This window comes from Ursus arctos, unplaced genomic scaffold (assembly GCF_023065955.2).
Source record: "Ursus arctos isolate Adak ecotype North America unplaced genomic scaffold, UrsArc2.0 scaffold_6, whole genome shotgun sequence".
Classification (NCBI taxonomy): domain Eukaryota; kingdom Metazoa; phylum Chordata; class Mammalia; order Carnivora; family Ursidae; genus Ursus; species Ursus arctos.
Genome location: NW_026623078.1, coordinates 39,191,351 through 39,448,174, shown reverse-complemented (window position 1 = coordinate 39,448,174; position 256,824 = coordinate 39,191,351). Strand labels below are relative to the sequence as shown.

The 256,824-nt window shown below is 37.6% G+C and overlaps 3 protein-coding genes, 1 long non-coding RNA gene and 2 pseudogenes across 9 annotated transcripts; 3 read left to right on the top strand and 3 right to left on the bottom strand.

Annotated features, from left to right (window-relative positions):
- Positions 1-14,843: 14,843 nt before the first annotated feature.
- Positions 14,844-24,814, top strand: RBIS (ribosomal biogenesis factor). The gene is made up of 4 exons (XM_026495816.4): positions 14,844-14,977; positions 17,127-17,243; positions 19,469-19,585; positions 19,883-24,814. The coding sequence occupies exons 2-4, from the start codon at positions 17,130-17,132 to the stop codon at positions 19,952-19,954; spliced, it is 303 nt and encodes a 100-aa protein (XP_026351601.1). The 5' UTR covers positions 14,844-14,977; positions 17,127-17,129; the 3' UTR covers positions 19,955-24,814.
- On the bottom strand, positions 20,672-45,468 carry E2F5 (E2F transcription factor 5). 2 transcript variants are annotated; one of them, XM_026495815.4, is made up of 8 exons: positions 44,944-45,468; positions 28,973-29,082; positions 27,866-28,027; positions 26,540-26,583; positions 25,000-25,064; positions 23,981-24,248; positions 21,953-21,997; positions 20,672-20,781 (listed from the first exon to the last, which is right to left on the bottom strand). In XM_026495815.4, the coding sequence occupies exons 1-8, from the start codon at positions 45,175-45,177 to the stop codon at positions 20,672-20,674; spliced, it is 1,038 nt and encodes a 345-aa protein (XP_026351600.1). In that variant the 5' UTR covers positions 45,178-45,468. The 2 variants fall into 2 exon arrangements, with proteins under 2 accessions (XP_026351600.1, XP_026351599.1); XM_026495814.4 differs by having other exon boundaries at positions 21,953-22,000; positions 44,944-45,467.
- Positions 45,469-51,121: 5,653 nt separating this feature from the next.
- LOC113253110 (small nucleolar RNA SNORA70) lies at positions 51,122-51,230 on the bottom strand (annotated as a pseudogene).
- Positions 51,231-62,851: 11,621 nt separating this feature from the next.
- Positions 62,852-98,286, bottom strand: LRRCC1 (leucine rich repeat and coiled-coil centrosomal protein 1). 4 transcript variants are annotated; one of them, XM_026495818.4, is made up of 20 exons: positions 98,022-98,286; positions 95,527-95,732; positions 95,167-95,232; positions 91,020-91,187; positions 88,654-88,829; positions 88,357-88,563; positions 81,342-81,538; positions 80,926-81,073; positions 79,630-79,778; positions 75,798-76,002; positions 74,971-75,110; positions 73,136-73,337; positions 72,564-72,749; positions 71,620-71,794; positions 70,574-70,737; positions 66,968-67,176; positions 66,740-66,877; positions 65,135-65,270; positions 64,458-64,518; positions 63,456-63,560 (listed from the first exon to the last, which is right to left on the bottom strand). In XM_026495818.4, exons 1-19 carry the CDS (start codon positions 98,108-98,110, stop codon positions 64,489-64,491), a joined length of 2,991 nt encoding a protein of 996 aa, XP_026351603.1. In that variant the 5' UTR covers positions 98,111-98,286; the 3' UTR covers positions 63,456-63,560; positions 64,458-64,488. The 4 variants fall into 4 exon arrangements, with proteins under 4 accessions (XP_026351602.1, XP_048068472.1, XP_026351604.1 ...); XM_026495817.4 differs by lacking the exon at positions 64,458-64,518 and having other exon boundaries at positions 62,852-63,560; XM_048212515.2 differs by lacking the exon at positions 64,458-64,518 and having other exon boundaries at positions 62,852-63,560; positions 97,888-98,114.
- A 5-nt stretch (positions 98,287-98,291) lies between these two features.
- Positions 98,292-256,388, top strand: LOC113252995 (uncharacterized). Of its 2 annotated transcripts, XR_008957755.1 has the most exons (9): positions 98,292-98,681; positions 102,681-102,829; positions 207,834-207,985; positions 223,760-223,796; positions 227,862-227,980; positions 229,144-229,255; positions 229,612-229,769; positions 231,464-231,607; positions 255,630-256,388. It is a non-coding gene; the product is annotated as an uncharacterized LOC113252995 (long non-coding RNA). The 2 variants fall into 2 exon arrangements; XR_006409160.3 differs by lacking the exons at positions 207,834-207,985; positions 223,760-223,796; positions 227,862-227,980 and having other exon boundaries at positions 98,315-98,681.
- LOC113252992 (high mobility group protein B1-like) lies at positions 210,269-211,037 on the top strand (annotated as a pseudogene).
- Positions 256,389-256,824: the final 436 nt, after the last annotated feature.

Here is a 256,824-nt window from a genome sequence, read left to right as displayed (position 1 = left end):
GAACACAATAGAAAAAAATTTTTATACAGCAATATGTACAATAAACTTTATGCTCCTCTTACACCTAAGAGAAAGCACAAGCTTTCTCTTCCATATTCTCTGGCACAATTGGATTCATTTATGCTGGCATAACAGTGGCCAAACTTCTAATAAAAGTTTTATCTATATTCACTGTCACTACAAAAGACAAAATAACATATATGTATATACTTATACGCAAACATATATTAAAGTACTATTACCTAAAATATACAAAAAGTTCTTGAAACTCAACAATAAGAAAATAACCTGATGAAAAAAATGTTCCAAAGACCTTAAAAGACATCTTACCAAAGAAGATACACAGATTGCAAATAAGCACATGAAAGATGTTCCACATCATATGTCATCAGGAAAATAGAAATTAAGACAATGGGAAGATCCCACTACATACCTATGAGAATTTCGAAAATCCAGAACACTGACAACACCAAATGTCGGCAAGGCTGTGGAACAACAGGAATTTCATTCATTCTTCATGGGAATGCAAAATGGTGCAGCCACTTTAGAAGACAGTTTGGCAATTTCTTACAAAACTAAACACACTTCTACCACATGATCCAGCTATCACAGTACTCAGTATTCACCCAAATGAAAAGTTATGTCCACGGGATGCCTGGGTGGCTCAGTCCTTAAGCATCTGCCTTCGGCTCAGGGAGTGATCCCCGAGTTCTGGGATCGAGCCCCGAGTCAGGCTCCTCCACGGGAAGCCTGCTTCTTCCTCTCCCACTCCCCGTGCTTGTGTTCCCTCTCTCGCTGGCTGTCTCTCTTTCTGTCAAATAAACAAATAAAATCTTAAAAAAAAAAAAGAAAAGAAAAGTTATGTCCACATATAAATCTGCACATGGATGTTTATAGCAGCTTTATTTATAATTGCTGAATCTTGAGAGCAATCAAGATGTCCTTCGGTAGGTGAATGGATAATTAAACTATGGTACATTCAGACAACTGAATATTATGTAGTACTAATAAGAAATGAGCTATCAAGCCATGAAAAGACAAAGAAGCAGCTTAAATGTCACGTTGGTAAGTGAAAGAAGCCAATCTGAAAACACTACATGCTGTATGATCCCAGCTACATGACATACTGAAAATGGCAAAACTATGGAGACAGTACAAAGATCAGTGGTTGCCAAGAAGAGGGGGAAGAAGGTGCTGAGTAGACAGAACACAGAGGATTTTTAGGGCAATAAAAATACTCTGTATGAGGGGTGTCCGGGTGGCTCAGTGGATTAAGCATCTGATTCTTGATTTCAGCTCAGGTCATGATCTCAGGGTTGTGAGATGGAGCCCTGCGTCAGGCTCTGTGCTGGATGTGGAGTCTGCTTAAGATTCTCTTTTTCTCTCTATCTCTCTCCTTCTGCTCCTCTCCACACCCCTTCCTTCTCTAAAATAAACCAAAAACCCCAAAAAACTCTGTATGATATTACAACGATGAACACATGTTGCCATACATTTGTCCAAGTGCACAGAACATAAAACACCAAGAGTGAACCCTAAAGTAAACTATGAACTTTGGGGGATAAGGATGTGCCAATTTAGGTTCATCATTTATCATAAATATAGCCTCTGGTGGAACAAGCTAATAATGGAGAAGGCTAAGCATGTTGGGGACAGGGGACAGAGAGTATATGGGAACTCTCTGTACCTTCCTCTCAATTTTGTTGTGAAACCAAAATTACTCTAATAAATACTCCTTTTTTTATTTAGCAAAATAAACTCACAAAATACTAACGGAGTCATGTAAAACACACACACACACACACACACACACACACAGACACACACACGAGGCAGCATGTAGGAGGCCACTGCCAAATTTGGGACAATTTGGCCATTAGAAAGATTAATAATAGTAATAGATTGTAACTTCCACTCCCCAAAATATCCATGAGTCCATAGTGATACTAAAAGAAGGAGAAAGAGAGAAAATACTTCTTGATGAGAGATCGTAAGCTACTAAATACAGATAAAGTGATAGAATTATGAAACAATCATTCTTGCAAGGCCAGTGTAATATCTGGTTCAGGCAAGTCTCAGTAATGTGCTAAAACTTCTAGGTGAAATGCTATTGGGGGTTGGGGTATTCACTCAGCCTGGGATTAAGAGACAAAATACATGTCACAACCAAACGTAATGTGTGACCCTCAATTAGATCCTAGGTTGAAAAAAAAGATGCAATCCCTGCTTTGGGGACAGTTAAAGAAATGTAAACACGGACCACGTGTAGGTGGTATTATTGAATTGAATTACTGATGTTAATTTTCGTAGGTGTGGTGATGGTAGTGGCAATACTTTAGGAGACGAATGCCAAAGCAATAGGGCCAAAGTCCCTTCATGTCTGCAACTCTCAGATGCCTCAGTGAATAACTGGTGAATCCAGCTGAAGGATGTTTGGGTTTTCAAACTACCACCCTCACAATTTTTTTGTAGGTTTTAATTTTTTCTAAAGAAAAATCTGGGGTGACAAAAACCCTCTACTTCCTCCAATTAATGAACCATTAGCTTGCTAAATAACCTTTTGTAACTAGGTGTGGGTTTTCCCCGTAACAAAGAGCCTGTGTCTCCAGGTTCATAACCATGAAGTGTAAACAAGTAGAGGAAGATTAACACTGACCAGAGAACCCAGGATTCCTGACCGAACACATGGTCATAATCTCCACTTCACTCTTGATTCAATTAGATCCAGCTTCCTTTGCAACAAAGCATGCTTAAGTCTGCTCTCCTCTTCAGTGATCACAGTATGTTATGAGCAGTGCTTGTAAGTTATAACTCAAGCCATAAAAATATTTCATTAAGGATGGTAATATATTAAGAAAATACCAAAGTATGAATTAATACTGTTCTATTAGGGCATATATATACGGACTCTTCCTCTGAGATGCACATTTTTTCAAGGATTCTTTTTAGAAACTCTAAATGTGAACCCAAGTGGCTATTATCATCCGACTTTTCCTGAGCAATAAACTGAGATGAACAAGGTTCCTCAGTTACCTAGAGAGGCAGGCCACACAGCTGGGGACATAGCCCCAATCTGCAGAGTCCTAAGTCCAAGGTGCTCCAATCTGTGCCCATTTCCTTCATTCAAGTCCTGTGATTTGCACAGCTGGGACTTATTAACCACAGGAATGTCTTATCATTTGATATGGAGAGTGTTGGTTTTATGGAGCTGATACTATATGGGGGTTTCGATTTCTTTAATTTCCCATTCCTAAGGTTATCTTAAGGTTATCTTGAGGTTAGGATTGCATAATACAATCTCCTAAAGGGGCTGCAGGACTCGCCCAAGGGACCCAGGTTTCATGCTAAGATGGAATACTGACCAAAATTGAAAAGGTAGCTTCGATGAATCACCTCTCAAGTCACTTTCCAGATTACAACTTTGAGAAACTGGAGCCAAACATTTTGTCCTGTGTTGTCAGACAAGAACATACATTGCCAAAATCCTACCTTCTACGTTTTTGTTTTTTTGTTTAATCTCATACAGTCTTCTAACAGGAATTTATCACACCCTATTTTATAGTGTTTCATATCTTATTTGAGCAAATTATAAAAATAGATAAAGCGGGAAAGAGAAAAGAGGAGAGCTAAGATTATTTAAAAGGAAAGAAATCTGTACAGACATCAGATCAATATTGAAAAGCATAGATAATTCAGGGTAAAATAATTTAACTGTCAAAGAATTTAATTAATCGTTATCAGCTTGGAATTTAGCTAATTTGGAAAGAAGTCAATTTCACTCTATCGCTGTCAACTCTTTGAAATAAAATGACAGATAGAATGAGGGGTGCTTAACAGGCATTCTTTCATCAGCACTTATAAGGTTTAACCTAACCTCTTCTGTCCTCTAGGGAAGAACAGTCTGTTCTCTCAAGAGCAATACCAAAATCCCTATCTCACCATCAAGCGAGGTTTGATAGACCCCCCACTCCAAGAAGTTCTCTGCCTGGATATCACCATTTTACCACCAAAGATTTGATGCACTAGTCCTACCTAGCAAAACCTTCCACTCCCACCAAACACATACCATTATATCCTTTATAACCTATTCTTCCTCTTGATCATTGTAACTAGATGTGGGTTTTCTCCTTACAAACCTTCTTCCTCTTGATCTTTGCCATCAGTATACTAATATGTTCTAGAATTTCCTCTTTTTAGAGGGAAAATCCCTCCCTGAACATACATACAGCTCCTTTTTGCTGCCCACCCATCCTGTCTGGTGTTCCTTGGGTTCTTCTATACCCAACTGTATTAGTAAGGTTTTTTCAGAAAAATAGAACCACACACTGCGTCTGTGTGTGTGTGTGTGTGTGTGTGTGCATGTAAAAGAGATTTTGTATAAGGAAGCAGCTCACACAGTTATGGAAACTGACAAGTCCTGAGATTCACAGGATGAGTTGGCAAGCTGGAAACTCAGGAGAGCCAGTGGTGTAGCGCTAGTCTGAAGGCTGGCAGGCTCAAGAAACAGGAAGAGCCAAAGTTTCAGTTCAAGTCTGAGGGCAGGAAAAAGCTGAAGTCTCTGTTAAAAAGCAGTCAGGCAGGAGGAATTCTACTTTACTCAGGAGGGGGTTAGCCTTTTCATTCTATTCAGACCTTCAACTGATTGAGTAAGGCCCACCCACATTAAGGGGCACAATCTGCTTTACTCAGTCTACTGGTTTAAATGCTAATTTCATTCAAAAAACACCCTCACAGAAATACCCAGGAAAATGGTTGGCCAAATATCTGAGCATCCTGTGGCCCAGTCAAATTGAGACATAACATTAACCATCATACCAACCTTTAAATTTTAGGGGTTTGGAACTTTCTACTAGGATCCCTTCCCACTATATACTCTCATTCTAAGTACTTTCACAGTCTATGGACATAATCTACCTAGTTTAAAAATCTATTCCAGCAAGAGAAATATAACATGAGTCACAAATGCAGGCCATTTTTATAACTTTAAATTTTCAGCCAGTTACATTAAGAATAAGTTTTTTAAAAAGTGAAATTTGTTTTAATGATTTATCTTATTTAACCCCATATATCAAAAATATTACTGTTTTAACATCAATCAATATAAAAACTATTAATGAATGTACCAGTTATTGATGCATTCTCTCTCAGCTCTAAATTCACCACACGTTACCTGCTCTGTGATAATGGAGCTTTGAGACGGTCTTCTTTGCAGCAAGCACAATGCTAACCTTTTTTCAGTAGAGGGACATTACAGGAGAGGGACTGGTTTCCTGGTTCTGATGTGCTGCATTTTGGTTTTCTTCTTGCTCCCGCTGGGCTTCCGGCAGAGACAGGTGTGGGTGGACACGCAGGGATCCAGTGGCCCAGCCTCATCCCAACAGTGTGCAGTCCCTCAGCAAGTTCACAGCCCCAGCCCCAACCCAGTAGCCCTCTCCTCAGAACTCCCAATGCAAACACCACACATCCCCTCTCCTGCCACCCTGCTGGCAAGCAGCTGCCTCGACTCCTCTGCACACCTGCCCACCAGCCTCAGGCAGCCTGCACCATGGGTGGTGTTTCCCATGGTGCTTCTGACACAGACACTGCCCTCTAGGCTGTGTATCACCTTGCGGAGACATAGTTCCCAATGCTGAGTCCCCTTGTACCCCTGCATGCCAGACTTGGCCCACTGTACCCCAGAGGGGTGTCTCCTGCTTACCTGGTAACTCCGGACCAGCTCTGGCCTGTGCCACCCATGAACTTCTCTGCCATCCATCCAGTGGGCTGCTACTACACCTCCCCAGTGATCTGAATCCCAACCTTGGAGGGGAGGCCAACTTCCGAGTTTGTCCTTCCTTGGAAACTCCCCCTTAGCCGAAGGATATTCTTTTTTTTTTTTTTTTAAGATTTTATTTATTTATTTGACAGAGAGAGAGACAGCCAGCAAGAGAGGGAACACAAGCAGGGGGAGTGGGAGAGGAAGAAGCAGGCTTCCTGCTGAGAGGGGAGCCTGATGCGGGAATCGATCCCAGGTCCCTGGGATCAGGCCCTGAGCCGAAGGCAGATGCTTAATAACTGAGCCACCGAGGCGCCCCTAGCCTAAGGATATTCTTTATAATTTCCTTACATCTTATTCCTTGGTATAGTTAATAATTCTTTATGTTGACTTTCCTTGTTAAAATTATTGTATGATTTTTTTATCTCCTGGTTGGACTTTAACTGACACAATTATACATTTTACATTTTTTTGTCTTACTAGGTCTTCTACATCTGATGTGTATCTTACTCTTATAGAATATCTCAGTTCAGGCTAGCCCATTACAAGTGATTGATAGCCACATGTGGCGAATGGCTGCTATATTGGGCAGCATGACTCTAGAGCCACTGAATTGTATCTAACTGCTGCAACTTAAGGTGTCTGAAATGGAATTATTTCCTCCCCATCCCAGTTTCCATCCCACAGTTTTCTCTATCTTATTAAATCACACCACCATCCACCCAATTGTAAAAGTCAGAATTTAATAATCATACCAATTCCTGCTTTTCTCTTTCTTCCTTCCCCTCCAAATTTTGTGTATTTAACCCCTAAACAACCAGTTGATATGAAAAAAAAGAAAACTAAACTATAAACATGAAACAAAATTCAAAAGATGAGTAATTTTTAAGAGGTCTTCATGCTATTTCTTCTTAATCAAAATCTCAGCTTCTTAAAAAGTATCAAGACTCCATCCCAATAAGGGTGTGTTGAATTTGGCATGCTCATACGCTGTTGGTAGAATTGTAAAATATACGGTCTTTCTGAAAACAGTTTGGTCATTTAAATCAAGCATTTTAGGTGTTTATAACCTTAGCTTTTATTCCTAGGCATGCTCCCCAAGAAAATATTAGGAGATCCTCTCAAAAGTTTATGTAAAAAGATGTTCATCACAATATATTTATAATAGAAAAAAATCTAGAGACAACAGAATGTCAATGATAAGAAGAGAGTTGAAGTAACTTATTGTATATCAAAAAGATGTAATTTTAGAAAGACATAAATATATTTTTAATATACTTATTAATAAGTATATATGTTTATGTTTATAGATTATAAATTTTACCTGGAAATACATTCCAATTTTTAATAAATAACATAACATAATTGCTTAGGAAAAAAGCTGCAAAGAAATATATTTTTGAAAATCTGAGTGGTGGAACTTATTCTTTGTTCAAAATATTTATTAGATTACCTTTAGAACCTAGGCAGTTTTGGGTTGCCTGGGTGGTGCAGTTGGTTAAGCATCTGACTCTTGGTTTTGGTTAAGGTCATGATCTCAGGGTCATGAGATCAAGCCTCGCATCAGGCTCTGAACTCGGCGTGGAGTCTGCTTAAGATTCTCTCTGCCTTTGCTCCTCCCCACCTAAAATAAATAAATTAATTAATTAATCTTTTTCAAAAAAGAAAAAAAACGCTAGGCAGTTTTAGGCCCAAGGAATATAGTCACTGCATTAGTTAGTCAGCTTCCAAGATAGTCTTCAACGATCCTCACCTCCTGGCATTAATTCTTTGTGTAGTTTCCTTCCTTACTGAATAGGAGAGGCATATATGAATAATAAAACAGAGTGGAAGTGATCGCGTATGGATTCTGAGTCCAGGTCATAAAAGACATTGCAGTTTCTCCTTTGCTCTCTTGGATCACTCAGCCTAGAGGTAGTCAGCTTTCAAATTGTGAGAATACTCAAACAGCCCTAGGGAGAGGCCCTCCTGGAGAGGATTTCAGGCATCCTGGCACTAGTCAGCACCAACCTATAGCCACATGTGTGAGTTGCCTTGCAAGTAGATCCCTCAGCCCCAGTCAAGCCTTCAGATGACTGCCACTCCAGCCAACACCCAGCTGAACCTCAGGAAAGACCCTGAACCAGAACCATCAAGCCAAACCCCTCCCAAATTCCTTACCCACTAAAATTATGAGATAATAAATGAGGATTGTTGCTGAGAGTGCCGAAATTTTGGGGTGATTGTTATACATTAGAAAACGAATATATGGGTGCCTGGGTGGCTTAGTCGGTTAAGCGCCTGCCTTCGGCTCAGGTCATGATCCCAGAGTTCTGGGATCGAGCCCTGCATCAGGCTCCCTGCTCAGCGGGAAGCATGCTTCTCCCTCTCACACTCCCCTTGCTTGTGTTCCCTCTCTTGCTGTCTCTCTCTGTCAAATAAATAAATAAAATCTTTTAAAAAAAGAAAAGAAAACGAATATAGCAGCAAACAAACAAAACCAGATAGAAGGCTCTGCCTGTCTGGAGCTTACATTCTAGCAGGAGGAGACAGATAAAACACAAAATGAATAAATATATGGTATACTATGGGACAATATGGGATAGCTGAGGAGGAATGTAGGAAGACTTGGAACTTCATAGAAGTGGTCACGAAAGCCCTCACTGAGAAGAAGACATCGAGAGAAGTTCTGAAGGACATGAGAAAGGAGCCTTGCAGATATTTAGGACGAGAGGGCTCTAGGCAGAAGGGTTGAGAAGGAGAAACACAACTCGCATGGATTACAGAACGGGAAGAAAGCAGTGGGGGCAAAGGGAAGTCACATATGGCTTCAAAGGCTATAGTAAGCACTTTGGCTTTTATTCTGAATGATGCAGGGAACTTTGGGAATTTGGAGCTGAGGAATGACATGATTTGATTAACATTTTAGCAGGATTCCTCTGGCCACTGGGTTTGCATAGAGAGCAAAGCAGGGGAACCAGTTAGAAGGCTATTACAATAACCCAAATGAGAGGAAGGTCATGGAAAGTAAAATCAGAATGTAATCATTGCTGGTTATTTGTTTTCTTCTCTATACTTCTCTGAATTTTCCATTTTTACAATGACTCTTCATGACTTTTCTAATCCAAAGGAAAATCAAGTCTTTCAGGAGCCAAATGTTTGTGAGAACTTTTAGTCCTCAGTACTTTTTGTTTATGAAAATACAGATGCCCCTGTAATTCTTAGGATTTCAGCACAACAGGGTTGCTATAAAACAACATAAAGAGGAAAGTCAAAAACTGTCGATGTTGGTCTGCACGGACCCTGAACATAATTTTAACTGAAAAACAAAACTATTTTTGAGCTTTAGACAGCTTGAGTATTTGCATTATCAGCTAACCTTGATAATTACAAAGTACAGCATCCTTTCACTTTTTGTATTAAATACTGTTGAAATTTGGAGTGTCAAATTGTAATTAAACAGCACACTGCCTTCTTGGCCTTTGCCAATTTTCTGAGTTTTAAACGTGCACCTGCTAAATATTCCACAATTCCTGTAATTTTTAACCATGACTTGGATTTTACCCAAGCATCATAAAAAATGTGAAAGGACTTCATGTACCTTTTGAATATTTTTATTGCCTTTGGACTACGTATTTGAACATTCTTAACCTTCAAATATTTCATATACAAGTTCTCCTTTGTGACTATAGTTAGTTTAGTTTCAGGGTTTCTAGGCACTTGGCCAGGAAATTACTCTGGATAAAAATCTGTTCAATTAAATTAAAACACATTTTTTGGGCACCTAGCATTCCTGAGGAACTGCGCTACAAGAAGATAAAAAGAAGTGTTCTTCTAGGTATCTTTAGTCATGGTAAAGGTGATAGGGCTTTAAAGTTATTTCTAGTATATTGGCTACAGTACCTTGCTTGCTTTTTTATACTTCAGGGAATTTTATTTCATTTAGCAAATGTGTATGCCATACCTCCCATGCATTGGAAATACAGAATCCTACATGGGGACACAAAGGTGTTTGAGAAATAGACCGGTCCTTGAAGAGTACATGGACTAGCCAAGAGATAAACATGCATACAAGTAATATGATGTTTGAATTATAGAAAATATATAGTGAAACACTAAAGCCTGTGACCTACCTCCGGAAGCTTTATAATAACCTGCAGAAATGAGTCATTTTTCCTTCCCCCAAAAAGGTTAATGATCTCTTTTCATTTCTTGGTTCTAACCCTCCAGATATTTCAAGGAATTTGACCTCGTTAGAAAGGTGGAGGGTCCTGTCTGTCCTGCTCCACTTTCTTATATAGACTGTGTTACAGATATGTTTGTTCTTAGTCTAAAATTAAAAGCTTCTGTCACCGAGGGGTTAGTGGGGAAAAGAATCCCTTCTTCCATAATCAATCATGAAAATTTTCATGATCTAACTGACCCCTCACAAGAAATGCAGATTCATTGGAAGGTAGCTTTACTATTTACTTGGCCCACAAAGAAACTATACAGCAAGGCAAAATGCAGCTCATTTTTATCGACTGTTCTTCATGAGCTGATACTCAGGGGAGCCACAGCAGGTGCACTGCCATCCCCGGCTTACGGTTACTTATTCCCCGAACCCCTGCCTCCTTGCCTGCCACCATTCCTTCTTCTAATCTACTTTCATGCTGCCAACTCAATTACTTCCTATAACAAGCCATATGGTGTGTCTGTGTGTGTGTATGCGTGTGTGTGTATGTGTGTGTGTGTAGGTGTGGAGGGAAGGGGAGTCCTTCATTGCCTGTAGAATAAAAATCCAAACTTTGCTATCCACTTGTCTTCTTTTTCTCTCTCCTTTCCCTCTTCTTTTCCTTTCTCTCTTCCCCTTTCTTTCTTTCCCTATCTTTCTTTCTTTCTCTCTTTCTCTCTTTCTTTCTCTCCCTCCTTCCTTCCTTTCTTCCCTCCTTCCATCATAATTAAGTCTAAAAGACATCAGGTCTTAATAAGGGAGGGGAGATGGCAGCATCTTAGGGAAAGTCAGAGCCTGAGCAGGGTAAAGAAACCATCTCTGTAGGTGGCAGCAGCCAGAGTGGATGATTCAGTGGATGGTGTGAGCCCAGTGGGGATGAGGGGGGCACCTGCATGAAATCGGGGTGGGAGAGGTGGCAACAGTGAAGGAATATTGGTTACTAACAGGAAGATAAATCAAATTAGTGATTAGTACATATATTTAGAATAATATATATAAAGGGCACCTGGGTGGCTCAGTCGGTTAAGCGTCTGCCTTCAGCTCGGGATCGAAGCCCGCATAGGGCTCCCTGTTCCGTAGGGAGTCTGCTTCTCCCTCTGCCCCTCACCCCGCCCATGTGCTCTCTCTCTCTCTCCCTGACACGTGCACACTCTATCTCTCTCAAATAAATAAATATATAAATTTTTAAAAAACAAAAAGAATAATACATAGAGAATAATATATGTAGGGAACCAGGTTTCTCACTGATGGAGAAATAAATTACAAATATGAAAAGGTAGAAAACTAAAATAAATCCTATGGTATTCAGTTCAAATTGGAGATACTGGCATAAACTCATGGTTTTACATATAGAAATAACTACAGTTGGTGAGGTGTATGAACGTGTATAGATAGGTAGATAGACAGGCAAATAGTATAAACATCCATGCATACATTGCCTAGATCTGCCCACTGAAGCCTAGAAGCATCAATATTCCAGAGCTTGGCTTCTAAATATTATTCTGCACTGAAAGGAACCAGGGCTCCATGGAGAAATGACTAATTCTGGGACTTGGGATGCATAGGTCCAAAATGAACCTGGAGTGTTTCGCTGTGCCAAAAAGCGAGAAGGTGGTCAAAGAATAATGGGGACAAGTCAAAAGGATATATGTGAAGGAGCACTCACTGGCCAAATCTCAGACAATGTGAACATCAAAATAAATTATGATAATAAAAGGCTGTAATCCATTGAATAAAATAGCAACTCGTGAGCCTGTACTAATATAAATAAATAAATGAATAAATAAATGGACAGAGAATAAAGTTTTTACTTACAATGGAATGTCAAGTGATGACTATAGAAGGAAGACAGAGATATAAAAATTACAATTTGGGAATCAACATAGTAATAATTTATCGAAGAAACATCAAGTACCAAAACTAGTATAAAAGTTTGTTGAGGGATGGGATACTGGCATAGTTTCAATTGCTCCTCACAAAATAGTCATTGATTAAAAGGGGGAAAGGAGTAAGTCTACAGTGGAGAAACTTGGCAAAAAAAAATCTTAAGCAACAAAGTTAACATCCCCATAATGGGACAAATCTAAATCGCAAACCACCTGATGGGATGCAATGAGATCACAGCGCATCATTTCTGTGGTATTTCTGTCCACCTCCTTTCCCAAAAGTATACCCTGAATCAAATTATGAGGAAACAGAAAAACTCCCAATTATGAAACATTCTACAAAATAGGCTGTTATTTTTTAAAGTGTCAAACTATTGTGATTGAATGAAACAGCAGTGGGGAGAATACAGTTGAATCAATGAAACAAGTTTATCATAAAGTATCATCTATACAAGGCTAGGTTTGTTCCAATAAAGGGCTATGAGATTTGTTATGAATGGTTTGTAATTATTTATGTGTGCTCTCATTTTCCTCTTCTCCCTAACTCTCCGTGTTTACTTGTTGAATTGCTTTCATGACAGTCCTTTGAGGACCAGATCTGTATACAGAACTCTGCAATGCTGAGTTTTAACAGGAAAACTAAGGTTTCTGAAAAAATGTTTTCTCCACTTATGATTTAATTCATCTTTAAGGTTGTTAGAAAAACTGGAAATATATTTGCATGTATTTTTAAAGATTAGAAAACTTGAAGTTATTTTTTTCTTTATATATGATTCATTTGGTTTATAAGTAAATGGCATTTAGAAAATTAACACTATCTTTTCTTTTGTCCTAGTAATATCTTATGTTCTCATGCTTTGTATTTTATTAACTCTGCAATATACTCCTGTAAAGTAGTTTGGACAGAAGTAAAGACTCTTTCAGATACAAATGATTTAAAATAAAATAACCCAAGAAAGTTTAAGCCAATAAAACAATGTTTTTGCTTAGGTAACTGACAAGTCTAGGGATAGATCTTTCTTCCATCTATGGCTGAATCCAAAAACTCAAATGACATCATCAGAGTCCTGTGTTCTATTCCTCAGGTCTGTTTTCTTTTATATGTTGCCCTCATTCTCTCCCACTGCAGACAGGTCTCCTGCAAGTTGCTGGAGAAGATGGCTAATTGTAGCCTTAATTTCGCATCATCCCAATTCAAAGACACTAAATGTGGGAGATAGCATTCTTCACCAGCTCTAGTTGAAAAATCTTTAGAGGAGGATTGTAATTATCAGCTCAACAAGGACCATTTAATGGGAGAAGAATGGTTCCCCGGAAAGGATGCTGAGCAGATAATGGAAGTTCTCTGGTGTGGGCATATCCTCTGAATGGTCATCTACATGTGGGAAAGGGAAGCACAGAGAAATGAAGTAACTTTTTCATTCATTCCACTTTTTCAATTCAAGGAACCAGAATTATACCTATCTTATTTGCGTCAATATCTGTGGTTAACTCAGGCCTGGTAAAAGGATCTGATGATTTTCTGTAGCTTTGGTTTTGTTTTGGTTTTGCCCCCACACATTATGGACATTTTATACTAGCGTTTTAAGTTGTTTTTTAAAAAGTCACTCGTAGAATACAAAATTTGAATAAACACATATTGACAGGTAATTATTCCTTTTTCCTCAATCTATCCCTCAATCTATTCAATATAAACACAATAACATGATTTACTGTAAAAGTGGCTCATCTTCCTATAAGCAGGCCAGTGGCTGATTTGGAGGAAAGAAAATTCGACCCAGGGCCAACCCACACAGGTCCTAGTTTGGTTTTGTCCATTACTACTTTTGTGGACGCCAGCCAATGGCTTAAAATATGAGCCTAGGGGCGCCTGGGTGGCTCAGTCGTCAAGCGTCTGCCTTTGGCTCAGGGCATGATCCCGGTCGCTGGGATGGAGCCCCACATCAGGCTCCTCCGCTATGAGCCTGCTTCTTCCTCTCCCACTCCCCCTGCTTGTGTTCCCTCTCTCACTGGCTCTCTGTCAAATAAATAAATAAAATCTTAAAAAAAAAAAAATGAGCCTCAGTAGTAGCGTCCTTGCATAAGGGGAGTGGTATTAAGGCCTTATTTTGAAACTTAGAGTGTGGGCTAAATTCTTGTAAGTAATAAACTGATACATGTTAGTACTTCAACATTCGTTTAAAATCTGGCTTTTCCTATGAACTCATCAAAATAAGTTGGGAAACACGTGAAAAATGTTACTTTAATGGAGAGGTCCTCTTGGCAGAATTGAGTCAATTTTCTAGAGAACTTAACTCAAACTGTCTTAATTGAGAAATACACACTCACACAACCAGAAGGCAAAAAAATGTTAATCTTCTAAGTTTTTCTACGTTCCCTGATACTTGTTTTCTTTTTATATTTTCTTGTGCCTCTGCTGTGCTGTTAGCAATTCTCTTTTTGAAGCAAGGAAAAGAGAAAGCATTCCATCTTCTCGTTCATTACAAAAGTTCCTTCGGAGATTATAGCTCCAAACTCTCCCTGCCACGAGGTTCTCAGCACCGCCAGCCAAGCCTCGGACGCCATCCAGCGGTGCGCAGCGCCACCTCCTGGGAGCGTGGGGAGCGTGGGCAGAGCCAGCCACGAGTCTGCGGCTGAGGGCCGACTTGTGACAGACTTCACGGCTCAGAACCTCAGAAACGCCTCAGTGCTTTCTGTACACATACCTACCCGCCCGGGAAGTCCCGACTTCGCAGTATCTCCAAAGCCGTTCGCTGGCCGGAGCCGAGTACTTGTCCTCAATCCCGCCTAAGGTAAGGGATACTCTTGGGGCGGGATTTCCCATGGTGGGCGGAACTTCGCCTTACGGGCGGGGCTTCGCTATGTTTAGAAGAAACATTAGATAGCTCTGTGGGCGGGGCTACATTACGAGGGTGGGAACCCGCTCAACAGCGGAATTACGTTCGGTGGGAGGGGCTTCGCCTGGTCTGGTCGGCGCTCTGTGGGTGGGACTCCGCTAGGTGGGTGGGGCTACGCCCGGTGGGCGTAACTAAGGCCTGTAGGAGAAGTTTTGACTGGCTCCTTTCTTCCCCGGAACTTCCTGAAGATCCTGTGCGTGTAGATGGCGTCACTTGGAGCGTGAGTTGCTGCACGAGGGTATTAAAGGTAATGAGGAGAGGTTAATAAATTTTCTGGCAGACTGGCGTGAAGTTTTCGGGGTTTAGAACAGGACTGGTGAGTCTCGTGCTGGTGAGGCCTGGAGGCTGAGCTCGGTCGCCCGCTGCCTCAGGCAACCGTGGTGGGCAGCGGTCCGGCTGGCCCAGGCCTGAAACCCGGGTGTCTTTTGGGCCTTCAGCCCTTGTCAGGGTACCAGTTTTTCGTTGTGTCTCTTGTCATCCCAATTTTCACGTTGCTGTCAGAGAATTTCAGTACTTTTCCACCCTCCAGGGTATTCCCTTCTCCACGAACCTTTCTCAGGTCCACAACTCTGGTGGACTTCTCCCTCTTGTGTCCATTTGTATGCTGCCTCTAGCAAGACAAACCATGTGACTGTGTTTGTATCACATACATGTATGTATATCACTTTTTGTAGGTCTATCATTTTTATACCACACCTAGCACATCGTAAGTTATTAATGAGTACTAGATAAGTGATTAGATTTTGGTTACTATTGGAAGGATTTTAGATTATTTAATTGGGGGGATATGATGTGTATTTTCTACTTCCTCTGTAGTAATCATGAATTTCCTACTGTGTTCATGTTTAAGGAGGAGTACCATTGGTGTTTACAGGCATTGCCTAAGTAGTTTACTGAAGCTAGACATTGAAGGAGGATATAAATTTCAGTCAAGAGATACACGTTGAGCAAAGGAAAGAAAGGAGGAATATGCAAAGTGTTTTCAGAGAGCAGTTGGTAGACTAGGATGTGTGTGTTCAGAGAGGTAGCAGGAGATATGTTTGACATATTTATCCTAGATTTTGGGTTCTGACAATATACCAGGACAAAGCACACTGCCCCTAATGCATTGGAAGAGTCATTCAAAGTTTTTAATATTGGGGAGGTTCATCACATAGCACTAGGCATAGACTTGAATGCAGATGACTTGAGCCAGGGGTTGGCAATCTTTCTGCAAAGGGCCGGATAATAAATACTATTTGTTAAATAAATATTAGGCTTTGTGGGCCCCAATTGTAGCAGGAAGGTAGCCATAGACAATACATAATCAATGGACATAGCTGTGTTCTACTAAAACTTTATTTAGATACAGGTGCTTGACCTAATATCGTCCTTTGGTATAGTTTGCCAATCTGTGGTCTAACCAAATGCACCTAGGGACTATAGCAGTAATCCAGTCCTGAACTAGTCAGTACTACATTATGCTTATGTATACATGAGAAGCCATATTACATAATGTTAGCTCTGGGTCTAGGCTCCCAGGTTTTGAATCCTGTCATTTCTTGATTACTAACAGTGTGACATTGGGCAAATTAGGGCAAATTAACCTCTTTGCATGAGTTTTATCTGTAAAATGGGGATAATAGTACCTCCCACAAAGCGTTATGCAGAGTAAATTAAAGCACATAAAATGTTCACAAAGTGCTTATACACATACTATAAGCTCAGTAAATCTTAACTATTAATATTTTTTAAATTTTCCTCATGTGCATTGTTAAAGCAGATTTGAGACATGTTTCTAAGGTAGGATTTATAGACTTAGTGCGTGTTTAGCTATAGAGCAAAGAAAATATGTAAAGTTTCAAGACAAGAGCCATTCACATAGAGATGATATTGTAGTTGCAAAAGTAATTTAAGGTAGGAAGTCAGGATTAAGGACCGATTTTGAAGAAGTGTACATAGGAGAAAAGTGAGGCAAGTAAAAATGAATGAAAAAGGAGGAAGGAGACAGGAGTCCATCCTAACGTATTATAGAAACCAGAATGGTATAGTAGTATGTAAACTAGCAGGATGAATGGTGATGGTTAACATTGGCAGATGCTGCAGAGAGCTGAGAAAGCAATTGTGTTGATAGTATTAATAAATTCAACTAGCAGAAATTAACATGGTACTTCCTATGGGCCAAGTGGGCCAAGTATTAGATATAAAAGAATTAAATACATACTCTGCACTCAAATAGCAGAAAACCTAGCAGTGATGAAAGACATGGAAGTAATTTACTACATGCAGCAACTTTAAAAATAATCAGGAATAAAATGGAATTTCTCAGACCAAATTGGTATCTTTAAAAACTAAAATTGATTTATAGTTCATAAATGTGGGCAGCTTAATTGAGCTCCTTTTCTTTTTTTCCCTAGACAATGGCCAAGAACAAACTAAGAGGGCAGAAGTCCAGGAATGTATTTCATATAGCCAGCCAAAAAAGCTTTAAGTCTAAAAACAAAGCAAAACCAGTTACCACTAATCTTAAGAAGGTGAGTATTAGTTAAGCATTCTGACTATTGTTGACAAACAAAGCATAGTTGTAAAGCCACTGGAAAACTGAATGTTATTATTTAAAATAGGTTCTTAGCCTTTCTCACAAAGGCAAGATGATTTTAAACATTTATTTTTTTTAATGAAAAAAATTTACCTATCTTGATGTAGATGTATGAAAAGAAAAAGGCACTTTAATTGCAAATGCGTGAGGTTCTAAAGAACAGTTTTGTTTGTTTGTTTTTAAAGATTTTATCCAAAGAACAGTTTTAAAAGCTTAATCAGAGCATAGAAATTATCAGAAACCGTGGTATGATAGAACTGTCAGAAACAGTTCTTATCTCTGAACTCCAGTATATTCAAGAACCTCCTAACAGAAGCAGACATAAAATGCTGGTCAGCACCCAATCTTTTTCTCCTCAGTAATTGTTATCTCCTTGAAGATATCTACAACTCAAACAAAAACCTATAAAATAAGATTCTTTCTTAAAATGCAAAATTCGAAAAGAAAGGAGTTTCTCTTTTTTGTGTTTTTTTTTCCCAAAAAAATTGAGAAATGGGAAATTTCTTAAGATTAAGTTGGTTCTTTAAGAAAATTCTTCAAGGAAATGTTTTCACATTTAAGTAGTAGGTGGAGTCAGCTCTCCAGGACTTAGTAATTGTAATAATAGTCATAGAAATATAGCATTTTATCTTTCAGTTTTCATGAACTATCTCAGTCAAGCTTTTTGATCAAGGATTTTTATGACTTAGTAAATGCTACAAAGAAAATAAAGCTCGGTGATATGATATGGGTAGGGAGTGACAATTTTACATAGGAGTGTCTTCAAAGTTGACATTGAAGCCAAGATCCAGATGATAAGGGGCAAGTAATCTAAAGTTCCGTTAAATGTTGGGAGCAGCGTATTCTAGGCAGAGACTAGCAAATGCAACGCCCCACGCTAGGGAAAAACAGGTATATTTAACTGAAAGGAGATCATTTTGTTCAAATAGGAGTACTAGAAGCTTTATGTACGCTAATGGGAAGATCTAAGAGAGGGAAATCTGGATAGGCGGGCTGGTTGGAGAAATTATCAAACAGTTTTCTCAGAAAGTGGCCTAACTTACTAGGTGGAGGTTTTAAGATTGCCAGGCACTATGGAAATGGTAAATTAAAGTTTGTGGTCATGAACTTAAAGTGAAGCCAGCCAGTCTGTCATGATTTCCTCCAGATTCAGTTTTAGGCTCAGAAAAAGCTGTCAGTTGAGTTTAACTAGGTTGCCAAGCAGGTTTGATTGAGGGAGAGAAGAGAAGGAAAGTTAAGAGAGTGTAAAGAAGTGATTGATTAAATAATGGCCATGGAATCTGTGCTGGCTAAAGGATAAAGGATATGAAAATGTGAAAAACAGTGACATTGGTGGGAGACGATTTGGGTAAGACTGAAGAATTGTTAATGTTAGCACACTAAGTGAGCTAGAGGAACAGGAGGTGGTGCAGTTACAGGTGATGGTGCAGCCAGAGGTGGTCCATGCAAGTGGATGGCTGACGTAGGTGAGGAGAAAGAACCTTGAAGTGAGGACCTGAGGAGATTAGGAAACCATAGGATTAGATGTTTGTTGAAGCCCATTAACCAGGCATGAGAGAGGTCAGTGAGCCCAGGTTTGAGATTCTTCATGAGGGAGCAAGTAAATGTGTTGGCAGGTGATGGTAATGAGGAAAGAGGTGTCAGAATGTTCTGATGATGCATTAGGTTCAAAGGAGCTGAGTTTTTAAGGAGAAATGGTTTGAGAGCAGCAACAAGAATATCACCCCACTTCCTAGATTTAAGAGAGGAGTGCTGCAAGGGAAACTGTGTCAGGAAATTGGACGGGACTCCAATAAAGTAAGAAGGTCAGGGAAGGATTCAGAGATGGACTGTCAGAAGGAGAGTAAGCCATTTGATCCAGGTTCCTCGTTTTACAACGAGAGATGATAGTGCCATAGCCTAGGACTGTGCTCCTGTATTTTAGTGTGCCTGTACCAACTCTGCATATGAGGTATGTCCACATAATTCTTGTTTTTAAAAAACCAGAACCTTTTATCTAAAATTTCCCAGTAAGACCATAAGACCTTTTGTGTGAATTTACCCCACAAATGGGTAGGGTTGATGAATTTTTAGGTTTAACAAGGTTAAATTAAAGTTGGATATATTGTATCATTAATGGTTACAAGATTATAGATTAATGCCTTTTTTCTTTTTTAAAAGATAAACATTGTGAATGATGAAAAAGTTAACAGAGTGAATAAAGCTTTTGTAGATATACAAAAGGAACTTGCACATTTCTCAAAAGGCCTTTCCCTTGAACCTCTGCAGAAACAGCTGGTGAGTAGAAATCAGTTCCTTTTGTTATGGCTAATAAGTTAAACTCCAACTTTTTAAAGCCAGTAAGTTGAATGTACTATTTAGTATTTGGATCTCTACTGTACTTGGCCTTGTAGTATCTACAGCATGTTGAGTCATATTCAGACTCTAAAACATTGAGTCCAAATATGAGATTTTATTGTTTTACTTCCAAAGGTAGGACTAGAAGAAATTAAGTTAGATAATAGATTATACACAAGTCATTTTTGTTCACTGTTGTTATCTACATTTTAAAATATAGTATTTTTCTCCCTTCAGATTCCTCAGCAGTGTCATGAAAACGAACCAGTTAATGTTGATGAAGCAACAAGATTAATGGCTCAGTTGTAATACACGGGAGATACATCAAATACCCCAAAAAGACCAATAAATTAAATGTTTTATACAGTTTTATTTTTAAAAATCTTGTTAATGTACAGGCATTGGCACATTTTTAAAACAAACTACATAAACAGATCTTTCCTATAATCTAGGAAAGTGGAATGTCAGAAGTCAACAAAATGTGATAAACTTAAAGTGCTAAAACAGAAGGCACTTCACAAAATCTGTTCACTGAAACAGTTAATATATCCTACTTACATCCTTCACTTTATAAGTGGCAGTGAATGTGTGTTTGGATTGGAGGACACACAGAAATACGGAGTTTCGTGGCAGTAAAAAAATACAAGTGATGAGCCGTTGGCCAACTTTTTTTGTTTTCGATGGCCTTAAGTCTACTTTAACTTTCCTCTCATAAGAGGAAAAAAACAGAAGGATTCAGAATTGGAAGAAAAGCTGAAATCCCAGAATGTAATTACTTGAGGGTGGAGGGGATTTGTGGGTATTAAATCACCTTTTCCCCTGAAAAAAGCTTTTGTTTTTGTGGCTGAAAAGAGCCCTTTGTTTTTATGGTTGAAGTTTTGTGAAGTAAAAAAGAAAGTATTAGAGAACACTTCAGAATCAGTGAACTAAAAAGATGTTACATTCATTATTTTAAATACTTAGGTTATTAAGAAGTCTAAAATGTTACAGTTAGAGGTAGATAACAGTCCCAAGTTTCCATGGAATCTAATAATTTAGTATCTGGACATCAAACAGATCACAAACTCCTTCATTATCATCTAAATTAAAGTTGTAGTCATCTGCTGGGGTAGGAGAGAGCCGTAAGAGAGGAAACACTGCAAGCAAAACAAATTCAGTGTTAAACACGGTTTTTACATACAGTTCATGATGTTCAACAAAATGCTCTCAAATACATCTATCCAAATTAAATTGCATATAAGAATATTTTACAGTAGGAAAAGTAGTTAATGACTTGTATCTAGTGTATATTTTGAAAGATTCTCATTTAAAGATTATGCATTGGTATGTATAGGTATAGCATAAGAAAAACAGGCTAAAATTTTTATAGAACTTGTCATGCTAAAATATGTGCTTCAAAAACATTGGTCAGGACGCCTAAGTGGCTCAGCTGGTTAAGCATCTGCCTTTGGCTCAGGTTATGATCCTAGGGTCCAGGGATCGATCCCTGCATCAGGCTCCCTGTTCATGGGTAGTCTGCTTCTCCTCTCCCTTTGCCCATCCCCCACTCATGCTCATTCTCTCTCTCTCTCCTTTCTCTCTCTCAAATAAATAAAATCTTTTTTAAAAAAATTGATCAAAGCATGTCCTCTGATCTGCTAAATAAGTTACTACTTTGAAGACAGAAGTAGGAACTCTACTTAATTTGCTGATGTGCTGTTTCTACAGAAATGTTTAATCGCAAATGGTTATTGTACCATTTGCTTATTTAACAGTTGCACCTGCCTAGGTTTGGATATATTTGTTAGGAACCAGGACTGAATCCAAGAACTTAGAGAAAGGTGAAGCCAAGAGAGTTATTATTAAAGTAATTAAAATATTTTTTGTATTTTTAAGATTTTTAAAAATTATTTCAGATTAGATGACAACTTGGCTAATGTTAGTAATAGTTCAGGTACTTCACATTGGTAGCTTGAAATTGGCCTCAGTGGGGATATTTACAAAACTGGGTTTTGAGATTACCTATATTATTTTACTCTTGGCCAAATTCTTCAGATGTGAAAAGGGCTAGTGTGCTAACTGTAGAAATTAACTCAGTGACATAGTAATAAGTATCCTCTTATGGGCTCTTTTTTCTCAAAATGCGGGAAAATAAAAATTCTGAAGGATGCCTCTGACTTACTATGAAATGGGAGATTTTTCGTGAATCATCATAGTATTTAAGCAGTTAAAAAATATAGTTCTACATTTCTTTTAAATCTTACGCCACTTACAAATTCTAGAAAAGCATTATTGATATATAAAGTAGTAAAATTTTAAACTACTTACCATCAGAAGACATTAACTCATCAATGATATCTCCACTAATAGATCCTGCTGGAAACAGAAATGTGATAAAGTTTTGTTACATTTCTATTTATATATTTTAATAGTAAAAAGCAGTTATATTTAAGTGCAGCATATATTTACGGTATATGTTAAATAGTTAATTTAAACAGCAGCTTGATTAACAACACAGTGTTAAGTAATAGACCTTTATGGAAAGATGCCATTTTCATGAGCACCAGCTCTGTGCTTGGCATTACTTTTAAACTTCCAAACTCAAGACGTAAATCAAAAGACTCATCATCGTTGTCCCAAAACTGACTCCTCAATTTTACAAAGTCAGTGGTACCATAATTCTCCCAGTCACCCAACCTTAAAACTTCAACAACTTTTCATTCCTCCTGTTAAATTTATCTCCAGATCTCACGTATCAAAGTTATTTTGCCTAAACAATATTTCTCAAATCTTTATTTCTCTTTCCAATCCTATTATCACCCATTTTAGCTTTAATGTTCTCTGCTGGTTGCATAACTACAGACATCAGATCTCTCAGTCTCCATTGCCTCTAATCTTTTTGCTTCCCTAAAGCATCTGCCCTAATCGTGTTACTCCTGTGCTCACCAGTGTACGGTTCTAAGTATACTGCTTCCCTGCTCACAAATCCTCATTGGCTTATGGGCTAAAGTCCCAGCTCAATCTGATATTCAAGGTTCTCTCTAATCTGACCCCAAATTATTCTTACTACTATTGCTAAATACAAAACCATATACAGAAATTTTTTAATGTTTTGTGGAGGCTGATGCACTAATTGTGTCTAAGTTCAACCACATAAACTTGCCTGTCTTCATATATTCCCCATTAGATTATAATTAGGTCATAAGCTTTTTAAGGAGTACACTTTCCACTGTGCACCCCCATTCTATATCTGAAAGTATAGAAATAGTTACAGAGGAAGTAAAGGAGGACAAGAAGCTGAAAAATATTCTGTGTCCAGTTAGCTCTTTACAGCCTCATTCTGAACTATTGTGAACTCCCAGAGTAGTAAGACTCATTCCACATTCCAATGAGACGCATGCCAAAGGTAAAAATAAACATGGGGTTGTATACAATGTAGTTTTTAATGATATGCAGTATTACATCCAGACTGGCGTGACTAAGTCTAAGTCATTCATTCAGCAACCACTGAGAGAATATCTGCCGTGGGCCTTTTATTTGGAATCAGTAAGGAGTTGCTAAATACCTAGCGATGTAACTACGGGAAAAAATTGAGTGTCAAGGAAATTTATATAATTTAGATGTGGACCCTATTCCTAATGCCCAGTTTTTAGAGTTTTAGTTATTTTCATTTCAGATTAAACAACTTAGGAAGGTAAGATTTCCAAAATTGGAGTTGAGACCTTTTTTCAACTCTATAAAACTAAGCTTTCCAAATAAAAAGTATAACAATAAGGAATATGAAAAAAGGAGGCAAATGTCACTATATTGTATACCAGTTTGATTTTTCTTAAAGGTAATCAGAACACATTCAATCATTTATCCTAGAGTGACTAAGAAAAGAACCTTATAAAGTAAACCTCTGATAAAACAAAACCCTGATATATGTAAATAGTAAAAATGGGGAAAAATGAACAAATTTCGATTAATTCCAAACATGGAAAACTGCATACTTAGGCCCATTAACTATTTTTTCCTTGGTCACTGTTTATAATTCTACACAGTCTTAACCACATTATACTGTATTCAATTGTATGTGTCTGAATGTACAATCAGATTGTAAGTCTACGTTACCTAAGAAACAAATCTGTAGTAATATAATTAAGGGCAGGATCTGTTTTTAAATTTTCCTCATAATACCTACCCCAGTGCTGGGCACGCCGGAGACATTAAATACTTCTAAAGCTTACCATTTTGCCTCCTGTGTTTGGTAGCAGAATAGCCATAGCTGACAAATTCAAAAGAGTTCACCAACTTGTTTAATATGGTATTTGTATTCTCCCTTCTGACTTTTTAAAACAAAGGCTCTAGACCCACCTGATGATAAGTCTGTGGCTGGTGTCTGTTGAAGATTTTGGCTTCTTTCAGAGACATGTTGCTCAGACAGATTCTGAGTCGCTATGTTGGATTTCTGTGGAGTCGCTGGCGTGGGGGGCTGAGAGGAGGGTTGTGTGAGGTCATCAGGTGGGGGGACAGGAAAAACCACAGGCTTAGACGAATTGGACTCTTTATTTATAAGCAGCACGTGGATAGGTCCTGAATGACTCTTTAGATTGATCTGGTATTTCTTTTGTCCATTCTGACCCTTTAAAGTTATTGGGTATAAACAAATGAATAAATATTAACATTTCTAACTACCTTGGAACATTAAAAATTAAGATAAGCAAAGCTATTAGGGACTTATTATTATACAGCATAGAATTATATATAGCAGAGTCAATAAATGTCTTTGACTCAACTAGAAAATGTTTTGAAAAAGATCCAATTTAAACCAATCTATTATTGTTGATATTTCAGCTGAACTTTTTGCTCAGGATTGTTATATCAGTTATAGAGAAAGTAATTTTAACTGATTTTTTCAAGATTATTGACTAAATATCATTACTCGTTCCTTGATATTTTCTAACTCAAAATCAAATTTAGGGGCGCCTGGGTGGCTCAGTCGTTAAGCGTCTGCCTTCGGCTCAGGGCGTGATCCCGGTGTTCTGGGATCAAGCCCTGCATCAGGCTCCTCCACTATGAGCCTGCTTCTTCCTCTCCCACTCCCCCTGCTTGTGTTCCCTCTCTCACTGGCTGTCTCTCTCTGTCAAATAAATAAATACAATCTTTAAAAAAAATCAAATTTAATAAAACTTGTAATCAAATGTTAAATGATTCGGTCACTTCTATAATTTTACTAAAGTCACCCAAATTCAGATACCCATACTTTCAGGTAGAGAACTTGAAAGCAGTAATTTGGAAGTGTTTACACACAATTAGCTCTTGTTCAGCTAAAGAGAAAACATTTGTCCCTCTTAACACACTAGATCCATTTTAAGAAAAGTTATCCTACATACCATTTCTGGAATAGGTACCTCCAGCTGTGTACCAGAAGGTGCTTGAATGGCCAAAAGTGTATCACCTGGTGAAAAAAATATTTTTAAATTTTAGAAAATACTACTGATCTTGGAATACAGTGGCGAGAGTATGGGCTCTGGAGTCAGAATGCTTGGGTTTGAATCCCAGGGTAGGTGACCTTGGGCTTTGGTTCCTAATTCTGCAAAATAGGGGATATATAACTTACTGCGTAGGCTTGTTTTGAGGATTAGATGAGGCAATACATGTAACAGTAGATCTTAGAAGAGGGTATATACTCAGTGTTAGCTCTATTATTCTCATTAACAAATTCAGCTCAAGTTAATTTTGCTTTCATTCAGTCTTATATAAAGTCTGAAATTCTTGAAACCTTTAGCTTCAAATAACATTGTTTTCTTGAGATTTTTAAATTACCTAAGTGACTAGGGATACTAAAGATTAGGTATGACACCGTGAGATCTTGAGCTTAAGCGAACTTAATTTTAAGGCTAAATTCTACAGCTGACTCTGTTTGAGTTGAAGATTAAAAATACTTTCCCCAAACTTTCTTAGAAAGCTCAGGACAGGAGTGCCTGGGTGGCTCAGTCAGTGAAGCATCTGCCTTCGGCTCAAGTCATGATCCCAGAGTGCTGGGATCGATCCCCCGCATGGGGCTACCTGCTCTGTGGGGAGCCTGCTTCTCCCTCTCCCTCTGCCCCTCCCCCTGCTCATGCTCTGGTGCTCTCTCTCTCTCTCTCTCGCTCTCTCAAATGAATAAGTAAAATCTTACAAAGAAGAAAAGAAAGCTTAAGACATATGGTGGCAGAGTAAAGCAGTAAGTCCACACATATTGTCAACATAGTCTCGGAAAATAGGATTTCACTTGGCAAGGTGCTTGGCCGATCTTTTTTCATGTGCATGATACACAAGACTGTCCGTTTAACAAGCCATGCATAACTAAATATAAATATGTATGCAAAATTTCATTTTACTTGTGTAACGATTATGGGAATACAGCCCCCCTCCTGCTATAGTTACTAATACACTGTATTACGCTTTCAAGGCGAAAGCATGGAGGCAGGGGATGGAATAGGATTAGGAATAGTTGTCCTGGTTGTAAAATGGATTCACCTAACTCTGCCCTCATGCTTTCTTTGAGTTCATTTCTGACCAGCACACTTGCTGCATACAGTTTCATAAACAGTGCCAGTGAGAACCATGTTTTGTTCAGATTTGGTCACTGACACTACAATTCTGTGACTTTGAGACTGTTGTTTAATCTCTCTCCGACTTAGCTACCCCTCCCACATACAGTTTACACCTACCAATGCAGTCAATGAAGTGAAAACTGAAAAGCAGTTATTGCCATGAGAACGGAAACAAAAGCAGCCTATAACTACAGAGCACCGTAGAGTGACACAAAATGTCCACAGTCCCTGAAAATAATGACTTGGGGTGAGTGCCTGGGGAATGTTGAATCACTCTACGCTAAATAGGTCATCAGAGGAAGAATGTTAGAACAAACTGGCTAACAGTACTTACCATTAAAGCAATTACAGATGTCTTCATGAGTTACATAGGAAAATGTACTGTCATAAGAATTAAGGAACAACATGTATACCAAGGTCTAGGCATTTAAATTAAGATAAATCTGCAGGCCAAAACAAGATGCCCAAGTGCATGAAGGTACTGCCACACATGGTAAGATTAAAAAAAAAAAAAAGTCTTTACGCCGGAAAGGCAAAGACAAAGGCCCATAAGAGGAGTGCCCATCCTTTGCTCTGAGAAGAAGACACTTTTGATTTTTCTGTGACATCTGAGGACCTTTGAGAGAGAGATGAAGAACAGTGCATATTGCTCACGGAGACAGGGCTTCTAGATGGGAAGATATCAGTGGGAAAATGATGCTAGGAGTGGAGAGTGACCAGATAGGCCTGCAAATTGAGAACATTCCTGGGTCATGGTATAGGGAACTGGGAATGGCCAGAATCTTGGAAAGCAGTGCAGCAAAGTCCAAGGTCAACTAGTTCAATGGTTTTTGTATCTTGGGGCTCCATAAGGCACAGCTTGAAAACCCCATTGTTATCACACTGTTAAGGAGCTTTGATCCGTAGAAAGAAAAAAGCACATGAGATCATGGACTTATTTAACAAATTACAAAACAACATAAAAAATTAATTCTATACATTGGTCAAAAATTCATGAGAGGTGGTAGAAAGATAAATGCCATTAAAAGGTTCCATAAGAATACAGGCAAGTTTGCAAATCGAGAGAATCAGTGGTATTTACGAGAACAGTGATTTTTAAGAAACACATGAAGTATATCACTAATTTTTTTCTCCCACATAATATGATAAATACATCAGCCTTGGTCCCCAACCTCAAGTAGGTACTATCTTTGAGTTAATATTAGGCAGAAAGTATCCTGGATTGACTGCAGGCCCATGATATTTTATTTTCAAGCCAAAATTAATTTTTCAAAACTTGGAGAGTTACTGAATTTTTACCACTTCAGAACGACCATAATTATTTAAATATACCTATGCATTTAACAATGACTTTAATATTCAGCGACCCCCTAAGCACACTTTAGGCTAGCATATCACGTCCTATCAATGGTAGACTGAAAGTAGATGAATTTTTTTTCTCAATGCAACACAGGATAATGTTAATAGATGTATTAGTAGCTTAAGAGGTAAAAACTTTTCAAATATTAGTATAAATTATTAGAATGATATTGTAAAATTAAAATATTATATTCACTTATAAAACTTTTTAAAACACTAGAATAAAGTAACTGATCTTCAGACTGGAAAATGTATAAATACAAATTCTATGGCTATATGCGTAACTTATTTAAAAGGATATCTATTATTAATGGAGTCGTCCATCACATTTTTGATGCTTTGCTGTAGCCACAACTTCTGCTGATCGAGTTCTCTTTCCTTCAGTTCTAGATCTTCAATTTCAGCTTTAAGATATCTTAATCTATCTATGACTTCTTTAGTATTACAGCCAGCACCTACGCCTCTTAAAAACATATGAGAATTAATATTTCCCGTATCAAGCCCAGGTTAACATCGCTTAATTTTTATAGTAATAAAAACTCACTTAGTAATTTATTCTAGACAAAAATCTTTATAATCTTCTAAAAATCAAGCATTAAAATCCTTAGAAAATGTAAACATATCCCTGAATATATTTGCTTAGAAAATTTACTGGCAAGAACAATCAAATTATAAAAATTCTCAATGCTTTTGCCATCCAGAAAATGAAAATTTTTATCAAGTCCAAAAAGAGTTCTCAGTATGTTCTAGAATGGTGTTTGTCATCTGAAAGGCCAGGCTAGTGACTGGGGCCAAAAAGATGTCAAAGCTGAACAGTCACACCTGGAAGTGTCATGACATAGACTAAGATGCTGGTAAAATAAATTACAAGCTTTTAAAACTTTGGTGAGATTCTGGCTTCAAAACAAAACAAAACAAAACAAAATATTAAGGCCAAAGATGGGGACAAATTTGCAGAACAGAAAGCATTTTTTACATTCAAACATAAAACCATACACCAGTTAACAAATGACAATATGCACTGCAATCAACTACCATATGTAAGGTACATATTCTGTATACAGGACACAGTTCCTATTCTTCAGGAGTTTACGTTAGTTGGGCGGTTAAAGGGATTAATAATACAACGCAGTATGCAGCGTGTGCCGAACAAGTGACTTGAGGGAGAAAGGGAGATGTGAATTTTCCGAGTGTAAATCAAGCAGTGGACAGAGTAAGGGAGCATGCCAACACAGGAGTGACATATACAGAGGCCCAGAGCGGTGTCCAGGGAAAGACAAGGGGCCTGGTGAGACTAAAGGGCCAAGAGAGAGGATTTAGGAGAGCTAAACAGTAGAAAAGTCAGATTTTACAGAGCATTAGGAAGAAAAATAAAGGTTTTAGAGTAGGGCACTGGTTTGTAACTTACTTCCATTGTATGCTATTTTTTGACTTTTTTTCAATCAGGTCAATTCCCTCCAAGACATTGGTGATATCGTAAATTCTTCTTTTTTGTCTCACAGCCAAAGTATCTGCAGCCTGTTTTTAAAAAGGGGAGAGGGGGAGGCAAAGGACAATGAAATAAAGGACAATTCATATTTTAAAGCCAAAAAGGGTTGATTATTAAGTTCACAGCATGACAGCCCAATCCCAAATTTGAGCTGGTCAGTTGCTTGGGAACAATAGGTGGGTATGTTCAAAGCAGCTCTCAAACATTGCAAATACCAAAGAAATTATTCCATTTAAAAGCCAGCAGATGTTAGAGTGGGGAAAAAATACATGAAGGGTCATGACACAAAGCCCACAGAAATAAAAGAACACAATAAGAATACTTCATGTCACCTTATGGACTAATCCCAAGGAGGAGTACTAATTGTCTACCCATGTCACTTCCTATTTTATTTCTCTGTTCATAAACAGTTTTGTCTAAAAACAGCCTTAATTGTTTTTTGAAACTTTGAAAAATTATATCTCAGCAACCCGTTAATAATTAAGTCTAGAGACTTGGGGGAAATTCTAGATTATACATACACTTGTACTACCGAAATATACTATCTACATTTTTTAAACTCACAATGAAAATGGAGGAGTGAATCATGCCATCCCAACATAAAGTATAAATTCAACAAGAAATTAAAATCTACAGCACAAAGTTGGGGTACCAGCAAATATAATACAAAAGCTTGGTAGTTTGACTCAACAAAAGTAAGGTCAACAAAAATATTTCATGCTACCATGTTATGAATAAATGCAGGAATGCTACACTGTTTCTCTAATTGGTTCCCACTCACATTTATGAGCTATATTCCCCAATGGGATAGACAGAACCCTAAAAAAGAGGTTATCCTACAGTTCTTTTTCAGGGTGCATTAGACAATAACCTATCTTGAATGTGGAGTCACATTGAGACTAAGAGTGATAAGAGTCATGGTAGCAATGAAAAAACACATTTATGTCCTTACTGACAAAATTCAGCACATTATCCAAATTAATGAACAGAATTTAGTTTCATATAATTGCTTACCAGCTCTCTCAAGGCATCACTACTTTCTTGATTCTTTAAAAACACAGGCCACACACACACACACACACACACACACACACACACACACACAATCCAGGGCAGCATATTATTTGCAATCTGGACCTTCTCTCTACAGGAGCAAGTGTGACCAAGTTCACAGGCATTTAATGTCGATTTTATCAATCCATTTACTGTGCTACCAAAATACCAGGTTACCACAGTTCAATTAATCATTCAGGTCTTCAGGAAGGGGATTCATGCCTCAATCAGTGGACCAGGAGAATAAGTAAGATGTGGCAGAAAGAATGAAGAAGCAGAAACTGAGGCTCTGAGTCCCCAGCTCTGACTAGTTTGGTTCCATCTCTTCTAGAGAACCAGAAAATTAAAAGTAGGACTAGGCAGGACTAGGCATGGTTTCATTGATCTCCTCTTCCCTTGTACTTAGCAATTTCCTTCCTGTTTTATCGACCTTCATAAAGTTGCTTGAGTTTGAGGCAGTTTTTCTCCTCCTGCAAAGTTAACTGTAAAAATCTGAAGTTGAGGATTCATCTCTCCCTTCCCTCCGAAGAGGCCTTCTTGAGAAGTAACCCAGAGCACTTCAAGCCCGTTCTAATTATCCGTATCCATGTACTCACAAAAGCCTTCACAACCATAGCAAGAGCTCGCCGATAGGGTATTAGGACATGTTTGTATGAACCAGACTGCAAGAGCTATCCAAGGTCATCAGGCAAAGAGCCATCAGAGCTCACTTTTAGATCAAAATGTTTTAAAGTTTATAATCTATTCATAATTTATTACTGTTTAACATTACAAATTTCAGTCCTTTATTTCCAAAACTAAACATTATTTCTTAAATGCTTTCCTATTTAAGTATATAAACACATAAATGACCAGCACGTACAGAACGTTATCACTTAAAAAGGCTCTCCAGGAGGTTTTTCTTTCAGCGGCCCCATCATTCTTTGGACATTAGGTTCTGGAGTTCCAGCACACAGAGATCCAATCCCAGCACCGCCACTTCCTATCTTCAGCTGGTCTCAGACTCATGAAGCCTCATTTCCTTTTTTGTAAAATGGAGTAATAATATATCTGCATTGTGGGGATTAAACCAGATAATCTTAGCACAATGTCTGCTGCATAATGAATACTTCAATGCTGGAAAGTAATAGCTTCATCAACAAATACAGGTTGAAGGAGTGGATCATGGATGAGATTTAGAGTTTGTGTGTATACGGACCTATCCCATTTTATACAGTGTTTCGAAAAGCTGTGTGAATTCTTAAAGTTTTATGAAGTAATTCAAGACATCATACTCAATAGAATTATACAGTGAATCACCACCAGCAGCAGCCTCATTCATTCGTTTAGCATCTATGACGTGCCAGGCTTGTTCTGTGTCATACGGGTAGAGTAGTAACAGAACAAAGTCCCTGCCCTCAAAGAGGGGGAAGGAGTTAATAATATGCAAATCATTATGTTAGGAGGAATGCGTGTAGGGGCTATACTTCATAGAATTTTAACGCTCCCTGAATAAGGTGGCATTTGAATTGAATGGAGAAGTGACCCTGGAGAACATCTGACAGGAAGCAGCAAGTGCACAGGCTCTGAGGTGGGAATATGCTTACTTTCTTCCAGGAAAGACAGGGAGCCAGTGTGACCAGAACAGTGAGTGAGAGGGAGAACAATGAGAGAAAGGGGGGAGGGGAGGAGAGGAGGGAGACAGGAGGAGTGGGGGAGGGAGCGAGAGGTAGAGATAAAGAGGATAACACTGGATAGCAAGGGGCCAGGTCACTGGGGTCTGGCAGGCCATTGTGAAGACTTCAGTTCTTACTCCCAGCAAAATGGAAAGCCACTGGAAGGCTTCAAGCACATGGTGATTTGATGCCATGTTTTAAAAGGTTCTCTCTGGCTGTTCTGGGTAGGAAGAAAGAGGCTAGTGAGAAAGAAAATGGCAACAATCCATTTGAGAGATGGCAGTGGCTTGGATGAAGGAGTAGATGTGGACGTTGTGAGAAATGGTGAGATTTGGGATACATTCTGAAGGTGTAGTAAGCAGTAGATCCAGAGAGCAGAGTCAAGGTAACTGCGCAAGTTTTTGACATGAGCAACTGGAGATGAGGAAGACTGCAGAAGAACAGGTTCGAGGCACTAGATATCAGGAACTTGGCTTTGGATAATCTGACCTCCAAGGGGAGAAGCTCAGAAGACCACCGGACATGAGAGTGTGCGGGTTAGCAGGGAAGTCCAAGCTAGAGATACAATTTCAGTAGTCACAAGTAAATAGACATTTTAGGTCACAGGATGGAATGCATTGGATTCACCTAAGGAGATAAGAATAGAAAGAGAAAATGTCTAAGGGTTGACCCCAGGGTACTCCACTGGTAAAGATCTGGGACATGAGCAACTTGACACTGAAGTAAGAGAAATAGAAAGTGGAGTCTTGGAAGCCAAGGGAAGAGTGTAAGAAAGAGTGAACCGGTCAAGTACCACTGTCAGGGTAAGTCAGATGAGCAGTGAGACCTGATCATGGATTTGACTTTGGCAAGTCACTGGTGACCTTGGTCCAAACTGTCTTGGTGGAGTAATGGAGTCAAAGCCTTAAGCCTTAATGGAGAGATTCCAACAAAGTGTGGAAGGAAAGCTACAGCAGACAATTCTTTTGAAGAATTCTGATGCAAAGATGAACAGAAGAAGAATGGGCCAGTAGCTGTAGGGGATTGTGGGGTCCCTCCAGGATGTTTTTCCCCCCTTCCTTTCTCTTTTCTTTTAAAGACGGGAGCTAATTCAACATGTAAGTTATGCTGATAAGAACCATCTAGTAACGGGGGAAGAAGGATAATTAACCATGCGGGAGAAGGGACTGCTGTAGGTAGGCAAGGGAGAATGTGAATCAGAGGGGCTAAGGATTAGCCTTAGATAATAAGAACAGGGCATATTAATAACTGCATTCCAGCCTAGTGCCCGGTGCAAATGTAGGTACGAAAACAGACAAGGTAGGGGGAGAGTTTAGACATTTCCTTCTCGTTGCTTTCTATTCTCTTGTAAGTGGAGGTTGGTGGCGGGGGCGGAGTGGGGGGTGAAGAGGGGAGGGGATGGTTAATGGTTTAGAAGAAAGATGAAATATTCATCTAGGAGAGTTAGAGAGTACTGTAGAAGCAATGCTGGACCCAATCTCAGTCCTCTTGAAGTTAGTCGCTATGAATTTAAACTGAGACCCATGAGCATCGGTGTGCACTTTTCTCCAGCCCTGGAGAACAGCCTGGGTACTGACAAGGGGCAGGCAGAGAGCAAAATGGATACTTCCTCAACCCATGTTGCCACATGGCTATTGAATAAACGCACATGTGCATGCAACAAATTTGCTTCAGAGGTTACATTTGCTATTATAGATTTGACCTATAAAACACAAAGGAAACATCTATTTGTACCAAACCAACTCAGTCTGGGGGGGGGGGGGGAATAAACAACCCTCTGAAAGAAATACATCTCCCCTCCGAATATTAAATCCTTTTCTAAAAATATGTCACCAGTTGCAAACAGAGCGGTATCTATATGTGGAACAAAATTAAAGCTTATGATGCTTTTTAGAGGTGGGTAAGATAAATCAGGAGAACTGAGAGATCGCATGCAAGTGCTAAAAAGGGCTTTAAGAATTTCCTGGCCCCACCCCTTCACTTTAACAAATGAGTCCACTAAGACCCAATGTCAGCTCCGGGGGAGGGAGAGAGATTATGTGGTAGGTTTATTTGAGTTAAGATTAGCTGCAGCTCACTTGTTCAACAATGTTCTGATGGAGCATGATGTTGCATTCAAACGCGCTAACATACAAACAATAACTGTGGGAAACATCCCGTCTTTCAGGTTCTCCATCTGCAAAGCAGGTACTTTTTCTTCCAGGACCATAAGCGTCAACACATGTGTACTCAAATGTTTCCGCTACTGTGCTTCGGAAGCTAACACTACAGTAAGCGGGGCCAGGATCCAAAAGTAAAAAATGTGCCATGGAAACACTATCTAAAGTCAATTAGCTATATACCCATGTGCACAGATGATAGGATGCTGACAATAAGGTGCAAAGAACCCAAGTGACGCTCCCAGAGTGCCCATAAAATATTTTTAAAATTTTTTAAAAACTGAGGGAACTCACTTTCTCCTGTGCCATATGGTATTTTCCATCGCTCTATCTTATGATAAGGTTTGGATTATTAGCTAATTTCAAATACTGTTAAAGATAATTAACTTATAGAATGTCTGATTTCAAATCACAGTTAAGGACCATTTATAAGCCAGTAATGGGAAAACTGTGTAATAGGATCTTCCAAAGAATATTACCTAATATAATGCTCACACCATTTTGTAAAGTAGGTACCATTCTCCTCATTTAATAAGATACAGACTCATAAAGCTAATGGATAATCAAATGGAATTTGACATTAATTATATATTCATGAAATAAGTTTGTGGCAAAACATTTTCAAATGGGCCCTGTAACTTCAAGATTTTAAATAAGTCAAAATTCCCAAGCTAAAAAAATTGCACTGAATAAGCAATTTAAGCACCACTGGTACTTGTAACAAAAGAATTGTATAATATCTAAGGCTGTGGGTAACACCTTGTGTTAGAGAATGAGGTATAAAAATGGAAACAGTCCCGTACGGTAAAGTGTTATAAGAGGTTGAAAAAAAGAGAGATTACTTAAGGTGGAGGCAAAAAGGAAAGTTCCTGGAAGAGGCTGCTATGTGCTTTCAATGGGTCTACAGGGGACGTTAAATCAATAAGGAAATTAAATACCAAAAATAAAGCAATAACTTTACGGATACAAAGGCCTCCCTCAAAAAGCAGCACGAAGCACACAGTATTTTGATTCCTACTCAGTTTCCTGCCCCAAAGAAATTCCTCCTACGAAAACCTCCAGGGCCTTTGCTACCCCAAACTGTCATTCCTAAATATGATATTCATATATATGTAGCAATATTTTTGAAATGCGTAAACTTTAAAGTTGTTCTCATTTTTATGTTTAATCTGTGTTTATTGCAGTATAGTTGACATACAATAACCTATTAGTTTCAAGTGTACAACTTAGTGATTCAACACTGATACATGTTGTGATCACCATGTTAAACCTAGCTACCACCTGGCACCACACAAAGTTGTTACATATTATTAACTATATTCCCGTTATACTTCGTATTCCTCTGTCATTTATTTTATAACTTGAAGCTTGAACCTTTTAATAATCCCTTCATATGCTTATATAAAGAAACTTGTTGTACTGTTTTACTCAAGTCACCAAAGATTACTCAGAAGAAAAAAGAAGATATATATATTTTTTAAAGATTTTATTTATTTATTCAACAGAGACAGAGACAGCCAGTGAGAGAGGGAACACAAGCAGGGGGAGTGGGAGAGGAAGAAGCAGGCTCATAGCGGAGGAGCCTGACGTGGGGCTCGATCCCATAACGCCGGGATCACGCCCTGAGCCGAAGACAGACGCTTAACCGCTGTGCCACCCAGGCGCCCCAAAAGAAGATATTTGATAAAGTACCTATTTAAGTCGGAAAAGCCTGCTGAACCTGAAATCTATAAATTGCAAACTCTAGATTACTTTGTCTAAGTCTTCAACTGCTTTGGGAATTCTCTTCTCATAAGTACTAGCTTTTTAAAACAAGAGCAAAATTAAGGGGCATCTGCCATCCTATCACTTGGATTTGCCTCGGCACATTTTGCATCACCCTGCTGCTGGCTGGCTCATTAGTGAGAGGCACGGGCTCTGGGGTAGGCCTGCTTACTAACTTTATGACCCTGGGCAAGTTACTTAGCCTCTCTGTGCCTCCATTTCCCGATCTGTATGACTGTTTTTTTTTTTTTTTTTAAGATTTTATTTATTTATTTGACAGAGAGAGACAGCCAGTGAGAGAGGGAACACAGGCAGGGGGAGTGGGAGAGGAAGAAGCAGGCTCATAGCGGAGGAGCCTGACGTGGGGCTCGATCCCATAACGCCGGGATCACGCCCTGAGCCGAAGACAGACGCTTAACCGCTGTGCCACCCAGGCGCCCCAAAAGAAGATATTTGATAAAGTACCTATTTAAGTCGGAAAAGCCTGCTGAACCTGAAATCTATAAATTGCAAACTCTAGATTACTTTGTCTAAGTCTTCAACTGCTTTGGGAATTCTCTTCTCATAAGTACTAGCTTTTTAAAACAAGAGCAAAATTAAGGGGCATCTGCCATCCTATCACTTGGATTTGCCTCGGCACATTTTGCATCACCCTGCTGCTGGCTGGCTCATTAGTGAGAGGCACGGGCTCTGGGGTAGGCCTGCTTACTAACTTTATGACCCTGGGCAAGTTACTTAGCCTCTCTGTGCCTCCATTTCCCGATCTGTATGACTGTTTTTTTTTTTTTTTTAAGATTTTATTTATTTATTTGACAGAGAGAGACAGCCAGTGAGAGAGGGAACACAGCAGGGGAGTGGGAGTGGGAGAGGAAGAAGCAGGCTCCCAGCAGAGGAGCCTGACGTGGGGCCTGATCCCAGGACTCCCGGATCACGCCCTGAGCTGAAGGCAGACGCTTAATGACTGCGCCACCCAGGCGCCCCTGTATGACTGTTAAGATGCTGTTATGTGATGATTAAATGAGTATATCTGAAAACACTTAGAAGAGTGCCTGGCACATGGTAATCATTACAGTTGTGTTAGCTATTATCACTATTATTGATTCAATTTCTCCCCTAAAGTACTAAGAAAATTTTGTTCTTGGAAGGTGTATCATGGAACAAAATAGAACACCCCTACCTATCTCACTAACTTACTCACTTTAACACTTTAGAAGGTAGTCAAGCTCAATGAAGTAGGAAAAAAGGCTTCTGAAGAGCAAAAATAGATATAAAAATGTATATTTCACTACTCAAAACATTCATCCAATTTGGATCCTACTCACTCCTTCTTTTATATGATTCCTAACAGTTGGGCTATTTAAGTTCAATGTCCACGGGAGAAATGGAAGTACCATCTGGGATAGTGGGGAGGCACCTCGGAGCAATCAAGGGACAAGAGAGAAACTATAGAATGGACAAAAACTCACAAAGCAGACAAAGCTGAGGCCACTGGACAAGACAGCAATTCAACACGGAAAAGCCTTGAGGCAGGGCGCCTGCGTGGCTCAGTGCGTTACACGCCTGCCTTTGGTTCCCGTCTTAATCCCGGGGTCCTGGGATGGAGCCCCATGTAGGGCTCCCCGCTCAGGCCTGGACCTCATCAGAGGAGGGAGGGCCAGAGGAGGAAGTCTTGTAGGTGTTTGGATGTTGTTCTAAGTAGAGGAGCAACAAGACCCTGAATTCTACAATTCTTACGTGTATCAATGTCATCAGACTTGCTGAGTCCCTTAGGGCCCAGCTCAGCTCCCACCTGTTCCCTGCTTTGATGGCTCTCACATCACCAATCCCCAGGGCACACACAGTAGGTGCTTCGATACCCAGTAGGTGCTTCCGTTCCCTGACTTTTCTCTACAACTGGAAGCTGCAATCTGCTAAAGGAAGGGGCTGAGGCACACATTGGTTAACGCCTATTTGTTGAATGAGATGGGAAAAAGACCTAGAAACAACTATATACCTATCTATAAGAAAGGTTAATTCTGACTACTGTGATGGATGTAACTTGTGAGGCCATCACACATTATGTTTATAATTTGGAAAGATAAAAGTTTGACCTCGGCTATAAAAAAAATGTAACAAATTGAAGAAAGATCGAAAACCGAAGACAGTAGTTCTCTTTGGGTGATGGCATACTGGGTAGCTTTTATTTTAACCTATTTCTGAGCTTTCTACTATTTGTCTGTTACCTCAATAATTATACTGTAAGTTTAAAACAGTGATTAAGAAAAAAAATCCTCCCTTCCACAAACATATTAAGGTTAATATATAAAGAGAGAATAATTGGGAAAATTCAGTTTTAACTGGCAAAACCTGAAAAAACAATATATTTATAAAAAAATATTTCCTATATTAAAGAAACAGCATAGTACAATTCACACACCAACATAATGTGATCCATATCAATAGGCAACCCTATTCAAGCATTTCATTCCTTTAGCAGCTAACAAGTGCTTGACTTTAATAATTCATCCTTGGATTGTGATATTATTCTCAAAAACACCACTTTATGCCATTTAGTACTCTTGATATTAAAGTAGACTTTATCTGAAAATTATTACTTTCATTCCTAATTTCTTTTCTCTTTCTTTTTGCCTGGTAAGACCATAAACTTTCTGAGACCTCTGTTGGTAGGTTTCTTATAAACAATAGACGCCTGAATTCTTTTTCACCTAAACAACTTTATTCAAGGGGCACCTAGATGGCTCAGTCAGTTAAGTGTCCGACTCTGATTTCTGCTCAGGTTATGGTCTCAGGGTCTTGAGATCAAGCCCTGTGTCGGGGTCCGTGCTGGGCATGCAGCCTGCTTGGGATTCTCTCTCTCCCTCTCCCTCTGCCCCTCCTCTTCAGCCACTGTCACTCTCTCTCTCTCTCAAAAGAAAAATAGTAATAATTTTTTAAAAACCCAACTTTAATAAAAAGAGAAAGGAATTGAATACATTCACATGTAATATAGAAACAGGTTTCAATTATCACTCATTTGATGTATTTTGTGTGTTACGCTTTCCCAATGTTATCTTTTGTTCTTTTTCATAGACTTAAGCTGTGTTATTTTCCCCCCTTAAAATGAGATAGCATTTCAAAGTGTGTTTCTGGTCTGTTAATAGTTCCCTTTAAACTTTCAATAACATTCATATATGCTTAGCATGGTGGTTCAGGGCATCAACTCCGGTATCAGACCACCTGGACTTACATGTCACTCACTGTGGCTATTTTTTTACAGTAAGCTCTGCACCCAGTGTGGGGCTGAAACTCACAACCCTGAGATCAAGAGTCACATGCTCCACTGACGGAGCCAGCCAGGTGCCCCAAAAGCTTTTTTTAAAAAAGTAAGCTCTATGCCCAGTGTGGGGCTTGAACTACTATGGATAGTGACTGTCACTTAACCTCTGTACACCTCACTTTCCTACCAGCAAAAGGGAGATAATCTCTCCTTTATACTTTTAAGGATTGAGTGAGTTCATATGAGGAAAGCATCTGGCATAGTGCCAGTCATTTAGTACTAGTATTAATAATAACTTTTATTAGTGTCGTAGAGCTAGTCCCCTGAGAATTTTTTTCCCATCTAGCCAAGCATCTTGTATTGATGTTTAACAATTACAGATGTGTCCAGATCAGCTTTCTATGCATATTTAATAATTGTATTTTTTAGAGCAGACTTAGATTCACAGCAAAACCGAGCAGGAAGTACCGAGTTCCCATATGCCCCTGCTGCCACACGTGCATAGCCGCCCCCACTATCAGTATCCCTCACGGGAGTGGGGCGCTGGTTAAAACTGAAGAACCTACACTGACATGTCATTATCACTCCAAGTCCACAGTTAACATTGGGTGCATTCTTGGCGTTGTATATTCTATGGGTGTTGACAAATGTGTCATGACATGTGTCCACCATTACAGTGTCATACACAACAGTTTCACTAAAAATTCTCGGTGCTCTGCCCTCTCACTCTGGCAACCACAGATCTTTTACTGTCTCCATAGTTGTGCCTTTTCCAGGATGCTATATACTCAGGATTAATACAGTAAGTAGTCTTCTCATATCAGCTTCTCTCACTTAGTAATACACATTTAAAGTTCTTCCATGTCTTTTCTTGGCTTGATAGCTTTTTTTTTAAAGCATGGAATAGTATTCCATTGTCATAATGTGCTAGCTTATTTATCCATTCACCTACCAAAGGACGTCTTGGTTGCTTCCAAGTTTTGGCAATTACAAATAAAGCTGCTATACACATTCATGTGCGGGTAGATACAAGTTTCCAACTCAGCTGGGTAAAGACCAGGTAGTGTGACTGCTGAATCATATGGTAAGAATATGTTCAGTTTTCTAAAAACTGCCAGTCTTCCAAGGCAGCTGTACCATTCTGCATTCCCACCAGTAATGAAGGAGAGTCCCTGTTGTTCCACATTCTCGCCAGCCTTCAGTATTGCTTGTGTTTTGTGTTATCTTGCCATTCTAACAGGTATGTCATAGTATCTCGCGTTGTTTTATGTTTCTTTAATTTTGGTAAAATACACATGACATAAAATTTACCATCTTAACCATTTTTAAGTGTACAATTCAGTAGTTTTAAGTACATTCACACTGACATGCACAATTCTTCTCATCTGGCAAATTCTATATCCATAGTATTAGTTTGCTGGGACTGCCATAACAAAAGACCACAGACTGGGTGGCTTAAACAACAGAAATTTATTTTCTTACAGTTTTGGAGGCTAGAAGTCCAAAGTCAAGGTGTTGGCAAGTTTGGTTTCTTGAGAAGCCTCTCCCCTTGGCTGGCAGATGGTCACCCTTTCGTTGTGTCCTCACGTGGGCTTTTCTCTGGGGGGATGAATCCTGGTGTGTCCAAATTTCCCTTCTTCTAAGGACACCAGTCTGACTGGATTAGTGCCTATCCCAATGACTTAATTTTAACTTCATCATCTCTTTAAAGGCCCTATCTCCAAATATAGTCACATTGTCAGGTACAGAGGATTAGGGCTTCAACATATGGATTTTGAGAGGACTCAGTTCAGCCCACAACGTGTTGAACCATTAAACAATAACTTCCCATTCTTCCCTTCCCCCTAGCCCCTGGCAATCACTCTTCTATTTTGTCTCTATGAACGTGACTACTCTAGTTACTTCATGTAAGTGGAATCATACAGTATTTATCTTTTTGTAACTAGCATAATGTCTTCAAGGTTCATCTATGTTGTAGCATGTGTGAGAATTTCCTTCCTTTTTAAGGCTGAATAATCTTCCATTATACGTACATATCACATTTTGTTTATTTATTCATCTGTTGACAGACACTTGTATCGCTTCTATCTTTTGGCTTTTATGAATAATGCTATGAATATGGGGTATAGGATTATCTGTTTAAGACCCTGTTTCTAAATCTTTGGGGTATGGGGTGCCTGGGTGGCTCAGCCGTTAAGTGTCTGCCTTCAGCTCAGGTCATGATCCCAGAGTCCTGGGATCGAGCCCCGCATCAGGCTCCCTGCTTGGCGGGAAGCCTGCTTCTCTCTCTCACACTTCCCTTGCTTGTGTTCCCTCTCTCACTGACTCTCTCTGTCAAATAAATAAAATCTTAAAAAAAAAAAAATCTTTGGGGTATACACTCAAAAGTGAAACTGTCCTGAGAATTTTTAAGCATGCCCTAAAGTTCTGGCTGTCCTACTCATATATCTTTCCCTAGGCTAATCTTATCTTTATCCTGTGACACCAAATCTTTGCTTTGTGTCACATACTAAGGCCTTAGATTAAATTATTTATTTCTTCCAGGGCATGTATTAATTAGCTAACCATAAATGGGTATGAGTCAGGGCATGTATTAATTAGCTAATCATAAATGGGTATGAGTCAGGGACCCATGAGATAAGGAACATCATAAATATTTTATCATTTTAACCTAGGTATCATGCAGGCAATTTGTAACAGAAACAATTATAATACAATCTTAATCATGCTTTAAAATCCAAAGTGGCACCAAAATGACAATATATAGAAACTCAGTTAGCAATTATATTTAATAGGAATTTCCAAAACAACATATAGATAGTTGTGACTATCTTAACAGTTCTTTAAATTCTTCCGAAAAAGTAGAACCCTAGTTTAATTTGTGAAATAATGTGGAATTTGCCATCAATATCCTCATTTTTAAAAGAGGAGCTCAGGTCACCTGGGTGGCTCAGTAGGTTAGGCTTCTCACTCTTGATTTCAGCTCAGGTCATGATTTCAGGATCGTGAGATCAAGCCCCAAGTCCGGTCCATGTTTAGCATGGAGTCTGCTTGGGATTCTCTCTCTCCCTCTCCCACTGCTCCTTCCCGTGTTGCGTGGGTGCATGTGCTCATGCTCTCTCTCTCAAATAAATAAATAAATAAATAAATAAATAAATAAAACCTTAAAAAAAATTAAAGCAGGAGCTCGATACCTCCCTCTTTTGCCATGGGTAAAAGGATAAAAATAATCATGTGTTTTTCTTTAGAAGAAATATTCCATGTTCCTACACAGATGAAAAACTTAAATGAGAGAAGGTTTTGGTTTTTTCAAGGAATACTAAAAGGCAGTATAGCATAAGCAACAGAAAAATGGTCTACTTTCAGATCTTACTCTGTCACTTTCTACTGTGTGACACTGGGCAAGTTACTTAATGTATCAATTTTCTCATCCATGAAATAGGGATGTTAGGCCCAAATTTCCAAGTTGTTAAGAGGATAAAATTAGTTAATATATGTAAAAAGCCTGGAACAAACTCTCAATAAACGCTAGTTATTAGCAGCATAATTTGGCAAACCAGATAGCTTGAGAGGCATGAGGGATAATGTGTCATCTCAATGGAATAAACAGATGTAAATAAGCCACACCCACTTTAGTAAATAAGGCCATATAGTGTGGGTGTGGGAGATATGATATAAGTTTCACAAACCACTTTCAAGGTGTTTCTAATCCCTCCTGACTGTTAAGGTACACTCAAACAGCTTTATTAGAATTTATGTATTAAGCTACATCCTCAGGTATATTATGAAGCAAGATATAGCATATGTTCTTGTTTTTCAGTAGTAGATGTCATGGTTCACAATAAGAAACATCGTTGGAAAGATTTCACTGTAAGATTTTTATATAAATAAGATTTCACACATATATGTAAGTAAATGAAAAATATATGTAAATAAATATGTGTATTTTTCATGGACATGTGAAAAAGAATGATACTCAAAGTGCTCTTTAGGAGTAAAAAATCATTAACATAAAGAGACATAATGTTACTGCAGAAACCTTTGAAACTTTTAGGAAAGTTCCAGGATGAATCAAACAATGCTGCTCCCATAAATTAAACTCCACTTCCTACTCACTTTCTCTGTGACTTCTGGAGAACACGTGACTTTCAATGAAACAGGAGGAAGCCAAAGAATTTAAAGGCACGTAAGGCGAAGGTCCATCATATTCCCAGGTGAGTTGAGAAAGAAGCCCTCAAAGTTAAGCCCAGAGTTCAGCTGTATCTAGAAAACCCCAAACTTCCCTGATGCCCTTTACTGAAACCACAGGTTATTTACACAGTAAATTCAGGATACAACCCAATGTCTAGATTTTGCATAGCAATTTGCAAGCCATATTTTGTAACATCTCTGGCTTTCTCTGATGACTTCATGACTTCCTTTGAAATTCTTTAAACCGAATCCATTTTAGTTCTTGACAATCTAAATACTATATATATATATATATATATATATATATATATATATATATATGCTAAAAAGCACTTTCGGGGAGAAGAAAGGGAGGAAGCGAGGGAGGAAAAAGCTGTAGAAAGAACAAGGAATTTCCAGAGTTAGGGGGGAAATTCCAGGAATAAAAAAGAAGATAGTAGAAACTACTTGCCAACAAGCAAAATGCACACGTCATCCGAATTCAGATAATTTAATTCAACAATCACTTAATGATCACCTACTGTGCTCGGGGTAAGGAAAGGGCATTCAAAAATAAACATCACCCCCTAGCTACACTCAGGGGAGGGCCTCTAGCAGAAATCTTCAAGTCCCTGGGAGTCTTCCTCTCTACCTCCAGGGAGTATTACAGAATGTCTCCTGCCCAGATGCTCTTTCCCTTGCTCTACGCACAACCTTAATGATCCTAGTCACACTTTCAAAGCCAAGTAAGGTGGTCCCACTGGCACTCCCCTGGGTGCTGGGACCAATCAACAGTGTAAAATCAGATTTTGGATACTGGGAAAATGCCTAGGAGGGGTGTGCAGCCATTAATGACTCGTTATTAATTTTTATTTGTTTTTAAAGCTTTGGTTCTTACTTAAACTTGGTGCACTGGTTGAATTTTAATTCAATTAATCACATTCTCCTGTTCCTCAGCACTGTGGAATCCTTCCAAATCCTGCCTGAAACGGTTAAGTCATTTTGTTTAACCGAACAGCTTTTGATGCATGTTGTTGTTTGAAAAACTGTAGTAAAAGACGAAGCACACGTTCTCATGAAACAGTTTACTGAGCGCTTTCACCTCCTTGTGTCAAAGTTTCTAAAACATCCTTTCTGTGTGTTGGCAAATTTCACTTTTAGAAATCGGTATCAGATACCAAATTAAATAAAAAATCAAATACCCCCTCCCAATCATCAGGATGATGAAAAGAAGTGGGCAGTGAAGCGGGTTTTTGTTTTTGTTTTTGTTTTTTTTACTATTATTACTGGTATTATTTCAACGGGGACTGAGTGTGGAAAGTTCACTTTTCCCCCCTTTCATTCGGAAGAGGTGGCAAAATCGGGTTTTTTGTTTCGAACAACGGGAACACCGTCTCAACTAGAATAGACTACTAAAACCATCAATTCCCAACAGCAAAATCGATCCCCAGGTGTCTGCAGGCAAAGTACCCGGGTACCCCCTGCACCTCTGCCACAGGTGGACGCGGAGCAGCAAGGACCCTCGGTCGCCCTCGGGTTCCTGCGCCAGAAGCCACGCGGGCTCGCTCCAGGTCCTAGGCTCTTTGTCGAGAGCCCAGCGCGGCGCCGGGCCCTATTGGTTGTGCGGCCGATCGGGGCCATCCTGGTCCCTCGTCCCTCCCCCATCCCGGAGTCCTGGGCCTGGGCACCGGCCACATGGCCCTAGCTCTGGGGTCGCCCGGTCCCCGCGGGGCGCGTCCACACCACGCCGCCCGACCCACGCTTCAAGGGGGTGGGCTTCTTCGGAGGCCGCGGGCAACGAAGTCCGCCCCCATCCCCGCCTCCCGCTCTCACCGCTTTGAGATCCAGGACGCCGTCCTTGGCCTCCTGCAGCAGCGACACGAACTTGGTGGTGAGCAGCCCCAGGCTCTTCTCGTGCCTGCTGCTACCGCCTCCGCCGCCCCCGAGTTGAGGCGGCGGTGGCTGCTGCGGAGGCTGCGCCTGGGAAGGCTGCGGCTGCGGCCGCTGGCCCTGGCCCTGCCCCTGCGGCGCCTGCTGGCCCGAGCTCGCGGGCTCCGCCGCCGCCATCGCGTCCCCACGCCGCGGTGGTGCGGCCCCCGCGCGCAGCCGCTTGTCCGCCCCCGCCCGCGGCCACCTGCCGGGCCGGCTGTGCAGCGGCCGCTCCAGCCGCCGCCGGCCGAGAGCAGGACCAAGGGTCGCGGGCTCCTGCAACAACAGGTGCGCGCGCGGGGCCCACGGGACTCCGGGCGGCTGGGCGCGCCGGCCTCCGCCCCCTCCCCGAGCCCTGGAAGCGTGAATGAAGCCCACGACCGAGGGGAGGGGGAGTGGAAGCGAAGAGAAGGGGCAGCGAGGGGTGGGGACCCGAGTTTAAATGGCAGGAAGTGACGCCGCGGCCCGCCGTTGCCTGGAAACGCATTTTTCTGTGGGAAGGAGGAGCGAGCAGGGAGGAGGCGAAGCGTTGGTGTGTGTTTCACACTCGCATCCCTGCTGTTCGTGAGTTACCGCGAAGAATGAGGACCTGCGGGAGCGACAGCGGGAGAAAGCAAGGACATCTCTGGGGCAGAAAATCACTGTGCCCAGTGGCCATCAGTTTCTGAGCTCCGTTTGTAGAGCGGCAGGAGATCAGCTTTGGGTCGCTTATCGTCATTGGGTTATTATCTGCTGAGCGCTCTTCTCAAGCTTTAGAATCCATTGCAAACATTTCAGTGACTCCGACCAAGTGCCCGGTCTTATTCCATAGATCGTCTTTTTAGGTTTGGAATGCAGGAGAAGCAAAATCCTGGGTTGAGGGTTTTGTCCTCATCAGCAATCATTCCCAAGGCCTTAACTTCGTAGGTAGAGAAACTGAAGTGTAGTGGGAGAGGTGGTGAATTGCTGGACTCACAGCTAGACCCCAGATCTCCTGCATTTAGAGGTGTTCTTAATGCCTTATTGAAATAAAATTATACTGTATTACCTGGAATATTAGACACTCATAGGTTTTTGTGCTTCAGTGACACCCCAAGCCATTTTGAATAAATGAGATGGCACACAGATCTGAGTGAAAAAAAGTCTTTTGTCTCGATTACAAACTTCTGAGAATCAGGTCTAAATTTTAAATGAGTTGTTTTCACAACAGTAGGAATATAGTAAATGCTCAATAAATACTAGGTGAATGGAAATTCCATATGACAAAATTAAGAAAGCTTCATGCAAGATTTTACTTAAAGTAACAACAAGCTAGCAAAAATGGGTAACTAAAATGAAATGAAATATTCAGACAGCATTCACAAGTAAAACTAGGCAAACCATTTATAATAAATAAATTTGTTTCCTATTCATAGGAACAAAACTTTATTAATAACCAAAAATAGTCTTCATTTTTTTTTTTTTAAGATTTTATTTATTTTGACAGAGAGAGACAGCCGGTGAGAGAGGGAACACAAAAAGGGGGAGTGGGAGAGGAAGAGGCAGGCTCCTAGAAGAGAAACCTGATGTGGGGCTCGATCCCAGAACGCCAGATCACGCCCTGAGTCAAAGCCAGACATTTCACCCAGTCGCCCCAATAGTCTTCATTTTAATCAAAGAACTCTATAAGTAAAACTTGAAATTAAAAATCTGAAGTAAAACATGAAAAATTCAGCTTAAGAAAGTCAAACAATTTATCTGAAAATGGTTTTTCCTGTGTGATTTGTCATTAGCAAAATCAGTGAGAAGTTTTGCAAATTAGTTTTGATTAATAAAATTTTATTAATAAAATTAATAAACACAATAGTGTTTATTAAGGAGGTGTTAGTTTTAATTTGAAGAGGGAACATTCTACTAGACATGCTGAGATAGGTATTGATTATTATTTTTAAAAAGCTCACATTTATGTTGTGCCTTAGTCGGCTAAGGCTGTCATAACAAAAATACCATAGTCATTCTCACAGTTCTAGAGGCCAGGAAGTCCAAGATCAGGGTGCCAGCATGGTCAGGTTCTAGTGAGATCTCTCTTCCTGGCTTATAAACTTTCTCCTTGTGTCCTCCCTCACAGGGCAGAGACAGAAAGATCAAGGAAGCTCCCCAGGGTCTCTTATAAGGACACTAATCCTATCATGAGGTCCCTACTCTCATGACATCCTCTAAACCTAATACCTTCCAAAGGCTCCCTCCTCAAATACCATCACTCTGGGGATTAGGGCTTTAACATATGAATTTGGGGGAGACACAATTCATTTCATAGCATGTAGTATTACTTTATAAAAGCTATTTTGGTAATTTTGAAGATAGTTTTTAAAAATTTCTGTTTTTAAAGGTTTTCTTGAAAGCAATTATTATACTGTTAATGATGCTAATAGGTCACTTGAAATTTATTTTGCAGTGTTTTTGTATCTTTCACAATAGATTTTTCATTTGTTTAAATTACTTGGGGTTCATTTCACAAATTAGCCGTCATTTCAATTAGTCTTCAAACTCTTACATCTGTTGGAGAAGCTAAAGATCACTTATACCACCGGTTCCCAAACTTTACTGAGAAAAATAATCTATGGTATTTGTTAAAAATGCAGGTTCTTGGATCCAAACCTCAGAGATGAATTCAGCATTTGACATGAGAATTTGACTTGGAGATCTGCAATTTTGTTTCAGGTAATTCTCATGCCTATGGTTATTCTTTGAGAAATACTGAATAACAGCATGAAAAATAATTAAATTATCTTTTTCCCTAAAAACAGCTAAAGATCAGGGGCTGATAATACAAAAGCCTTCTTAAAATTGTTGAATCTTGGGGCACATGGTGGCTCAGTTGGTTAAGCCTCCCGCTCAGGTCATGATCTCAGGGTCCTGGAATCAAGCCCCACAAGGAGCCCCACATCCGGCTCCCTGCTGAGCAGGGAGCCTCTTTCTCCCTCTTCCACTGTCTGCAGCTCCCCCTGCTTGTGCTCTCTTTGTCAAATAAGTAAATAAAATCTTTAAAAAATATATATTATTAAATCTTTTTGGAAATTTCTGCTAATGAAATTGTTTAAGAAACAAAGTTAAAAAATAAAAATATAAATAATCATTAAGAGGGGTGCCTGGCTGGCTCAGTCGGTAGAGCATACAACTTTTGATGTTGGGTTGTGAGTTCAAGCCCCACATTGGGTGTAGAGATTATTTAAAAATAAAAAAATCTTACAAAGAAATTTTTAAAAAATTGGTTGGATTTTCTTAAATATTTAACTACCATGTTATGACACAACTGTACATATTTTTTTTAAAGTTTTTTGTTATTTTTTTAAGGTTTTATTTTTAAGTCTCAAACTCACAACCCCCAGATCAAGAGTCATGTGCTCTACCAACTAAGCCAGCCAGGTGCCCCAACCAAATTTTATTTTGGTCGCTGATGATTTCATACTGATTTTTAAATGCATGAACATATTTAGTGGTCATGATTGGTTGGAATTTCCAACTTTCAGGTCTCCTTTGAACTAACAAACTTCCATCACAAGGCTACCTCCATTAGCTTTATTACTCCCTTGCATAATCTGTTCTGAATTAGTAAGAAAACAATTTGTCTTTTTGTTTTTCCTTTCCAGAACTTGCAACACACAAACATCTGTCTTCTGCACTTTCTAGGTAAAATAAACAAACAAGCAAAACAATACTACCAAAAAACAACAAAATTAGGTAAGAAATATGTTTCAAGGATTATTAATCCTCTCATTATGATAAACAACATTATTCTTTGCCCACCAAAATCCTGCATGGTACAACAATACAATAAATAAAGAGGTTTTTTTCACAAGTTTGTGCCTCATAAGCAGAAACAGGAAATGCAAATTACACTTAAACATATATAGAAATATAATTCACATACATTAGAATTTAAATTTTATATGGTGACTTGTATTCTACTGTACTGCACTATCAAGGCAGTTTACAGAAAGAGTGCATGTATTAAAAATATGGGATGACATTAAAAGAAGCAGAGAAATAGTTGCCTCTTCCTTGAACTGTGGTATTAAGTATTCTAATGCTTGGGGCGCCTGGGTGGCACAGTCAGCTGAGCACCTGACTCTTGGTTTCAGCTCAGGTTGTGATGTCTCTGGATCATGAGATTGGGTCCCATGTTGGGCTCCCTGGGGAGTCAGGAGTCTGCTTGGGATTCTCCCTCAGCCCCTCTACCACCCCCACCCCCACCCCTCAAATAAATATATAATTCTTAAAAAAAACAAAACCCTCTAATTCTCATCAAGTTAATGCTTATGATCTGATATGTGGGGTCTGAATTTCAACCATACATGTTCAAATATAAGAACAAGAGATCTAAATTTGTTACAGCAAAATATAATTCAACTAGTATACACTGCAATCTTCTATTTCCTTATGCATGAACAGTCCCCTGCCTGCTCTTATAGATAAAAAGGGGAAGGCAAATAGGGTCAAACATTTACTGAAACTGAATGTGATTTAGACCTTCCTGAAAAATCAAGTTGCTTAGCATGGAAACATGATTGATAATACCATTTCTTTGAAATTTTAGTAAGATAGAAATGCTTATCATTAAAGTACCAAAGCTTAAGATGACAGCTTGTCTAAATAATGAGCCATCACATAAAGAGTTCCTGTTCATAATACATTGCCCCAATTAAGACACAAATTTAGGCATAGTACCCTCCCGTACAAACCCTTTGGCAACTAAAACCCTGTGTCAAACGAGTGTTGAAAATTTTTGGATTTATCACCAAGAGGGAGTGATTCCAAGTCAAAAGTGTTGTCAAAAGATAATTTTTCACCACTAATGATCCCCACATCATTCAATTTCTTGTGTAGTACCAGGAAACCTATTCCCTAGAATGAAAAATAAATCACTCTAATTAAACAAATAAATAAATCCTTCGAGATAATGACAAGAGGTATCCAATAATTATCTAACCTTAAAATATGTACTATACTATCTTGTTCCACTGTTATTAAACTGTTCTATTTATAAAACACATATTTATATAATTATGTGTATGCTATTATAAAAATACTTTATCCAGCAAAAATTAAATTCAGACTCATCAGTGGATATCTTCCAACTAAGTCATGTTAGCCATAAACATTACCAAATCAGATAATATGTGCTTTTAGAATCTTTGAGAAAAAATGCTTTGTAAAATGGAAAAAATGGAAAAGCCAAAATATTACCTTTGGGATCTTTCATCGGTCCGTAGGCCAACAATTTGTCTTTTCTAACATGTGGTACACATACTACTGGTATTGCACAGAATGATTTTAGCTGATTACATGGTCGAGCACTTTTTAATTGTAATACTTGCAGCACTTTTTAATTGTAATACTAATTTAATGTGAATTGGGAAAATTTTAAAACAAACATAACTAGAACATCAAACTAGTGATTTAACTTATGTTATTTAAATTGTGGCTAAAAGAGGTATTTAATTTTTAAAGGTAAGTCAGTTTTAGGAAAACTAATAAGAAACTAATAATTTGGGTAGTGTGAAAATATGGCAGAAATCATGAAGATGAAACTCATGATGTTACACCAGTTTTTAAGTGTACCAATTTATTTAGTGATCATAACCAGTTGAAGTTTAAGTAAACACTTATCTTTTAGCTGAGAGGAGGAAAAACATTTAACTCCTCTAGTTTTTTTTTTTTTTTTGGACAGGAACTAGTATTTATTGATGGGCATGAATAAGGAGGGGGCAGTGCCCAGGTTCTCATGACTGCAGAGCCCACTTTTGTCCAAGGGGTCACGATTAGGGATATATTTGACTCCACATCCATCTGGGATGAGCCGCTTTTTCTTTAGCCACCATATCTTCAATTTCATCCACATTAAACTTAGTCAAGCCTTAGGAATGTGACTCTTCTGACAGCCAGGGAGCTTGAACTTGGCCCTGCATAGAGCCTCAAGTACATGCTCCTTGTTCCAGCTTGATATAGAGGGACATGATGATTTGGCTAATATGGACCCTGTGCTTTCCAAAGCACCGCTCATACGTGTCTGCAGCCTAGATTGGAGATAGCATGCAGTCAGACATCAAATCCCACTAGAAAGGGCTGTCTCCAAGGTCCCTTAGGGGAACCCATACAATCAACAGGCTGCATACACTACTTAGGAGACATTGCACACTGGGTACTCTTCTAGTCTTTAGCCAGTTATGCATCATAAAGAATTTGCTCTTAAAGTTCAGAATCTTTATGTGGGTTATATCACTAAAAAGAGCAAGTACACAGATTTCATAAGTCCAATAGTGTTTACAAAATAGTAGGTGATGTATGCCAACACTGTAAACACTGAGAGCAGAAAGGGCATTCCAGGGTTGTAAAAGTGCAAACCAATGTTGTTTTCACTACTGTTCAGAAGAAAATATCTGCCAATCAGGAAGCCCCTCCGCCTCAAAGTTTTGAAAATAATGGAAAGAAGTGGCACAGACAGATCCTCAGTCTCCCACCATGAGCCATATACTAAGAAAACAGAATCTAAAAGCAAGACAGTTAGTTGGTTAGGGGTCTTTTTTTTTTTTTTTTAAGATGTTATTTATTTACTTGAGAGAGAGAGAACATGAACAGCGGAGAGGGGCAGAGGAAGAGGGAGAAGCAGGCTCCCCACTGAGCAGGGAGCTCGATTCGGGGCCTGATCCCAGGACCTTGGGGCTATGACTTGAGCCGAAGGCAAATGCTAAACCCACTGAGCCACCCAGGCACCCCTGGTGTCTGATTCTTGATCTCAGCTCAGATCTTGATCTCAGGGTGGTGAGACTGAGTTCCACTGGGCATGGAGTCTACTTAAAAAATAATAAAAAAATAAAAAAAATAAAAGCAAGACAGTTACATTACCAACAAATACAGCAGTATGGAGATAAAAGTGAAAAAATGGCCAACAACAACAACAACAACAAAATAATCCATTTAAAGCTGTGGCAACTACAAGGGCAGCCTATGGCAAGGTGGCACTGGGGAACAGGAGGATTCATACACTCATGAAATGTCAAACAGTTGTCTACTATGGAAAACATTGCCTGTCAGTAATCAAAATCCTGGAAATATTTAAAAGATTCTTATGGTATTTAGGCCCTAAATTTTCAAGGTTGTAAAAACAACAATCTCTTTGGGTTTAAATAAAAGGATATTCTAAGAGTTTGATAGAATAATAAAAAAAAGCCAACTTTATTTATAAAGCACTGCTTAATTAGATCTATGTGTGTGTAAGAAGACTATAATTCGTACACTTCTTGAAAGATAATGCAAAATTCAATCTAATTACAGATGTTATAACAATTAAATAACTGATGTAACTATTTCTAAATATAGCCTTTCCAAAGCCTAGTAGGAGTCATGCTGGAAAACTGTACAGCAGCCTCTTGGAAAAGAATGTGCAGAAAAGAATATTTTGATTTAATGAGTCTCAGAGAAGACCCCATGGATTGATCTTCCTAAAATTCACTTCCAGTAAAACCAAAGAAAACACACCCACTATAAAAAGGAGATATAAATATCTATCTACATATATATGATTCTTACCATTTCCTGAAAGCCTGAGCATATCTATCAACAAGACCCTGAGGTAAAGATAAGGATCAGGGAGATTTGTTTCAATTCTAGGTTTTGTTTCCTAAGTTCTAGTAAATAGGTGTTTGTTTTGCTTTGCAGGTGGCTGTGTACCTGATTCAACACGTCTTTCAGGGAGTGATAGTGGAGAGATTGGGCAGAGGCTTCTAGACAGGACAAAGCATGAGCTATCTTATGGGAAGCAGGCAGGTCAGACTGTGGCTTCTACCCCAGGATGTGGCAATAAATGTTGGAAACACCAGCATGCCAGAGCCCTAACGAAAGAATACTGAAATAACTAAGCTATGTATTCTAGAGCAGGCACTTAGACAAAAACAGTGGTTACATCCACTTATTATCTAAATGAGTCAATTATACCAATATGTTCAGTTGCTTGTGTCTCCTTGGTTATTGTGATTTAAGCCATAAATTAGTCATGAGCAGCAGTCTCATATTGCCAAAGGAAGTAAAAAAATAGAGATAATTGAGGCCCACCATTAGTGGTGGGCTCACTAGCCCATAAATCACAAATCAGACGGGATATCAAGACTTCGTGAAAATCTTCCAAATGAATTAAGTAGTCGCAGTTTTGGCAGGGTTACGCTCCTACTCCATAAAATATGGACTCATCTATTAATTGTTGCAGATTCATATACTGGAACTTGCAATGATATCAACCTAAGGGCATTACTACTTCACTGCATTGATATTTAAATATTAGTAGGGTTTAATGAAGAAGGGTAGCAGCTGCTGTTTATTTTCTAATAACTCGACAGAAAAGAGGATAAACTGCTATCCCCCCAAACACTCAGGGTTTGGCCATTTGAGTGAACATTTTGGGATTTCAATGGATGAGAGCAGGTAGATCTTTTCCAATTATCCCCCCAGAACGCTAAACTGGAACTTCTATACCTAACATCCCAACAGTGCAGGAGCTCAGTATTGAAGACAGCGTATCTTGGCTTTAGGAATTTAGTGGCTGGTATGTACTAACAGAAACTAGACTAGTGAGTTTAAGTCTAGGTACTTTTAAATCAAGATTTTGGATCCAGGGGTGGGGGGAATTGAATGAAGGTGGTCAAAAAGTATAAACTTACAGTTATATTTAAGTTCTGGGGCTATAGTATACATGATGACTATAGTTAACAATTGTGTATTGTATATTTGAAAGTTGCTCAGAGTAGATATTAAAAGTTCTCATCACAAAAAAATGTACTGTGTAGTGGATACTATTAAACGTATTGTAATCATTTCACAATATATACATACATCATATCATTACATTGTATACCTTAAACTTATACAATGTTACATGTCAATTACATCTTACTACAACTGGGGAAAAAGATTTTTGGATCCAGATACAGGTTACAGTGTAAGCAGCCTTTCTTGTGCCCCACAACTCAGAAAGCTGAATGATTTTTTTTTTTAAATGATTTTTTATTATATTATGTTAGTCACCATACAGTACATCCCCGGTTTCCGATGTAAGGCTAGATGATTCATTAGTTGTGTATAACACCCAGTGCACCATGCAATACGTGCCCTCCTTACTACCCATCACCGGTCTATCCCATTCCCCCACCCCCCTCCCCTCTGAAGTCCTCAGTTTGTTTCTCATAGTCCATAGTCTCTCATGTTTCATTCCCCCTTCTGATTACCCCCCCTTTCTTTATCCCTTTCTTCCCCTACCGATCATCCTAGTTCTTATGTTCCATAGATGAGAGAAATCATATGATAGTTGTCTTTCTCTGCTTGACTTATTTCACTAAGCATTATCTCCTCCAGTGCCGTCCATGTTGTAGCAAATGTTGAGAACTCGTTCTTTCTGATAGCTGAGTAATATTCCATTGTATATATGGACCACAACTTCTTAATCCAGTCATCTGTTGAAGGGCATCTCGGCTCCTTCCACAATTTAGCTATTGTGGACATTGCTGCTATGAACATTGGGGTGCATATGGCCCTTCTCTTCACTACGTCTGTATCTTTGGGGTAAATACCCAGTAGTGCAATGGCTGGATCATAGGGTAGCTCAATTTTTAACTTTTTAAGGGACCTCCACACTGTTTTCCAGAGTGGCTGTACCAACTTGCATTCCCACCAACAATGTAGGAGGGATCCCCTTTCTCCACATCCTCTCCAACAATTGTTGTTTCTTGCCTTGTCTATTTTTGCCATTCTAACTGGCGTAAGGTGGTATCTCAGTGTGGTTTTGATTTGAATTTCCTTGATGGCTAATGATTTTGAACATTTTTTCATGTGTCTGTTAGCCATTTGTATGTCTTCATTGGAAAAGTGTCTGTTCATATCTTCTGCCCATTTTTTGATTTGTTTATTTGTTTCTCGTGTATTGAGTTTGAGAAGTTCTTTGTAGATCTTGGATACCAGTCCTTTATCTGTAGTGTCATTTGCAAATATATTCTCCCATTCCGTGGGCTGCCTCTTAGTTTTTCTGACTGTTTCCTTGGATGTGCAGAAACTTTTAATCTTGATGAAGTCCCATAAATTCATTTTATCTTTTGTTTCTCTTGCCTTTGGGGATGTGTCATGAAAAAGGTTGCTTTGGCCGATGTCGTAGAGGTTGTTGCCTATGTTCTCCTCTAGAATTTTGATGGATTCCTGTCTCACATGGAGGTCTTTCATCCATTTGGAGTTTATTTTTGTGTATGGTGTGAGATAGTGGTCAAGTTTCATTCTCTTGCATGTAGCTGTCCAATTTTCCCAGCACCATTTATTGAAGAGACTGTCTTTTTCCCACCGGATGTTTTTTCCTGCTTTATCAAATATTAGTTGCCCAAAGAGCCGAGGGTCCATTTCTGGGCTCTCTATTCTGTTCCATTGGTCTATGTGTCTGTTTTTGTGCCAGTACCATGCTGTCTTTGTGATCACAGCTTTGTAGTACAGCTTGAAATCCGGCATTGTGATGCCCCCAGCTTTGTTTTTCCTTTTCAACAGTTCCTTGGAGATTTGGGGCCTTTTCTGTTTCCATACAAATTTAAGGACTGTTTGTTCCAGTTCTTTGAAAAATGTCCTTGGTATTTTGATCGGGATAGCATTGAAAGTGTAGATTGCTCTGGGTAGCATGGACATTTTAACTATGTTAATTCTTCCGATCCATGAGCATGGAATATCTTTCCATCTTTTTATGTCTTCCTCAATGTCTTTTAAGAGTGATTTATAGTTTCTAGAATATAGGTCCTTTACGTCTCTGGTTAAGTTAATTCCAAGGTAACGTATGGTTTTTGGTGCTATTGTAAATGGGATGGATTCCCTAATTTCTCTTTCTTCGGTCTCGTTATTCGTGTATAGAAATGCAACTGATTTCTGAGCATTTATTTTGTATCCTGCCACGTTACTGAATTGCTCTATAACTTCTAATAGTTTGGGAGTGGCTTCTTTTGGGTTTTCCATCTAGAGTATCATGTCATCTGCAAAGAGAGACATTTTGACTTCTTCTTTGCCAATTTGAATACCTTTGATCCCTTTTTGTCGTCTGATTGCTGTTGCAAGGACTTCTAGTACTATGTTGAATAATAGTGGCGAGAGTGGGCATCCTTGTCGAGTTCCTGATCTTAAGGGAAAGGCTTCCAGCTTTTCCCCATTGAGAATAATATTTGCAGTAGGCTTTTCATAGATGGCTTTTATGAGATTGAGAAATGTACCTTCTATTCCTACACTCTGAAGGGTTTTAATCAGGAAAGGATGCTGTATTTTGTCAAATGCTTTTTCGGCATCGATTGAGAGGATCATATGGTTCCTGAGTCTTTTCTTGTTGATATGATGTATCACGCTGATTGATTTGCGAATATTGAACCACGCTTGCATCCCAGGTATGAATCCCACTTGATCGTGATGGATAATCCTTTTACTGTACTGTTGGATTCTATTAGCAAGTATCTTGTTGAGGATTTTGGCGTCATTATTCATTAGGGAAATCGGTCTGTAATTCTCCTTTTTGATGGGGTCTTTGCCTGGTTTGGGGATCAAGGTAATATTGGCCTCATAGAATGAGTTTGGTAGCTTTCCTTCTGTTTCTATTTTTTGAAATAGCTTTAGGAGAATAGGTATTATTTCTTCTTTGAATGTTTGGTAGAATTCCCCAGGAAAACCGTCCGGGCCTGGAGTTTTGTTATTTGGAAGGTTGTTTATCACTGACTCAATTTCTTCATAATTAATTGGCCTGTTTAAGGAATCAATTTCTTCCGGTTTCAATCTTGGTAGTTTATAGGTTTCCAGGAAGGATTCTATCTCTTCCAGATTGCTTAGTTTATTGGCATATAGCTGTTGATAAAAATTTCTAATAATCCTTCCAATTTCAATGGTGCTCGTCGTGACCTCTCCTTTTTCATTCATAATTTTAATAATCTGGGTCCTTTCTCTTTTCTTTTGGATAAGTCTTGCCAGTGGTCTGTCAATTTTATTGATTCTCTCAAAGAACCAGCTTCTAGTCCTGTTGATCTGCTCTACTGTACTTCTGGTTTCTGCTTGATTGATTTCAGCTCTAATTTTGGTCAACTGCTTCCTCGTGCGTGGATTAGGCCTGTCCCTCTGTTGCTGTTCCAGCTTCTTGAGGTGAGAATATAAAAACTGCATTTTAGATTTTTCTATTCTTTTGAGTGAGGCTTGGATGGCTATGTATTTCCCCCTTAGGACTGCCTTTGCAGTATCCCATAGGTTTTGGACTGTTGTATTTTCATTCTCATTGGTCTCCATAAATTGTTTAATTTGATTTTTGATTTCCTGGTTTATCGAGTCATTCCTGAGCAGGATGGTTCTTAGTCTCCAAGTGTTTGAGTTTCTTCCAAATTTTTCCTTGTGGTTGAGTTCCAATTTCAGAGCATTGTGGTCTGAGAATATGCAGGGGATAATTTCAATCTTTTGGTATTGGTTGAGACCTGTTTTGTGTCCCAGAACATGGTCTATTCTTGAGAATGTTCCATGGGCATTAGAATAGAATGAGTATTCTTTGGTTCTGGGGTGTAGTGTTCTATATATATCTATGAGGTCCAACTCATCGAGTATGGCATTCAAAGCCTTTGATTCTTTGCTTAGTTTTTGCCAGGGTGTTCTGTCTATTTCTGATAGTGGAGTGTTGAGGTCCCCTACTATTAATGTATTTTTATTTATATGTCTCTTTATTCTGGTTAAGAGTTGGCTTGTGTATCTTGCTGCTCCCCTGTTGGGGGCATATATATTTATAATTGTCATATCCACTTGTTGAATACTTCCCTTAAGAATAATATAGTGCCCTTCTGCATCTCTAACTATAGTCTGTAGTTTAAAATCCAATTTATCTGATATGAGAATTGCTACCCCAGCTTTCTTTTGAGGTCCATTTGCGTGAAAGATGGTACTCCATCCCCTTACTCTCAGTCTGAATGCATCTTTGGGTTTGAAATGAGTCTCTTGTAGACAGCAAATGGATGGGTCATTTCTTTTTATCCAATCTGCAACCTTGTGGCGTTTTATGCGATGGTTTAAACCATTTACATTAAGACTGATTACTGAGAGATATGATTTTAATGTTGCCATGTTGCCAGTAAAGTCTTTGTTTGTATTGGCTGTGACTTTCTGTTCTGTATCACTCTTGGGGCCTTTTTACTTTTATAGAACCCCCCGTAATATCTCCTGTAGGGCTGGTTTCGTGGTTACAAAATTGGTTAGTGACTGGCGATTCTGAAATGTCTTTATTTCTCCATCAATTCTGAATGACAGCCTTGCTGGATAAAGGATCCTTGGCTGCATGTTTTTCTCTGAAAGAGCTTTAAATCTGCTCCCCCAACCCTTTCTCTCATTCCAGGTCTGTGTAGACAGGTCTGACGTAATTCTGATGCTTTTGCCTTGGTACGTGAGAAATTTCTTTGCCCTGGCCGCTTTCAATACTGTATCCTTGCATCTAATATTTGTGAATTGCACTATGACGTGACGTGGCGTAGGTTTGTCGTGGTTGAGCTTGGGAGGGGTCCTCTCTGCCTCTTGGACACGAATGTTTGTTTCCCTTGCTAGATTAGGGAAGTTTTCAGCTACAATTTGTTCAAATATCTCTTCTAGACCTCTGTTTTTCTCCACCCCCTCGGGGATGCCGATGATTCTAACATTGGATCGTTTCATTGAGTCAGTAATCTCCCGTAACCTACATTCGTGGGCGTGGATTTTTTTAAGACCATCTTCTATTTTCATTTTTTCCTCTATTAACCCATCCTCCAATTCACTAACCCGTTCCTCTGCTTCTGCGACCCTGGCCGTCAGAGCCTCTAGTTTTGCCTGCATTTGGCTCATAGAATTTTTAATTTCTGTCAGATTCGCTCTCATTTCTGTCTTTAGGGATTCTATATTCTCAGTAACCTTTTCGTTAATAGTTTTTTCAATTCTACTCATCATTTTGACCATCGTTACTCTGAATTCCATTTCTGATAATTTGGTTACATCCATACCCATTATTTCTGTGGCAGAGGCCACAGAATCAATGTCTTTTCTTTGCTGGGGGGGGCTTCTCCTTCTTGTCATTCTGATGAAGAGAGGTTGCGGGGTTTCCAGAGCCCAAATTATTGACTGGGTCCCAGGCCGTGCCCCTTGTTTTATAGGGATCTTAGGGATGTGGGCTTCTTCTTTAAAGATTTTATTTATTTATTTATGTGGCAGCCAGCCAGCGAGAGAGGGAACAAAAGCAGGGGGGTGGGAGAGGAAGAAGCAGGCTCCCAGCGGAGGAGCCCGATGAGGGACTCCTTTCCGGAACGCCGGGATCACGCCCTAAGCCGAAGGCAGGCGCTCAATGACTGCGCCACCCAGGCGCCTCGGGCTGTGGGCTTCTTGATTTTTCAGCCTGCCTTCTGGGGGAGGGGCCTGCCGCGCCGATACTCAGGCAACCCTGTTTGGGTAGAGTCTCCGTGTCCCCTGCGAGGGGGGATGGGGATGGGCACTCCCTGAGCCGGTATTTCCAGGCTTTTGTTCTCTGGCGGCTTTCCCTGGCGGTTTGCTGTGCCTCTTCTGAGAGTCAGAGCAGCAGCGGCCAAATTTCAGCCTCTGTCACAGAACAGAGGGATTGCGGCCCGTTCTCTACTAATGTTCTGGCCACTTTAACTCTGTTTCTGTTGGTGCTGCTCAACCCTGCAGCATCCGGGATGTGCGCCCCACACCCGGCGTCCCAGCCCTCACTTCCAGGGCCGGCGCGTCTCTGTCCTTTGTGTTTCTAATGCCGCCAGCCGCCCCGCGCGCTCCCGGATCTCCCGGTCTCAGTCTGGATCCAGTGAGTGCACCGGGATTCCGGTGTTCCGCGAGATGCCTGGTGGCGCGCGCACCCGGCTCACGGTCTCAGTCTGCTGTTTTGCGGGTGCCGTCCGCGAGCCCCGCCCGCTCTCCCGTGCAAGTGGCTACCGCTTCCCGGCGCCCGAACACGGCGGCTCCCTCCCCCTTCCGTTTATCTTCCGATATCTGTGCACAGTTTCATGGCTCCCCGCTTCATACCTCAATACTCAGCGCTGGAGATGTTCATTTGTAGAGATCCAGATGCGTCTTCCTGCGTCTCAGGCTGGTTCCGTGGTTGTTTAGGCTGGTCTGGTACCGATCCAGCTCGACTCGGAGGACCGGCTGAAAACGGTGTCTCCTACTCCTCCGCCATCTTAACTCCTAAGCTGAATGATTTTTTAAACCTCTCCAGTCTTTGAATCTTACTTATGCAGTGCCCCTTCCCCCTGCCCCAGACACAGCATGGGTCAATAGAGAGCCCATTCCTCTATCGCACCTTTTCTCTGTCATTTATTTGACTCATAGGTTATTTAGAAGTTGCGGTTTAATTTGCAAATATTTGGGGACTTCTCACATTTCTTCCAATTTCAGTTATTTTTTACTATGTGGGTGTGGCTCTCTATGAATTGGTCCTACTTGAGGTTAGCTTCTTGGGAGTGTAAATTCATGATTTTCATCAAATTTGGCAAGCTTATACTATTTCTAATATAAAGGTTATATAGTTATATTCTACATAACTTTATTTAGAATTCATATATATCACTCCTTTCTCTCCTCTCCATTTGTACTTCACTGTATGTTGGTACACGAAATACGATCCACATTTCTGAGGTTCTGTTAATTTTTCTTCAGCGTTTTTTCTCTCTTCTTCGGATTGCATAATCTCCAAGTTCACAGATTGTTCTGCTGGTTCAAATGCCCTGTAGAACCCCTAAAGTAAAATTTCATTAAAAAATATTTCTCTTTATTCTCTATTTGGTAAGCACTATTAACATAGCTTCCTTTACTTTTAAAGCATGCTTCCCTTCAGTCTTTTGAATATACAGTGGTTGAAGTCTTTTTTTAATCTAATATCGGGCCCTCTTATAAGTATTTTTCCCTGCCTGCTTTTTCACCTCTGTATGGGTCCCCCTTTTCTATTTCTTTGCATGTCTACTTTTTTAGGTGGAAACGGGGCATTTTAAGGAATCTATTGTAGGCTTTTGCTGTGCTTATAGAGACTTAATAAATTTTCTTGAAGAAATGTTTCATTTGCTGTATGCTATTAGGACAATTTTCAGACTTTAAATGGGTGCTTTAAAATACTTTTTACAGGGCTCCTGAGCTGGTTAAGTGTCTGCTTTCAGGGGTGCCTGGGTGGCTCAGTCGTTAAGTGTCTGCCTTTGGCTCAGGGCGTGATCCCAGAGTCCTGGGATGGAGACCCACATCAGGCTCCTCCGCTGGGAGCCTGCTTCTTCCTCTCCCACTCCCCCTGCCTATATTCCCTCTCTCACTGGCTGGCTCGCTCTCTGTCAAATAAATAAATAAATAAATAAATAAATAAAATCTTAAAAAAAAAAAAAACTGCCTTCAGCTCAGATCATGATCCTTGGGTCTTAGTATAGAGCTTCATGTTGGCCCCCCCCACCAGCAGGGAGTCTGTTTCTCCCTCTCCCCTCCCCCTGTTCTCTCAAATAAATAAAACCTTAATAAATAAATAAATAAAATACTTTTTACCAGTTGTGGTTGTTTTGCTAGAAAACACGTTGAGTTGCTTGTGCTGCCATTCTAGAAGTGGAACTCACTCTGTTGATTTTTCAAGTATAACTGGGTTATTTTCTTAGTGGCTGTTGTAGGAATTACAATATGCATTTTAATTTATCAGTCATCTTTAGATTACTATTAATCTAGCAAAATAAACAATATAGCTCTTCCTTCCCCCAACTTCATGCTGTTTTTGTTACACAAATTTCACCTACATATGCTGTAAATTCAATATAGTGTTGCAATTATTGCTGTATAGAATGTCTTCTAATCAACAGAAGAAAAACATACTTATAGTCTTAGGAGAACTTACCTACGTGTTTAGTGTTCCCAGTATTCTTCATTTCTTCCAGTGGATTTGAGCTACTCTCTGGAATCATTTTCTTTCAGCCTTTAGAACTTCTATATTTAAGGTAGGTTGGCTGGCAATAAATTTTGTCAGTTGTCTGGGCATGCCATTATTTTGCATTTATCTTGACAGTTTTGCTGGATATATTTTTTTTGGGTGTATAATTCTTGGTTGATAATCCATTTTCCCCCATACCTCAAGTATGTTTCTCACTGCCTTCTGGCCTTTACTGTTTCTGATGAGAAGTCAACAAGTTAATTACATTATTCCTTTACGTGAATCGTATTTTCTTGCCGCTTTCAAGAATTTCCCACGAGTTTGACTATAAAGTACCTAGGTATGGTTCTCTTTGTGTTTATCCTGGGTTTTACTGAAGTTCTTAGATCTGTGGGTTAATCTTTTCATCACATTTAGGAAATTTTAGGCCACTTTTTTCCAATTATTTTTTATGCCCTGCTTTCCCACCCCCACTGTGCATGTTGGTATGCTTGACGTTGTCCCATAGATTTCAATAAGAAGCTTGCCTCTCACGAAATGGAGCCCTCTCTTTTAGAACCATTTACTTTTTCTGATTGCATTTAATTTTTAAAACTTAGTTTAGGACCCACGATAAAAAGAAAGAAAGAAAAAGAAAGGAAAGAAAGAAAGAAAGAAAGAAAGAAAGAAAGAAAGAAAGGGAGAAAGAAAGGCCCCAAACAACTTAGTTCAGTGGCTATTAGTTAAAAATGTGGTATTATATTCTTTCTTTTAGAAATAGTAATAGTACTTAGGTTTTTGTTCTGCATACATATCAACATAAGAGATGACAAAAATGAAAGTAAGAATTCTTTCAAATACAGTGATTAGAAGGGATAATGAAGGTGGAACAGTAGTGTTCCTCTTGAGGAACAGACAATGTTTATAAAACCTTATATGTAATCTTTAATGAAGAAGTCATATGCATTATAAAAAGGGGTCATTACGAGTGATGTGGAGATGGCTACATATGCTTTAAGAATGCCATATCTAATATCAAACAGACTTCAAATACTTTTCAGCTACACTTATGAGCATTTAAAAAAATGGAGCTACATCAACTAAAGATGACCAATAAATATAATTAGTTCTGCATCAACACAATAAGGTAACAACAATGATTTAAACACTTTACCTCATATAGTCTACACACTAATGTTAATTTCCATTTACATATTTGAAGGCAAATGTGTAATTACCAAACAATGTATAGCACAGAAACAAGAAAGTGTTGTAAATCTAGTTATTCTGATAGGTTTTTCTAATACACATAATTATCAACAATTTATTATAAAAACCTACACATACAGGTAAAAAATACTTGATCAAAAGTCTTTTAAAATATAATCAAAATGAAATGTGTAGAAAGAGACGTTTCAAAGTCGTAGCAGTTACTACTATTACAATATTTAATCATTTTTACAATAGGTCTGCTGTTCCATTTCAATTAAATTCATTCTCAGAACCATCACATTTCTTGCTGAATTGCAGTAAGAGCAAAAGCAAGTTGCCTAATCTTTTCTTCCATTGCTTTTTTGTTCTTGCATGTTTCTTGAAGAAGTTCACGCATTTCTTCTTCAACTCGATGAACCTGAATCAACATGTAAATTTTACATTTAAATTTTTTAAAGAAAATATATTTAAAAAATGCATTCTGAAAGAAAAAGTCAAACTTTACTCTCATGAATTTTCTAACTTGCGTTATTCATCTAACTTGTGTTATTCATTTAAAGCTAAGAGGTGTGTATAATGTAACTTGTCCAAATACTAATATTATATACAAAGTACTTACATTTATATTGTCTAGATCTCACAGGTTCTTGTGATGAGCACATGGTAATTTATCTTAGCTGTATGTTAGAGCTTAGAAAATTTGTTCAAGGTTGTGCAGTTTCTCAGTAGCACATATGAACAGAAACTCAGTCTTCTGACTTAATCTTTCCACTGTCCTGTGCTACGTATGAATGAGGAGTCATGAGTTCAACTAAAACATCAGTTCCTTAAAAACTGAAATAACCTCCTTTCCCAAAGAAATGCTTTCATCTGGTCTACTGCATTTCTAAAATTGCTGTTGGTTTTAAATTACCTTCTTTTTGAGAGATAATTTTATCATTTCTTCCTAATCTATATTCTCCTAGGATTCTCTGTATTGTATACTATTAATTTCTGCTTCAACTCTCCTATGACACAACATTCCTGTTAGTGCTATCAATATGACCATTCCTTTCTGTTTACTTCCCTCTTCCAAATCTCTACTACAGAGTTCCTAAATCTTTTTCCCTTAGAATATTTCTCCTAATTTAAATTATCATCTTTATGTATAATTTGCAATGTTTTTTCACGATTATCACATTTAAGCCCTGGTGCCATTTCTGTAACTCTCTAACATCCCTTTGATGTTACACCACTTTGGCACCAGAGGTCCAAAATCAAACTCAGTATTTTCCTTTCAGCTAAGGGCCTAATCTTATGCTTTATTTGGTATTACCTGATGCACCCTTGTTAACACTTGGTAGATTTTAAAGAAAACTTCTGAAACATCTGTTGACCTGAAATAAAATAAAGAACTACATTTTGAACAAGTTATACTTCCTTATTTATTGTCATTATTTCCAAAGACCTTGTTTCTTGCTTCTTTTTCTTTCACATAGACTCCTGAGGGTAATGTCACCTAATCACACAACTGTCATTATAATTATACAGAGTTACACTTCCTGTTTATGAACTCTTTCCCAGTTAGCTGATTTTTCAATCTCTGTCTCACAGATATCTCAGTTTCTTACTGCTGCTTCAAAATCAAGGGAAAACGGAAATTTACAACTGTCCACTCACCTAGTGGATCTCAACAGAGGGGACATACCAAACCAAACAGGGGTTACCTGTTGCATTTTAAAAACACCTGGGTCTAACTAGAGACTTAGGAAATGAAAGTCTCTGAGGGGGAAGCTCATGCTGTGTATTATTAAAAAGCTCTACAGGTGACTCTGATGTCTACCTCTGATTTAACACCACCCTAAGTTCCTCTGTCAATGATATTAAATGATATCTTGCTATTAAACGATATCATTCAAGACCATCAATGATAGTCTTAAACCCTAATTAATAAAATACTCTCTGGAAACTTTTTCCAAAATAGTGATGGATTGTACTTTTTATTTATAGTACCTTTAAATTTGCAGAATCAATGTATTTCTGCTTTTCACTTGCCAGTTGTATTATTTCAGCGTGATGAGCTTCAACAATTGCATCAACTTGTTTTTTAAAGGCATCATCCATACTATGAAGCTTTTCCACCGCATCCCTTAAAAATAAAAACCATATTATCGTTGTGCATAAAAATTAGGATTGTTTTTCTTCTTAGATGGAAACTCTTTTATTCATATTTTAATGGAAGTATAACTCCGTTAAGTAGCAAGGGCTATCTTGGGTGACTAAAGATATAAGCGGTTTGTCATCCAGTGGAATCTGTTAGTCACAACAGGGTAGGGTAACATCAATGAAAATGTGTTACACTTTCACCCTCTAAAAGTTAGAGTACTCTGGTTCTCATTTATTTTGAGTCTAAGGCTATGATTTATAAGCTCATTCACAGATGACTATTATCAATCTTTTTATTTCCCATGTGTTTGCAGTATGGTAATTTGAGAGGTATACACTATAGGAAGGTTTAAGTTTATGAATATGTATTGTATGTCTGAATTCTCTATGTTAATGCTTAACAGATAACACTCTATGTTAATAAACACATTAAATTGTATTCATGAAATTTTAGTGCTAAAAGTTAGAGACAAAAAACCAATTCCTTTCTATTAAATATGAATAAATTTATTAAAGAAGTTAAGTCCATAATGAACACATTTTCTCCTTTTGGTATAGCCCATAATAATAATGGATTGAACATCAGGTCCATGAATCAAGTCTTTTTTATTCCCAGTTGCAACACTTAGTAGCCATATGACTTAAGGGCAAGTCACAAACTCTGCATTTAAATTTTTCAACTAACTATAAAACAGGATAATCCTACCTGTTCTGCCAACCTCACAGAATTACTGCTGGGTTCAAATTAAGATACAAGAAAAAAATTTATATATTATAAAAGGCTATATAAATAAAATGTTTTTATTAAAATTCTATTAAGTCAAAAATCATATATACTAATCCTAGTCATAAACGCATTAATGTATAAAATCAGGTCTTTACTGTTTTGCAATTAAAACAATAATAAACAATGTAAGATATTTTGAAAACTATCAGGCTTTATGATTTATATTAAAGTTTAGGAAATGCTATTTATAGGAAATGATTATTTCTTTTAGGATATAAAAGACTTCAAATTGTGACAGACAGGAGAGAAAATTACAATAGGTTCCAAGCCAAGGACCCTGTATTAGTGCTGGTTGAAAGCAAAGTGGAACAGGGTCTGTTAGCAGACAAACAAGTAACTGTATTATTAATTAGAACTTTCTATAGAGTATCATATTTTTCCACAACAATTACTATGTGTCAGGCATTAAGTACTAAATAACTCATACAAGCCATATATATACATAAATATACATACACACAAAATTTAAACCTCACATCAAAAGTTTGAGGTAGGAACTATTATCTACATTTTATAGACAGAATGGAAGGAAAGTACTTGGCAAATAACTAAGTCCAACATGTGTTTAGCCCTTTTCTCTGTCCTTCTTTTTACATTATCTCCCCCATCCCAATTCAGTGTTTATGTTTAAAGATCTTCCACATACTTTAGGACTTAGTGCTTACTTTTGTAGTTCAATACTTTTGTCTCTTTCTGCTTTCAGTTTCCTTTCCTTGTTTTCAAATTTTTCTTTCACTTCTTTTACTTGCATTTCAAGATGACTTAGAAGCTCTCCTTTATCATGCCATTTCTGATTAAGCGTACTAATACAAAAAGAAACAATTTAAAAAATAAAACTGATTATATGAAATTATTTAGCTACATTTTATTTCTCAATAGGAAATACTATACACCTGTAAGCTTTTCTAATTTCTTCAAGTTCTAATTCCTTTACTTTCAACTGTTGTTTTAGTTTTTCTTTTCTTTCATTGTGTCTTTCCAGTTTTTCAATTATGTCATCCAGTTGTGAAGATTTTTCATCAAGTTGTTCTTGAGTACATTTTTGTATTTCAGTGATCTTTTCTTGCAATATTTTGATTTGTTCTTCTCTTTCTTGTACACACTTCAAGAAAAAAAAATCACTTTACTTTTATTAACCTTAAATGTCTCATTTCCTAATTAATTAGATATGGTTTAAAATTATTCTCAAAACTACACATTAAAAAAATAGAGGGGCACCTGGTGGCTCAATTGGTTAAGCATCTGCCTTCAGCTCAGGTCATGATCTCGGGAGTCAGGAATCCTGAGATCAAGCCCTGTGTTGGGTTCCCTGCTCAGTGGGGAGCCTGCTTCTCCCTCTCCCTCTGCCCCCCTGCTTGTGCTCTTTCTCTAATAAGTAAATAAAATCTTAAAAATAAATAAATAAATAAACTGAATGTTTACTGAGTGTTTTCAAAGAGATTTATAGGACATACGCTTAAGGCAAATACTTAACCGACTAAGCCACCCAGGTACCCCTACGGGACATTTTAAAATCACAATCCATAAGAAACATCACTACTACTTTAAGTGCTTTATTAAGAAAAATAAAATTTTTATTCCCTTAACATTTTTTATTTCAGTAAGTTAGGCAATTATCAGTCATAGAGGGAGAGAGAAAGAAAAGAAAGCAGCACAATCAAATTTTCAATTACCACAATTTTGCATTTGAAAAGATGATCTCATGAAAAAGAAACAGAAAGAAAACTTTAAGTGGATGACTGATAGAGCAAACACTGATATTCACAGTATATGTCATGGCATAAATTAAACTATTTCTACTGTGCTAAACAGAAGTGCTTTCTCCATCAGGATGAGCAAATACTTGACTTGAAAATAAAGTATGATTTTACCACTATTAAAATGTCACATAAAACAGGTTTTATATCTCCGAAGACACTTTTTATTCTATTTTCTATACCATGAGCCAGACTTTATCCTGTATTTACATACTACAAATCAGAGGATAATGAAAGATCAAAACCACCCCAGGCACTGTTAAAAGTTTGCAGGTACTATGCCTCATATAGGTTATTTATTCCAGTGAACATTTGTTTGCTTTATGTGGGCATGCCTGGATGTCTGGAGTAGCCCTGCTATATACCACCTACTGATATCAGTCCCTGCGAGTAAGAAAAAGATGAACTTGGTAGTTCTGATTTTGACTGTTTCCTCTGCCCCACCTTGCCCTTTTTTCCTTCTGGGAAGAAGATGGAGGCAAACGAATACTGGAAAAGGCTAACTTAAGTACCTATTCGTAAGTATTATAAGGAGGAGGTTCAGTTCTTCAGTGTGATATATATTAAAAATTCTAAGCGAAGATGTCAAGTAGTCTTGTAGTCCTGACCAACATCTGCATTAAAGTCAAGAATTGGGGGTGCCTGGGTGACTCAGTCGTTAAGCGTCTGCCTTTGGCTCAGGGCGTGATCCCAGCAGAGTCCTGGGATTGAGCCCCCGCATCGGGCTCCCTGATCGGCGGGAAGCCTGCTTCTCCCTCTCCCACTCCCCCTGCTTGTGTTCCCTCTCTCGCTGGCTGTCTCTCTGTCAAAAATAAATAAAATATTAAAAAATAAATAAAGTCATGAATTGTTTATTTTCTCCCCACAACTCTCTGAAGCACTTAAGAGTGAGCAGTCTTGCCACATATTATGGGAATCCACAAAAGCTATAAAAGAGTCTTATGAAATAATCCTATTAATAAAAAAGAATAACAAACATTGCATCATCAGAGAGTACTGTGAGCCATATATACTGAAAAGTACCAAAATAATATATGGGGAGGAAACAGAATTTAAAAAAATTTCTGCTTCTGATTTCCATAGTCAGAAACTAACTATAGAATCTATTTAACTGAAATTATCAAACTCCAAACTGAAAATCTCAAACATCATTATCATGTTCATTTGCCTTTTGCAGACTTGCTCCTTCAACATAAACTTTCAATCTGAACCCCTAGTTTCCCATGATTTTGGGCTAGAGACAAACCTGAGAAACAACATTATCAATAACAAACTTAAAAGACCTGGAGGATTTCTATTTTATGAATATCTAATTTAACGAGTAAGGGTCATTATCCATTTTAGGTATTAGCGATGAGGAATTTGCTGCTGAAAGAAATTATGCCAAACTACCTCTCTATGCTATATGATTAATTGAAAAGCAGCATTAATACTAATATCTTTGAGGCTAATGGAATGTTCTTTATAATAAATGTAGTAAATTGTGGGGGAAAAAATGATGGGCTGAACTTTTTTTAAAAACCAAAAACCTAAAACTAAAACTCTTCTGTGTTTCAGATCAACTGTTATCATTCATTACTAGTCATTTCCTTCCTGCTCTAAGACTGACAAGGCAGCAATCTTCTATGGAAGTATCTTTGTCAAAAACAATGTATTATACCCACAGTATCACCTGCTCTGCCTTGTGAAATTTAAAAGCAAATTACAAGTCTTTGTGTTTCATATTTAGCTTAACTCAAAGGAAAATATGCTTGGCTAGATTTTTAAAACAAGAAAAAAGACTTATTGCTAAACAAAAATTTCAATGATTTTTCCCTGCTGCTTGGCATGTATGATATATATATTTGAAATTTTGGATATACTAAAATCAAATTTCAATTGAGGGAATACCAATGTAACTGTTTAGGGTGGTATAGTTCAGGCATTCATAGCTTAAACCTAGCTATGGATATAGCAACATGGTGATAAATGTGGATTTTCTGTACTTGATAAAGTTCTCAAGGAAGTTTTTAAAAAATGACTGAGAAAAAGAAAAATAAATCTTAGGCAGTTGTAGTTACTCTGAAGAATGAGTTCTTTAATGGGTGATAACCTCATCTAGAAGCTTCTGAACTTTTTCCTCCATTTTTATAACAGATGATCTCGTGAAGAAAATTTTGGAGATCAAATTTGATTCAGTGCTCAAGATAACTTTAAAAAAATTTCTCTGTAAATTTTTCATGTAACATACTTTGAAGCAAACAATTCTGTTAGTATCTCTATTAAGATAGGCCATATTGAAGAAGAGGGTAAAAAAATGGTTTCCCCTGGGAACAAGTATGAATCTTTTACAAACAGTCTATATTTTTAAATATAGCATAGTTGGTCTTGTCATAATTTTGAGATGTGATTTAGCAATATCAGAACATCTTAAACAATGCTCTAAAAGGATATTTTAAACATATAGAACATGAATTTTCTTAAGATTCCTAATACTTTATTGACACTATTTCCAGTTATTTCACAGGCAATAATATCATCCCATAAAATTATGAGGTAAAAGTAATTTAAAATTAATAAATAAAAGCCATACGGTCCTTTTAAAAGGCAAAAGGCATATATCATACAAGGAAACACATGACAATCTGTCCCAAATTCCACAACAGTTTGAATTCATTGAGATAGATATTTATTTGATAATTTGATCCAGTAATTTACAAATCTGCCACATGCTCTTTTCCCAAAATAAAGTATCAAACTTACAGCTTTTAATTTTCCAATGGTTTCAGTTTGGTCTTCTATGATTTTGCACTTAATTCTTAATGCATCATTATCACATTCATTTGTCTTTCTCAGAGACTCATTCTCTCTATATAAACTTTCAATTTGAGCCTCTAATTTCCCACGATCTAAGGCTAGAGATGATCCTGAGAAATAAACATCATCAGTTACAAACTTTAAAAGACCTTGGAAGATTTGTATTTTATGAACATCTAACTTAACAATGTGTAATACAGTAAATAAAAAGAAAAACTGAATAAAAAAACCAAAATATATAAAGCGTAATAGAAAGGAAAGGGGAAGAGAACCAAAAGGTCTTTTCCAAAACCTAAAACTACAAATCAAGAACAAGTAACTCAGACATGTAGTATTTAATTAGTCAAGTTATGGCATTCAAACAAAAAAATCATATTCAAGATTATTATATGGAATGGACAAATGGCAATTCTCCATTAAAACCAACATCTAGCTATTCATAATTTGTAAAGTACCTACAAATGCCAGAAAACAGGGTCTATCTTTTGCTTTATAGTGACTGGAAAAGAAAGGAGACTAAGAGTAAATTTACCTAAGCCTAAAGTGGTTTTCATTCATATACTACCTCACATTTCTCCATCAGTAACAAGGTAAGTGTTACTAACGATTTCAGAAAAAAACTGAATACTGTCTACTATACAAATAATTTAAAAGCATTGTATAAGAAGGAATTACTTCAATGATTTAGTCAGTTGTAGCACTGTAAAGGTATACCTGTTCAGAAATGTAACTAAATTATATTGGGAAGAAAACCAACAACAACAACAAAATCAGAGCTGTAACTTCCTAACTAGTGTAATAAATTCATAACTTAGGAGCCATTTCATTTGGCTGTTTGTCTGGCAAATGCCTGCTTATCCTTCCATATAAAATGTCACTTTCTTTTTTGGTATGTCTTAGGCAGAGTTAATAAGTCCCTCCTTTTCTCAATACCCAGATTTGTTGATTTAGAAGAATGGACTATTTCTGCTTTGAAAATTTGAAAATTTTACCATGTTGTGCCAGCTCATGTCCCCATACTTTTCTTTCTGTCCTTAGACCATAAATTAGTGATTCCTTGGCAGCTAGCTCAGAAATAAGCTGGACTTTTTCATGCTTGAGAAGTTCTATTTGAATACTCTTCTGCTTGTCATCTTCAATCAAGATTTCAAGGGTGCTGATTTGATTCTGTACATCCCCAGAAACATTGGGGGGGGGGGAAGCAAAGTAATTATCACATTTAAGGCTTCTTTATTTTTTACTTTTTGCACTTTAGGAGAAAAAATGTTATTTAAGCAAATACAAGGTAAATGCTCCTAAATTTTACATCAAAAAAAGTTTTAATTTTATTAAAGACAGATATAGGTCATAAAAAGTCAAATTTTAAGAGACTATCCCTTTAAAAACTGAATTTTATTCTAGTATCAGTATCTTAAAAGAGTAACTATACATGGAATACTCAAAATTTCTCACCAACCATTTATATTAATAATCTAAAGGACACTTTCAGGAATTAAGTTCTCTTGGGCAAAATACCACTAATGTTTGAAACTGAGACAACAGCACTAAAAAATTTAAAAATTATTACAGCTAGGTATATCTAAAAACAACGATCACCACCACAAAATTATCAGCAATTTGCCTGGTGTTTCCCAAACTCAGGTTACCATCTGAGTATCACCACCACAATTTTTGCTGTATCACTGTATAACTGGCACCTATTTACTTAGTACATTTCTTAAATTCACTTATTTTACTTAAATACTATTTTAGTATAAGCAATACAATCTATGAAATCATGGTTTAATCGCCTAGTTATATTACTTTTCTCATTCATCTCAAACATATAATTAGAATTATTTAAAAGTCCGTAATTGCGCTACTTCTTAAAATCGTCACGATATACTTGAAACTACGACATAAAAAACTAAAAAGGAAATATGTTATAATGTTTTACCTGTAAATTTGCTGCTGTTTCCTGTTTCAATTTTGAAACTTCTGCAAGTTTTGTTTTTTGCTCCTTCACCATACAGGTCAGATCTTTAATTAAAGAGGAAGATTCATTTTCTTTTCGTTGAGCCCAAACAAGAGCATGCTTGCTCTTTGCTAACTCAGTTGCAACATTTTCAAAACCATCTTTAACCTATATTTCAAAATTGCATTATAAATAGCAGTTCTCCAAATATTTAGAAACTATTTGTCTCTGTGGCTGTGTTCTACTAAAACTATTTACAAAAATAGCCTAGGGGCTTTAGTTTGCCAATCCCTAGTAATAGAAGAATTCAGGCTGCCCAATTCCTATTCTAGTGCTCTTTACTTGACCATTTATAACCTCATTTAGTTTTTGCAACAGCAGTGAAGAGTAGCTATTATTCATGTGAAGAAACTAAGGCGCTAAAAATTTAAGTAATTTGCTTAAAATCATATAGCCAATGGGTAAATAGAGCTAGAATTCTAAAATATAGTCCTCTCATCCAACCATATCTTGCTGATTCTGTTCTCAATACAAAGCTAGATGCCAATTCTTACATCTTTAAATCTTCTGGCTTCAACAGTTAGAGCAATACGGAATTCATTTTCTAAATCCATATACTGTTGGTTTAATGTATCAATTTTTTCTTGGTATTCTTTTATATCTTGCTCATGCTTTCTTTCTTCTTTAGCTACTTCTTTAGCTAAGGCTTCCTGGAACTCAGCATCACTGAAAAACTCCCTTGTTTCAAGTTCTTTCCTGGAATGCAAAACAAATAAAAATCACAGGATGCTATTCACCTGGAAAGAAAAACTTTCAAAGTCTTTAAATAGTTGTTAAAATAGTCTATATTCTCTATTGTTAATTTAAAATCAGCTCCTCACTTTGGAGCAAAGAAACTGGCACAGGATGGTAGAGGAAGAATGTGAGTTTTATTTGAGTGTATATTCAGTGGTGATGGAGATAAAAGGAGTATGCCATATCTAAACTGACATAGTCCAGAGTCACTGTATGGCTTCTAACATTCTTTAGGTGCATTTGTAGAAGTCAAGTTCTACTTCACTATATCCTCTACTTTGGCTGAATCTTTGACATACAACTAATATAGTCTGACTATTACTGGTAGTTGGTTAATAGAAAAAAAAATCAGTTAAAGTGTGAAATTATTCACCAATCTTTTGATATAATGGCAAGTTTTTTTTTTTTTTTATTTAAATGTGAGTTCATTCTTTAGAGTTCTCCACTATTTTTCCTGAGTAAGTCAAACCCATAATACAAAATCCATTATTTCTAGTTTTGGTTTCTTTAAACTAGAACAAGTTAAAAGATATTTGTAAAGGAAATTAAGTGCAAATTTTAGATTTTTACAATTATCTCCCCCCAACCTTCTATAGTTGTTCTGCCCCTGCATATGATGACAATTTTTCCCAGCACATCAAAATTTAATTTATACATTAAAAATCTCATCTATGTAAGGGCAATCACAAAACTGGTTTTGGAACAAACACAATTAACCCATGGCAAATACACAATTCATCTGGTAGGGCAATAAGTAGATAACTAGCTGCAAGTGTTCAAATTATTGTGGATTCCATAGAACAGGACTGGCAAACTACAACTGATGGACCAAATCTGGCCTAAGACTCTTTTTTTGAGAAATAAACTTCTATTGGAACACAGCCATGCCCATTCATTTACATATTCCCTATGGCTACTTTTTTTTTTACTACAAAAATATAGTTTGGTATGGCCGGAAAAACCTGAAATATTTTCTATCTGGCCCTTCACAGAAAAAGTTCATTGACTCCTGTACTTCAGAGGAATAAAGACTATTAATTTAACAGGTAGTTACTTGGAGGTCAATTAAAACAGTTTTCTCTGTATTACAATGACCAACTTTTGGTTGGGTTTGGAAAAATATAAAATAAGCTTCATTGTTATAAGTTCTTACTGCAATAAAGACACCTCTTTGTTTTTAAACTACTAGTTCTTAATGTAAGAGTGATTTTAATGCATACATAAACATGTTATTTTTCATGAACTGTTAGATTTCACCACTGATCAATCAGTCCAATTTTAGGTAAAGGAGTAGGGTAGGGAGGAACCAAGAAACTTTTCTTTTTCTATTTTTAAATGTCATTATTTGGGGTGCCTGGGTGGCTCAGTGAAGCATCTGCCTTAGGCTCAAGTCATGATCCCAGGTCCTGGGACTGAGCCCCGCATCTAGCTCCCTGCTTGGTAAGGAGTCTGCTTCTCCCTCTGACCCTCCCCCTACTTATGTGCATGTGAGCATGTGTGTGTGTGCTCTCTCTCTCTCTCACAAATAAATAAATAAAAATAGGATCTTAAAAAAAAAAAAAGCCATTACTTTCCTGATATATTTTTCATTTACCTGTGTTCTTGTTCTTTCAATGCAAGAAGTTCATGAAGTTGCTGTACTTGTTCCTTTTCTTGATGAAGAGAAGTTCTAAGTAAGTTTATTTCTGTATCGGCAGCGGCAGCTTTGAGCTCCACCTCTTGGATAAGTCGCATCTGAGTAAATATACACAATTACAGTATTTAGGTAATACTCTCCCTGCTTCTATTTTAATGTCAGGTCTCCAAAGAAAAGTGCCTTCTCAATAACAGGAACTGGTGACTAAGTTGATTTTCAAAATTTATTAAATTAATGATGCTACGGTCACATAAAGTTTAGCTTTAGAAGCATCAAACACACTAGCATTATCTATAGCTTAATTACACCACAGACCTCAATAATTTCCACTCAGAACGTATGAAACTGAACCACCCAGGCTCCCCAAAGACTTTTAAAACCCGGCTCTCAGAACACAAGCCTAACGACCTACAATATTTTCTACCAACTACTCTTAACAACTGCTTTGTGTGGGCTAGTCAGAAATAATTCTACGGTGGGGGGTGTGTGGCACGGTGTGTGTGTCTGCCCGTCTTGGCTGGCTCACTTGGTAGAGCATGTGACTCTTGATTCTGGGGTTGTAAGTTTGAGGCCCATGTTGGGTGTAGAGACTACTTAAAAATAAAATCTTCAAAACGAAAAAAAGAAAGAAAAGAAAAGAAAGAATTCCACAGGAATTGTTACATTTAATTTTTGCATATACCCTAATATCTTTTAAGTTTTCTCTGTAACATTATAATGTTTCAAGATAAAACTATGAATTTGTGCCAATTCATAAGACTGACAGATTAAAAAGAGAGAAGTACCTGTGCTGCTTGCTGCTGCCCTTTCTGCCTCTCCATTTTTTCTAATGCTTTTTCCAGGGTTCTTAAGTGTCTTATGTGATCCTCTTGTTGATCTCTTGCTTTAATTAATTCAATAGTTAGTTTTTTAATTTCATTTTGAAGTTTGTGAACCATAACTTCGAGTTGTACTTTGGAATTTCTCTCTTTAAAAATAATTTCCCTTAGCCTAAAGCAGAAATCAAATGTGGTTTTAAGTATATATTATGCATACAAAAGGATAAAAATTGTAGTTAACATTAAAGGTTACAGTAAAGAGGAAGATTTGAAGTATGTTTCAAACACTCATTAGGTAAAGATGATTGAAAAACAGTATAATATGCTTCTCTCCCATCCCTGACACTAACAGTGCCAAAAGGGAAAACATTCTATATAAATTAATGGCACTTTATCTTACATGAACTTTACTATTCAACAGCAAAACTTTACTGAACACCTAATTTGTTTCAGACACTGTGCTATGTATGGGCTTAAAAGCAAACAAGATGGACTAAGATAAAGCCTGTGCCTTCAAGGAGTTCAACATCTAGGAGAGGGAACAGACATCAATACAGTTATAAAGCTGTAAGAGAGAAATGATATATAAATAGATGACTGGAGGTCAACTTTGACTTCCCTATTATCTTCCCCAGACACAAAATATTGATCCTAGCCTTCTATCAGATAAAACCTTTGATTACAATCGAAACTCTTAACTACTTAAATTAAAAGGGAAAATTTATTGACCTACATAACCAATTCAGAGGATGGGGTGCACTATTCTGAGGGACCATGGAAACCATGAAGACCGTAAGGTTTCTCTACTTGTGATTCTCTACAGGCTGGTTTCCACTTCTCCTACTGTAGGGTTCCTTGTAAAGTATGAAGGAGAGAAGGAAAAAGCTACAAACATCCCTGGACGCACATTCTAACAGCTCCGAGGACCAAATAGAAAAGATTATATTCCTCTAGTTCAATTTAGAAGAGTTCTAGGAAAGGCTCTGATTAGTCCAATTTAGTTCATATGTCCACAGTATGCACCAATCACTGTAGCCATGGACTAAAGCATTAGGTTTACCCAGCCTGGGTCAGGTATTCATCTCTTGACCCATATTATAGGCAGGGAGGCAAATGATAATAGAATACAAGTCTAGCATTTGGAAATGGGACAACAAATAGCAAAGACAGCCTCATGAAGAAATTACTAAGCTAGGTAGCCACTCCTATGTGTATCTACTGTAATTTCCAAGCCAGAACTGAAAAAAGTCCATATATCCATCAGCTTCTATACTAGTCATTTCTCCAATCCTTATCCTTACTATCTCTCCTCTTGCCTTTGAGAGTAGTCTCTGAACTGGTCTTCCTTTGTTTACTCTCTCAACTTCAGTTTGGTATACTATATGAAAGAATATTGGACTTTATTCTGTGGACTACATGGTGGACGGGGACAGAGTGGCTACAGATCACTAGAATTAGAGCAATCATCTAAGCAAGAGATAAGGGCCTAAACTAAGGTGACTGTCTGGGGATATAGAAAAGATAGCTGAACCTCTTTTAACAAGTAGAAAGAAAAAGATAGCAATACCAACTGGTTGTGGAATATGAGAACAAGAAACAGAGCAAAAAAAAAAAGATTCCTGAATTGCTAGCTTTGGTGGCTGACTGGATGGAAAACCATTTGTTAGGACAGAAAATGTAAAATAAGGAGCAAGATAAGTATAGTTATGCATATGCTGACTTAAGACACTTAGAAGCAATGTACACAAGGCATTTCTACTAGGTAATTACATGGTAAGATTTGTTCATCAAGTGGATGCCTGTGTGGCTCAGTCGGTTAAGCGTTGCCTTCAGCTTGGGTCATGATCCTAGGGTCCTGGGATTAAGTCCCGCATCAGGCTCCTTGCTGAGCAGGGAGCCTGCTTCTCCCTCTGCCTGGCGCTTCCCCTGCTTGTGCTCGCTCTCTGACAAATAAATGAAAAAAATCTTAAAAAAAAAAAAAAGATTTGTTCATCAAGGAGATTTGGATGACAGATAAAGATTTGGGAGTTTACAGATTAGGTATTAAAAGCATGACAGAGAAGATTCAGTTTTTGAAATAATATATATTCCCAGCATGGCACCTAGATGATAGACTATTAGGGATGAAGAATGCAGAATCCCTACCGAGTCATGTAAGGGAATATGAAAACATGTGAGGATCTAATGCCAAACAAACATTTGAGGTATAAATAAGTAGAATTAGGAAAGACCGATGCTGGATTTTCAAGAAAATAATGAATATGTAACATAGTAAACATGGACAACAATGGAGAGGTTAAGGAAGGATAAAGATGAAGTGTGCCCAAAGCATTTCGATTTAAATGGAATGTGGCTAGAAGCCCCAGACACTGGTTCCTCAAATATACCACTAAATGATACTTACAATACAGAATAATGCAAAAATTCATACACATACAACTAAAAATAAGAGAAAATATGTCAAAGTCTGGGAGAAATTTCAATTATAAGGTAAATAAAATTCCTAGAACACTCAGGGTTAGCCTCATAAAACCACATCTTTCTGGGGGGAAAAAAGGAAGATGCATTCTCCCTCTTCCGTGATTCAGGGTCACAGGGGCTCTATAAGTTTATTATCACACTCTATTAGCTACTTAATGACAATGAAAGTGCTGTTTTTCTGAGGTAGTCAGAGATTGTTAATTTATCCATCTTGTTCCTTTAGCCCTGTCTAGCATTTTCTTGTATCATAGACAGCAATTCCCAAAACATAAAAGGCAGGAAGTTGCTGGGTGGTGGTAAAAGGATCAGTAATAGTATAATGCATCGTAGCTTGCACAATTGAGAGGTTCTCATAGAACACATGATGGGTATTATAATTTTCCTTATAATCCGTAGGTATAAAGTATGAGAAAATCAGGGAGTGGGGGATAGAAAATACCACATGAGTACCACAATATTTTACTAGTAAAATGCCTAAAAGAACCTGAGAATTGGGTTGGGAGCTGTGTACATCAACTTACTAATGTATTAAGATTGTAGAAAGGAATTTATCCACTGTATAAACAGACAGGAAATGGAATTGAGAGCAACTTCCCAAACCCTATTTGTTGGCAAATACTAAATCTAGAAACACAGTGTTCATTCAAGAATAAGAGAGAAAAATCAACAAGAACTCTATGGAAAAGTCTTGTAACTCTTTGAGGAAAATAGTTTAGAAATAATTACCTACAGGAAACAGAAGATAAAAGTTACTGTAATTGCAGAAAACTGGTATTCTCACAGAATGGAATAAGACAAAATTTTATTAGAGAATACATACAGAAAAGAACAGATAAAATAGGCAACGGAATGGATAAGATGGAAAAGCAGAAATACCAGAATTAAGAAACTTGGGTTATCTGGTAACCAAAGCCCACGGTAGAAAACAATATGCAACAGAGACCAAATATGACTCACGAAGCTGAAAGAAGTTTGCCAATACCTATTCTTCAGAGAAACGAACACTTCACGGAAAAAAAAAAAAAAAAAAAAAAGCCAATCCCTGTCCTAGCCTTTTGCTCTTCTTCACTTATTACACTTATTTATCGCTCTAACATTTCCCAGCTTGAAGGCACAAGTAAGTGTAGCCTGAATCCTTCATTTACATAACAATTTTATAAGGCATTAAATCTTTAAATAAAAGTAGTTCAAAACAAACTAAAACCACATACATTGTTTCTGATCTTACAACACCTAGTGTAAACTAAGGTATTCCAGTTCCAAGTTTACTATTCTTTGCACTAGCCGAGATCTTTCGGTTTACAGTCTTTTCCCTTACCTATCTGTGGTGAGTAGAGCCAGGCTATGAATATCTTTTTTTTCATTTGCATGTTTGTGTAGTTCAGCAATATAATCCATAAGTTTCTTTTCAGCTTGTTCAGCTTTCCATCTCTTCTCTCTTTCTTGGTCTAGTTGTTCAAGAAGTGTCTAGAAGAAAATAATAGTGTTATATGAACCTGTAAAAGTGACCTAACCTCTCATTGCCTCGATCTTCTCATTCATAATACAGGAATAACAGTTATCTAATTCAAAGGGCTGTGGTAAGAATTAAACAAATTAATGGAAGTAAAGTATATAAAACAGTGCAGAACAGTGCATGGTATGTAACAGCCACTCAATAAATGTTAGCTATTATTATTGTCCTAATGATAATTATTATTTTTCAAACATTAAAACCACTATACTTGAGAACGGGGTAGGAAACCAATGGCATGAAAGATTTGAAACTGTTAAAAAAGCAATTATACTACTGGAAGAACAGTGCACATTAGAATCAGAAGTGTAACTAGCGCCTCATAAGTAAAACATGCTAGTTAATATTAGAAAAATATAAATCAATGTGTACTAAAAATTCTTAATAGGAGAGTTACTAAGGCAAATACTGAAGAATATTTAAATTCCCGAAGGCCTCTCTGGTTTTGTTTTTGTTTTGTTTTGAAGTAAGCTCTCCGCCAAACATGGGGCTTGAAGCCCTTCTTGAAGGCCTCTTAATCTGGGATCCGTGCATCCAAAACTTGGTCTTAGCAGAATCCATGAAAATCTTGATATTAAACATATTTTTTGAGTGTGTATAAAAGTTTCTGAGAAGACCCATAAATTTCCTTAGCTATTTAAAAGGGTCTGAGAACCAAAAGTTTTAAACCACTGCTTTAAGAAATAAGAACATGAAAATTTTGAGGGTTTTTTTCTCCAAAACATATAACAAGTGAACCTTACCTTAGATAAATGTGTAATTTCCATTCCTTTAAAACTTACAAAAATATACAAAATCTGGAAGTCAGGAAGGGAAAAAGAACCCAATCCATCACCCCAGTAAAATTACATTCAATATTTTTTGCTCATAAAAACATGCATTATTTTACTGGGACTAATTTCATATTTAAAACTAAGATTATTCACATTCATTTTTTAAAAAAAAATGTCTCTCTTTTTTTAAGTAGGATCCACTCCCAGTGTAGAGCCCAATGTGGGGCTTGAACTCACCACCCTGAAATCAGGATCTGAGCTGAGCTCATCAGTCAGACACTTAACTGACTGAGCCACCCAGATGCCCCCTTAATCTCTCATATCATACCCGGTAAGTGGTGTCTTCTGAGCTACTGTTGTCTACTTTAATGATTTCAGTCTTCTGTTCTTCGGATTCTTCTAACATATTACAGTTTGCTAAAGATGATCTTACGTATAAATCTTTAAAGAAAGGTGGTTTCATTTTACGATTACAGCTGCAAAGAATAAAACATAGGTAATAACCCAAAGAAATTTATTTATACTAGTTTTCACAACTTAGGTAATGACAGTCTATCAGTGAAAGGGATCCTTTTGTATAAATTTATATAAATATACTGAATAAATTTGAGCCAACAAGGCTAAAAAGTCAAATCTTTAACATTAGAAAAGAAATAACACTCTGAGAAAGCTTAAAGGAACAAGCCAACAGTATTAACTTCTGTCCGTGTACCTTATTTGAATTTCTAAAACTAAAACAATTACCTCATAAAAGGGTTGTTGTTTTTATGGTGGTGCTTAATAGTCTGAATAGTTTTGGAATAATATGGGATTTTTGATCTTCGAGGAATTCTTCTATTACATTCTTTTCTATTGCCATAGTCACTTTCAGAAGTCATATCTGTATCTCTTTTTGGTCTGATATCTTTCTCAGGAACATTATCTATTAAAGAATCAGAAGTCTGGAATAAAAAAACCAACAAAGTTTGTTAAAAGTTCAGTTCAGTATAAAAGATTTAAATGTGAAATTTCCTAAAACATTATGACTTTTTATAAGATTAAAGGTTCATAAACTAGGTATGTTTAGAATTAAAAACAGGGAATTCAGCTTCTGGTATGGACGAGTTAAGTTCCTATAAGGTTGACTCTCAAGATAGCAATGACGAGCTCTAGGAAAAATATAAACAAACAACCATGAAAAAAAACTATCTGGAGGCCTTGGACAGTGAACAAAAGCAGGCTTATTCTAGAGAGGAGCTGACACTTGGAAAAAATGACCAGAACAGGGTGTTTCTGTTTTTACGGTTTTTCACTAAAGAGCTTACCACAATCAGCAGTACATAGGGAGTTCTAAAACTCAGGTAGAAAAACCATGGACTTTTGGGCCTGAAGAATCACTGGACAGTATAAACTGTAAGAAGCCCAGTACAGGATAAAAAAAATGAACTGCCGCCTAAGAGACAAACTTATAGTTTAAGTGAAAGCAAGTTAAGTGCTTGCTATGACAAAAGCATCAACATTCTTTGGAAGGCTATAATAGCATCTAAGTCTTCGCAACTTAACATTCACAACGTCCAGGATAAAATCCATAATTACTCACTACAGGAAGAACTAACAAAGTATGACCTATTCTCAATGGAAAACACAACCAATGGAGACCTAACTTAAGAGGACCCCAATGTTCAAATAAGCAGAAAAGAACAATGGAATATTACTCAGCTATAAAAAAAGAATTATATTGCCATATGTGACAACATGGATGGACCTAGGGTATTTTGCTAAGTGAAGTAAAACAGAGAAAGACAAACACCATATGATTTCATGTATAAGTGGAATCTAAAAAAGCAAAACAAATGAACAAACATACAAAAAACCATAAACAGACCCAAAAAACAGAGAACAAACTGGTGGCTGCCAGAGGGAAGGGGATGAAGGGGCGGGCGAAATGAGTGAAAGAGATTGGAAGGTAGAGGTTTCCAGTTATGGAATGAATAAGTGAGAATACGGAATATAGTCAATGGTACTGTAATAGCATTGAATGGTGACAGATGGTGAGCATAATATACAGAGTTGTCAAACCTGAAACTATGTAACATTGTTTATCAATATACTTCAATTAAAAATAAGAACTTTAAAACAGTGATTATAACCATATTCAATGATATAAAAGAAAATGTCATGAATGAAAAGAAAAATTCAGCAGAGAAAAAGAAAATATAAAAGATGGAAATTTTACAAATGAAAAATACAACACCTAAGTAGAAAATGGCTGGTCTTAAGAAGAGAATGAGATGATGAAAGAATAAGTGTACTTGAAGATCAGTTTATTAAAATTATTTATTAAATTAATTATTAAAATTATTTAAAATGAATGCAGAGAAAAAAAAGTTGATAAGATGTACAGAGTCTCAGGGAACCGAGGAAGAGTATCAAAAGGTCTAAGTGCAATCTGAGAAAAGGGAATATGGGACAGAAAAATATTTAAAGTGATGTCAAAAATTTCCTAAATTGGGTAAAGACCAATTAACAGATTTAAAACACTCAGAGTAGCCTTAAGTAGGATAAATATGAAGAAAAGTATCCTTAAGCACAATGTTGTCAAACTGCTGAAAACCAAAAGTAAATGTAAATTCTTGAAAGCAGTCAAAGAAAAATGACACATTATATACAGGAAATCAAGGATTCTAATTAATGCTGACTTTGCATTCAAACTTTGGAGGCCAGGAGACTGTACTAAAGAAAAAAAAAAAGCTGTCAATATAGAATTCTATATTCAGCAAAAAATGTCCTTCAAAAAGGTAAAATGAAGAGAATCTGTTATTCTCAGATGTCCTCTACAAGATTCGCTACAGGAAGTTCAGGCTGAAAGTCCTGGCTGAAGGAAAATAATACTACAAGGAAATTAAATCTTCAGAAAGAGAGTATCACATATGATTTATTTTTATTTTTTTAAAAGATTTTACTTATTTATTTGACAGAGAGAGAGCACAAGCAGGGGAAGCAGCAGGCAGAGGGAGAGGCAGAGGCAGGCTCCTACTCTTCAGGGAGCCCAATGCAGGGCACGATCCCAAGGTCCTGGGATCATGACCTGAGCTGAAGGCAGATGCTTAACCGACTGAACCAACCAAGCGCCCAGCATGTATGATTTATACACAGGTAAATATAAATAATTTTTAAATTTTTTTTTAGTCTTAATTCCTTTAAAGCAAAAATTAAAACATTGTCTCTGGAGTTTATAATGCATCCAAATGAAATACGTATGGCAGCTATAACAAAGTATAATAGATGCAAGAATTCTACATTTTATATGAAGTAATATAGTAAAGAAAAGTCTATTTTTAGAGCTTTCACACAAGAAATAAAGTATGACTAAAGAACCAAATACAAATTAAAATTGGATTATAAAAAATACACAACAGAAGATAGAAAAAGCAGAAAAATGAATAAAAAAGTGAACAAAAAGCAAATAATGAAATGGTATACCTAAATCCAACTTCATTAACGATTACAGTAAATTTCAATGGACTATGGACTCTTCAAAAGGAGTGACAGCCAGGCTGAATTAAAAAACAAAACCCACCTATATATAAGACCTACTTCAATATAAAAATGCAGCAAGTTTAAAGTAAATGGATGCCACAATGAGCTACCACTTCATACTCAGTAGGATGGCTATATTCAAAACCACATATAATAAGTTGGTGAGGATGTGGAGAAACTGGAATCCTCATACAATGACGGTAGGAATGTAAAATGGTCTGGTCATTCCTCAAAAGGTTAAACACACAGTTACTATTTGACCTAGCAATTCCACTACTAGATATATAGCAAAGAGAAATGAAAACCTAAGTTCACACAAAAGCATATATATGAATGTTCACAGCAGCGTTACTCATAATAGTCAAAAAGTGGAAATTACCCAAATTAACCAATCAAATGAAGAATGGATAAAATGTGGTATATCCATACACTAGATTATCTTATATTTAAAAAAATGAAGTACTGATACATGCTACAGAACGGAAAAAACCTGAAAACATTATGCTAAATGAAAGAATATAATCACAAAGGGCCACATATCGATGATTCCATTTACATTTACATGAAAATTCCAAAATAGGCAAATCCAAATAAAAATAAAATCCACTAGTGCCTGCCTAAGGCTGGAGGAAAATGGTAGTGACTGCTACTTACGAACCACTGAATCGTATGGTAAGTGAATTATAGTTCAATAAAGCTGTTATTAAAAAATAACCTGACTGATGGAAAAAGATTTATCACATAAATTATAAGCATAAGAAGGCTGAAATGGTTATATTAATATCAGATGAAACAGACTTCAAGACAAAGAATACTTCCAAAGACAAAGAGGAACACTTCATTAGGAAGACAGAACAGCCACAAACATGTGTGTGCTTAATAACAGAGTTTCAAAATATAATAAGAAATGTTAAGAGAATTAAAGAGAGAAACAGACCAATCCCCACTCTCAGATGGAGATTTGAATTTTAACATCTTTCATACAAGTGATAGAATTAGACAAGTACATTTAAAAAAAACAATTATCAGCAACTGACAGAACTAGATAAAAAAATCAGTAATGACATGAGTTATCTGAAAATACCATCAGCCATCCTGACTTAACAAGTATACAATAAACATTCTGTCCGAGTGCACGAAGAACATTCACCAAGATAGACCACAAGCTGGGCTATAAAATAAGTCTCAGTAAATTTAAAAAGACTAAAATAATCTAGACTGTTCTCTGACAAAATGAAAGTAAATTAGAAGTTAGTAACAGAACATATCTAGAAACCAAAATACTTGAAAATTAAACGAGACAGTTCTAAATAATCTTTGGATGAAGGAAGAAATCACAAGATAAATTAGAAAATATTTCTAGGTAAACAATGATGAAAACAAATGTATAAAAATTTGTGAAATGTAGCTAAAGCAGTGCTTAAAAATATTTACTGGTTTAGATGGTAAATTAATTTAAATTAGAAGACAGGTCTAAAATCAATAATCTAAGCACTTACATTAAGAAGCTAAAAAATGAAGGTAAGTAGAAAAAATAATAAAATGTAGAAAACAATAATAGAGAAAAGAGAAAGCAGATAAAACTAACAAAACTGATCTTTGTAAAGAGAAACAAAACCTTTGGCTAAATTTTTAAAAAAAGATTTTATTTATTTGAGAGAGAGAGAGCACAAGAAAGAGAGCAAGCAAGCACAAGCAGGAGGGGGAGTGAAGAGGGAAGGGGAGAGGGAGAGGGAGAGGGAGAAGCAAGCTTCTCCCGGATGACACAGAACTCGGTCCCAGGACCCTGGGATCATGACCTGAGCCAAAGGTAGACACTTTCTTTCTTTCTTTTTTTTTTTTTTTTAAAAGATTTTATTTACTTATTTGACAGAGAGAGAGATAGAGCCAGTGAAAGAGGGAACACAACCAGGGGGAGTGGGAGAGGAGGAAGCAGGCTTCCAGTGGAGCAGGGAGCCCGATATGGGGCTCGATCCCAGGACCCCAGGACCACGCCCTGAGCTGAAGGCAGACGCTTAACGACTAAACCACCCAGGCGCCCCCAAAGGTAGACACTTTATCAACCAAGCCACACAGGTACCCCACCCTTGGCTAAACTGACCAAGACAATATATATAAAATAAAAGAGAGAGAGAGTGAGGACACAAATCATCATAAAGGAAAGGCTATCATTACAGATCCTATAGATGTTAAAAAGACAGTAAGAGAATATTAGTATCAATTTTATGTTGACAAATTACATGAAACGGACAAATTAAAAAGCACAACTTATCTAAAGCAACACATGATGAGACAGAAAAATGAGTTGCCTTATAATTATTAAAGAGAGTGAATTCATCATCACAAACCTTCCAGGACCAGATAATTTTACTGGTGAACCTTATCAAACATTTAAGAAAGAATAATTCCAATCTTACAAAAATTTTTTAGAAAATAGAGGAGGGGGCAGGTTTCAACTCATTTAGGTAGGCAACATTAACCTAACATCAAAGATGCTACTATAAAATAAAAACAAATATCCCTCATGAGCAAATTGTAAAAACCCTTATAAAATATTAGCGAACTAAATCCAAGCATATATAAGAGATCATTTATCATGATTAAATGAGGTTTTATCCCCAAAATGCAATGTTTGTTTAACATTTGGAAACTAATCAATGTAATTCATTGATAAAAGTGTATACATCAACTGCAATGAAAACTTCATGTGTACTCCTCACACAAGTTAGCATTCACCTAATTTTTTTTTTTAAGATTTTATTTATTTATTCAGAGCAATGAATCATGTTTTCTCCCCCAGATAGCTAGACTCCTATCTTTGGTTACAAAGTAGGAAGAATTATTACCATAACTGAGTAGGAAGCATGCCGGTGGAAAGAATACCAGATTGGGTATCAGAGATTTGGGTCTGAAGCTCAACTCATACTATTAAAGGACACTTAGATAAACTCCTGAGTTTCTTTTCTATAAAATAAGAATGATACACTAATTCCACTAATTCCTAGCTACTTAACTGGGGTGTTGTGAGAATGAAATGAGGATGGCATAAAAGAAGCTGCAAAAAGTTCACTTCAAATTTAAGTTACTAAAATTAAATCTAAGTTCTGACATTGGTAGAAGAATCAGCCATTAGAAAAGACCGATGATGAAATCTGAGGAAATGGAGAAGTCTAAGAGCTCAGTGACACGTTATCAATGATGTCAAAGAATGTATAGGCTGGCATTCTTATCCCAGTTCTATTCCCACCTACCTCTGTGGCCCAAGTGAAGTGTCTAAGGTTTTCTGGCACACAGAACCCTTACAGCCTTATTCATTAACTGCCCTAATGTAGACTTTTTGTTTATCTAGCACTGTTATCTTAGTATTGTAACTGTAACAGTTCAGAATTATTAAAAACCCTTTGAACCATAATTCCACTATTAGCATTTTCTACTCCTCATTAAGAAAAAATTTAGAATATTAAAATTTAATTACAAATATCTAGGTCAAACTGACATTTGATAATAGCTCCTTTGGCCTGTACCACAGTATCTCTACCCTATACCCAGGTAGGGGCTAAATAATAATCCATTGCATTCTGAGAAGTGTGGTGCTTTAGAAAACAACTGTTATTGTAGATCACAGTCAAGAATGCTACAGCAAAGGTTGGAGACCCAGACAGCAATAAAATCTAGGCATTGTAGTCCATCCACATAATTCAAAGATTCTAAAGGCCAGTGTACCAGTAGCTGGGGTAAAAAAGAATATCTCAGGAAAGTACAGATTAATTTGGTGAGGGTCTGCTGTAAACAGAAACTGAAGCAGGAACTATGTAAATTAATCTGTCATTCAGCTGTAAGTTCTAGAAGTGGTTTTGATCATTAAACAATTGAAGATAATAGAGGCCCAAAGTAACTCACGTATCCCCTATGTTTATAAACGCTGAGTCAGAAGAGTTCTGAGTTTAAGGTCAAAAGGTCAAAGGTAGGTGGGCAGAAATAATGTGACATACAGAAGAAAGGAACTACATAATAACACTGAAGGACAATAAGGAAAATGAGTGAAAAAAGTATGTTATCTTTTTCTGCTACTACTATTACAAAACAGAACCCTATTTCTATAAAGAAAAAATATATATACACAATAGAATGTTAACTATAAATTGTTTTGCTTAGCTTATATGCTATTTTTATTTTACATTTTCTTAACTACTTTTTTTCCCCAACAAACACTGCTTAGAAATACAGGAAAAATAGTTACTTCAGTGAGAAGCTGTAAAATTTGATCATCTAATTTCTGAAGTTTCATGTCGTTATGAAAATTGTTTTCATGATTAACTTTCTCCAGCTCAGAAGATGGACATATAGATATAAAGGATGTCAAACCAGTATCTGTTGGTGATGCAAACTGATCCAAGGGAGCTATCTCATCGATGGGTGGTGTTACCACTGGCATACTATCAATTATCTACAATACAGAAACAAACCAAAATCTTTTAAATTTATATTAATTAAAATTTGAAGATATCTTTTATATTAGAAAAAAACAATAGCATACCTCATCTTCACTTATATTTAGGGGAGAATCAGAAGAAACTAAATTATTCAAAAGACCTTCTAAGCACTGGAGGCGTGATGAATTTATTTCTGATAAATTTACTGGCTCACCAAATATGTTCTTGCAGTCTAGTATTCTAAGCTGTGGCAACGTCTGTAGCATAATTGCTCTGTACCCTTGGAAACAAATCATTCAAAATGAAAAGTCAGGCATTAAAAAGTTAATTATTTCTCAAATACACTAAATTTATCACCTACCAGATACATCACCTGAATGATAAAATTAGTCCTGGAACGCAACTAATAAACTTGTAATAAAAGCTACTTAGTCCTTCTCTAGTATGTAATCGTTAAATTTAAAACAAACAAAAACACTGCCCACCACCCCTCCCACATAATCCTCCTGGTGAAGATCAGAAAGTTAAAAATCATTACTGCTACATTTATCTTTCACAAAATTGCTTTAAAGTTACAAATGCAAGATACCAGTAAGTTTATTCCAAACAGAAAGCCAAACATGTCTTTTATTTGTAATATGATTAGTCTAAATATAAATCAGGATAATGTGGGTAACAACCAGAAATTCAGAATTTTGTTAATGAGGCCTTAAGTATCAGTAAAATTAAACGTCCCCATCTTTCTCCCTTAAATTAGATATGACTAAGATTAAGGTAAGCAATCTATCAACTATTCAAGAGTATGTTTATTTTCCCTAAGTACAATTAAATATGAGAAATTTGACAAATTAACATTAATTTGGTGTTTAGGCTAAAAGAAACTTTGCTTAACTGTAATGTTTTATAGTTTAACTTTGCTTAACTATAATGTTAAAACCAAGTATTTCTACCAAAGGCCAATGAAGTGGTTGGAAGAACTCCAAAAGAAAGAAAGAATCTAGCAAATCAATATTAGAAATTTTGAGGGGAAAAAAGTAATTTTAGTATTAAGTATTCCTTCAATTCTAGGGGGAGGGCAACCGTGTTGAAATACCTCATCAAATAAAGTGAAAAACAAAGGCTCAAACTGTAGGAACCAGAGATTCTTAAGACAAATTGTTAGGGAAAAAGTCCAAACTGGGTGAGTAGAGAAAAGAAAAATAATGTTGTTTTAGAAATAAGGCTCCTCTCCCCTGCCCCACCAAACAGGGTTTCCCCAGAAAACTGAAGTCTGTCCTGATTCTTAGGTAGACTCTGTATTATATGGCCTTAGGAAAACAGTTCATCTCACATCTATTATATTCTTCTGTGAAATAAAATTATCAAAACAGGTTTCCATTCTGGGAAAAGCCTTTATACAGCTGCATATTAATGACAGAATGGAGCCAACTCTGTAGCCAATTTCTATTCCAACTGATCTTTAGAATATATATTCATATTCTACATTTCTATCTTATTGCTTGTTTAAGCCATTTGAAATAAGTGATAATAATAAGAAATAGTAGTCTGGTCTGCTTTGTATTTGCCAACTTCAGTCATTCTAAATTAGATCAAATGGCATTTTAGCAGCATCTTCTATATATCATATTGTTTTCTTCCTTACAAAAATCATTTATTAATTTAACACACTCACAAATAAAATTTAAAAGGTACATAGGAGGGGCGCCTGGGTGGCACAGCGGTTAAGCGTCTGCCTTCAGCTCAGGGCGTGATCCCGGCGTTATGGGATCGAGCCCCACATCAGGCTCCTCTGCTAAGAGCCTGCTTCTTCCTCTCCCGCTCCCCCTGCTTGTGTTCCCTCTCTCGCTGGCTGTCTCTATCTCTGTCAAATAAATAAATAAAATCTTTTTTTAAAAAAAAAAAAGGTACATAGGAAAAAATTTTCCTAATATTTCCTGATTCCCAGCTACCTTTTCCACCCTTTCTGCATTTCCTGATCCCTAGCTACTTAATACTGGAGTTAGCCATTGTTATCAGTTTTTGGTATAGCTTTCTAGGTATTTTATATATATAATCAGAAAACACACACACGTTACCCTTTGCACACAAATGATAATCCATTATATGCAATGTTTTCAGACTTGCTTGCTTTTTTCCTATTAATAGTGTATCTTGGAGATAACTGCATATTAGTAGCTAAGGATTTTATATTCTTTTTTTATGGCTGCATAGTATTATACTATTTAAGAATAGATCATAAGTTTGAGGCATACACTTATCAAATATAAAACTGTCTAAATAGAATTATCTGTTCATCCTGTGTTCTCTTAACCTCAATTTGTCTTAATAAAATTGTCTATTTGCAATTATGTTTTTCCAAATATATAATAAAAACTTGCAAAGCTTAAGACAAAAGGGTCATAAACACCAGTTACAGGAAACAAAGGAGCTTTGAATATTAACTGTTACAAAGAGTATTAATTGCTCATACCTGGTACATGACAGACAGGGTTATCATCTCCATTTTTTTCCAAAATAAGATTAGTCAAGAAGTTCAATCCTACCACACACTGAAGTAGGTGATGGATACTATCTATACAATTACTATGTAGGTCAATAAATCTAAGTTTATGTTTAATTCCATGAAGGGGAATCAAACCTGCAGTAAGGAAAAAAAAAAAACTTTTGATGCCACTGAAGTCATTTTTCCAACAGCTAATTAAAAATAATTTTTATATAGATTAGATTTTAAGGCAAAGAAGCAGCATTAGTAAGAAGTTTCTGTAAACAGCTACATCTAATAAACAGGGTATGAGTAAAGACATTTGTTGTTTTGAAGAAACACAGGTTTAGCATTTCTTTTGAGGCCCTAGCCCAGAGGTTGCTGGTCTCTGGTTCTCTTCAAACAGAACATATGGACCTCCCAAGGTCAATGCATGTACTTCTATGAGAAGAAGCATAAGGCAATGGCTTCGGGCTCTCAATCAACACATTATTTTTGATTAGCAGACATAAGCAAACCTGGCAATGCCCTTCAATTTCATTGGTTTGAGCATAAAATACAAATAGCACCAATTTGATTTAGTTCCCTGGTAGTAATTCTTACATGAGTTTATCTAGAGCATGGTAATGCTAACAGCTAGGTTTGCAGCAGAGGTTACTGGTGCCTGGTACCACGTCTCCTTGACCAGCCTCTGACTTCAGCTGCAGCTGTGGTGGATGGGGCCGTGCACGCTGACAGTTTGCCCCACTGGAACACTTCATGTTTCTCTTTTCTTCCCTCAGAACTCTCTTCTAAAGTGGAGCTTCTGAGAGAAGGCACAGCCTGGAAATGTCAGGGGGTAACACCTCCAGGGGCTATTCTCAACAAAAGGGGAATTGTCAGGGAATCACCTCCTCCCTTTTGGAAGGACTATTCTGAGATGCACTCGACATTGTTCCTCTTCAGGTTTATTTTACAGTTTGCTTAGTTTAGTACTCTCTATACACAAATTCAACCTAACCCCCCCCCCCCCCGCAATTTCTTCAACCTGACTGGAATACTCTTCTCTCTTCCATCTTTATTGAGCTACCTTCTACCTCTCTAAGGTTCATTCTTTTCTTTTGTTCATATTCCTCATCACTAACTTCTACTCATCCCTCATGTCCTCAGAAAAGTCTTCTCTGACAACTGTCTACAAGATCAAATTTCCTATCATGAGTTCTTATAAGCACTCTGCAATTCTTCTTAATTTAATACTCTATTTCTAGGTCCTTGTTCCACGTTACTGGTTCTTTCCCTTAGGTTTTATGTTCCTTTCACTTTTCAATTCTAAGGCTCATTCCTGGTCTCCCCTCTCTATTCATATGCTATGCAGAACCTCCTAGTTTCATGGTTACAAACATCATTGATGTGCCAAATCTACAATTCCAACCATGAAACACACCCCTCAAACTGTGCCTTACACAGGTTTAACAGGGTTTTCAAATTTAAGACAGAATCCTTACTTCTCACCCCCTCATTTCTAAATCTGTTTCTCCCCCAATCTTTCCCATATCAGGAACCAGTCCCACCATCCACCTGTTGCTACAAAAAAACCTCAGTTAATTATCTTCGATTCCTTTTTTCTTCATTTCCTTCTCTCAATCCATCAGCAAGTCCTATGAACTCTACCTGCAAAATATACTCATTTGCTCCTCTACACTATTTCCACCGTAGTCCAAGTCTCCACCATCTCTCACCTAGACCACTGAAATAGCTTCCTAACTGGTCACCTGACTTCCACGCCTATCCTCCTAAAATTCATTCTTCACTCACTCAGCAACCAAAGTGATCCTTTAAAAATACATATATGTCACTTGTTTAAAGCCCTCCTATAGCTTCCTATTGCACCTAGAATAATATGAAAACTTTTTTTACCCTGAGTATGAAGCTGTGATCTGGCCTTTGCCTACCTTCTCATCTCTTTCCTTAGCACACTAACCCCTCATTTGCTATGCTCTAGCCATTTTACCTTTCTTTCTGTTCCTTAACATGACAAGGCTGAAGGTGCCTTAGTGTCTTTGCATGCACTTACCATATACACTGCCTTTATTTATTGAACACACAAAATATTATCATTCTAAGAATTATCTATTAAAATCTACAGGGTTGCCTATTATATTTTCTTCATATTTATTACAATCCGATGTGAAGTCACAAAAACGCACCCTTTTAGGTGTACAGTTCAATGTACATAAAGAAGCATATACAATTGTATAACCACTGCTATAACTGAGATACAGAACATTCCATCATTCAATCAATGTGTCCCATCTTCAACCCCTGGCAACTAAGGATCTGATTTCTGCCACTATAACTTGCCTTGGTCAGAATGTCATATAAATGAAATCATAGAGTGCATCCTTCTGTGTCTCACTCCCTGCACTTGGCCTAATTCTTTTTAGATTTATCCACATTGCTGCATATATCAATTGTTCATTCCTTTTATTGCCAAGCAGTATTCCATCATGTGGGTGAATCACAATTAGTTTGTTTACTAGGTGATAGACATATGGATGGTTTCCAGTTTTGGGAGATTATAAAGAATCATATAAACATGATTATATAAAAAGCTATATAATCATATAAACTTTCATGTACAGGTTTTTGAACAGACATGTTTTCATTTCTCTTAGGTAAATACCTAGGAGAGGGACTGCATGATTATATGGTAAATATATGTTTAACACTGTAAGAAACCTTCAAATTGTTTTCCAAAGTAGTTGTTCCACTTGCCATTCTCCTCACAATTTGTGCCAGTTCTAGTTGCTCTATAACCTTACCAGTATTTTGTATTACACAAATTTTAAAACTACTCTAGTAGGTATGAAGTAGATCTCATTACAGTTTTAATTTGTATTTCCTTAATCACTAAAGATGCTAAATATTTTTTTTCATGTGCTAATTTTGCATTTAGATTTCTTCCTGGGAAGGGGTCTGCTCAAATCTTTTGATTATTTTTGAGGGCTTGACATGATCTTATTTTTTTTTTCTTCCCCACTACATGTAAGCCCTATGACAAGAACCTTATCTGTTTATTTTTTATCACTACAGAACAGTATTTGATACAGTGATCTTCAATAAATATTTGTTGAGTAAATGAATGAGTAATCTTATCCAAGATTCACATTTTTCAGATAAGGAAACTGCATCCAAACATTCATAATCTTCGCTCAACAACACACAGCAGTGAAAGAGCTAGGGTTAATACTCAATTCCAATACTTTCACATCTTTGGAGGAAAAAGTTTTAAAAAATTAAAATATCTTTGCTATTGCAGCTTAACAGTAGGGAGTAGATTGCTTTAATTTTTTGTGTATGAAACACCTGGCATAGGCTAGTATTTTTCTAGCATGGGTGAAAAATAAACACATGAATAAGACTGTTTGAAATATTGACAGGATTATGACAATAATTAGAAGAATTCTGCCTGTTCTAACAGATAATTCTAAAAATAATCATGAAACTTCGTTCATTTTATTAGTGTATCACTTTAATCAACTAAAAAATGGTAAAAATGTTTAACCTTCGTAGACCTGCTAAAAGTAAAAAACAAAATTATCTGATCTTCAATTTACAATATAGCCTTGGGAATGCAGTATGGCTCAATATGCTATATGATCCAATATGGTAGCACTAGTCACATGAGGCTTTGTAAATTTAAACTAAAATTCAATTACAAATTCAGTTCCTCACTGAGCAAGCCACATTTCAAGTGCTCAAAGGACACATCTGGCTATTCGTTGCCATGTCGGACAGCATAAAGATTTAATATTTTCATCACTGTAAAAAGTTCTATTGGAACTATTCTTTATATAATAGCATATCAATCAATTATTTAAGATTAAAACATTATTTTCCTGAAGTAAGTCCCTCCTATCCAAGTTTTTTCTATTACTGATCACCTAGTTTGTATTCCTATTTTTTATTCAGCCGTAGCTTTGGCACCAAAAAAAAAAAAAAAAAAAAAAAAAAGAATTATGACTGAAGCACACTCTCTAGATGATATTTTTGGTCAAAAACAGGATTATTCAGTTTTCAGCATGTTGAGCTTAGCCTAACTCATCACATGTGGCAAACATTCAGCATTATAGAAAACATAAGATTATCTACTTACCACTAAGATCATTTATGTGGTTATAAGATAAATTCAGTCTAGTCAGATTAGTTAATGCTTCAAGTCCTAAAATCAAATAAGACAAAATAAAGCCTTTACAGAATTCAAACAACTATTTAGAACTATATAGTATTACAATACTATTTCAGACAGTTTTGAAGCAAATCTGTAATCTAATAAGTGGTATTTTGCAAAATACTTAAAGAATTGTTAACTTTTCTAGAAGAAAACTTTTCTGAAGTAAAATTTAAGGTCAGCATTCAAAAGTTTATGATAATATTTATTCCACTCTTTTAGGAAGAAAAGTGGACTTAAATCATCTTCCTTATGCAAAGTATCACATGAAAATCACTTACAAACCTTCTATTCTTGTAATCAAATTGCAGGACAAATTTAAAGTGCATAGTTTCGTCAGTGTGTTTAGCCCTTCAATTTGATTTATTTGATTAGATGACAGATCTAAGTGTTGTAAATTCCAAACATGATCAATGGCTTCGATTTTTGAGATGTTATTGCAGTGAAGATTGATGGCATGAAGGGATGAATCTAAAGATAACTCTGATATGCTACAAGAGAAAATATATATTATCAAAAGCAAGTAAGAAATGGATTTAAAAATTATGACCAAATATAATTAAAATCAACCAAACAGCATGTAGATGGTAACCATGTGCTCTACTCATTCCATAATGAAATCCTTCCTACCCGTGGTAGCCTTTTAACATCTTATAAGGTACAGTGCTTCTTAACACTAATCGGTATTTTGGACCATATAGATAAACAAAAAACCCACTCAAGAGAGGCCAGTGACCCTGGGTCATTTCTCCCTTCTATAAGCAACCAAGTTACCAGCATATAATGAAAGCTGTGACAATAAAGGCCCTGGAATCATAATACCCCAGTTCAAATCTGCATTCTAATACTTTTTTTTTTTGCTAAATTACTTGAATAAATGAGTTAACCTCTCTAAGCCTCGGTTCCCTCATTTCATTTAATTCTCACAACAATTCTAAGCAATTGGCATAAGGATACTGAAGTCTGCAGAAAATAAATAACTTGTCCAAGTTCTTGTAGTTACTACTAGAGGCATTATAAATCCATATCTGGCACTGGAAAGTAGTTTATAAACTTACTTTCTTTACTGTCGGCAACAGCTATTGAACCCAGAATGTAGTTGATTTCAAAAGAAACCACTAATTACTATTTCTAGTGAAAAAAATCCATCCTCCCTTTTATGCATTTGGAATGCACCTCCCCTAAATAGAACTCGTCTCTTCTTTCTCTCAAGTACTGCCATTTATAACCAGAACCTCTCCTAAAGATGGTAGTTCCAGGAATAAAAACTACAGTGCATGCAGTTCAGAGGTGCCGGATGGAGGGACAGTGGGGAATAGGGACACACAATGTCATGGGCATCTGTTCAATGTTCTGTAGCAGCTACCACAGAGGAAACTTAACTCTGGCAGCAGAGAAGTGAGTCATGGAGTAAAAGGAGAATAAGGGATTCTGGTGTGCTTTCAAATTAGCATCAATAATCTCAAATTCAAAATTAAAAATCAAAACACTTTAAATATGCCATAAAGTCATTCAGCTCCTCCCTTAGACTTCAGAATGAAGCACACAGCAACGTGGCAGAAAAAGACAAAGCATTTGTAAATTTGAAACTACCAATCTCTAAATGTTTTTGAAATATTTTCCAATTACCTAGCTACTGTCATTTACTGAACTCTTTGTGCTATTAACACATGCTTTTAATGACAGTCATTTATTTTCTGACACATCTCAGTTTCTGGAAATTAGTACTGTGCAGATAATGTGGTACAGCAGAAAAAGCAGAAAGTGAAATTAGCCAGAAATAGGTTTGAATTTGAACTTTATTGCTCACCGGCTGGAAGAAGATGGGAACACTATTTGGATCCTCTGAAGTCTCAGATTTGTCACTTGTAAAATTACTACCTTGCAGAATTATTGTGAGGGATTGTGATAACATGTATAATATGTACACATACACAGCATTCAGTAAATGACATCTATTATTAAGTATAAATGTAAATATGCCTTTAAAAACCATCTCCCTGGGGTCCTCTGGCAAATTTGAGATCACGATCAAGAACAAGATGGTTTAATTATCAGCAGCAAGGTTTCGCATAGAGCAGGGCATGCCACAAAGGAACAGCAAGTGCAAACGCACAGAAAGGCCTACTATGGAACTGCCTGTAGATCAGTACGGTTAATCAGAGAGGGTAAATGGAGAAATGGTCAAAGATTAATTCTGAAGAGGTGGGCAGGGAACAGTCAGTAAAGCAGAATCAAGAACCTAGTACGTCATGCATAAATTTTGGCTACATGAAAGAGGGAAATGGTTAGCTAAATATGATGTTTAGCACTCCCAAGAAGCATATGGATATATATATCATAGTGCTCTGCGAAGGAGAAATTAGAAGGGAGGCAAAGAGAACTGAGGAAAACCTAAAGAAGAGCAGTAAACCTTCGCTCTACGGTTGCCAGACATACCATAGCGCCACTTTTTGTCAAGGTAAGAGAAAGAGCAGAGGAGACCAGATAGAACCCGAGAAGACCAACAATTACAGAGCAAGCGAAGAATAATCAGTAAAGAAAGAACCACTGAAGACGAAGGATGGCCAAAGATTGGCAGAGAATGCAGGGCAGTTTCCAGGCTCTCAGAAGTCCAAGGAGGAAAGGAATGAGGACTCGATGGACCTGGCACTTCAGCAGAGCAGTTCCGGCGCAGTACGGCGGGAGGAAGCCAGAGAGCGTTTGTGCGCGGTCTGGGTAAAGCTCGGCTCCCGCCAGGGGAATGCGCGGGCCGCTCCTGGCTGCGGAGCGCCCTTTACCTCCGCAGGCCTTTGTCCATGAAGCACAAATCCCCGCAGCTGCTGTCGCCGTCTTCATTTTCGACCTCCGCCTCCACCGGCGCCTCCATGGCACCGGCGACGGGGACCGTGGTCTTAACCGGCGCCCAGAGCTGGGTGGGAGAGCCCGGAACACGCCTTCTGGGTGAGCGGAAGTCCAGTCCGGGGGGGGGGGGGGTTCGCCCCCCCCCCCAACCGACAGCCGGGCACTTTCCCGCCTTGACAAGTGCCGTAAAGCGGGAAGACTGATTTTCTTCCCCAAGGGCTTCCCTCCCTTTTACGGTAGCTACGGCGCTATTCTTGGGACTTGCCGTAAAGGGAAACATCATCCCGTGTGTGTGGTTTTTGGGTAAAGAATCGGTCTTTCGTGTGACGCTCTCCTGTATGATTTTTGCGTTGTAGGCGACTGACTTCTGAAGGGGATTTAACAGCAGTTAGTCTTTACAAAACTGTAGTCATACATACCTGTAAGTTATTCCCCCACCGGCCATTGCACCTACCCTTGATTTAGTAAACATTTATGAGATGCCTTATATATGCCTTATACTTGCCTGTGACATGAGGAATAAGTTGAAGTCCATTCTCGTTCTCTGGAAGCATTCACAGTTCAATGGAGGAAACAAAGAATTGCCGTGCAACAGGGTGAGTGCTAGAAATAGCCCAGGAGCATTTAAGCCAACTGTATAGTGATGTGGGTAGTGGGAAAGTTTTCTAAAAGGTATTAGTGACTGAGCAGAGCCTTGGTATGTCAAGGGGAATTCTGCAAGTGAGTGGCATTCCAGGTAGGAAAACAATACCGGCAGAAGGTGGAAGAGACCTGGTTAGATTGTTCTCTAACTCATGGGAGTATTTAAAAATGCAGGGGAGCCTCACTGGCTCAGGGGGTAGAGGATGACTCTTGATCTTAGGGTAGTGAGTTCGAGCCCCACCTTGGGCATGGAGCGTACTTTAAAAAAAATTAAAAATGGAAAAAAAAGGTATGTCAACTCTGAACCTGTCACTATCTTGAACTAAAATCTTTGGTGGTCTCTGTTAGCAGTCAAATAAAGGCCTGACTTTCTATCCTAATATTGAAGATATTTCCAGACTTTAAATGTCATTAGTCTCCTATTGTTTACCTATACCTATCACGTTCTAAAATTTGTAGCCACAATTCACTGTTTCCTGTAACATGTTCTTTGCCATTTGTCTGCGCTTCTTCCAATAAGAAGTAGAGATAGAATCACCTTAGTGGCTTCTTGATTCTGGGCTTGCTTGTGACTTTTTTCTTTGGCCAATAGAATTCATTTAATGCTAGTGCTGCCGGGCCTCAAGACACCTTGCATGCTTCTGCTCCCTCTCTTGGAAAACTGGCTGACCTGCTGTTTGAACAAGCCCCCCTAGCCAACTGGAGGAGGAGCAACTACATGGAGCAAAAGCAAGTCACTCTAGTAGAGGATGCACAGATACATACCCCAGCCCGGAAGTGCTTAGCCAAACCCACCCCAAGTTGCAAAATAACAGAAATGTGAGCTAAATAAAGTGTTTTGTGTTAACACATGTAGGATTAGATGATTGATAATAGTTACTGATCTATGGGTGAATATCCATTAAAATAGAGATTTTCAATGGGGATAAGTATTATAGTCTTACCTAAAACAAATAACTGATATAGGAAACAAATTATGTTGCAATGTTATTAAATGTATTGGCTCTTTCTTCCAAAGTCATGGGCATTATAATTGATTAATTAAAATGTTGATTATTGTTAGTGGAGTTCAAAAATTGAATTACCTTAGCACTTAAGAATTGATTATTTATTTATTTTTTAAATATTATATTTATTCGAGAGAGAACGAGAGAGAGAGCACAGCAGGGGGGGAGGGATAAACAGGGAGCCCAATGTGGGGCTTGATCCCACGGGACCTGAGCTGAAGGCAGACACTTAACTGACTGAGCCACCCAGGTGCACCAAGAATTGACTTTTTTAAATGATAGTTCGATACACTAATATTACTATTGTTTGCCTGTTTTTTTTTTTTAGCACAAATACTTAGAAACTGTGGTTTTGCTTCAAAATTCTTTATTTGCAAAACAAAATTTGTTAAATAAGTTTCTATAGGAGACTTCAGTTCTCAAACTCAAAGAAGCTATCTTTAATATTCTAAATAATACGTAAACAACACTTTTCAATTACTACACTCTGTTGTTCTATATTTTTAAACAGAACTTCCATTTGACTTGGACTTGCTTTTCATGCTATCTATAAAGTATTTGTGGGGTGCAAAATGGGTAATATATTTGAAATCGGCCTTACTAGTTTGAGATCAGGGATTAGATAGGCAGTCAGAGGGGTCAGCAAGATAGCATTGTGGGGGAGGCAGAGAGAATAGTATCTATTCTGGAAATGATAAGTTGCTTAGATAGACTGATGTGTGGTGAGGGTGTGTGTGCACATGAGAAAGCAAAAAGCGAGGCTAGAAAGTTAGGCTTGATTCAGATCTTGGAGAACCTGCAATGGCCAGTTTGGAAGTTGGTATTTGTTGAAGGAAGGTTGTGATGGGGTGGCAGTGTGGTGGTTGCAAACAGTTATGAGTGAGGTTGGTAAAGGATGCAAGAACACAAGACAGTATTTAAACAGGGAAGTGACAGGATTAGATTTGTGTTTTATGACATTATCTCTAAGAGACTGAGTGAAGGCTGGATTGGAGAGAGATTAGAGGTGACTGTATAAATTAAGGAGGTTGTTGCATTAAACCACATGAGGAAACTGGAGGACTCTACAAAGTCCCTAGGGGTCTGAATGATGAGAGGAGAATACTTGAGAAGAAGTTAATAAGTTAGATTTTACAAGCTTTGTTTACTGATTTTGGTGTAGGGTATAAGGTAACCATAGTTGTTTCTCCTTTTTTTTCATCTTGATAGTTTTTGAGTATCCTTTAGTGCTTTACTGCATTCCTGTAGGATCAAAATGTAATGGTGGTATTACATTCTGTAATTTGACTTTTTTTTTAAAAAGACTTATTTTATTTATTTTAGAGAGAGAGAGAGCAAGAGAGCAGGTAGGAGGGGCAGAGGAAGAGGGAAAGAGAATCCTAAGCCAACTCTGCACTCAGCCCCACATGGGGCTCTATCTCCTGATTCCAAGATCACAACCTGAGCAGAAACCCAGTGGGACTCCTAACCGAATGCACCACCCAGGCACCCCTACATTCTGTAGTTTGTATTTGTTTTTTTCTATTAGAATCTACATAGCACTTTTATGCTAATTTCTCAGACAAGATACACAAGGCTGTCATTTGGCTTTTTAATCATCTAAAATATAAATAAGCTTTAAAAGACGTAAAACCCAAAGCTTTTAAAATTTTACAGTACCTTTATACATACAGATCTCAGTGCAGAACATCAGGTCAGTAGTGTGGGCCCATAAAATCAATCCTGTTTGTGACCTCTGGCCTTGAAAAATTGCCTTACTCATGAATTCTAGTCACTTAGTTGTGTATACCACCCCCTCCAAACACATGCTGTGCTTGTACATCTTTCTGTGCCAACCAATATATACAACCTTTTTGTAATTTGTGTTTTGTTGGTGTATTGCTTTATCCAGAATATTTGGAGAGTAAGTTCTCAGAAAATTGAACTTTCTGGATATCTGGACTTCTTTCAGATGGAAGTAGTCCTTAAAATTTTAAATTTGGTGGAATATTTTCTAATATATTCCTTATGCTATCCTGCATTCTTAAATTATATCAAGTATAATTTAATATATTCTTAAAATCTTATTGTCATAAAAATTTACTGTATCATATAAAAACGTAATTTTTGGTATTAGAAAATTATTTTTCTTATGAAAATATTTGCTAACTATGGAAAATGTTGAAAAGTATAAAAAAATAAAATTGCTCATTATCTTAGAGAAAGACACTACTATTAATCTTTTCCAATATCTCTATTTAGTCATGTCCATGCATGTACATATATGTGAATATGAGTAGTAATAAAATTCATTGTAGTAAAATTAAACATTCACTGGATTACAAAGAAATTACAACTAATTTCTAAAATATATGGGACCAAATGGGTTCAGAGCAAATCTCTCCAAAATGTGCCACTTTGGCATGCAGACTGTTTTGAGCTGAAGGCATTCAAGACCCTATCAAGGCTCAAGATAACATTTTGCCCCTCCCTTAACTACCTAGAAGAATCTCAATTGGAGGAGTCTTTCCCTGAGTAAGAGTTGTAGAGAGAGAAATTTTATCTGAATGACCCATCTGTGTGGCAGGGCGAACATCTAATTACCATCGTCTGCTTTTCTTATTGCCCTGAGCATTAACCACCTCCACCCCTCTGCCATTCCTTAGTTCAGGAAGACATATAGGCCTCATTTTTTTTCTTTTATTCATTTGAAAGAGAGACAGAGACAGAGCGCAAGCAGGGGGAGAGGAAGAGGGAGAGGGAGAAGCAGACTCCCCGATGAGCTGGAAGCCCGACATGGGGCTCCATCCCAGGACCTGGAGACCATGACCCTAGCTGAAGGCAGATGCTTACCCATCTGAGCCACCCAGGCGCCCCATATGTGCCTCATTTTATTGGGTTCCCATATATACAAAATTAAATTTGATTTTCTTCTGTTAATCTGTCTCATGTTAATTTAATTCTTAGACCAGCTGGAAAAACCTTTGAAGGATAGAGGAAAATTTTTCTTCACCAGCACTTTTGGTGAGCCAGGGAGACCTCACTGGCTGGGCACTGCTCATTCTGAAGCTGTTGGAGTTGAAAGATCCTGGGACTTCTGGTAGAGCTGGCAGAAGGTAAGAATTCTTACCACATCAGACTCCTGGTCTCTACCTGCAGAGTCCGGTAGAAGCAGAGTGGTGAGAGTCCTTTTTTTTCCTTTTCTAAATGTACATTAGCAGGAGAAAATATTTGTGGAACTAGCTCTTTGGCTTCAGTGACTGGTTATTCGGTGTGAGTTACTTTTTGGTTTTTATTAATCCTTATCCTCTCAGAGATGGTCTGTCCGCTTGTCATTTGATATCCTGAGAGCTTGGCTTTTTGACAAGTGAGAATACTCTTTTTGGTCTCTGGCAACTGGAGGATGCATGCACTGCTGTGCGTCTGGGGGACAGCCCTATAGGCTATGGATCCAGTAGTTTTCGTCCAACTATGTCAGCTCCCAGGGGAATCTGTCATAAGAGACCCTAGTCCACAAGGGCTTTTGTCATCTCAACCTTTGTTACTGTGTTAGTGCTGTGAAAAATCCCATTCCAGTAGTGCCTGCCCAGCTTCACAGATTAGCAAGTCTATGACTGGAGGCATCTCATGTTTCCCTGGGAGACTACAGACACCTTTCCCCTTGCACTGAAGGCCTTTGCTGTCTTAGACTCATTTTGAGAGTGAACTTTTTGAATCATGGGGGCTACATCATCTATACCTACTCCAGGAATGTTTCTTGAGTCTGTGGTAAAAATTTATTCTAAATCCGGAAAGCTATCTCCAGCTTCTGGCCTTCCTATGTAATGTCCTTTGTGGATAAATCCTAGACCCCCACCAAAAGAATTCATGTCTCCTGGACAGCAGCTGATCTTTTCAGAAGTTTCTATGAAATTAGAGGAGAATTAGAAAGATCATTGGTTATTCTTTCTCATAGAGGAAAGAGATGACCAGAATTTCTCATAGGCCCTCCTACAAATGATCAGCTAAAGACTGATTTTCAGTGGCTGGTAGAAGAGGAAAATAAAATTTCACAGTGCCCCTTCCTTTCCAAATCCAAACCCGATGGCTATTGATCCTTTCTCTCCCAGAGATAACTATTGCGTTTCTGCTTGTCTCATTTTGTCTATCTACCTGGGGCATGCAGGTTGTTGATTCTTTTGGCTATTTTTGACTGTATCTTGGGAAGGTAGTATTCTTTGCACCCTCTTTAGGGACTCCTCTTAAACCAAAGGAGGGATTACTCAGTACTGCCAGAAAAATTTGCTATTTGTTCTGGCTGAAAACTGACAAGATATTTAAAAGAATTTTTAAAAATAACTCCATAGTCAAAAGTTGGCCAGATTGGAAGCTGATATTTAGAGCTGATAGGAATTTTTTTAGGCTTTTTTTCCTAAGCTAAAAGAAAACTATATACCCAGAAGGAAAGAAGCAATTGAGGATAATAAAGTTGGATAGATATATCAATTTATGATTTAAGGTACAACCCAATATTTTGAGGAATTGAGAGCAACTGTCCTTATCTTATAAATCTTTGCAAAACTAGAAATATGGACCCAGAAAAAATTCAAGGTCAATCTGTCTTTTTTTTTTTTTTAACCAATCCCAAGACAGATGAATGGATAAAGATGTGGTATAAATATAATGGAATATATATATATATATATATATATATATATATATAATGGAATATTACTCAGCCATCAAAAAGAATGAACTCTTGCCATTTGCATCGACGTGGAAGGAAGTGGGTTTATAATGATAAGAGAAGTAAGTCAGTTAGAGAAAGACAAATACCATATGATTTCACTGATGTGGAATTTAAGAAACAAAACTAATGAGCATAGGGGAAAGTTATATATATATATGTATATATATATACATATATATGTTTGTATATATATGTTATATGTTGTAGATGTTTGGTATTTTTCTACGGACGGTATATTGCCAGAATTTGTAGAAGAGCTCTGTATAGTTGGTTTGAAGGCAAGCACTTGTAAGAATTGCCTACTCTAAAACCCTCAAATATAAAAACTAACCCAAATGTTTTTTAGTTCACATGAGCTAGGATCAATCTTTAATGAATAAGAGCTAAATGAAGTGTGTTGGTTTAATTAAAATAGACATGCTTTTAGAGTTGTCAATATTAAATATAATACTTTTATTGTACCTGGGTTTACTACCCAATTAAGTTTGTATTATATTAAAAAATTGTTATGTTTATTATGTAAATATTATGTTAAAATATTTTAAACAGCAACAACAACAACTACAAAAAACAGTTTGGGAGAATGGATGGCTTTGTCTGATGTCTCATGTGAGTAATCTGAACATAATTGTTAAGAGCAATTTAATTGGATAAATGCAATTAAGATAAAAAGGTTTTTTTTTTTCTAAGATTTTATTTATTTATGACAGAGAGAGTGAGAGAGCACAAGCAGGGGGATCAGCAGAGGAAGAGGGAGAAGCAGGTTTCCTGCTAAGCAGAGAACCCAATGTGGGGCTTGATCCAGGGACCCTGGGATCAGGACCTGAGCCAAAGGAAGATGCCCAACCAACTGAGCCACCCCAGGCAACCTAGGATAAAAAGTTTTTAAATGAACTTTTAAAATAGTTTTACCAAACCTTTTTGGTAACTTAAAACTTTAAAGTTGCTGAGTTAAGTGATCAGTTAAGTTCAATTCATTGAATATCTAGATCATTTCCAAATAAGATGAAATAGTAAAACTTTAATTACTGAATATTGGTTTATTTACTTTTGAATTCCTTATTACAGAGAAACTAAGGATAAATTTGGGTCTGTTGGTAAACATATTTTGTGCTTTATCGAAAGTTTGTACTATGGAGAAGCACATGGTTCTAGAAATTATGAAAAGTATTCAAAAATTTGCCAATTTAAAGAAATCTGGTATAACAGTTCACAGTTGCTTACTTCTTAGTTTTCATTAGAAATTAAGGTTTCTAAGAGTTAAGGATTCTAATAAATGTAGTTAAGACTACTATAAATAATAAGGGAAGCTTCTCTGTATGCAACGAGAATTAAGATGTGTGTTTTTGGTAAGAAAATGTATAAAGAGTAGAAATGCTTTTTTTTTTTTTGGGTTAAAGAAAAAGAAAATAATTTTGTCCTAAAGTGAGGTTGACTATTTAAAAAGAGAAAGCATAGGACAAAATTTGAATGTAAAAAAGAAAGTTGTAGAAGGTTTCTGGAAAGGGGGTTTTGGAAAGGAATTTTATGCATGGTCAGTGAGGTGAGAAACAAAGGCAGAAGAAAAATTATTAAATTTCCTTACTACCTACAGCCTTATTGAAAGTCCTTGAAACAGGCAGAGTGACCTTCCTCTAGGAACTCAGCCGCCAGGATGTTAATACTTTGCTAAGGCAAAAGGCAATTTTATCCCAACCCCAGGATCCTGTAAGTTTACTTTAACACATAAAAAATTCCTTTGGAAACTTCCTTTATCTCTACCCCCAAGATACATGTTAGCAATCCTCCTCTAAGCATATGACCCACTGATACACATCTGAAGGGTCTCATGACTTAGGTTTTATTAGACAGTGATAAACGACCTCTTCCCTACTATAGCTAGCCCCCTCAAGGTCATGGAAACCTTGCTTCCAAAATTCCTTAGAGACTTATGCCGACTTACGCTATCCCTAACCGCCTCCCAACTTGAAAGTATAAAATGGGCCACTCCTCATGACCCTGGTGCAGCTCTTTGTGCCCACAGGTCCTGTCCCCGTGATTTAATAAAACCACCTTTTTGTACCAAAGACGTCTCAAGAATTCTTTCTTGCCATCTTCTCTGGACCTCACCTACATTATCAGTCAGGACTGGCTAAGATAAAAATGAATTTAATTAAGTAAATGAGCTTTAGTATCAGAAGTACACTGCTGCAAGTTTAGGATTTGGTTTTTCTCTCTGTTAAAATGACAAAGTTTTCTCAGATTATTGATCTACTCCTAATAAGAAATTGTAAACAAAGGTTTTTCTTTATCTTTAGTGTAATCTGCCTCAAAAAAACAAAGATTCTATGTTTTGTCTTTATCATGTCTTTGGTTACTTAGGAAAACTGAATCTTCTCATGTTAAAAGTACTAAGTTTTGCTAACAACTATGTAACCTTCTGTATTTGCCTTTAAAATCTTTTATTGCCACTTTGGTTAAATAGATAATTAAGTATTAAGTTTTGTAATGATCTCTGATCTTATTTAGTCAAGAACTTGAAAACCTTTTTCTAAGGGTGCCTGAGTGGCTCAGTTGGTTAAGTGTCTGCCTTCAGCTCAGGTGTCCTGGGATCGAGTCCGGGGAATTGAGTCCCATATTGGGCTCCTTGCTCAACAGGGAGCCTGCTTTTCCCTCTGACTCTGCCTGCCACTCCCCCTGCCTGTGTTCTCTCTCTCTCTCTGTCAAATAAATAAATAAAAATCTAAAACAGACAAGAAAACCCTTTTTTAAAAAACTATTTTTGACAAACTTCCAAAAATCAAGTTCTAACTAACGTCTTTTTCATTTAAAACTAACTATTGAGATATGAGATATTCCAGAGGGTCCCTGAAACACCTCAAAAGATTGTTCTCTCGCCTCATAAAGAGATATTTTAAACTAGCTAAGCTTATTTGGTATATTAAGTTACATGGGAAGCATTGTCAAATAAATAATGATAAACTCTTGCAGGTTATATTATGTGGGTGAATAGTACTACTATAACCATTCTAGAACATATATGAAATTCTTAAAATTTTGTTATCTCCTGATGTTTTCACTTGTACTTCTAATTATTGAAGTGTTGTATATCACAGAAATAACTGCGTTTCCCTGTCAAGTCCATTATAATGAATTCTCATCAGTTCTCTAATGATGAACATTTTTTAAAAAGTCTTTTATCATTTACAGTTATTGTTTTACTCTAATGCTTCTACAAAATGTTCCTTGCAAAAGTGCTTCATCCTCAAGGAGATTCATGGAAAGGACTTTTTGACAAATACAGGTTTCTGTTAAACTTAAGGTCATATAACTGAACTCGGTAAGAATTTCCAGAACTGGTGGGAAAACTGGATTTGAACAGAAGAATTAAATAACAAGGGACTGAATGAACTGAAGAAGAGGATTATAATTTTTAGGACTTTTTATTTGAAACATTGCTGGTTCTCTAATGTTTGGTTTTTTAGATTTAAAGAGACTTTTTCTCTTGAGCTATCAATGACTTACAGCAATTTGGTAACATATACCTTTGTAAACAAATAAGAAACATTTATCTTTTTCTCCTTACTTGATCCCTCCAGAATTTGAACACTGTCAGTGAATTTTCTTATTTTCATGGCAATATACGTGTTTGCACAAATTCAATAAGAATGTGTTTTTTTCTGTAATAGGATATAATTGGAAAAATCGGTTATATTGCCAAGACTTCCCTAGATCGTCATTTTTTTAAAAAAGATTTTATTTATTTATTTGACAGAGAGAGAGAGCAAGAGCGTACAAGCAGGGGAGCAACAGAGGGAGAGGAGAAGCAGGTTCTCTACTGAGCAGGGAGCCTGATGCAGGGCTTGATCCCAGGACCCTGGGATCATGACCTAAGCTGAAGGCTGATGTTTAACCAATTGACCCACCCACATGCCCCTACATTGCCATTTTTGACAGGGATTCATAGACTCAAATATGGACGAGACAGCTTTAAGGAACTAAAGTTGACTTTACAGAGCCAATGAAGCCCCTTGGAAAAATCAGCTTGGTACCTTGCTTCCTGGGTTCCCAGCAGCCTCACCAGGTGAGAAAGGAAGGTCATTTCCTGGCAGATGCAGGAACCTCAGGATATTTTGGGGACCTTGAGAGGAAGGAATTTACCCGAATATCTAGATATTGCTGGCAAGTCTGATGGCAAGTATTTGGTTTGGCTTCTTAGCCTCAGAGGGTGTTAAAAGTTCAATCTGACAATTCCTTATAAAAAAATTCTAGCAAAGTAGATTTAAAAAGAGCCTATATGGTCATTCACTCTTCTTGCTGCACTTATGTAAATAATCAGGCCAAGGTTTTTTGAAACCAGACTTACTTTGCAAACAAATTAGTCCTAATTTGTCTATCTTTGGTGGAAATGAGGGTGATTTTAGAGAGAAAAATCAGGTTTCAGTAATATACCTTTGTGGATATTAGAGTGAAGTTCTCTTGTCTTTGAGGGTTTGTGTTTGCCTATGAACTGTACTGGATCTTCAATTCTGGTTTCTGCAAATATCTGGCTAAGACTCTCCAAACTAAAATTTGCAATTTTCTTCCTTCCTTTTGACTTGGAATCATTGAGAACTAAAGCTGCCCTTTTCCCTGATGTCCTGCAAACTGAAGCTAGATGACATGATATTAATGTCAGAGAAATCATCCCAATGGCCCAACAGCGATCTTTGTGCCTGTTGCTGTATGGGCCACTCAGAAAGATCACCAGAGATTCAAACTTCAAACCAGGAAGATCTTTCAGATTGCCACTGTCTGCCATTACTCTGTCTGAAGATGCTTCAAGTCCGACATCTAGAAATCTTCTCACTGGCAGCACTCAGAATTCAGACACTGGGTTCAAAATTTGCTCCAACCATTAACCTTTGTTTTTCTTTTGTTTCCATAGAGATGCCTCTTATTAATTACCTGATTGCTTGCCCAATATAGGTCTAATGTTGGGAGCCCAGTGGCAAGACTGCCTCCTGAAATGAGATATAACTGTTTAACTCAACTGATCTATTCTCAAGACTGAGGCTGGTTCATTGAGATATGGACTAATCTGTCAGTTTAGCCTCTGGATTGTGAAACTTCTTTAAAATTTCAAAGGTGGGTCTGAAGGGATTTAGAACAAGTCTCCCCAAAATGCACCACTTTGGCATGTGTACTGTTTTGAGCTAAAGGCAATTGAGACCCTGCCAGCTCAAGGGAAACTGTTGCCTCTTCCTTGACTATCTGGAAGCCACGCAGCTCAACACCAAAAGAGATCACCTTGGCCTCTTTCAGAGGAAAGAGTAGAGCATGCCACAAAGGGCTTGGCCTATCTGGGAGCTGTCGGAGGGGCTGGTTCCCGTCTCACCTCACATGGCTCACCAATGGAACGGCCATAGTTCATGAGGGCAGCTAAGAACAAAGAAAAACGGGAAGGATGGCTAGCTGCATGCCCGGCACAGCTCTGCTAAATAGGGAGAAGTTGCAGAACCTGAGGCTGCTCCACAGGAAGAACAGTGGAGCATCCTTCCATGGCCTGGCCCCTAGTAAGGCAGTCAGACACCAGGTTATGGGCTCCTGAAGAAAAAGACATAAAGACTAGAAAAGCAATAGAAAAACAAAAACAAAAAAACAACAAAACAAAGAGTTGGTTTTTTGAAAAGATAAACAAAATTGATTAACTGTTATCTAGATTAGCAGAAAAAAAGAGAAAATTCATTAAGCTAGAAAAAGATCAAAACATACCCTAAATTCGTTGATTAAAGAAGAAATTGTGGGCACCTGGGTGGCTCAGTTTGTTGGGCAACTGCCTTTGGGTGAAGTCATGATCCTGGAGTCCGACGATTGAGTCCCGAGTTGGGTTCCCTGCTCAGGGGGGAGTCTGCTTCTCCCTCTGACCCTCCCCCCCTCTCATGTTCTCTCTCTTATTCTCTCTCTCAAATAAATAAATAAAATTTAAAAAAGGAAACTGTAATTATCATAAAAGAAGCAAAAGGTAGGTTCAATATTCTGTCATAATTAAACAAAATCTTAGCAAGTTGAGAATAGATGATGATGCTTTAATTAAATAAAGGGCGTTTTCCAACCCCCTACAGCAAACACTATATCCTTAATACAAAACATTGGAAGTATTCTCCTTAGAGTCATGAGCAAGGTAAGGATTCCTGTTCTTTTGAAATGAACTTGAACCAATGCTGTAAGAAAGAAGAATAATTTTTCTTTAATTTTAAGAATTTAAGAAGAAGAGATAAACTGCTTTTATTTGGAGATGATATGATTTTCTTCCTATATTCTCTTGCATTTTCTAAATTGACATAGCAACAAAAATTATAAATGATTATGGAGTAAATGTAACAGGAAATATGCAGAATTTTATGGAGAAGACTAAAGTTTATAGAAGGACCCCTTCCCCCAAAAAAGTTTAATCTAGAGAAAGCTATAATCATTATTGTAAAGATGTCAGTTCTCCCCAAATATACTTCCAAATAAAATTCCATCACAGCAAGAATCCCAACTTAATCTTTTATAGAACTTAACAAAATCATTCTAAAATTATATGATTTCAAAAGTTAATTTTGAAGATGAAAAGAGATTTTGTATTTGAAATGACAATGCATTTTAATTTAATGATTTTAATGGTGATGTCTTCAAGTTCTTGATGGTTACCATCAATGAGAAACTTCGCTTACACAAATAAACAATAAATTTACAAAATTATTTTTTTCATAGTCCTCTGTTGTATACCTCTACCAGCTAATATTCTAGCCTCTCTACTGCCCCAGTTGTGGTCCACAGACATCTAGAACCTTGCATAGAAAAGGTGTGATACATACACACAGCCAGATAGTAATGAGGTTTGAGCAGCCATTCTTTTTTTTTAATGATTTTTATTATATATTTTTATTATATTATGTTAGTCACCATACAGTACATCCCTGGTTTCCGATGTAAAGCCACTATTATTCAATATAGTACTACAAGTCCTTGCGTCAGCAATCAGACAACAAAAAGGGATCAAAGGTATCCAAATCGGCAGAGAAGAAGTCAAAATGTCTCTCTTCACAGATGACATGATACTCTATATGGAAAACTCAAAAGAATCCACTCCCAAACTATTAGAAGTGATAGAGCAATTCAGTAATGTGGCGGGATACAAAATCAATGCTCAGAAATCAGTTGCATTTCTATACACGAATAACGAGACTGAAGAATGAGAAATTAGGGAATCCATCCCATTTACAATAGCACCAAAAACCATACGTTACCTTGGAATTAACTTAACCAGAGACGTAAAGGACGTATATTCTAGAAACTATAAATCACTCTTGAAAGACATTGAGGAAGACATAAAAAGATGGAAAAATATTCCATGCTCATGGATCGGAAGAATTAACATAGTTAAAATGTCCATGCTACCCAGAGCAATCTACACTTTCAATGCTATCCCGATCAAAATACCAATGACATTTTTCAAAGAACTGGAACAAATAGTCCTTAAATTTGTATGGAAACAGAAAAGGCCCCGAATCTCCAAGGAACTGTTGAAAAGGAAAAACAAAGCTGGGGGCATCACAATGCTGGATTTTGAGCTGTACTACAAAGCTGTGATCACAAAGACAGCATGGTACTGGCACAAAAACAGACACATAGACCAATGGAACAGAATAGAGAACCCAGAAATGGACCCTCAGCTCTTTGGGCAACTAATATTTGATAAAGCAGGAAAAAACATCCAGTGGAAAAGACAGTCTCTTCAATAAATGGTGCTGGGAAAATTGGACAGCTACATGCAAAAGAATGAAACTTGACCACTCTCTCACACCATACACAAAAATAAACTCCAAATGGATGAAAGACCTCGATGTGAGACAGGAATCCATCAAAATCCTAGAGGAGAACATAGGCAGCAACCTCTACAACATCGGCCAAAGCAATCTTTCATGACACATCTCCAAAGGCAAGAGAAACAAAAGATAAAATGAACTTATGGGACTTCATCAAGATAAAAAGCTTCTGCACAGCCAAGGAAACTGTCAAAAAATCTGAGAGGCAGCCCACGGAATGGGAGAATATATTTGCAAATGACACTACAGATAAAGGACTGGTATCCAAGATCTACAAAGAACTTCTCAAACTCAATACACGAGAAACAAATAAACAAATCAAAAAATGGGCAGAAGATATGAACAGACACTTTTCCAATGAAGACATACAAATGGCTAACAGACACATGAAAAAATGTTCAAAATCATTAGCCATCAGGGAAATTCAAATCAAAACCACACTGAGATACCACCTTATGCCAGTTAGAATGGCAAAAATAGACAAGGCAAGAAACAACAATTGTTGGAGAGGATGTGGAGAAAGGGGATCCCTCCTACATTGTTGGTGGGAATGCAAGTTGGTACAGCCACTCTGGAAAACAGTGTGGAGGTCCCTTAAAGAGTTAAAAATTGAGCTACCCTATGACCCAGCCATTGCACTACTGGGTGTTTACCCCAAAGATACAGACGTAGTGAAGAGAAGGGCCATATGCACCCCAATGTTCATAGCAGCAATGTCCACAATAGCTAAATCATGGAAGGAGCCGAGATGCCCTTCAACAGATGACTGGATTAAGAAGTTGTGGTCCATATATACAATGGAATATTACTCAGCTATCAGAAAGAATGAATTCTCAACATTTGCTGCAACATGGACGGCACTGGAGGAGATAATGCTGAGTGAAATTAGTCAAGCAGAGAAAGACAACTATCATATGATTTCTCTCATCTATGGAACATAAGAACTAGGATGATCGGTAGGGGAAGAAAGGGATAAAGAAAGGGCGGTAATCAGAAGGGGAAATGAAACATGAGAGACTATGGACTATGAAAAACAAACTGAGGGCCTCAGAGGGGAGGGAGGTGGGGGAATGGGATAGACCGGTGATGGGTAGTAAGGAGGGCACGTATTGCATGGTGCACTGGGTGTCATATGCAACTAATGAGTCATCGAGCTTTACATCGGAAACCAGGGATGTACTGTATGGTGACTAACATAATATAATAAAAAATCATTAAAAAAAATAAATAAAATGGTGGTTAGTAATGCCTATTTTTCAAAGTTGTTTTGGCAATTAATGACAATATGTATAAAGTATCTGGAGGTACTAGATTTAAAAGTTAAATATTTTCTAGTATTGCTTTTGTTATTATGTTTTATGTCACTCTCCTCTTGATTTATATTTTCTATTCTTTTCTATTCAATTTAATTTATTGTTTTCTGCCTTTTTTCTATTCCTATTCTTGATGCTTTCCATATATTTGCTGCTACATTTTACCCTTTAGGAGATCCTCAAAATTAAAGATTGCTTAGAACTTTTAAATGTTTATTTTTTAATAAATGGATAACCCAGATATGAATCAATGCAACATATTTTTCTTAAGGTATGCAAAGATACATACTGTGTATTAAAGACCCACTTTCTTCAGGAGAATGGAACAGTGTCTTCCCTCTGGTTCTATGTAGCTATACCTGAGGATGTGATTTCCTTTGGAGTCAGGACTGATAGATAGGAAATATTAACCAATAAGTTATTCAGTAAAGTAAATTAGCCACAAGTGTAAGAGCAGTAATCTTACTTGTGGGGTATTTTCACTGTTTTAGCTCTCTTTTTTTTTAAAAAAAAGGCCATTTATAAAAAATAACTTCATATATAACCTTGGAAAGTGGCTTCACTGTAACATATAATAAAAAAGAAAGTGACCTTGCAAACATCATGAGCTTATTTGAACTTTTTTTTTTTTTTAATGCTTATCATGTCCTGGGTGAACTAATTATTCAAGAAGCAATGGAATTATATTTTGTTCTGGTGTCTCAGTGCTATATCCCTGATGCTAATATAAGCCTCTTGGATGAGAATACAATAGCTTAGAAATACTGAATGCTGATCCATCTGAGAGGAGCTGGAGCTGGAGCTAAACTCTGACCTTTGGCTAATATGTTAGAATTGTAACTAATTGAAAGGAGAGTGTTGTCATGAAAATGGTGGAACAGGAGTTTTCTACCATCTTCCCCTCAAAGAACACTGATGTTGCAGTCATCCACAGATAACAGAACCTTTGTGGAAGTCCAGGAATCCAGTAGTGAAGTTCTAGCACACTGTTGGAACAAAAAATGTTGAGATTGGACACATTTAAGAAGGTAAGATGGATAGCTTGACTTTATCCACATCATCCCTTTCCAGTACAGTACAGCTCAGGCCTTCTTGACCTGTGATGTCTCCCACAAGAGAAAGTGAAAATATGAGTGAATGTCTAGCTTCAAGGTACTCCAAAGAGGCCCACTTGTCTCTTGCCACATCCAGGTACTGAGTTATGGGCAGGATCATGGGGAGAGGTGAAAGGCTGGGAGAACAGCAGCCACGGTCCAGAATGGATCATATTAAAGGAATTTGGATCCTGCTAAGCACATCACACTCTCTGTCAGGAGGCCTGCCATGAGCTGCTGGGAATCCCCCAGCTCACTAACAGAGTACTCTTAGTGCTCTGTGCACCTCATCTATACATGATCCCACTTCTTGGCTGGCTTCCTGGCTATGTTCCTGCAGGTGGAGAGAGTGAGCTTTTTCACACAGCTAGTGAGCATGTGCAGAAAGCTGGCTCAAATATGTGGGCCTGGAAGAAACCACAAACTTGAGCACTCAGCATCATGCTAGGGAAAGCAAAGGGGAAACTGTTAGTACACAGCCTTGCTTTTCAGGGTCAAGAAAATGCATACAACCTTAAGAATTCTGTCACAAGAGGGAGTAAGAAGTGTGGAGCAGGTGTACCCATAGAAAGGGCTGAGAAAACCTTAGAATCTATAGTAGGGCTGATGAGGTATTTCTCTCCCAAGGCCAGTCAATAAAGACTGGAGGAAGGGACTCTTTAAATGCAAAGGCAGTAATACAAAACTTCAAAGAACATGAAAAATGAAGGAGTACAATAATGTTCTAGTAATCCAAAGATTAGAGATCTGTGATTTGCCTGACATAGAATTCAAAATAGCGCTTTTTAAAAAAGATTTTATTTATTTATTTGAGAGAGAGTGAGAGAGAGAATGAGCAGGGAGAGTGGCAGAGGGAGAGAGAAAAGCAGATTCAGCAGGGAACCTGATGCGGGGCTTAATCTTAGGATGCTGGGATCATGACCGGAGGCAAAGGTAGATACTTACCTGACTGAGCCACCCAGCTGCCCCCAAAATAGCAGTTTTAAGGAAGCTTAATGAGCTATAATAAGTCCAATGAAATCAGAAAAACAATAAATGAATAAAATGAAAGTTTTAACATATAGATAGAAATCATTAAAAGAACCAAACAAATTCTGGAGCTGAAGAATACAATGAATGAAATTAAAAAAATGCAATAGAGAGTATTAGCAACAGAATAGATCAATCAGAAGAGAGAGTTTAAAATAATAGGTCCTTTGAAATTACCTCCTTGGAGAACAAAGAGAAAAGGATGAAAAAGGCAAAGAAAACCTATGTGAACTATAGGATACCATTAGAGAAGTAATCTATGAATTAGAGTCTAGGACAAAAGATGAAGGGGGCAGAAAAGCTTATATAAAGAAGTAATGGCTGAGAACTTCTTAAATCTGGGAAGATATTTCAGCATCCAAGTCCACATCCAAAGTCCGTCTAAGTATGTACTCCACAATTTCAATCCAAAATGATCTTCTCCAAGAAACATTATAATAAAACTGTCTAAAATTAAAGACAAAGAGATAATTTTAAAGGCAATAAAAGAAAAAAATTCACACAAGGCAATCACCATCAGGCTCTTCAGTAGATTTCTCAGTGGAAAACTTGTAGTCCAGGAGGGAAATAAAGAACTAGGAAAACAATAGAAGAAATCAATGAAATTAAGAGTTGGATTTTTAAAAACAAATGAAATTAAAACCCTTCATTTTGATTGAGAGAGAGAAGACATGTAAAATCAGAAATGAAAGCGGAGACATTATAACTGATAGAAAAAGAAATACAAAGAACTGTAAGAGACTAGTATGACAGTTATACACCATGAAACTGGATAACCTAGAAGAAATGGTAAGTTCATAGAAATATGCCACTTACCAAGACTGAATCATGAGGAAATAGAAAATCTGAAAGGACCTATAACTAGCATGGAAACTGAATCAGTAACCAAAACCTCCCAACAAAGAAAAGCCCAGGACTAGATGGCTTCACTAATGCCTTCTACCAAACATTTAAAGAATTAATGCCAATTCTAAAACTGTTCAGAAAAGTCAAAGGGAAGGGAACGCTTGCAGACTTATTTTGTGAGACCATTAACCTGATACCAAAACCAGACAAAAAAATCACAACCAAAGAAAACTATAGGCCAATATCCCTGATGAACGTAGATGCAAATATTGTTAACAAAATACTACTAAGCTGAATTCAATAGCACCTTAAAAGGATCATCCACTTCAATCAAGTAGGATTTATCCCTGGAATGCAAAGATGGTTCAACACACACAAATCAATGTAATACACCAGATAAATGGAATGAAAGCTAAAACTTGCATGATCATTTCAATAGATGCAAAAAAAAAAAAAAAAAACCCAATTGATAAAATTCAACACTATGCTAAAAACTAGGAATCAAGGGCAATTACCTTAACATTAAGGCTATATCTGACAAGCTCACAGTTAACATTGTACTCAACAATTAAAAAAACAAAGCTTTTCCACTAAGATCCGGAAAAAGACGGGATATTCAATACCACCACTTTTATTCAACATATTACTGAAAGTTCTAGCCAGAGCACTTAGCTAAAAAAAAAAAAAAAGGAAAAGAAAAGAAAAAAAAAAGCATCCAGATTGGAAAGGAAGAAGTAAAATTGTTTCTCTTTGCACATGGCATGATCTTATACTTAGGAAACTCTAAAGGCTCCACCAAAAAAACTGGTAGAACTAATAATTGAATTCTTAAGTCAACCCCAAAGGGTTACCATCCTTTTCCTTCTTTTCCTCAAAACACTACTTACAGAGGCATTTGTATATGTTATATCTTTTGTTGGTGGGTGCTACCCGATAAATGTGTTCAGAGGTTTTTAATAAAATATTTATGATATACTTGTGTTGTTGCCATTAAATATTAAATCTGGATGTTGGGGGGGGGAAATGGGTCCTCTCAGACCCATTTGCAAAGTGAGGTTTTATCTAAATGCTGATCTTTTGAAGTCTTGAGAATTGCATAAAGGACATTCAGTAGAATGTGCTCAACAAAATGGCATTTTTAAATTGACTTTGTAACAGTGATTTGTACACATTTCTTACACTTCTATGAGGCTAATAAGATGCTTGTTTGAAAAATTCATTTTTATTTCTCTGCACTGCCTGGTAGAGTGCCTGAAAGACAGCAGATAGTTACTGCATATTTGATGAGTAAATGGATGACTCAAATCCAAGATATTATCATTCACTTTTTTCAACAGGAGGTCTGGCCAAAGAAAGAGCCATTTTAAGGAGAAGAAAGTCAGGATTATGTAGACTAGTGTTTCTTAAATATGGTCAGTGCACCTCTCTGCATAAGAACCCCAAGATAATTGATAAACTTATAGATTCTTAGGGCCCAACTGACACCTACTGAATTAGAATCCCCAAGGATGAGTCTGGGAATTCAGATTTTAAAAAACATACTCAAGTGGTTATTATGGCCACTGGCATGAAATATGGGACTGTCGTTTTACTTTCCACACAATCCCTACAGCCAGAAAGTATCTTAAATGGGCTATTTTGATTATGATATGATTAAAGAATAAGACAGACTCTTTGAAACCTGTTAGGATTTACATCATAGCAAGGTGTGGCTTACATTATACCAAGACAAAATAAATGAAAATAAGAAAGAGAAAGAGGGAAATAAACATAGATAAAGAATGAATTTGGTTCATAAAACGCATGCCATAAAGCCTCATATAGATTCTGAGAGCAGGCCATCATAACATATAAGCAAAATCAGTTATTTAGGAGAGGCCCACGTATTCCTGATGCTAAGATCAGAAGAAATTTCCTTAGTAGGTCCTTGCAGAATAAAATATTCACCAGTCTTCTTTTAGTAAATATAACAGAAATATGGACTCTGGAATCCGAATATCTGGTTTAAATTCCAGCCCTGCTCCTTTTAGCTAGGATAATTACTTAATATCTGAGTTTTGGAATTCTCTTGAGTTAAACAGGGTGACTAAGTGAACCTCTGCAGGCTCTTTGGCCTGGATCTACTCATGCTTCCTTCTAATTCACTCTCTACACTATTGTCAGAATGGTCTTTCCAAATTAGTCTGATTTTATTTCTTATGCGTATGATTGCTTAGGTAGTCAGTACTTACACAAGTGCTCCCACATGAAGGGGCAGAAAGGGGCTGATACCTAGCTTGTGCTATGCTCACTAGGCTCTATGCCTGGACATGGAGCTATGTCTGCCTAGAGGTGGGGGTGCTTTTTTATATTTTGCATAAATACTCCAGGAGCCTACAGTGGCCCTACTGACATTACCTAAAAGATAGTGATTTTATCTTAAGTTCAGGTTCACAATTTTATAATCACCCAAAATGAGGCTTAGATTAACATCTTATAGAAAATGAGGACTCTATCAAGGACATAATCAAGAATGGAATGCTACGGGGCGCCTGGGTGGCACAGCGGTTAAGCGTCTGCCTTCGGCTCAGGGCGTGATCCCAGTGTTATGGGATCGAGCCCCACATCAGGCTTCTCTGCTATGAGTCTGCTTCTTCCTCTCCCACTCCCCCTGCTTGTGTTACCTCTCTCGCTGGCTGTCTCTATCTCTGTCAAATAAATAAATAAAAATCTTAAAAAAAAAAAAAGAATGGAATGCCACATCACCTATGTTGGGCTGTGCACTGAAGGGATGACTTTGGTGTGGGCCAATATCTGCCCCCCCGAAAAAAAACGTTATTATGTAGTTCCTGGAAGATAACAAAAATGATAACATCTATCTCCCTTGTAGAGAATCAATTTTGACCTTTTACTCCTTAAAAATCAAGCTAAAAGTAGCTCATACAGCCAATTATATATTAGTAAACTGGGACATGCAGATCAGATGTTTCATAAATTCAACTCACAATTGGTTAGAAGCATCCCCTATGGATTAAAAAAAATATATTCCTAGAAAGAGAGTAGGGAGTTAATATTAACATTTCTATCTTGATATACCTTACAAGGTCTAGGTAGATTGGGGTCGTGGTACCTTAGTTTAAGTAAACCTATCATAAGTAGCCCTCTTAAAACCCAGGTTGCTAATCCTGAATATTTTATTAAATTGATTAAATCTGAGGATATGATAAGAAAAGAAGCTAAAATGATTATCTGGGTGATAGCAATGGTTGGACTAAAGTAGTTATTAAGTATAGAGAAGATCAAAGGCAGTTGTCCTTGGCTTGCTGTGTAGAACAGTCTTGAGGCTGAAAGTATGTACAACACATGTTGCTAACTATTGAAGTTGAAATCCCAAAAGAAATGACCCATTGCATGGAAGGGATTTCTTTGTCCATCCAGGTGACAGCAACAGCATCTAAAAAATTTTTTCCAAAAAGTCAGTTACTTTTGTTTGATTGCAAATATGGCAATAATTCTTTACTTCTTGTATCTGTACTCTTTGTGATATGACTTTGCCCCTCCTTCCAAGAGGGAGAGTTTCCTTATCAATTCTTGAGTATAGTCTGGCCTTGTGGTCTATTTTGGCCAGTAAAATGCATTAAAAGTAGTGGTTTGCCAGCTCTGAGCCTATACTTTGAGAGGTATCACAGATTTCTGCTTGGGACATTGCTTAGCTACCATATGAACAAACTCAACGCAGTCTGTCAGAGACAAGCCACAGTAACTCTGGAGCCATGACAATGTACCTTACAGACTTCCAAATACAGGGAGCGTAATTGATCTAGGGCCCCAGCTACTGTACAATGAAATCCATTGTGGCATTTCTACCAAAGCCATGCTCTTACAAGTTGTTTCCAGCTCATGACTGTGGGGTAGAGATATGAAGAAGTACTCATGTATTTGATGGCCAGCTTTGGCTAAAGGGCTCCCCGGCAGATGTGCCAAGCCTTCTCTTTACTGCATATCAGTCTGTGGTGTTTTTACCTATCCTTCCCTTTTTTTCTCCTTCACTTTGGGTCAAACTTGTATTGTGGTCTCATGGCTCTCCTAGCCTTACCTGTCTTCCCTCTTGGTTTCTCTAATGCAAGCATTTCTTTTAATAAAATCCTTGCACATTTAATTATGTCTTGGCATTTGCTTCTCTCTCCCTCTTTAAACTTTGTTGACCTTTCTTTCTTAAGATTTTATTTATTTATTTGAGAGGGAAAGAGAGTGGAAGACGGTGTGCACATGCGTGAAGGCAGGAGCAGGGGGAGGGGCAGAGGGAGAGGGAGAAGCAGACTCCCTGCTGAGAGTGGAGCCTGATCCCAGGACCCTGGGATCATGACCTGATCGGAAGGCAGATGCTTAACCAACTGAGCGACCCAGGCACCCCTTTAATATTTTATTTCTTATTTTTTAAAAAATTTTATTTATTTTTAAAATTTTTTCTTTCATTTATTTGAGAGAGAGTGAGCGAGAGAGAGCATGAGAGGGCAGAGGGAGAAAGAGAGGGAGAGGCAGGCTCCCCACTGAGCAGGGAGCCTGACGCAGGGCTCGATCCCAGGACCCTAGGATTATGACCTGAGCGGAAGGCAGACACTTAACCAACTGAGCCACCCAGGTGCCCCTAAGATTTTATTTTTAAGTAATCTCTACACCCAATATGGGGCTTGAACTCACAAGCCCAACAACAAGAGTTGCATGGGCTACTGACTGAGCCAGCCAGGTGCCCCTGGCATTTGCTTCTCAAGGGACTCAATACACGAGAAACAATCAAATCGAAAAATGGGCAGAAGATATGAACAGACACTTTTCCAATGAAGATATATGAATGGCTAATAGACACATGAAAAAATGTCTCCTCCTCTGATTACCCCCTTTCATTTTTCCCTTCCTTCTCCTAATGTCCTCTGTGCTATTCCTTATGTTCCACATATAAGTGAAACCATATGATAATTGTCTTTCTCTGCTTGACTTATTTCGCTTAGCATTATCTCCTCCAGTGCCGTCCATGTTGCAGCAAATGTTGAGAAATCGTTCTTTTTGATAGCTGAGTAATATTCCATTGTATATATGGACCACATCTTCTTAATCCAGTCATCTGTCGTAGGGCATCTCCCTCACCAAGTCTTCTTGATTCTATTTCCAAATCGTACCTATTTCTGATCATATGTTTGATTCTATGACAAGTATCTTGATCTGAGCCACTATCATTTTTCTTTTAGGTAATGGCAAAAAACTCTTATGTTCCTGCTTTAAGCCCCTGTCTTTTCCTAATCCATTCTCCAGGAAAAGATAGAATATTCTAAGAGTGAATCTTTTAATGTCTTGTGTTGTTGTTGTTAAATTTAGGCTTAGATGCATCATGTTTATTTTTGCATTTAAATTCTAAACATTCATTTGTAAATTCTAAAAATTCACTTGTAAATTTAAGCATTTTTTTACTATCTGATGTTGGTGTATAATTAATAAGTAATCTTAAGCTCAGCTTTATTGCTTAACAATTATTTGCTTAATGATACTAATATGTTGATAATGATTTAGTTCATAGATAATGGCAGTTTTGCTGTCTTTTTTTCTTTTCCTTTCTATTGTTTTTAAATCCTTTATTCCTGGACCTCCCTTATAGAGATCAGTGTAAAAGAATGGTTATACCAGTGTTGTCACTGTAAAAATTTTAAAGCCATGTAAATGTCCATCAATAGGAGAATGAAAATATAAATTTTGCTACATTTACATGATGCAGGGTATCAAAGTGGTCAATATGAATGAACTAGAGATTAATGTTAACATGTGTATATTTAAAAAAAATTGAACAAAAAAGACAACTTGCACAATATATAATATATAGCATGTAACTATATCATGTTAAAATATTAAAAATGAATGTCATATATTATATATAAATATGGTATTCAACAGAAGGTTTACCTGTGGGGTTATGTGGGGAAATGGGAAGGGAGAGATGCACAGTGTTCTTCAACAATATTTATAGTGTTTAATTTCTTAAGTTGAGTGTTTAAGGTATTTATTATATTATCCTTTATATTTTAAAAATGTTTAACTATTACTTTTATCATCAGTTATATCCCCTGCTTACAACTCTCCAGTGGTTTCCTTTTGCCCTTAGAATAATATCAACATAACGCTGTCTATGAGTATCTACAAGATCAGTTTCCTGACTATTTCTCTAGTCTCCTCTCATTCCCCTCTCCTCTTGTTCAGATCATTCAACCACTTTATTCTTCACATCCTCCACCAGTTCCTAGCTTTCTTGCCTTAAGCAGGTTGCTTCTTTATATCTGTTTGCTCATTTGTAAAATGTGGATAATAAAAGTACCTATCTCATTGGGTTGTTGTGAGGATTAAATGTATTAGAATATAAAAAGTTCATGGAACAGTACATGGCATGTAGGATATACTTAGTATATATTAACTGTTAACATTGTTATTATATCACTGATGACATAATTTGATCATGAAGGATCTTTCAGAGGAAGTGATATTTAAACTGAGAATTTAAGTGGCAGAGATTGAGAGGGAGGAGAATTCTGGGTAGAAGGAAGAGCATATGCAAACCCTCTTAGGTGAAAAACAACTTGGTGTTGTACTCATGTACTGAAAGACAGGTGTTACGACTGGACTGTAGTGAGTGAAGTGGCAAGTGACAGAGGAATGATCAAGTAGGGTCTTTTAGTTTATAGCTTACAAAGTTGTATAATAATGTTGTATTTGTACTGTAAGCTCAGATAGGTCCTGATTGGGGTAGCCAACCTCAGAGGTATCCATAACGATCCTTGCCTCCTGCTATTCACTACTGTTGTGTAGTTTCCTCTCATATTGTACTAGTACTAGTGTTGTTCTGTGTGACAAAAGAATACGGAAAAAGAGATGGTATGTCAATTATAAGATTATGTTATAAAAGGCAGTGAAGCTTCTGTTCCCACTCCCGTCCTGTCCCTTCCTCTCCCCTTCTTTCTCTCTTTTTCCCTTTCTCTGTGTGTGTGGGGGGCATTGGCCATGTCATGAGGACATTTTATGGGGAGACCCACCTGGTGAGGAACTGAAGTCTCTTGTCAGAGGCATGCGAGTGAGCCATCTTGGAAGAGGATCTTCTGGCTTCAGTCAAGCCTTCAGATGGTTGTAGACCTGGCCCACATGATTGAAATCTTGATATACTCTGATTCAGACCCACCTAGCTAAAGCTCTCTCAAATTCCTGACAGAAAATATGAGATAATAAATATTTGTTGTTTCAAATCACTAAGTTTTGAGGGTGGTTTGTTACTCAATAATAAATAAATAATACACCCAGAATTGCTACAGTAGGAACCTCAATAAAGCCAGTACAAAGGGGGTGGGATCTGGTGAGTGTGATGTAGTAGTGGGAGTTGGAAGGCATAAATTAGAGGTACCTTATGAGGTACCCAGGAAGTATCTCTGCACTTAATTAATAGCAGGATTTATTTTAGATCTTCCTAGCTTGTGAATTGAAGATTGTGAATACATTCCTATTCTTGTTTCTACTGCATCAGGAACTGGGCAGGCCAGAATACTGTTGTTCTTAGCAGTAACTGACTCCTTGTCAAGCTTCTTCCCACTTAAGATGACTAAGCTTGGAACCTGCCCAGGGGAGTGATTGGCCATGTTCAGGTGAATTAGTTTAATCCAGCTCTGGTATTTGTGTCCACTTGAAGTTATGGAATCAATATAGTATTAATCTCCAGAAGTCAAATGTTTGCATTTTTCTTATTCTGTGGACTCTCCAAAAAGATATAAAGGCATATATTAATATTTCACACCTGTCTATGCTAAGAGTTTCAAGGAATTATTTCATTTAATCTTTACTCCAATTGACCTTGGTATTATTCTTATTTTAGAGATAGTAACTAGGCTCAGAGAACTTCTGTAACTTGTCAGATGTCTACATACCATGTCAAAGCCAAGATTTAAACCTAGGTATTTTGATTCTAAATTTCATACCCTAAACCATTGCTCTATGCTGCATCCCTAGAGTGGTCAAAAACCCTTTCCCAGTAAGTGGCGAGATGGAACGTTAATATACGTCATTTGACCTGCTTTTCTTTCAGACTTTAAAATTATTTGTCTACATATGAACTTTTGCAAAATGATTTCCCTTCTGTTCAAAACATTAGATCAGTTTCTTTTCTCCCTATGTGTTAGAAATATGGGTCAAATTATCATAGAGACCTCAGCTGAAGCCAAATGAATAATTTTTTAGTGATCTCTTCTGTATAGAGAAAAAATTTTCTTTTGACCTTTATTCAGTACCTCAGAACAATCAGCCTGCTAACTATTCATGTTTATAATGTTTCTACTAAGTTTTCTATAGATTTCTTAGATGCCTGGTTTCATCTTGATAGTCTCTGGTCTATAGCATATATATAGCATAATAATTACACAGCATAATTTTAGGTGATTGAATGCTAAAAACAGCAGTAGTATCTATTTTTTTTTTTGTTCAGTTGTGCCTTGATTGTTGGTTGGTAGTAGAGATAAAGGGACTGAGTTTAAATTTCTGCTGAGCAAATTGTATATTTGCTTTAATGAGGATGAATTTAAAGGAAATCCTAGAATCTTCATTACCAAACTCAGAGGCTTTGGGCTAGTTAAGACAGTATCTGTTTGCAATTTTCCCTCTATAAAGAAATCTTCAGAACACTGGGGCCTTCTTTTCTGGAGTAGAACCTTTGTACCATCCAAGCTTAAGCACATCTATTCATAGAGTGTAGGAGTCTGGGGAGCCTCATGTACCCCATAGCACTGTATCTATAAGCTTCTTTGACACTGTATTGTATCTGTATCTTGTGTTATTATTGGCTTTGACCTGTGAACCTTGAAGTGTGTAAATATGGGTCAATTTTCCTGGCGGAGTGGTCTTTTGGAAGCAGCACCATGGTCAACTGAGATATCCAGGTTTTGGGGAACATTCCCTATAGAGGCAGTGGCAGGGCGCTTGACCAAGTAGAGTTGGCCAATGACATGGTAGTTTGGAATTGATGTCTGTGGATCACTGAAGCTCTGGAGCAGTGAAATCTGGAGTCTTCTATGCAAGGGAAACCTGGGAATTATGAGGCTGCTTATAGTATGTGGTGTATCCAGAGCAGTCCTTTGCTGCTAGGTACCTGCACTAGAAAATGGTTTGCTTTCTAAGCCTGTATATATTCTGCTCCTAGGGTGAAGGGAAAAAAAAAAGTCTCAAAAAGGTTCAGGTCTACACCGGAGGTGGAAATAGAGAGGTGGGGTACAAAGAAGAGGGATGGCCAGGGTGCCTGGGTAGTATAGTCGGTTGAGTATTTGACTCTTGGTTTCGGCTCAGGTCATGATCTCAGGTGGTGAGATTAAGCCCTGTGTCAGGCTCCATGCTTAGTGCAGAGTCTGCTTGAGATTCTCTCTCCCTCTCCCTCTGCCCCTCCTGCTTGTATTCTCTCACTCTCATAGACAGATAAAAATAAATAAATAAATAAATAAATAATATTTTTTTAAAAAGGAAGAGGGATGGCCAGACGACTGGATTCCCTAATGATGTTCCTTCAGACAAACCAATTTGACTCTGGCTTTTTGAAAATGGGAACCAAGGAAGTTGCGAGGAAAGGACTGACCAATGAAAGCAGGTCATACCAAAGGCATCTGCTAGCTAGGGTAATAATTTGGAGAAAGAGGTCAAATGGAATACTGGGACTAAGCCCTTGGGGAGGATTTGTCTTCAGGGATCAGAGTCATTTGTTCTTGCCTTTCTGTTCACTTGAATTCTTAGCTCCTAAAGTCCTTGCCACTGTTTTTCAATATGGATCCTAGTCCAGATGTCAGTACACCCCATACCTTGATTTGAGTTCTTTCAACCTGGGGTTGGGTCTTATCCACTAATTCCCCAGGGGGATCATAAAACGTATGTCCTAGGACGTGTGTATTGAAAAGGTGGAGAATCCCATGTAATATTAATCTTACCAACAAGGGACGCTTAGTGACTATTATCCCTGAATTCTAGAAAGACCAGAGTTAATTAATTCCTTTTTTGTGCTTTGATACTGTAGATGTTACCTATGAGTGAGAGATTCAGGTTGTGATTATTACTTTGGCATTGTTTTGATGCCTCTCCTTTGGTTGGGGACTTTCACTTGCTCTGACTGATGATGATTGTGTAGATACTACTCCGTGGAAAGGATGGGCTGGCTCCTCGTGGGTGGGATGATAGATTTCGATTAAGGAAGGAAATATCACAAACCTGGAAAGTGCCTCTTTAAAGGTACTTTATAATGAAATTTAAAGGTTAAATGCCTCTTTTGAACTTATCCTACATTAGCTCTAAAAATCTCCTTTCCTTTTTTAGTAAGCTATGAGACCTGGGGCCAAGGGTAAAGCATGGAGCAGTAAACTAGTTTGTATTTGCTCATGCCTGCTGGACCAACACTGTAACTGCCAAGTTCTGAGTCTTTCTACACAGCTGGGTAATCCCCACCCTTTCCCAGCCTCTCTATAAACATCAGAATTTTAACTTAAAGGCTTGGATTCTAGAGCATTTGAATCAGCTTTCAAACAGAATGTAGGCTACCTGCCCTTCGGATACCTGCTATTTATGAGTTTCTTTGTCAGACACATTTTGCCAAAAACCTCATTGAGACAACCGTTGAAAGGAAGAAATGAGCTCTTGTTTGTTACTTATTCACTAGGTAATCACAAGACTCTCCATGTATTATTCCCATAGTAAGCCAGCCCAAGTGTGTACGCTATGAGATAAGCTAAGGTAATATCATTAAGAGAGCACTCAAGTAATCATTGGTCCTGAACATTGGTCAATCTCTTCCACTGAGATCTAGTGCAAACATTATAAATTCCACATATGGTCTTTTTTGACTCAAATTTCTCTGGTTGTGTTTGTCATGATATAAAAAGATCCTGAGGATCCTTAGCCTTTTCTAACAAGGACCAGTCTTGTACTTTCTCTCCTGAGATTTCATGTTGAAAATGGTCCAAGAAACTTACAGAACGATAAATAAAAAATCCATACTCTTGATCAAATATTCTTAAAATGATCTCACAGGGCTAGAAAGAATTTTACATATAGATATGAGAAAAAAAGTGTTGAAAGTAGAAAATGCCCTAAAAAAATAAGGAAGCTCCCTTCTGTGCCTGTATTTTCTGGGAAAGTTTATAAAAAATGATGAATGAGTGTTGGATTTTGTCAAATATTTTTTATGAATCTCTTAACATTATGATGTTATTTTTGTCCTTTAGTATGTTAGTATAGTAAAACCTTAGTTGATTTTTGGATGATAAACCAACCTTGATGATAAACCTCACTTTGTCATTGTATGTTATTTTTTTATATGTTGCTGGATTCAATTTACTAATGTTTTAAAGAATTGTTTCATTGTAGTTCATACAACAGTATATGTTATATGGAATATTTGTATATGATTTTCTTTCTTTGTGAAAAGAATTATTTTGATTTTGGCATCAGAGTAATACTGATTCCATAAAATAAATTGGGAAGCATTCCCTCCTCTGCTATTTTCTGAAATAGTTTGTGTAGGAGTGGTATTATTTCCTTCTTGAATGCTTGATATAATTCATCAGTGAAGCCACTGGGTCCTGGGGTTTAATTTATGGGAAAATTTTAAATTACTGATTTAATTTGTTTCCTTACTATGGATATATTTAGGTATTCTATTTCTTTTGGAGGCAGTTTTGTTAATTTGAGATCTAAAAAAATGTATCTTACTTAATGGCACAAAGCCATTCTTTCTTTCTCCATGGCCTTTCTCCCCCTTTTCCTCAACTGCAGGTATCTTGAGGAGAAAGACAATTAGGGATGTGCCTGAGGTCTCCCTGGCTATACCCACCTGAATATGCTGGGAAACTTTGTGGAGGCTTTTAGATACAGGTTCCCAAGTCATCAACAAACTCAGTCCTATGGGCTACATGCACCTAAGACAATTTGGGTAGAATTCAGTGTGGAAGGAAAGCCCTCTATCTACAGACGTTCCTTTGTCAGTAAAACTCTTTGGTCAATTCAGTGTACTATATTTTTGTGGCTTCCTCTGTTGAATGTATTAGTGGTGTTGATATTTTACATGCTTGTAATATGAATGATCAAAAAGACCAGAGGCGATTCTCCTGTTCAGGTAGAGATGCACATAGAGAGTACTAGTGGGACATACAAGTTCCTCCCAGATCCAGCTCCTTCTCCCTCATTGTGTGGTTCATTTAGCCTAAAACCATATAGAATCTCAGTAGAAGGGGGCGCCTGGGTAGCGCAGTCGTTAAAGCGTCTGCCTTCGGCTCAGGGCGTGATCCCGGCGTACTGGGATCGAGTCCCACATCAGGCTCCTCCGCTGTGAGCCTGCTTCTTCCTCTCCCACTCCCCCTGCTGTGTTCCCTCTCTCTCTGGCTGTCTCTCTGTCACAGAAATAAATAAAATCTTTAAAAAAAAAAAAAAAAAAAAAAAAAAAAAAGGATCTCAGTAGAAGAAATGTCACAGACTTTATTGAGGACTTAAAGGTAGCAGGAGAAATAAAGGCAGCAGGGGTAATAAAAATGCACATCTCAATACAACTGTTGCTATATGGCCAGTGACAAAAGCTAGTGGGAGCTGCAGATTTATAGTAGATGTATTGACAAATGCATTCAGTTGTTCCTATAGCCTTGGTTGTTCCCAGCCTGAGACTGTAATGGAAACCATTGTATAGATTGATGCTAGTTGGTATACTATCTTGGACATTGCTAGCACTTCTTTTCTATCCCACTAGCACCTGAAGACCAAGACTAATTCACATTCATGTGGCAAGGCCTTCAACATACTTTCATAGTATTCCCCTAGGGATCCCTAAACTCTCCTGCTATTTGCTACCATTTGGTGGTCAGGATTTTTCATGAGTGCCTCTGCCCTCTGATATCCAAAATTCATACTATATAGTTCATGCTTGTTGGTTGGTAAATCAGAAGCCTCAGTCTCAACAGACCAGAGGTGGTGTTATTACACCTCCACCAATGGGCTGACAAACCCCAACAAAATTCAGAGTACTGCCTACCAAGTAAAGTTTCTTGGGAATATGTAGGCAGATTCACAACACTCAATCCCTCTGGTAGTTAAGAAAAAAAATGTCTCTGATCCCCTACTACTAAAAGGAGGCTCAGCACCTTATAGATTCCTTATGTACTGTAGATAGTATATGTCTCACTTGGGCACTCTGCTTGGTCTTCTCTATCAGCTAAGTCACAGATCAGTATTACTTGAGTGGGGAACAAAAATCAACAGGCTGTATTGAAGCTGTCCAGCAAGCTGTGGCATACTCTTTACCATTGAGAATCACACTTTGAGAATCACACACACATAAATACTCCTCTGACCTAGAAGTCACCATGATTAATGTTTTTTTTTTCTATTGCATCCATCCTCTGACAAAGAGGCAGCTTATAGCTAGAGGTGGCCCTTGAGGTTTTGACTTGTTTCCTCTCTAACGCAACTACCAGGTGATACCCCTATTGAAAAACAATTATTAGCTTGCTACTAGGATGTTGTCAAACTGAACAACTGGCCCATGGAGGCCTTGTGACTCTTCAGTCTGATTGATATCCTCATTTTGGGGTGAGTCAGCTCAGACTCAACTGTTAACAAGGTGTAAAGAGCCCAACAAGTTTCTCTTATCAAATAGAGATGGCATATTCAAGAATGTAACTAGCCTGGCCCAGTGGCATTTTGGCTTTGCATGAAAAAGCATCAGCTACACTCCAGTTTGCTGACTGAAGCAGAGCTGCTGGTTCAATTGGGCTTTCTATTTACAAGGGTTCCCATAAATGTCTGGGCATGGTCCACTGATGGTTTGGCTAAGCTGAAACCCTCCATTAGGCTGCTACAGCTGTTTAACCTCAGCACCAGCTGTGGAACTGCAAACTCAGTGGACTTGAGTAAGTAGTCAGCAGATGGTTCATTCAGCAGCCATGATTTGTTTCCATACTTTATAGCCCCTAAAAGGGGTATCTTTACCCGCCAGTCCGAAGTTTTCTAAGTGACAGACCAAACATACAGGATATTTGCAATAGCCTCAGTCATTAGAAATATAACGAGGGAGTGGTGATGTCACCAAGATGGCAACATAGGTTGTTTCTGACTTTGTGTCCCCTCATAATAATAACAGCTAGCATCTATTTGAGAACAAGACACCACTGAGAGAATCCTAGAACATGGGGGTAAGGCTGAAGTGTCCTCCTCCACCATGGAGATGAAGACAGACTGCCTTGGAAGGATAAGAGATGCGGCTACATGTTGACTGCATTGCCCCTTCCCGAGGCCAGTGCATCACCACGAAGAGAGGTCTCCTCTAGTTCCTCTAGTGGGGAAAGAGAACCCAGGGTGGACAGTCAGGAACCCTTCAGTATTGTGGGTCACTTTGTGGGAGCTTTTACTCTGATGGTGCACCACAGAGATTTCAGGGGAATCTATGGGGTTCAACCATTGGCAGTCTGGCTGTGATGAAGATGTGAAGGAGGGGCTTGCAACATCCAGCACGCGGATTTTGTCAGACTGAGTTCATAACTGCAGTGCCCAAGTAGTAGTCCCAACAAGTGGTTTTGCAAAACCAAGTCTGTAGCATATTCTCATCAGGGAACTCTTTGGGGTGCAAACCTGCCCATGCCATGACAAGTTGTGAGTCACAGCCCCATCTGCTGTGGAGAGTGCCTTCCAGCACCATCTAACCAGATAGGCTGGTGACCCAGTGGTGCTCAAGCTAAGAGGCAGGTGGGCAGAACTGATCACCCCCAGAAGAAGGCTGGTACTGGTCATGGAGGTTTCCCCTGCTAGGCACAGGAAGGAGAATGAATTCAAAGCCCAGGCTGAGGGTGGAGAGACCCTGTTTGGGAAATTTAGAGTAGCCTGGAATGCCCCTTTTTCTTCCCACCCAAACAAGGGCCTGAGACATAGGCCCATCCACTATGGAATGTTCCTTCTGGCTTCATCTAACCATAAGGGCAAACAACAACTCCCGGAAGCTGTGCAGCCCAGGGGTACTTGAGCTAAGATGAAGGTGGATCTGATAGTTCACAGAGCAAAGCCAGTGGCCCTGTCTGGCTAGGAAACTTGAGGTGTGGGATGGCTTAAGACAACAAAAGCTTCACCAGCATTAGAGTTACTTCTTTTTTTTAATTAAAAATTTTTATTTAAAGATTTTATCTATTTGAGAGAGAAAAAGAGAGAGAGTACAAGCGGGGTGGGGGAAGAGGCAGAGGGAGCGGGAGAAGCAGACTCCCCATGAGCAGGGAGCCTGACTTGGGGCTCAATCTCAGGACCCTGAGATCACGACCTGAGCCAAAGGCAGACGCTTAACCAACTGAGCCACCCAGGCACTCCTAGAATCACTTCTGTGCTGAGCCTGGCCAGGGAAACTAATGTGTAGCCCTGCTCATTGCTGAATACAACCTTTAGCCTATCTGACCAGGAAAGCTAACCAGAATGCATGGGCAGCTGCATAGCCCATTCAACAGCCCAATGTACAGTAGCTCTCGAACAGAGAGCACAGCCTGTGGCTTCCCTCATCTGCAAGCAAAACCAGTGGTCTCACCTGACCAGGGAATTCATTGCATACAACTGATTCAGGCCCCCAAATAATAAGTTGTACAGGTCCCATCCTGATGCCCTACTAGGGCAGGGAAGCTAATTCATAGTCCCTTCTGTTACTGAATATAGATGGGACCCAGTCCTGACTATCTAGTAAGGCCGAGCAGAGAATCCAGGCCCCACAGAGCCTGTTCTTCAGCCTCAGTTGGGTAGGGAACCAAGAAAGCTGTCTTACCCAACTGTTCTCAGTCAGAGGCACAACCCCTATCCCTGTCTTCAGAGCCCAAATGGTCGGCTCACCCCCAAATTGACCTTAACAGCAGGCCCCACCTCCCCAAGGTCATTACCAGCAGACACACCCAGAAACCCAAACTGAGCTGACTGGTGAAAAGCTGTTTCTGTCTAAGTAAACCTGTAAAGTCTCTGGAAGAGGAGCCTGCTTACTCAAATGCATAGATACCAACATGAGGAATCACAGATCACAAAAAAGGCAGGTAAATATGGCACCACCAAAAGAATATAATAAAGTTCTAGTAATTGACCCCAAATAAATAGAGATCTATGAACTGACAAGAATTCAGAATAATCCTCTTAAAGTTTAGTGAACTATAAGAAAACGTAGACAAGTAAGCAAAATTAGGAAAACAATGCATGAACAAAAAGAGTTTGACAGGGAAATAGAAATGATAAAACAGGAATCCTAGTTGAGAAATACAATAACTGAACTGTGGAATTCAATAGAGAGTTTCAAAAGTAGACTTGATCATGCAGAAGAAAGAATCAGCAACTTGGACTATAGGACTTTGGAAACTACCTAGTCAGAGGATTAAAGAAAAAAAGAATTAAAAAAATGAAGAAAACCTATGGGAATTATAGGGCACAGAAAAATATAACCATTGTTAGAAAGTGATAAACCATTCTCAGCTGCTTCCTGGGTAATAATCAGGAAGAATGGGATAGAGAGTTATATAGACCTATTTTGTAAATTCGGGAGGCTTTTTTTTTTTTTTTATTTTAATAATGATTTTTTATTATATTATGTTAGTCACCATACAGTACATCCCCGGTTTTCGATGTAAGGCTCGATGATTCATTAGTTGTGTATAACACCCAGTGCACCATGCAATATGTGCCCTCCTTACTACCCATCACCGGTCTATCCCATTCCCCCACCCCCCTCCCCTCTGTAGCCCTCAGTTTGTTTCTCATAGTCCATAGTCTCTCATGTTTCATTCCCCCTTCTGATTACCCCCCCTTTCTTTATCCCTTTCTTCCCCTACTGATCATTCTAGTTCTTATGTTCCATAGATGAGAGAAATCATATGATAGTTGTCTTTCTCTGCTTGACTTATTTCACTAAGCATTATCTCCTCCAGTGCCGTCCATGTTGTAGCAAATGTTGAGAACTCATTCTTTCTGATTGCTGAGTAATATTCCATTGTATATATGGACCACAACTTCTTAATCCAGTCATCTGTTGCAGGGCATCTCGGCTTCGGGAGGCTTTTCTGAGCATTGCTGGTTATTATGCTTCTTCCTTTCCTTACACAGCAACCTCAAGCTCACCTGGTTGGTATAACCTCTGAGTAGCAGCCTGGCCAAAAGAAAGCCTAGGGAGTTCAAAGTTAATTCTGGTTCATTTACCTGGATTCTCTTGTTGGATTGACATGGTACTAGATTATAAAGATAATGACCACTTGGTTGAGTACACTTTGCTGAGTCTTCTTATAGTGGCCACTTGTAGGTTTCCAGGAGAGAATATTTTAGATTCTGGAAAATATGGATGGTGGGACAATAATGACCTTTTGTCTTTCAGAGCCATTCCTGGGACCTTTCTCTTAAAGGAAAATAACCTGGTGCTTCTCTTTGAAACTGTTCTAAGCCAAATGACTGACAATGATTTGATTGCTATGTCCCTTAACATTTCCAAGAGGTCTATCTAAAACAGGAGGTGATGGCATCAACTTCAGCATGTCCTATACAAAACAACTTTTAACATTTCCAGATATCTTCTCTACCTCCATTTCCATAACAGTTACTCAGCGATTCTGTTGGGATTTTTTTCATCTGGTTAGGTCCAGGACCTCGTGGGAGGAGGGGGAGCAAGGCTGAGGTCAATACTGCCTCCTCTTGTTGTTTGGGATCTTGTAAATAGCAGCCTTAATTAAATGCTTTGCGAGACAAATTGAATGTATTTGGCCCTAGCCTCTGTTAGTTAGCTTTATCAGAATAGTTGATGGATTTGTATGCTCCTGGGACAGTTCACTAGAAGCCAAATGTAGGAATGAAGGGTGGGTATTATTGGGAGGCAATTGTCCATGGGTTTCTTGCATTCATGGACATCTAGTGGGCAGAGACAATGACTGCCTTTGTCTTTGACTATATTTTCAAGGATGTTTGTGTAGTGAACTACCATGGACATAGAGATAGTATTTCTATCTAGAAGAAAAGGCAGGTTTGTTTACTATATAATAAAGACAGTGACTTACTTTAGGGTAAAGGTATAGGAGACTTATTACCTATTATGAAAGATTTGGATTCCCTGAGCTTGGGGCTCCTCTACTGTCATGTGGAAGTATTACCTGGCCTTCTTTACTTTGTCTTGTGGGAACTGAGGTTTGGGGAACCAGCATAAAAATAGTATTTTTGCTATTGCTGTTGCTATGAATAATAAATTGTTTTTGTCTCCAGTGCTGGCATTCATGAAACTGTGCTAGGCTAACGTGTGACCTTGCAATTAGGATTAAGTTGCAGACTCGTCACAGTTCTTGAAATTCTTGTGATTTCTTCTTTGACCCATGAGTTATTTAGAAGTGAGTTGTTTGATTTCTTAGTTTTTTGTTTTTGTTTTTTAATTTTTTTAGAGGGGTGAGGGGTAGAGTGAGAAGGAGAGAGAGAATCTCAAGCAGGCTTCCCACTGAGCATGGAGACCTGCTCGGGGCTTGATCCCACAACCCTGAGATCACTACCTGAGCTGAAACCAAGAGGTGGACACTCATCCAATGGAGCCACCCAGGTGCCCCAGAGAGAGAATCTTAAGCAGGCTCCACGCCCAGCACAGAGCTGGAGGTGGGGCTCAATCTCACAACCCCGAGATCATGACCTGAGCCAAAATCAAGAGTTGGTCACTCAACCAACTGAGTCACCTAGGCACCCCTGGTTGTTTAATTTCTAATACATGAGATTTCCCAAATTACATTGTTTGTTGATTTCTATTTTGATTCCATCATGGTTGAAGAAAATATTTTGTATGATATAAATCTTTTCAAAAAATTTTTAAAAGATTTTATTTATTTGAGAGAAAGAGAGTGAGTGAGAGAGAGCAGGATTGAGGGGAGGGGCAGAAGGAGAGGGAGAAGCAGACTACCCGCTGAGCAGAGAGCCTGACTGGGGATTCGATCCCAGGACCCTGGGATCATGGACTGAGCCACCCAGGTGTCCCTCATTCCAAAATTTAAATGAGGAATTTATATAGAACTTTAGGAGAGCCTATGTTTTGAGTCCCTTATGCTTAGTCTGGTCTGTTGGTCTACCTTCCTTTCTACAGCATGGAATGGTAGAAATAGGACAAATTTTAGAGTTACACAGAACTTGCCCTTCTCCTTTCTCTAAATGATCTTGTTTTGACAATAAAAGTTGCATGCGGAAGCATCTATGGCTAGAGATGAAAGTGCAGCAAGAATTGTGGTTCCTTTTTAAATTTTCTCTGTCTTGCTGATACTAAGGCCAGATATGGTGATGAGAAAAACAGGGAGTAGAGAAGTCAGGACAGGGGTATGTGTAGGGTTAGAAGGAGAACCAGGAAAGATAATATCTAGTTAACTTGGATCCATATGGTATATGTTCTGGTCTCAGGGATTGGAAACTTTTGGGGAGAAGTGGAAGCACTGAGCTTGGGCTGAAGGTTCCTGTGTGCCCTCATCCTGTCGGGGAATAGACCTGTACAGAAAAATTTATGTAAAATAGCATTGCTAGCAGGAAGGAGAGGAAATACGATCTTTGAGTCACTTTAACAGCTCAATGGAAAAGTAAGAGGCCGTGGATTATAAATTAATACCCAGACCAAGGAACTCAGGAAGATAATTAAAATATTGCACTAAGACTTCTGCTTTCTGGTGTGGCATGTGAAGAATTTAGAAGTCTCACTTTGTCCTAACAACAGCTTTTACAGCTCAACAAGCTTAAAAATTAACAACTGTTCTTAGCTCTGTTAGAGAACTGAGATCACAGGGAAAACTATTGTCCCTACAATGGGAGAGGCGTATGGGCGTATACAGAGAATCACAACTTACCCAAGTAGAAATTCATGAGGAGCACCTTATCTAGGTACGTTTATTTCAGTAACTCTGTTTCCCTAACTTGCTCGGTTTATATATATAGCAAATATCATCCCCTGACACATTACATATTTACTTACTTGTTTTCTATCTCTTTCTATGATTCTATTAGAATATAAGCTCTTGTGAAGGCAGGGCCATTTCTGATTGTTTGTTAATGTGTCTAAAACTTCTAGAAGAGGCATGTAGAAGGCAACATTTTTGGACAAGTAAAGGAATGAAGAAAAGGAACTATATTTTAGGGAAATATATTTCTTTCTTTTTTTTTTAAAGATTTTATTTATTTATGTGACAGAGAGACAGCCAGCGAGAGAGGGAACACAGCAGGGGAGTGGGAGAGGAAGAAGCAGACTCCCAGCGGAGGAGCCCGATGTGGGACTCGATCCCAGAACGCCGGGATCACGCCCTGAGCCAAAGGCAGACGCTTAACGACTGCGCTACCCAGGTGCCCCGGGAAATAGATTTCTGTATTGTATGACTCTGGACCTCCAGGTGTGCATAGTCAAGGAATTCTTAGCCAAAGCCTTCCACACTCTTAGAGGCATTAGAAAGCTTGTCACAGAGAACATTCACAAGTCTGCTCCAAACCCCTCTTCTGTAACTGAGCACAATTCTAGTTAAGAAAATAAAGTCGGTGACATCCATCTCCATACAGATTGAAACTGTGTCTTGAAATCCCAATCAAAATCCCTGAAGAATGCAAAATCACCAAACAAAATCCTATCTTAGAAGGTTTACTTTAGAATACCAGGAATGGAAAGGCTGGGTAATAAAATTAGCTGGCAACAAAATTCTTTAGGCACCACATGCTGAGAAGACAGTAGGGGTAATCAAAAGAGAGAATCTTGGGATCTACTGGTAATGAGGTACTGTGCTCCCCTGCTAGGAAAGCCATCCTCCAAGTGACTAAGAGCAGACAGCATGTTTTTGTGTCTTCTTCAATGTCTTTCAAGAGTGGTTTGTAGTTTCTAGAATATAGAACCTTTATGTCTCTGGTTAAGTTAATTCTGAGATAACATATGATTTTTGGTGTTGTGGTAAATGGAATGGATTCCCTAATTTCTCTTTCTTCAGTCTCATTGTTTGTGTATAGAAATGCAACTGATTTCTGAGCATTGATTTTGTATCCCGCCACATTACTGAATTGCTCTATAACTTCTAGTAGTTTGGGGTGGAGTCTTTTGGGTTTTCCATATAGAGTATCACGTCATCTGCAAAGAGAGACAGTTTGACTTCTTCTTTGCCGATTTGGATACCTTTGATCCCTTTTTGTTGTCTGATTGCTGTTGCAAGGACGTCTAGTACTATGTTGAATAATAATGGTGAGAGTGGGCATCCTTGTCGTGTTCCTAATCTTAAGGGAAAGGCTTCCAGCTTTTCCCCATTGAGAATGATATTTGCTGTAGGCTTTTCATAGTTGGTTTTTATGAAATTGAGGAATGTACCCTCTATCCCTACACTCTGAAGGGTTTTAATCAGGAAAGGATGCTGTATTTTGTCAAATGCTTTTTCTGCATGAATTGAGAGGATCATATGGTTCTTGACTCTTTTCTTGTTGATATGATCTATCACACTGATCGATTTGCGAATGTTGAACCACCCTTGCATCCCAGGGATGAATCCCACTTGGTCATGATGGATAATCCTTTTAATATACTGTTGGATCCTATTAGCTAGGATCTTGTTGAGAATTTTGGCATCCATATTCATCAGGGATATCGGTCTGTAATTCTCCTTCTTGATGGGGTCTTTGCCTGGTTTGGGGATCAAGGTAATACTGGCCTCAGAATGAGTTTGGTAGTTTTCCTTCTGTTTCTATTTTTTGAAACAGCTTCAGGAGAATAGGTATTATTTCTTCTTTGAATGTTAGGTAGAATTCCCCGGGGAATCCGTCAGGCCCTGGACTCTTGTTTTTGGGGAGGTTTTTGATCACTGCTTCAATCTTTTCATAATTAATCAGCCTGTTTAAAAAATCAATTTCTTCCTATTTCAGTCTTATAGGTTTCCAGGAAGGCATCCATTTCTTCCAGGTTGTTTAATTATTGGCACAAAGCTGTTGATAAAAGTTTCTAAAGATTCTTCCTATTTCATTGGTGTTGGTAGTGATCTCTCCCCTTTAGTCATAATTTTATTAATTTGGGTCCTTTCTCTATTCTTTTGAATAAGTCTGGTCAGTGGCTTGTCGATCTTATTTATTCTTTCAAAGAACCAGGTTCTAGTTCTGTTGATCTGCTCTACTGTGCTCCTGGTTTCTAATTCATTGATCTCTGCTCTAATCTTGATCACCTGCCTTCTCATGCTTGGGTTAGGCCTGTTCTTCTGTTCCATCTCCAGCTTCTTGAGGTGAGAATATAAAATTTGCATCTTAGATTTTTCTATTCTTTTGAGTGAGGCTTTGATGGCTATGTATTTTCCCCTTAGGACCACCTTTGCAGTGTCCCATAGGTTTTGGACCGTTGTGTTTTCATTCTCGTTGGTCTCCATAAAGTGTTTAAATTGATTTTTAATTTCCTGGTGTACCCAATCATTCTTGAGCAGGATGGTTCTTAGTTTTCAAGTGTTTGAATTTCTTCCAAATTTTTCCTTGTAATTGAGTTCCAATTTCAAAGCATTGTGGTCTGAGAATATGCAGGGAATAATTTCAGTCTTTTGGCATCAGTTGAGACCTATTTTGTGACCCAGTATATGGTCTATTCTGGAGAAAGTTCCATGTGCATTAGAAAAGAATGAGTATTCTGTTGTTCTGGGGTGTAGTGTTCTGTATGTATCTATGAGGTCCATCTGGTCTAGTATGTCATTCAAAGCTCTTGTTTCTTTGTTGATTTTCTGCTTAGGTGATCTGTCTATTGCTGATAGTGGCTACTGATTATTTACCCCAAAGATACAGACATAGAGAAGAGAAGGGCCATATGCACCCCAATGTTCATAGCAGCATTGTCCACAATAGCTAAATTGTGGAAGGAGCTGAGATGCCCTTCAACAGATGACTGGATTAAGAAGATGTGGTCCATATATACAATGGAATATTACTCAGCCATCAAAAAGAACGATTTCACATTTGCAGCAACATGGACAGGACTGGAGGAGATAATGCTAAGTGAAATAAGTCAAGCAGAGAAAGACAATTATCATATGCTTTCACTCATTTATGGAACATAAGAAATAGGAAGATCAGTAAGAGAAGGGAAGAATGAAGGGGGGGTAAACAGAAGGGGGAATGAACCATGAGAAACTATGGACTCTGGGAAACAAACTGAGGGCTTCAGAGGGAGTGGGGTGGGGGATTGGGATAGGCCGGTGGGATGGGTATTAAGGAGGGCACATATTGCATGGTGCACTGGGTGTTATACTCAAGTAATGAATCATGGAACATTACATCAAAAACTAAGGATGTACTGTATGGTGACTAACATAACATAATAAAAAATTATTATTAAAAAAAAAAAAAAGAGCAGACAGCATGCATGCCACTAAGCACCAGCCCTAACTGTTGGGGTGATTTTCTTACGGACTGAGAAGTAGTTCAGTACCTCTTTGGGAAACAAAAAGATCCTAGCATCTATTATGTTACTGAATGAAAGTCCTCCTTCCTGAAAAAAATTCTATTGCTTTTGAGACCTTAGTGCTTTGCGTTTTGTAACTTAAAACATTTTTTTAAAAATTTCATTAGTTACAATTTTTTTCTTATTTAGTTCTGAAAAGATCTCACATCAACTATCTGAAGGGAAATCTGGAAGCTTGTTTTATAATTATTTTGCATTAGAAAGTTGTATTTTTGTTAATTATCATGCCTTATAAATAATTAAGCATGTACAAGACATAGGATCTCTACTCTTGGCCTGTATTGTTACTAATTATTGATAGGACCTTTGGTGATTACCTTGTCCATTTGAACACTTTGTTTCCTTTTTTTTTTTTAAGATTTTATTTATTTATTTGACACACACAGAGAGAAAGAGAGCACACAAGCAGGTGGAGCATCAGGCAGAGGGAGAAGCAGACTCGCCACTGGGCAGAGAGCCCAACATGGAGCTAGATCACAGGACCCTGAGATCATGACCTGAGCTGAAGACAGACACTTAACTGACTGAGCCACCCAGGTTCCCCAAAATCTTTGTTTCTTAATCTGTAAAATGTGGGAATTAGGTAGCTCTAAGCCCCTCTGAGTTTTAATAATTGCACATTTTATGAAACACATACTTTTACTCAGTTTTTTTGGTTTTTCAGAAATACTGTGGTAAATATATATTTAAAAAGCAAGTCATGTTAAATGGAGAACACAAGAAATACAACTCAGTTAAGGGATAGTACTGGCATTTAATGTTTAACATTAAGTAAATATTGGATTTATACATTACTAATATTATGCTTGGCGGACTTCACCTTTATCTTGGAAGAACTTTTTTTTTTTTTAAAGATTTTACTTATTTACTTGAGAGAGAGGGAGTATTAGCTGGGGAGAGGGGCAAAGGAGAGGTCCTTTGCCTTATTGAGCAGGGAGCCTGATGTGGGGCTCAATCCCAGGATGCCAGACCCTGACCTGAGCTGAAGGCAGACACTTAACTGACTATGCCACCCAGGCGCCCCTAGAGATTAATTACAAGAATCTAGGCCTATACCAGAGATTTAAAAATTCTTTACAATAAAATAAAAAAATAATGAAGTTAAAAAATCATTTTGCCACCATATGGAAATTGATTCAGACAAGAATGATAAATGGCTGCTAAAATTTGGGTGAAAGTTTTATAACAGTATGTGAACAGTTCCAAAATTTCTCCCTAGAAATTATTTACTAATTTCAAGGAAAAATAGTGACCACATTGGAGAAGGATCCCATTTTAGCCAAGGTTTCAAAGCTAACCTGACTAGTACTGAAACAACTGATAGCTATTGGTTATCCTGCCAAAAAGGCGTGACCTGAATCTAACCACAAAGAAATTTCTAAGAAACCCAAACTAAGGGACATTCTATAAAAGTGACCATACTTTTCAAAAATGTCAATGTCATAAAAAAAAGTTTGAGGTGATTTTTAGATTTAAGGACATTAAAGACACATGACAAATAAATGCAATATGTCATCTTGGATTGGATCCTGGATTGGGAAAAAATGGCATAAGAACATTATTGGGACAAGAACATTATTGGTATAATTTGAATGCGGGCTGCATATTAGATTACAGCATTGTACCAGTGTTAAATTCTCTAATTTTGTTAAGTGAATTGTACCTGTTTATAGAATGTCCTTTTTCTTTGGAATTGTATTTAAAGACTTCAGAGGTAAAGAGACAAGTTATCTATGGTAAACTCTTAAATGATTATTTGAGGGGAATGATGAAACAAAAGTGATACAATGTTAACAGTTGGTGAATCTGGTTGAAAACTATATGGGAATTATTTTCTACTATGCTGCAACATTTTTATAAGTGTGAACTTCTTAAAAATAAAAATAGCACACACACCACACCTTCCAAATAGATAAGTCTTTGTTGCTTATCAAAAACCTGATGAAAACGGTTCCTATGCTTGTCTTATTTTGTCCACAAGAGTCTAGTTCTAAAAAAGATCTCTCCAAACCTGTCATCTGCTGGGAAATGTGTATTTCTCAGATTATAATGGTAGGCAGTCCAACATTTCGGTTGAGGAGACACAAGGTATGAGATGTGCAAGCAATATGTTCAACTCTTTGTTGCCTAGAATATGACCTCTTTTCAGAGGTAAAATCAGCCTTGATGGCACAACTTACCACACTCACCAAAGCTTGATAGCCGATGATAATCATAGTTAATATATACACTGATAGCAAGTATGCCTTTGGAGCAGTCCATAGTTTGGGAACGCTGTAAAAATGAGAGACCTTCTTCTGTAGGAATCTCAATTTAAAATGATCAACCCATTTAACTTTTAAGCGCTTTAATGCTTTCTACAAAAGTGACAATAAATGTAGATCCATACAAAAAGGCAGAACATTGAGGTAAAAGAACTGCTGATGACTGATTAACCTTGACAGGCAGCCCTCAGTAAAGTAGTGGTCCATATAGGACCCCAAGAAGCTGATTATTTAGACAGAGTCAAAGAGGCTACTATAAAATGCCAGCAATTGGCTCCCAATTTTAAAGGAGTTATTCAGAAAAAGTCTGGCGGGAAATTGCACAAGGATGTTGTATATCTCTGTCGGTCTTTCAGAACAAGTGCTTTGTGGTGCCAGACATCACAAAAATATTCCCACAGAGAGAACACAGTGGCTGGTATACTCAAGCAACCATTGATGGGAAACGATTACAGAAGTGGTGAGGGGCTTTTTGTGCATGTCTTAAAATATTAAGTGATCTTGTTGTCAATATCATGTAATCAGAGTTCCAGATAAACCAAATGAGGCTATCAACACTGCTATATTTTAGATAGAACTTAAAGATGTTTTGTTTCATACAGCTCAGTGTGGGAATGCACAACAGGAAAAAAAGAAAAGAAAGAAAAATATATAAGATACATATTTTATTAAACTAATTAAATTTTTTTATGTACACACTTATAATTTAAAAGTTAAAACATAATTAAAAAAAAATCTATCCTCAGTCATACTTCCATCCACTCCTGATTCCTTCTCCCAGAGGAAACGACTTTCTTTTCTTTTCAGACTTTGTCTCCATATTTTAAATGATGTAATTTTATTGTTCTTTTAAAACATTTTTCGTTCAGATATCAAAATATTTAGCTAAAGAAATTAGCTTTTTTATATGCACCCACTCCCCCCCCATTTTTCTCTTTTCCCATCTTCTGAGTGTATTTCTGTCACAGTTGATTAAATCAATATTTAGTTTCTACATTATTATTACCTTTTAAATATGATTCTTGGCTGGGCAATTTATTGTGCTCATATTTTTTCTTGTCTTTTTAAAATTTTTCTTGTACCTATGACATTCATTCCCAAATATTCTGCCAGAGCTTCAATATCCTCTCCATATATTTAAACAGCATTTTTTTGTTTCTTTGTTTATTTTTCTTTTCTTTTTTTTTTCTTTTTGATATTTCTTAGAGACTCCATCCTTCTGCTCCAATTTACACTGGTTACTTTCTTTCTTTCTTTTTTTTTTTTTTTTAAAGATTTTATTTATTTATTTGACAGAGAGAGAGACAGCCAGCCAGAGAGGAAACACAGGTAGGGGGAGTGGGAGAGGAAGAAGCAGGCTCCCAGCAGAGCAGCCTGATGTGGGGCTTGATCCCAGGGCTCTGGGATCACGCCCTGAGCCGGAGGCAGACGCTTAACAGCTGAGCCACCCAGGCACCCCTACACTGGTTACTTTCTATCCTACTTCACAACTGGAGTCCTGAGATTTCCCTTCTTGACCATCCTGGGAATCCCCGTTACATTTTTCCTTTGTTGGATATTCTGTGTCCTGGATATGTTGTTATTTTTTTTTTTTTCTTGGTTTATCCTCTGCTGGAGCATATATCCTACAGGAGATTCTTGAGAAGGTTTATAACTTTACTAGTGCCTTCAATTTTTGAGGTGTTCTGAGGTTCATTTTCTTACTGGTTCCCCTTCCTTAACTTTTAGCTTTCTCTAATGGGAATGTCAGTTACTATCCAATCTTCTCCTTTCTAACCTCTAAAACTTTGTTACATCTCTTATCTGCTGTAATTTCTTATCCTATTTTGTTTATCCTTCTATGTCTATGCATATTTTATTCTTTTCCTGTCATTTTAGTGGGGCTTTAGGAGGGAATAGGTAACAGCATATTTGTTCAATATACCACATGAAACAGAGATCTCTCATCAAAGTTTTAGTTACCAAAATTCTAGAATGCCTAATACAATGTCTATAAGGTGAAGGGCAGAGGAAGCTCAGGAAAAAAAAAGTTATTTGAATGGCTAGTTGATGTATTAAATTGCTACTGCCAGATGGAGATTATGCATTTCTCACTGTTAAGTATATTATGGGCTTTTTTTTTTTTTTTTTTTTTTGGCCTTTTCATTTTAAGCTTCACTAAACGAAATGGACACTAGGTGGCTCTATAAAAGCACATATATTCAGAACATTCCATTTGGTTCAAGAATTTGAAGGCATCATAAAATCTTTGATAACAAATGAAAATTAATTTTTTTTTAGTTATAAGAAAATGAATTTAAAACCACTATCAGCTATTAAGGAGTGAATTCAGAAATCTGTAAATTTTCTAAATGCCATTTGTTATCAATTAATACTTGTCAAATACCTGCCAAATGCCAGGTACTATGAGAAGTAATGGGGCTTTATGGATAAGTAAGATAGATAGGGCCTTGTCCATAGGGAATTTACTGGCAACAAAAATTCAGAAATGAAATAAATAATTGCAAATGATAAATTAAACAATTTCAAATATGCAAAGTTTTGTGCAAAAGTATATTTGGAGTATATATCAGGTTACCTAACTTAGGCTGGGTCAAGAAAGGCTTTGCTGAGAATGTGAGGCTCAAGCTGAAGTCTGAAGGATGAATAGACTGTTAAAGCAGTCCGCTGACAAGATGTGTTTTCTAGGTGGAGGAATGGCATAATTAAGGCCCCAACGACAGGGGAGAGAACACAGAACATGGCCAAGCTGCCACTTTAGGAGCAGAAGTGGGCAGGGGGAGAGTGGGATAAGATGAAGCTGGTGAGATACACAGAGGAAAAATCATAAGGTCCTGGATTTCATATTGAGTCTAGGAGAGGCAAGAAGCCATGAAGTGTTTTAAGCACACTAATCATATGATTGAATTTACATTTTTAACAGATAATTCTTGTTACCCTGTGCAACATAATATGGATTCAATTTTGTAAAGTTTCCAACTTTTTTCAAGTTGTTCAAATCACTGGATTGATAATAGTCACCAAGAATAACTGAAATCAGTGTATAGGAGCAGTGGCTTTGAGGATCTAACCTAGAAGAATAGAAGTCCCCAAAATGAAACAATCAAAGGAAACTTTAAAAGAGAAATATGTATGAATGTATGAATATATATTGTATGCATGAGTATTATGAATGTATGAATATATAATGTATGTATATATATGTATATATGCAGAGAGAGAACCTTGGATAAATGGTCACAGTCAACATGACCGATATTATAATGATTTTATTTTTTTGCTGTTACTTTATCTTCCATTCATACTTGGTTTGGATTATATCATGAAGTGTGAAGGGACAGATACTAAGTTACAGTGGCATAACTTTGCCTACTTTGGGTCATTTCTTTTATATTATGAGTAACCTAATATTGTCCTCTGCTGTGTGTTTGTATTAGTGTAGCCTTTATCCTTTGAGCCTTTGTGTGGTCTACTTGAGCAACCCAAGCATTAGGAACACATTATAGAATTTTCATAGAATTTTTAGAGTTGGAAATGATATTAGTGATCATATTTTTGTGCATGTCACACTGTTTTGTGGAATCTTAAGTAGTTCCTTTAGGTGTCTCAGGATCGCCTGGGAAGTAGATGAAGGTTCAAGCTGACAATGCTCTGCTCACCCTTCCCCTTTAACTAGAGATGCTCTGCTTATCTGTTGAACTTTTGTGCAGTATTTTCTTTGAAGAGAGCTTCATGCTATTGCAAAGTGGGGAAAGCTCTGATCTTGTCCAAATACTTATCTTCATGGGTGGACACTGGGGACAAGGGTTTTAAATGGATTTTTCCAGGTACTAATGAAAGAAATAAGATTTCCCCTTAGATATCTAGTGCAAGAAAATCACTAATTTTATTCCCCACACAAATATGCTGGTGTGTAAATGAATTCATGTGGATTGTTTTAAAGAAAAAGCTCAGCTATTTTAATAACAGAGGTCCCAGAGAAGACTGGAATTAAGAGTTATACAGTGGGCTCATGAAAGAAAGGAAAAAACATTGTACCAGTGTGTGCTAAAGGAGTTTTCTTTTTTAAATTTTACTGCTTTGTTTAGGTCTTTCATTAGGTATAATAGCATTTACCATAGTCCGTTACAGGTAAATGTATGTCCAGTAATTTTTTTTTCTGGTTATTTTTAGAAGTATTTAGAAAGAAGCTGCACAGAATTAGTAGAGAAGAAGTAGCAAAATATTTCTCAGTTAAGAATTGGCAAAAGAATTAATTAGTGCACTGTATCATTTTAAGTCACAATGTGAATATAAGGACATTGCTGCCATTTTCAGGACAGTAAGACATAAAGATTCAAATGCTGGAATAAGAGGACAAATACTCTTTGTTTTTTCTAGGAGAAAATGGATTTCTTTTTGATAGTTTTAAGAGTTTGGTTAAGAGCACCATGAAATATCAGTGGAGACATCCTGTGAGTGGGAGTGATAATCACAGTATTTAACCACGATGGGATGTGGGGTTAAAACAATCCGAAAGGTTGCTGGCAATTGGGCTTCATTTAGTATTTATATGAGCAAGGTTTGGGGGATCTCCTGCCATGTCAGATATCCTTCGGTTATAGGGTACAGGATTGGCTAGGAGTAAGGGATGAGGAACTTAGGGTAGTAACCATTTACTAGTAGAATAAAAATATTTCAATGGACTGGTGTGTTCTGGCTGAGATTTAGCCCTTGTTATGGGAATAGTTTCTTTGAAAACTGCTGTGCTGGAAATTTATCTGGATCTACCATATTTGTTTCTTAAACCTCTCCACTTAGCCATTTGTGAATTCATGGATTTGCCCTTCAGATTCAGATGTCACCCTGACTCATGAGCTCATCTTTGCCTCTCCCCACATCTACTGATCTTTGAGGATTTGGTGGATCAACTGTCTCTGCTATTCCTGGTGACTAACCTCAGTTTATTGATTGTTGATTTTTTTTTAGATTTTATTTATTTATTTGAGAGAGAGAATGAGAGGGGGGGGAGAGAGCACGAGAAGGGGGAAGGTCAGAGGGAGAAGCAGACTCCCCACTGAGCAGGGAGCCCCATGCAGGACTCGATCCTAGGAGTCCAGGATCATGACCTGAGCTGAAGGTAGACTCTTAACCAACTGAGCCACTCAGGTGCCCCTGATTTTGCTATAATTTTGACAGTTCAAAGGATGCTATTACATTATTCAATGTAAGATGAAGAAAATATAGAGAGGACATAGGGACCTTTGAAAGTTGAAAGATGCAATTAGTGCAAGTAATTCAGATGCAATTAATATTTATGCTTCGGTAAAATACTTAAGTGATTTGGGAGACAGTAAGTAGTCATAAATTTAGGCATTTCTAAGAAAAAGATTCGCTAAACCTCCTGAGTTAAATAAAACTTTAATTAATGATTATTTAATTAATTTAAGGGTACTCGAAACTATATTTAGTTATGGGATTATTTTCAGCCTTGCTTTGATGAAACACTTCCTGACTTAACCTGATCATAAAAATCATATATGGTGCTTATTAAAAAATATTTATTTCCAGGCCCCTTTCCATACCTGCTCAATGAAATTTTCCAGGGGAGGACCTGGAAATGTGAATGTTAAAAAGTACCCCCAATTAAATCTTATGAATAAATAATTTGGGAGATACCAAATCTACTTTGCAGATCATATCGTTTTAAGTCAATGTTGAAGAACAATCAGAATATTTAGTAGGATATTATTATTATTATTATGAAGAGGATGCTGTATTTTGTCAAATGCTTTTTCTGCATGAATTGAGAGGATCATATGGTTCTTGACTCTTTTCTTGTTGATATAATCTATCACATGGATCGATTTGAGAATGTTGAACCACCCTTGCATCCCAGGGATGAATCCCACTTGGTCATGATGGATAATCCTTTTAATGTACTGTTGGATCCTATTAGCTAGGATCTTGTTGAGAATTTTGGCATCCATATTCATCAGGGATATTGGTCTGTAATTCTCCTTCTTGATGGGGACTTTGCCTGGTTTGGGGATCAAGGTAATACTGGCCTCATAGAATGAGTTTGGTAGTTTTCCTTCTGTTTCTATTTTTTGAAACAGCTTCAGGAGAATAGGTGTTATTTCTTCTTCGAATGTTAGGTAGAATTCCCTGGGGAATCCGTCAGGCCCTGGACTCTTGTTTTTGGGGAGGTTTTTGATCACTGCTTCAATCTCTTCATAATTGATCAGTCTGTTTAGATAATCAGTTTCTTCCTGTTTCAGTCTTGGTAGTTTATAGGTTTCCAGGAAGGCATCCATTCCTTCCAGGTTGTTTAATTTTTTGGCATATAGTTGTTGATAGTAGTTTCTAATGATTCTTCCTATTTCCATGGTGTTGGTCATGATCTCTCTCCTTTTGTTCATAACTTTATTAATGTGAGTCCTTTCTCTATTCTTTAGAATAAGTTTGGCCAGTGGCTTATTGATCTTATTTATTCTTTCAAAGAACCAGCTTCTGGTTTTGTTGATCTGCTCTACTGTGCTCCTGGTTTCTAATTCATTGATCTCTGCTCTAATTTTGGTTAACTGCCTTCTCGTGTGTGGGTTATGCCTGTTCTTCTGTTCCAGCTCCAGCTTCTTGAGGTGAGAATATAAAATCTGCATTTTAAATTTTTCTATTCTTTTGAGTGAGGCTTGGATGACTATGTATTTTCCCCTTAGGACTGCCTTTGTAGTTTCCCATAGGTTTTGGACCGTTGTGTTTTCATTCTCGTTGGTCTCCATAAATTGTTTAAATTGATTTTTAATTTCCTGGTTTATCGAATCATTCTTGAGCAGGATGGTTCTTAGTTTTCAAGTGTTTGAGTTTCTTCCAAATTTTTCCTTGTGACTGAGTTCCAATTTCAAAGCATTGTGGTCTGAGAATATGCAGGGAATAATCTCAGTCTTTTGGTATCAGTTGCGGCCTGTTTTGTGACCCAGTATATGGTCTATTCTGGAGAAAGTTCCATGTGCATTTGAAAAGAATGAATATTCTGTTGTTCTGGGGTGTAGTGTTCTGTATGTATCTATGAGGTCCATCTGGTCTAGTATGTCATTCAAAGCTCTTGTTTCTTTGTTGATTTTCTGCTTAGGTGATCTGTCTATTGCTGATAGTGGAGTGTTGAGGTCCCCTACTATTTACGTATTTTTATCTTTATGTCTCTTTAATCTGGTTAAGAGTTGGCTTGTGTATCTTGCTGCTCCCCTGTTGGGGGTGTAGATATTTATAATCGTCATATCCACTTGTTGGCTACATCCTTTAAGAATAATATAGTGTCCTTCTGTATCTCTAACTACAGTCTTTAGTTTAAAATCTAATCTGTCTGATATGAGAATTGGTCCTCCAGATTTCTTTTGAGGTCCCTTGGCATGAAAAAATGGTTTTCCATCCCTTCACTTTCAGTCTGAATGTATCTTTAGTTTCAAGATGAGTCTCTTGTAGACAGCAAATGGTTGGGTCATGTCTTTTTATCCAATCTGCAACCCTGTGCCATTTATGGGAGCATTTAGGCCATTCACATTGAGATTGATTATTGAGAGATATGATTTTAATGATGTCATGTTGCCTGTAAAGTCTTCGTTTCTATAGATTGTAACTTTCTGTTCTGTATCACTCTTGGGGCCTTTTTACTTTTATAGAACCCCCCTTAATATCTCCTGTAGGGCTGGTTTCGTGGTTATGAATTTGGTCAGTGTTTGGGCGATCTTGGAGGTCCTTATCTCTCCATCAATTCTGAATGACAGCCTTGCTGGATAAAGGATCCTTGGGTGCATGTTTTTCTCAGATAGAGCTTTAAAAATATGCTGCCAACCCTTCCTCTCATTCCAGGTCTGTGTAGACAGGTCTGACGTTATTCTGATATTTTTGCCTCTGTACGTGAGAAATTTCTTTGCCCTGTCTGCTTTCAACACTGTATCCTTGGATCTAATATTTGCGAATTGCGCTATGACGTGACGTGGCGTAGGTTTGTCATGGTTGAACTTGGGAGGGATCCTCTCTGCCTCTTGGACACGAATGCTTGTTTCCTTTGCTAGATTAGGGAAGTTTTCAGCTACAGTTTGTTCAAATATCTCTTTTAGACCTCTGTCTTTCTCCACCCCCTCAGGGATGCCAATGATTCTGACATTGGAACGTTTCATTGAGTCAGTAATCTCCCGTATTCTACATTCTTGAGATTGGGTTTTTTTGAGCCAAGTTTCTGTTTTAACTTTCTCTTCTACCATCCCATCCTCCGTTTCACTAATTCGTTCTTCTGCCTCATTTACCCTGGCTGTCAGAGCATAGTTTAGACTGCATTTGATTCATAGCATTTTTAATTTCTGCCAGATTCGCACTCATTTCTGACCTTAGAGATTCTATATTCTCGTTAATATTTTAACATTTTTTTCAAGTCTACACATCATCTTGACCATTGTTACTCTGAACTCCATTTCTGATAATTTGGTTATATCCATATCCATCAGTTCTGTGGCAGAGGCCACAGACTCATTATCTTTTCTTTGCTGGGGGGGATTTCTCCTTCTCGTCATTCTGATGAGGAGAGGTTGCGGGGTTGACCAGAGCCCAAATCATTGACCAGGACCCAGGCATTGGGCACTTGTTTTATAGGGACCTTAGGGATGTGGGCTTCTTGATTTTTAAGCCTGCCTTCTGGGGGAGGGGCCTGCCGTGCTGATACTCAGGCAACCCTGTTTGGGTAGAGTCTCCCTGTCCCCTGCGAGGGGGGATGGGGATGGGCACACTGTGAGCTGGTATTTCCAGGCTTTTGTTCTCTGGCGGCTTTCCTTGGTGGTTTTCTGTGGCTCTTCTGAGAGTCAGAGCAGCAGTGGCCGAATCATAGCCTCTGTCTCAGAACAGAGAGATCACAGTCCGCTCTCCTCTGAGCTCACTTGGCCTCTTTAACTCTGTTTCTGTTGGTGCTGCTAAACCCTGCAGTGTCCCGGATTATGTGCCCCACAGCCGCTCTCCCAGCCCTCACTACCAGGGCCAGCACGTCTCTGTCCTTTGTGTTTCTAACATCACCAGCTGCCCCCGGTTCCCGCGCACACTACCGAGCTCAGCTCTCTGCTTCAGTGTGGTTCTCGCGCACTCTGGAGTGCCGGTTTTCAGTCTGGTCACGTGCGCTCCCAAACTCCCAGTATCAGTCTGGTTCCAATGAGCGCTCTGGAGCTCCGGTTTTCAGTCAGGTGTTTTGCGCGCTCCCGAGATCTCAGTTTCAGTCTAGTTCGAGTGTGTGCTCCGGAGCTCCGGTTGTCAGTTTGGATGTGCGTGTGCTCCTGAGCTCCCGGTTTTAGTTCGGTTCTAGTGAGCGCTCTGGTCGCAGGCGCATTCCCAGGCTCACGGTCTCAGTCTTCTTTCTTGCGGGTGCCGGTCCGTGATTCCAGCCTGCTTCCCAGTGAAGGTGGCTACTGTTTCCCGGCGCCTGAGTGCGGCGGCTCCCTCCCCCTTCTGTTTATCTTCCAATATCTGTGTGTGGATTCACGGCTCCCTGCTTCCTCAGTCAATACTCAGTACTGGAGATGTTCATTTGTAGAGATCCAGATGTATCTTCGTGCGTCTCAGGCTGATTCCCTAGGTTTTTAGGATGGTCTGGTACATATCCAGCTCGACTCAGGGGACCAGCTGAGAAAGGGGACCCCTATTCCTCCACCATCTTTTCCCCCTCCCTCCAATTTTTTGTGTTTTAAGCAAATCTATTATTTCAGCATTTCTGTCCCTATCTATATCTATCTATCTATCTATCTATCTATCTATCTATCTATCTATCTATCATCTGTCATTTGTATCTGCCATCTCCTTTCCCTGCTCTTTGGAATATACTTCAAAAGGGTTGTAACATCTTACTGTTTTTCTCAAGAATTAATGAGACTAATAATATCTTTCAGACATCTTCATTTAATATTTATATGACATTCATAATTATACTCTAAAAATTTTCAGTAGATAGTATGCTATCTACATCTTATTTATACCCCCCTGAAAAGGACAAGAACCACACCATTATTTTCTCTAATATTGCTTTTCCACAGGGATCATGTATTCAGAGTGTGCATAGTGCCTGGTTGAAATTAATCAACCACCCTATAGCTTGCTTTTTAAAAAGCACATCTAGCGACAGATGAATGGATAAAGAAGATGTGGTGTATATACACAATGGAATATTATGCAGACATCAAAAGGATGAAATCTTACCATTTATATCGACGTGGCTGGAACTGGAGGGTATTATGCTGAGTGAAATAAGTCAATCAGAGAAAGACAATTATCGTATGGTTTCACTCATATGTGGAATATAAGAAATAGTGTGGAGGATCATAGGGAAAGGGAGGGAAAACTGGGAAGAATTCAGAGAGGGAGACAAACCATGAGAGACTCTTAACTATAGGGAACAAACTGAGAGTTGCTGGAGGGGAGGTGGGTGGAGGAATGGGGTCACTGTGATGAGCCTTAAGGAGGGGACATGATGTGATGAGCACTGGGTGTTATATGCAATCGATGAATAACAGAACCCTACATCTGAAACTAATGATGTACTAAATGTTAGTTAATTGAATTTAAATAAGAAAAGAAGGAGAAAAAGCACATCTAGTGTTAAGAGTTTTAAGGACAAAAACAGTTTCTGTTCATCTAACAAATATTGATTAGGCATCTACTATGAGGCAAGCATTGCCTTAGGATGTGGGATCCAAAATTAGAAAGACACAATTCCTGCCATTGACTCACTCAATGGCAATTCTAGTCTAGTCTAGTGATTTTCTTCAATATATCAGACAACATGACACATGGAAGTTTTCAGAGGAAGAGCAGTATCACCATTAAGATACTGCGTGGAAATCTAAACTGGGGTTCCTGACATTTGTCTCTGTTTCCTGACCTGGGAGAGAAAAGCTCTAACACATGCTCTTGTCTGGATTGTCCAAGAATAGCTGACGCAACCCTAATTCCATGTTGTGTAGTCTCTCCAATAGGTACATTTTGCGCATTCCTTATGAGTTTAGTTTGCTTTAGCTTGCTTATGAGGGAGATATAGGACATTTTTCCTGTTTCAGTGACTCAGAGTAGAGGCAGATACATAAACTTAAGATATTAATAACTGAGGAGGGTACAGCTACATAGTTACCATAGAAATGCCATTACATGGGCAAAGGGAGTTAGGAAATTGTAGCAGAAAAGGTAACATTTAAATACGGTCATATATTTTTCTCTGGAGTAGAATATTATTTAGTCTTTTAATAATAAAAGTAGTGCATGAATGCATTCTAGATTTAAAAATGCCAAACATTGAAGCAAGGTCTTTAAGGATGAATGAGAGAGGTAGATGAACCCATGAGTAGGAGGCAAGTCTAGAGGGAAGAGGACACACCAGAGAGTAGAAATGTGCAAAGTGGAGGTGTAGGAGACCATGGCATATTTACGAAATATGAGTAAGTAGTTTAGTGTCAGTGGGACATAGAATATTGTGGGGAGTGACTGGAGATGAGATTATAAAGAAGGTTGAGTCAAGGTTGTAAAGAATTTTGTATATTATGTTTAGATGTTTGGTTCTTCCCCTTTTAGGCAGAGGAATAACTTGATTGGATCTGTATTAGGAAGTTCACTTTGGGAATGGACTGAAATAGGGAGGGTCTGAAGGCAAGGAGTCTCAAGGAGTTTTATATGCATAGTCTATTTTAAATCTTGTGAAAATGCAGATATTGTTATTTCCGTTAAATGAATGAGGAAATTGAGATCTAAAGGAATCATGTCATTTTTTTCCCCAAGGTTATGAGCAAGTAAGTGGTAGAACAGGGATTTGACCTCATGCCTCTTAGCCTAGCTGCTTTGGTCTCATCTTTGCTGCCATTCCTTTGGAGAAGTTATTAGTCCTTAGGTAAGAAATGTGGATGGAAGGAATTGAAGGCAGGACAATGAACATAAAACAACAAGGGCTCAGTTAAGTACAACAGTGTGTGTTACCGACTAATTGTGGGATAGTGTTCAGAGAGTTTTGGGCCTGGATATAAGAAGAGCTACATTCTTATTCTATCTGTGATCTTAACTAGGTGGGTGATGGTGGGAAGTCAGTGAAGCATTTTGGGATTCTAACTCTCTCTCTAGAGTGAGGAGTTTGGTCAAGCCAACTTCTAGGGTCTCTTCCAACCTTAAAAGTCTATGTTTCTTCATAAATATCACTGTGGGCTGGTATGTTTGGAGAGAGTGTCACAGAGGATGTGAAGTTATTAACTATCATTTCCATTTCAATTTAAGATGTGATGAAAGTCTTTTCTATTTCTTTGGCATTCTAGGCGTTCTTTTGACATAGGACATTCCACATTACATTGTAATTGCTTACAGGGGTGCTATTAAAAATATTTAATGGCCACTTTAGCATATATATATATATATATATATATATAATAGGAGGAACCCAGTTATAAACAGGTGTAAGGGTCATTTGGTGCACACTAGCCAAGTATCAGTTCCGATTGCTTGCATGTCTTACTCTGCTCTGGACTATGAGTGAGTCAATGGCAGGAACTGTGTCTTTCTAATTTTGGATCCTACATCCTAAGGCAGTGCTTGCCTCATAGTAGATGCCTAATCGATATTTGTTAGATGAACAATTTCCACTGTCTCCTTGGTGTTTGACAGGCTCATGTGCTGAATGCATGTAGCTGTGTTGCATGAGCTTGTAATGAGAGGAAAAGCACGCTTGAAGAAAAGCTGACAACCCTGAGGGCAAGCAGTAGCAGAAGTACCTAAGATACTGGACACTCATTAACTTCCAATGATCTTTTATTCTTTCTTTCTAGAGGCAATTATATCATAAAACTGGGACTACTTTAATTTAATTTTATTTTTTATCAAAAAAAGTATTTCAAGGGCAAAAACCTCATTACTTCTTCATACTCACTTTATAAGCTATGGCATTTTCTAGTTACAGTGAGAAAAAAAAGTCAATGTAAGTTTAAGTCTTATCAGCATCTCAGGGCTCTTCTTTCTTAATCTCTTTCTGACAGAAAGAGATTTCTGCCCTTTCCCTTATTATCTAATCATGTTATACTTCGATTGTGAGTCTTCCACAAGCCCAGGATGGCTGGCTCATCATTTTAAATTTATCTTGGAAGCAGCTGTAAGAATTAAGTGCACACACGTGCACACACACACACACACACACACTCAACCTTGGTCAAGACATGTTGATTAAAACTCCTCTTATTTGTATCATGAATTGTACAATCTCCAGTTCTCTTTGCCGCTAAAATATCCAAACTGTAGCATCGGTGCCTGGATCAGACTGGTAAAATAGCTATATTGAAGACATGGAGCTCCAAACAAATGTTTAGAAAATGTGTTTCTTCAAAGCTGTAATGATCCAGGTGATTTCTTTCTTCTTGTTTTTAATTCTGTGGAATGAGGTTACTTTGTTCATTTCTCTTCTGTATTACAATATTTAGATTTCCTCTAATGTAAACACTGGTTAATTTTTAATAGGATTTGAGTATCCTCCAGTTGTACATTTTAGGATCTTTTATAGATTTTTCTCCAAATAGGTTCGGTTCTTCCATGTTTTGAATTAATGGCATGTTTGTGAGCTGAAACATGATGATGGATGTGTGACATGTGAAACAGAAGACTACAGGGACGTAATTAAGAGTATGGGCTTTGGAATCCTTAGCCTGAATTTAAATCTTGGCTTTGCCCTAACCCTCTCCTCCAAATGATTGTACATCCTTGAGCAAATTACTTTATCTGAGACTTGGTATTCTGATACTTAAAGTGAGGTGGTAATGATACCTAGGTTTTGGAGTTCTTATGAAACACTTAGGATTTGGAACATAGTAACCTAAAAATAAATGTTAGCTTGAAAAGCAAAAACATAATGGAACTACAAAGCTCCTATATATACATATAATATATAAATAGTACTACCCAGTGAGAAATCATGGTTAGATATTTCAAAATTCATTTCTTATGAGTTTTATTCTTTGACATTTATTGATTGATTCATTTCCATACTTTATTATTATGCACAGCATACTGTGAATACTTGAATACAAATGTAACTCCAGTGGTTACATTTGATTATTGCCTGCCTCTATCCAGGTCAGTGGTGGAATTACTCTTCTTTTACTATTTAAATAGTAATGTCTTGGGCACCTGGGTGGCTCAGTTGGTTGTGTCTGCCTTCAGCTGGGGTAGTGATCCTGGGGTCCTGGGATAGAACCCCGGGTTGACCTGTTAGGCTCCCTGCTCACCAGGGAGTCTGCTTCTCCTTCTCCCTCTGCACCCCAACCCTCCGCCCATGCTCTCCCTCTCAAATAAATAAATAAAGTCTTAAAAAAAAAAGTAATGTCTTGAATCTTTCCAACTGTGATGAGATACCCGATATCTTTCCCATGAAAATTTTTCTATGGTCCTCTCTTTCTTCTATTTCTTGAGTTGTTGGCTACTTATATCTTGTCCCCTATTCCTGATCTTTTCTCTTAAGTCAACCCCAAAGGGTTACCATCCTTTTCCTTCTTTTCCTCAAAACACTACTTCCAGAGGCATTTGTATGTGTTAGACCTTTTGTTTACTGAAGGATTTCCTATATCTTGGAATAGTGTGTTGGATGATCCAAAATTGAATATTTCGTATTTTTCTTCCCCCACTTCAGGAAACTGGCTTTGTTCCTGAATCTCTCATCCTTTTGCCTTGGGCTAGTCCAGGCTCTCCAAAAGGCTCACTATCCATTAATCTCCTTCTCACACAGACCCCAGAGCTCAATGTTTCTCCAACTCTATTATGTAGAACAATTCAGTTCTATGTCTGTCTTAGTCCATTTTGGCCATTGTCCTGAGGGCTTTATTTTTCTATCAAACCTTTTCTCCTTAAGAGGAAGTCTGCTGCTAACTTTAAAATAATATTCCCTTACCACCCTTAACTCAAAGATAAACAAACTACAATTTTTGCTAATTCTCCACAGTTTATTCTAAACAGAGTGATACTTTAAAATTGTGAGTCACTTCACTTCAGCCCTTTGGGGAAAATTCTGCCTGGCTTTCAAACTCACTCTGAGTAAGTCAAGGTCTTTGCATTGTTATTGGGCTGCAAGACCTGCCTGGTCATCTCTCTGGCTTCACATTGTTTTACTCTACTCCTCTCTCATTCTTCTCCAACAGTATTGGCTTCTTAGCTGTTCCTTGACCCCAAAATCTACCAGACACATTTATCAAGCATATTTCTACTTCAGGCCTTTGTACTTGCTATTCCTTCCACCTGGAAAGCTGTGCACTGGGAAACTCTCCAGAGAGAGAGATGACAATATGTATAAAGACATAAAAGATTATGGTGCTTTTAGGAGCCATAAGCCTTTTCAACAACCTCTTCGACCTCAGCTGCAGCAACTTCTTGCTAGACACATCTCCAAAGGCAAGGGAAACAAAAGCAAAAATGAACTATTGGGACCTCATAAAGATAAAAACTTCTGCACAGCAAAGGAAACAATCAACAAAACTAAAAGGCAACCTATGGAATGGGAGAAGATATTTGCAAATAACATATCAGATAAAGGGCTAGTATCCAAAATCTATAAAGAACTTATGAAACTCAACACCCAAAAAACAAATAATCCAGTCAAGAAATGTGCAGAAGACATGAACAGACATTTCTCCAAAGAAGACATAGAAATGGCCAACAGACACATGAAAAAATGCTCCACATCGCTTGGCATCAGGGAAATACAAATCAAAACCACAATGAGATACCACCACACACCAGTCAGAATGGCTAAAATTAACAAGACAAGAAACAACAAATGTTGGCAAGGATGCAGAGAGAGGGGAACGTTTTTACACTGTTGGCAGGAATGCAAGCTGGTGTAGCCACTCTGGTATGGAGATTCCTTAAGAAGTTAAAAATAGAGGTACCCTATGACCCAGCAATTGCACTACTAGGTATTTACCCCCAAAATACAAATGCAGTGATCCAAAGGGGCACTTGTACCCCAATGTTCATAGCAGCAATGTCCACAACAGCCAAACTGTGGAAAGAGCTGAGATGTCCATTGACAGATGAATAGATAGAGAAGATGTGGTATACACACACACACACACACACACACACAAATATTACTCAGCTATCAAAAAGGATGCATACTTACCATTTACATCGATGTGGGTGGAACTGGAGGGCATTATGCTGAGTGAAATAAGTCAATCTGAGAAAGACAATTATCATATGGTTTCACTCATATGTGGAATACAAGAAACAGGGCAGAGAACTGTAGGGGAAGGGAGGGAAACAGAGGAAGAAGTCATCAGAGAGGGAGAAAAACCATGAAAGACTCTTCACTATGGGAAAGAAACTGAGGGTTGCTGGAAGGGAGATGGGGTAATTGGGTGATGGGCATTAAGAAGGGCACATGATTTGATGAGCACTGTTATATGAAAACTGATAAATTACTGAACACTTAATCTAAAGCTAATGATGTACTATAAATTGGCTTATTGAATTTAAATAAAAACAAAAAAAGGAACCATAAGACTTTTAATACGGCCAAACTTTAAGTTCTGTATTTGTATGCAGAGCAGCATTGCTCCAAGTATTGGCTGCAAACCTGGTGTGCTGGTGCAGATTTGTGGATAAACTAATGAAGTTTCAGCATCCCTCAGTTGCATGAACTCCTTCCGAGGACTTGGAGGAGGCCTTATCAATGTATTTAGAAGGTTATATGGTTTGGTTAAATTTGTATAGGTAAAGTGTTTGAACTGCAGTTGGTTAGAACAGTGGTTTCTTTTCGTTCTGAGTCACCTTTATCACACTTCTCATGTTGAGTGATGTGGGAATGGTTGCAGGCAATTTTGGGATCAGGTATCAGGGAAGATGAACTGGAGAGTCTTTTATTTGACTTTAGTCATATTATGTGATTCACAGTCACTTCTCTTTATAGTTAAGTCTTTGCTAGCTATTTCTTTTATTTTTTTAAAAGATTTTATTTATTTATTCGACAGAGATAGAGACAGCCAGCGAGAGAGGGAACACAAGCAGGGGGAGTGGGAGAGGAAGAAGCAGGCTCACAGCAGAAGAGCCTGATGTGGGGCTCGATCCCATAACGCCGGGATCACGCCCTGAGCTGAAGGCAGACGCTTAACCGCTGTGCCACCCAGGTGCCCCTTTGCTAGCTATTTCTGAATGATGTCCAGGTATGCTACAATCCGTTGCACCAACTCACTGAGCATCAAGACATGAAGATTTAGGACTAGGAGGTCATACTGTGATGTGAATGTGTCCTTTGGTGCCCAACAGCAGCAGGAAGGTAGTGAAGAGGATCACACGAGAAATTATCAGAGCCAGAAATTAATCTTCCAGCTTATATACAAAAGAAACTGTCATTTTCCCAAATTTGAAAACAATCTTACCAACCTACGTGCATTTCCTACTAGCTGAAACAAACTCCCTAAACTGCACTGTCCTTTTTTTGCTTTCTCAATTCATGGTCCTGTGCTGCCAATGCTGGCAGGCCAGAGTGGGTCCCAACAGGGTCCCTGGTTGCATGCAGGATAGAAATCAAACACAAGGCAGCAAAAGATGGAAGCAGAGTTTATTGAAGATTCAGAGAGGGGTCAGGTCCAGACAGAGTGTTTGGGAGACTCAGGAAGGAAAGGAGGGAGCCTTGTCTTTGTTTGGGGTCTGGGTTTTTTTTACTGAAGATTATGGTCTGGTGTATGTGTACTTTTAGGCATCCAGGAACCTACTAGGTGGGCCCAGGTGTTATTCCTTGGAGCCAGGAGATCTGGGCATAGAGATGTCTAGCTCCGGCGTTCTGGACTATGGTGAATATGATCCAGTCATTCTCACCTGGTCCTTCCTAAGATGTTATCCATTCTAAAGAAATCATGAACTCCTTGTCCCTTACAAGGAGGAATACACTATTTGCATTTTGAGGTATGTGTAAAGTGGGGGTGCAGGTCCTAGCAAGAATAGAAGCAGGAAAAGGAAGAAAAAGCCTGTTTTATGGAATCCTTCAGTTTCCCTATCTCACTGCTGGACATGAAGCTGTGCAGATGACACCATACTGAGTGACATTACAAATTTCTGCCATCAAATAAGATACAAAATAGCCCATCACTCTTCCTCAGCTGTCTACTCATCCATCTTTAATGAACTATCAAGTTTCCTTATAAAATTATTCTGAAATTTCTCCTTAATCTCGTTGAGATATTAACCATACCCACATGAAATCATCAGTTGATCTATGATTATGGTTACCAGCCATTCCTGTTTTCCCTGGACCAAGGGATTTTCTGAGAAATGGGAATTTCAGGGCTAAAATAGGGAAAGTCCTGGCTAAACTGAGATGAGGTGGTTGCCTATGTATTCCTGTCTTATTTATCAAGAATAACAACCCAATGACAGCTTATGGGACTTTATCTTCTCCCTGCCATAAAATTATCCTTTGTTTTTCCCATCTGCTGATAATTTATTCCCACATGAGGAAAAATTATTTTTCCTTCTTTACAAATATGACCCCTATAGCCATGTCCTGATTTATTGGCCTTTGTCTGTGGAATCTTGCCTTTTTCAATTGACATCTCCTTTTTGTTAATGTTTCCCTTTCACCAAGTTTCTGCCCTCCATCTGTAATGACTTTCTTTGGCCTTTTTCTTCTCTATCTCCTTCCTTCCTACAACAGATAATCCTTAAGAGTAGGCTAGGATCTGTGTCTGACTTCCTTCATTCTTCTCTTGCTTTTGTCCTCAGCATTTCTTGAAAAAATTCTCTTAAGATTCTCTTAACAATCCTCTTAACAACTGCCAAGTGGTTCAACAAAGAGTCTTTGTGATTTATCTTTTCACTCCTTTGAATTTTCTGATGCATTTTCCCTTGTTGATTTCCTCGAAATGCTTTTCTGTCTTGGCTTCTTTACACTGCCCCACCCTAAAACTCCCCTTAGTTCTGATTCTTTCCTTTTGTTGCCTCTCTGATTTCTTTTTTTCCTTCCATCCCCTAAAAGTTGGTGTTCATCAGTGTGTTGTGTTTAATCTTCTCTATATATATTCTACTCACTGGCATTTTACCTATTTTTGTACGTTTAATGATTATTTCAAAGATGGCTCCAAACCCTGCATCCTTATGTCCAGACCCTCCCTTGAGACTGAAATGTTTATTCCTAGCTCTACCTTGCATATCTTTTGCCAGAAATCCTTCTGAGCTCAAACCTGAGCATGTCTGAATAGAAGATTAGGATATATTTTTTCTCTACACAAAAAAGCCCTTGCTAATAAGTCCTCTGTTTCTTTTAATAGTATGTCTGGGTTGTTTTGTTTTGTTTTGTTTTTTGTTTTTGTTTTTAAGAGAGGGATGCGGGGAGGATCAGAGGGAGAGGAAGAGAGAGAATCTTAAGGAGGTTTCACGCCTAGGGGGGAGCCCAATGCAAGTCTCCATTTTACAATCCTGAGATCCTGACCTGTGCTGAAATCAAGAGCCAGACACTTAACCTATTGAGCCATCCAGGGCACCCCTGTATGTCTGTTTTTATAGTCATTTGTGCTCAAAAACTTCAGATTACATTTCTCCATCCTAAAGAGTTCCTTTCTCCTAGTACAAATTTAATCAATTGTCAAACCATGTGGAGTCTGACTCAGAAATGGCTCTTGCATTTTTTTTTAATCCAGTCCTCCTGCCACTATCACCTTAGGTTAGGTCCTCATGACATCATATTTATCTCATCCCCTTGCCTGTATTCTCATTTCTCATGTTTCATGCCTAATTCATTCTGCACTCTGCTTCCTTAGACTGACTTTCAGGCTTCTCTAAAACATGACCTACAACTACTTTTTTAAACCCTTACTCCTAGTCATCCCCTGAACACATCTGTGCTCCTTTAAGTGGTCTTCTAGTTATTACTTATGTATCTGATAAATCACTGTATTGCCTTGTGCCCTTGCTTATTTCAATCTATAGTGACACCACCCATTGTAGGCTTTTAAATTTATGTTTAAAATTCAATATTAAAATTCATGATGGTTCCTCTAATATCTTCTAAATCCTTCATAATTTTTGGTTTTTTGATCATTTACCTCTATTACTTTTTTTTGTTATCTTCTTTTGGTATGAATCATAATATGATGTCCTCATGAAGTTAAAATTCTGAGATAGCAGAGGCTGTGTCAGACATTTTCATATGCTCTTTATAGTGACCTGTGCCCAGTTGATTCTCAATCAATGTTGCTTGAAATGTAATGATTTATTTTAACTTTATATGTTTCAGACCTAAAACATTATTTCAGAAGATCATGAAATTGTACTTGTTTCTACTTGTTGATTAGAAAGGTGAAAACATAGCTGAAGCAAATAGTCACCAGGTGGCAGTGCTACAGAGCTATTCCCAACCAGCTGCATTCTCTGATGTAATCTGGATAGAAATAATTTACTAGGACATTTTCTGCCCCAATCTATACAAAGTCACAGAATCATAGCTATTGGCTTTGGAAGGGTCATGATGACCCTTCTGTCCTACATTCTAGTTGTAAAGATACATATATGTATTTTAGAGCTAGAAATGATTTTCAAGGTTATTTAGGTTTTTTTACAGGTAAGGAAAATGAAGTCATGACCAAGGAGGTGTATTAGTTGGAACAATTTTGATTGTGTCATAAATTCAACAGAAATTGGTTTTTAAAATTAAAAAGAAAGGAGGGTGGTTTTTTAGCCCAAGTATCCAAAGAGTCCAGGGATAAGGCTAGCTTCAGGCAAGGCTGGATTCAGGGTTACATCCTCTAACTTTTTATTTTGCTCTCGGCTATGGTGGCTGTATTTCAGGTTTTGCATTTCCCAACCACTCTTGTCTTATGCTATTTATTGGTAAGTGTATCTGCAAAGAACATAATTTCCTTTTCTAACAGTTTCAGTAACAACCCTGGAATTGAGTCTCATTAGGCAGACCTGGGTTATGTTCCAGCTGGAGCAAAGGGAGAAGTTGGCCCCATTCATCTGTCTGAGGAATGAGGTTGATTTGGGGCAAGGTCAACATGTATAGTTTGTCATGAATAATTTTTCATTTCAGGATGGTGCCCAGCTGAGGCAGTGACTATGGACTGAAATCTAGCCTGGGCTGCACTTGCCAAGGCATGATATACTGGGCTCATCTGCTTAGATGGGATACTTTTTCTAATTTGCCTCAGAACACTGTATTCAGAAGAATGAATGAAATCTGAGTAGACCTAAACAAAAATGTACACTTCTGGTGGCAGTTTTAAAAAATCATGGGGGTGTTGGGTGACTCGGTTGAATCTTTAAAAAAATTATGGTTAAATTTGATTTTCTTTTTCTTCTGTTGCTTTCTTTCTTTCTTTCTTTCTTTCTTTTTTTTTTTTTAAGATTTATTTAATTATTTGAGGGAGAAAGCACGGAGGGTAGTGGCAGAGGAGATAGGGAGAGAGAATCCCAAGCAGACTTCCCGCTGAGCACAGAGCCTGACACAAGGCCTGATCCTATGACCCAGAGACCCTGGAAGACCACAACCTGAGCCAAAACCAAGAGTAAGATGCTCAACCAACTGACCCACCCAGGCTCACCTACTTCTGTCTCTTTCTAAATGGGAGGCAATATTGTATTATACAAAATGTGTGGCAATTTAGAGTCAGAATGCCAAGTTGGAATCTTGGCTCTGCTACATGTTAGATGCGTGAATTTGGGAAGAGTTTTAATATTTCTCAGCTTCAGTTTACTTATATATAATAATCATATTTCAGGAAGGTTGGAGGATTAAATGAAGCATAAAAGCCCATCATAGAGCCTAGGACATAGTAGCAGCTCAATTAATATTAATTAATTGTGGCAGTTTTTAAACATAAGCCCCAAATTCTTTGAACTCTTCTCAGAGAGGGATGGGGTCTATGTCCCCTTCTCTTGAGTTGGGGAATGCTTGTGATTGCATCAACCAGTAGCATATGGAAAAGTGACACCATGTGAGCTCTAAGCCCAGGTCATAAAATGTCACACAGCTTCCTCCTGGAATGCAGCTTGAAATGCTTCTCAGAAGTTCCCTCTTTAGATTCTCCCTCTTTGAATGAAGCCATCATGTTGTGAGAAGCTCAAGCCACACAGGGAGACTGATTTCCCTGCACCCTTTCAGTGGGAGGAATGCCAAAGAATTTTAAAATGCCTTATGTTGTGGTAAGTAGTATGATGAGTATGATTTTCCTACAAATACTTATTTCCTTGATTATTATAAGGATGTCTATAACTGTAATGGTTAAATTTATGTGTCAATTTGGCTAGACTCTGGTGCCCAGTTGTTTAGTTAAACACCAGTCTAGATGTTGCTGTGAAGGTGTAGTTTTCAGAAAGATCAAAGATTGAGTAGACTCCTGATCTGAATTTGATCTCAGGATAACATCAACTTTTACCTGAATTTCCTGCTGGTCTGATTTATGGATTTCAGGCTTGCTAGCCCCCACAAATGCATGATCCAACTCTTTAAAATAAATCTCTCTTCCCCACCCTCCCCATATATATCATTCTATCATTCTTTTTTTCTGGAGAACCTTGACTAATATAATAACTAAATATAGGAATAACAAGACACAGACATCTTTTTAACATAGAATAATTTCATTTCCATCATTAGATGATTTAGGTACTTGATACCTGAACTCACATTTTAGAATTTAGAGAGTCCTTATGCAGTTCTTAAATTATGCCATATGTGTTAAACTTTGCAGCCCTAATAAGAATTTTAGCCTCATGTTTCATAATGCTAATCTTATATCTCCTACAATTCCCATTGAATAGAGCTCAGCTCAGTTAAACTCTGGGGATTATTCTTTAGCAGTGTGTGAACAAGTTTGTGGTGAGGAGCGTAAAACTATCATCGTGAGGACTGTGCCCCTCCTTAAGCATATTCCTAACTGATTTGTGTGTGTGTGTGTGTTTCACTGTCTCATTGACTCATTATGTAAATGTCATTATTGAGCAATTAGTATTTGCAGGTAGGTGTGGGATAATAGTTTCTCCTATTGACATAGAGATTTGTGATCTGATGATTGGAGATGGTAGGTGACTCATTTACAAGTGTTCTCTTGAGGGAGTATATCAAAGATACAGCTTCATGATTTAATGAATTGACTCAAATTATCCATCCTTTTCCCACCTCTTACCGACCTTTCTGAATTCTGTGTCTAGCTGTCTCTATTTCTCTCAACTGAACCTTGCTGATGGAATCAACATAATCTTTTTGCAAATTTCTATGTAATCCTTTTAAACATTTCTTCATTTTGTTAAATTATACTGAACTTTTAAGAGGAGAAGCATGTGGTATAATACAAAAATTAACCAAGAATCAAAAGACTTAAATTGTGGTGCCAGGTGTCGGCTCTTTAAATTGAGAGGAGTCCCTAGACACACATCCTCACAGCTTCAGTTTTTATCCAAAATGACAAGTTCACAGAGTTGGATTCTATTACTTGGTAACTACTAAATTTTTACTTGGAACTGTTCCTGAAGAAATCTTTTTGCCAAGCTCCTACAGAGAGCCATTGCTAAGATATTGCTAAAGGGAAACAGCTGAGATGTGTCTAATTTATAATTTATTAATTATAACCAGCTGCAGGGAAAGGAAAGCAGCAATAGCCATTGGGATGGGATGAAAGAATGAATTTTTAGACAGTAAAAGATGATAATATATATCCTCTAAGCTGAGGGGTAACTGAGCAGTTGATCCTGAGCTAGGAGAGAGAATGCATAAACTGTTGTTAGCAAAGAAGATGAAAGATCTCTTTTAGGACTTTTAGGCAACGAAACAATCAGTTGGAGCCTCGGTAATACTGCAAGAAATTCTCCCATCTGATGAAAAAAGCTAAAAGATTTGGTGGCATTAAGTTTATCAACAAAGGAAGGCAGTTCTAGAAACAGTGCGGATCCAGGTAAATCTGCCTAGGATTTTTAGAATAAAAGGTTTCAGGACTGCTTCAGATAAAGATGGAACAACTTCTCTTCCTCCTATCTCCCTTATAATGAACCCTTGCCAATTTTTTTTCTAGTGTCATTTCTGAACCAGTGGACCTGAGCCCTTTCTGAGTATTTGGCCCATTGCCTACTCAAGACTTACCTTTTGGTTTCAGCTCTTGTTGGCCGTATTGCCTGCCCAGTGGGCATCTGCATGATTCTAACCAATCTGGAGTCCTGCATGGGCAGTCCACTTTCCTGATAGGGACAGTCCATGCTAGTAAAAATTCAGTTATGTCCAGCTGTATCTGGACATAACTTAGCCTGGACATTCCCTTAGCCTGGTAACTGGGAATACACTTGTAGCAGTCCACAATAAAATATTCCAAAGCTTGCTCTAAACAGCAAATTCTCATTGAGAATATGAGATTTCTTTGTAGATGTCATGATGAATAGAGCCTATGAAGTGCTGGGCTCTTATTATGTATTGGTGTATTCTCACAGCAACTTTGCGAGTATTTATTGCTGTACCCAGTTGACAAAAAGAAACTAAAGTTCAGAGAGCTTAGGATGTCAGAGTTACAGATAATGAAAGGTGTCAGTATTCAAACCTAGCATGGCCATCTCTTTCCTCTGCTTTGCTAAGCTTGTATGCCTCTGAATGTGCCGTTTAGTTTTCTTTGTCATTTTACAATAACTAAATTAAACATTGTACTACTTGGTCTCTAAGGTTGTCATTTCTTTACTGAAATGTATTTACTATGGGCTAGAACTTGTAAGCCTAAAGATCTGATAGAATAAAAAAGGTAGAACTAAAAGATTAAGTACTTGGCCAAAAGAATGACTTTTTAATAAAAATCACTTCATGCCTCTGAGACATTTATTTATAAGATATTTTGCAAAGTTTTTAAGTTTCAATGTGTTTAATGAACAAACTGCACCTCTCTTCCCCCATTCCACATCATCAACTGTGAAGGGAGCTCATTTATTTTATTCTCTAGTTTTCTGGAAGAATCACTTAATTTCAGATTCTGACAAACAGCACGAAACAGTTCAAGTAACTGTCTCTAAAATGATAATTTTTATATTCATGGTACCTTTTGAGTATTACTGACATACTCTCATGTGATGACTTGGATTGACAACATGGAAAAAACTATTTTCCCTCCTGATTTGCTCTTTGTGGTAGACTAGGTTGCAAATGGATATGTTTACTTGAGTGTTGAAAGGTACTATTGAAATGATGTGAGAAAAATCCCATTTTAAGAACTCTGTTACCAGATTACTTTAAATTTCTCCCAATGTGTTAATAAAATTCAGAGCTGGAACTAGGCATTTTTTGTGCTAGAGGCAATTTATCTCTAAAGGTTTCTTTTCCCTCTGCTTTGCTTTATGGACTGTCAGATCATGGAGTCTTCCTTGGAATCCTCAGTAAAGCTCTTTTGAAATAGGGATTGTTTTTGCTTATCCTTGAATAAGCCAGTAAAAGGCCATCTATCTTGCTTGAAGGACCTTAATTTTGATAATCTTGTTACCTAATAATTGCCACAGGCAGGTACTTTGCTAAGCATTTATCATTTATTATCACAATCCTATCAGGCAGTTGTTATTGGTATCCTCATTTTATAGAAAAGGAATCTAAGCATTAGAGAGGTTGAGGACTTGCCTGATTTCATGCAGCCTAGAGAGTGGTGGAGCTGGAATTTGACCCAGGCCTTTCCATGTCCAAGATCCAGGCTCTTCACTTCTGTGCTGTGCTGTCACCCATGGCCATGGAGTTCCCTGTATTTCTTCACAGATCTATTGAACTGTCTTCCTGAGACTAGCAATAATTTTTAATTTTTAAAATACTTCCTACATTTTTATTTGAAAGTAATAATGCTATTTTCTTAGTTTCTCTTTCTGTTTGGACAAACTGAAAGAGTTTTTAGTATTCGGAATTGACTTTAGGGTTTTACGAATGTTTTCCTGAAGCTTTTACACACTGTATTTTTGGCCTGAGTACTCTGTCTTCCATGAATATTTCTTATATGTTGGTCCATGAATCAATGAACAGGAAAATATAGTTACTGAATTGAAAAATAATACTAACAGCATAAAATTTAATGAGTTATTTTAGGTCTTTTTTTTTGGTTTCAATCAAAAGCTTACAAAATTTTAGCTATTTCTGTAAAAAATATTTGTATTACAAGGAGAGTGAAGGAACTATTAAATACGATATGAAGTCAGAAGTCATTAGCATTGGCTTATCATCTAAATTTTCCTTTTGATTTATTATGTGGGATAGAATAAATTTTCTTCTGCCCCTTTTACGCCTAATTCTCCCCTTCTTCCTCTCACTCCTTCTAGTTATTATTTCAATGTCTGAAAATTAGCCATGACATACTTTTTCCAGTTTTATTGAGATATAAATGACATATAACATTATATTAGTTAAAGCTGTGCAACATAATGATTTGATATATGTATATATTGCAAAATGATTACCATAATATGTTAGTTAACATTTACCACCTCACATACTTATAATTTGTTGTGTGTGATGAGAACTTGTAAGATATACTCTCTTGGTATAACCTAACCAAATGCGAGTTTGTCCACCCAATGGACAGCAAGCCAATAAAAACTTGACACCGAGCTTTTGCAGTGAAGAAAGATAGGCTACTTGTTGGTGAGGCACTACCCAGGAGAATGGGGAGCTAATGCTCTAAAGTCCTGAACTCCCCAATGGTTTGCAAGGGAGGGTTTTAAAGGGCAAGAATTTAGGCATTTCATTAGGTACCTCTGGTGATCATACCTTTAAGGTAGTGCTGACTAACTACTTGTAAGCCAGTAGGGTTGCATTCCTACAGATCCTTGGCTGGTCCAGCCATTTCTGGGGACAATATGACCTTTAGTGTTCATTTTTTCATCTGAACTGACAAGATAGATGCCAACTTCATTAGCAACTTGCAAATATACTGTACAATAGTATTAACTATAGTTACATCCCCAGGACTTATTTATCTTATAAGTTTGTACCTTTTGACAACCTTCACCCATTTGCCCCCTGCCCCCACCCCCTTGGACAACCATCTATCTGTTCTGTTTCCATGAGTTGGGTTTTTTTTAAGAGTCTATCTGTAAGTGAGATCATATAGTATTTGTCTTTGTCTGTCTGACTTATTTCATGTAGCATAATGCTCTCAAAGTCCATCCATGTTGCTGTAAATGGGAGAATTTTCTTGACAGTAGAAGGAATAACAGCAGCTAATATTTGCTGAATGATCACTATATGTCACATACTATGGTAGATATTTCGTATGCATTATTTAATTTACAATAATAATAAAAGATAGGCAGTGATGGTATCTATATTCACAGATGAAGAAACAGATACTCTGGCAGGAAGGTTGGTTGGCAGAAGTTCGCATAGCTAAGTCACTGGGACAGAGTCTTGTCTTTGGGTCTTGAACAAAGACCCATACCTGTTCAGTGCTAAAGATGGTGTTCTTAACCATCATGCTCTTCATCAAGGCTGTTAGTAGCCTAAAAGAACACTGGCACATCCTAAAATTAACCATCTTCCTTCCTTGGAATTAAATATGCAATTGGTAGTTCATTCCTATGAAATATGTTAGGACTATATACCAAAGGATGGAAATGTTTTAGTATGTTAGAAATATATTTTATTGAAGAGCTCATTAATATGGGAAAATAATAAGCATTCAACTACTTTGAGTTAAAAATTTTTTTTGAGATTTTAACAAAGAAAAATAAGTAAAACCTACATTTAGGGAGTTATAGCAACATTTTTAATATTTAGAAAACATTAAGGTGGGACTGACATTTCCTCACTGCTGTTGTAAAGGAAGCCATGGCTAGTACTGTTTGCAATAGAGAGTTCTGTTTACTAATTTCAGAATGGATGAAGAACTCAGAGACTTTTACAACTGGAAGAAACTTTAGAAGTCATTCAGACAAATAGCTTGAAGTTTTCCAGACAGATGCTTGTCTCATTTTTTCTTAAACACCTTCAGTGATGGAATATGCTCTGCCTCCTGGGGCATCACATTTTATTTTAACAGCTCTTGTCACTTCTTTCTTTCAATTGAGTCCAAATCTATATCTGTAATTTCCACCCCATTGCTCCCTTTTTTATCCTTTTCTAAATTACAGCCCAAATCTTCTCATTTTCTGGTCCCTATCCCCTTCCTCTCTCTCTTTTTTCTTTCTAGTTGCTACTTACATAACATGATTCTGGGTGCTTTTGTCATTATAATGGATTTTCACAGTATATCCTTCATTAAAATAAAAATGTTCATTTTTAAAAGTGTTGCTCCAAACCAAAGACAATGCTCATAGAAGTGTTAGCAAACTGCAGAATGAAAAAGTGCTGTCATCTTCCTTGATCCAATTACCATGTTTTATGTGAATAATATATACAAAGACTGAATGTGATAATTTCATGCAAACATGAAAAACTCTGGGCATTAAAAAATATATATAAGGGATTTGGGACTGGAAAAAAGAGAAAATTAACAGAATCAGGAAGTAAATTGTAGAGAAGTTTGAGAAGGAGGATGCTGAGATGGAAAAGGTTTCCCTCATATACCTACCTATACAAACACTATGTGAATCACGCTGACACCTTGGGACATAGAGAATTAATATTAATAAATCTGACTGTAGATGCCTCATTTTTGTTGCATTTATAGCTGGTACTTTTAGGAATATTGCTCTAATTTACATGCTTTTTACAACAGTGATTGTTGGTATTGGCAAATATATTCCACCAAAGCCATTCTAGAGCCTGACAAGTATGAAGAAATTGTTAAGAGAATTAACAATTGCTTTTAGAAAGCGGACTAAAATGTTTTATGTCAATTTTCTTTTCAAATTGTGACCAAATTCTGGAGCCAAGTTCTGATATTCTTTCACTCATGGGATAAATTTTGGATTACATCATGTCACCAACTTAGCTAATTTACAAAGTCTACTATCCATTCTTCAACAATATCTTTAAATTTGGAATAAGCCATTAACATTGGCTTTATGGAGACTAACGTTCTAGGATGTAGCAAAGTGCTTACCTCTGGTCCAGTCAGATGGTCAACTAAAGTGAGGCCTGCTAAATAACATCATAGCAGCTTAAGCATAGTTAGTTCACCAGGAGACAATATGGGTTTCACCATTGAGACTGTTCCCACAAGTGGCTAGTGGCAGTAAGAATGCCTACCAGTGGCAGTGACTCGCTTCTCTGCATAAGTTATCATCCTGAACCATCTAGGTCAAAGCAGAGTTGGCTCTATGTTTGAGTTTGGTTTTATTTTTCTTATGTTGCTTATAGGTTTATTTGGCATAAGGAGTAGATGTCCATCTTGGTAAGAAGCTGAAAGAGGGCTCAAATTCTTCAAAGCAGTTAATGGCTCTGATACTGAGACATTTTCATGTAAGTTCATGTGTGTGCTGTTGTGGGTATCCTCAAGGCATTGTCAGCAAGGCTGCAGGAGATGGTAAGAGTCAATCTTGCAGATCTCCAGCCAGTAAGCTAAGTCAGAAGAGTGGCCTCAGAAATGTGTATCTCAAATGATCACTCAAGTTTAATAGTATAAAACAGACAAATGATGATTACAATATAGTGTAAAAATTGGAAGGAAAAATGTTTGTGGGTCATTTGTAGTTATTGTTAGGTTTTGAAATCTGTATTTTTTTTTTTAGTCTTAGAATAAATTTTATTTTATTTAATTTTTTTATTATGTTCATTTAGCCACTGTATCGTACATCATTAGTTTTTGACATAGTGTTCAGTGATTCATTAGTTACATATAATACCTGGTGCTCATCACAGCATGTGCTGAACTCTGTATTTTTAAGTGGAAACAATTTAATGAAAAAAATCTTTACCAGATTAAAAAAAATTATTTTGAAGATTTCCAAACACACAAACGCTGAGAGAATGACATAATAAACTCCCATATGCTCATCCCTCAACTTAATAACAATCAACATTTTGCCATTCTGTTTCATTTATTCATTTCCTTCTCTTTCATTTTCCAAAGTATTTTAAACATATGCATCATATGCACTTCTATCAGAAATTTCAGAACATTGAGACAAAGTTTAATGCAAAGTAAAAAGAAATAGGTAAATATTGCAAAATATTTGCATGCACCATTCCATTTGAAAAAAAAAATCAGGTGTTCATTTTTTTTTAAGATCCAAAGTGTCTAATAGCAGAAAATAATATTTTACTCTTCAAAAAAAAATATGACATCACCACCATGCTCCTATGATGCATTCAGTTCAGAATTCCAGATGGGTTTTAAATCATATCATAAATTCTCCCAAACATAAAAATAATTCTGTATCTCTATAAGAGATAATTGTATGCTGAAGTTTTTTAAAAAAAATTCTACCATTGAGTTCAGCAAAGTCGCAGGATATAAAATCAACATACAGAAATCTGTTGCATTTCTATACACCAATAATGCAGCAGCAGAAAGAGAAATCAAGGAATCAATCCCATTTGCAATTGCACCAAAACCCATAAGGTACCTACGAATAAATCTAACCAAAGAGGTAAAAGACCTGTACTCTGAAAACTATAGAACACGTATGAAAGACATTGAAGGATACAAAGAAATGGAAAATCATTCCATGCTCATGGACTGGAAGAACAAATACTGTTAAAATGTCTATACTCCCCAAAGCAATCTACACATTTAATGCAATCCCCATCAAAATACTACTAACATTTTTCACAGAGCTAGAACAAACAATCCTAAAATTTGATGGAACCACGAAAGACCCCAAATAGCCCAAGTAGTGTTGAAAAAGAGAAGCAAAGCTGGAGGCATCACAGTTCTGGACTTCCAGCTATATTACAAAGCTGTAATCATCAAGACAGTATGGTACTGGCACAAAAACAGACACATAGATCAATGGAACAGAATAGAGAACCCAGAAATGGACCCACAACTATATGATCAACTAACTTTCAACAAAGCAGGAAAGAATATTCAATGGAAAAAAGAGTCTCTTCTACAAATGGTGTTGGAAAACTGGATAGCAACATGCAAAAGAATGAAACTGGACCACTTTCTCGCACCATACACAAAAATAAATTCATAATGGATGAAAGACCTAAATGTGAAATAGGAAACCATCAAAATGCTAGAGGAGAACACAGGCAGCAACATCTTTGACCTCAGCTGTAGCAACTTCTTACTAGACATGTCTCCTGAAGCAAGGGAAACAAAAGCAAAAATGGACTATTGGGACTTTCTTCTGCAAAGTGAAGGAAACAATCAACAAAACCAAAAGGCAGCCATCAGAATGGGAGAAGATATTTGCACATGACATATCTGATAAAGGGTTAGTATCCAAAAATCTGTAAAAAACTTATCAAACTCAACATCCAAAAAACAAATAATCTAGTTAAGAACTCAGCAGAAGACCTGAATAGACATTTCTTCAAAGAGGACCCACGTAGCTGAGACAGATGGGAAAAAATGCTCAATATCACTCATCATTAGGTAGATACAAATCAAAACCACAATGATACACCACCTCACACCTGTCAGAATGGCTAAAATTAACAACTCAGGAAATAATAGATGTTCATGAGCATGCAGAGAAAGGGGAAACCCTCTTGCACGGCTGGTGGTAATGCAAACTGATGCAGCCACTCTGGAAAATGGTGTGGAATTTCCTCAAAAAACTAAAAATAGAAGTACTCTACAACCCAGCAGTTGTACTACTAGGTATTTATCCAAAGGATACAAAAATACAGATTTGAAGGCACACATGCACCCCAACATTATAGCAGCATTATCAACAATACCTGAATATGGAAAGAGTCCAAATGTCCATTGACTGATGAATGGATAAAGAAGAGGTGATATTATATATATATATATATGCACACATATACACATATACACATACACACACACACACACACACACACACACACACAATGGAATCTTACTTAGCCATCGGAAAGAATGAAATCTTGCCATTTGCAATGATGTGGATGGAACTAGAGTGTATTACACTAAGTGAAATAAGTCAGTCAAAGACAAGTGCCATATAATTTCACTCATATGTGGAATTTAAGAAACAAAACATATGAACATAGGGGAAGGGAAGTAAAAATAAGGTAAAAACAGAGAGGGGACAAATCATAAGAGACTCTTTAGAGAACAAACTGATGGTTACCAGAGAGGAGGGGGTGGGGGGGATGGGCTGAATGATGGGCATTAAGGAGGGCACTTGTGATGAGCACTGGGTGTTATATGTAAGTGATGAATCACTAAATTGTAGTCCTGAAACTAATCTACACTGTATGTTAACTAACTTGAATTTAAATAAAATCTGGGGAGAAGAAAAAAACTCTATTAGTCTTTTTCTTTGACCATTGCTTTTTGTTGGGAAAATTGGTATGCCCAAAGATAAGTTCTTCAGCTAATCTCATCCAAGGAGAAACAATATGTAGATTTAATAGGTCCATGTTATATTTCAGGAATAATAAAAGTAACTATATGCATAAATATATATATATGTATGTATGCACACACAGTTATGTATGTGTATATATCTATATATCTCAAGATACATGTATTTATGCTATTATATATTAAGAAGATACACAGAGACACAGATATACACACACATAGTGTCTTCTTGAATGTAGCACTTTTGCTTTGCTCTTGTTGATATGTTATATGGTTAACATATTTAACAAGTTAAGGAATTGGGGAAATCCCAGCCCTGATTTCACCCCTGCATTCTTTTCCACTATGCTACATTGGCTATCCTTGCCATGGCACTTGTGCTTTCACCTGCAGGCATTCTGTCTGGGGACATGACACATCCCTTCTAGTGCATGCACTAACTAACAAGTCCCACTGACTGGTCCCTTGTCTAAGGATCATGTGTGGAGCTTGGAGAGAGTCAAACATTGACTTAGAGATAGAGGGCAACGATGAGAATTCAGAACAAAGAGAAGCAGATTTTTAATTATTTGCTGTGTGTGTTTGTAAGGTTTGCTGAATGATACTCTGGTTTAAGTTGTATATAAAAGGAAATCCGTAAAACATAGCCCCTTTAATTATGAAATTCACTTAATCAATGACAATGAAGTTTCCAAAGCTTTCAAATAAATTTTTGAAATTAAGGCACATGTAAAAAGGCCTTTCGTTTAAAATATTGTGATTTTACACTTATTCTGAAATTCCCTGTAGCTTCTTGTGATACAGAAATTAATCTATAACACCTTTTCTTGTTCTGCTCCTATGCTTCTTTTCCTATGATTAATGGCTTTACAGGGGAAAAAATCTGTTTCATTTAAAATTACTTTCTGTAAATGGTAAAAAATATTAAATTTTATTTTGCAAGTCATTCTGTTCCCACTCATCTCTATTTTTGCAAAATTATCTACTGCGCTCAAAAAGTCCCTAAAAAATCGAGTTAAAAAATTATAGCTACTTACTTAAAGATTATATGTGTAGTTTCATAAAGAATCCAGAAATGACAAGAGCATTTAACACTTTTCCCTTGTTTCCTCTAAAAAACCAATACAACTTTTGAATTTTATGCATAAATCTCCAAAATTATCTAATTAAAAAAAAGAAATGGAGACTTTAGTGTAAGACATAGTAACCACAAAACATGTAATAGGAATAATCAGAATGCTCTTACTAAGTCTATGTGTAATATAAAACTCAGTTAATACAGCAATACAATTGTTCTTCCCTACTAGTGCAGTTTAAAAACAAAATTTTTGACTAATTATAGATTAGTGATAACTATAGATTAGGGATAATGCTTAATCACAGAAAAAAAAATCAATGTTTTAAAGCTATATATGCATACAGAAAACTTTGATGTTTTTCCATTATGATTTGTGACCCAGATTCCTCTCTTCTCATCAGTGCTTATTTAATGATTACCCATTATGTTCATCTCACCTTCCCTGTCTGCTAGAAATCCTTTCATAATATTTCAGCTTTCAATGGTCTTCCTCCTTCTTGAATTCTTATTGAAAGTTAAAAATTTTGTCAAAAACAGCAGTTAACACCTACCACTTAAAATTATTAATTAATTGCTTTATGTCTATTTTGTGTACCATTAATTCACAACCTCAATATTGCCATTTGTGAGAAAACTAAACATTCATTTTAGAGACATGTAAAATTCAACGTAATACTGCTCTGTGGTTTTACAATGCAACCTATCATTTAATATTCCCAATTTGGCTTAATTTTTAACACTTGAACAATGCAGTTTAATCTCATCACCCAATTTTAAGCACATTGAGTGAATAATTCTTAATATTACAAATTCAATAATTGTTGAATATTATAGAGTAATGAGTTACATGCAATCAATTAGAACCATGTAACAGTTCTTCCAACAAATGAGTGTAATCAAGGCCCACAAGCATTTATCTTTTGAGTTGTAAATTAATTAAAAGGCAGGCTGTGATCCCTTCATTGTTTTCTACAAATATATTTATTCAATTCCTGCCAGTAAAAATTATTCTTTCTCAAGTATTATAATTAAAATTCTATTTAAATACTTAATCCCTTTAACCTAAACAATATACTTCCTTAATGTGTATTTGTCCATTCAAATTATTCAGTGTGGTTATATAATCTCCCAGTGTAAACTCAAGTTTGCTTGGAAATAGTATATTGTTTTGTCTATGGCAAGATTTCACAAGCATAAGGCTTGTAGCCCAGTTAATCTGAGTTAATCTGGTGGAATGTCTATTTTAAGTATCTTTGTTTTGTTTGTTTGTTTTGTTTAGTTGGGTGGGGGAAGGGCAGAGGTAGGGAGAGAATCTTAAGCAGGCTCCACACCCAGCTGAAAGTCCAGTGTGGGGCTCAGTCTCACAACCCTGAGATCCTGACCTGAGCTGAAATCAAGGGTTGGTCACTTAACTGGCTGAGCCACCTAGGCATCCCTTGAGTATCTCTCTTTTATTCATACATACATAGTGTATTTTGTCTGGATTATCTTTCTTATGAAAAATGTTGGTTGTTTGATAAATATAATTTAACCATCTGTACCTCAATTTCTTTATCTATAAAATGAGAGTAACAGTGGTTTCCTCTTCATAGGGTGTTGTGTATATAACATGTGTTCATACATATAGAATACTCTGAATGGAGTTTGGCACATGGTGAAGAAATGTAGTTATTACTACTGTTGTGGTGGCTGGTGAAAATGCTATCGCAAAACTAGTTGAAATAATGTCAGATAATCAATGTGTCTGATTTTTTTCCTCTGCACAGTCTATAGTAATGAGTGGTCATTTTGCTGACAACAATTTGGTGATTGTTTTTCCTCTCTCTGTTCCATGAGGAACTTAAAGTGAACTAAAAATTCAACCTCATATACAAAGGTATTTGAATTAAAGCACTATCAGGCAGCAAAAGTTTCAGCAGGTGGAAGTATATTAGAAACAGAGAAGTGTGTGGAGATTCCTCAAAAAGTTAAAAATAGAGCTACCCTATGACCCAGCAATTGCACTACTGGATATTTACCCCAAAGATACAGATGTAATGAAAAGAAGGGCCACATGCCCCTCAATGTTTGTAGCAGCAATGTCCACAATAGCCAAACTGTGGAAGGAACCGAGATGCCCTTCAACAGACGAATGGATAAAGAAGATGTGGTTCATAGAGACAATGGAATATTACTCAGCCATCAGAAATGATGATTACCCAACATTTGCATCAGCATGGATGGAACTGGAGGAGATTATGCTAAGTGAAGTAAGTCAATCAGAGAAAGACAATTATCATATAATTTCACTTATTTATGGAACATAAGGAATAGCAGGAGGACATTAGAAGAAGGAAGGGAAAAATGAAGGGGGGGAAATCAGAGGGGGAGATGAACCATGAGAGACTATGGACTCTGGGAAACAAACTGAGCGTTTCAGAGGGGAGGCGGGTGGGGGATGTGTTAGCCCAGTGATGGGTATTAAGGAGGGCAAGTATTGCATGGAGCACTGGGTGTTATATGCAAACAATGAATCATGGAGCACTACATCAAAAACCAATGATGTACTGTATGGTGACTAATAAACATAATAAAGAGAAAAGCAAAGAAGTTATATTAAATCTTGCTTTTTCATATATTTACATTTATTTTTATCATTGTCATTAAAATTTTTATTTTTCTTAAATTTGTGGAATTATATCTCAAATTATTCAACATCCTTGTCCATTGATTGATGCTATTGAGTGAAAAGCACATTTTCTAGAGCTGTTATACTGTGAGCCAGTCAGAGAGAGGCCAAGCAGTATATGCAATAATTTATTTTTAAAGGAATGAAGATTCTTCACATGAGCAAAGAATCTTATATTGGGCTCCAGAAATATTCCATATAGTATGAAAAGCTGGGATAATACCACTATTTTTTAGAAAAAAAGGAAAGGTCTATATTCATTAAGGTGTTTCACATAGCTTCTGTACAGTATAATACAACTACTACTAATTGTAATGAATGATTAATTGCAAATGAAATAAATCATAAACAAACATGCTATGTTTTTCTCTATTTAGGTTATCCCATTCTTCATAATTACCTTAAAATATTACAGGTCCTGACTTAAGGAAGATTTACCCAAAAACGGTGATATTGTTTTAGCTGTATGAATTTAGAAAAAAAGTTAATTGAGAAACTCCTTGACTAGTTTCAGAAAATCCATTTGGTACCTCTCTTTCAGGGTTATTACTGTGAATGGGAATGATATTTACACTTTTACCTATAATCCTCACATTAGAAATCAAGATATGAAATGTCTCTATATTTGAATAAATTTTGCTCTTTCTTTTTAAAAAAAATTTCTGTTCAAATTCTAGTTAGTTAACATACAGTGCAATATTGGATTTAGGAGTAGAATTCAGTGATTCATCACTCATATGCAACACCCACTGCTCATCACAAGTGCCCTCCTTAATACCCATCACCCATCTAGCCCATCCCCCACCCACCTCCCTCCATCAACACTGAGCTTATTCTCTATCTTTAAGAGTCTCTTACTGTTTGTTTCCCTCTCTCTTTTTTTGCCCCCCCCTCCCATATGCTAATCTGTTTTGTTTCTTAAATTCCACTTATGAGTGAAATCATATGGTGGTATTCTTTTTTCTCTATCTGACTTATCTCACTTAGCATAATACATTCTAGCTCCATCCACATCATTGCAAATGGCAAGATTTCATTATTTTTGATGGCTGAGTGATATTTCATTGTGTATAAATACCAACTCTTCTTTATCCATTCATCAGTCGATGGACATTTGGGCTTTTTCCATAATTTGGCTATTGTTGATAATGCTGCTACAAACACCTGGGTGCATGAACCCCTTTGAATCTGTATTTCTGTATCCTTTGGGTAAGTACCTAGTAGTGCAATTGCTAGGTCATAGGGTAGTTCTATTTTTAACATTTTCAGGAAGTTCCATATTGTTTTCCAGAGTGGGTGCACCAATTTGCATTCCCAGAGTGCAAGAGGTTTCCCCTTTCTCTGTGTCCTCACCAACATCTATTATGTCCTGAATTGTTAATTTTAGCCATTCTGACAGGTGTGAGGTGGTGTATCATTGAGGTTTTGTTTTGTATTTCCCTGATGATAAATGATGTTGAGCATTTTTTCATGTGTCTTAGCCATCTGAATGTCTTCTTTGGAAAAGTGTCTATTCATGTCTTCCGCCCATTTCTTAATTGGATTATTTGTTTTTTGGATGTTTGTGGAAGAGACTCTATTTTCCATTGGATATTTTTTCCTGCTTTGCTGAAAGTTAGTTCACCATATAGTTGTGGGTCCATTTCTGGGTTCTCTATTCTGTTCCACTGAGCTTTGTGTCTGTTTTTATGCCAGTACCATACTGTCTTGATGATTACAGCTTTGTAATATAGCTGGAAGTCCAGAACTGTGATGCCTCCAGCTTTGCTTCTCTTTTTCAACACTACTTGGGCTATTTGGGGTCTTTCGTGGTTCCATCAAATTTTAGGATTGTTTGTTCTAGCTCTGTGAAAAATGTTAGTAGTATTTTGATGGGGATTGCATTAAATGTGTAGATTGCTTTGGGGAGTATAGACATTTTAACAGTATTTGTTCTTCCAGTCCATGAGCATGGAATGATTTTCCATTTCTTTGTGTCATCTTCAATTTCTTTCATAAGAATTCTATAGTTTTTAGAATACAGATCTTTCACCTCTTTGGTTAGGTGTATTCCTGGGTATCTTATTGGTTTTGGTGCACAATTGTAAATGGAATGATTCCTTGATTTCTCTTTCTGCTGCTTCGTTACTGATGTATAGAAATACAACAGATTTCTGTATATTAATTTTGTACCCTGTGATCTTACTGAATACATGTATCAGTTTTGGCATTTTTTTTGGTGGAGTCTTTTGGGTTTTCTACATAGAGTATCATGTCATCTGAAAAGAGTGAAGGCTTGGTTTCTTCCTTCCAATTTGGATGCCTTTTATTTCCTTTTGTTGTCAGATTATGGAGGCTAGGACTTAACAGTACTTTGTTGAATAAAGTGGTGAGATTGGACATCCCTGTCTTGTTCAGGACCATAGGGGAAAAGCTCTCTGTTTTTCCCCACTGAGGATGATATTCAGTGTGGGTTTTTTGTACATGGCCTTTATGATGTTGAGGTATTTTCCCTCTATCCCTTTCTTGAGGGTTTTTTATCATGAATGTGTATTGTATTTTGTCAGATGCTTTCTCTGCATCTATTGAGAGTATCATATAGTTGCTTGATCTGCGAATATTGAACCATCCTGGCAACCCAGGAATAAATCCCACTTCATCATGGTGAGTAATTCTTTTAATATACTGTTGAATTTGATTTGCCAGTATTCTGTTCAGAATTTTTTGCATATGTGTTCATCAGGGATATTGGCTGTCATTTTCTTTTTTAGTGGAGTCTTTATCTGCTTTTGGAATGAGGGTAATGCTGGCCACATAGAATGAGTTTGGAAATTTTCCTTCTGTTTGTATTTTTTGGAACAGTGTGAGAATAGGAATTAACTCTTCTTTAAATGTCTGGTAGAATTCCCCTGGGGAGCCATCTGACCCTGGACTTTTATTTGTTGGGAGATTTTTGATTACTGATTCAATAGCTTTGCTGGTTTTCAGTCTGCTCAAGTTTTCTATTTCTTCCTGTTTCAGTTTTTCTAGGAATTCAGTATTTCTAGGAATTTATCTGTTTCTTCCACATTGCCTGATCTGTTGGCACATAATTTTTCATAATATTCTCTTAAAATTCTATATCTGTGGTGCTGGTTGTTATTTCACTTCTCTCATTCATGGTTTTATTTATTTGGGTCCTTTCTCTTTTCTTTTTGATAAGTCTGGCTAGAAGTTTATCAATATTATTAATTTTTTCAAAGAACCAGCTCCTGGTTTCATTGATCTCTTTTACTGTTTTTTGTTTGTTTGTTTCTATATCATTTATTTTCACTCTAATCTTTATTATTTCCCTTCTCCTGCTGGCTTTAGGCTTTGTTTGTTATTCTTTTTCTAGCTCCCTTAGGTGTAAGATTAGGTTGCTTATTTAAGATCTTTCTTGCTTCTTGAGGTACGACTGTATTGCTATATACTTCCCTCTTATGACCACTTTTTTTGCATCCCAGAGGTTTTGGACTGACGTGTTTTCATTTTCATTTGTTTCCATGTATTTTTTTTTTAATTTCATCTTTAATTTCCTGGTTGACCCATTCTTTCTTTGGGTGTAGGATGTTCTTTAGCTTCCATGTATTTTTTTTTTAAAGGTTTTATTTATTTATTCATTCGACAGAGATAGAGACAGCCAGCGAGAGAGGGAACACAAGCAGGGGGAGTGGGAGAGGAAGAAGCAGGCTCACAGCAGAGGAGCCTGATGGGGGGCTCGATCCCACAATGCCAGGACCATGCCCTGAGCCGAAGGCAGATGCCCAACCGCTGTGCCACCCAGGCGCCCCTAGCCTCCATGTATTTGTGGTCTTTCCTAATTTTTTTTCTTGTGGCTGACTTCAAGTTTCATAGTGTTGTGGTGGGAAAATACACATGGTATGATCTCAATCTTTCTGTACTTGTTGAGGATTGATTGGTGACACATTATGTGATCTGTTCTGGAGAATGTCCCATGTACATTAAAAAGAAAGTGTATTCTGCTGTTTTAGGATAGAATGTTCCGAATATATCTGTTAAGTCCATCTGATACAGTGTGTCATTCAAAGCCATTGTTTCCTTGTTGATTTTCTGCTTAGATGTTCTGTCCATTGATGTAAGTGGAGTGTTAAAGTTCCCTACTATTATTGTATTGTTATCAATGAGTTTCTTTATATTCGTTAGTAAATGATTTGTATATTTGGATGCTCCCAAGTTGGGGGCATAAATATTTACAATTGTTAGATATTCTTGATGGATAGAACCCTTAATGATGATATAATGCCCATGTTCATCTCTTGTTATGGTGCTTGTTTTAAAACATAGATCGTCTGGGGAGCTTGTGTAGCTCAGTTTGTTGAACGTCTGACTCTTGGTTTCTGCTCAGGTCGTGATCTCAGAGTTATGAGATCAAGCCCCACATTGGGCTCCATGCTTAGCACAGTGTCTGCTTAAGAGTCTCTTTCCCTCTCCCTCTACCCCTCCCCCTGATCTCTCTCTCTCTAAAATAAATAAACAACTCTTAAAAAAATATTGTAGTTGAACTTCAGCGTTATATTTTGCAAATTTAACTACAATATGTCTTGGTGTTGGCCTGCTTTCAGTGATTTTGATGGGAGTTCCTTATGCCTTCTGGGTTTGAATGTCTGTTTTCTTACCCACATTAGGCAAGTTTTCAGCTATAATTTCTTCAAACCTCTTCTTCTTCTGGGACTCCTATGACACGAATGTTATTGTGCTTGATGAAGTCACTGAGTTCCTAGCTCTACTTTCATGATTTAAAAATTTGTTCAACTTCATTATTTTCCATAATTCTATCTTCTATAGCACTTATTCATTGCTCTGCATCTTCCATCCTTGTGGTCATTACATCCAATTGGTTTCAAATCTTGGTTATTGCATTTTATTTTGACATGATTGTTTTTTAGCTCATTTATCTCTGTAGTAGGGTCTTCCTGATGTCTTCTACGCTTTTCTCATGACCAGCTAGTATCCTTATGATTGTTGCTTTAAATTCTGGATCAGGCATATTACTTACATCTATTTTGATGAGATCCTGGCTGTCCTTTTATTTTTCTTTCTTTAGGGATAAATTCCTCCAACTTGGTGTTTTGTCTAGGTCTCTCTTCTCTGTCTTAGAAAAGCCTGCTATATTTCCTGCTCCTGAGAGTAATAGCTTTATGAACAAGAGGTCATATAATGACCAGGGCCTAGTGCTTCAGGAAGTGTCTCTGGTGTGTGTTGCGTGTACTCTGATGCTGTGTTTTGGCTGCTCTATCCCTCAGGTCAGTCCTCTGGAGAGTTTCTCCTTCCCTGCAGTGGGGAGCATTTGGATCTTGGCCAGAGTGTGGCAAGTTTTAACTAGGTGTGCTCTGGTCTGCTTGTTAAAAGAGACCTAATGCTAATTCCACTAGTGCTGAAGCTTTGCAGAACTCTATGGTCAGTAGATGTGGTGCATGCAGGGGTTTCGGCTCATCTTCTGGGGAAGGGGCCTGCTGCTGTGGTCCTTATACACATTTGCCTGAGAAAAAGCAGTACCAGCAGAGCTCAGGGGGGCAGGACTTGGTGTAAGCAGGTTAGGCAGCCAGTGTTGGTGCTATGCTATTTACTGAAGTCAGTTTATGAAGTTTTGGGGAGGTAAGGGGGGACAAGCATGGGAATGGCACCAGCCTGCTCCTTTGTCCCTGGAGATGGGAGTCCACGCTTGCTGCTCTCAGGGTCTCAGGGAAGCACTTTCAAAGGAGCAAAGAATTCCCCCTCAAGCATCACAGGCATTTTTGAGATTGCTGATTTCACACTGTCTGTCTCTGGGTCACTTGCCTGCCTGGAGCAGCACAGTACACCTTGCGCTCTACCCCATCCAGACCTCTGACTTTTAAAATTTCAAACTTCAGGGACCTGGTGTGGTGGGGACCTGGGCTACTCCTCTGGAAAGGGTCTTGCTGCACTGGAACTGTTACAGGTTTGACCCAGAATGGTAGTCATGCCAGAGTTCAGGGGCATGGGATTTGGAGCAAAACAGGCTAAACAACCAGTGTCTGGGTTAGCCACTCTCTGCAGGTGCTTCTGTGCCTATGCTAAGGAGCAGGGGAGGGAACTGGTGCCCACTGGCTCTGTTGCCCCTAGAGAAGCAATGCCACCTCTTAGAGATGAGTTCCAAAAAGTAGGAATAGTCTCTCCTTGTGTACCTTAGGCAATCCTCAGATTGCACCATCTGCCCCTGGTTTGCTTGTGTGCCTGCTTTCTAGGGGTAGGGCAGCATCCTCAGGTCTCTATCCCACCCAAGCTGGGGAAACCTCTGAAACTCTAGACTTTGAGCCCCACAGGTTGCAAAAATGAGCCCCTCTCATTTTCCCAGCCATTGGCTTTGAAAGTGTTCTCATTGTGCCTATCCCTGTGTACTCCACTCTTTCTCATCTTTCTCTGAGACCAGCGCTCCCTCCCCTCCACAGCCCACAATCCATTTCTTCCCCAAACCACATCTCCCTCTCTTCCTACCTTTCTTGATGTGTCCTCTTCTTTCCCTCTTGTTGTGCAGTTTATTCTGTCAGTACTTAGGTCAATTTCTTGGATGTTCAGGATGATGTGATAGTTATCTTGCTATGTTTGAGGGACAAGGCAAGCCTAGGGTCCTCCTACTATGCCACCATCTTAGCTCCCCCCTTCTATTTCTTGTCTTTTTGATATTAGAATCTAGTATCTAGTATCACTGGTGTGATCTGGCTCCCGCCTCATCTCCTCTCAATTGCATTCATTTAACAATATTTATTACATATTAGTTATGTGTCAGACACTGTACTAGAGTATTGGAATGCAATGCTGAGTGAAAAAGACATAGCCTTTTTCTCCTGAAGCTTACAGATGTTAATCAAAGTATCACATTAATGCGGAATCAGGCATTCACTTAAGCTTTCAGTGGTCCAGCCCACTAGGTGCAGGGTCTTGCCTTCCACCAGATGCTTCCAGCCTGGGAAGCCTACAGTGATGCAGTTCGGCTTGGACTCATTCAATGACTAGTTGACCTTTTAACAATATGAATTGTCCTACTAATCATGTAGAAACATCCACTTCTAAAGAGAGAAATTTTTTTTGTGCCATAAATCATTTTTTAAAAATCTTATTTAAAAAAGTGTTTTTTACTGTACACCCAAGCTTTGATGAATTCTTTAAAATTTTGAGGAGTTTGTGAATAGAAAATAGTGTCTTATTAATGCTAGTTAATGAATATACATTTATTATTTGAAAACTGGCAGAGAATTATGATCCTTATCTATCTCAATTGCTTTGAAGCGTTCACAGAAATTTAATCTGTTCATAATTGAGCTTGGGAAAATAATAATTTACACTTAGCAAATGCACTATTTCAGTGTCACAGGTGAGACAAAGAGCAGGCTGGAAAGCTCATTAATCACGGCTTTCCTCTTACTGATTACAGAAAAACAAGAAACTCAGTTCACTACTGCTAAAATAGAACTAAAGAAATTCTTTTACAACAATACATAATCCTTGAATTTCCTGAAAGAACATCTCTGAGTCATGAAAAAGTCAAGTGTGATTCTTTCCAAGAGTTTTAAGTAATTTTATTAGTAAACTATGGTAAACAATATTTTAACAAGGAGATTGTACAATGAGTTTCACAGGTAATGTTTCTATGAATATACCATACCATTTTGGCTTAGGTGAAAGCAAGCAAATAAAAAGATGAATCACTTCATCTAATTCTCTCCCACAAAATAATTTAAAATACCATCATTTAAATTACCAATAAATACTGCTTTCATAAGTCCATATACAAAACAAAAGTGGAAAGAATAATATATTGAAAGAACTTGTTGTATTTATCTTATTTATGTACAGTGGTAAAAATTCTTATAGTATAGGTGTGATAATATTATAATAAAGTTGTGTGACTCTTTTTAAAAATATTAGAACTTGTATTTCCAAATAAGTGTTAGCCTTTCTCAAATCTTTTGGAAATAAGGTAGAATATAAATGTACAAATGAAAGGTGAATGATGTTGTCAGCTCACTGTACACGATCTTATAACACTTCTTTTGTTCAAGCTGTTTCTATTCACTTTTTAGAATTACTTTCAAAGTTTGTGACATATTCTTTTAAATTAATGTAATGATGGCAAGTGCTCATTTTTAGGCAGTCTCTTATTTTTGGTACAATAAAGAAGTAATTTGTTTCCAAATCTAGTAAGCATTCAGAATCTATAGAATTATATTTAAAGTCTATTCCTCATAATCAAAGAAATCTTAACTCGAACTCTGAAAAAACTGTAAGCCTTAAACAGAATGCCAGTCTAGACCTGACAGATATGGGATTTAATTTTTCGGGGGTAAGGTGTTTTTTTTGGTGAGCTGAGAGTGGTCCAATGTGAAGGATTGGGCATGTTAGCAGTTAATCTTTCCATGGTCTTCTATCTATCTTATAGCTGAAAACATCCCTAATCTGGGGAAGAACACAGACATCAAATTCCAAGAAGCATAGAAAATTGCCATTAAATTCAACAAAAACTGGTCATCACCAAGGCATATCATAGTCAAATTCACAAAATACATGGACAAGAAAAGAATCTGAAAGCAGCAAGGGGAAAATAGTCCTTAGCCTGCAAGGGAGGGAAGCCAGATCAGGTTTGCAGCAGATCTGTCCATAGAAAAATAACAGGCCAGAAGACAGTGGCAGGATATATTCAATGTGCTGAATGGAAAAAATATGCAGTCAAGCATACTTTATCCAGCAAGGCTATCATCCAGAATAGAAGGAGAAATAAAGAGTCTCCCAGACAAACAAAAACTAAAGGAGTTCATGACCACTAAACCAGCCCTACAAGAAATATTAACAGGAAATCTTCGAGTGGGGGAAAAAGGACGAAAAACAACAGACTAGAAAGGAAGAGAGAACATCACCAGAAACACCAACTTTACAGCTAACACAATGGCACTAAATTCATATCTTTTAATAAACATTCTGAATGTAAATGGACTAAATGTTCCAATCAAAAGACATAGGGTATCAGAATGGATAAAAAAAAAAAAGATCCATCTATATGGTGCCTACAAGAGATTCATTTTAGACCTAAAGATGCTTGCAGATGGAAAGTGAGGATATGGAGAACCATCTATCATGCTAATGGATGTCAAAAGAAAGCTGAAGTATATTTTTTGATTTCTACAGTTGCTGAAAACTGGACAGCAACATGCAAAAGAATGAAACTGGACCACTTTCTCACACCATATACAAAAATAAATTCAAAATGGATGAAAGATCTAAACATGAGATAGGAAACCATCAAAATGCTAGAGGAGAACACAGGCAGCAACATCTTTGACCTCGCCTGTAGCAACTTCTTACTAGACATGTCTCCAGAAGTAAGGGAAACAAAAGCAAAAAAGAAAGAACTATTGGGATTTGATCAAGATACAAAGCTTCTGCAAAGTTATGGAAACAATCAACAGAACTAAAAGGCATCTGACAGAATGAGAGAAGGTATTTTCACATGTCATATCTGATAAAGGGTTAGTAATCCAAAATCTATAAAGAACTTATCAAACTAACTATCTAAAAAACAAATAATCCAGTTAAGAAATGGGGAGAAGACATGAACAGACATTTTCCCAAAGAAGACATCCAGATGGCTAACAGACACATGAAAAAATGCTCAACATCACTCATCATCAGAGAAATATGAATCAAAACTACAATGAGATATCACCTCACACTTGTCAGAATGGCCAAAAAAACAACATAGGAAATAACAGGTATTGGTGAGGATGCGGAGAAAGGGGAACCCTCGTGCACTATTGGTGGGGATGCAAACTTGTGCGGCCATCCTGGAAAACAGTATGGAGTTTCCTCAAAAAGTTAAAAATAGAACTTCCTTACAATCCCGCAGTTGCACTACTAGGAATTTACCCAAAGGATACAAAAATAGTGATTGGAAGGGATACATGCACCCTGATGTTTATAGCAGCATTATCAAGTATAGCCAAATTAGGGAAAGAGCCCAAATGTCATCGACTGATGAATGGATAAAGAGGAGGTGGTATTTATACACAATGAAATATTACTCAGCCAACAAAAATAATGAAATCTTACCATTTGCAATGATGTGGATGAACCTAGAGAGTATTATGCCAAGCGAAGTAAGTCAGGGTAAGACAAATACCATTTGATTTCACTCATATGTGGAATTTAAGAAACAAAACAGATGAACATGAAGTGGGGAAAGGGGAGGAAAGAGACAAACCAGAAAGCAGACTCTTAATTATAGAGAACAAACTGAGGATTACTGAAGGGGAGCTGGGCTGGGGGCTGGGTTAAATGGGTGATGGGTATTAAGGAGAGCACTTGTGATGAGGTGTTGTATAATCGATAAATCACTAAATTCTACACCTGAAACTAATATTACAGTGTATGTTAACTAATGGAATTTAAATAAAAACTTGGGAAAAGAAAAGAAAAAGGGGGAAAAAAAGACAAGAAAAACAAGTGTCAGGAGGTTGTGGAGAAAAGGGATTCCTTGTGCACTGCTTGTGGGAATATAAATTGAAGCAACCACTATGGAAAACAGTATGGAGCTTCCTCAAAGAATGAAAAACAGAACTACTATATAACCCAGCAATTTCACTTCTTGGTATCTACCCAAAGTAAACAAAACACTGAATCTAAAAGATATATGCATCACTATGTTTATTTCAACATTATTTACAATGGTCAAAATAGGGAAGCAACCTAAGTATCTATTGGTAGATGAATGGATATGGGAGATGTAGTATATATATACAATGGAATATTACTCGGGAATAAGTGAATGAAATTGTGTCATTTGAGACATGGTTGGACTTAGAGGGTATTGTGCTAAGTGAAATAAGTCACAGAAAAAGACAAATGATTTCACTTATATGTGGAATCTAAAAAACAAAATAAAAAATAACAATACCCCCCCTCCGGAAATGGACTTATAAATACAGAAAACAAACTGGTATTTGCCAGATGGGAGGAGTGTAGGGGAATGGGCAGAAATTCATTTTTCAGTTCCTATTTTGTTTCCTGCTTAACCTTTGTGACTTTGGAGGATGTTTCTCAAAGTTTTGTTGTGTCTCAGGTCCATTATTTCTTTTTCAGTTTTATTGTTTTAAAAATGGAAATGATAATAATGGCAATAACCTTATAGGCAGTTGAGTTCAGGATCATAAAAATGTTGTGTGACTATAAGGCACACTAAGTTGTTATTCACATTACTATGAACTGAATAAAGCAACTCAGTTTATTGCCATCTTTATCATGGTGTCAACAATAGAAAGAAAAGGAGTTCCAAGTTGTCCACTCTGTTATTCTGCTTTGTCTAAGGCTATTTTTAAATAAACACTTGGTGAATGCACAGCATGTTTACCTTATGTACTGTATGGAACATAAAGGTGTATCGATATGAGAGGCAGCTTGATGGAATGAAAAGAATTGAGACTTTGAATCCTGACTCTTCCACTTGCTTGCACTGTGATCTTAGAAAAGTTGCTTACTTTTGAGCCTCTGTTCTCTTATCTGAACGAGATTAATAAATACTCATCTTACATGATTGATGTGAGGGTTAAAAGCTGTGAATTGAGTCAAATGTCTGACACATTGCACATACTCATCCAAAACTAATAACTATCAATTAGCTATTTCTGTTCCTTTTCCTTTCCCCTATCCTGGATTCTAGTCTCAAGCTATGTGATCAAACATATGTCACTTGTCCATTTATAAAATGAGGGTTTTGAGTAAGTGACTACTCAGGTCCTTTGCATTCTTATATCTGGTGATTTCAGAAATGAGCAGTGTTTGCTTCACCAAGACTTCCCCCAGATCTGTCCTTGAGATACTGGTGATGATTTAGACTGCTGTGGATATGAACAGAGGCAATTGTAGTGGGAGCCCCAGTAAGCTGAGGGCCAAAAATGGAGGAAGGCACAGGGTCATGACAAAGGGAAGCACAAAACGTTAGAGGCACCTTTCTTTAACTTACAAGAAGATTTGGTGCCACTTCTGTGCAGAACACCCACAATTCGTGGACATGAGAACCATGATGCATTGTCTATATCAGGGAAATCCTGTGAAATTCCCTTTCTCTTCTGCCTACAGTGAGAAGGGTCAGAGTTTTACATGTCCAGTTTATCTCAGGCTTTCCTACATGGGTTATTCTCTTTCCAACTTTGAAGCTTGTTGTCTAGTACCACCGTTCAGATCAACAAATGCTTATTCCTTTGAATGAGTCTGGATGCCTAGTGCTGAGTACTCATTTGGAACCAACAAAAATGGTTACTTTCTCCAATGTACAGATTGCATCCAAAGTAAAGCAGATTTGAACAAGCGCAGTGCATGCTTCTGAACAGGCATGCAGACCTGGAGGGTAGCTTCACGGTGATCACGGTCCCAAGTTCTTCTGTGACAAATTACATCATTAGAAAATGGTGGTTTCTGTGCCTTATTAAATTGACATTTCCCACGATTTCACATCTTTTTCTCTGCATCCAATATCCCTGACCTTTTAAATTCAAATTTCCTTGCCTTAGACTCCCCCATTGACCATTTAATTGGTAGGTAGAATATACAATGGCATAAAAAGGACCCAGAAAACGTGTAAGGATATTACTCATGTAATTTTTGCTCTGGAAAATCAGTAAACCATGTGAATTTACAATATCATCCTTACACTCAAGAGTTTGCCCTACTCTGGTTTTCCATTGGCTGTGATATTCTTAATGGGTCAAAGAGTCTATGGGGCTAGTGGGACATGCCTTTGCAATTCTTGCACCATCTCCCCATTTGACCATTTTCTGAGTATCTGGGAGCCCAGAATTCCATTCCCAATGTTGAACTTACTTGTAGAGTTTATGTGAATCTTTTCCTCTAAATTTGGCCTCTGGAAAGATTAATGAGACTCTGGTCTAAAGAGGAAACAGCATCAATGGTGAGTATATCCCTTTGGTCCAAAGGGTGGCTAAGGAGTGGTTAGCTGCTGAATGAGGAATGTAGATAGAGCTTGGATGTGTAAGTTGGGATAGAAATACCTGTGGCATGAGAATCCTATGGTGAGGGACAAAGCGAGGTGCAAAGAAGTAGGGGGAGGGGTGCCAGGAACAGGAGCTTAGGTGGGTGTTGATGTGGGGCTCGCTTTCTCTACACTGTCACATTCCTGGGTGACATTTTGAGAAGTCCAAGAACTGTAAAGATAGGAGGACATGTTTCCTTCCTAATATCCTAAATTCAGAGACCAATAAATTAAAAAAATAAGCAATGCTGGGCAAAGTAAGAAAAAAGAAAAATCCAGATTCATAATAGTCATAGCTTCTCTACAGTTGTTAAAACTAAATAATTCCCAGAACATGAAAACAACCCCAATCCTTGTCATATCCTGATTTTCTGTAAAGATAGGAGGACATATTTATTTAGAATTTGTTGGCTTAATTTATAACCTTAAAAATTTAGATGTGTGCCATGTGAGTCTACATTCCTTCTCCATCAAGCTTCCCAAATATTGGGAGGTCAGTTGGTCCTTTTTAGAAATTCATTCTTAATGTGCAAATAGAGATATGATTTTTCAACTTTCTTGGCCTTCTCATACACTACTCCTGTTTCTTATTTGAAAAAAATATGGAAGCTCAAAGTTGGTTTCACAAGTTTTCATTTACCATTTGCTATGATTTTTGCCCTTGTCTCAAAAGTATTGCTTATTTTTTAAATTTATTGTTCTCTGAATTTAGGAAAAGAGAAACTATCTTAATATTTCCCCCTCAGAAACAATAACTAGTAGATATCTCAATAACTTATCCAGTTTTTCAAGATGAAGGTGATACACTGGTAGAATGATTATACTACCATATTCAGGGTAAGGAAGAAGGGAATTCTCCACCAAAAAATAGAAATGGGAGGTGAATGTGAGTAGAGGACTGCCAGCAACTCCAAAATAAGCCAGCAAGGACCTTTGATAAAGGATTACAAAAAATCCTGCTTCATTGAATTTGCCTGTGTTTACCTAGTATTATCTAGTTGGTCATTTTGTGTGTACCCATATTTCTTTTTCTTTCTATACATTTCATTACTGCTATCTAATTTTTCTAAAACAAAATGTGGAATAAAATAGAGTAAGAAAGTTGACAGTAAACTACACAGAAGATGATCGTATTCCTTTAAATGAAACAGATAAAATATTTGATATATGAGTTACCCATGCTTTGCCTGAGAATAGAATTTACAGAATTAGAATAATGTGGAAGGAAAATGAAAACTCTCAGAGAAAGTAATTCCACATGGAAGCTAATTTCTGTATTCCTGAGACTGTGGTTTTCCTGCAACATAACTTCAGTGATACTTTCTTAGATGGGCAGAGTCGAGCTGACAGTTTATTCTAGAAAGACATCCCAGATGTGGATCATGTTGCTCATTCTACCCTGTGGCCTTCAACAAGCATCAAGGGTGGATGCATTTACAAGGTAACTATGTAAGGTGATGGTTTTGTTAGTTAACTTGATGAGGGAATTTTTTACAATGTACACACAGATCAAATCATTTTGTTATACACTTTAAATACCTCACAACTTTGTCAGTTGTACCTCAATAAAGTTGGAAAATTTTATGTATTTATTTATTTAAATTCAATTAACCAACAGATAGTACAACATTAGTTTTTGATACAATGTTCAATGATTCATTAGTTGTATATAACACCCAGTGTTCATCACATCACATGCCCTCCTTAATGCCCATCACCCAGTTACCCCATTCCCTCACCTATCTCCCTTTCCACAACCCTCATTTTGTTTCTTGGAGTCAAGAGTCTCTCATGGTTTGTCTCCCTCTCTGATTTCTTCCCATTCAGTTTTCCCTCTCTTCCACTATTGTACTCTGCACTATTTCTTATATTCCACATATGAATGAAGCTATATGATAGTCTTTCTCTGACTTATTTCACTTAGCACAATTCTTTACAGTTACATCCATGTCAATGTAAATGGTAGGTATTTATCCTTTCTGATGGCTGAGTAATATTCCATTGTATATATGAACCACATCTTCTTTATCCATTCATCTGTTTAAGGACATCTCAGCTCCTTCCACAGTTTGGGTGTTATGGATATTGCTGCTATGAACATTGGGGTGCATGTGCTCCTTCTTTTCACTACATGTGTATCTTTGGGGTAAATGCCTAGTAGTGCAATTGCTGGGTAGCTCTATTTTTAACTTCTTGAGAAAGCTGGTAAATTTTAAAAAGAAATAGCAAAATAGCAAGAACCTCTGTTCCTCTAATACAGGAGAATAAAATATTTTTCAAATATTGAAAAGAGAAAAAAAGAAAAAGTGAGAAAAGGGAGAAAAAGGCAGAAAAAGGAACACAGAACACAGATGGAAATACAAAATGGGCTAAGGAAGGGGGGAAAATAAAAAGGGGAGAAGAGGGTAAAGAGGGGGCCATGTGTCCTTGGCATTTGGAAGGGTTGCACCTTCTGAGCTTTTGTGTAGTGGTGGCAGGAGGGTGATGTGAAATTGAATGGAACATTGTTAACATTGGGTGTCAGATGTGTCTTGGTGTCCTTGTGAGATGTGTGTTCTGGTGTGTTTTATGTATTCCTACACAACTCGCTTAGCTATGTGCAGTTTTCTGCATTCATCTAGTGGTTATTATTGGAATAAATTCAGATTTTAAAACTAGCATTAAAATAGAACTGGTTATATTTTTATAGCTTTTTCACATAATTATGGATTTTTTTGATATTACACCAAAATTCAACAAGTGGTAGGTTCTTAAAGGTTAGTTGCAATATAGAATGTAAACTGTATTAATGAGCTTTTCATTCTCTTTCAGTAGAATCCATGGCCTATGTTGTATTCTGAATGGATATGTTTACCCATGCATGATTTTGTAACATCGTCTATTGGCCATTTGGAAAATAATGGTTCACTGAATTATGCAGATCTTCCAAATGGTGACATATTTCATCATACATTTATTTTTTTGAAAGATTTTATGTATTTATTTGAGAGAGAGAGCGAGCGAGCAAGCATGAGTGGGGGAAGGGGCAGAGGCAGAGGGAGAAGCAGATTCCCCAGTGAGCAGGGAGCTGGAGACAGGGCTCGATCCCAGGATGCTAGGATCATGAGCTGAGCTGAAGGCAGACACTTAACCAATTGAGCCACCCAGGCACCCCATCATACAACATTTAAAAATAACATTTGTGATTTAAGCTTCACTAAGCTCATCAGAAAAGTCATTATTGGAGAGCCATACAGTAATTGATCAAGTTTCCCCAAATTCTCAGTATTTAATAAAACTATTTTACTGTATCATCAAAGATATTCTGAAGTGAAATTGGCATTTTTTTAAGGCGAGGGTGTGTATTGGTGAAGAAAACAAGGGCTATTGGTGTAGCTCAATTTCTCCCTTTCCCACTCCCCCTGCTGGTGTTCTCTCTCTTGCTGTCTCTCTCTCTGTCCAATAAATAAATAAAATCTTAAAAAAAAATTAAGAAAATTAAAGTGACTATTTTTCTGTCACAGAAATAATCTCAGCTTTTGTAAACGACTTAGTCATTTTCATCCCAAATATTTAAATTGGTCATATTTTAAATGTCAGGACAAAATATCTTAATATTGCTATTTAAAGTATAACTCCAAACGCCAGAATTTGAATTTAGAGCTGAATAATTCAACAGTTTTAAAATCTGAGAGCCACATACTAGTAAACAGTTGAGTTTTAATCTTTGGGACAAATATATATGTACTATCCTCTTTTTCAGCCATGTAAGTAAAAAAAAATATCTATGGCCTTATGATGGCAGATTATATTTAAAATTCTATTAAAAACTCCTTGAATGTGAAAGAGAAAATCTGAGAGATGCATTAAGTTCTGATAAAGCAATGTATTATCCCCATGAATGTAGACCATTCCTGGAAAATGAAGGAACCAAAGTTGTTTTTCATCTGTAGTAATATTTGTTTTCTTGTTTTGGTTGTACAGTCTTAGTAATAGAAAATAGATTTTTGGAAATGGTAATAAATATTGTTGATCAGACAAAAGATATGAGATTGATTCCTTCCTTCCCTTCAAAAAGGAAAGATCTAACATCAAGATAAATACTAACCCTAGCTGCAAATGTAAATTACATAAAGAGCTTTAAATAATGAATATTTTTACCACTGTCGACTCAAATAAACTTTCTGGATAATCTTTTAGGACAACAGGGTGACATCTGCAAACTCAAATTTATGTAAAAGTTTGAAGTAAAAGAAAGAGCAATTATTGAAAACCCAGAGACAGGTGATGATCATTTTCTAGTAGGGCTATGGTCTGAAATGCTATTTTGATGTCAGTAGAAATGCTGAGAACAATAACATGAGCATAATAAAGAATTAGGACTTTATTAGCTGCAATCTACTTTTTTAGAAAGAATTTGTTTGTTTATATTTAAATTTTAGTTAGTTAAAATACAGTGCAATATTGGTTTCAGGAATAAAATTCAGTGACTCATCACTTACATATAACACCCAGTGCTCATCACGAGTGCCCTTCTTAATACCCATCACCCATTTAACCCATCCCCCACCGACCTCCTTCCGTCAACCCTCATTGTGTTCTCTATCATAACAGGCTCTTACAGTTCGTTTCCCTTTCTTTTTTCCCCTTTCCCATATGTTCATCTGTTTTGTTTCTTAAATTCCACATTATAAGTCAAATCATGTGGTATTTCTCTTTCTTTGATTGACTTATTTTGCTTATATTCTAGCTCCATTCACATCATTGTAAATGGCAAAATTTCATTCTTTTTGATGGCTGAGTAATATTCCATTATATATATATTTACCCCCTTTTCTCTATCCATTCATCAGTTGATGGACATTTGGGCTCTCTCCATTATCTGGCTATTGTTCATAATGCTGCTATAAACATCAGGGTGCATGTACCTCTTCTAATCTGTATTTTTGTATCCTTTGGGTAAGTACCTAGTAGTGCAATTGGTGGGTTGAAGGGTGGTTCTATTTTTAACATCTTCAGGAAGTTCCATACTGTTTTCCAGAGTGGCTGCACCAGTTTGCATTCCAACAAACAGTGCAAGAGGGTTCCCCTTTCTCTGCATCCTCACCAATATCTAATGTTTCCTGAGTTGTTAATTTTAGCCATTTTGATAGGTATGAGGTGATATCTCATTGTAGTTTTGATTTGTATTTCCCTGATGAGTGATGTTGAGCATTTTTTCATGTGTCTGTTAGCCATCTGGATGTCTTCTTTAGAAAAATGTCTATTCTTGTCTTCTGCCCATTTCTTAATTGTGTTATTTGTTCCTTGGGTATTGAGTTTGATAGGTTCTTTATAGATTTTGGATACTAACCCTTTATCAGATATGTCATGTGCAAATATCTTCTGCCATTCTATCAGATATTTTTTTAGTTTTGTTGATTGTTTCCTTTGCTGTGCAGAAGATTTTTATCTTGATGAAATCCCAATAGTTCATTTTTGCTTTTGTTTCTCTTGCTTCAGGAGATGTGTCTAGTAAGAAGTTGCTATGGCTAAGATCAAAGAGGTCACTGCCTATGTTCTCCTCTAGTGTTTTGATGGTTTCCTATCTCACATTTAGATTTTTTATCTACTTTGAGTTTATTTTTGTGTATGGTGTGAGAAAGTGGTCCAATTTTGTTCTTCTGCATGTTGCTGTCCAGTGTTCCCAATACTATTTCTGGAAGATACTGTCTTTTTTTCCATTGGATATTCTTTCCTGCTTTGTTGAAGATTGGTTGACCATATAGTTATGGGTCTATTTCTGGGTTCTTTATTCTCTTCCATTGATCTATGTGTTTGTTTTTATGCTAGTACTATATTGTCTTGATGATTACAGCTTTGTAATGTACCTTGAAATCGGGAATCCTGATGCCTCCAGTTTTGTTTTTCTTTTTCAGAATTTCTCTTGCTATTTGGGGTCTTTTGTGGTTCCATCAAATTTTAGGATTGTTTGTTCTAGCTCTGTGAAAAATGCTGGTGGTATTTTGATAGGGATTGCATTAAATGTGTAGATTTTTCTGGGTAGTATAGACATTTTAGCAATGTGTGTTCTTCCAATCAATGAGCATGGAATGCTTTTACATTTCTTTGTGTCATCTTCAATTTCTTTTGTAAGTGCTCTATTATTTCCAGAATACTGATCTTTTACCTCTTCGGTTAGGTTTATTCCTAAGTATCTTGTTTTTGATGCAATTGCAAATGGGATGGAATTCTTGATTTCTTTTTCTGCTTCATTACTGATGTATAGAAATGCAACAGATTTCCTCATATTGATTTTATATCCTGCAACTTTGTTGAATTCATGTATCAGTTCTAGCAATTTTTTTCATGTTTTCTACATAGAGTATTATGTAATCTGCAAATAATGAAAGTTTGACTTCTTCCTTACAATTTGGGTGCCTTTTATTTCTTTTTGTTGTCTGATTGCTGAGGCTAAGACTTCCACTATTATGCTAAATAGTAATGATGAGATTGGACATCTTTGTCTTGTTCTTGACTGTAGGGGAAAGGCTCTCAGTTTTTCCTCATTGAGGATGATATTAGCTGTGGTCTTTTGTCTATGGCCTTTATGATGTTGAGGTATGTTCCGTCAATTCCTAATTTGTTGAGGATTTTTATCAAGAAAGGATGCTGTATTTTGTCAAATCCTTTTCCTGCATCTATTGAGAAAATCTTATCCTTTCTTATCCTTTCTTTTGTTAATGTGGTGTATCTTGCTGATTGATTTGTAAATATTTAACCAACCTGGCAGCCCAGGAATGAATCCCACTTGATCATGATGAATAATTCTTTTAATGTACTGTTGAATTTGATTTGCTAGCAGCTTGTTGAGAATTTTTACATCCATGTTCATCAGGGATATTGGCCTATAATTCTCCTTTTTAGTGGGGTGTTTGTCTGGTTTTGAAATCAAGGATATGTTGGCTTCATAGAATGAGTTTGGAAGTTTTCCTTCCATTTGTATTTTTTTTGGAACAATTTGAGAATAGGTATTAACTCTTCTTTAAATGTTTGGTAGAATTCTCCTGGGAATTCATCTGGCCCTGGATTTTTTTGTTTGTTGGGAGAATTTTGATTACTGATTCAATTTCTTTGCTGGTTATGTGTCTGTTCAAATTTTCTATTTCTTCCTGTTTCAGTTTTGGTTGTTTGTAAGTTTCTAGGAATTTTTCCATTTCTTCCAGATTGCCCAATTTTTGGCATATAATTTTTCATAATATTTTGTTATAATTGTTTGTATTTCTGTGGTGTTGGTTGTGATCTCTCCCCTTTCATTCATGTTTTTTATTTATTTCTCTCTTTTTTTCTTTTCTTTTTGGTAAGTCTGGCTAAGCCAGGGGTTTACCAATTTTATTAATTCTTTTGAAGAATCAGCTCCTAGTGTCATTGATCTATTCTACTGGGTTTTGTTTGCTTGTTTCTATATTGTTTATTTCTGCCCTCATCTTTATTATTTCCCTTCTTCTTCTTTTTTTTTTTTTTAAAGATTTTATTTATTTATTCGACAGGATAGAGACAGCCAGCTAGAGAGGGAACACAAGCAGGGGGAGTGGGAGAGGAAGAAGCAGGCTCATAGCGGAAGAGCCTGATGTGGGGCTCGATCCCGGATCACCGGGATCACGCCCTGAGCCGAAGGCAGACGCTTAACCGCTGTGCCACCCAGGCGCCCCTATTTCCCTTCTTCTGATTGCTTTATGCTTCATTTCCTGTTCCTCGTCAAGCTCCTTAAGGTGGTAAGTTTAGGTTGTGTGTTTGGGACTTTTCTTGCTTCTTGAGGTAGGCCTGTATTGCTATATACTTCCCTCTTAGGATGGCCTTTTCTGTATCCCAAAGGTTCTGGACTGATGTGTTTTCATTTTCATTTGTTTCTATGTATTTTTTAAATTTCTTCTTTAATTTCTTGGTTAACCCCATTCTTCAGTAGGATGTTCTTTAATCTCCATGTATTTAAAGTTTTTCCAAATTTTTATTGTGGTTGACTTCAAGTTTCATAATGTTGTAGTCTGAAAATATGCATGCTATAATCTTGCTCTTTTTGTACTTGTTGAGGGCTGATATGACCCAGTATGTGATCTATTCTGGAGAAGGTCCCATGTGCACTTGAAAGGAATGTGTATTCTGCTTTATGATGAAATGTTCTGAATATATCTGTTAAGTACATCTGATCCAGTTTGTCATTCAAAACCACTGTTTCCCTGTTGATTTTCTGCTTTGATGATCTGTCCAATGCTGTAAGTGGGGTGTTAAAGTCTCTTACTAGTATTGTATTGTTATCAATGAGTTTTCTTTATGTTTGTTATTAATTGATTATTAATTGATTTATGTATTTGGGTGCTTCCATGTTGGGAGCATAAATATTTACAATTGTCAGATCTTGATGGGTAGACCCCTTAATGATGATATATTGCCCTTCTTCATTGCTTATTACAGTTTTTATTTTAAAATCTAGTCTGTCTGATATTAGTATGGCTACCCCAGCTTTCTTTTGATGTCCTTTGGCATAATAGATTGTTCTCCATCCCCTCACTTTCCATCTGCAGGTGTCTTTAGGTCTAAAGTGAGTCTCTTATAGGCAGAATATAAATGGGTCTTGGTTTTTTTTTTTTAATCCATTCTGATACCATATGTACTTTGATTGGAACATTTACATTCAGAGTATTTATTGAAAGATAGGAATTTAGTGCCATTGTCTTACCTGTAGAGTTGGTGTTTCTGGTGATGTTCTTTCTTCCTTTTTAGTCTTTGTTGTCTTTGGTCTTTTTTTCTCCACTCAAAGAGTCCCCCTTAAAATTTCTTGCAGAGCTGGTTTAATGATCACGAACTCCTTTAGTTTTTGTTTGTCTGGGAAACTCTATATATCTCCTTTTTTACGAATGACAGCCTTGCTGGATAAAATATGTTTGGCTGCATATTTTTCCCATTCAGCACATTGAATATATCCTGCCGGTCTTCTGCCCTGCCATTTTTCTGTGGACAGATCTGCTGTGAATGTGATCTGTCTTCCCTTGTAGGTTAAGGACTTTTTTTCGCTTGCTGATTTCAGGATTCTTTCCTTGTCTGCGTATTTTGTTACATTGACTATGATATGCCTTTGTGATGGTTGGCTTTTGTTGAACTTGATGGGAGTTCTCTGTGCTTCCTGGATTTTGATGTCTGTGTCCTTCCCCAGATTGGAGAAGTGTTCAGCTCTGATTTGCTTAAATAAACCTTCTGCCCCCTTTTCTCTCTCTTCATCTTCTGGACTCCTATGATATGAATGTTACTCCATTTTAATAAATGCTGAGTTCCCTAAATCTGCCTTTGTGATCCATTGTTTTTGTTTCTCTCTTCCTTTTAACTTCATTATCTTCCATAATTTATCTTCTATATGATTGATTCATTCCTCTGCTTTGTCCATCTCATTTTTATTTTATTTATTTATTTATTTTTTAAAGATTTTATTTATTTATTTGACAGAGAGAGAGAGAGACAGCCAGCGAGAGAGGGAACACAAGCAGGGGGAGTGGGAGAGAAAGAAGCAGGCTCATAGCAGAAGAGCCTGATGTGGGGCTCGATCCCAGAACGCCAGGATCACGCCCTGAGCCGAAGGCAGACGCTTAACCGCTGTGCCACCCAGGCGCCCCTGTCCATCTCATTTTTATGGCATCCATTTGGGTTTGCATCTTGGTTATAGCATTTTTAATTTTACCCTAACTAGATTTTAGTTCTTTTATCTCTGCAGTAAGGGGTTTGCTAGTGTCCTCTATGATTTTTCTAAGCCCAGCTAGTATCCTTATAATCATTGTTTTAAATCCTAGTTCAGACATCTTACTTACATCTGTATTGATTAAATCCTTGGCCGTGAGTTCTACTTCTTGTTCTTTCTTTGGGGTGAATTTCTCCATCTCATCATTTTGTCCAGAAAAGAAGAAATAAAAATCAAAACAAACAAAACAAAACCACAAAAAAACTAGATCCTGGGTGTGTTTTGGTCTGCTTGCTAAAAGAATCTGGATCCAAATATTTTAAAAAGTAACATAAAGTAAAATGAAATAAAAAATTTAAGAAACATGAATATATACACTTATGTATGTAAAAAAATAATAACAAATCAGAAAGGAATTGAAAACATAAGAAAATAAGTGAAAAAATAATTTAAAAATTTTAAAAAAGTGAAAAGGAAGCTAGATCCTATTTCCCCTAGAGCTGAAGCTTTACAGCACTCTATGATCAGGAGACTTGCTGTTAGGGAATTGTTTGTGCTGGTCTTCTGGGGCAGGGGCCTGTTGTACTGATTCTCAGATGGACTTGCCCTTAGAGGAAATGAGCCTTCAGGGCTCAGGGAGGAGGAGCTTTCTGTAAGCAACTCCGGCCTTCACTAAGTGGCGCTGTTTTGCTCCCTGAAGGCTTTCAGTACTGTCGGGCAGGTGGAATATGGTGGTATCTTGCTCTCTATCCCTGCAGCTGAAAGTTCGCTCCCCCCATTTTTCCGGGAGCCATCAGAGAAGAGCAGTCAGTCACCCCTCTTATGCCCCTAGTTTCTGTCAGATACCTGCATTCACATTGCCTGTGTCTGGCCTTTTCGTATTTCAGGTACGTGACTGAGTTTCAAACTTCAAATTTAGGGACACCTGTGGTGCGGACCCATGCTGATCCTCTGGAGGAGGGTCTCACCACACTTTTGCAAGCCAGTCCCAGGAAAGCAGTCCAACAACTGTGCAAGGGTTCGAAGTCCATGGCAAAATGGAGCAGAAAGCTGCATCTAGACTCGCTGCTCTTAGCTGACATCCCCGCTCCTATGATTATGAACAGTGTAGCATGTTGGTGCCACCCGTTGTTCTTGTGACCCAGAGGATTCTCAGACCATGCTGTCACTCCTGGGACTCTGCCTCATTTTGCCACCTGAGCACCTTTAAGCCAGGCATCTCCGCCAAGGTAGCCAACTTCTAACAGTTAAGATTTTGCATTCTGGGCTTATTATACTTTGCAGTAGCCTCCGTAAGCAGGGCTCCCTCCCCGCTGTGGTATCCAGAGTTATTTCTCTCCCAAATCAACTCTCTACACCTCCTACCTTCCAAAAGGTGGCCGCTTTTCTAATTTGTAGCTTTTGTTCTCTTAGACCTCCGATTAATTTTCTTGGGTGTTCAGAATGATGTGGTAACTATCTAACTGTGTTTGAGGGATGAGACAAACTTAGGATCCTCCTACTCCTCTGCCATCCTAACCTAGAAAATATTTATTAACGATATTAATAAGTATACAAAAATAGCAGAATTTCATGTATGACCTCATTACAAGTACTTAAACATTACAAATAGGGTTCAATTCTGTCTCTGTCTCTGTCTTTGTGTTGGCTTTATTTTCATAGACTCTGTGAGGTTGTAAAATGGCCAGTAGAGGCTTTGGCCTCACAAGACCCTCAAAGCTTCAGACCCTGGAGAAAGTAATTATTTTTCCTAAGGCTTTGGGGAAATACCAGGGAGAACTCTAATTAGTCCTATCTGATGGAAGTCAACCTCACCTCAACAAATGATGTGAATGAGAGGAATTTCCCTAAAGGAAGAGATGTTGCATGTCTCTTTCTCTCTCTCTCTCTCTCTCATGCGTGTGTGCACACATGCACACACATATAGTGCACCAGGTCTACTATAAGTATATTTTATTTTAGTTTGTGAGACAATAATATGAGGCCAATTTTGGAATTACTATGTAGCCATCAAGACAGAGTGGAATATCATTACTCTTATTTTTTGAATATTCCAATAACTTTCTATACTCAGAAATGAACTGAGAATTAAGGTAATAGTATTTCAACTTATTTGAGAAAATGACTCACTTTTAGGTCATTTTCTTTAATCTGCCTTGTAATAAAAGCTTTACTTCAGGCCTTCAGAAGTTCTGGATGAAGGTAAAATTTACTTTGAATACTTCTAAAACTATAAAAATACTGCCTTTGAGTGTTCTCTATTGATTATATATGTAGATTACCTTTATAAACTGCCCTTCTTATGAGGTATTAATTTGTGCTTGGAATATTTTATGTCCTTGGTAACTTGATTGATTTTGAGCAAAGTGAGTAAAACATAGATTTCTCACTTAAGTAAAATTCAATAGAAAGGCTTTCACCTGACATCAATCAGATTTTATTGAGGGTTTAATATAATTGTCTTTGATATAACATTTCATTTCATTAATAATGGAAATAGGAGTATATGCCGGATCTTGAAATGAATTATAATTAGAGCTATGGATATGATTCCAGACCACATTCGAGTATAAATTTACTTCTGTTTCAACTAACTTGATAAATAATCATGGCTTAGATGTTCACAATTCTATATCCATTACTTAACAACCTCAAGAAGTAGGTAAATTATATTAACATAAAACTTGACATGAAAAGGTTATCTGCAGTTATATGGAGCAATTGGAAGGGGCCAGGACCTTCATGGTGGAGTGGGATATGAACAGTAGGGGAGTAGGGGTAGGAGGGTTTAGATGCATGGAAGGACAGTGCTAGAAGTACAGAACACAGTTTCAGATTCCAGAAGGAAATGGTAAGATGTATGGATTATGTATGAAAGTGTATGGCTGTTGATGATTGTCCAATATATTCAGTTCCCATGTGTGGGAAGGAAGTTCAGTTGGAAGGAATATGAGCTGTAGCACCTGTATTACAGAAGAATACAAGGGACAGGAAGGACTAGACTAGGGTGTCCACAAGAAAGAGTATGGGCTTATAATTACTGGGAGTATAATTTCAGAGCTAGATAAACATACAGTGTCTTGTGTAAGTTTGGCATAGGGTTCCAGCACATTTGTTTCAAAAGCCACAGAAATAATACACCTGGTCCATAGTGAAAATACCAAGTCAAAGTTCAGTCTAAGATAGCAGCATTCATGATGTATTTGGGAGCCAATGTTAGACTTTGAAAGTCAAGGCAGTGATGTCAAGTCCAGAAGATGAGTGAGGGAGGACATAAATTTTAAAAAAGAAAATAATAATGAATTCCTTGTTTTTTCGGGGGGTGGTGGTGGTGGTGCTGGCCATATATCACAGCTGTGAGTTTACCTGTCTGTAGGCATAAGGCTGGTTGAGGCATGAGGACATAGTTGATATAAGGGAGGTGAAATATTAGTCTGAGAGTTTTGCAGAAATGCAGTGGTCAGCAATGGGCTCAAAAATTCAGACAAGCAGTTAGATTGCCTCATAAATTCAGATAAGCAGTTAGTTTTAGGGATGTCTATCATGAGTAATAAGGTCTCAACCACTCAAAGGATTCAGAGTCAAATACTTTATTTTTTTGACAGAGAGAAATGGGAAGATAGTAAGGAGATTACATATATATAAAATACATATGTCTAATGTATATATACATATATACACAATAATATCTAATATCAAAAAGGGGAAGGGGTATGAACAGATGATTCACACAAAAAACACTAATGAAAAAAACGTAAGAAAAGCTGACCAACCTTTCTGACGTAACAAAGAAAGAAAGAATAAGCAGATAATTTTTTGAATCATCAAATTGGCAAAAATTAAAAAGTGATAAGATCTATATTAGTTTCCCATGGCTGCTGTAATGAATTACCACCAACTGCATGGCTTAAAACAACATAAATTTATTCTACAATTCTGGAGGCCAGAAGTCTGCAGTTTCATTGGACTAACATCAAGGCATTAGTGGAGCTGTTTCCTTCTAGAGGACCTAGAGGAGAATTCATCTCTAGTGTCTGGAGGCCACCTACATTCCTTCCTCACATCACTCTAATGTCTTGCTTTCATCATCACATCTACTTCTACATCAAATCTCTCTTATAAAGACATTTGTGATTATATTTGGGGCTCTGATTGTATTGGGGGCCATTCCAGATAATTTAGAAAAATTTCTTCAAGATCCTTAACTTAATCACATCTGCAAAGTCCATTTTCCATTTAAGGTAATATTCATCAGTTTCCAGGGATTAAGACTTTGTTCTTTGGAGGCCATTTTTCAGATCATCACAGCATCTAATGTTTGAAGAATGTGTGGAAATGTTTTTTATAGAAAATATGGCAGTACCGAGCAGATGTCAAATATTTTGACTTTTGACCCAGTAATTTAGCTTCTAGGAATTTATTTCATAACAAAAGGTGCAGATATGCATGTAGAAGGATGGTTACACATATGAGTGAAAAAAATGGAAAGCAGTATAAACGTCCTTTATGATATTGCTTAAATTAATTATAACACTTTCATGTAATGGATGAACATTCGGAAGCACACCACATTCATTGTAGAAAATTTGTAGAGTCAGAAAATAAACAGAAATAAAAAATGTTTTTGTTAACAGTTTAGAGAAAACCCTTCTAGTGTTTCAAATGTATATATGCACATAAAATTGTGACACAAGATTGGGAACCTATTATACACTTGGCATTGTAACTTGCATTTAAAAATATTTTTACTGTGAAATACATACAGAATGGTATGGAAAATAAAATGTACAGCCGGACATTATATCTCAAAGCAAGCACCTGTGCAATCACTGCAAGGGTCACATGAAATCCAGCATTCTCAGCTTTGGCAGTTCAGAAACCCTCTAAAGCTTTCCTCCCAGTCCCAATACTTCCCACCCAAACGTAGCCAGTATTCTAAATTGTATGTTGATGAGTACTTTGATTTTCTTTGTATTTTTATTGCCTAAGTCTAATTACTAACACCAAAATTTAATTTTGCCTGTTTTTGTATTTTATTCATATAGAATGATTAGATATGTGTTGTTGTTTTTGTTTGTGTTGGGTTTTTTTTTTTTTTTTTTTTTGGTCTGGCTTCTTTCTCTGAAACATGATTTTTTTTGAGGGTTAGTCACAGGCTATAGTTAACTTATTTTCATTGTTGTGTAGTGTTAAATTGTATGAATATATCATAATTTAATCTATTTTACTGTTGATGCAAGTGTGGATTGTTTTCATTTTTTTGACTATTTAAAAATAATTCTACTACACTTCTCTTCTAATGTTAATTGATATTTTTGTCCTCTCAATCAAGAAATTTAGAACACTTTAAGACCATTATCCCTCTCCTGTCTTCTGTCCCATTCTTGCCTTCTTATTTTAATTCTCTTGTATTTCAAACCTCTTAAGACATTTAAAAAATTTTATACAGTCATTATTCATTTGAATATACCCACATATTATTTTTTTCATTTATTCCTTATTGTATCTTGGTTAGATTTTTTTTCCCTAAAGAATACCTTATAATATTTTACTTAGTGTGGCTCTGCTAGTGGCAAATCATTTTAGTTTTATTTATCTGAAAATGTTATTTCATCCTAATTCTTAAAAATGAAATAAATTCTTTATTTTAGCTTTCTAGGTTTGTAGAAATCTTTCAGCACACTAAAAATTTCATTCTGTTGCTTGTCGACTTTCACTAAATCTGTTGAGAAATTAGAAGTCAATTTTACTTTTGTTCCTTTGAAGGGAATCTTTCTTTTCTAACTCTTGACATTTTCTCTCTTTTTTTTTTTTCCACCAGTTTTACTATATTGGACTGAATGAATATGTAGACATTAAACAGTGTCTAGTCCATTTGGGCTTCAATAGCAAAAACATCATAGACTGGGTGGCTTAAAGAACAAATATTTATTTCTCACAGTTCTGGAGGCTAGGAAGTCAAAGATCAAAGTGCCAGCAGATTTGGTGTCTGGTGATTTTTCCTGTTTTGTGGACTGTGCTTTCCTCACTTGTCCTTCCATAGTAGAAGGTGTGAGGAGGCTCTCTGGGGTCTCTTTTATAAGGGCACTAATCCTATTTGAGGACTCCGCCCTCACAGTTTAATTGTCTCTCAAATGCCCCATTTCTTAATAGCATCACACTGGGGGTTAGAATTTCCACATACAAATTTAGGGGGGATATTCAATCCATAGCAAACCCATTCACTGAGTTCTTACTTTTGCATATTTTATTTTTTCATTTTAGATTTTCTGATGGTAGTTTTTCAAACAAGCCATACCAATTGTATATATTTCTCAGTTATTTGCTATATTTACCATGTTTTTAAAATCTTTGTGAATGTAGAATTTTGTCTGCTCAAACAAAAGCATAATTAATTACAAGTCTGTGTTTAATAATTCCAATATCAGAAACCCTTTTCCATTATCTGTTTTTTTTCCGTGCAACAACTTTCATTTGTTTTTATCTAACATGCAGGGCACCCAGTAAAGTTGATTCTCATTATTCACTGTAGTTATATTCCATAAAGTCACTGTGAACAAATATGGAACCTTTGTTCCTAGGAGAAATACAGAAATAAGTTCCCGTGAGCCTCCGATCACAACCTTATCATCAACTAATCAATATGTAACCTTATCTTATGTGTATTTTTGTTTAAAGACACCTTAATTTTTAAAAAAAGATTTATATATTTATTCTAGACAGAGAGCATGTGAGTCGGAGAAGGCAGAGAGAGGCAGAGAGAATCCTCAAGCAGACTGAGTGCAGAACCCAACACACAGCTTGAACGACCCTGAGATCAGGACCTGAACAGAAGTCAAGAGTCAGCAGCCTGACCAACTGAGCTACCCAGGTACCCCATAGAGACACCTTAATTTTTACACACACACACACACACACACACACACACACACACACACGTTTCTTTACAAAGAATTAGTTACATGGTCTATAGGTTCATTTGCTAACATCCTTCTAAAACAAGCCAGTCTCATCAGCATTGAAACAGCTCTTCCACAGAAACCTTTTCCCATAACACTTAGCAGATATTAAACAAATTCTCCTGTAGTTTCCTGATCTGCAGAACCTGCCTTGCTTATACTTTTAACATTTTTTGCCTATATCAACTTTTGAAATGTAGAAGGCAGAAGCACTAGGCAAGAAGGGTTTAACAATTTCCTGATCCTGGGTAACGTGACTATAAATTTCTGACTTTTAGTCTCATGAGTGTGCTGGTCATTCTACTTTCCTTATTTGTTGTCATCTCACGAATCCACAAATGTAGCCACTTCTCCATGGCTTCATCACACACTATAGATGTTATTTTAGCACCTTCCTCAGTGGCCTGGTTTATGGATTGATAAATTTCCTCTTTCTTTTTCTGGACATATTGTATTGGTGATTCCCTAACATGGAACTCACAGCCAATGACTGTAGAATCAAGCTTATTTAGCACAGACATTTTCTACCTAAGGAGCCTTCTCATACTTAGGAACACTAGACAACACTTAAGTACTCCATTTGGAGGCCATTTTAAGCAACAAAATCATCACCAAAAAGCACAAAATTGGAAGAATGTAGAACTAAGTAGACTGCAAAAAGAATACTTACAATATGAGAGCTGACATAGGAAGGCAGAACATCACCTTGTTTGATCTCAATTGGAAATATGTATGTTGAGTGACTCAAATGTTTTGCCACTCTGTGCATGTCCTCAAACGACCATGAAAATGCCATGAGTATTGATTTGGGGGTTACAAATAAATTTTAGTGAATAGATGAATAATCAGGATTGACTTTATCTGGCATTTCCTAAAACCAATTTCAGGAACTGAGATTTTTGTGTCACCCAGATGGCTTGAGGCTAGGATGCAGTCTTCGTGAGGGCAATTACTTCCAGGGCACTCTTATTCCAGCAGTGTAGCCTTTTGGTGTCCCAACCGAAAACATGGAGTGCCTCACAATCCAGCTTTTTTCCTGTCTAGCCCTGAAGCTGTCAAGAACGTTGCTCAGTCACTCAGCTACTTTTTCTAGAATTGGTCACCAGCCTAAGGGTAACATATTCCAGGCTTTCTTCTCTGAATTTCTGTCCTGTCCTGGACCTTGTCTCAGTGATTCTTCACTAATAACATGCTTTTAAATTTTATCATATCCTGATCATTTTTACATCATCATCTTCATCAGATAACAATCTGTGAGATTGGACTCCAAGATCTCTTTAACCTAAGACTTTGAAAAATGTACTATTACATTTTTATGAATTTGTTTTTGTTAGGACACAGGGATAGATCACACATTTGGGGCTGATGGGAATGTAGTTTCTTTTAAAGAGTAGAGACATTTCAATTTTCAGTTATTCTGGCAAGAGGTAAAGATAAGGTTCAACAGTTGGGTTTTATAGAAATGAAGTGAGGGGTCATTTTACTCTGAGAAATGAAGTGTTTCTGGTGACATTGTTGGAGAAAGCAGTAAGCTGCTATTAGTCATGAGCAGCAGATCAAAACTGAGGAAGATATTTCCTGGTAAGGAATCTAGGTTAAGTCTGGGCCTTGACAGAGTTATAAGTTATTTCTTGTATTGACTTGCCTTTTATTATATCTTTAGCAACACATCATTAAATGCAATAACCTAGAATCACTTGTCCCATGAAGAATTATGGATGCATTCATTCAATTCCTGGAGGAATGAAAGACAGTTCTCTTCCTCTGACATCAGAGTATAGAATGCACTGGTAATAGACAGCTATGCCCTACTTGGCAGTGACCTCACAATAGCCGTCTCCATTGGAGGTAGCATAATGAGTACATTAGTTTCCTGGGGCTGCCTTAACAAAGAACCAAAAACTGGGTAGCTTAAAGCAACAGAAATTTATTGTTTCCTAGTTCTGGAGGTTAGAAGTCCTAAATCCAACTGTCAGCAGGGCCTTGCTTCTCTGACAGCTCTAGGGGAGAGTCCTTCCTTGCCCTTCTAGCTCCTAGTGTTTTCTAGCAATTCTTGGCATTCTTTGACTTGTAAATGCATTACTCGCATCACGTGGCTTTCTTCTCCCTGTGTGCCTTCACATCATCTTTCCAGTGTGTATGTCCACATTTCCCCTTTTTATGACCTTGTCACATATTTAGGGGTTCTGGGGTTAGAACTTCAACATATCTTGAGTACATTGAGCTCCATAGAGACAGCGCCGGGGCAAGTGAGAGCCAGACGGGCACTGGGTGACTCTGTGCCTCGCTGAGGAAAATAATTAAACATGGGCAAAGGAGATCCTAAGAAGCCGAGAGGCAAAATGTCATCATATGCATTCTTTGTGCAAACTTGCCGGGAGGAGCACAAGAAGAAGCACCCAGATGCTTCAGTCAACTTCTCAGAGTTTTCTAAGAAGTGCTCAGAAAGGTGGAAGACCATGTCTGCTAAAGAGAAAGGAAAATTTGAAGACATGGCAAAGGCGGACAAGGCCCGTTATGAAAGAGAAATGAAAACTTATATCCCCCTAAAGGGGAAACAAAAAAGAAGTTCAAGGATCCCAATGCACCCAAGAGGCCTCCTTCGGCCTTTTTCTTGTTTTGTTCTGAGTATCGCCCAAAAATCAAAGGAGAACATCCTGGCCTATCCATTGGTGATGTTGCAAAGAAACTGGGAGAGATGTGGAATAACACTGCTGCAGATGACAAGCAGCCTTATGAAAAGAAGGCTGCTAAGCTGAAGGAAAAATATGAAAAGGATATTGCTGCATACCGAGCTAAAGGAAAGCCTGATGCGGCAAAAAGGGAGTTGTCAAGGCTGAAAAGAGCAAGAAAAAGAAGGAAGAGGAGGAAGACGAGGAAGATGAAGAGGATGAGGAGGAGGAGGAAGATGAAGAAGATGAAGATGAAGAAGAAGGTGATGATGAATAAGTTGGTTCTAGCGCAGTTTTTTTTTCTTGTCTATAAAGCATTTAACCCCCCTGTACACAACTCACTCCTTTTAAAGAAAAAAATTGAAATGTAAGGCTGTGTAAGATTTGTTTTTAAACTGTACAGTGTCTTTTTTTTTTTTTAAGATTTTATTTATTTATTCGACAGAGATAGAGACAGCCAGCGAGAGAGGGAACACAAGCAGGGGGAGTGGGAGAGGAAGAAGCAGGCTCATAGCGGAAGAGCCCGATGTGGGGCTCGATCCCGGATCACCAGGGTCACGCCCTGAGTCGAAGGCAGACGCTCAACTGCTGTGCCACCCAGGCGCCCCTGTACAGTGTCTTTTTTTGTATAGTTAACACACTACCGAATGTGTCTTTAGATAGCCCTGTCCTGGTGGTATTTTCAATAGCCACTAACCTTGTCTGGTACAGTATGGGGGTTGTAAATTGGCATGGAAATTTAAAGCAGGTTCTTGTTGGTGCACAGCACAAATTAGTTATATATGGGGATGGTAGTTTTTCATCTACGAAATAATTGTTGTTCTGTTAACTGAATACCACTCTGTAATTGCAAAAAAAAAAAAAAGTTGCGGCTGTTTTGTTGATATTCTGAATGCTTCTAAGTAAATACAATTTTTTTTTATTAAAAAAAAAAAGAACTTCAACATATCTTTGTTTGAGGGGGCCCAATTCAATCCATAACAATGAAGAATCCAAGAAAGAAAAATGTTAGGGATCTGATCCTAAATACAAGTGAAGCAGTGTACTAGGAAACTCTCCTATTCATGATTGAGGCATCATTTTTGTGGGTTTATGCTATTTTATAAAATATAACATAGGCAATGTGGGGTATTTATCAGTTAAGTTTCAGTCAGGGGAGCAGAGTCACTGTGAGTTTTGAAATGAGGAATTTATTATGGGACTTCTATCTACACAAGTGAAGGATCTGGGGAAAGAAAGGTCCAGAAGGGGAGTTGGAAGTTCAGGAAAGGAGTCATTAACATGTTCATCTGAGAAATCAACCACATCTAGTCACCAAAGTGAAACAGAAAGGGAGAAGCTCATGGGGAAATGCATGGGAAGCCGTTGCTTCTATTTGGCTCCCCCCATGTGTGTCTGTAGACAAGTGGTTGTTTTGGGTCTGGAATCACTGTCAGTCAGGAAGATGAGCAATTAGGAAAAAGGACTGGATATGGAATGAAGGGTAAAGGAATCCAAGAAACCTAATTTTCTTCTTTAACTGCATGCCACAAGAGAAGGGCAGAGTTCTTCAGGGATTCACAAATTGAACGTGAAACAGAAATAAAAATTTATTACAACATTATGGAATTATAAGAAGGAGATCTAGGGAAGTTGCACTAAAGGGATTAGATTGTTTTATTTCACAGACAAAGAAAGTTAATAAAGTGATCTATATTCACATAAGGCTTATGAGAAAGAAAGTAAGCACTGCCTGTGACCTGGGTATAAAGACTAACTTTTCCTTTTGGAAATTGAATGTAAAACTTAGGAGAACCAAATTATGCCTTTCATGTATTGAGCCACTGACTGGTTCAGTATAGTTCAACATATATTTGTGTACAGATTTTTTTGTTTGAGTAAAGATGTTTAACCAGGTCTTCCTTTCTTCTTTTCCCTACGTTCTTCCCCCAAAAGACCAGGTCATTTGTATTAGCGTTTTCCAGAAAGGCAGAATCAATAGGATGTATGTGTGTGTATATATATACACGCATATCATAAATAATATATATATATATCAATATATGTCACATATGTATGATATATATCATAAATAAATAAACTATAAATTATAAATACTATAATAATATAAATATGAATAAATAAGATATATTTATTATGAAGAATTGGCTCATACTGTTGTGGAGGCTGACAAATTCTAAGATCTTGTAGGGTGAATCAGCAAGGTGGAGACCAAGTTTGGGTCCCAGTAGGAATCTGAAGACCTGAGAACTAGAAGCAGCAATGGTGTAGCTTTAGTCCAAAGGCCATCAGGATTGAGACTTAGGAAGAACAGATGTTTTGGTTATGTTAGAAGGTAAAAAAAGCCAATCTCCTAGCTTGAAGACAGCAGTCAGGTAGAAACAATTCCCTTGCTTGGGAGAAGAGTCAACCATTTTGGTCTATTCAGGCCTTCAACTGGTTGGATGAGGCTCACCCACATCAGGGAGGGCAATCTACTTTGCTCAGTCTACCAATTCAAATGTTGTTTTTTTTTTTTAAGATTTTATTTATTTATTTGACAGAGAGAGAGACAGCCAGCGAGAGAGGGAACACAAGCAGGGGGAGTGGGAGAGGAAGAAGCAGGCTCCCAGAGGAGGAGCCTGATGTGCGGCTCAATCCTCGAATACTGGGATTACGCCCTGAGCCGAAGGCAGATGCTTAACGACTGAGCCACCCAGGCACCCCATACTAATTCAAATGTTAATCTCATCTAGAAACAGCCTCACAAACACACCCAGAATAATGTTTAACCAAATATCTGAGCACCCAAATATCTGTGGCCCAGTCAAGTTGATACATAAAATTAACTATCACATCACGATTCTCAAAAACTTTATAGGCTAGAACTTAATCATGTCCTGGAAAGAGCCTCTGAGTACTTTTATTATTATCTCAAGTTAAGGGTATTTAATTGTTTTGTTTTGGTTTGTTTCTATTTGAGTGTATAGCCTATTTCTCCTGCATCTCCATCACAAATGTTAAAGAAAAAAACCCCCACCTTAATCCAGGGGTCCTTAAGGGGATGGGCTGTTTTTATCCCAAAGGCATTTTGGCGATGTTTGGAGATATTCCTGGGTATTACATAGCTGAGAGTATGAGGGAATTCCCTGTAGTATCTAGTGGGTAGAGGCCAAAGATGCTATTAAATATCTTACATGCACAGGGCAGCCCCATACAACAAAGAATGATCTGGCCCAAAATATCAATGTTATCACTGTTGAGAAACCTTAACTATAACCCAAGAAAGATTTGAATATCAGTTTCATTTCTGGACTACTTAAAGAGTCCTCTCTGTTCATTGAATAAGCCCAAAAGCTGAGAGAATAAATGATTTAAGGAGATAAAATTAAAAAAAAATTGAGCAGGGCATTTCCAGCAAGGAAGGAAAAAGATAACCAGAGGTAGGAGCTATTACAGATCGTTTTTCCTCCAATGCTTGGCTGACTTCTTTTCCAAGCTGGTTTACCAGGTCCTCATTCATTTGCTCAATGTGAAGATTGAAAGATTATATCAGCCTTGAATAGGAGACGCTTTTCTCCTGAGCCAGTGCTTTTGAGGGAAGGGATCCATTCCTATCAATTTGGAAAGTAGCTGGAGCACATATATCTAATTTTTTTAGCAGTGATTATCCATCATTTTTCAAGTGATACTTAAATATCAAACATGTTCTAATGAGGTTACGTAATTCTTCTGTTTTGTATTCTCCAAATGATTTTGGGAGTGAGGGACTAGAACAATGGTCACTTCAGAGGACTGAATCCTGTTTCTGGTGGTGTTTCTCATGGCAAGTATTAGAAGAGGGTGTTTTGTGGGGGTGTTGTCACATTCGTCTGCACTCTGTTTTTCTAGCCTCTATACAACACATATATACCTACACACTGAGAGTGCTTACACTGTGAATAGTTTAGTAACAAAAATGGAAAGTAAGAACATTACTTTGTGTAGGAAAAAGTTATCCTTTTTAGAATAATAAGATTTTTCAAACCTTTATATTTTGGGAATGCAAATCAGCTACTCTTTCCTTCTAATAAAAGAAACTAGCTCGTTAGAAAAGCTGGCCAATTTACTTTGTATGGCACAGGCATACATTTTTTCTTGTCAGTTTGGAAGCTCTAATGACCTAATTTGATAAATTGGAGTGATATCAAGGTTTCCATCTAAGTATTTTATTTATGCAAATAAAGATTTCTATTTTACATTTCATCTAAAATTTAAGGGTTTTGCACTTGTGTTGTGATAGAACAGTGTTATTTATTTCAGACTTCTTATTTATGGAGATGGCTGTATTGTAGATTTCTATTCTTGGAACTAGAAATACAGATAGGCAAGTCATAAAAATAGCAAAGCATTTATTTCAGAAAATACCCTGAATACAGTAATTGGTCACTAAAAAGATAAGGTTGTAATTATGGCTTTTCCGAGAAATGAGAACCTGAAGATTTTATAATTAGATCATTTCTAATATCTGGCAGGCTTCATTTTCACAAATTCTATTTTAATATACATATGGGTTATTTCATTCTAGGTTATTTTATTTCTACTATCCAGGGGACTGTAACCTTTCTTTCATCTATGAAAGTGAATGTATAATATCCTGATAAATTTAATATACTCTTTAAATTATGATGTTAGTCATGCAGAAAAGCACATAAATAATTGAAATATCTTTTCTCTAAAAGGAGACATTGTATTATAATTAGATCATTAACTGTAGTGAATTGGTTATATTTACAGGAGTTAAAAATAATCTGTATTTTCTTGGTCATGAACCCCTAGATTATATCTAGACAAAAGAAATGAGACTTCATGAAAGTTTCTGACCATTTTGGTGAGAAATTTGGTTTTTCTCTGTTTTCTTGTATTCTTATTTAATTCCAATTAATAAACATTTTTTTAAAGATTTTTATTTATTTATTTGAGAGGGGCGTAGGGACACCGGGAGAGGGAGAGACAGTCTTAAGCAGACTCCCTACTGAGCAAAGAGCTGGACCCCGAGCCTAAACCAAGAGTCAGATGCTCACTTGACTGCACCACCCAGGCGCCCCTCCAATGAATAAATATTAGTAGTTGTCTATAAGTCATCTTTATGTGAGGCCATGCACTTTATGATGCATTTTTCCCCATGAATTACTTTACATTTTGGGGTCGAGGTGATGTGGAAGTCATTCATGTAACATCTTCCCCCTTAACACTATTTTCTTGTTTTATTTGCATAGTATTTTAATTTGAAGCAAAAAATCATTCTCTGGATCCTTAAACAATTTACAACACTTCTAAACAGTTTCAGCTCATGTGGAACCCTCTGCTCTTTGTATATTCATACTACTATGATTGCTGGAAGTCAGAGCATCCTTGGTACCTTTTTTTCAACATGCCATTATTTTTTTAAGTGAGGGAAAGCCTACTTTAAATGCCTTGGCTTGACTGTCAACAGACTATGAATTTGGCAGATGATCCATTATATGACTGATTTACATGCTAATAAGAAATTATGACTTGTCAATTTGTTCCTGTTTCAAAGTAATGCGTGGAAGCATTCTGTTACAGAAAAACTTTCGAACATTTACAAGTTAAGCTTTACTGGGCTCCTGGGTGGCTCAGTTGGTTAAGCATCTGCGTTTAGCTCAGGTCATTATCCCAGGGTCTTGGGATCAAGTTCCGCAAGGGGCTTCCTGCTCAGCGGGGAGTCTGCCTCTCCCTCTGCCTCTGCTCCTCCCCCACACTCATGTGCACTCTCTCTCTCTCAAATAAATAAATAAAATCTTAAAAAAAAAAAAAGTTAAACTTTACCTTTAAGCTGTCTCCTAGGGATTGCATGTGTGATATCAGTTAGCTTTTACTATTGAAATGATAGAGGACCCCGTTGGCACTCTGAACTGTGGTATTTGAAGGCTTGCTAACACTATTCGATGTGAGTGGCCAGAATCACTGGATTCTAATGTATGCAAATCTGAAATTTTCCTAGATATTAATAATTGTTTCTCAAAAAATAAATGTTTGCTAATTTACACATCAAAGTGGGTACTATTCACTCCCAACATCAAGAGAACTTGGTGCTGTTAAACTTAAAATACTCCTTTTCCCCCCTCATTATGATTTGTAAGAAGTGGCAATGCCTTATTGTTTAATGTGTATTTCCTAATTTTTATGTTTTTTAAGATTTTATTTATTTATTTGAGAGAGAGAGAGAGAGAGCCCACGAGCAGGGGGGAGGGGCAGAGGGAGAGGGAGAAGCATGCTACCTGCTGAGCAAGGAGCCCTATGTGCTGCTCAATCCCAGGACCCTGGGATCATGACCTGAGCTGAAGGCAGACACTTAACCAATTGAGCCATCCAGGCGCCTCTCATTATACTTTTTTAACCTATGAATTATTCACACGTATTTTATTATTTTTTTGATGTATGAGCTTTGGGGGCCCACTTTTGACATTACTTTCTAGTTGTACTATATATCATGTTATGAGAAAGTAGTTTTTAAGATTTTTGGTCGAGATTTGTTTTGTGACCTAAGCCTGGTCAGGTTTTTAAATATTTCATGACTGCTTTCTAAGCATGCATGTATCCTGATTTTTTGGTGTAGGCTTATATATATTTCTTAAGTCAGCCTTCTAAATTATATTATTAATATTTATTCATTTTCTGTCTATCTGATCTATCAATTACTTGTTTGTAATGTAGGTTTGTTTAAATCTCTCTTTTTAATTGTAGATTATCTAAATTCTCCTTATAATTCTGTCACTTAGAAATATTTTGAGTTTATGTTAGGTTATTCTGAATTATTATATTTTTTGGTGCATTGCCTCTTTCACCATATGTAATGATCTTATTTATCTCTAAAATGTTTCTCCTTGAAAACAAATTTTTTTGTGATATTAACATAACTAGGTTTACTATGCTTAGTACTTCTTTTACATATCTTTGTCATCTCATTACCCGTAATAATTTCTGTGTAATTATGTTTTACTACAGTTTTCTGTAAAAAGAATTTAGCTGAAAATGTTTCCTCTTTAGTTCTTTGGTTGTTTTTCTTTTTAATGTATGCCACCAAGAACATACAATTCTGGATTATAAAGTCACCTGAAATGATTCTGTCAAATGGATGTTAATGTTTTTGATTTAAGATTTAGGGTTTATTTTTTTATTTTGTTTCCTTTAGTTAATTGTCATATTTAGTAATTAATTGTTTTATTTGATTAGAACCATGTGTCTCCTCACCTCTCATTCAGTCTGAACCAATGGTATTAGCTTTCTAAGTGTTGATCTTTTACTAATAGGTATGATTCAGACTTATGTCTTGATTTATCAGTTTATTATATTCTTTGATGCCCACCTTTGAGATAATTGATGAACTATTTCTTCTTTCCCTCTTTGTACCTTATTTCCCCACTTTTTATTATTTTGTTATTTTCACACGTTCAAGTCATATGGCATTTATTTATCCCCTATGTTATTTATGTTTTTTAAAAATACTTTTTGGGGTGCCTGGGTGGCTCAGTTGTTTGGGCATCTGCCTTTGGCTCAGGTCATGATCTCAGGGTCCTGGGATTGAGCCCTGCATCGGGCTCCCTCCTCAGAAGGGAGTCTACTTCTCCCTGTCGCTCTGGTCCTCCGCCCTGCTTGTGCTCTCTGTCTGTCTCAAATAAATAAATAAAATCTTTACAAAAATAAAAAAAATAAAAAATACTTTTTTTTGTGTAACATATTGCTCTCATAACTCAATCTACAATACAAATACTTATTATATCATGTTTCTTTTTTTTTTTAAGATTTTTAAAATTTATTTGACAAAGATAGTGCACAAACAGGGGGAGCAGCAGAGGAAGAGGGAGAAACAGGCCCCCCACTAAGCCAGGAGCCCAGTGTGGGGCTCAATCCCAGGGCCCTGGGATCACAATCTGAGCCAAAGGCAGACGCTTAACCAGCTGAGCCACCCAGGCGCCCCTGTCATGTAGTTTCTGAGGACCAGTGGTCTACCAGTGCTTAGCTGACTGGTTCAAGTTTGGGTTCTCTCATGAGATTGCAGTTAAGCTGTTGGTTGGCATTGTAGTCATCTGACAACTTAACTGCCACTGGAGGATACATTTCTAAGATTACTCACTCCCACGGCTGTTGGCAGGATGCCTCACTTCCTTGCTGGTGATTGGTGGTGGGTCTCAGTTCTTTATCATATGGGCTTTTCTTCAGACTTGCTTGAGTGTCTCATTACATGGCAGCTGGGTTCTCTCAGAGTGAGTGCTCCAAGACAGAACAAGAGGAAGCTGCAGTGCCTTCTATGACCTAATCTCTGGAGTCACATACCATTACTTCTGCATTTTTTATATTTGTTAGAAGTAAGTCACTATATCCAGTTCACACTGAGGGGAGGGGAATTAGCCTACAGCTCTTGAATGAGGCAGTATCAGAGAATTTGTAGACATATTTAAAAACAAAGAAACAAACAAAAAAACCCACTGTTAATCCCTTGGCCACAAAGTATTCTTCTCATATGCAGGATACATTTTCCTTCTCCCAGAACACTTAAATGTTTCCTATCATTAAAACATCACCTTGAAGTTCAGAATCTTGTCATTTAAATCAGCTCTAGGTATGTGTGAAGCTCCTTGAGTATAGTTCCTTTGGTATAGCTTCTTTAGTATAGTTCATCTAGATCTGAACACCTGTGACTAAAGAGACTAGTTATCCTCCACCTTATTTGAGGTAGGACAGGCATTAAGATAACCTCTCAAATTCTGGGGTGCCTCGGTGGCTCAGTCAGTTAAGCATCTGACTCCTGATTTTGGCTTGGGTTATGATTTCAGGGTGCTGGGATTGAGCCCCGCATCAGGTTCCATGCTCAGTGGGGCATCCGCTTGAGATTCTCTCTCCCTCTTCCTCTGCCCCTCCTGCTTATGTATTATCACCATCCCTTTTATTCTAGCTGGAAGTGTTTCTGAAAATATAATTCTGTTAAAAACTCTGTGGGTTTCCTGTGAATCTTAGTGGGGACTCACTCCATTAGATAAGAGCCGTGCTCACAGATCTCTTCAGGATAAGCCCCCTCCTCCCTCTCTTAACCTTCTGCTGAGAGAGCTGAGGGATAAAGCTCTTAAGCTTCTTAGAAATGCTATTGTTGGGAGATATGCCCCAGTGTGGTATATCCTTACACTCTTTAGAGTGCCTTTTGTCTGACTGAATGGTACTCTTAAGCACTGCCTTAGAGCTCTCTGCAGTCTTAAGAAATAATTTTAATAAAGATTGAAGCCATGCTCTGCTTCATCTTTAGGCCAAGTTTTCCTGGCAGTGCCCTGGATTTCACCTTTACTTGGAAGGCATTTCTTTTTTTTTTAAATAATATTTATTTTGTTATATTAGTCACCATACAGTACATCCCCAGTTTTTGATGCAATGTTCCATGATTCATTACTTGCATATAATACCCAGTGCACCATGCAATGTGTGCCCTCCTTAATATCCATCACCGGCCTATCCCAATCCCCCATCCCCCTCCCCTCTGAAGCCCTCAGTTTGTTTCCCAGAGTCCATAGTCTCCCATGGTTCATTCCCCCTTCTGTTTACCCCCCCTTCATCCTTCCCTTCCTTCTCCTATTGGTCTTCCTATTTCTTATGTTAAGTGAAATAAGTCAGGCATTTCTTAATTTTAATATCATTTGTGATCTGGTGAGGCTGGGATTCTTCAAACTAGCAAGTCCTGGCTCCTTTTGATTTAACAGGTTTTTTTTCCCTCTCATCTCTATTCTCTCCTGTACTATTAAGTATCAAGAATAAACCAGTTTTAACTTTATGATAAAACCTTTGCTGTATCACCCAGTTCATTAGGTACATTTTCTGATTTCTGGAGAGCTACAGGTCATAGTAATGCTAAACTTCTTGTCACTATATAAGGAAGATTCCCCTTCCTTCAGTTTCCAATAATGTGTTCCTCACTTCCCTTTAAGGTCTCGTTAAAAGCCTCTTCACTGTATAGACTTCTACCCATAGTCTGTTCAAGGCATTTTAGGCTTTCACTAACAACCTTTTCAAAGTCCTTGCAGGTTTTTCCACTGCCACATTCCAAAGGCAAACTCACATTTTCATTTTTTTCCTGTGAGAACACATCCACTCACAGCTATGAAAATCTGTATTTGCTATCTTTGCTATGTAACAAATTACCTCAAAGTGTAGTAACTTCAAACAATGAAAACTTATTATTTCTTGCAATCTTTGAAGTCCAGGAGTGGATTAACTCAGTGATTCTGGCTTCAGGCTTCTCACAAGATTACACTCAACATACTGGCCAAGGCTGAAGTCATTTGAAGACCTGACAAGAGTTGGAGCTTCTGCTTCAAAGATGGCTCACTCACATGGCTTTTGGCAGAAGGCTCAGTTCCTTATCCTTTCCACAGAGCTGCCTGAGTAACCTTATGACATGGCAGTTGGTATTGCCCAGAGTGAGTGTGTCCTGAGAGACAGAGAAAGCCATGCTTGCTATCTATCTATCTATCTATCTATCTATCTATCTATCTATCTATCATCTATCTATCTATCATCTATCTATAAAAGATTCATTTATTTATTTTGGGGAGAGGTGGGGCAGAGGTAGAGGAAGAGAGAGTCTTAAGCAGACTCCGCACTTAACACAGAGCCTGATACAGGGCTTGATCTCAATCCTGAGGTCATGACCTGAGCCGAAACCAAGAGTTTGTTACTTATCTGACTGCCACCCAGGCACCCCAGAAGCCATGCTTTTTAAAAATGACCGAGTCTCCAAAATCATACACCATCACTTCTGCTTTTTGATTTTTTATATTGTGAGGAGTCACTAAGTTCAGCCCTCACTCAATAAGAGGGAAGTTAGGCTAGACCTCTTGAAGGGAGGTATATAAAAGAATTTTGGACATATTTTAAAACCACCAATTCCCAACTTTTTATTTTTATTTTTTCAAAATATTTCATTTATTTATTTGACAGAGAGAGAGAGAGAGAGAGGCAGGCAGAGGGAGAAGCAGGCTCCCTGCTGAGCAGAGAGCCCTACATGGGGCTCAATCCCAGGACCCTGTGATCATGACCTGAGCCAAAAGCAGATGCTTAACTGACTGAGCCACCCAGACGCCCCCCAACTTTGTTTTAGTCTTAGATCTATAGTTCAATAAATTCAGTGCCCACCATCAGTTCTTTTTCTGAAGTTGCCCAATCATTTATTGGTTGAGTGATTTTTCCTAACAAATTCTTCCAGAAGAACACATTGCTACAGTATTTCCTGAGTTTGGCATTTTTCAAATTGTCTTGTTACTGAAAGTAGGCTGGGCTAGATAAAAACTTGTGCTTACACTCATTGCCTTGAGTACCTTATAGATATTGCTTAACTGTGCTTTGGAGGTCAATGTGTTTATGTGGAGAGGATTATGACAATCTAATTTTCTTTCCTTTATAAGTACTTGCATATTTTTTGTTTTGTTTTTTTTTGTTTGTTTGTTTGTTTTGCCCAGAGATTCAGAGCATTATTTTCTTTATATTTAAAGTCTAATAATTTTATTAGCATATGCCTCAGAGTTAACATTGTTGTCATTTTACTAAGTATATGGTGTCTGCTTGCAATATACACACATGACTTTTTTATTTCTAGAAATTTTCTTAATCTTGAATTATGATTTTAAATACTTCTGCTTAATTGTTTTAGTTTTCTTCTTCAGGAAAAAAATACACATATTATATATGTTATATATAACATATATAATTGTTGTGAGTTGAATTGTGTCCTTTCCCCCCTCTCCAAAAAAGATATGTTGAAGTCCTAACTCCCAATACCTTAAATATGACCCTATGTGGAAATAGGGTCAGAGCATATATAACTATTTAAGTTAAGATGAGGTCTTGCTAGAGTAGGTTGTGTTCCTAATCCAGTGTGACTGCTATTCCTTATAAGAAGATGGTCGTGTGAAGATCGAGACAGAAAGCCATGTGGCAATGAAAATAGAGATTGGAGGTGTGTAGCTACAAGCTAAGGAACCCAAAGATTGCCTGCGAACCCCCAGAAGCTAGGAAAAGGCAAGGAAAGTCTCCTCTAAAGGTTTTAGAGGAAGCGTGGCTCTGCTGACACTTTGATTTTGGACTTCTACTTCCAGACAATAAATTTCTGTTGTTTTAAGCCACTCAGTTTGTACTACTTTGGTACAGTCACCCTCATAAACTAATATAGCAATCTTTTTTGCCTGACTTTCATTTGTACCATGTTGTCTCTGATTCTTTTTATTATTTCTATTTCATTTTTTTAAAATCAAGGATTCTTTCTGTTATGTGAAGAGCAGTTTCTTTAGTATATGATGCATTTTTGTGCTCAGGCTGTCCTTGATTTTTAGAATCTGTCTTGTTTCAGTAGGATTCTATCTAGTTTCATTATCTGCTTCCTTCCTTTCCTTTCATTTATTAGCAGGTGTTACCTCTAAACACACTGCCTCTGCCTTCCAAAGTGTGTCCCTCTCTCTCCCCCAGATGCACTTTCCAGAACCCTTCATTATAATTCCCTTTGCCAGTGTTTGACCCACCAAGCATCAGACCTGCTTTCAGAAGTTTCTTTTCAGTGTAGAGCTCTTTTCTTTCGGAGATTTATCCTGACTAGTCCTGCATTCCAACTCTGCCAAGACTCTCCTCACAATTTTGTGCATTTCCTGCTAGACTCCCCAAACTACTCTGGTGTCTGGATATTTTTCCCCTTTTACATATAAATTGGAGTTTTGTGGGACTTTTCCTTTTAGTAACACTGTCAGTGATGCTTATAAATGCTTTTTATTAGTAGTCTATTTATATGGAAAGCTGTAACTTGGCATATATATTATGTAGAAAACTGAAGTGAAGCTAAAACAGCAGGACTCCTAACTTAAAAGATCTGTAATCTCATTAGTTTGGAGTATACACAATGACTGTCTTGGTTTCTTGAAAATAGGGATCATTGATGTTATGACAGTTCTTTAATTTTATGAAGTTAATATGGCCTCCACTTGTTTTATTAATTCACAGGTTTTGAAAGTCATAGTGGAATTTCTATTACCTGCAGGTAGGTATGTCAAAATAAGGGCTCATGTTTGACAGAGGCCAAGATCCTCAACTTCTCCAAGCCCCATTTCCTTTACTTATAAAATGGTTTTAATACTAGCTATTTTGCATTATTGCTCTTAGTTCTCTATTTGATAATTTACATGAGCATAATATTTTTTGTATGTTAAAGGTATTCAGACATTGTTAGAAGTTGTTATTCAAAATAACATTAATATTATAGTCAGTGAACCAATTATATGTAGGCTAGTTTGGCTTATTAGCTATTTTAGCATTATGAAATTGATTTAAACCACAAAACCCTTTTGAAATCTTGGAATATATCCACCTGTCAAAGGAAACTGAGAAGGCAATTAAAAAGCATTGGTTAGAAAAAAAAATACTTGCAAATTCATTTTCTCACTTAGCTTAGAATGGCACATGCTGATACATTTTGTTTTGGCAGTCCTGATTTTTATAAAGCCTTGGACCAAAATGAAAATAATTGAATTGGAAACCTTGTATCACCCACTTCAGGGAATAGTACAACAGCTTCTGCTATGAACTCAAGTGCATTTAAAGGGAATATATTCCCAGGTACATTGTTTATATTCTACTTGGAAAGTAGTATTATTTCCCCCACATCCGGTCTAAGGACCGCATTTAATTCTTTTACGGGAATTCAAAGCTCGTAAAGAGAACTGATGGTATAGAAGACTGAACATTTTTATTCTGCAGTAAACAGAGACAAGTTTAGTTGCTATCCAGTTTTTATGTGAATATTCTGGTGTTATCACATTCGTTTTAACCACACTTTAGGGAAGTGGTTCCCAAACCTGGCTGGCCATTAGAACTACCTAAAAAACTGTTCAAGCAGACATATCCCTGAGTATTTCCCATACCTAGTGAAACATCATCTATCTCTTACAAATCTCCTCCGGTGATTGGTGAACTTGTAATTACAGATGCTTCAGATTAGTCTCTATTTACTTGGATTTGAATTAAAATGCCAAAATTTGAATTAAATGCCAAACGTTTTGTTAGGGGTATTAGAAGAACAACATAGACCCCTGCTTTCCAAAGTGTGGTCCATGGACCAGTAGCATCAGCCTCATCCAGAAGCTTGTTAGAAATGGAGAATTTATGCCTTTCCCCAGATACGGTGTATAAAACATGCATTTTAACACAATTCCTAAGTGGTTTGTATGCACATCAAAGTTCTAAAAACACTGACAAGAACTTTTGTAGAATAGGTTTTGACCTTTTTATCCAAAAACTGAACATAAAGATTTCATGTACCCACAGGAGTGAAGATGCAAAATCAAAAGGCAAAATATTGATGGTTCTATATACAACATAAAGTTTTTTATTGTAATTGCAATTGTAAAAACTAGTTCATTGTTTTGTCTGAAGCTAGAATTGAGTTCACCCACTACCACTCATTATTTCTGTTGTTTATAATGATTTGTCGTTAGGAAGCTGGAGGTCTTAGTTTGAATTGTACTTTATTCTTATCTTACTGACATGTGAAATTTGTAATAGAGGCAGCATCAATTGCAGCAAACTAAAAACTAAAAGCAAAACATTTATCCTACCCTTTCTGGGAAAAAAACATGTTGCAATGTGGTACACTTTATTTGGTGAACAATTTAATTTACTAGTTTCTGTTAGGCTTTCCCAATTAGCTCCACTGATCATCCCTGCTGCATTGGCTCTTCTCTCTTAAATTTCTTTCTTGTCACAACTGTGTTTTAGAATGACTTAAATATTTTCATTCTTCAAATTGCAATTCCTTGAGGGCAACTTGTATTTCCTGCTATTTGTAGCTCCCAATGTCCTCATCTGCCCCATCCCCCATTCCTAACATAGTTCTGAATAGGGTGATGAGTAATTAAGGTGAACGCATCTCCTGATTTAACTGGGGCAATTCTAGAATAAACCTGCTGTCCCACAATAATTATATATAGCAGCCACTTTCCTTTTCAAAAATGTCCTGATCAGAACCATACATTATATGGTCTCCTCTTAGTAATGAAGATGATACTGAACTGTGGTTAATTTTGTAAGGAGACCTTTTCCTTTGGAGGAACCTCAATAGCTGTTGCTAGGTGAGACCCCCATTCCTTCCTCCTTTCTTTGCTTTAGCTGTCTTTGATCAGTGTGAAAAAGCCAATATTCAAAGGATCAGGAATGACATGCCAAACTTCTTTGACAATACAGTATACTAGAAATAACTCACTGTCTATTGTGGCCATTCAATTTTATTTGAATTTCTTATTATGGTTTAATATTTTTAAATTTGATTGTATTATACACACTATGGGGTTTTCTCAGCCTTATTGAGGCATAATTGAAAAATGAGATTGTCAGGTATTTAAAGAGTACAATGTGATGATTTGATATACATATGCAGTGTGAAATGATCCCCCCCATTGAGCTAATTAACACATCCATCACCTCACATATTTAATTTTTGTTGTTTTTGAGAACACTTAAGTTCTACTCTCTTAGCAAATTTCAATTATGCAATACAGTGTTACCAATTATAGTCACTATGTTATGCATTACATCCTCAGATCTTACTAATTTTTTAAGAGGTGGGGGAAGGGGAGAGGAGGAGAGAGAGAGAGAATCTTAAGCAGGCTCCACATGGAGCCCCATGAAGAACTCAATATCACAACCCTGAGATCATGACCTGAGCCAAAATCAAGAGTCAGACGCTTAACTGACTGAGCCACCCAGATGCCCTACATCTCACTCATTTTGTAGCCAAAAGTTTGTATTCTTTTACCAGCCTATCCTTATTTTCCCCACTCCTCAGTTCCCAGCAACCACTTTTTTACTCCCTGTTTCTATGGGTTTGATTTATTATTATTATATCTTTTAGATTCCACATATAAGCAATACCATGCAGTCTTTGTCTTTCTCTGTCTAGCTTATTTCACTTAGCATGATGTCCTCAAGTTCATCCATGTTGTCACAAGTGACAGTATTTTTAAAAGCTGAATAATATTCCATCGTATATTTATTTCACAATCTTTATCCATTCACTATTGATGGACATGTAGGTTGTTTCCGTTATCTTGGCTATTGTAAAAATGAAGCAACGAACATGGGAGTACAGATAAATCTTCAAAAAATTGATTTTGTTTCCTTTGGGTAAATACCCTGAAGTGGAATTGCTGGCTCACATGGTAGCTCTGTTGTTAATTTCTTGAGGAAACTTCATACTATTTTTCATTGCGGCTGTACCAATTTACAGTTCCACTAACAGTAGATGAGAGTTTCCATTTTTCTACATCCTCACCAGTATTTGTTATTTCTTGTCTTTTGGATAATAGCCATCCTAACAAACATGAAGTGGTATCTCGTTTGTGGCTTTGATTTGCATTTCCCTGATGATTAGTGATGTTAACCACCTTTTCATATACCTGTTGGCCGTTTGTATCTCATCTTTGGAAAAAATGTCTATTTAGATCCTTTGTCCATTTTTTAATTGGGTTACTTGTTTTTCACTATTAAGTTGTATGAGTTCCTTGGTATTTTGGGGGCTATTAACCCATATCAGATATGTGGTTTGAAAATATTTTCTTCTGCTCCATAAATTGCCCTTTCATTTTGTTGATGGTTTCTTTTGCTGAGTAGAAGCCTTTTAGTTTGATGTAGTCCCATTTGTTTTAGTTTTTGTTGCCGGTGCTTTTTAGAGTCTTACTCAAGAAATCATTGCCAAGGCCAATGTCAAAGGTGTTTTCCTCTATGTTTTCTGCTAAGAGTTTTATGGTTTCAGGTCTTATGTGGTCCTATAAGTCTTTAATCCATTTTGAGTTGATTTTTGTAAATGGTGTAAGATAGGGGTCCAGTTCCTTTCTTTTACATATGGCCGTCCAGTTTTTCCAGCACTATCTATTGAAGAGGCTATCTTTTCCTCAGTGTATATTCTTAGCTCTTTTGTTGAAAATTACATCATGTATGGGTTTATTTCTAGGCACTCTTTTCTATTCCATTAATCAAAGTTTCTATTTTCATGCTGATATCAAAGAGTTGTGATTACTATAGCATTGTAACATTTGTGCTATTTGTTTTTTAGGGCAATAATTTTCTCCATGCTTTTTGGTTGTTCCTCCTTCGTCCTTTTCTTCATGTCTCCTGCATCCATAATCCATCCCTTTTGAAGTAACTGATGTTAATACCATAGTATGTATGTATGTATGTATCTTTCTCTATTTTCCTTCATGATCATAAAACAAATACACACACACACACACACACACACACACATAAAATATGTTGGATATTTTTTTGTCATTATTTTTTCATCTCACCAGAACCCTGTAGAAATCCATTCCGGTAATTATTTCAGTAGCTGCCTTTCCAGGATGTAGATGTATTATAATTTGCTTAGCCATTCCCCTGAGATTATAATTAAGTTGTTTCCAGTTTTTCTTCTTATTATTTGCCAATACATACAGTACTATAGTAAATGTTCTTTGACATATTCCCTTACATACTGATGACTTTATTTTTGTGTGGAGTAGGATTGATGGGTCAAAGTTGTGTGTGTGTATTTAATTTTAATAGATTTTGCCACATTACTTTCCAAAATAATTGTAACAATTCCTTGTGCTGTTGCCCTTAACTCATTTGTTGCTCTCTGACTCTAAGACCAAAGTTGGGCCCTGGATGTTAGAAAGGCCCTGTGAGACCAGGCTGCTACGTTCTACTACAATCTTTTGGTATAAATAAAAAACCTTTTCAATATTGAAGAGAGAGTGCAACAATTTGAGTTTTACATTAAATTAGTTGCTTTTATGAAAGAACAGAATTACTTGAAATCTGGACTACCACAGCAAAGCTGGGACATATGATTGCTGTATAATTTTGACACATAAATTATGAAAGCAGTGCATTGTGAACTGTGTACTAAACAGGTATAGGGTTAAGAAGTTAGAATTATGTTGAGAACACTCACTGATATTTATGATTTATATTTACTAGTTTGTTCAGGGTCAAATAAGGATAAGTTCTAAGGATAGTTTGTGTGTCTGAAATACAATTTAGATGATTTGGCAACCTTTTCCTAAAGGGAAATTTTACTTTCTTTTGATTTCATCCTCAAACTCACATTGCCATGGTGACATTAATATAGGCTCGGCCTGGGCCCAGTAGCATGGATTTCCATTTACAAAGGCTGATCTAGGAATTACTGTCTTTAAATGTCTAACCTGTCAGAAAGAGAACAAACCAGAGCCTCCCCACTCCCATGAAAGGCACTATTTTTCAAGGACACCAAGCCATTACTTGGTGGCAAGTTGAATACATTGGGTCCCTTCTATCTAATTTTGAGTGGGATTTGCCTTTTCTGCCTGCAGAGCCTCTGCCAGCACCACTATCTGGAACTTATGGAATGCTTGGTCCACAGACATGGAATCTCACATATCATGATATCTGACCAGGACACCCAATTCACAGTGAAGAAGGCAAGTAAGCAGGCCAGGACTATGGGATCCTTTGGTTGTATTAAGGCATATTATTCAGAAGCAGCTGGCCTCATAGAATGCTGGTATGGCCTTCAAAAGGCAAAGCTGAAGTGCCAGCTCAGAAGAAACACTCTGAAAGGATGGAATGCCATCCTTCAGGATGTATATACACAGAATATACATAGAATCAGACCTGATTCTATGGTGCTCTGTCCATAGTAGGAAAGGTGCATGGGTCCAAGAGACAAGAGGTGGAAGCAGGAGTGAGCCATGTACAGTCATTCCCAATGATAACTGGGAAATTTATGCTTCGTATACCCATAAGTCTTCTCTACAGGATTTGGGATTCTTTTTCCTCAGGGAGCATGCTATTGCCAGAGAACACAGCAAAGGCTTTAATGAACATTAAGCGATGGCTGCTGACATGACACTTTAGACTCCTGTTGCCCAGGGACCAGAGGAAGAGAAGAGGAGGCATCATTCTGGAAGGAGTGGTTGGACCGGATCAGTAGGATAAGGTAGGCTGCTTTTACATGAGGAAGAATACATGTGGAATGCAGGTGATTCACGTGGATTCCTCCTGGTACTCTGTTGTCCCAGTGTAGCTGAACAAACACATGCAGCAATCCTAGACTGAAAGGTTAGGATTCTTTTTAGACCCCTCAGGGATATAGGTTTGGGTCATACCATCAGGAAAACCACCAAGACCTGCCAATGTAACAACTGTGGGTAAGGGGAATTTAGAATGAATGGTGGAAGAGAGAGGACAAAGTACCAGTTGTGGTTCTGTGATCAGCTACCCAATGGTGGCTGTCATTTATCTCACTGAATTTTCTTTCAAAAATTTTCTCTCAGGAAAAGAGATCCATGGGGATCATGGAAGTAGCTGTGCAGGGCAGGGTAGACTGTGGTATTTATGAAAATGCACCACTCAATTTGTCCATGACTACACCACTACTTTTGCATGAAGGCCATACTTCTCACAAACTACTGTCCCCCAACAACTGAACTGGCAAGGATACTAAGGCAGGTCCTTCCTGTGGGACTCCTCTCTTGGCTCAAGGACCCTTCACTGGATTGGCCAAAACTTTGTTAAATCTGAGTCTGAGGCTCTTCATACCCATCTCTCCTTCTCCTTCTTTCCACCACAGGGGTCAGACTTGCATCTCAGTCCTGGGGCTCTGCCCTCCTCCTCTGATTCCCCGCTTCCTCCTCTTTTCCCTCACACGTATTTCTCTTGATGCATCTCTTGCATGTCTAACCCTGGTTTGGTGTCTGCTTCTCCAACAAACCTAATTAATCTGAATATTTATTAAATATATTATATTGAGATTATTTGAGCCCACGGAGGAAAGCCTTTATTTGGAAATTGATGCAGGGAAAAGCTTTTTCTTTGGAACTTTGTTATAGCAGAAAATGAAATCTCCATTACACAGTTAGGAAGCATATGCTCTAGAGTAACATTTCTTTTTTTTTTTTTTTTAATATTTTATTTATTTATTTGACACAGAGAGAGACAGCCAGCGAGAGAGGGAACACAAGCAGAGAGAGTGGGAGAGGAAGAAGCAGGCTCATAGTGGAGGAGCCTGATGTGGGGCTCGATCCCAGAATGCTGGGATCACGCCCTGAGCCGAAGGCAGACGCTTAACGACTGCGCCACCCAGGCGCCCCTAGAGTAACATTTCTGAAACTCTCTACTATAGGCATCTACATGCTGTAAGGGAAATTAAGAATAAAGAATTCCTGAGATTAAATATACTTGGAAAATACTACATATTCCATTTTTTGTTACTCTAGATATTTATGTTGCACATTAGTGTGTCAACGTCTCTGTGACATTCTCTAGTAAAGAAACTTTGTTTTACCTAGCAATTCCTCAAATCGTTTGGCAACAAGTCCTTCCCCCCTTTTTAGTTGGGCATCTCTAATCCACGTAGAGAAAAAACACAATTTGGATCCATGGCCAGTATCAATGCTCTCTATTGAAATAGTGGCAATAGTTTAATTGTACTGAGTGATGTATCTGAATTATTCATGTGCTTTGCTAACTTGCTTTATCTACATTGTCTTCTATAATCTGCCAAATAGCCTTTTGATACCCACACTACTTTACAGATGAGTGTATTAGGGTTTTCCAGAGAAGCTAAACCGATGGGATATATCCCCATCTGTGTCTATGTCTATAATCATCTATCTATTTATTTTTTATAAGGAATTTACATGATTATGGAGGCTGGGAAGTCCCACACTCTGCCCCCTGCAAGTTGGAGACCCAGAAAAGCCAGTGGTGTAATTACTGTCGAAGTCCAAAAAGCCTGAGAACTAGTCCACGGCCGTGGATCCAAGGACATGAGAGGTGAGAAGGGATTGCAGAGGTGGCATCTATTTGTCTTTCTTGATTTAATTTGGCAAAAATACATGTTGATCAGTGTCTGAAAATTCTCCAATTTATTATTCAGAATTAGATCCATATTAATTCTGAGTATCAAAAATCAAAATTGTTGAAAATAGCAGACGATGTGCAATGCTGTCCTCCTTTGCTGCATGTATTGTATTATAGTGCGTTGTATTGAATATGCAACACTGATAAACATCTTTTCATAGAAAAAAAAGAAAAAACACAATTTGGAATTTATAATTCTGATGACATCCATTAAATCTAGAGATCATAATGAGGTACAGATTCAAAGCTAAAGTTTGACCTAATGTCCTAAGCTTCAATTCATTCCATTTCTTTAATGACCTTTCTTCCTTAATGATCTTTATTTTGCTACTCTGTCTTCTCCCTTTGTATTCGTTCTTTCAACATGATTAAGTCCCTTTAATTTTGGGAAAAAAGTCCCTTATCCCTAGGATCCTCTTTCACTAAAACCCATAAATCAAGTCTTTTGAAGATAAAGTCAGCGTTCACTGGAGTTACTTTCTCATTTCCACAGTTCTGGTCACTCCACTGAATATACTCCTATCACATGCGATGTCTATCTTCCTCTTTTTTTGTTATGATGCTATTGGCAGCATTTATGTATCCTGGGAATGGATGGACCTCAATCCAAATACTGATTCCACAACTTACTACCTGTTGACCTTGGTCAAATTGGCCTACTTTATCTACTTGTAACATAGGAAATACTTGCTTTAAAGGTATGTTTTGAGAATTAAGTAAAATGACATAGAAGAAAACACATAACACATTGCTTAATACTTTTTACTACTTCTTATTGTTTCCTTTTTTTTTTCTTTTGAGCCTTTATCCCTTGGCTTTTAAGACACAGTACTTAGCAAAATCTCCTCCTACCCACTGACTGCTTACTCCTCTGTCTGCTTGGCAGTACTATCGTTCTCTTCAAATCCGTTCTTGATTCTCTTTTCTTCTTATTTTTATATTATTTCTGGGTGAATTCATCTGTTTCATGGTTTCCTTTTCCACATATATCCTCATTACCCATAGATTCTTATCACTAAGCTAGACCAGTCTCTTTAATCAGACTCAAATGGAAAATTTGACAGATATGTAGAGCTCAACATCTTCAAATCTGAATACTCTTTCCCCACATTTGACCCATTTTTATATTTCTTTATCTAGCTACTAGTACCACTATCCACCCAATCACACAAGCCAGAAACCTGAGAGTCATCCTACACTTTATCTTCATTGGAATTTCTGTGTACCATGTTACTAACTCATCAGTTCTATCTTTTAAATAATTCTCAAATCAATTCTTACTCTGTAGTAATTTAGCTCTCACTTGTCTCTTAACTGATCTTTCCTCCAGCCCCATGCCTTTGTAATCACTCTTCCATATTATGATCGGAATATTGTTTTAAAATAGAAATCCCAGGGTGTCTGGGTGGCTCAGTTGGTTAAGCATCTGCCTTCAGCTCAGGTCATGATCCTGGGGTCCTGGGATCAAGCGCTCCCTGCTCAGCGGGAAACCTACTTCTCCCTCTTCCCCTGCCCCTCCCCTTCTCACTCCTGTGCACACTCTCTCACTCTCTCTCAAATAAATAAATAAATAAAATATAATTAATAAAATATAACAAATATTATATTATTATAATATAGATTATAATAATATATAATAATAAAATTAAATTTAATTTAAAAAATAGAAAAGAAAATACAAATCCCACTGTGCTACCCTTTGCATGTAGGGTTAATTTCAAACTTCTTTGCATGATATACAAGGCCTTCATTGACCTTGCCTTTGCTTACTTCTTGAGTCCCATCTTGTAAAGCTTTCCACCCCTACTCTCACACAATCATGCCAAACAACTGGTAATTATAGACACCCAATCTTTCTTTTTTTAGTAATTTTTTTGGTATGCATTCATGTACATGAGAATGCATCTACTTATCCTTTAAGATCATGCATAAATCCTAACCCTCTCTGAAGCCCTTATAAAAAACCTAGATAAAATTGATCACTCCTTCCCTTTGCTGTCACCCTAACATAAACTTATCTCTATTACTGCCATAATAAATATTTGGAGGAATAGCAACATTCTTGTAATAAATTAAAAATGTCTCAAGATGACTATTTTGAGTGGTGACACACATTTGGATGCGCACATTCTGATATGCTTGTTAAAAAATCCATTTCATTACTTTATATTCACAGTGGAAACACAACCACTCTGTTATGGGACCTGAATTTGGAAAATTAACTGTTGCCGTGTAGAGATTAATGTTAATGTGGGAATATATTTTCTGTCATTAAATCAAGGAGCTGAACTCTGCAGTGTCTCTGTGTTTAGACTGTATATTTAATAATGTAATGGGTGGCTGCCCATTCTCAAAAAATAGCATTCTCAGAAGAATATGATAACATCCTGCTAATTCCAGTTTATGACTTTTTATAATATACTATTTGGTAAAATGATTATAGGATGATTAATGATTTGTTAAATAGTTTCTACAATTGCCTAGTCAAAAGACGTGGGTGCTTTAAGTTTTAAAAGTCTGTATCTTAAATTATTTGCTAGTTTTCAGTGAAGCAAATAAAGAAAAGAAAAAGGCAACATGTATTTTACCTGTCAGAAATGTAAATCTCATCAGCTCAGCTGGAGCTATAAAATGCATTTTATCCTTCTCAGGCAGAAATACACATAAGAAAATGACTTGAAATACTAAAAAAATAATGGGCACTTGGTTTTTAATCTGGAAATCTTTGATGCTTAATAACATCTGGTAAATATAACCAAATGAATGAATGAATGGATAAGAGGCCAAGTAACTTTGCATATTTTCTATGTGTTTAAATCAAATTTATTATTGAACATTATATTATTTTTAATAAAGTATTGAAATGCCATGGCACTTTGGCACACACTCTTTTTTCTTTTTTGGTCAATTAACTTTTTTTTAAAATGTGCCCATACTAAGCTGGATGCTGAGGATACAAAAAAGAATGAGCAAAACAAATTCCCTGTTATCCAGAAGTTCACAATCTAGTATGGGCAACAGAAGCATATACAAATAATTAAAAGATGTTGTGACAAGAGCTCTGAAAGAAATATGTAGAAGGAATGATAAGAACTCAGCAGGCTAATGTTCAGTGCCAGGCAAGTGGGGAAAGGAAGAGTTAAGGAAGATTGCTTAAATGAACACCAAAAAAGTTCATTGCATCCAAAACAAGATAATATGTATGTTTGAACTCTCATGAAGTTAATTCTCAAATTTAATTCTTAATCCTTAAGAAGTTGTGTCTAAAGAGATATTTTCCTCAATTAAAAAAATGATAAAACAGAAAAAAGCACACAACTTCATGTGCACAGAAGGCATCTGGTAGCTTTATGATGGTCTTCAGGAGCCTCCGTGCACTGTGTCACTCCTCAGTCTGTGCCGCAGCGCTCAGCTCTCCTGGGATGTTGTCTGGGAGAAAAGGAGCCTTGAATGTCCACTATAGAAACTAAAGGAAGCTTCACACAGACTTTGGTGGAATGCCTCCCTTCCTAAATAATGGATGTTAATAATGGATTTTGGGTATGTCTCATCACTAGTTTCTTTTTTTATTTCAAATATTCAGATATCTTTTACTATGAAACTAAGCATATTTCACTGATGAATTTCTCCTTTTCCTTTCTACATACCACACATTATTATAGCCGTATAACATAAGAAACATTGTAGAGTTAGACTCTTCCTTTATCGGGGGTTGGAACATACTGGAAAAGGCAGTCTTTTTTTCTAAGATAATAGCAAGAAGGATCATCTCTTCAGAGAACAAAAAAAAAGGTTAAAAATATAGATGTTAATGTCGTGAGAAGTACATAGATGGATAGAAACACATGAGTAGTTAATTGAAGGATAGAAACTGAGATAGAAGTAGTAAGAAAGTGTCCTGGGGACATAGATGAGATAAGACATTACTTTACTGTGTGGAGAAGTAGAAGGGAAAGCACAGTGAGTGAGTGACATTTGAGCTATGCTAAACAATAGAAAATATATATATATATATAAAGACCCTAATAATATGCACGAGGAGCACAGGGTGATGTATGGAACTGTTGAATTACTATATTGTACAACTGAAACTAATATAACACTATATGTTATCTAACTGGAATTAAAATTAAAACTTAAAAAAAAGACCCAAAAATATGAATTGGAGTCTTGCCACTTGTTGCCTTGAAAAAATTTACCAATATAAGGCAGTCTACTAGAAAATTGACAAAAAATGAAACAGATTTTTATTTTATTTATTTTTTTAAATAATTTTTTTATTATATTATGTTAGTCACCATACAGTACATCCCTAGTTTTTGATGTAAAGTTCCATGATTCATTACTTGCATATAACACCCAGTGCACCATGCAATACGTGCCCTCCTTACTATCCATCACCAGCCTATCCCATTCCCCCACCCCCCTCCCTTCTGAAGCCCTCAGTTTGTTTCCCAGAGTCCATAGTCTCTCATGCTTCATTCCCCATTCTGATTACCCCCCATTTCTTTATCCCTTCCTTCTCCTACCTATCGTCCTACTTCTTATGTTCCATAAATGTGTGAAACCATATAATTGTCTTTCTCCTCTTGATTTATTTCACTTAGCATTATCTCCTCCAGTACCGTCCATGTTGCTGCAAATGTTGAGAAATTGTTCTTTTTGATGGCTGAGTAATATTCTATTGTATATATGGACCACATCTTCTTAATCCAGTCATCTGTTGAAGGGCATCTCGGCTCCTTCCACGATTTAGCTATTGTGGACAGTGCTGCTATGAACATTGGGGTGCATATGGCCCTTCTCTTCACTACATCTGTATCTTTGGGGTAAATACCCAGTAGTGCAATTGCTGGATCATAGGGTAGCTCAATTTTTAACTTTTTAAGGGACCTCCACACTGCTTTCCAGAGTGGCTGTACCAGCTTGCATTCCCACCATAATGTAGGAGGGATCCCCTTTCTCCACATCCTCTCCAACAATTGTTGTTTCCTACCTTGTCAATTTTTACCATTCTAACTGGCCTAAGGTGGTATCTCAGTGTGGTTTTGATTTGAATTTCCCTGATGGCTAATGATTTTGAACATTTTTTCATGTGTCTATTAGCCATTCGTTATGTCTTCATTGGAAAAGTGTCTGTTCATATCTTCTGCCCGTTTTATGATTTGTTTATTTGTTTCTTCTGTATTGAGTTTGAGAATTTCTTTGTAGATCTTGGATACTAATCTTTTATCTGTAGTGTCATTTGCAAATATCTTCTCCCATTCCGTGGGCTGCCTCTTAGTTTTTTTGACAGTTTCCTTGGCTGTGCAGAAGCTTTTTATCTTGATGAAGTCCCACAAGTTCATTTTTTCTTTTGTTTCTCTTGCCTTTGGAGATGTGTCATGAAAAATGTCGCTGTGGCCGATGTCGTAGAGGTTGCTGCCTATGTTCTCCTCTAGGATTTTGATGGATTCCTGTCTCACATCGAGGTCTTTCATCCATTTGGAGTTTATCTTTGTGTATGGTGTGAGAGAGTGGTCAAGTTTCATTCTTTTGCACGTAGCTGTCCAATTTTCCCAGCACCATTTATTGAAGAGACTGTCTATTTATCCACTGGATGTTTTTTCCTGCTTTATCAAAGATTAGTTGTCCAAAGAGCCCAGGGTCCATTTCTGGCTCTCTATTCTGTTCCATTGGTCTATGTGTCTGTTTTTGTGCCAGTACCATGCTGTCTTTGTGATCACAGCCTAGTAGTACAGCTTGAGATCCGGCAATGTGATGCTCCCAGTTTTGTTTTTCCTTTTCAACATTTCCTTTGCGATTTGAGACCTTTTCTGGTTCCACACAAATTTAAGGGCTGTTTGTTCCAGTTCTTTGAAAAATGTCATTGGTATTTTGATCGGGATAGCATTGAAAGTGTAGATTGCTCTGGGTAGCATAGACATTTTAACTATGTTAATTCTTCCAATCCATGAGCATGGAATATTTTTCCATCTTTTTGTGTCTTCTTCAATGTCTTTCAAGAGTGATCTGTAGTTTCTAGAATATAGATCCTTTATGTCTCTGGTTAAGTTAATTCCGAGATAACGTATGGTTTTTGGTGCTATTGTAAATGGAATGGATTCCCTAATTTCTCTTTCTTCAGTCTCATTGTTCGTGTATAGAAATGCAACTGATTTCTGAGCATTGATTTTGTATCCCGCCACATTACTGAATTGCTCTATCACTTCTAATAGTTTGGGGTGGATTCTTTTGGGTTTTCCATATAGAGTATCATGTCATCTGTGAAGAGAGACAATTTGACTTCTCTTTGCCGATTTGGATACCTTTTATCCCTTTTTGTTGTCTGATTGCTGTTGCAAGGACTTCTAGTACTATGTTGAATAATAATGGCGAGAGTGGGCATCCTTGTCGTGTTCCTGATCTTAAGGGAAAGGCTTCCAGCTTTTCCCCATTGAGAATGATATTTGCTGTAGGCTTTTCGTAGATGGTTTTTACGAGATTGAGGAATGTACCCTCTATCCCTACACTCTGAAGGGCTTAATCAGGAAAGGATGCTGTATTTTGTCAAATGCTTTTTCTGCATCAGTTGAGAGGATCATATGGTTCTTGACTCTTTTCTTGTTGATATGATCTATCACACTGATAGATTTGCGAATGTTGAACCACCCTTGCATCCCAGGGATGAATCCCACGTGGTCATGATGGATAATCCTTTTAATATACTGTTGAATCCTATTAGCTAGGATCTTGTTGAGAATTTTGGCATCCATATTCATCAGGGATATCGGTCTGTAATTCTCCTTCTTGATGGGGTCTTTGCCTAGTTTGGGGATCAAGGTAATACTGGCCTCATAGAATGACTTTGGTAGTTTTCCTTCTGTTTCTATTTTTTGAAACAGCTTCAGGAGAATAGGTATTATTTCTTCTTTGAATGTTTGGTAGAATTCCCCGGGGAATCCATTAGGCCCTGGAGTTTTGTTTTTCGGAAGGTTTTTAATCACTGCTTCAATCTCTTCATAATTAATTGGTCTGTTTAAAAAATCAATTTCTTTCTGTTTCAGTCTTGGTAGTTTATGGGTTTCCAGGAAGGCATCCATCTCTTCCAGGTTGCTTAATTTATTGGCATAAAGCTGTTGATAAAAGTTTCTTATGATCCTTCCTATTTCATTGGTGTTGGTTGTGACCTCTCCCTTTTCATTCATAATTTTATTAATTTGGATCCTTTCTCTATTCTTTTGGATAATTCTCGCCAGTGGCTTATCTATTTTATTTATTCTTTCAAACAACCAGCTTCTAGTTCTGTTGATCTGCTCTACTGTGCTCCTGGTTTCTAATTCATTGATCTCTGCTCTAATCTTGGTCAACTGCTGTCTCGTGTGTGGATTAGGCCTGTTTTTCTGTTGCTGTTCCAGCTTCTTGAGGTGAGAATATAAAAATTGCATTGAAAATTTTTCTATTCTTTTGAGTGAGGCTTGGATGGCTATGTATTTTCCCCTTAGGACTGCTTTTGCAGTGTCCCATAGGTTTTGGACTATCGTGTTTTCATTCTCGTTGGTCTCCATAAATTGTTTAAATTGATTTTTGATTTCCTGGTTTATCGAATCATTCTTGAGCAGGATGGTTCTTAGTTTCCAAGTGTTTGAGTTTCTTCCAAATTTTTCCTGTGACTGAGTTCCAATTTCAAAGCATTGTGGTCTGAGAATATGCAGGGAATAATTTCAGTCTTTTGGTATCAGTTGAGACCTGTTTTGTGACCCAGCACATGATCTATTCTGGAGACTGTTTCATGTGCATTCGAATAGAATGAGTATTCTTTTGTTCTGGGGTGTAGTGTTCTATATATATCTATGAGGTACATCTGTTATAATGGCATTCAAAGCTCTTGTTTCTTTGTTGATTTTCTGCTTAGGTGATCTATCTATTGCTGGTAGTGGAGTGTTGAGATCCCCTACTATTAACATATTTTTATCTATATGTCTCTTTATTCTCATTAAGAGTTGGCTTGTGTATCTTGCTGCTCCCCTGTTGGGGGCATAGATATTTATAATTGTCATAGCCACTTGGATAAAATATAGTTTCCTTCTGTATCTCTAACTACAGTCTTTAGTTTAAAATCCAACCTGTCTGATATGAGAATTGCTACCCCAGCTTTCTTTTAGGTCCATTGGCATGAAAAATGGTTTTCCATCCCTTTACTTTCAGTCTGGATGTATCTTTACGTTCAAAATGAGTCTCTTGTAGACAGCACATGGATGGGTCATGTATTTTTATCCAATCTGCAACTCTGTTTCATTTTATGGGAGCATTTAGGCCATTCACATTGAGATTGATTATTGAGAGATATGATTTTAATGATGTCATGTTGCCTATAAAGTCTTTGTTTCTATAGATTGTAACTTTCTGTTCTGTATCACTCATGGGGCCTTTTTACTTTTATAGAACCCCCCTTAAGATCTCCTGTGGTTTCATGGTTATGAAATTGGTCAGTGACTGGTGATTCTGGAAGGTCCTTATCTCTCCATCAATTCTGAATGACAGCCTTGCTGGATAAAGGATCCTTGGGTGCATGTTTTTCTCTGAAAGAGCTTTAAAAATGCCCCCCCCCCCCCCACTGTTTCTCTCATTCTAGGTCTGTGTAGACAGGTCTGACGTAATCCTGATACTTTTGCCTTGGTACGTGAGAAATTTCTTTGCCCTGGCTGCTTTCAGTACTGTATCCTTGGCTCTAATATTTGCGAAATGCACTATGACGTGACGTGGCGTAGTTTGTCGTGGTTGAATTTGGGAGGGGTCCTCTCTGCCTCTTGGACACGAATGCTTGTTTTCTTTGCTAGATTAGGGAAGTTTTCAGCTACAATTTGTTCAAATATCTCTTTTAGACCTCTGTTTTTCTCCCCCCCCCCCCCCCAGGGATGCCGATGATTCTGACATTGGAACATTTCCTTGAATCAGTAATCTCCCGTAAACTACATTCTTAAGATTGGATTTTTTTGAGCCACGTTTCTGTTTTAGCTTTCTCTTCTACCATCCCATCCTCCAGTTCGCTAATTTGTTCTTCTGCCTCATTCACCCTGGCCGTCAGAGCATCTAGTTTTGATGGCATTTGATTCATAGCATTTTTAATTTCTGCCAGATTCACTCTCATTTCCATCCTTAAAGGTTCTATATTCTCGTTAATATTTTTTTCAAGTCTACATATCATGTTGACCATTGTTACACTGAACTCCATTTCTGATAATTTGGTTATATCCATATCCATCAGTTCTGTGGCAGAGGCCACAGACTCATTGTCTTTTCTTTGCTGGGGGGATTTCTCCTTTTCATCATTCTGATGAGGAGAGGTTGTGGGATTGTCCAGAGCCCAAATTATTGACCTGGACCCAGGCAGTGTGCTCTTGTTTTATAGGGACCTTAGGGATGTGGGCTTCTTGATTTTTAAGCCTGCCTTCTGGGGGAGGGGCCTGCCGCGCTGATACTCAGGCAACCCTGTTTGGGTAGAGTCTCCCTGTCCCCTATGAGGGGGGATGGGGATGGGCACAATGTGAGCCAGTATTTCCGGGCTTTTGTTCTCTGGCACCTTTCCCTGGCAGTTTGCTGTGCCTCTTCTGAAAGTCAGCAGCAGTGTCCGAATCCTAACCTCTGTCTCAGAACAGAGAGATCGCAGTCCGCTTTCCACTGAGCTCTTCTGGCCTCTTTAACTCTGTTTCTGTTGGTGCTCTAAACCCTGCAGCGTCCTTGGATGTGCGGCCTGCAGCCGGCGTCCCAGCCCTCACTTCCAGGGCCAGCACATCTCTGTCCTTTGTGTTTTTAACACTTCCAGCCGCCAGCCATCCCCGCGCTCAGAGCTCCGTTTCAGTGTGGTTCGCGCGCACTCCGGAGCGCCAGTTTTCAGACTGGTTGCTCGCGTTTCTGGGCTTATGGTCTCAGTCTGCTCTCTCGCGGGTGCCTGTCTGTGAGTCCACTCGCTCCCCAGTGCAGGTAACAACTGCTTCCTGGCGTCGGAACGCGGAGGCTCCCCCCGCCTTCCATTTATCTTCCGATATCTGTGCGTGGATTCACGGCTCCCTGCTTCGTACCTCAATACTCAGTGCTGGAGATGTTCATTTGTATAGGTCCAGGTGTATCTTCCTACATCTCAGGCTGATTCTGTGGGTGTTCAGGATGGTACCTATCCAACTTGATTCAGAGGACCAGCTGAAAAAGCTGACAAAGGGGACCCCTACTCCTCCGCCATCCTAACTCAGAAACAGATTTTTAAAAACATGTTTTCTAAGCCCTAATATCTATTTATAGTCTATTTTTTTTTCTTAAAAGCATTTTATTTTATTATTTATTTATTTGAGAGAGAGAGACAGAGAGAGCATGAGCTGAGGAGGGGGACAAGCAGACCACCTGCTGAATGGAGAGCACAATGCGGGGCTCCATCCCAGGACCCTGAGATCATGACCTCAGCCAAAGTCAGATGCTTAACCAACTGAGCCACCCAGGCACCCTATCCATAGGTCTTTATATGAATTCTCTAAATCTGACCAACTAATTAATGCCACATCATCCAAAACACCATGGACTGAGAAGTCACTCCAGCTTTCCTTGAGCTCCCAGGTCCCAAGTGGTCATCTCTCAACACAATAATCACTAAATTATTATTTTGTATACATCACAAAGCTGATGAACATGAAAGTCTTATGATTTATCTAATTAAAACAAAAAGCAGCTCAAACAGGGACAGAATCAGCAAATAGTATCTCTGAGAAGAAATAGACTATAGGGGCTCTTTCTCTCTCTCAAATAAATAAAATCTTTAAAAAAAAGACCTATGGATTATACACTTTTATAAAATTACAACAGAAAACCATGGATACCAGACTAAGGAGTTCGAACATTGGTTCTAGCCTTCTAAAGTCAATGAAAGTTTTTGCACAGAGTAGAAAATATACAAGGTATAAATGATATTTTGAGATAAGGGAAATCTCAAAGAAGAGGCTAAACTATACTGATACAAGAGTTATGAGCAGTGAAGGTACATTACTGAATTACATGGTCCAAAGAGGCTGTGCAATGACCATATTCCTCCACTGGGATAAATGCAGAGGGAGCAGGAGAGAGAATCTCAAGCAGACTCCCTGCTGAGCATGGAGCCCAACCCTGAGATCATGACCTGAGCCAAAATCGAGAGTCAGTCATTTAATCCACTGAGTCATCCAGGTGTCCCTCCCTTCCCCACCCCTTTTAACATTGTTATTATTTATTTCATTTATCCATATGTGATAATTACCCAGTATGTTGTTACTATTATTTTGAACAGTTATCTCTTTGATCAATTAAGAAAAAGATAGAAAACATTTTACCTTTATTCCTTCTCTAATTCTCTTCCTTTCTTTCTATAGGTTAGAGTTTCTGACACTCATTATTTTCCTTTTTTTGGGGAAGAACTTCTTTAACATTTCTTACCGACTAAGTCTACTGGTGGCAAATTTTTAGCAGTTGGAAATGCCTGGCTTCCTCAGGGTGGAATGCTGCCCTTCCTGAAACCCCCTCAGATAATGAGTGGCCAGGAACGCCTGGTCCACTAAAGGGCAGAATGCTGCCCCAACGGAAACTTGATTGCTCTTGACAATAGCCCACGGGGTCCAGAGAAACATGTTTAAGAACAGGCGTCACTTGCTTAACGTTACATCATCTACTCCCATGACCTTCCCCATGATGTACTACTATTCACTAGGATGTGCTACAGATCACAAGACTCCCCTTGATTGTCTTTGATTGTTTATTGCCAATAAATACGCAAGGTTGCAGCTGTTCCGGGGGATCACACTCTTGGCGGTGGCACGCCTTGTTGTCGTCCCCTGCACCCACGCTTTCCGTCGCAGCTAACCTGTCTGTGCCTCATCCTTCTCCCGAATCACACCGCGGCTCCGCGGGTGGTGTCGCAGCAGAAGATGTTATACACACACACACACACACACACACACACACACACACACACACATATATATCTTCTTTATCCATTCATCTATTGATGGACACTTGGGCTGCTTCCGTAATGTGGCTGTTATAAATAATGCTGCAATAAACATAGGGGTGCATATGTCCTTTCAAACTAGTGTTTCCATATTCTTTGGACAAATACCTAGTAGTGTGATTACTGGATCTTATGGTAGTTCTATTTTTAATTTATTTTTAATTTTTTGAGGAACTTCCATACTGTTTTCCACAGTGGTGGCACCAGTTTCCATTTCCACCAACAGTGCATGAGAATTCCCTTTTTTCCACATCCTTGCCAATACTTATTCTTTCTTGAGTTTTTTATTTTAGCCATTCTGAGAGGTGTGAGGTGATATCTCATTGTGTTTTTGATTTGCATTTCCCTGATGATTAGTGATTTGAGCATCTTTTCATGTATTTGTTGGCCAACAGTATGTCTTCTTGGAGAAATTTCTGTTTATGACTTCTGCCTATTTTTAAATTAGATTTCTTTTTTTTTTTTTGGTGTTGAGTTATATAAGCTCTTCATATATTTTGGATACTAACACTTTATCAAATATCTCATTTGCAAATATCTTCTCCCATTCAGTAGATTGTCTTTTAGTATTGTTGATGGTTTCCTTTTCTATGCAGAAGCTTTTTATTTTGATGTAGTCCCAAGAGCTTATTTTGCTTTTGTTTCCCTTGCCTCAGGAGACTTACCTAGAAAAATATTGCTATGGCTAACATCAGAGAATTTACTGCCTGTGCTCTCTTCTAGAATTTTTATGGCTTCAGGTCTTACATCTAGGTCTTTAATCAATTTTGAGTTATTTTTGTGTATGGTATGATGAAGTGGTCCAGTTTCATTCTTTTGCATGAAGCTATCCAGTTTTCCCAGCACCATTTGTTGAAGACACTCTCTTTTTCCCATTGCATATTCATGTGTGTGTGTTTTTTGTTGAAGATTAACTGATTAATTAATCATGGGTTTATTTTTGGGCTCTGTATTCTGTTCCATTGATCTATGTGTCTATTTTTGTGCCAGGACCATACGATTTTGATAACTACAACTGTGTAATGTATCTTAAAATCTGGAGTTGCTATACCTCAGTTTTGTTCTTCTTTTTGAAGATTGTTTTGACTATTCAGGGTCTTTTGTGGTTCCATACAAATTTTAGCATTCTTTATTCTTTTTCTAGCTCCTTAAGTTGTAAGGTTAGGTTGTGTATTTGAGATTTTTTTTGCTTCTTGAGGTAGGCCTGTGTTGCTATAAACTTCACTGCAGCTTTTGCTGCATCCCAAAGATTTGGGACTATTGCATTTTCATTTTCATTTGTTTCCATGTATTTTTTTTTTTAAAGATTTTATTTATTTATTTGACAGAGATAGAGACAGCCAGCGAGAGAGGGAACACAAGGAGGGGGAGTGGGAGAGAAAGAAGCAGGCTCATAGCAGAAGAGCCTGATGTGGGGCTCGATCCCGTAACGCCAGGATCACGCCCTGAGCCGAAGGCAGACGCTCAACCGCTGTGCCACCCAGGTGCCCCCATTTGTTTCCATGTATTTTTAAATTTCTCTCTGATTTCTTGGTTGACCCACTCATTGTTTATTAGCATGCTATTTAACCTTCATGTATTTGCATTCTTTGCAGACTTTTTCTTGAGGTTGGTTTCTAGTTTCATGGTGTTGTGATCAGAAAAGATGCAGGGCATGACTTCAGTCTTTTTAAATTTGTCGAGACTTATTTTGTGGACTAAGGTGTGATCTGTTCTGGTGGATGTTCTATGTGCACTTGAAAAGAATGAGCATTCTGCTGTTTTAGGAGGGAATGTTCTGAACGAATGTTCTGATGAATATATCTATTAGATCATTCTAGTTCAATGTGTCTTCAAAACCACTATTTCCTTGTTGATTTTCCATTTGGATGATCTATCCTCTAATGTAAGTGAGGTGGTAAAGTCCCCAACTATCATTGCATTACTACTGATTACTTCCTTTATATTTGTTATTAGCTGCTTTGTGTATTTGGGTACTCCCATACTGTGTGTATAAGTATTTACAATTGTTTTATCTTCTTTTTACATTGTTCCCTTTATGATTATATAGTGTCCTTTGTCTGTTACAATCTTTGTTTTAAAGCATATTTTGTCTGATGTAAGTATTGCTATCCCAGCTTTCTTTTCACTTTCATTGCATGATAAATGCTTTTCCATCCCTTCATTTCAATCTGTTTATGTCTTTAGGTCTGAAGTGAGTGTCTTGTAGGCAGCATATAGTGAGTGTTGCTTTTTTATCCATTCTGTCATCCTACATCTTTTGACTGGAGCATTTAATCTGTTTACATTCAAAGTAATTATTGATAGGTATGTACTTATTGCCATTCTGTTACTTGTTTTATGGTTGTTTTTATAGTTCTTCTCTGTCCTTTTCATCTCTTGCTCTTTCCTGTCATGGTTTGCTGACTTTCTTAAGTGATATACTTGGATCCTTTCTCTTTATTTGTTGCATATCCATTACTGGCTTTTGGCTTGTGGTTACCTAGGTTTATGTGTAATATCTCATGCATATAGCAGTCTATATTAAGTTGATGGCCACTTAAGTTTGAACCCATTCTTTCCTCCTTTCCCTGCCATGTTTTAGGTATATGGTGTCATACTTTATATCCTTTTATTTTGTGAGTGTCTTGACTGATTTTTATAGATATACTTAATTTTACCGCTTTTGTGCTTTTTACTTTTCTTACTCCTGCTTATGGCCTTTCCTTTCTACTCAAAAATTTCCTTTAACATTTCTTGCAGGGCTGGTTTAGTGGTTATGAATTCCTTTAACTTTTGTTTGCCTTAGAAACTCTTTATCTCCCCTTCTATTCTGAATGATAACCTTACTGGATAGAGTATTCTTGGTTGCAGGTTTTTTTCTTTCAACACTTTGAATATATCATGCCACTTCCTTCTGGCTTGCTAAGCTTCTGTGGAAAAAATCAGCTGATAGCCTTGTGGGGTTTCCTTGTGTATAACTATTTCCCTTTCTCTTGATGTCTAAAAATTCTTTCTTTATCACTACTCTTTGCCATTTTAATTACTATGTATCTTGGTGTGGACTCCCTTAGGTTGATTTTGTTGCAGGCTCTCTGTACCTCCTGGATCTGGCTTTCTGTTTCCTTTCCCAGATTTGAGAAGTTTTCAGCTATTATTTCTTCAAATAAATTTTACACCCCCATTCCTCTCTCTTCTCCTTCTGGGATCCTTATAATGTGAATGTTATTATGCTCGATGGTGTCACTGAGTCCCCTAAGTCTGTTTTCATTTTGTATAATTTTTTTTTCCTCTCACCTGTTTAACTTGATTGCTTTCCATTACTCTTTCCTCCAGGTCATGGATGCATTCTGCTTTCTCTAATGTCCTATTTATTCTAACTAGTGTATTTTAAACTTCAGTTATTGAGTTCTTCATTTCTAATTGGTTCCTTTTTACATTTTCTATCTCTTTGTTATGGGTCTCACTGAGGGTCTCCACTCTTTTCTCAAGTCCAGTGAGTATCTTTATTACCATTACTTTAAATTCTCTGTCAAGCATATTATTTATCTCTGTTTCATTCAGCTTTCTTGATATGATTTTTCCCTGGTCTTTCATTTGCAACATATTCCTCTGTCTTCTCATTTTGTCTGTGTCTGTCTATTTCTATGTGTTAGGAAAGTCTCTTCTCTTGAAAGTATCTCCTATGTGTATTGTGTGTGCCTTACTGTTGTGGTTGAGCCACTTTTTGCTTCAGACCATTTGTCTGCAATGGCTCTCGTTGCCCGTTGTGGACAGTTTTTGGTCCCTGTGTTGTTAATGGGTGAGTCTGGGGGTGCCTTGGGCTTGAGTTTAGTCAGACCAGGCATTTTTCAGGGATGTGGTAGCACCAAACTGTAAGGCACTTTCCCTGTGTTGTCCCCTGAGAAGCTTTGTTGATGCATAGGGCCTGCAGTTAGACCAGATATCTGCTCTCAGCCCACTGCTGGGTTGCAGTCAGACTGGGTATGTGTGGTTATCTCCCCTTCTCCCCAGGGCGAGAGTCACTTTGTGGTGGTACTAGCCCCTGTTGGGACTGCTTGCACACTGCCAGGCTTGTGGTACCACTTTGGATGGGCTCTGGCCAAGGGCACATTGGAGGGGGTGGATCTGCAGGATAACACAGGGGCAGGACATGTGGTATGAGCAAGGCTTGGGAGGGTGTACCGTGAGAGGAGACCTAGAGCTAAGGCCTGGCTGGAGGAGGAGTGTCTATAAGAGAACATGGGAGCAGGGTGTGATGTCAGCAAGTTAGGTGAAGAGTGTTGGTACTATGCTGGTTCTAGCAGCTGTCTATGTGTCTGGGATGGGCGGTAGGGAGGGAGATTGTGCCTGCCAGCTTTGTTGTTCCTGGAGAGGTTTCCTAAAGATTCCTGACCTTCCAGCACACCCTTTGAGACTAGTAAATAAATTTCCTTCCTGTATACCCCAGGCTTTTTTTCAAACTCCTGCCCCTATGCTGTAACTCCTTGGGGCTGTTTGTTGTGCTGTCTACTTAAGGATGGGACTCAGTTTCCTCTCACCCTCGAGCTCTCTCAGAACCATACCTGCTGATTTTTAAAGTTCCAGGTGTTAAGCCCCACTGATTGTAAGAACCAGTGAAATTAGGCCTCTCTGGTTTTCAAAGCCTAATTTTATGGGGATTCATCTTCCCAATGTGGGTCCCCTGTGCCTGAGGTAGCAGGTATGGGGGTCTGGTCCTCTCCCCTCTCCACATACACAGCATCCCTCCCTCCTGCAAACAGTCCAGCAGGTCAGTTTGGCTCCTGACTATATCTCCACCTTTCTTATCCTCTTTGATGTGGCCTCTTCTCTACATTTATCTGTGGAGAGTCTGTTCTGACAGACTTTGGGTCATTTTTTGGGTTATTTACACCAATATGGGTGTTATTTAGTTGTACCCATGGGACTAGGAGAGCTTAGGATCTTTCTACTCTGCCATCTTCCCTGGAAATCTCTAAGAACTCCTTAACTAGAGTCTGTCTTACAACTCTTTCAGTTGTAATCCTCTGTTATTATACTGAAGGTTTGTTGATGTGGTTTTAAGATATGTGGGAGGAGAATCATTCTCTTATCTTATGATTAATTCTCAGTCTTTTGGTGGGCTGAATCTTTGGACTCACGTCAGCCATGTTTCTTAGCCATCTTCCCTCCTTTTAAGTGTGACAGAAAGTGTAGAAGAAGCTGAATTGCATAATTGCCCTTTTATATAGATAACGCTCTGGTAGTCATTTTCTTTGGGGAACAGGTCTTTGTTATGGAGACTGTTTTGGGCATATTTTGAAATGGTTATTTTCTTGTCTCTCTGACCAAAACACAAGGGGAGTTATCTCAGATCTTCACCTTGAAACCTAGTGGGTTTCCTAAAGATAGAAGTCATGAAAGAGTGAAGACTGCTAAAACTGGGTCCCTAGGAGTTTCTCACTGTCATGCTATTCTACGCTCAGATCCCAGCAATTAGTCAAAGTAACCAAACAAGTATTCCTACCAGTTTATGGATCCAGCGGGTTCTGTTCCAAACTTGTCTTGGCTATGATTCTCAGTATCTGCCTCTCTCCAAGTTTTGGGGTGGTGGTTTGCCCCATGACCTGAATTCTCTGATGAGCCTAAGAAAAGAAGTTTGCAGTAGCTGTTTTTCTGTTGTAAAAATTGATGACTACTAAGCTCTTCACATGTTAGAGCTATTACCAGAAATTCTTTAACCTCCTTTTAAGGCCTTATCTAAACCAAATTAAATTGATCTGTGTGGAATTAGTTGAACTATTAGACTATTCTTTCTGAGTTTGAGTTATAATCTCTGTTTCTGTGACTGTGATTGTCACGCATATGTTTTTGTGTGAATGCAGATGCACAATTCAATATTAGCTCTCAACATGTGAAATGTGCCTGTCCCTTGACTCAGTAGTTCCACTGCTAGGAATCTGTCCTACAGACAGATGACCACAAATGTCTAAAATAAAGCCAAATGAAGATATTTTTTAGAGATTTGTTATAGCGCTGTCTCTGTCATTGAAACTCTTTTAGCAAGACTAAATGACCATTTGAAAGTGTTGTAGAGGAGATTTTTGTGTTAAATAGGAGATTGCACTTGATGTCCTCAAGGGTTCATCTCCAGTTATGCTGTACCTCCTGATTTTTCTCTGTTCAGAGAATATCGAGTGAATCAAAGTCAAGCACACTCTTCTGCAGAAGGGGAGAGTTTTTGTCATCATAGAAGGAATGAAAGTCACCAGCATATGGGGCACATCATATGATACACTGCATTTTACTTACATCTGTTGTTTCTTGTCCTTTAAAATGTCGGCTCCATGAAACAGTTCACTCTTGTGTTTCCAGCACCAGAACAGAGCCTGACATCACAGTGGATTTTTAACTGTTACCTTATTTATTATCTTGGAGTTCCATTAAGGCTAATAATTTGTCCATCATCTTGTTCAGTGCCATTTCTTCAGTTGTCATCATGTGGCTTTCATTAATTTGGTTACCATCTCCTCAGTGCCACGTGCATTCTCTACCCATCAGCCCCTCCATGGATGTCACCATTACCTTCCTGGCCTTTATCACCTTTTGCCACTGCCCTAACCAAAACTGTAGTTGATGGAAGATTGAAGCACCCAGAGCTTTGACTATGTGTCTGTCAGTGAATGGCCAATTGCAGTAGGAGAACTAACCAGATGTGGCACATAGAGGCAGGGAAGAGAGGACATGATGGTGACAAAAGAATGTGAAGGGCCAGTTCTGCTTCTTTCCCACTTGGAATTTATGTTACCTTATTTGCGGTCCAACGAATACACTTAATTAATTGGAGAAAAGGAAAGGTGGAGAATTAGGAAGATATTAAAATACCCTAAAAGACTGTTGGGAGAAAATTTTTCTTGGGTCTCTTTCATTTATGGATGTCTTGCAAGCAGAGGTACTGATAGCCTGTGTTCTGAACTACCTTTCTAGGGATGTTTTTATGTGAATGGCCTTGGAAGATATAGTGTCTCAAATTTCCAGAGCAGAGAGTGGACTTTCTTTCTTTCCAGTAAAATCAAGATGGCTCTCTTAAGGGCAAAGAGTGGGTTTTCTTGCAAACCCTACAAAGGATTTGGGTTCCGCAAGCTTACAGTTCCTCAGCTGTGACACAAGTGACTATGTGCAGCATCACCTGGGCCCCTACTTATTGTTTGAACTTAGGGACAAAGGGAAGTGACAAACATAAACATAAAGCTCACAGTGCTTGTTCTGCTATAAATAATAAAGTCCATTGTCCTTGACCCGGGAGTCTTCTGTCTACTGTCAGTAACAATAAAATAGTAACAAGCTAACTTATTAGAGTAAAACTTGAAACCTTTCACAGTTCTTGATAAAGGTGACTCATTCTGTCATTCCTTCCATATAAGCTCCCTAATAAATAATGTTTTTATTAACTATAATTACCATTTTCCACTTTCAAAATGTGTTTTGAAGGCAGAGTATTTTAAAATGCAAAGTCTATTGACATCCTTACAGTTGAAATTAAGAAATAGTATCTAATTTACTGTGAGCTTATTAACAACTTGATGTACATAGATAATACTTGAGCTAGTGAAGCAGGTAGCAATGACTTATTAATATTCAAAAACTCTGGGCTAATAAAGTGATATAAATTATTCTGTCTCTTTTCTTTCCTTCTGCAGTCCTCCAAGATACAGTCAATGATTCTAAGTCTATTTAGTGATTTAAAAGGAGAGATTTATTTCACCCTTCTAGGGTATTGTTCTCCCCAGTGAATTGTTCATTTTTTTCTTTATTCATTCCAGAATATCTCTTATAACTCTATTCTAAATACATTTGCTTTTTTATTATTTAAGATAAAAATAAGGATTTAATTTATTGAAGCATATATCAATTCTGTATAGGCTTGTTGACAAAAATGGCTTTTTAAAAATTAATTTTTATTGGTGAGAAAATAACTGTATGGGAGTCAAGTATTTGAAGATACTTGATTCACTGTGACATACAATCTTTCTTGTTATCATTTTCTTATGTTGTCTTTTGGTTTTTGGAATGAATATCTAATCCAAATCTTAAGAATAATATTAACTAGTAAAATTAATAAAATAGGGATATTTTTCAGACCTCAAAGAGCCTATGGATAGAAACAAAATCAAATAAATAACACACATTCATATAGTGTTTACTATTTGCCATATTTGCCAGCTACTGATGAGGAAATTAAGGTATAGGAAGGTCAAGTAACTTGCTCAATTTCACACATCTAGGAAATGGACAGAGGAGTTCTGATGCTATGGTCTGTGTTCTTATCTGCCTCACTGTGTTGCCTCTCTTAAATTTCATTCTGTTTCCACACAGAATCCAGAACCTGTTTCTACCTTTCCTTCACCCCACCTTAAATCATCATATTATTAACCATAATCTACTTCTCCTTTCTCAAAAAACTGTGTATTTTCCTTCAGTTGTACAGTGTCATATAATTGAACACAAAGCTACAGAGGGTATATTCACACAAGACTCTAATAAAGATAAAGGGTATGTCACAGGAGGAGAAATATAACACAGATAAGTATCAGAGAGGTGTGAAATTCTAGGTACAGTTCACAGGGCTCTTTCTTTGCACAAGATGTCCTTCATCTCCAGATCGTGAGCCACCAAGGGAGTGCAAGACATCTTGGTTTCAGGGATAGCAAGGCACAAGTTTACTGTGGGGTCTTTTACAAACCAATGGTCATGTAGTTAAAGCCACTGGTCTTGTAGCTAAAACCAGACCTCATAACTGCTTACACCAGGTGCAAACTATTAATATATCTTTTTAAATAATATATGAATTGTTGTATAGTTTCCATTACTATGTATTCAAATTCACTAATCTTTTCTCTGTCCTGCCTCATTTGCTGTTAATCCTATTCAGTATATTTTTCATCTCGCACATTGTATTTTTTCATTTATAAAAGTTTGATTTGGATATTTAAAAATATTTCCCACGTCTCTCGTTGGCACATACAAATTTCTTCTAGTTTCTTGAACTTAAGGAATACAGTATAATAACTTATGATGTCCTGTCTACAAATTCTATTACCTGTATCATTTTTGGTTTAGTTTTGTTTGATTTCTTTTTCTCTTCATTATAGGTCATGTCATCTATATTTTATAGGTCTGATGATTGTTTCAGTACCAGAAAATAGTTTGGTTTTTTGGATCTTGTTTTAAACTTTTTAGTTGGCACCGAAGCAGCATTTAGTCTAAGGCTAAATCTTCCTCACAATTGAGCAAGATCCTTTTTTTAAATACTGTAACCAACATCAAGTGAATTATGAAGTTTTCCACTGTGACTGTTGGGTATTGGTACTATTCCTGGCACTATGAGATTTCCAGGCACTCTTCCCTTTGTGGGTGGTCCTTCTTCAAACTCAGGTAGTTCTGTTATATATAAGTGCTGATCAGCCCTCAACTCAGTGCTCGAGGGAGAACTGTGATGATCTCTGGAGCTTTCTCTCTGTGCAGCTCTTGCTTGTTCTGTACACTGCTCTGTAAACAATGGTCATCTTGGCTTCCTTGAACTCCTAGATCTATGTCTTCAATTCAAGAAGACTAACTCAGGGTTTTGCCTGAGTTCCACCCAACTGCCACCACCTAGAAACTAGCTCCAGACAGTAAGCTGAGGCATTTGTAGGACTCACCTCATTTGTTTTTTATGTCTTGGGAATTAACTGTCCTTCATTTAGCCATGTCCAATGGCTTGAAAGCTGTTGTTTCATATATTTTGTCAGATTTTTAGTTCCAACCCCTGTTAACTCAAACTTGGCTAGAAGCAGAAGTCTATTCATTTTCTTTTCTTGTTTAAAAAAAGACCCCCAACATGGGGCTCGATTCCAGTACATTTAAATTATGACTTGAGCCAAAGTCAGACACTAACCGACTGAGCCAACCAGGCGCCCTGGAAGTCTATTCATTTTCAACAATGTGGACAAACTAAGACAGATTGCCTCAAGGACTTCCAGATTTTAAACAACATATTTTAATCACCAGCTGGTACAATTTGTTCCTTTCTTGACCTAAGGTCATTACCATGGCTCCAGGCTACCCTTTTCTGCCTGGCTAGTCTTCTCTAACTCTCCCAAGCCAAGCTGAGCTTGTACTACCACTATATCTCATTCACTATTGAATCATTACATTACTGCATATGTGTGTACGTATCTATCTCCCTATTAGTCCATAGGGTCCTTGTAGGCAAAGACACTCTATAGCATCAGTGCCTGATATTCTTGGTGCTTCATAATAATACATTGAATGAAATAACGAATAGAATGAATGAATATTTGAATACAGATTATTTTAACAAATAATTAAGCATAGAAATCTTTAGAAATTAATATTAGAACTATGTTAACTATGTTACATAGTATTTTTAAGTTGTTACTTACAATTAAGTTGAAACATCTGTATTGTATGGAAGAATAATTTTCATTTCATTTAATTTTTTTACTTTCTTACCAAATCATTTGATAGTTTCAAGAAATCTGGCCTAAAATAACCCTTGCAAGTACTTTCTATATCAGAGACTGGACTGATTGAATCTTATCTGATGTTTACTTCATTTAAGATTCTCGTATACAAAGTGGACAAATTAGATTTTACTATCATAATGTTTGTGGTTTTGACAGACTATATATCGTAGAGGTGAAGAGTAGAATTTTATTTTATAACTGGACATATTTTTTGTTGTCCTTGAGCTCATATTTTTTCTTAGCAGCTGGAAACTAATTTTCAATTCTTAGATACTCAGCACAGTCCAGAGATATTTCTGCCATATTTAAATATTATTATTTAATTCAGCTGGTCTCACAAATGTCTCACAAATAGGATTTCTCTCCCATTCTCCTCCTCAGAGTTGTATACAAGCCAGTTGTATTCAAGGCAGGACATGTGTAGATCAGGGATCCCTGAGTGGCTTAGTTGGTTAAGCATTTGCCTTTGGCACAGGTCATGATCCCTGGGTTCTGGAATCGCGTCCCCATTGGGCTCCTTGCTCTGCGGGGAGCCTGCTTTTTCCTTCTGATTGTGCTCTTTCTCTCTCTCTCTCTCTGTGGCAAATAAATAAATAAAATCTTAAAAAAAAAATAAAAGAATGTGCAGATCAGCCTTAGATATGTTTGGTGAGACAGGGAGCAGGGAGTAGAGGAGGCATGCCCATGCCCTCGGGCTTACTTGTTGCTGTCTCCATGTGGCTTCAAATGTCCACACAGTCTGTACTGTGTGGTAACGGGTAATATGTGATGCACATTTTAAGGCTTCTGAATGATCTACTGCAGCTTTCTAACATGGAAGATTCTATGAAGCTTCAAACACAAAAGCAGCCCTTCCCTTTGCTCACTGAGTTTGTCTTTGGCTATAATTTGACTCATGCCCCCAGCTAACATTTACAGCTTTCTCTGAATAAGAAGAATGCTGTGCTGGCATCAGTCTCTTTAGGAAGATGTTTCAAGAAGCGTAAAGAATGGAATAACTTTCTCCTGATCACAGATACTTCTGAACTTTTAAGAAGAGCTCCCTGGGGACTGTCCCAGGGAAAGGTGAGAGTTGGGTGGAAGAGGGAGAAGAACAGGCTGCTTTGTTCTCTCACTTCTTCAGAATTCCTGCTGTTGAATTTGTCTTCCTCTCCTGACTTCGTATATTAGTACAGATTCTGTGAAAATGCATGCCTTTTCAGATCTTTCAGTTTTACATTCTCACACGTGTATTGGTGGTATGTGTGGACTAGAGAAGGTGCTTCTTTGAACAAATAACCAAAAGAAAGAGACCACTCACTGCTCCCCAAATATATGCTGATTGAAGGCTTATAGCTTGTACTGAGGCAGTTGCAAAGAAGGAAAACAGAACATTTCGTGCATTGATTCCTGTTATTAATCCACTGAAAATTAACACTTCATATATCATTTTGCTTCACAGGTAGACCCACTCCTCAATCTGGGCCTCACAGACTACTGTATTTGAATTACTTGCCTCACTGTGGAATCTTCCAAGCAGTTACAAGACATTGCATTTCATTGTTCCCTAACACTGCCTAAAACTGTCATTCAGGATTCCTGTGAGGTAACCAAAATGAGCTGAATGTTATTTAACTGAGCTATCCTGAGGCCTTCCCAGTTGTGAAGTCTTCTGTAATAAATCCGGGTTTTTCAGGAGTGAGGATTCAGACTGGTTCATCTCCTTTTTGGCTACTGTTTTAATTTAAGGTTGCAGCTGGAATTCTTTCCTGACAGATTTATTTCAGGTTATCAAACATTTATATCCTTAGCTCTTTTACTTCTTAGGCATAGAAAGGGAAGCCCTTTTTCTAGAAACCAAATGGAAAAAGTCCTTCTTATTTTGCTTTTGCTTGAGGCTATAGCTTGAATTCTGCTTTGAGTAGCCTTTTAGTATTCTTTCATTAGGTAAGGATCTACATGCAATGGGTGTTCAGTAAATGCTCATTGAAAAAAAACAAAAACCTTGTTGCTCAACTTAAATTACATATAAAACATAAAAATGACAATTCTATGGACATATGAGAAAGAGGAACTTTAATATTTCATAGCTATCCAAACTTTTGTAAGGAGTCAACTTTTGTTGATTATGTAGTGAAATGAATGCCTAATCTAGTTCATTGTATATGATGGATGAGCTTTACTAATGACATTGATAAGATAATAAATCTCGAAATTAACACAATTTTGTGTCAGAAACATTTTTCACAACTATAACATTGAGATTATTGATAGATTTTTGATAAGCCATGTTTTATTCATTGGGTCTGTGTTTCTATGAGTGGTTAGAATCAAGTGTGAAAGGCAACCTTCATCAGCACCTTAAGTGAAGTCGCATATACAGTTTGTGTCTAAACTAGAAATAAAGGGAGAGAATGAGAATGAGAGTAAGAGAGTTGAAACAGCATCCTTGGACCTGCTACAGATCAATAAGTACTCACACAAGCCCAACCAGGAAATGACTGTTCATCATTGGGAGCCAAGCTGTGTGCCGTTTTCCCTCTTGGTGATTCATCTGTGGCTTGCATGGGTTCCTCATCCCTTAGAGTGAAGGAGTGCTCTGCCAGTGCAACCATAGGGGGAAAAGTATCACCAGGGATTTTACTCATTAGTTTATG

Coding starts and splice junctions, on each gene's coding strand:
- RBIS (XM_026495816.4), top strand. CDS start 17,130: ATGGCCAAGAACAAACTAAGAGGGCAGAAGTCCAGGAATGTATTTCAT. Junction 17,244..19,468: donor TTACCACTAATCTTAAGAAG/GTGAGTATTAGT, acceptor CTTTTTTAAAAG/ATAAACATTGTGAATGATGA. Junction 19,586..19,882: donor AACCTCTGCAGAAACAGCTG/GTGAGTAGAAAT, acceptor TTCTCCCTTCAG/ATTCCTCAGCAGTGTCATGA.
- E2F5 (XM_026495814.4), bottom strand. CDS start 45,177: ATGGCGGCGGCGGAGCCCGCGAGCTCGGGCCAGCAGGCGCCGCAGGGG. Junction 28,028..28,972: donor AAAAATAGCATACAATGGAA/GTAAGTTACAAA, acceptor TATGTTTTTAAG/AGGCGTAGGTGCTGGCTGTA. Junction 25,065..26,539: donor CATCTGTAATTGCTTTAATG/GTAAGTACTGTT, acceptor TTTTTTCACCAG/GTGATACACTTTTGGCCATT.
- LRRCC1 (XM_026495817.4), bottom strand. CDS start 98,110: ATGGAGGCGCCGGTGGAGGCGGAGGTCGAAAATGAAGACGGCGACAGC. Junction 71,795..72,563: donor AAACAGCAGCAAATTTACAG/GTAAAACATTAT, acceptor GGGGATGTACAG/AATCAAATCAGCACCCTTGA. Junction 63,561..65,134: donor TTGATTCTGCAAATTTAAAG/GTACTATAAATA, acceptor ATGTTGATTCAG/GTTCATCGAGTTGAAGAAGA.